At 43.6% G+C, this 285,736-nt stretch overlaps 12 protein-coding genes, 1 long non-coding RNA gene, 1 other non-coding gene and 7 pseudogenes across 36 annotated transcripts; 15 read left to right on the top strand and 6 right to left on the bottom strand.

The window, feature by feature from the left end:
- Positions 1–3,730: 3,730 nt before the first annotated feature.
- Positions 3,731–3,846, top strand: LOC118611725 (annotated as a pseudogene).
- Positions 3,847–3,858: 12 nt separating this feature from the next.
- LOC107500411 (zinc finger protein 418-like) lies at positions 3,859–13,613 on the top strand. 3 transcript variants are annotated; one of them, XM_016125590.2, is made up of 4 exons: positions 3,859–4,960; positions 5,578–5,616; positions 8,587–8,713; positions 9,949–13,613. In XM_016125590.2, exons 1-4 carry the CDS (start codon positions 4,790–4,792, stop codon positions 11,439–11,441), a joined length of 1,830 nt encoding a protein of 609 aa, XP_015981076.2. In that variant the 5' UTR covers positions 3,859–4,789; the 3' UTR covers positions 11,442–13,613. The 3 variants fall into 3 exon arrangements, with proteins under 3 accessions (XP_015981076.2, XP_015981078.1, XP_015981077.1); XM_016125592.2 differs by having other exon boundaries at positions 4,850–5,054; XM_016125591.2 differs by having other exon boundaries at positions 4,850–5,054; positions 5,578–8,713.
- Positions 13,614–15,743: 2,130 nt separating this feature from the next.
- On the bottom strand, positions 15,744–15,868 carry LOC118611542. The gene has a single exon (XR_004954502.1). It is a non-coding gene; the product is annotated as a small nucleolar RNA SNORA16B/SNORA16A family (small nucleolar RNA).
- Positions 15,869–16,708: 840 nt separating this feature from the next.
- On the top strand, positions 16,709–16,827 carry LOC118611762 (annotated as a pseudogene).
- Positions 16,828–19,147: 2,320 nt separating this feature from the next.
- LOC107500444 (zinc finger protein 211) lies at positions 19,148–27,693 on the top strand. Of its 8 annotated transcripts, none has more exons than XM_016125697.2 (4): positions 19,148–20,480; positions 23,700–23,826; positions 23,913–23,946; positions 25,277–25,382. In XM_016125697.2, exons 1-4 carry the CDS (start codon positions 20,412–20,414, stop codon positions 25,299–25,301), a joined length of 255 nt encoding a protein of 84 aa, XP_015981183.2. In that variant the 5' UTR covers positions 19,148–20,411; the 3' UTR covers positions 25,302–25,382. The 8 variants fall into 8 exon arrangements, 7 of the variants coding, with proteins under 7 accessions (XP_015981183.2, XP_015981182.2, XP_036088510.1 ...); XM_036232617.1 differs by having other exon boundaries at positions 20,208–20,480; positions 25,277–27,693; XM_036232616.1 differs by having other exon boundaries at positions 20,208–20,480; positions 23,913–24,843; positions 25,277–27,693.
- A 7,361-nt stretch (positions 27,694–35,054) lies between these two features.
- Positions 35,055–48,513, top strand: LOC107500398 (zinc finger protein 256-like). Its single transcript, XM_016125542.2, is given in 4 exon segments — positions 35,055–35,090; positions 35,093–35,392; positions 41,710–41,836; positions 43,940–48,513. Coding segments are annotated over 4 exon segments (2,616 nt in total). The 3' UTR covers positions 46,093–48,513.
- A 5,377-nt stretch (positions 48,514–53,890) lies between these two features.
- LOC107500483 (zinc finger protein 345) lies at positions 53,891–73,819 on the top strand. Of its 2 annotated transcripts, none has more exons than XM_016125764.2 (3): positions 53,891–54,244; positions 56,381–56,507; positions 72,358–73,819. In XM_016125764.2, the coding sequence occupies exons 1-3, from the start codon at positions 53,906–53,908 to the stop codon at positions 72,483–72,485; spliced, it is 594 nt and encodes a 197-aa protein (XP_015981250.1). In that variant the 5' UTR covers positions 53,891–53,905; the 3' UTR covers positions 72,486–73,819. The 2 variants fall into 2 exon arrangements, with proteins under 2 accessions (XP_015981250.1, XP_036088460.1); XM_036232567.1 differs by lacking the exon at positions 72,358–73,819 and adding an exon at positions 60,783–65,397 and having other exon boundaries at positions 53,962–54,244.
- A 5,117-nt stretch (positions 73,820–78,936) lies between these two features.
- On the top strand, positions 78,937–102,379 carry LOC107500395 (zinc finger protein 814-like). Its single transcript, XM_016125535.2, has 3 exons — positions 78,937–79,220; positions 81,160–81,286; positions 91,258–102,379. Exons 1-3 carry the CDS (start codon positions 79,188–79,190, stop codon positions 93,579–93,581), a joined length of 2,484 nt encoding a protein of 827 aa, XP_015981021.2. The 5' UTR covers positions 78,937–79,187; the 3' UTR covers positions 93,582–102,379.
- Positions 102,380–104,522: 2,143 nt separating this feature from the next.
- On the top strand, positions 104,523–117,581 carry LOC107500391 (zinc finger protein 814). Of its 3 annotated transcripts, none has more exons than XM_016125527.2 (3): positions 104,523–104,788; positions 105,892–106,018; positions 113,543–117,581. In XM_016125527.2, exons 1-3 carry the CDS (start codon positions 104,756–104,758, stop codon positions 116,365–116,367), a joined length of 2,985 nt encoding a protein of 994 aa, XP_015981013.2. In that variant the 5' UTR covers positions 104,523–104,755; the 3' UTR covers positions 116,368–117,581. The 3 variants fall into 3 exon arrangements, with proteins under 3 accessions (XP_015981013.2, XP_036088437.1, XP_036088438.1); XM_036232544.1 differs by lacking the exon at positions 104,523–104,788 and adding an exon at positions 104,821–105,042; XM_036232545.1 differs by lacking the exon at positions 104,523–104,788 and adding an exon at positions 104,821–105,537.
- Positions 117,582–125,848: 8,267 nt separating this feature from the next.
- LOC107500377 (zinc finger protein 256-like) lies at positions 125,849–137,871 on the top strand. The gene is made up of 4 exons (XM_016125504.2): positions 125,849–126,091; positions 127,562–127,650; positions 128,024–128,150; positions 132,860–137,871. Exons 2-4 carry the CDS (start codon positions 127,612–127,614, stop codon positions 135,424–135,426), a joined length of 2,733 nt encoding a protein of 910 aa, XP_015980990.2. The 5' UTR covers positions 125,849–126,091; positions 127,562–127,611; the 3' UTR covers positions 135,427–137,871.
- On the bottom strand, positions 129,350–129,468 carry LOC118611693 (annotated as a pseudogene).
- LOC118611607 lies at positions 131,039–131,157 on the bottom strand (annotated as a pseudogene).
- Positions 137,872–140,199: 2,328 nt separating the features above from the next.
- On the top strand, positions 140,200–151,584 carry LOC107500437 (zinc finger protein 211). 3 transcript variants are annotated; one of them, XR_001594523.2, is made up of 6 exons: positions 140,201–140,471; positions 146,911–146,999; positions 147,229–147,540; positions 148,051–148,177; positions 148,827–150,235; positions 151,175–151,584. XR_001594523.2 is itself a non-coding variant. In XM_016125676.2 (5 exons), the coding sequence occupies exons 4-5, from the start codon at positions 148,144–148,146 to the stop codon at positions 150,032–150,034; spliced, it is 1,242 nt and encodes a 413-aa protein (XP_015981162.2). In that variant the 5' UTR covers positions 140,200–140,471; positions 146,911–146,999; positions 147,229–147,405; positions 148,051–148,143; the 3' UTR covers positions 150,035–151,584. The 3 variants fall into 3 exon arrangements, 2 of the variants coding, with proteins under 2 accessions (XP_015981162.2, XP_015981158.2); XM_016125676.2 differs by having other exon boundaries at positions 140,200–140,471; positions 147,229–147,405; positions 148,827–151,584; XM_016125672.2 differs by having other exon boundaries at positions 148,827–151,584.
- A 14,401-nt stretch (positions 151,585–165,985) lies between these two features.
- Positions 165,986–166,104, top strand: LOC118611877 (annotated as a pseudogene).
- Positions 166,105–167,133: 1,029 nt separating this feature from the next.
- LOC107500481 (zinc finger protein 154-like) lies at positions 167,134–217,675 on the bottom strand. The gene is given in 4 exon segments (XM_036232668.1): positions 167,134–172,335; positions 189,648–189,732; positions 216,500–216,618; positions 217,457–217,675. A coding segment is annotated over 1 exon segment (645 nt). The 5' UTR covers positions 170,418–172,335; positions 189,648–189,732; positions 216,500–216,618; positions 217,457–217,675; the 3' UTR covers positions 167,134–169,772.
- On the top strand, positions 182,471–190,273 carry LOC107500374 (annotated as a pseudogene).
- On the bottom strand, positions 188,385–188,503 carry LOC118611848 (annotated as a pseudogene).
- Positions 217,676–217,774: 99 nt separating the features above from the next.
- On the top strand, positions 217,775–229,548 carry ZNF260 (zinc finger protein 260). The gene is made up of 3 exons (XM_016125691.2): positions 217,775–218,080; positions 220,514–220,724; positions 223,584–229,548. The coding sequence occupies exon 3, from the start codon at positions 224,039–224,041 to the stop codon at positions 225,275–225,277; it is 1,239 nt and encodes a 412-aa protein (XP_015981177.2). The 5' UTR covers positions 217,775–218,080; positions 220,514–220,724; positions 223,584–224,038; the 3' UTR covers positions 225,278–229,548.
- A 1,584-nt stretch (positions 229,549–231,132) lies between these two features.
- LOC118611465 lies at positions 231,133–237,744 on the bottom strand. Its single transcript, XR_004954472.1, has 2 exons — positions 237,164–237,744; positions 231,133–231,435 (listed from the first exon to the last, which is right to left on the bottom strand). It is a non-coding gene; the product is annotated as an uncharacterized LOC118611465 (long non-coding RNA).
- Positions 237,745–238,127: 383 nt separating this feature from the next.
- Positions 238,128–257,673, top strand: LOC118600325 (zinc finger protein 566). 2 transcript variants are annotated; one of them, XM_036232628.1, is made up of 5 exons: positions 238,128–239,528; positions 239,935–240,007; positions 242,580–242,706; positions 243,012–243,107; positions 253,094–257,673. In XM_036232628.1, exons 1-5 carry the CDS (start codon positions 239,452–239,454, stop codon positions 254,119–254,121), a joined length of 1,401 nt encoding a protein of 466 aa, XP_036088521.1. In that variant the 5' UTR covers positions 238,128–239,451; the 3' UTR covers positions 254,122–257,673. The 2 variants fall into 2 exon arrangements, with proteins under 2 accessions (XP_036088521.1, XP_036088520.1); XM_036232627.1 differs by having other exon boundaries at positions 243,009–243,107.
- Positions 257,674–267,515: 9,842 nt separating this feature from the next.
- Positions 267,516–279,163, top strand: LOC107500424 (zinc finger protein 82 homolog). Of its 8 annotated transcripts, none has more exons than XM_016125624.2 (6): positions 267,516–267,599; positions 269,259–269,534; positions 269,676–269,761; positions 271,080–271,206; positions 273,033–273,125; positions 275,055–279,163. In XM_016125624.2, exons 3-6 carry the CDS (start codon positions 269,753–269,755, stop codon positions 276,410–276,412), a joined length of 1,587 nt encoding a protein of 528 aa, XP_015981110.2. In that variant the 5' UTR covers positions 267,516–267,599; positions 269,259–269,534; positions 269,676–269,752; the 3' UTR covers positions 276,413–279,163. The 8 variants fall into 8 exon arrangements, with proteins under 8 accessions (XP_015981110.2, XP_015981113.2, XP_015981114.2 ...); XM_016125628.2 differs by having other exon boundaries at positions 267,530–267,599; positions 269,467–269,534; XM_016125623.2 differs by lacking the exon at positions 267,516–267,599 and having other exon boundaries at positions 267,606–269,371; positions 269,467–269,534.
- Positions 279,164–285,736: the final 6,573 nt, after the last annotated feature.

Below are 285,736 nucleotides of genomic sequence, written 5' to 3'. Positions count from 1 at the left end.
TAAAATTTCAATATTTGATTTATCATGGACGTCGCCCATTCACTTTATGTTTTGAAAATATTGAATTAAAATGTTTATCATCATTACTGAGTTTTTTGGCACCCCCTTAAATTTTGCATCTGAAGGAAACACCTCACTCTCCTTACCTAACTCCTGGTCCCGACTTCTTGGTGATCTTTTACTGTTAATGATCAGGCCTTTTCTTCCTGCTGCACAGCGTGCTTCTGGAATATTCCCCCTACACCCTTTCCCTCTTCACAGCCCCTTAGGACACAAAAGCTGATCCTAAAATTCTTTTTTATTACGTGAATCAACCAGAATTGGGAGGGTAGGTATGTTAGGAAGAAGTAAACACTCTATCACTCATTTCCACATTAAACAGAAATAGCTGTTCGATGAGCCACATCCAGGTTGGACTTAGAGTGAGGGAAGCAAGGTGCCACCTCAAGTGCAAAATTGCAAGGGGTGTCAAAAAAAAAAACCCAGTAATCAAGATAAATCATATTTCAGTGCAATATTTTTTGAAAATCTAAATTAATGCTTTGCAGAATCCACAATGAACAAAACATCAACATTTTAAATACAAGATTAGTAATGGTAGTGGTCCAAGCTCCATTGGAGGCTGGGTGGAAGGAAAAATCTGTAATACCTAAACTGTCTTTATTTAAAATGTTGACATTATATTCATCATTGATTTCGCAGTACTAATTTTTCTTTTGTAAGATGTTGCATTAAGATATTTATCTTATGGAGTTTTTTATCTAACGTGAGTGCCTCCTTCATTTTACCAAAGCCCTTCTCTGATCCACACTTAGCATTATCTGTTACTCCTTTTATGCCTGTCAGCACAAATTTAAGATTTATGATTACTTTGGTTTAACAGTCTATTTCTGCTTCCATCCCTCACCTACCACCATGTACTAGAGACTTTTTCAGTCAAAAAATCACAATTAAAATTACATGATATCACTTATACACAGGATATAAACCTAAAAGCAACAAATGAACAGAACAAACAAACAGAGACTCATGGACATGGACTATAGACTAGTGGTTACCAGAGGGTAAGAGAGAGGGAGGAGGGGGGAGGTAGACAGGGAGAAAAAATTAAATCATTTCTTCAATTAAAAAAATTAAAATTTTTAAAAAGTCAAAATTAAGACATGATGACATGTCATGAAAATTGTGCTCCCGAATTCATCTATGTTATTCTCCAGTCGGTTGGTACGGGCTGAAGAAAGACAGCAACTTGCATTGCTTTATAAAAATGTCAAGATACCATTATTAGAAGATGAAGGGGAGAGCTCCGAGGACGAGGGCCAAGACGAGTCTAGTTACCTACTTCCAGAGAGTGAGAAGGAGCTGGAAAAGTTCATTCATTCAGGTAGAGAATCAACCTGTTTATTGTGTCAGATCCACAGTCACATGAAAGCTGAGCTGGCAATGATGGTTTTGTTTCCAAAGGCAGAGCTAAGTGGAAGTTAATAGAGTTCGAGGTCAGAGAGAGGAATATTTACAGCCACAGCTACAGAAATGAACTGTTCTCATCAAATTACAGAGTGGTGAAGGAGTGTGTGGGTTGCTTGGTTCCTTTTGCAGCAAAATTCCAAGAATTGAAAATATCGTTCAGGAAACGAATCTTTTCCCGAACAAGATGTTTCCCTTAAGCAGTTGTTAATGTGGCATTATTCTTGAGTTTAGAACACAGACAAGCAGATATCCCGCATGCAACATGTGCTTCATTGTTATGTATGGATCCAGGCCCACAAAACAGAGGTCACTACCCCCAAGTCAGAGACCCCTGTCAGAGCGATGCCTGCTGTGCCCACACTCTTGCGAGGAAAGGGCAGCATACATGCTCATGGAAACCTGATTTTGTAGAAGTTCTGACATTCTTGAGTACTTCCAAAAATATGTGGAGAGTGCAATGTCTGATTCGATGCTACTAACCATCCCTGCGTGGACCTCCCCTCCAACAATCCCAGACTTAGATAATTGATACTCCCTGACAGATAGCCTTTGTTTATTCTTAGAAAAAAGTTTTTTTAATGTCTTTTTTCCTACATTCTTCCCCCCACAACCCGCTACATTGGACATTTATGAAGCTTGAATAGAGAAAGTGGGAAAATAATTTTAAAATTCAACCTTCACCATCCTTGTCAGGCAAATAACATTCATTATGTCCTGAATATTCCACTATTTGCACCTTTATTTTTCCATACATTTTTCCTCACCTCTTTTGTCTCCATTTCTTTTCCTCCTTTATTTGTCTCTCAATAACATTATGTCTACATTTTAGTTATTAGATCGAAAAGAAGGAAACATAGTAAAAAGATGAGATTGAAGAACGAGCAAAAGTTAGTAAAGGACATGAAAATACAGAATGCTCTGCGCATAGAAGACAATGGCCAGGATGGCAGACTGAGGACAGAAGCATGACTCATTCTCTGAGAACTCTGTACAAGAGCACTCGAAGAAGACTAGGTGTTTTTAACATAAAATAAATTCATATGATATAGCTATTCTTGCTTCTTAGCTCTCATAGTTCATGAATAATTGTAACTTAATTGGAAAGAGAAAAATCCAACTTTGTAAGTATGAAAGAGAAATTGCCAGGATTTTCTTTTCTTGCTTCCAATCAGAAATACAAGTCATTTCCTTGGGCAGTCTCCCAGACCCCACTAGGGAGCCTCTTGAATTAAATGGAACTTTCCCAGTGATATTATCTATCAATTGTAGTAGCCTGTCTCCATTTACACACAAGGAGACTGAAAATGTCAACTTGGTACTAAAAGGAGGGGAAAAATCCATTCCATGGTTTATAATTCTTAGCGTGATTACATCCCAGAGGTCTGAATCAGGTAAAGGCCCATGGAGGCGCAAGCACACCTGCGTGCCTCTAGACTCCATCGAGGTCTGTGGTTAGGCCATTCGGTCATTGCTAGACAGCATGGTACATATTCCGAAGTTGGTTTTGCTGGACTACATATCATATATTGGATGCCAGCATGGAGAGGCCACACTGCTTTTCAGTCAAGTATCAGATAAACAAGGGCAAGAGCATGGATTTTTATGGGCAGATGTGTCTTAGCAAATCACCTTGGTAAGCCGAACTCTAAGGTGTCACCCAAGATTCCTGCCCCTTTGTGTACACAGCTATATATTTCCCTTTCCTTGAGTGTAGGCCTGCAAATATGACAGATGTTACTCCCTTGATTAGGCAAAGGTGAGAGGATAGTTGCTCTTTGTTGCATTATATAAGACTGTCTTAGTAAACTAGAGAGCTATGTCTCCTAATATTTAGGGACTGGTTCCATGCAGCGAAAGATGTTCATTAACCAACCCAGCATGAGGGCTTCAGGCCTTCTCAGATATTTTCTGGCATGAATCAACCCCGACTTTGTGTGTGCATGTATCTGTACGTATGTGTCTGTATTTGTGTGTGTTTTCCCCAATTCTGCAGTTTACACAAAGTGACTAATTGTGCTAAATAGCTAGATTTTACTGAGGGGGTACAAAATAATAGTCATAAGTATAAAAAATGGCAAAACAAAATGAAAAGCTTTAAAAACTTGCCAATTGAGGAATCTCCAAATTATCCTTGGTGCATCATGGATTTTTCTTTTTCAAAAACGTACATATTAGATTTGGTTACATAGTGTGGGAGTTGCCACATCTTTTTACATGCAGGAGGTCCTGGGTTCACACTCCAGTGGAGCCATAGTCTGTTGTCTACAGCCATGCCACCCTCAATAAGCCTGATGTCTGATCTCAGAAGCTAAGCAGGGTTGGACCTGGTTAGTACTTGGATGGGAGACCACCCCGGAAGACCAGGTGCTGTAGGCATTGATAGTAATAATAATAATAATGCATATTGTGTAATTGTGTGTTTTTTCTAAAGGTGAGATCTTCATTTTTCTCATCATCCAATGATATTTCCCCAGAGACACTTCTGGCACCATCTTTGAATTACTACATAGTCATTAAGAGCTTTCTAAAAGTTTTGAGATATAATTGACATATAACATTATATTAGTTTCAGGTGTACAACATAACAATTCAATATTTGTATACATTGTGAATTGATCACCACAGTAAGTCTAGTTAACTCTGTCACTTTACATAGCTGTAAAACTTAATAGCTTTCTATGATTTGCATTTTACAAGTGTTTTTCTGAGACAATATCAATTCCTCATGCTCCTGCCTCAGTCATCACTTCCAAGCAATGAGCTGAGATCAGGCAGTTTAGATCCCCACGTTCCTCTAACAGTGGACTCATTTTCTGACCAAATAACTATGGAATAAGTGTATTTGGATCTGTAAGCTTTTGGGAGCATCTGAAAGAATATGTTTAGCCTCTGAGAACTTCATGGATTCTGACATGAAATGCCTCCAAACACTTGGGTAATCAGTTGCAGACGATACATTCCAGAAAGTTGAGTATGACCCGGCTTAAGGAGCTACGCCCCTCCTCCGTTTTGGGACCCAGACTTGCCATTTCCCAGCGCACCGCGCAGCGGAGGGTAACCTGTCCACTGAACGTCTGGTGGCAGCGTCCTGGCCCCGGCTGGATCTGGAAACTACATTAACCAGAATGTTCCGAGACGGCGGCGGCGTCGCGACCAATAAGGGCTCAAAAAAGTTTCCGCGTGAGGAACCTAACTTCGCGCGGGACTTCCGGCGTCGTCCTCGTGGTGGGCGATTTGGCTCCACCCCCGGTTCGACTCACCTGGTCAGAGGCTCCCGATCCCTGTGTCTGTGTCGAGGTACTGGCGCCGTAAGCGCGACATGAGTAATGGTCCCCGCCGCTCAGACACGAATCTGAGACTCGGCGAAGCCGCCCGGGTGACCCGCTCCAGGACAGGGACAGGGACCGCGGTGCCCAGCGCCCCCTCCGCTCCCATCCCGTTCCGCCCGCAGATTCCGTTGGCGGCGGCCGCGCCGAGGGTCCCCACTCAGGTGAGCTGCGCGTTTCCCGGGCCTCACCGTCCTCCGCAACCGAAACCCTGAAGCCCTGCGTGCAGGCGCCGCTCCTGTCCTGCTGCCCGGGACGGTGAGGCGCTGGCGGGCGACGTGCGGGGTGACGGGGTGTGGGAGAAGGTCACAGGCCGAGAGACCGACCGTGCCAAGACGCGGGGGGTTGGGAGGAGCGAGCCAAGAGGCCCCGGGAACCTGGGGTCCGCCTTACTCTGCGGGGACAGTGAGTGTGAGGCGGAGTGACACCTGGAGTAGCCGTTTGGGGTTGTCCCTTATTGTGAGAACTGCAGAAGCCCTGGAAAGTTTTGAACAAACAAACAAACAAAACCCCCACTATCTCCGTTAGGGCTTTAAAACGTTCCGAAAGGCTGTTCAAAGGAAGAACAGATGGGAGGGGAGCGATGAGTTCATTGAGTTGCTGTAGGTTGAGTGTTTATTCATGGTCACAGTGCTGGTAAGAGTCGCCACTGAACGTTGAAGCCCAGAAGTTAGCCAGCCAGCCTGACCAAAGTCACCTGGCTCCAGAGCCAGGGAAAGGTACAGGGAGGCGTGAGCGCCAGGGACCCACTCAATCCTCTAAGGCCTGCCTCTCCCCGCAGGTTCCCATGTCTGTGGAAGTACTTATGGAACTCAGACAGGTAAGTGGAGCTGTCCCTGTTCCTTCCTAATCCCAGCGCCACTCCCATGTTCTCTGGCTTGTGCTTTCCCGGGACTCAATGCTATTCCTCTTGCCCTTAAATTTGGGGGCCCTGGAGAAACCCCAAACCCGGGGTCCTGAGTCCATGTTAGGCTGTATATAGAGATTCTTCCATTACTGACAACCAATGTAAATTATTGTAATTATTCTAATTATTTGTAACAATTTACAAATAAAAAAAGAAGACAGGACAACTAGATTTTCTAAAGTGGACGGTGAAGAGTGAAAGAGGAATCAGTGGGACCCCCGGAGTTATGGGTTAGCAGCTGTAGTGATGAAAGCTGCGTTAACTGAGATGAGCAAGTTGGGAAGAGGTATAATGTGTACTGGGAGATCAGGAGCTTTGTTTTGACCATGTTAAGATTCTGAGATGTTTCAGAGACCACTGAGTAGAAAAACCTCAAATGGACAGCTGGACATACAAATTGAGACACCTGAGGAAGGATTCAGATTGCGTATATCTAAAATGTAGCTACTGTGAAGACCAAGGCGAGTGAGCAGTGGGTCACTTTTAGGAGAGGTAAACTTCAAGTTATGGTCATGAAGCTATTAGCAGGTGTTGATCTTTAGCAAATAGCCATATAGTCTCCTGTGAATTGGGTTTATTTGGGAAAATAAAATTGCAATTCAGGACATTCAAGCTATGGTAGACCCATAGGCAAGTTCAGATTAAAAAGGAGAGGAATGTTGTTTTACAGAGGCAGGGGCAGTTCAGGGGGGCTTTTGTAAACATGCATTAAGGAAACTGGGAATTCGATTTATAGTGGTTTTTCATTGGTTAAGTGGTCCCCCAGTGAGGAAAAGGCACTCCTCCTTCCTGCTGGGGTAGTGGAGTAGGCAGCAGCTAGTTGGAGATGGAAAATACATCTTCTTGGTTGACCCTCTCCATGAGTGGTAAGACATAAGAGCTCCCCCATTGCCACATTACATGAGGTTTCTGTTGATTGATTTTCATGGCTGTGAGGAAGGGGAGCGTGGGGACCCAAGGACTAGGTGTTCTGCTTGGATACCTGGGCAATGGTATTGAGCTTCATAACCACGGATAAGGGAGGTAAGTGACCATGCAGGTAATTGGTAGGTGATCAAGGCTTATAAGGGAAGAGTTGACATTAGATGGATGCAGAGCTCTAATAAGGGCGTGAAATTCATGCTTGTTCACCACTTTAAGGACTCATCATGATTTTGTGAGGACTCTGGTGAAGTCTGGGGTATTTTCATTCAGCTAGGTGGGAAAGGTTGGAGGTATATTCAGTCACCTGTGAGACTCATTAGACGTGGGGAGGACGATCAGTATGGCTGGGCTTTGAATGAGGGTTGGATGGATGGAGGACGGCTGCAGTTGCTGGGAGCACAGCACATGCTGCCAAAAATAGTGTGGAACCTTGGGTATCTGAGGGGAATGGGAGCGTTCCTCTTCCCTCTTCTGTTTCTTTTGGTTGGCCAGATAGTCAAATCAGCAAGAGACATATTGACAGAGAAGGTCAGACTTACTGTCTTGCACATGGGAAGTCCACATACATGACAGTTTCAGAGACAGAAAAGGAAAATGGTATATGAGACGTTCTGAGCTAGTGATGGGGTGAGGCGCCTCGGGACTCAGAATGTCACTGCAGGGAGAACACCTGCTCAGTAATTAGTAGTTCGACCTGCCAAACAAGTAGGTCAAGAAAGTGGTCTCTAAACATCTCTTATGGGCAGGGCTCCTCATTCAAATGCCTCTAAGATGGTTAAGGGAGTGGGGACAGAAGTTTCTTTTAAGCCCACAGGGTCTCAGTTGCCTTTAGCTCAACATAGTTTGCTCATTCTGAAGCCGCATACACGTGTGGCGCTCTGTGGCTAAGTCTGACTCAAACATAGCGAGACCACCATAGAATGATTTGGGGCTGCTCTTGCTAATGGGAATCATAGAAATCTGTGGTGACATTGGATCTTGTTTGAATATGGCAGGTATACACTGGATGTTCTCTTCCAAGTTGTGTGGTTTAGTCTTAAAATTAAGGTCAGACTTACTTTCTTGCACTGCCTCAGTCCTTGTGCTGCCTCAGTATGTGGTGAAACCAGGATGCCCTCAGTTGGCCCAGGTGCCTGTTCCCTTCACACTCTGTGCTCTCAGATAACATCTCTGGCCTCACGACTCTCTATCGTGGGAGCAGGCGCAGTGTGTGCTCATCACTTTATAGTGGGTTTTAGTTCCCTAGCAGCCTGTACAGTTAAACAAGTCGACCACATCTTGCAGGCATTGGGACATCCCACCTTCTCAGTCCTATAAAGACTTCCCCTGGTGGTTCGCTCTTTCTTGAGTGCAACCTTTATGTCATCTTGTGTGTAGTGTAGTGTTCTCCTCTCCCAGACAGTGAGTATATGAGATTAGTAAACATCTGTCGATTGCATCTGTCCAGTGTCAGGTGTTAAGAGTTTGGCCACCCAACTAGGGTGGGGATAGCCCTTGCCAGTGGGGTCATGAGGAGGTAATTGACATACAGGTGTGTCGGGCATGGATTATCATGGCCATGGGCATGTGGCTGTGAGATCTGGAGATAGATGAGTTGTGCATTACCAAGAATGATGTGTAGTGGGATGGGGAGCATGTCTCATGGTCTGGTGCACTGCGTTGAGAATTCCGTGACAGTGGCTCTACCAGGGGAATTGCCTGTGGAAGAGTAGGTCCTCCTACGCTAGTCCCACAACTTAGGTAGCTAGTCGTCCATCTGCCTTTGGGCTGCTGATGGCTTTATTATTATCAGCGGGCCCATTACGAGACAGTAGCACCAGTAATTCCGTGGCCTGGTTTTTCCTCTTGAGTTGGGGAGTATAGAAGGATGGGCGCACAGTAGATGTTGGAGGGGAAAGGATGTACTGTGGCCCCTCAGAGAGAGACTGTTTGTGGTTTCATCTGTCCCCATCATGCCAGGGCAATGTGACCTTTGAGGACGTGGCTGTGTACTTCTCCTGGGAGGAGTGGGATCTCCTTGATGAGGCTCAGAGGCGCCTGCACCAGGATGTGATGCTGGAGAACTTGGCGCTTATAACCTCCTTGGGTAAGGTCTTCAGACTCACCCCTGTGCCATGAGCTAGGCTCCACCCTTCCCTTTTTCCCAGGAGCAGGTCTGTCCTCTCAGGGGTCCCCGGGCACCGCTGCCTCCCCCATTCCCCAGATGGGCGCCGTGGCTGGCCGGGCTGAGGCATGCACACTGCCCTCTCCCTCCTCGAGCAGCCCCAGCACCTTCCCAGGGAAGGTCTCGGGGGCAGAGATGTTGCAGTCACCCTAACGGACCGCCCTTTACCTGCCCTCACCCAGGCCAGGTAGCTTTGTCCAGATCTGAGGCACCTGAGGACCCCAGGTCTACTTTTTTTTCTCTAGCTGATATTTCCTCACACCTGCCTGGGCTGAGAATGGCCATCACTGAATTGGTCACCACTCACGTAGACCATGGTCTGTTCTTAGAAAAGTCTCCTCTGAAATTCTCTTTATAACATTTAGGGTTTTTTTTTTTTCCCCGTTGGCTGTCATGGGCTGAGTTGTTCTTGGCCAGTGCCATCTGTCTTTCCATGATTACTTACATCATCCAGGTCCCATATATTTGACCATCTTGACGGGAGTAGGGAAGGGGCCCTCAGTGGTCTACTCGCTGGATATGAATCCAGCCTAAGAAAGATGTACTTAGAGGTCCTGAGTGGCACCCTGGGGGAGAGCATGATGTCAGAGCTATTTAAATCATACCAGAAACCTGTTCTGTTTGACTAGTATTTTGGTACCAAAGCTTGGGACCACACACTATTTCTACATTTTCTTTCTCATTCTCGATACTTGTCATTTCTATACTTTGTCACTTTTACACCTACATGTAGCCCCTTACCTCTCTGGACTCTGTGTCTCACCCATTTTTATCAATGCTCCATCTGCAGCCATCTTCAATATTGGCTTATATGACTTGTATTATGAAGCGTATACTCATTCTGGACCATTAGCTGCTCTGTTGCAGTTCTATTTTGGGTGGCCTGGATACAGCCTTTTACATAGCACTCTTATCACCAGCAAACAAAGTCTTGCTGAAAGTTGTTTGGCGAGGAGCAAGTTGTGTCCTTATCCCATGAGGCCTCCTTAGTCTTGCGATGTGTATAGCCCGGTACCGCTAAACAGCCCCATTGTCAACCTGAAGCCAGTTCCTGTTCCTGCAGATAACCCATGGACTAGCTCCTGGGTGTGTCAGACACATGGCTGCCCCCTCCCACCGGAGTCAGCATGCACGTCACCAGCGTTTCTTGCTTTCAGGTGGTCGCCATGAAGCAGAGTATCAGGAGGCTCTTTCTAAGCAGAGATTTTCTGTAGGAGTGTCACACGTCAGGACTGCCAGTGCCAGTCTGACTCCCAAGAAGGCCTGGCCCTGTGAAATGTGTGGTTCGATCTTCAGTGACATCTTGCATGTGGCTGGGCACCAGGGAACATGTGACAAGCAGAAACTGTACGGGTGTGAGATGTGTGGGAAGCAGTTATATGACAGCACAGAGCTTCACGAGAAGCAGCGCACTGGATGGAAACTCTTCAGAAACAGTGAAGACAGAGCCCGGTTCGTGAAGAACTCGTGCTACGTGTCAGGGAAGACACTTTTCTTTGGGGAGGTTGGGAAGGACTTCTTGACCAGCTCTGGATTTTTCCAGCAACAGAACATGTACAGCAGGGAGCAGTCAAACAGTGGAGCCAAGTACATGGCAGCCTTGCAGAAGAGAGCAGCTCACCTTTTCTCAGCAACTCTCAACAGCTGGGGAGGATGGACGAACTCCTCCGGCCACAAACATATGCTTATTCAGCACCAGGCAGTCCTCCCTACAGAAGGATGTTTTGAGTCCATGGTATATGAAAAATCATTTAGCAAAAGCTGCAGCCTCAGACATCAGAGTGCTCACAATGGAGAAAAAATTTTTGGATCTGGGGAATGTGGGATGTTATTTAACGAGTCCCATGACATTGAACGCTGGAGAGGAAACTCCAGGGAAAGGCCTTATGAATGTACAGAGTGTGGGAAATCGTTTACCCGAAACTCCCACCTCATTACACATAAGCGAGTGCACACTGGAGAAAGACCTTACGAGTGTGGTGAATGTGGGAAATCTTTTAGGTACAAGTCCAACCTCACTGTACACCAGAGAAGTCACAATAAACAAAGCCCTTTTGAATGTGGTGAGTGTGGTGTATCTTTTAGCCAAAGCTTCAGCCTCATTTTCCACCAGAGAGTTCACACTGGAGAAAGACCTCATCAGTATAGCAAATGTGGAAAATTCTTCAAGCAAAGCTCTAACATCAGTTTACATAGAAAAGTTCACACTAGACAAAGGCCTATTGAGTGCAGCGAATGTGGAAAAACCTTTAGCTGCAAATCTAACCTCACTAAACACCTGCGAGTTCACACTGGAGAAAAGCCTTATGAATGTGGGCAGTGTGGAAAGTCCTTTAGCCAGAGCTCGAGTCTCACTCAACACCAGAGAGTTCACACTGGAAAAAGGCCTTATAAATGCAGTGAATGTGGAAAATCCTTTGCTGCAAACTCCAATTTTATTAAACACAGGAGAGTTCACACTGGACGAAGACCTTATGTATGTAGTGAATGTGGAAAGCCATTTCGCCAGATCTCTGCCTTCCATTATCATCAGAGAGTTCACACTGGAGAAAGACCCTATGAGTGCATTGAATGTGGGAAATCCTTTGTTGCGAACCTCAGCCTCATTAACCATCGGAGAGTTCACACTAGAGAAAGGCTTTATAAGTGAAGCAAATACGAGAAGTTCTTTAGCTAAAGCTCTGTGTTCCTTCACCATCAATAGTTCACACTGTGCCAAGAACTAATCAGTGCAGTGAATGAAAGATCCTTTGTTCTAAATCCAGACTTATTGACCAGATGAATGTAGTGAATATTGGACATCTTTTAGCTACAACTCCAGTATACTAAAACAGTGTGATGTTCACACTGGATAGCGGCCTTATTTTTATGGGGAATGTGTGAAATTCTGTAGCCCAAACTCTGATCTCAAGACACATCAGAGTTCACACTGAAGAAAGGCCTTTAGCTTTATCATTGGAAACCACAAAGGTCATGTGGGAACAACTTAGATGTGTAAGAAATGTGTTATTTCTATGGTATAACACGAGGGTGATCCCTTGTGAGTGTGCCGTCTGCTTGAATTGAACCGCATACATCTGGAAACCCACATAAATTCCAGGTATGTGGGAACGGCCTTGCACTTTTTAAGTGCCCAGGGCCATTGCCAGATTTCTGTCACTACCAGTTCTGTAGCAGAAGCCTTTTCACCTCTACCACTTGGCTGTTGCCCACAATGTGCATAACTTACCCACCTTACTGTGCCCAGGGAAGGAAACCTCACGATCTCCGTTCACAGGAAGGATTTTTGGGAAGCCTGAGCACTAGTTTCTTCCTTTCTGATAGGTTAGGCCATGGAACTCGCCCATTTTTGCCTCAGGACTCTGCCGATGACTTGAAAAGATGGATGACCTTATTCAGGAATCCCATTGGTCTCGTGGCTAACGTGGAGTGTTTCATCTTTTAGGCATGAGTCTGAAAACAGCCTACCTCATTGTACTGGTTTGCGAGACAGTGAAGGAAGGCCTTACTGTTCATGCTTGTTTAATCTTGGAATTCTGTTGATGTGGTGGTTCGAAAACAAGTGGTTTCTGCTAACGAGCAATTTTTGTTGGCATCCCGAACTTTGTGTCAGAGGGAACGGTGTGATAGCTCAGAGAATATAGCTGTCTCTGCAGTTTTGGCTTAGTTTCCATTGCTGCCCAAGGCCTAATTTGTAACCGGAATGCCGTATTTTGTGAGTTCAGAGGTCAGCCTGTGGAGGGGACAGTTATGACAACTGTTACTTCACCAGCAACATGAAATTGTTCTCTCGTTCATAGTGGGTGCTGCATTGTGCTCAGTACTAATGAGGAAGTCTGTTCCCAGGGTCCTCAGAGTGGCCATGGTCCCTGATGTCCCAAATTACCTAGGGCAGTGTGACTGGTTATAAGATTATAGGGGGAATCATACTTGTTACAGAAACACTGGATTTCTAGGAAATGGAGGAAGGAGACCGCAGCGAATTGGTTGGCCTGCTCCTCTTTTAAAAGGGTGTCCATAGTGTTCAGTCACTGCAGCTGTGAGGATGAGCAAGCTCAGGAATTCTCGCATCCTCCAGAGCTGTCCGTGTGTGCAGCTGAGGGCCCTGTCAGAAAATAAAGGTGTTGTGGATTCCTGTGGCCACTGGGCTTTTTATCTCAACACCATTACTTCACAGACAGATCTTTTAGGAGGAGGAAGACTGCTTAGTCCGGTTCTGGCTTTGTGACCAGCCTGCATTCCTGTTGAATTGGGTGGAACAGTCTTTACTGCTTGCCAGTGTTTGCTGCCACCGAGGCAAGACGCCTGTGCCAGGTGTGAGGAAGAAGATGGTGGTGTCAGTACTGTGTCACCAAACTTGATTTTCCAAAAGCAGAATTCTAGGTTTGAACTACGTTTTAAAGCATCAAGAAGGTATAAACCATGTGCAATAAATGGAATATATTTAAGTTGTTCAACTTAGGAAATTTGGACATTCGTATAAACTCGTGAACGCTTTATCACAGTCATGATCATGAGCTTATGTGTCATCCAGATGTACCTCCTGCCCTCCAGTCAGCCACTGATTCACTTTCCTTCACAGGAGCGTTTACATTTTCTAGAACTTAATATGATCGAAGTCATAAAGTGTTTATTTTTCTCCCTGGGTACCCTCATGTGGCATATTTGTTTGACATTCATTAATGATGATTTTGTAAGTAGTTTGTGCTTTTCATATTGTTGAAAATATGATGAACTACTGTTTGTTTACTTGTTCATCTGCCTGTGGATATTCGTTTGCAGTTTTTCGCTATTGCAAATAAACTACATAGATTTTAAAGCAGTTCTTCCTATGTCTTTATTTCATTGGTCTTGTGTTAGTATCTTGGGTTTCAGTGCCTGAACCCCAGGTAGATGAATGTACAACTTTTCAGTGAGTGTCATGGTCTGAGAGGGTCGTTCCTTTCATGTTGCTGCCAACAGTGTTTGAGGGTTGCAGTTCTTCCCAATCCTTGCCAATCCTGGGGATGGCTGGGCTTTTGACCTTTTTAAATGAATGTGTAGCAATATCTCACTGCGGTTTTAGTTGCATTTCTCTGACATTTCGTGATGTTGAGCATATTTTTTTCATTTATCTGTCTTCCGTATGTCTTCTTTGATAAAATATCCACATCCTTTCCTTATTTTTTTAAAATGAATTTTGGCTCTTTCCCTTTTCATTAACAGAGTGAAACAACAAACACATGTTACAACTTCGTTCATTTTTCAGTGATGTGACTTTTTTGCTGTAAGGAATTACTTTTGAAAACAGAAGAATATTCCCCCCCCCCTTTTTTTTGCGCTGTACACAATGCAGTGGCCACACACAGCACATATTTTTAGTTTAATAAGCATTATTAATGTAGTCATCACATTCTTAAGTCTAGATATTCAATAGTGCAATATCTTAAGCTGTGATTTGTAGTGTTTGTGCCTTTCCCCACTGTACACACTCCCACTGTGGCTAATTTGAAATTGTCGGTGTGGTTTCATGGAAAATGGAGGTGGAAAGAGTTGCCAGCAGCAACTCTTCTATTTCCGCCATGCTGATAGAATAGCTACAATTCACCTCAAGACCATAGGAAATAAAATGTAGTATAATAATTAGAAAGTCAGAGGTTTTTATATTTGATTTTTAAATAGTTTAATGGAAATTTAATTGACTTAAACTGCATATACTTAAAATGTACATTTTGATGTTCAGATGTATGTTTACACCCTGAAACCAAAAGTTGCCTTCTGACTTTTGAAATTTATCCTTTTCAGCATACAAGACTTCTGATACAATGACAAATTCTATCTTTTCGTTATGGCTATTTTCAAATATGTTCAAAAAAGAAAAGACTGTCACGAAGCCAGATAAACCTTATCTTCCATCATTATCATTTCAGGCCATTCTTATTTCATCTATCCCTGTGGGTTAGTTTACTAGTGGGTTAGTTTACTTGTAGTTTGATACATCATATCATTTAATGCATAATCTCTTAATGCATTTTTATATTTTATTTAAGTTTATTGGGGTAACATTTGTTAACATAAATTTCAGGTGTACAACTTTAATACAACATCAGATTGCATTTTTTAAATTAAGTTCTTCATAACCTAATAGTAATAAAAAATGTAAATATTTTATCAGTGCCCAATTGTCTCAAAAATGTGTTTGTTTCTTAGGTCAGATTAATTGCACTCCAAATCCAAAATATATCCTCACTGCTTTCATTAGTTGTGTCTCTTAACATACAGATTTTAGTTTTTAATCTTTTTACTTCTAGAGTCTTTCTTTTTTTTCTTTCGGTAACTTATATGGCAGGTACCAGAATTAGCACCCAATACAAAAAACCCCACGAAGGTGTCCATTTGAAGTAACCTGTTGTCTTTTAGCTGGCCTCATCCCATAGACTTCTCTCCCATCTCCGTACATTCATCATCGCAGACGAGCACAGATTTCTGGTAACCAGTCTTATTCCAAACTACGGTGACAGTAACAGCTGGTGTTTTTAGATTCTTCAGTATCGGACGCCACCAAGAAACTTGGTGGGAAACAAAAAGCAACTTTAGTCATCTTGCAGTCCTCATCCAGCACAGCTACGTGAGACCCCGTTGTCCTGCGTGAGCTTAGTCCCTTCTTTTCGTCTTCAGGATTGTAAAGGCTTGACCAACCTTTGGTCTGCGACTGATGCCTTCAGCTTTTGAGGTCAGTGACCTAAAGCATTGCCAAGATGTGTGCCACTTCCCGCTAGGTTTTCCTTTACAGATGTCGGCCCACTCCCATCTGCCCCTCCAGGCTGTCTTGGCCTTGGCATGCTGCTTCTCAAACGCTGTGTTTTAACTACATGCAAGACCCCATCAAAGGAACGTTTCTGCTGGCCTCCGGAAACGTGTCGATTTTAATAAAGGTTTCTGTCTGTACTTGAGAAATGGTAGGTACAATGTGAACTGCCTTTTTCCAAAATGTTGCAGCTCAAAGCAAACAAAATGGCACTGTCCAGGAAAACTCACTCTAGGCCCCTTTTTGGCCACAGCAGCTATATGGAAGTGGTGGCTTGGAGAAGGGCTGCTCCACTTACCTTTTTAAATACTTATCATTGAAGTAGTTAGGCCCTTGACCATGGAAATTGGCCGTGTTGTAGATGTGGCTTCTTGAGGCTCTGGTACCGTTTAATTGCTCACCCTTTCCTCTTGTTTCCTGTATAGCGAGGAGATGGGTGCTTGAGGTTTGGTCCCTGCAGACAAGTGTGTGATGATGACTGTTGAGGCAATAAAAACAAAATTTTCTCCCAACGTATAAATCTTCTCCAGAAAGGTAGCAGAAATAAAATCGGTTTTATTACTGAATATGCATCGAACTAAAATAGACGAACATCGCAGGCAATCTACTGGGAAATTGCAAAGACAAAAATCTTACTACCCTTTATAGAAAACCTGATCCAACTCACTACATACATGTATTCAAGATAAACTGGTCCTGAAGAGGACTTGACATGTGCCATTTGTCGCATACAGTTCATACTAACTCTACTTGGTAATTGTGGTGACTATCATGAACTTACTGGCTTTATCCAGAGGGAAAACAACCTCGCCTTTATCAAAGGAGGTCCTTTTGTAAGTGGAGGCTCCTCCCCTCCCACAGGACCTGGCAGCGGAGTTATCACCCTTGATGTTTGCATTCTGAAGAGATGGCTTCCAGGTTCTTGAGAAAGACATTTCTGGGTCCTAAAGCTGGAGAAAAAAAGGCAGATGACAAAAAGCCTGTCTGGTCTTCAAAGGCATACACTTTAAAGGAGTGAGCGAGTTCTTACAAGTTTTCTAAGGTAAATGCTCTGAGAATCAGGAGGGGAAGGAAATCCCTTTTCTCAGTTTTCAACAGGTAGAATTAAATTATTTTTTAAAAAATTCATAGTCCGTGGCCATGTTACCTTGAACAAACCAGATCCCATCTGATCTCGGAAGCTCAGCAGGGTCAGGCCTGGTTAATACTTGGATGGGAGACCCACTAGGAAGACCAGGTGCTGTGGGTGTAAAAAATAAATTTTAAAAAATAATAAGGGATTGTAAGGGTCCTTGCAATCTCTTAGGTCAACCAAGGGTTGCCTCGCCTAAAAAAAAAATAGAAAAATAAAAAATTCATATTTGTTGAATAAAATAATTTGTATGTGACACTTGGAAACAAATAACGTGAACTATGTTTTGCTACCACACTGACAACCTAAAAATAAAATGTTTCAGGTACTATATGTGACATCCACAGGTCTGCGGACCTTGTATGACATGTGTGATATCAACATAGCACAGTACAGGGCACCTCACATACACCCTGGGGACATAGTATGACAAATGCAAGATGCTGTCATACCATCAAGTGTGACAGACTAGGCTTCACTGGAGAGGCCAGACCTGGTCTTGCCAGGTAAGGGAGTGGCTGGCCTAGTTCCTCAGGGGGAAAGGGAACGTTTTTAGGGATTGGCAGTCCCTGTCAATCTTTGATTGGCATTTGATCTAGAGGGTTGGGGATGAGTAGTCAGGGCTAAGGTCAGCTCTATAGGGGTGAGATGAAAGAGTCTTGGGGACAGGGACTTGAGAGGGTCACCCTAGACATTCTCGGGCTTTAGCATCTCCTTTGTCCACAACAGTAACTGATTACTGATTGATAGCTGAGTACAGTGGGCATTGGTCAGGGGAGACTTGCTGAGAGGCAATACCAGGAGAAAGACCAACAATATCCAGAGTGGCATCGAGAGCCAATTGTGTGTTTGGAGGGACACTCATGACCCTGTCAGGGTTGCCCTGTCGCTGGTGTGGCCGTCCATGGGAATAGTATTCACAGGAGAAAAGTGGGTTTCAGGGGAAGGCGCTGCATGTCTGTGGTTGTGGGGAGCAGGAGGCCTTAGGTAGGGGTGTCAAGGTGTGGATACTTGATGGTTCAGTGCTCAGCACATGTCTCTGGGGGGTCTGGGCTGGAATCCTGGACTATTTCTCTTGGAAAGGATGCAGAACTAGATGAGGAGACCCAGAGCGGTGTAGACTAAATCTTCCCCAACTCAGTCAAATTTGGTGAAGTTAGGCCATTTTAGAAAGATGCAAGAAATCAGATTGTAATGAGAGAACATAGAAGAAATAATACTTTTTCCTGGTATCTTACGTAAACAAGAGTTTTTAACCTTTAGCATTTCTTTTTCATTCTTTTTGTGTAATTTCCATCTCTCTGCTTATATTCTCCATCTGTTGTTGCATGTTATCTACTTTTTCCATTTTATCGCTTAGCCAGCTGCCTCACAGTCCCTGTGGGAAGGTAGGAGCCTCAGCCTGGTGGACACCTTGCTCAGATTTACAAAATTACCTCCCTTCGTAAAGATGAGAAATTTGTTTTTCCTCTGGATAAAGGCAATCAGCTACCACAGATAGCCCAATTACCAGATAAATTTAGGAAGAACCACGCGTGACAAATGATGCTGTCAAGTTCTGTTACTTGACTAGTTAGTTGTTTTTTTCAGGGCCAATTTCCTTACTTTTAGACCAGAGTAACTTTTGATGCTCTTAAGATAAGGAATGAGATGGAAGTTTGAGAAACTAAGAGGTAAACCTGTCAAAAGATTATTCTGCTGCCCCTTTCCTCTGCCCAAACCATACTATTCAATTATTACCCATATAGTTTCAGTCCTGGGCAGCCATGGAAGTGTGCAGCTGGGTTCTGCCTTATGATGGATCTTGCTGTGATAAGTGAACCTGGCCAACAGCCCCCAGCAGTGTTGTTTTGGGGATCCACTGCAACCTTCCAGAAACTACACTCTCAGTAGACTGCCCTCAGCCAGTGGTCGAGCATGGTGCAGGTACTAGAGCCGGGCGACTAGTTATCGTCTATTTCCAAAACATGTATATAATGGGTTATATCTGTTTAGCTATATAAGGGTGTAACTCAGGAGACCCAGGCGTGGAACTTACACCTGGGTTTGGATGTTCCGGAAAAACCACCAGGAGAACCAGAGAGTTGAGAAATGCTGTTTATTACTCATGAGACAGGGTGTAAAAATGAAAAATTCTCCAGTAAGTTAGTTCCAAGGACAAGACAGAGAGTGATATCTTCAGGCACCAGCTCCCAAGAAAAAACAACATTTCCGCTGGAGTGCAGATAACAAAACTCTATCAGGCCCCGTTTGCTATAAGATTAGTAGTCCCCCAGAAACAATATATCTTTGTACTAGATGCTAACAGCCAATTTATGCTTTTGTAATCTGCTTGCTTGCTTGATCAAGGTCACCAGGACATAATTTCAGGCTTTATAAGCTGCCTCCTCTGGAAGCTTGGGGCCGATTCTTTGACCCTGCGTGGTGGAGAGAGTCAGTCACCAGCCAGCTAATAAAGGCTCATAATTCATCTCAATTGGCTCCATGGGTCTTGGATTTGAATTCGACACAACACAGGGAAGCTTCAGCAGCGGCTGGTCTGAGCTACAAGAAAAAAGCTGCTACTGACCAAAAGCAAACAGAATTTTTTCTGCCCACAAGCAGAGGGAGGGGTTATCTCAGGGGAAGCAGCCACCATCTCATACAGATGGGAGCAAGAGGTCCTGCTTAGTTACAAGCATCAGAAGACATCCTTGTGTGCTGCCTTCTGTAGCTGCCGACCTCTTTGTGTGCTGCCTTCTGTAGCTGCTGGCTTCTGAGTATGTGGAGGGGCTATGTTCTGAGTTAACCCTACAACGAGGAGTTTCTTCCTGCCTTTGCAATTTCTCAACACATTGCCTGCGATATGCATCAAATTCTGGTTTCATGCTCATTCAATAAAAGTGTTTCTGTCGCTACTACTTTGGAGGACAGTGTGTCTTGGTTCTGAGATTTTATTTACCAAATGGTCACCTTCACACACCGCCTGCTGGGACGAATTCTCAATCATCCATCTCATCAATATCTAGTGTATAGGATTATCAAAAAGGGTGATCAGTTAAACAGTATTGGGGACTCGATAAACCACATCTAGAAATGTGTCAAATTCTGGTGAAAAATGACGCAGCAAATTAAAAGAATAATAAACATGATAAAAACAAAACTTCATGTTCTGTTTAACATGTTTAACGTGTATCTCCTATATATGGAAGAGACTCAGAGCCAAGTCAAGTGGCTTTGAATTCAGTTTTATAGAACATCGTCAATAAAAAATACACTTTAGAAAAGTAAGAAGACAATGGAAAAGTACCTTGAGTTTTTAGGGGCGGTAAATTGTGGAAAGACAAGTATATGGGAAATTGCTAGAAAACGATTAGTACTAAGTTTAGTCAGGATGGAGAACCTCCACCCAGCGGCCTGCAGAGGGCTGGGAACTACATTACCCGGAAGAGCTTGCGCAGAGAGGCGTGGTGGGCAGCCAATGACGGGGCAGAGGGAGGGTTTTCCGTCGTGCTCATCGCGCAAGGGCGGGACTTCTTGCGCCCTCATGGCGGCCGTTTTTGCTGGTTTGAACCTCTTCTGGCTCCCGAGTGTCGGCTCGGGATCAAGGTGACGGGGCTGAGAAGGCGCAAAGAAGTCATGGACCCCGCCGCACAGACGCGGATCTGAGACTCGGCGACGCCGCCCTGGTGCCCACGAGGAAACAGGGACCGTGGTGTCCGATGCCCCCTCCGCTCCCGCCCCGTCCCCAGAGTCCGATGGCGGCGGCCGCGCCAAGGGGCCCAGCTGAGGTGAGTGCGCGGGCCCGGCCTCACTGCCCTCCTCTCCTTGAACTCCGAAGCCCCGCGTGCGGGCGCCGCTCCCGTCCTGCTGCCTGGATCCCGGAGTCCGGGCTGGTGAGGCTCTGGCGACATCCAGGGTGACGGGCCGTGGAAAGTGTCACTGGCAGAGGGGACCGCCGTGTCAAGACGTGGGAGTGTCCGAGCCCGGAGGCTCCGGGAGCCTGGGGTCCGTCTTACCTATGCAGGGGACAGAGAGCATAAGGCGGAGTGGCACGTGGAACAGCAGGCTGGGGTTGTCCCTTGCTGTGATAACTCTACAAGCCCTGGAGAGTTTTAAACAAAGGGACACGATGTGCGTTTGTGTCCTAAAAACTTCTTAAAGGCTGTTCAAAGGAAAAACAAACTAAAAGGGGGTGATGGGTTCATTGAGTCTCTAGGTTGTTGGTCGAATCATTGTTTAAGATCACACAGCTGGTAATTGGACGCTGAACACTGAGGCACACAGATTAGACAGCCGGCGTGAGGTCACCAGGCTCCAGGGCGAGGAAGGGTCGGTCACAAGGAGGCATGAGCCCGTCAGACACTACCATGGACTGATTTCTTTAAGGCCTCTCTCTTCATACAGGCTCCCTTGGCTGCAGAAGTGCTTATGGAATCCCATAGGGAAGTGAAGGGTGGCCCAGAACCTCAGTGGCCTTGATCTTCACACACGTTTTCTGTGGATTGTTTGTTCCTGGGAGTCTTTTTTTTTTTTTAGATTACAGTTGACATAAATATATTAGTTTCAAATGTGTGCAACATAGTGATTTAACATTTATATATCCACTTGGAGTCTGTAGGGCCATTCCTCCTGACCTTTGAGAAAGCCCAAGCCTAGAGTTGTGAGTCCACATCAGGCTTTATTTAGAGGTGTTCCCGTCTGCAACCAGTGCAAAAAGCATGGAGGGTCATACCAGGAACTGATATCAAGGTGTGCAGATGCTCAAAGGTAACTGAGCTGGATGTGTTCAAAAAACCTCAGGTCTCCTTTTTTTCGTGTGGGAACCAACAGCAGAAGTGCCCGAGAAGTTGGGTCCCTATTCTGGAGGTAACTGGAGTTTTAGCTCAGAGGAGGGCGGCAATCTTAAAAGGTCTTACCAGCCTCCATATGGCTGTAGAGGGGCTGCAGACTGTGTGGTGTGGCAGGAGAACGTAAGATCAGGCTGCGGGCTACTAGTAACTTCCTGGTGAGACATAATGAACCAGAGTGGTGGCTTCGGAAAAATGGTTGGATCCTGGATGCTCGTTTTAAAAAGGAGCAACTAGATTTTCTAATGTGGATGGGGAAAGAATGAAATACGGGGTTCAGGGATGATCCCTGTGTTCAGCATCTGTGGGGATAGGTGCCATCATCCAAGTTGAGGAAGATTACAGTAGGAGACGTGTTCACTAAGGCTTCCGAGAGCCTTATTTTGGCCATGTTAAGAGCCTGAGGTGTTTCTCAGACCACTGAGTGGAGGCATGAATTGGGAAGCTGGACTCAGGTCTGCAAATCTGGGAAGGGTTCCCAATGGATACATCCAAAATGTTCTGGTGTGGACCCAGGTGAGCAAGCTGTGGTCACACTTAGGAATGGTAATCTTCAGATTATGGTGGTAAAACTGTTAGAGGGCAGGTAGGGGAGGGTGGAGTCTGTGAACTGGGTGTCTTGCTTAAGTACTTGGGCAATGATTTGAGGCTTCACAAACACAGGTGAGGCAATTAAGTGACCATGAAGGGAGGACACGTGGAGGACAGGATAGTCTAGCCAGTGACCAGGGCTTCCAAGTGGAGAATGGGTATGAGGTGGATTCAGAGGCCTAGGAATAACTGAAGCAGGATTACACTTAGGCCAGAGCAGGTGCTTATTCTCCGTGCTATGCACCCAACCAGAATTTTGCGGCAGGTTTGAGGGGAACTGGGGTGTTTCATCCATCCCTGAGGATTAGGTCAAGGGCATGTACTGTTATCTGTGAGAGTCACTGGGCATGAGTTGGGTGAGCGGTAGGGCTGAGCTTTGAATGAATTTAGGTAAACAGGAAGTTTGGACTACTGAGGGATGGCATGTGCAGCACAGAAGTGGAGGAGGGCATGGGTGTCTGAGAGCACCATGATTCTGGCTGGCCAGGTCTGAGGCAAGGGACTGTGTCAGACAGGGAGACTTTTGTGGAAATATTTGGAGCCGCACCACAAGTGGGTACAGTGGGAAGTCTGTGGTGATACGGGATCCCAGTTAAATCTGCCAGGCATACTCCGGATGTTTTCTGCCAGGTTGTAATGTGAGGCTCACATCAGTCCCACTGTTACGTGCCGCCCTTACATCTGCTGACGTCCAGAGGGCCCGAAATGGCCTGAATGCAAGTTTCCTCCGCCTTCCGCCTTCCGCCTTCCGATAAGTTTTACTATCAAGCAATCTTTTTTGCCACGGATACCAGACCCATTTCCTCTTTTTGCCTTTTTTTTTTTTTAAATTAGGTTTCAGCCCTCTACCAGCCCGTGGACTTACTCAGATCAACCAGTTCCATCCTCCTGCTGGGACCCGGGGCGCCTCGCCCTCTTGATACTGCAAAATGCACTTGCACAGCTCCTGGCTGTTCACTGTTTTTCCATAGTACAGCCTCCACATGTTACCCACCCCACAGCTCTGAATATATGTGATTGATTAAACTGCTGTTAGTGTCATCGGTCCAGTGTCCGGTGTCGTATGTTTGGCTATCTACATAACCCTGGGACAGGATCTCACCCTCAGCAGTTGGCTGTGGGGAGGAAGTCATTATATTACATATAAAGTGGGGGGCAGGGAGAGGGCTGTGGAATGGGGCAGTGAGGTGGTGGTGGCCTTGGGCATGTCGCTGCACTGTACAGAGATGCGATGGACGTGTTGTCTTAAGTATTGTGTGCACTTGGAACGGGAGTGTGCCTGACACCTCCAGGATCCTCCTGTTGGCACTTATGTAACCTTGACTGTACTGGAGGAATTGTCTGCTGGGAGCTGGAAGAATCTGCTATGCCAGGTCCAGAGCCTAGAAATCTATTCTTCATGGTGGGTCCTTCGTGAGGAGACAGGAGTGTCTGTCTTTGGCACCAGGGCCTGGGTTTTCCTCTGAGTTGGGGAGCTGAGGAAAATGGCATGGGGCGTTAGATGGGGGAAGGAATTGTAGGTCCTTAGGAAGGGGCCGTTTGTGGTTTCATCTGTCCCCATCATGCCAGGGCAGTGTGACCTTTGAGGATGTGGCCGTGTACTTCTCCTGGGAGGAATGGGATCTCCTTGATGAGGCTCAGAGGCGCCTGCACCAGGAAGTGATGTTGGAGAACTTGGCACTTATGACCTCCCTGGGTAAGATCCTCACACCCACCTCTGTGCCCTGAGCTGGTCTCCGCCCTTCCCTTTACCCCAGAGACAAGTTTGTCCTCCTCACATAGGACCCCGGCACCACATCCTCCCCCAGGGCCCCGGGTAAGTGCTGTGGTTGACTGGGCTGAAGTGTGTGCACGGCTCTCTCTTGAACTTGCCTGACACCTGCTACCCCAAGCCTCCCACGAAAAATCCCAGTGTCAGTTGTCTTGCGGTCACCGCTGTGGATACCACCTTGCCTGCTGTCCCCTTAGCCAGGCAGGTTTGTGCAGATCCAAAGCAACTCCCCGCCCAAGGTTGACTTCTTTCCTCATGCCTGCCTGTGCCAAGAGTGTCATCCATTCCTGTTACGTTGGCACTGCACAGGTGGACGATGGGATGTTCTCGTAGACCCTCCGCAGCAGCTCTGTTCTGTATAGGTTTTCTTGCTCGGTCTGTCGTGTGCTGAGTTGTTCTTGGCTGTGCTGGCTGTACATCTCCTGCCTGTCCCTTAGCACATGCATCACATGGGGGCCATGTCATTGCTTGTCTTGGGGGTGGGGCGGGGAGTCCTCAGTGGTCCACAGAATGCCTGTGAGTTCACCCACAGCAAGATGGGCTCAGAGGGAGCCTGGTCCTGAGGAGTGGCACCCTGGAAGGGTGGGGCATGATGTCAGGGTGGTGTTACAACCGTACCGGAAGCCTATTCTGACTCTGATTTTGGTTCCAAAGCCAAAGGCTGCATTCCATTTCTGCCTTTCCATCTCCATTCTTGACATTTTGCCCACTGACAGTTCTGCATGTCACCTCTCCTCTTAACATCCAGCCTGCGGGCTGATTCTCACATGTCTGGATTCTGCATCGCACTGTTTATTTGTAGTGTTCAATCCACAGTGCTTTCCAGCATGGTCTTTGCGTGCTGTGACGATGCGTGCACGTAAAAAGCCATCGAATGCCAGTTCCTCGGGTGCCGCCGGCTACTCTGGAGCCTGGACTCACCCTTCTGCACAGCACTGGCAGGTTAGCTGCAGACAAGATCCTGCCAAACATTCTCACAGGAACGAGAAGTAGGCCCTGGCCTCCCCTTCTGAATTCTTCCCGCATTTTGTGCTCTTTATAGTCTAGTACTTTTTTGCCCAGTGTTGCGGCATCAGCCCCCAGCAGACAAGTCCTGCTAAAATTTGTTCACAGGGAAGTGAGTTGCGAACCTGTCTCTCCTCCCTGGGTCGCACTGCATGGTTGTGTCCTTCACTTCATGAGGCTTCCCACACTCTGTCACCTTATAGCCCAGTACTGCTAAGTGCTCCTAAGGAGTGCTCAGCCTGAACCCAGCTTCTCGCCTCTGTAAACGATCCTCAGACTGGCTCCTGGTCATGTCAAACACAGACTGGCATACAGGCTGCCCCCTCCTACCTCAGGCAGCGTGCACTTCACCATATTTCTTTTCTTTTAGGTTGGTGGTGTGGGGCAGAGCATGAGGCACCCGAGCAGAGCGTTTCTGTAGAAAAAGTGTCACAGGTCAGGATTTCCAAGACAAGTCTGTCTTCCCAGAGGGCCCACCCATGTGGGAGGTGTACTGCCATGTTGAAAGACATTCTGTACTTGGCTGAGCACCAGGGAACACATCCTGGATGGAAGCTGCTCCAGCTTGGCTTGCGTGGGAAACAGTTTTATTTTGGGGCAAATCTCCCTCAGCACCAGATACAGAACATTGGCGAGAAGCCCCCTGGGATCAGTGACTGTAGAGCTCCCATTTCTGGGAAGCCCTTTACCTGCTGGGAGGTTGGGAAGCACTCCCCAGCCACTGCAGGACCTCTCCAGGTACAAGCCACTAACACTGAAAAAAATCCGAACGCTGGAAACAAGTGTCTGGCGGCCTTTCCCAGGCAGAAAACTCATCGCAGCCCTCAAGAATGCACAGAAGTTCTCAGGTACAAACACACACTTGTTCATCACGAGAGAGTCCTCAATAGAGAAAAATGTTACGTATGCGGCAAATGTGGGAAATCTTTTAGCCAAAGTTACAGCCTCAACAGACATTGGAGAGTTCACTTGGAAGAAAGGCCTCATGAGTGCAGTGAATGTGGGAAGTCCTTTAGCAAAAGCTGTACCCTCAGTAACCATCAGAGAGTTCACACTGGAGAAAGGCCTTATGAATGTAGGGAATGTGGGAAAACTTTTACTCATAGCTCTAACCTCATGAAACACCAGCGAGTCCACACTGCAGAAAGGCCTTATAAGTGCAAGGAATGTGGGAAATTCTTTAACTACAGGTCTATTCTCTTAGAACACCAAAGAGTTCACACTGGAGAAAGGCCTTATGAGTGCAGTCAGTGTGGGAAATCTTTTAGCCAAAAATCCCACCTCAATAACCATGGAAGGATTCACACTGGAGAAAGGCCATATGAGTGCTATGAATGTGGCAGGTCCTTTAGCCATAGCTCTAGCCTCATTAAACACCAGGTAGTTCACAGTGGAGAAAGGCCTTTTGCATGTAGGGAATGTGGGAAATGCTTTTACCGAAATTCTAGCCTCATTCAACATCAGAGAGTTCACACTGGAGTAAGGCCTTATGAGTGTAGCGAATGTGGGAAATTATTTAGTAACAAGTCCAACCTCAATAAACATTGGCGAGTTCACACTGGAGAAAGACCTTATGAGTGCTGTGAATGTGGGAAATCTTTTAGCCAAAGCTCTAGTCTCATTCAACACCAGAAGGTACACACTAGGTGATGGCTTTATGAGTGATATTATGAACTGAATTGTTTATGTTCCCCAAAATTCATACGTTGGAACCCTGTCCCCCAACGTGATTACAAATTGAGGTCTTTGGGAGGTGATTGGAACATAAATGGGTCATGAGGGTAGAACCCTCATGAATGAAATTAGTTTCCTTGCAAGAGTCAGGCGAGAGCTTGCTCCTCTCTGCTTTTTAAGGCCCTTCGAAAAGATGGTCACTATGAATCAGGAAGCAGGTTCTCACTAGACACGATCTGACCATATGGGGACCATGATGTCAGATGTCCAGCCTTGGGAATTGGGAGAAATACATTTCTGTTGTTTATAAGCCCCCAAGTTTATATTATTTTATAACAACCCAAGCTAAGACAAATATGCAGAATGTGGATAATCCTTTAACCAAAGATACAGTCTCATGAAAATCAGTTCACACTGGAATAAGGCCTTTTATGAGTGTAGTGACTGTCATAGTTCCTTCAGTCAGTCATCTGTCATTCCACACTTTCGGTTCACACTGCAGAAAGGCTTTCAAATAGGGGACTATGATTTTTTTTTCTTTTTTTCTTTTTTTTTGCTTAGTGTAGTTACACTGGAGGAGAACCTTTGCAAGGCAGCCATAACCTGACTTGTCTGCATGTCCACAGTTAGGTGATATCCATGTGTTCCAGCTACTTGGAAAACATTCAGGCACTGCACTGTTTTCTAATCTTCCCAGAGTCCCGATAGATTTAAGTCATTGCCAGTTTCTGTGGCAGAAGTAATTTTGCTCTGCTCTGCTGCCTGGCAGGTCCCCACAGTGTACATTAGTCACCACTCCACATGCTTAGGGGAATCTGACCTCTGTGATCTGTTATTGCTGATGGAAGTTACTGGTGATTGGGACGCACAAGGGAACCTCATTCCATGCTCTCTTACTGGGCATCGATATGACCCAGTGTGACCCAGAGGACCCAATCTGAGTTCTGGGTGGTGTCTCGTGAAGAAAGACTGTGTTTCTTGGGAACATTGTTAGTCTTACATGAGGCTTGTGATAAATCTTTGCAGCTTCAAAGTCACCAACCTACGAATTGTGTGCTACACGTTTTTCTGGTATTTGCACTAATAAAGACCTTTTTATTTAACTACCTTTAATATTGGGTGTTTTTTTCACTTTGAGGGGTGGTTTGAAAGGAGAATTGATCTCTGCCTGCATGAAAGGGAGAACAGATTTCATTAGTTACCAAACTTCGTGTTTTAGAGAGGACAATGTAATTGCAAATGAATAAATGAATAAAAACTTTCCACTTTTCTATCTTAATTTGCATTATGACCCAAAGCCTTTGTTATGGGCTGAGTGTGTACCCCCGAATTTATAAGTCAAAGTTCTAAGCCCCGGTACCTCAAAATGGACATAACAGCTTTAAAGAGATATTAAGTTAAAATGAAGTCATTAGGGTAGATTTTTATGCAACATGGATGGTGTCCTTAGAAGAAGTGAGAACACAGATATGCACAGAAGGGAAACCACCACTGCAAGCCACGGAGAGGCCTCCGAGGAAACCCACCCTGCCAACAACTTATTCTCAGATTTCCAGACTCCACATTTGTGGGAAAATGAACTAAATGTCTAAGCCACCCTGTTGGCGGTACTTTGTTACAACAGTTCTAGCCAACTAACAGCCCCCTGGACTCTGTGGTCTGGATGCCAGGAGTTTTTGTGGGCTCCGAGGGAGCAGCTGTGACAACCTCCAGTGCTTGTCCATGGTTTAGATAATGCCAAGTTTAGCTGAGTGGAATATCTCTCCCAGGTCCTGTGAAGGAGCCATGTGCCCTGATGTACAGAAATCACTTGTAATAATGTGGGGTTGGGGGAACCATAACTGGTAATCCGTAAGACTGGATAAATAGGGAGTAGAGGAGACCCAGCCACCACCATGGGATATGCTGCCTCTAAAAGGGCGTGCAAAAATATTCCAGTGGCTGTGCAGTATCAGGGTCCACAGAAATACCTCAACATTCAGATCCATGTATCTTGGGGAGCAGATCATCATCAGGTAAGAATCTACAGGTTTTGGCTTCCCATCACCTCCCTGGGCTGTTCTTGTTGTCAAGGCCACTGCCGTGCAGGCAGGAAAATGAAAAGACAAGGTAGATCTCAAAGTCCAAGGATGTGGCATTTGTGACCCAGCCCAGCCAGTATTCCTGTTGACACAAGTGGAAATACCCCCCTTCATTGCTTGCCAGCTGCCACTGAGACAAGACTGACTTCGTTAGGACAAGAGGAAAGCGTGTAGAGTCAATGTACGGTTACCAAAGCTTATTGTCTGAAAAGAGTGGGAGATTAAGGATTTTATTTTGAAATGTAGTTAAAGGGTTATTACGGAGTGATGCCAGAAACATGGCAGAGTAAGAGACGTCCCCAGATCTCTCCCCTTGAAACAACAAGCTGAACACCTAAAACAACAAAACTCCAAACTGCACACCAGCATGTCTGAGCGTGGTATCCGCGTATACAGGTCAGAACCTCCCAGGTGTTGGGCGGTGGACTGGAAGAATAAAAGAAGCTGTCTCACATCCAGAGCTACCTGCAGGAGGAAGGGGAGAGAAGAAGGTGCAGCAGGTTCCCTGAACAACCCTGCCTGGGAGAGCTGTGAACTCCACTTAGCAGCAGTGCCCAGGGATCAGGGCAGAGAGCAGAGAAGTGGGGACAGGAGAGAAATAACAGTTGATTATTACTACCTGTGATGCAAAACAGGAGGCTGAGCTGCAGCTCCCATCCCCAACCTAGGGGTAACCCTAGAGGAATCTAAGCAAACACTACCAAAATTGTTGTTAACACTGACAGGGATGGAGACTGAGGGTAGCGAGTGTGACTAAACAGCCATAAGGAAAAAAAAGGCATTATTAAGACTTTATATAAAGCAGGGATACAAGAGGTTTAGATGCCACCTACTGGAAACCAAAAGAAAAGCACCTTCTTTGCAATGAGCTAAAGACCTTTATGTTATAAATCTTTCTGGGGAAAAAAAAAATCAGAGTACACTTTTTTAATGGCTAGGTGGAGAAATAGTCCATTAAACACCTTGAGCAACCAAGGTGACAAAGCAGCTCAGAAACAAAATCTCCAGAAAATAAACAAAGATATAGAAATATGTGACTTAAATGACAAAATTCAGGATGGTACTTATCAAAAAACTCAATGAGATCCAAAACGACTTACATCAACAATTTTAGGAATTGAAAAAACAACTAGATCAGCAGAATGAGTTCTTTAGCAAGGAGATCGAAATCCTCAAAAAGAACCAAACAGAACTTCTGTAGATGAGCACAGTGCAAGAGATAATAGCAAATGTGGGAAATAGAGTTGAACAATTGGAGGAAAAGATCAGTGATATTGAAGACAAATCTAGAAATACATTCAGAAAGAAGAGAGAAACCAAAGAATGAAAAATAATGAAAGAGAAATTCAAGAAATAGCTGATTCCATCAGGAGAGGAAAGATAAAAATAATGGGCATAATCAAAGGGGAGGAAAAGGGTTAGGGACTAGAAAGCATTTTCAGAGAAATAGTTGACAAGAATTTCGCAAATCTAAGGAATGAGCTGGAGCTTCGAATTCAAGAAGTCAACAGAACACTCAATTACCTGAACCCAAGAAGGCCTTCACAAAGACACATCGTATTATAATTATTGAATATCAATGACAAAGAATTCTCAGGGCAGCCAGGGAAAAGAAAGAAACCTAATAGATTATCATCAGACTTACCTTACAAGCTAGAAAGGAGTGGAATCAAATATTCAAACTATTAAATGAAAGGAACTACCAGCCAAGAATAATGTACCCAGCAAAGCTCTCCTTTAGATATGAAGGAGAGATAAATACCTTTCCAGACATAGAGAAACTGAGGGAATTCTCCACTATGAGGCCTGCATTACAGGAAAGGGTTCAGCTCACTTAAAATGACTAGAAACAAACAAACAAACAAACAACTAGGAGTAAGGCAACTAGGAGGCAGATAGAAGCAGAGGAGTACAGCGCTTACTAAGAACAGGGCATTATAAACTTAAACGATTAGATATTTGCTACAGCAAGATAATAATGAAAGTTCAGCATAGGGACAAATTGAGACAACAATGACTGAAAATGGGAGGATTCAACAATCAAAATTCACAAAGGGGAATGGAGATAAGGCACACACAGAAGAAAATACATAAATGATCCTCTACATATTTTTAATGGTAACCACACGCTGAAGATTCAGAACTGAAGTATATAACAAAACAAGGACTAGAGAGAAAACCCACAAAACCCAACAACAACAATACACAAAGACAAGGAAGCAATGGAAACACTGAGCTACCGGAAAGCAAAAGATAAAATAACTATAGGAAAACCTTATATTTGAATAATCACCCTAAATGTAAATGGACCGAACTCACCAATAAAATGGCACAGAGTTGGAGAATGGATCAAAAAATAAAACCCAACCATATGCTGCCTCCAGCAGACATATCTCAGTTCCAAAGACAAATAGAGACTCAAAGTGACAGGGTGGAAAATGATTTTTCAAGCAAATGACTTTCAGAGAAAAGCAGGAATAGTGGTACTAATATCAGATGAAATAGACTTTAAAATAAAAAAAAAGGAAAGAAAGATGGAAGACACTTAATAATGATTGTGCACGAAGAAGACATAACACTTATTAATATCTACGCTCCCAATCAGGGAGCCCCGAAATATATAAAACAATAACAACTAAAGGGAGAAACAGACGGAAACACTATCATATTAGGGGACGTAAACACCCCACTGTCTGATATGGACAGACCATCCAAACAGAAAATCAATAAGGAAATAACATCCTTAAATAACACATTAGACCAACTGGACGTAATTGATATTTACAGAGTCTTTTATCCCAAAACAGCTGCTTATATGTTCTTCTGTAGTGCACATGGAACATTCTCAAGGATTGACTACATACTGGGACATAGAGATAGCCTCAACAAATATAAGAGGGTTGAAATCATACCAACCATACTCTCTGATCATAATGCTTTGAAGCTTGAAGTCAACTGTAAAAAGAAAGCAGGAAGAACCACAAGTACATGGAGATTAAACAACATGCTATTGAAGAAGGACTGGGTCAGAGATGAAATAAAAAAATCAAGAGATACATAGACACGAATGATAATGATAGTACAACATATCAAAACTTTTGGGACAAAGCAAAAGCGGTAATTAGAGGAAAGTTCATATCATTACAAGCCTATCTCCAAAAAACAAGAATGGGCCTAAATAAACAACCTAACACTTCTTTAAAAATTTGAAAAAGAACAATGAATCCTAAAGTCAGCAGAAGGAAAGAAATAATAAAAATTAGACCAGGATTAAATGAAATTGAACACACACAAAAAAATAGGAAAATGCAACAAAGTTGTTTCTTGAGAAAGTTAGTAAAATTGACAAACCCCTGGCTAGACTCACTAAAGAAAAAAGAGAAAGGAAATAAATAAACAAAATCAGGGATGAAAGAGGAGAAATGATGACAGATACTGCAGAAATATAAAGGATCATACAAGAATACTATTAAAAACTATATAACACCAAATTTAATAACCTAGAAGAAATGGACAAATACTTAGAAAGATACAACCATCTGAGAACTGGAAAATCTAAATAGACTGATCAGCAGTATGGAAATTGAAACAATCATCAAAAACCTACCAAAAAGTAAAAGTCCAGGACTAGATAGCTTCACCAGTGAATTCTACCTAACATTCAAAGAAGATTTAATACCTAATCTCCTTAAACTCTTTCAAAAAATTGAAGAGGCAATACTTCCCAGCTCATTTTATGAGGCCAATATTATCCTGATACCTTCAAAACCTGGTAAGGATAACACTAAACAAGAAAACTACATACTAATATCTTATGAACATAGATGCAGAAATCCTAAATAAGATACTAGCAATCTGAATTCAGCAACATATTTAAAGGAGGACTTCACCCCAGGAGCACAGGGATAGTTCAACATAAGCAGATCGATTAATGTGATACACCACTTAAATTAAAAAATAAGAGTCATATGATTATATCAATGGATGCAGACAAAGCCTTCGACAAGGTACAGCATCCATTTGTGATCAAAACACTTAACAAAATCAGTATAGAAGGAAAGTACCTTAACATAATAAAGGCCATATATGACAAATATTTAGCCAACATTTTACTTAATGGTGAAAAAGTAAAAACATTCCAAGATCAGGAATAAAGCTAGGCTATCCACTATCACCAGTGTTATTGAGTATAACATTGGAAGTCTAGCGAGTGCAATCAGGCTAGAGAAACCTATAAAAGGCATCCAAATAGGAAATGAAGAAGTCAAACTGTCACTATTCGCAGATGACATAATGCTCTATATAGTAAACCCTAAAGACTCCACCAGGACACTACTAGAAACAAGTAAATACAATGATGTGTCTGGATAGAAAATCGGTGTTCAAAAATCCATAGCATTCCTATACTCTAACAACAAAGTGTAAGAAAAACAAGTGGAAAAAATAATTCCTTTTGTAATTGCAACAAAAATAATAAAATACCTAGGAATAAATTTAACGAAACATGTGAAGGAAACTATAAGACTCTATTAAGAGAATCAAAGAATATACAAAGAAATGGAAAAATACTCCATGTTATAGCATTGGAAGACGCAACATAGTTAAAATGACCTTATTACCTAAAACATATAGATTTAATGCAATCCCTATCAAAATCCCATCAGCATTTTTTTTAAAAATAGAAGGGATCACTTCATGGATGTTATAAATGTCTTACTTTTAAAAAATGTTAAAATAAGTTTCAAGTATACAGTACATCGATTAGACATCGATATTCATAAAACGATTCCCCCAATTATTCCCTCCCTCCCCTGGCTAAATGTCTAAGTTAAAAAAAAAAGTATAATAAATACAAAAACCAGCAACAGTCATTTACTCTCAGTGTCAGGTGTCATGTACTACATATAATTGTGCTGTACTTTTAGGTGACTGGCAGCACAGTAGATTTGTTTACACTAGCATCACAACTAACACGAGTAACGCATTGCAGTATAACAGTGATAGTTGCAATGTCCCTCACCAATAAGACGTTTTTAGTTCATTTATAATCTTTAGGAACCACCTCAAATATGTGGTCTGTCATTAACCCAAATGTGCTATGCCCACTTAGCCCTCTCCTACCCAAACTGGCAAACACTGATCCTTTCATAGTCTCGAAAGTTTGGGTGTTTCCACAATGTCATAAACTTGAATTCATATATTTTATGTACACTTCTCAGATTGGCTTGTTTCACTAAGTAATATGCACTCAGGTTTCCTACATATGTTTTTATGTGTTGAGAACTCATTCCTTTTTAATGCTAATTTTATCCCATTGTCTGGGTGTACCACAGTTTACCCATCCATCTATGGACAGTTGTTTCTTGCTATAAACATCTTTCTGCAGGTTTGTTTGTTTATTTATTTATTTTAATTACTTTTATAGTGACGTTGGTTAACGAAATGCAATTAGTTTCAGCTATATATCTGCAGGTTTTTGTGTGGACATATATTTTCACTTACTTTGGGTAAATACCAAGGAGCTCAATACTGGTTGTATGATAAGAATATAATTAGTTTTGGACAAAAGTGCCAAACCATCCTCCAAAATGGCTTTACCATTATGTATTCCTTCCAGCAGGGAATGAGAGTTTCTGTTGCTCCATGTTTTTGCCAGTATTTGATGATGTCAGTGTTCTGGACATTTGACCATTTCTAATAGATACGTAGTGATATCTAATTTTAATTTGAAATTCCTAATAACTAATGATGTGCATTTTTACATATGCTTGTTTGCTCTATATTTATCTTCTTTGGTGAGGTATCTGTTCATGGCTATGTAAAACACACATCTAGCACACGGGTTATTTTAGCCACATTTATGTTAACAGCAATTAAAAAAAAACACGAAAATTTACATGGTCCTAGAGAATTCAGATTAGGATTCATGACAGCATCAGTTATGTCAAATACCTAGTAATATTTTACTTGTTTCCATTAATCGTAAATAAGTAATTAAATAACAATAAATGATCGGTTATGCTTACAGTTTATGTAACATCAGCCTTAATAAAGTACAGGCAGTGGCACAAATGTTTGCTAACAAAGATTTCTGAAAGGGCACACATTTGACGACAGAACTTAACACCTGTATTATACGGGTTGGGTAGATGACTAAAGAAAGAGGAAATGTCGTTTATTGTAAGAATATGCATATAAATCTACCCCAAACTTTCTGAATAAAGAGAATCGGTTTTATAATTCATATAGACAAGACAAAGAAGTATATCCACGTTTTCCGTGCCCGGCTCCGTCTCCCCTCCGCGTATGTCGGCATCCTCTATCCGAAGTGAGTGCCGTGCGTCTCAGCTCTGAGAACTACAGGCCCCAGGTGACGTTGCGCGAGATAGCGCGATGCCCCCAGAAGACAGGTCGGGACAAGGCGTCGGCGTGCGTGCGCGCCCGCGGGGTGGGACTTCCGGACTCTTCCGGGTGGAGGTCCTTGTGGTTCTCGGCGTCCTTTCATACCATCGGAGACCGCGGGAGCGTTGTCTCGAGATCCAGCTGCGGGAACCGAGAAGGTGCTACAAGAGTCGTGGTCCCCGCCGCTCAGACGCGGATCCGAAGCTCGGCAACGCCGCCCAGGTGACCTGCTCCACGGCCGGGACAGGGACAGGCTGCCCGGCGCCCATTTAGCTCCCGCCCCGTTCCGCCCACAGAGTCTGATGGCGGAGCCGAGGGTCCCCGCTCGGGTGAGTGCGTGTTCCCCAGGTCACCGCCCTCCGCCCTGAACCTTGAAGCCCGGCGCGCGGGCTGCTCGCGTCCTGCAGCGCGTGCTGGGCGCCGCGCAGGGCTGTGTTAGGTCCCCGAAGCTCTCTGAGTTCTCCGAGAGGAGGCGGCCAGTCGGGGTGACGAGGACCATGAGGCGCTGGGAGTCGCGTCCTTGTCCCAGTTCTCAGAGTTGGTCAGAGGCAGCGCGGAGGACGGAGGCGCAAAGAGAGTCGGGTCCCCGCTTCCGTGACTGGGCGTACATTCAGAGGGACTCATGCCTGGTACCCCGCGCGGTGGCCTTCCTCTCCCCAGTTTCTAACGATTGAAACCCCACTTAGGCGACACAAGGAAAGGCGGGGTGTCCCAGAGCCTCTTTGGTGCGGACACCACCCCACGGTGTCTGGACACCCTCTGGGTATTTTTCCCTCCATTGGATGCAGGGACCCTGGTGATATCCCCGCACCCTGCGTTCTGAGTGCGTGCACGAATCGCTCCTCTTTGGGGCAACTGGCGTAAAGCGATGCGGAAGGTTAACGCAGGGACAGATAGTGTTGCAGACATATTGTGAAACAAGTCGGGGGAGAAACCAGGCAGCACCCGGAGAGTTGGGGAACCCAGGTTTATTACACCGGCAATTCCCGAAGAGCGGGCGCTCTTAAGATCTGGGTCCTGAGTTTAGGGCCTACAGCGTTGCTGTGGGTTACTGGTACGCAAGAGTTGCTATGGACTTCGGCAGGTTAAATAGGAACTTAGGCAATACATGTTTCATCTCGACAAAAGATTCCTAAGGGGAGGGCGAGTGCATGTTTACAGAAGCAGGACAAAGGCTGATTACTAGGTTAGCCATTTGAGTGGAAATTTCCTCTTCATTCTTCCCCTTCTGATGCCCTTTACATTTCTTATAGGGCATCAACCTCTTGATCTTCCTGGCCTAGGGGCTGGTATAAGGGTGGCCCAGAAGTCAGAACTATCTGTAACTTTATGGATTCCAGGGGCGAGGAGACAAACTTTACAAGGGAGAGGACCTGCAAGTGGGAGAAAGCAGGATCCCCAATTCTATATTCTGGACTAGTACCCCCATGAATCATTCAATTACTGACGGAGTAGGGCGGACCCCTTCCAGGATAGGATGACCTCAGTGTCTTTGCAGGCTGACCCAGAAACCCCCTAACTAATTTTCCTGCCTAACTCCTTTCTGAGAGCCATGAATCATCTTGTTATTAGTATGGGTGTTGAGGGATGGGAAATCTCTTCTTCCATATCTACTTCCTGCTGAGACGGGTCATAGTCCCTGCCTACTGGGGTTTCATGGAGCTCTTTCCCTTTCTGCCTTAATCATGGCCGGGTCTTGGGTTTCCTGCTGGAGTGCCTCTTCAGTCCTTTACAGCAGTAGTGGAGCTGCAATTCAAGGTCATATTATCTTAGATGTTAAAACATTAGTTAGTACACTTAGTAAATGTTACACATTTTTCCTTTGGTGTTATAGTAGAAACTTTTAAAGAAAACATAGCCTTATTTTTCCTGAGTTTTGGGTAGGACTCTTTCTGTTTGCCTTGAGGGCTGACTTTCAACAAATTGCGGGGAGGTAGTTGCTCTGCTAGTAGGAAACCCTGACATAGAGGTAGGTTGTCTATGAATGGGTTAGCCTTAGGTTCCACACAAATGTGCTTTGTGTGGTACGCAAGGGGGCTGCCACCCTTTTTGGCTATGTCCCAGTTTTCTCGGTGAGGCGCTTTCCACACTGGACCCTGGTCCTGATGTGTGGCAGAGAATTTCATTGCTAGTCCTGGTCTCACAATGGGAAGAGTAAATTACATTAGGCTGACTATTCCTGTCACTGTACAGTTAACGTTGGAGAGAGGCCTATGGGATGGGTCAGGACAAAGTAGGTAGATCTAGTATCTAGTAAAAATTCAATTTTTATTTCCTGCCATGTCGAGGGTGACCTGAGGCTCCACTCTTGTGATCGTAGTGGATTTCTCTAGGACTGGAACTTGCAAGTGCTTGATCCTTCATTGTTGGAGGAGACAGCAGCCCCTTAATGAAAGACTTGCTATGTGCGACGAGGGCTTATGATGTTCCTCCCTCCCTAGCCTCCCAGGGCTGGATGGACACTTGCCTTTCCAGTGCCCTTCCTTTTGCAGTTCGCACATTGATTATGCCCCAGTCCTGATGATGCCAATCATAGCCGACCGAGATCAAGACCTTCCAGGCCTGCAAGGTTTTTATTGCCTAGGCTCACCTCGAGATGGTCCCTGTATTATGGCAGCTAAAATTTGCACCTTTTTGTACTCTGCTTCCTTTTCTGCCCTGTAGCAGTTTTTGAATACTTAAAGACCTCTGGTACCAAGGCAGCCTGTGGGATTTGGGTCTAGACCCCAACTTTTGGAGCTTCCTTTGAATATTATGGACAGACCAAGTTATGAAATGTATAGCCAGGAGTGTCTGGCCCTCAGACTTTGGGCCAATGTTAGTATATTTTCTAAAAGTCTCAGAAAACTTAAGGCAAGATAAAACTCAGAAATTATTTTGCTTAAGCACAGAATCCTTGTTTTCTACTCGGAAAACTTTCCCGTAACATTAGTAGCAGACTAATAATCTAAGAAACATTAAAACACAACTCTAGTTTTGCATTAGCTTACTTTTGGCATTTAAATTTCCAGTCTTCTTTAGCTTAATCACATAACATTTCTCTCAGGATTTTTCTTTACAAACCTTCTACTACTAGGGTGTCAACTGGCTGCCCTCCTCTCTGGGAGTGTAGACAGTCAACTCTCCAATGCCAGGGTTTAGTTCCAGTTTCTTTGCATGTGTGGCAGGGGCTTGGGGGCTTTTCGGTACTGTCCTTTGCCCAATGTCCTACTTTCTTGCATTTGAAGCAAGAACTCAATGTCTCCTTATTCCTCAATCTCTTATCAGGGACGCTTATCAGGTACCAAGGGCCTAACCAATTACGACAGCCATAATTCTGACTTGTTTTTTCTTTATTTTGTTTTGTTTTCCCTCTTGACGATCTCTATTGTTATAGACCATGAAGGCCATATCTAGTAATGGATTCTGGTTAGTCTATGGCCCTATTTTCAGCTTTCGAAACTTGCATCTGATATCATGGGGTGACTGGCTAATAAAATGCTGGCCTAACAAAGCTAATCCCACAGGGGAAGTGGGGTCTATTTTAATATTCCTCTTAAAGGATTCTTCCCGCTAGCTGAAAAGCTGGCTGGGTTATCATCTTTTTCTTGAGTAATGGTTCTAAGCTTCTCAGAGTTTACGGCTTTTGTATTCCCTTTTTTTTTTTTTTTTTCCCTCTTTCTCCCCATGAGGGCCTCTAGAAATTTGGCACATCTGGCACATCTAACCATTCCCTCTTGGGTATTATAATTCCAAACAGGATCAGCTAAAGGTACTCCTCTGTTTCAGGGGTATGGCCCTGGGGGTTCCCAGCAAAGGCCTCTTCTGCCTCTTGACGGGTCACCATTAGAATGCGGTCCTTTTCAATGATCGTACAGCAGGTGGCTAAAATAAATTGGATGTCTTTTGCTAACTCTTCCTTGTTCTTTCCTGAGTTGATCAGTCCGCTCAGGTTCACAGAGTACAAAGTTTTCCTGGGGTCCACTTGACCCTGTAATCCCCTGAGAAGCCTTTAAAAATAATTTTTTTTTTCAACATACAATTTAAGACAGTCAACTTCGAGGAACCTCCACCCATATTTGCCTTAGGGAGCTTCCTAATGATGGGGAACATAGACCTTAAAATTTCAAGAAAATAATTCGACAGAGGGCCCCTATGTCAAAAGGGCCATTTGGAGATAGACAATTCTAAAGCCAAATCAGTAATTAATAGTCCCCTCCAACTCCCCATATATCCCACACCTTGTCGGTGACGCAAAGACAACCAAGGGTGGGTGCCTCCTCTAGAGAGGAGACCACTCAGATGCTCAGCTGGCTGCGTCCCAAAGGAGCTTAGGTGATACTTAGCTGTAGCGTACACAACTTTGTAACTTACTATCTGACGCTAGTCCAGTGGCGCCGTAGTATGCCGTACACATACTTGGGAGCCACGGATAAGCCCACTTGGACTTTCTAGCCTTTAGGGGACCTTAAGGGGTGCCCAGCTGTGGAGCCACAAATTTATACCTTACCAAGTCAAGCCGACTAGGCTGCCCATTCATTCATTTATTCACATACCAGGTTAAAACATTGCCTCCCCACCTTTTGGAAGGCCCCCTGGGGAGACCCTGATGTCTTCCTCTGCTGGGAAGACCCTGACTAATGTCTTCTAACTGAAGATTAGGAGATGATCAAGCTCCTCTTCCATCCAGAGATGGGCCCTGACTGGGGCCTGATCCCGGGACCTTACCTCATCCTGTGGCTGCTCCTGGTGAGTTGGTCCATCCCTCCTATGAGTCCGGTTGCAGCTCAGTTGTCCCAGGAGTGTGGGTGCCGATCGGAAAGAGAATCTGGAATACTCATCAGGTGCGCGCCACCCCCCTCTCCCCCCTAAACTGGCCGAGCCACCGGTCCAGCGGCTCAAAGGGCTGGCGTGATTGGAATCTTGCTGGGGCCTCCAGAAATGTTGCAGAAATGTTGTGAAACAAGATTGGCGAGAAACCAAGCAGCACTCATAGAGTTAGGGAACCCAGATTTATTACCCCTGTGGTCCCAGAAGAGCGAGTGCTCTGAAGATCTGGGCCCTGAGCTTAGGGACAATTTTTCTTTTATTCTGTGCCATTACAGTTAGCTGATTAATTCATTTGTTTTCAGCCAGTTACAGACCCAGGGAGCTGCTTTGGCTCTGGGCAGTTTAAACAGGAACTTATGCAATACATATTATCTAGAAAAAAGCAATCCTAAGGTGAGGGTCAGTCTGCATGTCCTCAGGCTGAACAAAGAGCTGATTACAAGTTAGCCATTTGAGTAGAAAATTCCTTTTCAGTGGCAACAGCGAAATCCTTCCCAGCAGTGGTGGAGCTGGGGACCAGGACCAAGGTCTCCCTAGTGTAGGGAACAAAGAGCACGAGGTCAGTCATCAGGCCCTGAAATGGTCGGCTGATAATTTGGGCATCTAATTGGTGACAATGGAAGTCTGGGATCAGCGGGAGGGTTGGTCTCCCCCAGGTCATAATATGTCTGTCTGTCCCCTAGGGGAAGACAGACCCCAAGGAGCAGGTAAGGAAGCCAGAAGGAGGCGGCTCCTCTAACCCAGATGAGAGTTGATGGACAGAAGTGGTGGGGAGTGGGTTCCATTTTCAAAGAAGGCCATGTAGATTGTTGGATGTTGTAGGGGAGGGGGATGAAGTAGGAGTTGGGGACAACACAAGGATTTTGGTCTGAGCCGCGGAAGCGATGGGAAGTGAGGTTAATTTTCCTTTGGAATATCCGAAGTTTGTTTGGCCCTGGTCAGAGTCTGAGTGGTTTCTGATTTGAGTGAGTGGAGGGTCATGGGGGCAGCTGGACACACAGGTCTGGTAATCTGGGGAAGGGTCCAGGGTGAAGACGTTTCAACGGGCGGCTCCTGCGTGGACAGGGGGCGGGGCGGGGCAGCCGCGGATGTCGTCAAGGGGAGATGCAGGTTTTGGTGGCAGTGGTGACATGGTCTAGGGTGTTTTTTTTCTGCAGCATTGGACAGGGGTCGTGGGGCCCTGCAGACCAGGTGAGAGAGGAGCGATGGTGGGTGCAGGTGATGCTGAGCGCAGGACAGGAAGGGCAAGCTGATGGTCCCTGGGCTCTTGATGGGAACTTCTGGGTGCAGCAGGAGTTCATGTTTGGGAGTGTCTTGGAGACAGGATGTGGGAGACCCCAGGGGATTTGCTTGGCAGGAAGGATGTGTTGTGGCGCCTTCATAATTATGAGCCTTTATTAGCCGGCCGGCTGGGACCTGGAGATATCACTCTCTGCTCTGCCCTTAGGACTGACTCACTGAGGAATTGATACCAACATATTTTGATAACAACATATTTTCTAAAGTGGTCACAGCCAGAATGAAGAGGGGAGATGTGAAACAAGCAAGATGTTATTGAAATGCGCTTTTACACTTTTACAGATGATGTTGTGCAGGCCTGGCCCAGAGCTTAGATGGCACATTTCTGCCACCCCTCCCCACTCCCTGTTGTTGCTGAGAGCTGACCCCATGGGGAACGGGGTGGTAGGAAGCAGCAGGCAGCCCAGGCACCGGGGCCCGGTGTCCCCTGCAAGCGGGGAGCTGTGAGTGGGCAGACATGGGGAAGCCGTGGGAGGAGTCGGGTCGTCAGTTCCCAGGTTTGGGCTGCTCCTGGCTTCATCGGTGTGAATCCTGACAGGTGGCTGTGACCTTTGCGGACGTGGCCGTGTGCTTCTCACGGGAGGAATGGCGCCTGCTGGATGCGGCGCAGAGACGCCTGTACCTCGCTGTGATGCTGGAGAACTTTGCGCTCGTGTCCTCGCAGGGTAAGGCCCTCTCGCTCCCCTGTCACCTGGACCTGGAATACAAATCGTTCACTTCCTAGGTTGAATTCATTCCTGGGTAGACTTTTCGATGATGTTACAAATGGGATTATTTTCTTATTTTTGTTTTAGATACTTTAATATCACTGTATATATACACAACTGAGTTTTGTATATTGATTTTTGTAAATCCTGCAACTATTGAATTCATTGATTAGTTCTAACAGTGTTTTGGTGGAGTCTTTAGTGTTTTCTATATTAAGATGATGTCATCTGCAAACAGTTTTACTTCTTCCATTCTGATTTGGTTGCTCATTATTTCTTGTTTTCCTTAACTACTCTGGCTATGACTTCTAGTACTATGATGAATCGACGTGGAGAGCATGGGCATGCTTGCTTGTTCCTGATGTTAGAGAAAAAGCTTTTATGTTTTGCTCATTGAGTATGATATTAGCTTTGGGTTTGTCAGATATGCTGTTTCATTCCTTCTATACCTAATATGTAGAGGGTTTTTATCGTGCAAGAATAACAATTTTTTTTTAACGGTCTTCCTGCATCTATCAATATGCTTATATGATTTTGATCCTTCATTCTCTTAACGTGCTGTATCATATTCATTGATTTATACACGTTTTACCATCATTCCTGGGATAAATCCTATTTTGTTGTGGTGTCTGACCCTTTGAATGTGCTATTGGATTTGGTGTACAGGTATTTTGTTGAGGATTTTTACATCTGTGTTCATCAGGAATATTGGCCTGTAGTTTCTTCTCTTGTATTTTTCTGATGTGGCTTTGATATCAGAGTAATGCTGTCCTCATAAAATGAGGTTTTTTGAGTCAAAAGGAAAGTTTATTAGAAAAGGGGTAACACTCGACAGAGTGTGGTTTTCTCTCAGAAACAGAGAATGAGAGGGACCTGTTGGGAGATTTTAGATTACTGATTCGATATCTTTACCAGTTTTGGTCTCTTCAAATTTTATGTTTCTTCCTGATCAGTTTTGATACTTTGTATGTTTCTAGGATTTATCCATTTCTTTTAATTATGTAATATGCTGGAATTTAATTGTTTATAGGAGTCTCTTCTGCTCGATTGTATTACTCCGATAACAGTTGTGATTCCTTCTCTTTCACTGCTGATTTCGAGTCTTTTCTCTTGTGAGTCTAGCTAAAGATTTGTCCATTTTTTTATCTTTTCAAAAAATAAACAGTTTCATTGATCTTTTCTATGTATCTAGTTTCTCCTTCATGTATTTATGCTCTAATCTTCATTTTGCTTCCTTTTGCTATCTCTGACCTTAATTTTTCTTATACTCTAAAGTATAAAGGGAGTTTGTTTGAGATCTTTCTTAATATATGCATTTATCGCTGTAGACCTTCCTCTTACACTTTTTCCCTCATTCGATGGTATGTTATTTTTTCATTTTCGTTTGTTTGAATATAGTTTTTGACTTCTTTGACCCATTGATTGTTCAGAAGGATGCTCTTTCAATTTCACATGTTTCTGATTTCTCCTCCAAATGACTGCTAGTTTCATTCCATTATGGTTGCAAAAGGTGCTTGATATGACTTCAGTCTCCTTAAGTTTATTAAGACTTGTTTCGTGACCTAACACATGATCTGTTTTATTATATGTTCCATGTGCACTTGAGAAGAATGTGTATTGTGCTGCAGTTGGATGACAACTTCTGCATATGTGCATCAGGTCCATTTATTCTTAAGTGCAGTTCAAGTCCAATATTCTCTGATTGATATTTTTGGACAATCCATTGTTGAAAGTGGAGTGCTGAAGTCTTCCATTATTATCGATTGCATTGCTGTCTCTTTCCGCCTTCAGATCTGAAAGTACTTCCTTATATATTTAGTAGCTCCATATTGGGTTCATATGTAGCTATAACTGTTAAGTCCACTCAATGAAATGGCTGCTCTGTCATTACCTAATAATGTTTTTTGTCACTAGTGACAGTTTTAGACCCAAAGTCTTATTTTGTCTGACATAAGCATAGTTACCTCTGCTCTGTTTTGGTTTTCAGTTGCACATTTGTTGTTGAGTTGTCCCTTTCCAATAAAGTCAGCGTGTACTTCACCAGCATTTCTTTGCGTTCAGGTTGCTGCTGTGGAGCAGAAGATGTGGAGGCAGCCATTGACTCGAGCATTTCTGTAGGAGTGTCACAGTTCGGGACTCCAAAGGAATCTTCATCTTCCCAGAAGACCCACCCCTGTGAAATGTGTGGTCCAGTCTTAAGAGACATTTTGCACTTGCCCGAGCACCAGGGAACACAAAACAGCCAGAAACTGTTGAGGTGTGGGGCGTGTGAGAAACAATTTTATTTCAGTGCAAATTGTCAGCAGCACCAGGAGCAGCATGTGGGGGGAAAACCCTTCGTAAACAATGTGGACAGAACCTCATTTGCAATGAGCTGCAATTTCTATGTGTCAGAGAAGGCCTCAGTCTGCAGTGAAGTTGAGAAGGACTTCCTGACCACTGCCAGAAGTCTCCAACAGGCTAGTCACACCACAGAGCAGCTAAGCAAAATCACTGAGTGTGAGGTGACTTTCCAAAGTATAAAAAGTCACAACACTTGGGAAGAATGCAAGAGAGTTTTCAGCCCGAAACACATACTTGTTCAAGACTCAGGTATCCACAGTGAAAGCCAGCGTTTTGTGTGCCAAGAATGTGGAAAGACATTCAGGAAGAAATCCTCATTTGTCGTTCACCAGAGAATCCACACTGATGACAGTCTTCACGTGTGTGATGATTGTGGAAAATCATTTAGAGGAAGCTCAAACTTCAGTCAGCACCGAAGAATTCATACCGGGGCAAGGCAGTACAAGTGCGGAAAATGTGGGAAATTCTTTAGACGAAAATCCGACTTCACTGAACACGAACGGATTCACACAGGAGAACGGCCTTATGAGTGTAGTGAATGTGGAAAATCTTTTACTTCTAGCTCTGCCCTCCGTTATCATCAGAGAGTTCACAATGGAGAAAAGCCTTATAAATGTGGTGAATGTGGGAAGTCTTTTACCTCTAGCTCTGGCCTCCGTTATCATCAGAGAGTTCACACAGGAGAAAGGCCTTATGAGTGTAGTGATTGCGGGAAATCTTTTACCCAAAGAAATCATCTCATTATACACCGAAGAGTTCACACAGGAGAAAGGCCTTACAAGTGCAGTGAATGTGGGAAGTCCTTTAGGCACAAATCTTACTTCTCTCAACACCAGAGAGGACACACTGGAGAAAGGCCTTTTGAATGTAGTGAATGTGGGAAATCTTTTACTTCAGGTTCTGCCCTCTGTTATCATCAGAGAGTTCACTTGGGGGAAAAACCTTATGAGTGCGGTGAATGTGGAAAATCCTTTACCAAAAGACCAATACTCATTCGACACCGTAGAGTTCACACAGGAGCAAGGCCTTATGAGTGCAGTGAATGTGGGAAGTCCTTTACCCAGAGAAGTCACCTTAATATACACCAGAGAGTTCACACAGGAGAAAAGCCTTATAAGTGTGCTGAATGTGGAAAATCTTTTACCTCTGGCTCTGCCCTTCGTTATCATCAAAATGTTCATGTCGGAGAAAGGCCTTATGAGTGCAGTGAATGTAAGAAGTCTTATACCTCAAGCTCTGCTCTCCGTTGTCATCAGAGAGTTCACACAGGAGAACGGCCTTTTGACTGCAGCGAATGTGGGAAATCTTTTAGGTATAGTTCCCAGTTGAAAGAACATCAGAGAGTTCACACTGGAGAAAAACCTTATGAGTGTAGTGAGTGTGCAAAATCTTTTACTTCTGTCTCTGCCCTTGGTTATCATCAGAGAGTTCACTCAGGAGAAAGGCCTTATAAATGCAGTGAGTGTGATAAATCCTTTACCAATAGCTCGATACTCCTTAGACATTGGAGAGTTCACACTGGAGAAAGACCTCATGAGTGCAATGAATGTGGGAAATCCTATACACAAAGAATTCACCTCATTATTCACCAGCGGGTTCACACAGGAGAAAGGCCTTACGAATGTAGTGAATGTGGGAAATCTTTTACTTCTCGTTCCACCCTCCATAATCATCAGAGAGTACACAGTGGAGAAAAGCATTATGAGTGCAGTGAATGTGGAAAATCTTTTACTTCTGTCTCTGCCCTTGTTTATCATCAGAGAGTTCACACAGGAGAAAGGCCTTATGAGTGCACTGAGTGTGGGAAGTCTTTTAGCCGAAAATCTAACCTTCTTCAGCACATGAGAGTTCACACTGGAGGCAGGCCTTAGATGTGTAGGAAATGTACAATTTCTTTGTTCAGTGTTAACAGTACTGGAGAAAAATGAAGTGCCATCTGTCTGAATTGAATCTCATACATCCAAACCCTAACAGTCAAGAGAGTCACCGTAAGTTTTAGTGATGTGGGATACTTGACTATGTTGCAGTTTCTAATCTGCCCGGGTCTTTTGGTCAAGTTTATGTCACTGTCTGGTTCTGTGGCCGTAGCTATTTCCCCTCTACTACCTAACTGATCCTCACAGTTTGCATCAATCACCATCCTAACGTCCTCAGGGAATCTAACTGTCCTATCATTTGTTGGAGGACATTAGGTGTAGCATTTGTTTTTAAGGGGCCTGCACTGCCTTCACTCTCACTAGTTGGGTCACAGATCTGACCCAGTGTTGGCCACAGAGAACATCATATGAGTTCAACTGGCAGGTGCAGAGGACTGCATTTCTCAGGGACATGGTTTTCCTAGGTACTTGTGACATTTTTGAGTTTCCAAGTCATGAATACAAGAATTAACCAGGCCCATGTCGTTTTGGTTGTCAACAATGAAGACTTTATTGTTTAAGTTCTCTTTAATCTTGGGCATTCTATTTACTGTGTGGAGTAGTTTATAAACAGATTTGGGCTCTACAAGGTGAACAACTTTTACTGGGCTCTCAAACTTTCTGTGCCTTAGTGGGAGAGTATGACAGCAGAAATTAGTTCATCAGTTTTTGCCAAACTCATTTAGCTGCCCTCACCTTCTAGAAAAGACTGCAGGGTTGTCTGGTCCTCATAGTTTTATCTAGTCCTCATAGAAGCTTGGATGCTATAGTTTTAGGTGACTCAGAGATTACCCTAAGGAGGGGGATAGATGTGACAGCTTCTGGGAGCCACATTCCTGTTAATTTGGATGAAAGTTTCTCATCGTTTGCCGTGTTTGCTGTCACTGAGGAAAGACTGATCTGCAGAGAACATGGAAAGGTAGATTGAATATAGTGTTGCAAAACCTATTTTCCGAAAAGAGTTGGACATATAGATTCAAGAAAAGAAAATCTTGAATTATTTAAAAATGTTAGTAACACAGTATAATGTACATATAATAGCATATTTAAAGTATAGTATTTGGTGAGTTTTCACACATATATGAGACTGAAACAATCACCATAGTCAAAATACTGACCTTATCTGTCACTGTATATTTACTTCCTATAGTCTCTCCAAGTATTTGATTTACTTTCCATTTTAATGTAGATAAGTTTATATTATCTAGAATTTTTATGATGGGAATCAGTATTTTTTTCTGCTTTTATGCTTCAAATACTTTAAGTCATCAATAATATATGAGTACCTCATTTTCTTCTGAGAAATGTTCTTATCTTTGAGTATACCACCATTTGTTTACCCATTGATTTGTTAATGGACATTGGCATATTTCTAATTGTGACTTGAAAACAAATTTGGTAGAAACATTTCTGTATAATTCTGTATTTGGATATGTTTTTACTAATCTTTTGTTAATAACTCGCATACTGCAAACTTTGAATTGTAGGGTAGGTGAATAAGTTTGTCATGCTATCTCACTGATTTAATTGCATTTCCCTAAGGATTTATAGTTAGCATTTTTTTGTATGTGTATTTGCTATCTCTCTATGTTTGCTAAAATGTCGGACCATATGTTCTGCCTAATCATCTGTAAATTTTGGCTATTTCCTTTTTCTTTAACAATAATACAGTGAAACAACAATGATGTGTGTTGGAGTTTTACTCGTGCTTTTTTCTTTTTCCTTTATAGAATAATATTTTTTAATATTAGAATATTAAGTTCTGATTTTTTTTCAAATTATTAATTATATGCACAATGTAATGAACCCATAGAACATATAGTTGTCATAGAAACATTGGAATTATAGGGAGGACAGAAGACTGACACCAACTGGTTGGCCTGCATCTTTTTAAAGGGGCGCCCGCAGTCTTCCAGTCACTTCATCTGTGAAGAGGGAGCAGATTTGGGAATTCTAGACCTTCCAGAGCTATGTGTCTGTGTAGTGAGATCCCTGTGAAAGGAAGAATCCTAAAGGTTGTGCATATCTGGGCTGTTCACCTCAAGGCTATTGCCGTGTGGGAAAAGGCAGATAAAGAGGCCAACTGCATGGTTTATGACCAGGCTGCATTCCCACTGAACCAGGCAGAAACTTACTCATTGCCTGCCAATATTTGCCACCACCAAGGTAAGATGATGAGGTCACCTTCCAAGGGCAAGAGGAAAGACATGGAGTCAATATAGATTTGCCAACTTGATTTTCCAGAATTATTTTGAAGTATATTTTTAGAGCTTGAATAAAGTGTAAACAACATGCGGTATGTTGCATATATAAAATGTACAATTTGATAAGTTGTGACATTCATTTGAACCCATAAAACCATCATCACAGTCGTGATAATGAACCTCTCTGTCATCCCTTTTTACCCTGTTTCCTCTAATGTCTGTGTCTCCGCTCTGTAGGCAAGCCCTGCTTTTCAGTTCATTATCTAGACTTTTAGATGATTTTTTTTCTTTTTGGTAAAATGTTTATACACTTTTTCCCCATGTGGCTTATTCATTTTGAGATTCATCAGTGGTACGTATGTATTTCCTTCTTTGTATAATGCTGAGGAGTATGATGTTCTATGGATGTGCCACTGTTTATTCTTTTGTCTGTTTATGTATATTTGAGTTTTTCCAGTTTTTGACAGTTGCAAGGAAAACTACAGATATTTGAAACCAGTCAGTTCTTCATATACGTATATTTCATTTATTGTCACCAGCCCTAAGCAGGTCCAGTTACTTTGTAGTTGCCAGCCAAAAGACAACTCTAGGTGATCTTTAGAGAAGGAACTTTATTGCCCGCAGGCAAGCAAGTACACACTGACGGTCACTTCCCAAAGTGATATCTCCTAGAACAAAGGATGGGATTCGTCTTTACTCAGGCAAAAATTGCAGAAACATCAGGGACAACCTCACCATCGCATGTATAAGTGGAGACATTCCTGCCCATGTGCACTTTGAAAACATGCCTATATGTCCATTAAACCTAGAAAAATGGCATGAAATTACCCCTGGGAGGAGATTTTAGTGTTATAATGATGGTATAATGAGAAAAGTTCATAGGGTTTATAGTGGGTCCCCGAGATGCCCTGGCCGCCTCAGATGGTTTTCACTGGATCACACCTCCCTTCCACCCCCATTCCCCTTCCCTATTCTGATAAACAGCTCCAGCAATTATCAATGTCAGAAGTGGCAGAGGTATGAAAGGCAGTGTAATTAAGTCTCAGCCATTCTCTGGAACTCTTGTCAAATTACAGCATATGATTACACAAACGTTATAAATTCTAGAGTGATGTAAGAGGGTTTACAGGTTAGTCTAGCACGGTTATAAATTGCAAATCTATGCTGGGCTGTATGTATAGGTTTGATTACATTATCTTGTGTTAATATCTCTGGGGGGAGAAAGCCTGACTTAAAATAGGTGTATATATACCTTTTTCGAAATTGCAAACTTTCATCTAAAATGATTTTTTTTTCCATTTTATATTTCCAGGAATGTGGAGACATTTATTTCTTCCATATCCTTGCCAATATTGGCTATGGTTGGAATTTTAAAGTTTTTGAGCCTTTTTTTATAAATGTGTAACCATATCACTCTGCCTTGAGCTGCGTTTCCCTGATGTTTCATCATGTTGAACATTTTGTCATTTATTTACTACTTGAATGCCTTCTTTAGTAAAATGTGTGTTCATATATATGTTTGGTTTTTTAAAAATCAATTTTGGTTGGCCCATGTTGGGCAATTGGGAGTTCTTGGATTAAAACACTGTACTTGTTTAATTTTTTTTTGGTCGTAACGATCACTATGCTGGTCTATTACATTTCATTTGCTGCCTTAAGTACTTCTACTCAGTGGCTCTCTCATGAGATGATAGCCATGATGACACAACAATAAGAAGGTCAAGATCATCTTGCAATACTGTTGACACTTACTAGACAGTCTCTGACCAGTTGAGCACTGAGCCTCGTTTTTCCTGATTGATAGAACCTCTGACTTGGGAGACAATGAGTTAAGGGTGAGGACACTGAAAAAGAACATACAAATTGGCAATGTCCAGACCACATATCAAAATAGAATTTCAGAGGATTTACCTTGCTTAAAATGGTGATATAGGAGGCTGCTGAACTCACATTCCCCTATGGACAATTACCCTTGAAAAATCCAGATAGTAGCTGAGAGATTCCTACACATTGCCTGAACCAGAAAAACCCACATCAAAATGGGTAGGATAGGCTGAGACACAATCTCGCCATAAACTCCACCCCCATCAGCAGCACAGAATTAGGATGGAATTCGCAGCTCCCAGCTTCTCCCAGAGGGTTTGGATCCTACCTCTGGCACACCAAATTCTAAGATGTGCACCTGAGAGAAAGGCCTTCCAAAACATCGAGCTTTTAAAGCAAGCAGAGCTTACGTCCATGAGACCCACAAGGCTATCTTAGCCAGCTCGCTAATCTACAAACCTGTACAGCATGTTACTGTACAAAACGTCAGAAGATAAAATCAAGCACTAAAGAAATGATGCAATCAAAAGACAGTATACACGGGATGTAAGAGGCTGCTGCTGGCATAACAGCAATGTTTTACAGAAAGATTTTTTTTAATAAGTAGAGAGAGTACACTCCAAAATAAAATAAACAGTATAGTACAATATAATGATGTTGGAAGTATCACACTTCTTGATATCAAGCTATACTACAAAACTATAGTTATCAAAACAGCATTGTAATAAATTAATTTTAAAAAATCATAAAAACACACAGATCAAAATACAGAGAACATAAACTAATCCACAGCTACATGGTCATTTAATCTTTGACAAAGGAGGCAATTATACACAATGAGGTAAAGGCGGTCTCTTCAATAAATGGTGTTGTTGGGAAAACTGGACAGATACTTTCCAAATAATGAAACTAAACTACCTTCTTACACCGTATGAAAAAAAAAAAACTCATAATGAATTAAAGACTTAAATATAAGACCTGAAATCATAAGACTTCTAGAAGAAAACATAGGCAGTAAACTCTTTGATATTACTATTAGTAATTTTTTCCCGATGTATCTCCTTGAATAAAGGAAACAAAAGAAAAAAAAAATGGGACTAAAAAGTTTTGCGCAGCAAAGGAACTGTCAACAAAATGAAAAGATAGCATACTGAATGGGAGAAAATATTTGTCTATGAAACATTTGACAAGGAGTTAGTATCCAAAATTTACGAAGGACTCATACAGCTAAATACATATACACAAAAAAGTTTCAAATAAAAACTGGGCCAAAGACCTGCATAGGCATTTTCCAAAGAGGACATGCAGATGGTCAATAGACATGTGAAAAGATAGTCAATGTTACTAATTATCAGAAAAATGCAAATGAAAACCACGATCAAATATCACCCGACACCTATCAGAATGGCTATCATCAATAAATCAAAAATAACAAATATGGGCGAGGATGTGGAGAAGGGAACTCTCCCTCGTACACCGTTGGTGGGATTGCAAATTGGTATAGCCACTCTGGAAAACAGTTTGGAGGTTCCCTGAAAAATGAAAAATAGAAGTTCAGCAATTGCACTTCTGGGTGTTAATCCAAAACACACACACACACACACACACACCAGTTCCTAAAGATCTGTGCATCCCTATGTTCATAGCGGCACTATTCACAATGGCCAAGATATGGAAGCTATGTAAGTACCCATCAATAGACAGTTGGAGAAAGAAGTAATGGTACATATATACAATGGAATATTACTCAGCTATTTAAAAAAATGAAATCTTCCCACTTGCAATGACATAGATGGACCTGGAGGGTATTTTGCTGAGTGGAATAATTCAGAAAGAGAAATAGAAATACCATATGACTTCACTTATATGTGGAAAGTAAGGAACAAAAGAAATGAACAATCTAAAACTAAACAAAACAGACTCAGAGGTAAAACGAACTGGTGATTACCAGAGGGGAGAGAAGTTGGGGGGTTGGGTGAATAGGTGAAAGGATGAAGAAATACAAATTAGTAAGTATAAAACAATCTCGGGGATTTGGAGTATAGCTTGGGGTATACAGTCAATATCGTAATGGTTGTGTCATCAGGGATCACTTCATGGATGGCATAAATTTCTCACTTTAAATATTTTTTATAAAAAGCATAGTATAGTTAACACAAAAACCAGCAACAGTCATTTAGTATCAGTGTCAGGTGTCATGTACTACATATATTTGTTCTGTACTTTTAGGTAACTGGCAGCACAGTAAGTTTGTTTACACCAGCGTCACAACGAGCATGTGAGTAATGCATTGCAGCATAACAGTGCAATGTCCCTCACCAATAGGACGTTTTTAACTCCATTATAATCTTTGGGGACCACCACCAAATATGTAGTCTGTCATTAACACAAGTGTGCTCTGCCAATTTAGCCTTCTCCTACCTAAACAATGGCAAATACTGATCCTTTTACTCTCTTGATAGTATGGCTGTTTCTACAATGTCATATACTTGAAATTATAATCATATATTATGTACACTGCTCAGATTGACTTGTGTCACTAAGTGATATGCATTCAGGTTTCCTACATGTATTTTCATGACTTAAAAACTCATTCCTTTTTAATGCTAATTATATTCCGTTGTCTGCATATACCATAGTTTATCCATTCACCTATGTATGGATGGTTGCTTCTTGGTTGCTTACTAGTTTTGACAGTTAAAAATAAAGCTGCTATAAACATCCGTCTGCAGGTTTTTATTATTTATTTTTTAAAAAATTACTTAATTTTATGGTAACATTGGTTAACAAAAGACAATAGGCTTCAGCTATACATCTGCAGGTTTTTGTGTAGACATAAATTTTCACTTACTTTGGGTAAATACCAAGGAGTTCAATACGGGTTGTTTAAGACTATAATTAGTATTGGACAAAAATACCAAACCATCCTCCAAAATGGCTTTACCATTATGTATTCCCTCCAGCAGTGAATGAGAGTTTCTGTTGTTCCATGTTTTTGCCAGCATTTGATGATGTCAGTGTTCTGGACATTTGACCATTTCTAATAGATACGTAGTGATACCTAATTTTAATTTGAAATTCGTAATAACTAATGATGTGCATTTTTACATATGCTTGTTTGCTCTATATTTTCTTTGGTGAGGTATCTGTTCATGGTTATGCAAAACACAAACCTAGCACACGGGTTATTTTAGCCACATTTATGTTAACAGCAATAAAAAAAAAAAAAAAACACGAAAATTTACATGGTCCCAGAGAATTCAGATTAGGATTAATGATAGCATCAGTTACTTCTAATACCTAATAACATTTTACTTGTTTCAATTAATAGTCGATAAGTAATTAAATAATAATAAATGATCAGTTATGCTTACAGTTTATGTAACATCAAACTTAATAAAGTACAGGCAGTGGCACAAATGTTTGCTAACAAAGATTTCTGGAAGGGTACACATTTGATGACAAAACTGAACACCTGTATTATGGGGGTTGGGGAGTTGACTAACAGAAAGAGGAAATGTTTACTGTTTGGATATGCATACAAATCTACCCCAAACTTTCCAAACAAAAAGAATCGGTTTTATCATGCATGTAGACAAGACAAAGAGGCACATCCACGTTTTCCGTGGCCCTCTCCGCCTCCCCTCCGCTTATGTCAGCGACCTCTGGTCTGACACGAGCGCCGTGCGTCTCAGCTCTGAGAACTACAGGACCCAGGAGACCTTGCACGAGATCGCGCGATGCCCCCAGATGACAGGTCGGGACGAGGCGTCCGGTGCGCGCCCGCGGGGCGGGACTTCCGGAATCCTGCGGGTGGCTGTCCTTGCGGCTCTCGGCGTCTTTTCATCCCATCGGAGACCGCAGTAGCGTTGTCTCGAGATCCAGCTGCGGGGACCGAGAAGGTACTACAAGAGTCGTGGTCCCTGCCGCTCAGACGCGGGTCTGAGGCTCGGCGACGCCGCCCTGGTGACCCGTTCCACGGCCGGGACAGGGACAGGCTACCCGGCGCCCATTTAACTCCCGCCCCGTTACGCCCCAAGAGTCCGATGGCAGCGGCAGCGCCGAGAGTCCCCGTTCGGGTGAGTGCGCGTCCTCCAGGTCACTGCGCTACGCCCCCAACCAACCCTGAAGTCGGCGTGCGGCGCCGCTCGCGTCCTGCAGCCCGGCTCCCGCCGCCCAGGCCGGAGAGGCGCTTGCGGGAACGTCCGTGGGAAGGGGTGTGGGACGGGGTCGCAGGTGGAGGGGCTGGCCATAAGAAGAGGTGAGGGCGACGGAGCCGAGAAGCCCGGGGAACCTGGGGTCCGTCTTAGGTCTGCGGGGACAGTGCCGAGTACACTGGCGACCGCTCAGGGCTGTGAGCTTTAGGTCCCTAAAGCTCTCGGAGTGCTCCGAGAGACGGTGGCCAGTCAGGGTGCCGAGGACCGTCAGGCGCTGGGAGTCGCGTCCTTGTCCCCGTTCTCAGAGTTGGTAAAAGGCAGCGCGGAGGACAGAGGCGCAGAAATACTCGAGTCTACGCTTCGGTGGCTGGGCGGGCATTCAGCAGGGACTCACGCCTGGAACCCTGCTCGGTGGCCTTCCTCTCCCCATATGTACCGAGGCTTGAAACCCTACTTCGGGAGGCGACACAAGGAAAGGCAGGGTGTCCCAGAGCCTCTTTGGTGCGGACACCATCCCACGGTGTCTGGAGACCCTCTGGGTATTTTTCCCTCCATTGGATGCGGGCACCCTGGTGATACTGAAGAGAAATTTTCCACTCAAATGGCTAACCTTGTAATCAGCCTTTGTCCTGCTTCTGGAAACACGCACTCGCCCTCCCCTCAGGAATGCTTTGTGCAGATAACATGTGTTGCTTAAGTTCCTGTTTAAACTGCCCGGAGCCCATAGCAACTCCCAAGGTCTCTAATGGGCTGAGAACAAATCAATCAGCCCTCCTAGTGCTGCTTGGTTTCTCTGCAGTCTGATTTCTGCAATTTTTCTGCAACATTTCCCCGTGCCCTGCGTCCTGAGTGCGTGCATGGGTGGCAGGACTCTGCTCTCGTTTCTGGCAAATGGTGTAAAGCGGTGAAGAAGGGTCACGGAGGGCCAAAGGACAGCATACGAAATGCTTCATGACATGGCGGAGTTGGGACATGGCACAGCAGGTGGCCATTCTCTTGGGAACAAAGAGCATGTGTTCAGTTATCAGCCAGTGAAGTGGTTGACTGATAATTTGAGCATCAAATTAGGGACAATAGAAGTCTGGGATCAGCAGGCTGTTGGTCTCCCCCAGGTCGGGACAGGTCTCTGTCTGCCCCTCTCCCCACCAGGACAGTCCTAAGGAGCAGATAAGAGAGCATGGAGGAGATGGCTCCTCTAACCTAGACCCGTAGATGGACAGAGTGGTGGGGATGTGGGGTCCATTTTTAAAGAAGGCCATGTAGATTGTTGGATGTCGTAGGGGAGGGGGAGGAAGGAGGGGTTGGAGGCAACACAGGGATGGGGAAGTGGGTGATAGGTTAATTTCCCTTTGGAATTTCCGAAATTTGTTTGGCCCTGGTCAGAGTCTGAGTCATTTCTGAGTTGAGTGAGTGGAGGGCCATGGGGACAGCTGCACACACAGGTCTGGTAATCTGGGGAAGGGTCCAGGGTGAAGACGTTTCAACAGGCGGCTCCTGCGTGGACCGGGGGGCAGCTGCGGATGACGTGAAGGGGGGATGCAGGTTTTGGTGGCAGTGGTGACATGGTCTAGGGTGTTTTTTATCTGCTGTATTGAACAGGGGTCGCCGGCCCTGCAGACCAGGTGAGGGAGAAGAGCGATGGTGGGTGCGGGTGATGCTGAATGCAGGACAGGAAAGGCGAGCTGATGGTCCCCGGGCCCTGGCGTGGGGACTTCTGGGTGCAGCAGGAGCCCACGTTTGACAGTGTCTTGGAGACAGGATGTGGGAGACCCCAGGGGATTTGCTTGGCAGGAAGGATGCGGTTGTGCAGGCCTGGCCCAGGGCTTAGATGGCACTTTTGTGCTACCCCTCCCTGCCGCCTGTTGTTGCTGAGAGCTGACCCCGTGGGGAGTGGGGAACGGGGCGGCAGGAAGCAGCGGGCAGCCCGGGCGCCGGGGCTCGGTGTCCCCTGCGGGTGGGGAGCTTTGAGTGGGCGGACATGGGGAGCCTTGCGAGGAGTTGGGTTGTGGGTTCCCAGGGCTGGGCTGCTCCTGGCTTCATCGGTGTGAATCCTGACAGGTGGCTGTGACCTTTGCGGACGTGGCCGTGTGCTTCTCACGGGAGGAATGGCGCCTGCTGGATGAGGCACAGAGACGCCTGTACCTCGCTGTGATGCTGGAAAATTTTGCGCTTGTGTCCTCGCAGGGTAAGGCCTTCTCGCTCCCCTGTCACCTTATGCAGCTTTGCGTTTCCTCTTTCCCCCTTTCCCCATGTTTTACATTAGATACTCGTTACTTAATCAGAGGCGCGTTGTCCTCTGTCCTGGGGGGCCCCGATTTGTCTTCAGTGCCCTGTTCTCTCCTGCAGCCCCAGGACCTGCTACACTGAGCGCTCACCCGGGAGGACGTGAGGTTGTAGTCTGGCGGGGAGTGAACGGATTGCACCTTGTGTGCAGTCTTCCTGGCTGGGTTCCGTGTCCAGATAGATGACACTTCTTGGACCCAGGTTTTGTGTCTTTGTCTGACATTTCCTGGTTTCTGCCTACACCAGAAGCGCAGGCACTCACAGTCATCGCTTGTCAGGACCACTGGCTGTTTTCTAGGACTGTCCTGTAGGGTTCTATTTGTGTTTAGATTTCTTTTTCTTTTATAGCCTACTTGAGATATAATTGGTATAAATGTGTACATATTTAAAATGCATAACGTTATGATTTGATATACATGTACATTTTAAAATGATTAGTACAGTCGAGTTAATTAGCACACCCAGCACCTCACATGGAGGCTTGGATAATCCCAATTTCCCGCAACCGCTGGGGGTGTTAGAACATGTCCTTGGGTAAGTGGGGATGACTGTATTTATTTTTTCATGTGTGAGAGGACGCTTAATAGCCAATGTCTTAACAAATATTGAGTAAACAATGCAGCATTTTTAAGTGTAAGCACCATGTTTTACATTAGATACTCAGAAGTTAATCTTATAACTGGCTGGTGTCTCCACTTCCCTGAACCGCTACCCCTGGCATTCTACTTGTTTGCCTGGTTCAATTTTCTTTTTTCTTAAGATTCCCCATATAAGTGATACCATACAGTATTTGTCTTTCTCTGTCTGCCTTATTTCACTTTGCCCTATGCCCTCCAGGTTCATCAGTGTTGTCAAAAATGCATGATTTTATTTCTCCTTGCAGAGTGATACTCATATTGTGTCTCTATGCTAAGCTTTACTTACCATTTGTCAGTAGACAGATACTTAAGTTGTTTCCGTACCTTGCTTCTTGTGACTAATGCTGCAAGAAACGTGGGAACACAAATATCTCTTTGAGATACTGATGTTATTTCTTTTGGATATAGTATACACAGAAGCAGGATTGTCAGACCATGTGGTAGTTCTATTTTCAAGTTTTGATGAACTTCAGTTACTGTTGTCCCTAATGGCTGTTCTGAATTAGATTTCACTAAATGGGGTACGAGAGTCTCTTTTTCTTTCTATCCTGATTTTAATCTGTTGTCTCTTTGATAATAGCCATCCTAACTGGTGTGAGGCGATATCTCACTGTAATTTGAATCTGTAGTTCCTTGATCTTAGTGATGTTGAACACCTTTTCATAAATCTCTTGGCCATTTGTATGTCTTTTAATTAGATTGTTTTTTTTGGTGTTGAGTAGTGCGAGTTCTTCATATAATCTCGATGTTAGTCCCTCTTAAGATCTATCTTTTGCAAATATTTTCTCCTATTCCTTAGATTGACTTTTTATTTTGTTGATTGCTCCCCTTTGCTGTGCAGAAGCTTTTTGGTTTGGTGTAGTTCCACGTGTTTATTTTTCGCTTTTTTTGTCTATGCTGTTGCTATGACATATCCAAAAATTCATTCCTCACTCCAATGTTAAAGGGCTTTTTCCCTGTTTTCTTCTAAAAGTTTTATGATTTCGTGTCTTACTTACATTTATTTTTACATTCAAGTTTTTTTTTCATTTTAGTGAGTTGTGTAAGACAGGAGTCCCGTTTCACTTTTTTTGGCACATACATATCCAGTTTTCCCATCACTATTCAATGAAGAAAGTATCATTTCCCTGTTATGTGTTCTCGGGGCCCTAATCTATCTGTGCTCTCTCTTCTGTTCCATGAGTCTTATTTTTATGTCGATAGCACAGTGTTTCACTTGTTACAGCTTTGTAATATTTTGAAATCAAGAAGTAGAATGCCTCCAGCTTTGTTCTTTTTTCGCAAGATTGCTTTGGCCACTGATTTTGTGTGCGTGTGGTTCTATGCAAATTTTAGGATTGTGAAAAGTGTCATAGGGATTTTGATATGAGTTGCATAGAATCTGTAGGTCATTCTGGATAAAATGGACATTGTAACAATATTAATACTTGGAATCCAAGAACACTTGGTATCTTTCCATTTATTTGTGTTTTCTTCAATTTCATCACAATTTCTCATTTTCATAATACGAATCTTTTACCTCTTAGGTTAAATTTATTCCTGAGTAGACCTTTTGGTGATGTTACAAATGGCATTATTTTCTTATTTTTATTTTAGGTACTTTATTATTACTGTATATAGACACAACTGAGTTTTGTATATGGATTTTTGTAAATTCTGCAACTGTATTGAATTGATTAATTACTTCTAACAGTGTTTTGGGGGCGTCTTTAGTGTTTTCTTCATTAAGATGATATCATCTGCAAACAAACAGTACTAATTCTTCCATTCTGATTTGGTTGCTCTTTATTTCTTGTTTTTCTTAACTACTCTGGCTAGGACTTCTAGTATTATGATGAATCAAACTGGAGAGCATGGGCATACTTGCTTGTCCCTGAAGTTATAGGAAAAGGTTTTATGTTTTGCTCATAGAGTATGATGTAAGCTTTGGGTTTGTCAGATATACTGAGTTTCATTCTTTCTATACCTAATATATTGAAGGTTTTTATCATCCAAGAATATTGATTTTTTAAAAATGGTTTTTCTACATCTGTTGATATGGTTATATGATTTTGATCCTTCGTTCTCTTAACGCGCTACATCACATTCATTGATTGGTACACGTTTTACCATCATTCCTGGGATGAATCCCATTTGTTTGTGGTGTATGACCCTTTGAATGTGCTGTTGGATTAGGTGTACAGGTATTATGTTGAGGATTTTCACATCTGTTTTCATCAGGGATATTGGCCTGTAGTTTCTTCTCTTATATTTTTCTGATATGGCTTTAATATCAGAGTAATGCTGTCTTCATAAAATGAATTCAAAAGTGTCGCCTCTTCATCTTTTGGGAAAATTTTGAGGTTTAATTTTTCTCTGTTGGGGGATTTTTGGTTACTGATTTGATATCCTTACTAGTTATAAGTCTCTTCAAATTTTCTATTTATTCATGATTCGGTTTTGATAGTTTGTATGTTTCCAGGAATTTAGCCATTTCTTATAATTATCCAATTTGCTGAAATTTAATTGTTCATAGAGGCCTCTTCTGATTGATTGTATTACTCTGATATCAGTTGTGATGTCTCCTTTTTCATATCTGATTTTGAGTGTTTTCTCTTGTAAGTCTAGATAAAGGTTTGTCAATTTTTTTTTCTTTTCAAAAAATAAACACAGTTTCATTGATCTTTTCTATTTTTCAAGTTTCTCTTTCACTATTTATGCTTTGATTTTTTTTTTTTTTGGCGACCTTTTGTTATCTTTGACCTTAATTTTTCTTATATCTTGAAATATAAAGGGAGATGTTTGAGATCTTTCTTAATGTAGGCATTTATCACTGTAGACCTTCCTCTTACCGTTTTTCCCTCATTCAAAGGTGTGTTATTTTTTCATTTTCATTTGTTTGAATATAGTTTTTGACTTCTTTGACCCATTAATTTTTCAGGAGTATGCATTTTCAATTTCACATCTTTGTGATTTTTCCAGCTTTCCTCCTCTGAATGAATTCTAGTTTCATACCATTGTGGTTGCAAAAGGTGCTTAATATGACTTCAGTCTTCTTAAGTTTGTTGAGACTTGTTTTGCGACCTTACAGATGATCTATTTTGCACTTGAGAAGAAAGTGTATTGTGCTGCAGTTGGATAACGTCTTCTTCACATGTATGTCAGGTCCATTTATTCTTAAGTGCAGATCGAGTCCAATATTCTCTGATATTTTTGGAAAATCCATTGTTGAAAGTGGAGTACTGAAGTCTCCCATTATTATTGCATTGCTGTCTATTTCTGTCTTCAGATCTAAAAGCACTTCCTTAATATATTTAGTAGCTCGATATTGAGTTCATGTGTAGCTATAACTGTTATATCCACTTGATGAAAGGGCTGCTCTATCATTAAATAATAACATTCTTTGTCTCTAGTGACAGTTTTTGACCCAAAGTCTTATTTTGTCTGACATAAGCATAGTTACCTCTGCTCTGTTTTGGTTTTCAGTTGCACATTTGTTGTTGAGTTGTCCCTTTCCAATAAAGTCAGCATGTACTTCACTAGCATTTCTTTGCATTCAGGTTGCTGCTGTGTAGCAGAGGATGTGGAGGCAGCCATTGACTCGAGCATTTCTGTAGGAGTGTCACAGGCCGGGACTCCAAAGGAACCTTCATCTTCCCGGAAGTCTCACCCCTGTGAAATGTGTGGTCCAGTCTTAAGAGACATTTTTCACTTGCCCGAGCACCAGGGAACACAAAATAGCCAGAAACTGTTGAGGTGTGGGGCGTGTGAGAAACAATTTTATTTCAGCGCAAATTGTCAGCAGCACCAGGAGCAGCATGTGGGGGGAAAACCCTTCGTAAACAATGTGGACAGAGTCTCATTTGCGATGAGCTGCAATTTCCGTGAGTCAGAGAAATCTTCATTCGGCACGGATGTTGGGATGGACTTCCTGACCACTGCAGGAACTCTCCAACAACAGGCCAATCACACCACAGAGCGGCCAAACAAAATCTCTGATTGTGGGGTGACTTTCCAAAGTATAAAAAGTCACAACACTTGGGAAGAATGCAAGGGAGTTTTCAGCCCCAAACACATACTTGTTCAAGACCCAGGTATCCACACTGAAAGCCAGTGTTTTGTGTGCCTAGAATGTGGGATAACATTCAGGAACAAATCCTCATTTGTCGTTCACCAGAGAGTCCACATTGATGACAAGCTTCATGTGTGTGATGACTGTGGAAAATCGTTTAGGGGAACCTTGATCTTCAGTCAACACCGAAGAATTCATACCGGGGCAAGGCAGTACAAGTGCAGCAAATGTGGAAAATCCTTTAACCAAAAATTTGTCCTCATTTATCCTCAGAGAAGTCACACGGGAGAAAATTGTTACGTATGCCATGAATGTGCGCAATCTTTTAGCAGTAGCTCTGTGCTTATTCAACAACAGACAGTCTATACTGAAAAAATGAGGTATGAGTGCACTGAATGTGGGAAATTCTTTAGACGAAAATCCGACTTCACTGAACACGAACGGATTCACACAGGAGAACGGCCTTATGAGTGTAGTGAATGTGGAAAATCTTTTACTTCTAGCTCTGCCCTCCGTTATCATCAGAGAGTTCACAATGGAGAAAAGCCTTATAAATGTGGTGAATGTGGGAAGTCTTTTACCTCTAGCTCTGGCCTCCGTTATCATCAGAGAGTTCACACAGGAGAAAGGCCTTATGAGTGTAGTGATTGCGGGAAATCTTTTACCCAAAGAAATCATCTCATTATACACCGAAGAGTTCACACAGGAGAAAGGCCTTACAAGTGCAGTGAATGTGGGAAGTCCTTTAGGCACAAATCATACCTCTCTCAACACCAGAGAGGACACACTGGAGAAAGGCCTTTTGAATGTAGTGAATGTGGGAAATCTTTTACCTCGGGTTCAGCCCTTGGTTATCATCGGAGAGTTCACTCAGGAGAAAAACCTTTTGAGTGTGGTGAATGTGGAAAATCCTTTACCCGTGGACCAATACTCATTCGACACCGTAGAGTTCACACTGGAGAAAGGCCTTATGAGTGCAGTGATTGTGGGAAGTCCTTTACCCAAAGATATCATCTCAATATACACCAGAGAGTTCACACAGGAGAAAGGCCTTATAAATGCACTGAATGTGGAAAGTCTTTTACCTATGGCTCTGCCCTTCGTTATCATCAAAATGTTCATGTTGGAGAAAGGCCTTATGAGTGCAGTGAATGTAAGAAGTCTTTTACCTCAAGCTCTGCTCTCCGTTGTCATCAGAGAGTTCACAAAGGAGAACGGCCTTTTGACTGCAGTGAATGTGGGAAATCTTTTAGAAATAGTTCCCAGTTGAATCAACATCAGAGAGTTCACACTGGAGAAAAACCTTATGAGTGTAGTGAGTGTGCAAAATCTTTTACTTCTGTCTCTGCCCTTGGTTATCATCAGAGAGTTCACTCAGGAGAAAGGCCTTATAAATGCAGTGAGTGTGAGAAATCGTTTACCAATAGCTCAATACTCATTAAACACTGGAGAGTTCACACTGGAGAAAGGCCTCATCAGTGCAGTGAATGTGAGAAATCCTTTACGCAAAGAATTCACCTTACCATTCACCGGAGGGTTCACACAGGAGAAAGGCCTTATGAATGTAGTGAATGTGGGAAATCTTTTACTTCTCGTTCCACCCTCCATTATCATCGGAGAGTACACACTGGAGAAAAACCTTATGAGTGCAGTGAATGTGGAAAATCTTTTACTTCTGTCTCTGCCCTTGTTTATCATCAGAGAGTTCACACAGGAGAAAGGCCTTATGAGTGCACTGAGTGTGGGAAGTCTTTTAGCCGAAAATCTAACCTTTTTCAGCACATGAGAGTTCACACTGGAGGCAGGCCTTAGATGTGTAGGAAATGTACAATTTCTTTGTTCAGTGTTAACAGTACTGGAGGAAAATGAGGTGCTATTTGTCTGAATTGAATCTCATACATCCAAACCCCAACAGTCAGGAGAGTCCCCGTAAGTTTTAGTGATGTGGGTTACCTGACTATGTTGCAGTTTCTAATCTGCCCGGGTCTTTCGGTCAAGTTTATGTCACTGTCTGGTTCTGTGGCCGTAGCTATTTCCCCTCTACCACCTAACAGATCCTCACAGTTTGCATCAATCACCATCCTAACGTGCTCAGGGAAGCTAACCTCTCATTTGGTAGAGGATGTGAGAAATAGCCACAATTTTTAGGGAGGCTGTACCGCCTTCACTCTGACTAGTTGGGGCATGGATCTGACCCAGTGTTGGCCACAGAGAACATCATATGAGTTCAGCTGGCAGGTGCAGAGGACTGCATTCCTCAGGGACATCATTTCCTGGGTGCTTGTGGTGACATTTTCGAGTTTTCAAGTCACAAACACAAGAATTACCAAGCCCATGTCACTTTGATTGGTGAACAATGAAGACTTTATTGTTTAAGTTCTCTTTAATCTTGGGCATCTATTTACTGTGTGGGGTAGTTTATAAACAGTTTGTGTTCTACAATCATGAAGAGCTGATCAACTTTTACTGGGCTCTCAAACTGTGCCTCAGGGGAGAATATGACAGCAGAAATTAGCTCATCAGTTTTTGCCAAACTTGCTTAGCTGCCCTCAACTCCTAGAAAAGACTGCAGGGTTTTCTGGTCCTCATAGTTTTATCTAGTCCTCATAGAAGCTTGGATGCTATAGTTTTAGGTGACTCGGAGATTACCCAGAAGAGGAGGATAGGTGTGACAACTTCAAGGGCTTCTGGGAGCCACATGAATTTTTTCCTTGTTCACAGGGATGTCAGTGCTCTGGGAATCTCTTCCCCAGGTCTTTCAAAGAGCCGTGTTCCCCAATGTGCACAATTCAGTGGTTGATGGGCCCTAGTTGTAAGACCATAGGGGTCAGAGGAATCCATGACTGCTACAGGAACACTGGCTTAATAGGAATTGGAGGAGACCGCAGCCTATTATGTGGAATGTGCCTTGTCTAAAAGCACATTCACAAATATTTCTGTGGCAAAGACTGCAAGATCATTGTGTACTGAATTCTGAGGACCTCGGGGCATGTTTATCTTCAGCAGTAGCTGAAGTTACTGTCATTGAAAGTAATCCAAAGGTTTTGTGGATTTTTGTAGCCTCTCAGAGGTTCGCCACAGGGCCATTGCTACTTAAGCAGGACAACAAAGACCTGAGAACAGGAGTATGTATAGTTCAGGGATGTGGCTTTTGTGACCCAGCCAGCATTCCTTTATTTGGATGAAAGTCCCTCATCATTTGCCATATTTGTTGTTGCTGAGGAAAGACTGACCTGCAGAGAACATGAAAGGGTAGATTGAATAAAGTGTTGCCAAACTTATTTTTTGAAAAGTTGGACATATGGATTAAAAAATATATATATATATTTAATCATTATTTGAAAGCTTTTGTAAAGTATAATATATGTATAATAGACAACATACTTAAAGTATAGTATTTGGTGAGTTTTCACACATGTATGAAACCCAAACCATCACCATAGTCATAATACTGACCATATCTGTCGCTGTACATTTACTTCATGTCTTTTTATAATCTCTCCAAGTAATTGATTTACTTTCCATTTTAATATAGATAACTTTGTATTTTCTAGAATTTTTATGATGGGAATCAGTATTTTTTATGCTTTTATGTTTCATAAATACTTAGAGAGTCATCAATAATATATGAGTACCTCATTTTTTTTCTTCTGAGAAATGTTCTTATCTTTGAGTATACCTTTGTTTACCCATTCAATTGTTTATGGACATTGGCATATTTCTAATTGTGACTTGAAAATAAATTCGGTAGAAATATTTCTGTATAATTCTTTTATTTAGATATGTTTTTCACTTCTGTTAATAATTCTCATGGTGCAAAGTTTGAATTGTAGGGTAGGTAAATAAGCTTGTCATGAAATCTCTTTTAATTGCATTTCCCTGAAGATGTATAGTGAGCTTTTTTTTGTATGTGTATTTGCTATCTCTCTATTTTGGCTAAGATGTTGGACCATATGTTCTGCCTAATCATCTATGAATTTTGGCTATTTTCTTTAACAATAGGAAAGTGAAAAGTAAAACAAAGCTGCATGTTGAGTTTCATTCATTGTGTGTCTTGGTTTTTGTTTTGTTTTGCTTTATAAAATAGTTGTTTTTAATATTAAGACATTAAGTTCTGATTTTTGGCAGTTTTTAATGATATGTACAATATAAGGGACCCATAGAACACACGCTTTTATTTTAATTTGCACTATTAACATTCTCCACCACTTTCAGAAGTTTAGACATTTAGTAATATAGTAAGCCCTTGATTTGTAATGTTCTCCAGTTTTCCTGGTCCCTGTCATGGGGGTCCTTGGCTTGAAGTAGACTCTCAGGGGGACCAGATGGCATCAAAATAGGTACAGATGTTTTTGAGTCCCAAAGTTAGGTGGAAAGGGAAATGGAAGGCAATGATTGGACTACCCATACCCTGGGTCAGATGGCCTGTGCTTGAATCCCAGACCCCCGAATATTGCTGGGACTCACAGGCATTACCCCCACCCACAGTGTGGGCCTAAGTTTTTTTGTGTGTGTGAAATGTATATAACGTATGCCTTTCTCCCTGAGCTGTTGGAGGAGATGAAGAGCAAAGGTGCCCATTCACTGATAGGCAGCTGTACCTGTGGCCTGCCTGGGTCTGGGCAACTCAAGCCTCTGCTTGCTGTGACAGCCTCAGGGTACCCACACCCCTCACTTCCCCCAATACCCACAAACCTGTCTGTTTTTGAGTCCCTTTGAGAAAGTCATTGGGCTTCTTAGAACCCACTGGCCCACCTGCCAGTGGGCACTGAGGTTTCAGGGTGACTCCCTACAGCTCCCAGAATCTTAGTTGGCTAAATGTGACACTCTATGAAGATTAATAAAAGGAACAAAACTGAGTACTTGCTGTTGCCAGGATTCCAGTGTTTTCTTTCTCAGTATTTTCTCTAATTTTCACAGTGCCCTGGGAATTGGTACTATATTACGAGGAAATCGAAGATAAGAACGATGGAGTGGATTGCCCATAGTCACACACAGGCTAGTGCCAGATCCAAGAGGCTGGATTGAAACCTAGGAATCTGGCCCCATAGCTGGGGACAATCCGTTTACCATGGCATTTGGAGCTTTCAATCCAGGAGAGGTGGCCAGCCCAGTCCAGAGAGGCTCAGCTGCTGCTGCTGCTGCTGCTGTTTCCATTGTTGGAATTGTTATCATGGTCATTCCCCACCCCCTATTCCTCTGAAGTCCCAAACCCAGAAAAGAATTGTTACTGAACTTTCTGTAGTATGGTCTTTTTCTTCCAAAACAATGCATCTCTGGAAGGTGTGAAAAGCGGGCATCTGAACCTGACATAAAGGTTTTAGATTCTGTGATCTCCCCTCCTCTCTGGGAAATGATGATCATGTCACCTGTAATTGTAGTGACAGTTTCTGCATGGGGACTGGAAACTATTTCTGGAAAACAGTTATGGCGTGTGTACACCACAGAAAGATATTAATGAAGACAAAATGATGAGGTGAGAAAGAGTAAGGTGAGAGCAGGAAGATATAGTGGAGTGGAAGGAAAGTGACAGCAGCACGTGTCATGGCTTCGAACATTTACTATGCAAGTCATCTGCTTTAGAGGCTCATCTAGGTCTGTGTTCTATATCAGGGAATAAAGAAATGTGTCCAAAAGAACAACAAAAGATGATCCAATCAAAAAGTGGGCAGAAGACCTAAACAGACACTTCTCCCTAGAGCACATATAAATGGCCAACAAATACATGAAAAGATACTCAACATCACTAGCTATTGGGGAAATGCAAATCATAACCACAATGAGATACCATCTGGCATCTGTTAGAATGGCTTGATCCACAGGCCAAGTAATAACAAATGTTGGAGAGGGCACGGAGAAATAGGAACCCACATACACTGCTGGTGGGACTGCAAATTGGTATAACGCCTATGGAAAACAGTATGGAGGTTCCTTAAAAAACTAAGACTTGATCTACCATATGATCCAACGATCCCTCTACTGAGTATTTATCCCAAAGCTTTGAAAACCCATGTCCAAAAAGATATTTACACACTGATGTTTATAGCAGCATTATTCACAGTGGCCAGCAATTGGAAGCAACGGAAGTGTCCTATGATAGATGATTGGCTAAAGGAGCTATAGTACATATATACAATGGAATAATACTCAGCCATAAGAAGAGGTGAAATACTGCTATTTGTGACAACAAGGATGGACCTTGATTTAATTATGCTAAGCGAAATAAGCCAGGCATAAAAAGTTGAAAATCACATGATATCACTTATATGAGGGATATAAACCTAAAAGCAATAAATGAACAGGAGAAACAGACCCATGGACGTGAATAATAGACTAGTGGTTACCAGAAGGGAGGGGAGAGGTAGGGAAAAAATTGAAATCATTTCTTTAATTAAAACAATTTTTAAAAAAGAAAGAAATGTGTCCTCAGGCAGCCTTGCTCCAAGCCTTTATTGAAGGAGTAGCTGATTAGTCACAAAGGAAATAGTCTCCATTATAGTAAAATATAAAGTGAGAGATGCTGTAGAAATATAAAAAGAGCAGCACTGATGAATGACAAGCATGTGGAGCCTGAGGATTTCAGGAGCGCACATTGACAGGAGGGGAGAAATCAATTTGGACACACTGGGAACATGTTCCATGGGGAAGAAAATGCCGCTGCCCTGTCCTCATGCCAGGAGATTGCCCGGAGTGCCAGAGCACTCATATGACCATTGTGCCAGTTGCAAGGTGCTGGAGATGTTTTCAACTTTTACTTAAAAGTGACTGGTCATTTCGGGTAAGGGCTTAGATTTTTCCAACTCTCCCGTGACATTTCTTAGTTCTAAAATTTTTCAAGTTTGTTTGTATTTCAATGACAAATTTGCTTTAAAATGTTAAGTTGGAGATAGCTTCTCACAGGATGACCACTGACCTTTAATATTTATTACATGTACACATACCCATCATTTCTTGTTACTTATGCTCTTTCATGTGATTTAAAAAGGATTCTCTACTATGCGAAGGTCAAAGGTCAGTGCGAACCCTAAATATAATTCATAAATATGTTCCTAATCTTGTAGCACTGGCATTACCAGACATCATGTTACCTATAAATCTTCAAATATGACTGTAAAGCACAAGTTCTCTTTCATCATGCTCATACCAATGGCATTTCCACACACTCAAAACACCAATGGCGGTCAGAATTCAATTTTTCTGGTTTTTCAAAAATTGGCTTTTTTGTACAACTGAAATGAATATATTATAGTATGCCGACTATAATTTTAAAAACCCTTATTGAATTTTACAATGTAAGTATGAGCAACTAATTGTCTATTATACTTCAATAATGCTGGGGGATAGAACAAAAAAAACCCTACAACTCTTAAAAAATCTATTTTTCAAATTGATGTGTAAGTTAAAAATTATACTTTCATTTTATTTTTATACTATGCATCATAGTTTTTATCTTTCAAAGATTAGTCCTACCATCTTGTTTGTCATATGTATGATGGTGTAACTAGGTCATTTTTCTGGTTTAATGTCCCAGATTCTCTAATAAAACATACCTGGCTTTATTGAGATTCCCTTAATTGAGCTTCACAGGTATTGCACTTTCCTCAACACGGAGGCAAAACCCACCACCAGCAAAAACAGAAGGCAACTCACAAAGCTGAGATGATGGTTAACCTTTTTTAGCAATGTTTTTGAATGACGGTTACACATGGTTATTTTAGGCATAATGTATTGAACAGTCAATAGACTCCAGATGAATATAGTGTAAACTTAATTGTTACATGCGGTGGGCAACCAACAAATGTGCGTTGACTGGCTTTTTTGCGATATTCGCTACATTGCGGTTGGTCAGGAACTGAACCTGCAATGCCTCCGAGAATCACCTATAATCGCATGTCTTTAACGTCCTAAACATGTTTTCCATTGCTTGCGATAAACATATTTAGAGCCGGAGGCACCTGCGCATATCGAGGGTGACTCTAGCCACACTGCTGCTCGAGTAGGGCTGACATTTCTGATTCCGTTATGAACACATGTTTGTATCAGTGTCTCTCTGTTTGGTGACGTCGAGGTTGCATAGTGGGTCCAACTGGTTATTAGTTTTTTTCAGTGACTATCACCTTCCCCCAAAGGACCTTTATTTATTCTGCCAGCCGTCGTCGATGTCACTAGGTTGAAGTAACTGGTTGATTATCGGTGAAAGCCATTATTTTACGAGCTGTTAAGAAAAGTCTGTGTCTGACTTAACTTTGTCAGGACCGTCTGCATTTATTAAAAACAAATCATATCTAAAAAAGGAAATTTCCATTTGTTTGACCTAAAGTGCACTGTGTACATTAGATGAGGAAAGGGCTAGCCATGCCCCATTCCCACCCAGCTTTCTGTGGTCACCATCACAATGTCTCTTGAACAGAAGTGCGTCATATCCCAGCGACCCTCGCGGTAGGTCTAGTCCTTTTGCCCGCGTAGGGTGGACACCCCTTCGGCCTCTTGGGACGAAAGCTCTACCTGACCCAGGAAGCCCTTCCGGGGACACGGACGCGCTGAGACGCCGGAAGCGCGAGGGAAGGCGTTTCCGGTGGCTCAACGGTGAGGGGCGGGACTTCCGGTCAGCCTCCCGGCGGGCGTTTAATCTCTGGCTAGGCTCACCTGGTCTGAGGCTCCACCGCGCTGATGTCGGGATCGGCATGCCGGGGCCGATAAGGCGCCACTGGAGTCGTGGTCCCCACCACTCAGAAGCGGGTCTGAAGCTCGCCGCGGCCGTCCAAAGGACCCACTCCAGAACCGAGACAGGGACCACGAGGCCCTGCGCCCCGACCGGTTCCGATCCAGAGTCCGTTGGCGGCGGCCGCGCCGAGGGTCACCAGTCGGGTGAGTGCACATCCCCCGGGCTCTCCGCCTTGCGCCCCGAACCCCGAAGCCCGGCGTGCGGCGCCGCTCGCGTCCTGCTGCCCCGGCCTCGGAGCTGGGGTGGGTGAGGAGCCGGCGGACCACATCTGGGGTGACGGGGTGAGGAAGAACGTCGCAGGCAGTGGGGCCGGAGGTGTGAAAAGGTGGGGTGGCCGGACTGGGAGGTCCCGGGAACCTGGGGTCCGTCTTAGGTCTGCGGGAACAGTGAGGCGGGGTCGCGCCCGAGTGTGGAGGACACTGGCGACCTCTCAGGGCTGTGACCAGCAGCGGCGCACGTGCTGCGTTAGATCCCTGAAGCTCTCCGAGTGCTCCGAGAGGCGGCGGCCAGTCACCGTGACGAAAACCGTCAGGCGCTGGGAGTCGCGTCCTTGTCCCCGTTCTCAGAGTTGGTAAGAGGCGGCGCGGAGGACGGAGGCGCAGAGAGAGTCGGGTCTCCGCTTCCGTGGCTGGGCGGACATTTAGCCGGGACACACGCCTGGAACCCCGCACGGTGGCCTTCCTCTCCCCATGTGTTCCGAGGCTTGAAACCCCACTTCGGGAGGCGACACAAGGAAAGGCAGGGTGTCCCAGAGCCTCTTTGGTGCGGACACCACCCAACGGCGTCGGAGATTGCAGTGTCTAGAGACCCTCTGGGTATTTATCCTTCTCGATGCGGGGGCCCTGGTGATACCCCCGCACCCTGTGTCCTGAGTGCGTGCACGAGTCGCAGGAACGCGCTCCCCTTTCTGTCAACTGGTATAAATAGTTTTGGAAGGTTAACACAGTGACAGATGGCCGCGCGAAATGCTTGGAGACTTGAGGGAGCTGAGAACCCGCACCGCGGGTCTTGGTTCTGTTGGGAACAAAGAGCACGTGTTTAGTCATCATGCCGTGAAGTGGTCAACTGATAATTTGGGCATCTAACTGGCGACAGTGGAAGTCTGGGATCAGCGAGGGGTTGGTCTTCCCGAAGTCGGAATAGGTCTGTCAGTCCCCTCCCGGAGGACAGACGGCAAGGAGCAGGTAAGGGACCCTGGAGGAGGCGGCTCCTCTAACCCAGACGAGTGTTGATGGACAGTAGTGGTGGCATGTGGGGTTAGTTTTTAAAGAAGGCCATGTAGATTTTTGGATGTTGTACGGGAGGAGGATAAAGGAGGAGTTGGGGCCAACCCAAGTTTTTGGTCAGAACTGCTGATGCATTGGGAATTGGGTGGTAAGTTAATTTTCCTGTGGAATATCCGAAGTTTGTTTGCCCCGGGTCAGAGTCAGTCCTCTCTGAGAAAAGTGAGGAGGCTCAAGGGGGCAGCTGGACATAGAGGTCTGGAAATCTGGGGAGAGGTCTAGGATGGAGACATGTCAACAGGTGGTTCCTGCGTGTGCTGGGGTGCAGCCATGACCACGGATAACGTGAAGGGGGGATGCAGGTTTTGGTGGCAGTGGTGACATGGTCTAGGGTGGTTTCCTTCCACAGTCTAGACAAGGGTCACTGGGTCCTGAAGACTAGGTGAGGAAGAGCAGTGATGGTGGGTACAGGTGATGCTGAGCATAGGAAAGGAAGGGTGAGCTGATGATCCCTGGGACCTTACATGGGGACTTAGTGCAGCAGGAGCCTACATTAGACCGTGTCTTGGAGACACAATGTGGGACACCCCAGGGGATTCGCTTGGCAGGAAGGATGGGGTTCTGCAGGTCTGGTCGGAGCTTAGATTGCACTTTCGTGCCACCCCTCCCCAACACCTGTTGTTACTGAGACTGACCCCATGAGTAACGGGGCTGCAGAAGGCAGCGGGAATCCCAGAAGCCAGAGCCTGGTCTCCTGTCTGACATGGGAGCTGTGGAGTCGGCAGGGTGTGCCAGGAACTGTAGTCGTGCTCATGGTCATGACTTACTTAGGCCACGGGCTACTGTTCAAGACTATCCTGTAAAGCACTCATGGTGTTTAGATCTCTTCTCCCTGCTCTCCCTTACCCATTTTATTGAAATACAATTGACAAATTATGTGTATTTAAAGTGGAAAGGAATGAGCACTCGGGACCCCGCACTCGCACATGTGAGGGAAAGAAATGTCGACGTTCTCACATCTGTGGGAAGATTTGTAAGGAACTGAGTACTCATTCCTTTCCACTTTCTTTATCGGATGAGTTACCTCACTGACCTGACCCATTTTTGGCCCACAGGACTCTGCTGGATGCTGTTGGTCTCACAGGATTTCTATGATGGAATGTCCCGCCCTTCAGCTCTCAAGTCCAAGAGCGACCTGCGTCCCATTGCTCCAGCTTGTGTGGAAAGCCACCTTTCATCTTGAAAGCCCTATTGACTATATATGGTAGTTTGAAAGCAACTGCATTCTGCTAACATGAAGGGGCAAACTGCTTCCCTTTGGAATCTCAGACTCTGTTTGCCTCAGAGGGCGGGGACAGTGTGATGGCAGAACGTAGCTCTCTCTGCAGTTTTCCCTTAGTCTGCAGTGCTGCCCAAGGCCTCCAAGAGAAGACTGCAGGGATTGGTGGTTCTGGTTTGTAGCCTGATGGTATTTTGTGGGTTCAGAGGTCCATCTGTGGCAGAGCGGTGTGACAACCTCAGGTGCTTCCCAGAACAACGGGAGCTTGTCCTCCTGTTCCCTAGGGATGGTGCATCGTGCTCCACACCAGTGAGGGAGCATCTGTGCCCCAAGCCTGCAGCACACCTGTGGGTCCTGCTTTCCTCAGTTCCATAGAGTCATTACACGTTACGTGATCTTATAGGCAGAGAACCCATACTTCTCACAGAAACATTGGAATTATAGGGAGGACAGAAGACTGACACCAACTGGTTGGCCTGCACCTTTTTAAAGGGGCGCCCGCAGTCTTCCAGTCACTTCCTCTGTGAAGAGGGAGCAGAGTTGGGAATTCTAGACCTTCCAGAGCTGTGCGTCTGTGTAGTGAGATCCCTGTGAGAGGAAGAATCCTAAAGGGTTTGTGCATATCTGAGCTGTTCACCTCAAGGCTATTGCTGTGTGGGAAAACGCAGATAAAGAGGCCAACTCCGTGGCTTTGTAACCAGCCTGCATTGAACCAGGTAGAAACTTACTCATTGCCTGCCAATATTTGCCACCACCAAAGCAAAATGATGCGGTCACCTTCCAAGGGCAAGAGGAAAGACATGGAGTCAATATAGATTTGCCAACTTGATTTTCCAGAATTATTTTGAAGTATATTTTTAGAGCTTGAATAAAGAGTAAACAACATGCGGTATGTTGCATATATAAAATGTACAATTTGATAAGTTGTGACATTCGTTTGAACCCATAAAACCATCATCACAGTCGTGATAATGAACCTCTCTGTCATCCCTTTTTACCCTGTTTCCTCTAATGTCTGTGTCTCTACTCTCTGCCCTGTAGGCAAGCCCCGCTTTTCAGTTCATTATCTAGACTTTTAGATGATTTTTTTTGTGTAAAGTGTTTACACTTTTTCCCCATGTGGCTTATTCATTTCGATATTCATCAGTGGTACGTATGTATTTCCTTCTTTGTATAATGCTGAGGAGTATGATGTTCTATGGATGTGCCACTGTTTATTCTTTTGTCTGTTTATGCATATTTGAGTTTTTCCAGATTTTGACAGTTGCAAGTAAAACTGCTACAGATATTTGAAACCAGGTCTTCATATACGTATATTTCACTTATTGTCACCAGCCCTAAGCAAGTCCAGTTACTTTGTAGTTGCCAGCCAAAAGACAACTCTAGGTGATCTTTTGAGAAAGAACTTTATTGCCAGCAGGCAAGCAAGGACACACTGGCAGTCACTTCCCAAGGCGACATCTCCTAGAACAAAGGATGGGATTCGTCTTTACTCAGGTAAAAATTATTGCAGAAACATCAGAGACAACCTCACCATCACATGTATAAGTGGAGACATTCCTGCCCATGTGCACTTTGAAAACACGCCTATATGTCCATTAAACCTAGAAAAATGGCATGAAATTACCCCTGGGAGGAGATTTTAGTGTTATAATGATGGTATAATGAGAAAAGTTCATGAGGTCTCTAGCGGGTCCTTTAAGCTGCCCTGGCCGCCTCAGGCAGTTTCCACTGGATCACTCCCCACCCTCCACCCCATTCTGAAAAGCAGTTCCAGCAATTATCAACGTTGGATATCACAGGTATGGAAGGTAGTTTAATTAAGTCTCAGCCTTTCTCTGGAACTCTTGACAAATTACAGCATATGGTTACACAAACGTTATAAAATCTAGAGTGATTTGAGTGGGTTTACAGATTAATCTAGCACAGTTATAAATTGTAAATAAAAGTCTATGCTAGGCTCTATGTATAGTTTTGGTTACATCATCTTTTGTTAATATATCTGGGGGGAAAGCCTGACTCAGAATAGGTGGGTATATAACTTTTTTAGAAATTGCAAACTTTCATCTAAAATGATTTTTTTTCCTTTTATATTCCTTCCACATATCACAATGGAATTCCAGAAGATTTATCTTGCTTAAAATGGTGATATAGAAGGCCGCTGAACTCACATTCCCCTATGGACAATTACCCTTGAAAAATCCAGATAGTAGCTGAGAGATTCCTACACATTGCCTGAACTAGAAAAACCCACATCAGAATGGGTAGGATAGGCTGAGACACAATCTCGCCATAAACTCTACCCCCAGCAGCAGCACAGAATTAGGATGGAATTCACAGCTCCCAGCTTCTCCCAGAGGAGCTAAGGGTTTGGATCCTACCTCTGGCACACCAAATTCTAAGATGTGCTCCTGAGAGAAAGGCCTTCCAAAACATCGAGCTTTTAAAGCAAGCAGGGCTTGCGTCCATGAGACCCACAAGGCTATCGTAGCCAGCTCGCTAATCTACAAACCTGTACAGCATATTGCTGTACAAAATGTCAGAAGATAAAATCGAGCACAAAGAGAAATGATGCAATCAAAAGACAGTATACACGGGATGTAAGAGGCTGCTGCTGGCATAACAGCAATGTTTTACAGAAACATTTTTTTAATAAGTAGAGAGAGTACACTCTAAAATAACAATAAATAGTATAGTACAGTAGAAAAACAAAGTTGGAGGTATTACACTACCTGATACCAAGCTATACTACAAAGCAATAATAATCAAAATAGCATGGTAAGAAATTAATTTAAAAAAACAGCATAAAAGCACACATAGATCAATGGAACAAAATGGAGAGCCCATATACTATTCCACAGGTACATGGTCATTTAATCTATGACAAAGAATACACAATGGGATAAAGACAGTGTCTTCAACAAATGTTGGGAAAACTGGACAGATACTTGCATAAAAATGAAACTAGACTACCTTCTTACACCACATGCAAAAATAAACTCACAATAAATTAAAGACTTAAATGTAAGACCTGATACTATAAAACTTCTAGAAGAAAACATAGCCCGTAAACTCTTTGATATTGCTGTTGGTATTTTTTTTCTGATGTATCTCCTTCAATAAGGGAAACAAAAGAAAAAAATAAACAAAGGAGACTATATCAAACGAAAAAGTTTTACACAGCAAAGGAACTATCAACAAAAAGAAAAAGCTTTCTAAATACAATAAAATATTTGCCTGTGATAGATTTGACAAGGGGTTAGTATCCAAAATTTATGAAGAACTCATACAGCTCAACACCAAAAATAAAAAAAAAAAAACAGTTAAAAAATGGGCATAAGACTCAATTGGTATTTCTCCAAAGAGGACATACAGACGGTCAATAGACATGTGAAAAGTTACTCAAAGTCACTAGTCATCAGAGATATGCAAATGGAAACCATGATGAGATATCACCTCACACCCATTTGAATGGCTATTATCAATAAAACAAAAATGACAAATATAGGCGAGGATGTGGAGAAGGGAACCCTTCCTCGTACACTGTTGGTGGAATTGCAAATTGGTACAGCCACTCTGGAAAAGTTTGGAGGCTCTCTCAAATATTAAAAATAGAACTAACTTTTTATGCAGTAATTGAACTGGGTGTTAATCCAAAAAATAAAACAAACAAACAAAAACACTAGTTCATTAAGATCCTTGCATCCCTATGTTCATAGCAGCACTATTCACAATGGCCAAGATATGGAGTAACCTAAGTGCTCATCAAAAGATGTGAAAAAGTAGCTATCGTTCATATATATAATGGAATATTACTCAGCTATTTAAAAAAATGAAATTTTACCATTTGCAATGACATGGATGGACCTAGAGGGTATTATACTGAGTGGAATAATTCAGAAGGAGAAAGATAAATACTATATGATTTCACTTACATGTGGAATCTTTGGAACATAAGAAACTAACAAACTATAAATGAAAACAGACTCACAGATACAGAAAACAAACTGGTGATTACAAGAGGAGAGAGAAGCTGGAGGCTGGGTGAATAGGTGAAGGGATGAAGAAATACAAATTAGTAGTTACAAAACAATCATGGAGATTTAGAGTATAGCATGGGGTATACAGTCATTATTGTAATGGTTTTGTCACATTGGTGCTAGAGCCATCAAGGATCACTTCACGGCTGATAGAAAAGCCTATCTTTTTTAAAAAATAAATTTATTTCAATTAGTTTCAAGTATACAATACATTGGTTCGAATCTATATTGTTCATAAAACAATTGCCCCAATTGCTCCTTCCCTCCTCTGGCTAAATGTCTAACTTGTGCTAATTAAAAAAAAAATAGTATAGTAAATACAAAAACCAGCATCAGTCACTTAGTATCAGTATCAAGTGTCATGTACTACATAAAATTATGCTGTACTTTTAGGTGATGAGCAGTACAGTAGGTTTGCTTACACCAGCATCACAAAAAACAAGTGAGTGATACATTGCACTATAACAGTGATACCTGCAATGTCCCTCAGCAATAGCACATTTTTAGCTTCATTGTAATCTTCGGAGACCAACATCAAATATGTGGTCTGTCCTTGACCCAAGTATGCTCTGCCCATTTAGCCCTCTCCTACCTAAACATCCTTTTACTGTCTCGATAGTGTGGGGACGGTTTGGAAGAAGAGTCGGAGTCTGCAAATGTTTAACTAACATGGATAAGGGAGAGGAGGAATAGCAAGGCCGGCATCCCCCACCTCTGTCTCCATGGCTTTTTATTCTGTCTTATAATGCTGGCCTTGAAATTTATTAATAGTTACTATCATGTAAGTAAACACAAGCTACAGCCAATTCCCAGATTCAGCCTCAAGGCCACCACCATGTTTTCAGCTATTTCTTCTCGAGTATCTTTTTCTTATCTTCTAAAGTATCCTTTTCTCATCCCTAGAGCAAGAAGTCTCAGAATTGGTCAGGCCTGTGCCCCCTCCCTGAAATGTGTTCTTGCTGCAAGTTCACACCTGCTTCTGATGACCTTGTTGCTCCAAGCACCAAGCATCCTGCCAGGACTGCAGGCGTCTCTCACAATAGATAGTTTGGTTGTTTCCACATGTCATATATTTGAATCATCATATATTATGTACCATTCTAAGATCGGCTTGTTTCACTAATATGCATTCAGGATTCCTACATGTATTTTCATGATTTTGAGAACTCACTTCTTTTTAATGCTAATTTTATTCCATTGTCTGGATGTGCCACAGTTGCTTCTTGGTTACTTCCTAGAATTGGCAGTTAAGAATAAAGTTGCTATAAATGTCTATCTGCAGGTTTTTATTTTTATTTCTTAATTTTAATTAATTAATTATAGTTACATTGGTTAACACAATCCAATAGGTTTCAGCTGTACAATTTTAGTATATGTGCTGCCAAAGCGAGCACGGTTTCAGCTATACATCTGCAGGTTTTTGTGTGGACATAAATTTTCACTAACTTTGGGTAAATATCAAGAAGCGAAATACTGATTGTATGATAACAGTATAATTAGTTTTGGACGAAAATGTCAAACCATCCTCCAAAGCAGCTTTACCATTGTGCATCCCTCCAGCAGTGAATGAGAGTTTCTGTTGCTCCATGTTTTTGGCAGCATTTGATGATGTCAGTGTTCTGGATATTTGACCATTTCTAATAGGTAGTGATAATAAATTTCAATTTGAAATTCCTAATAAAAGTGGTGAGCATTTTTACATATGCTTGTTTGCTCTATGTCATCTTTGGTGAGGTATCTGTTCATAGCTATGTAAAATACACACCTAGCACACGGGTTATTTTAGCCACATTTATGTTAACGGCAATTTAAAAAAAACAACAACACGAAAATTTACATGGTCCCAGAGAATTCAGATCAGGATTCATGATAGCATCAGTTACTTCAAATACCTAGTAATATTTTACTTGTTTCCATTAATAGTCAATAAGTATTAATTAACAATAAATGATCGGTTATGCTTACAGTTTATGTAACATCAGCCTTAATAAAGTACAGGCAGTGGCACAAATGTTTGCTAACAAAGATTTCTGGAAGGGCACGCATTTGATGACAGAACTTAACACCTGTATTGCAAAGGTTGGGTAGATGACTAAGAGAAAGAGGAAATGTCAGTGTTCATTTATTGTATGCATATGCATACAAATCTACCCCAAACTTTCTAAACAAAAAGAATCGGTTTTATCATGCATATAGAAAAGACAAAAATGTATCCACGTTTCTGTGCACCGCTCCGCCTCCCCTCCGCGTATCTCAGCATTCTCTATCTGAAGCGCCGTGCGTCTCAGCTCAGAACTACAGGCCCCAAGTAACCTTGCGCGAGATAGCGCGATGCCAGCGGATAGCAGGCCAGGACGAGGCGTCGGCGTGCGCGCCCGCGGGGCAGGACTTCCGGCTCCTCCGGGTGGCGGTTTTTGTGTCTCTCGGCGTCCTTTCATCCCGTCAGAGGCTGAGCGAGCGCTGTCTCGAGATCTAGCAGCGGGGACCGAGAAGTTGCTACAAAGTCGTGGTCCCCGCCATTTGGACGTGGGACCGAGGCTCGGCGACGCCTCTCGGGTGACCCGCTGCAGGGCCGGGACAGGGACTGCGTTGTCTCGTGCCCTTTCCGCCTCGCCCCCAGTGATCGATGGCTGCGGCCGCGCCGACAATTCCCGCTCGGGTGAGTGCGCATCCTCCGGCTTCCCCGCCCTGCGCCCCGAACCCTAAAGCCCAGCATGCGGCGCCGCTCGCGTCCTGCTGGCCGGGCTCTGGAACCGGGGCCGGTGAGGAGCCGGCGAGGAGCCGGCGGGCTACATCCGGGGTGGCGGAGTGAGGGCGAACGTCGCAGGCAGGAGGGCCGGAGGTGTGAAGAGGTGGGGCGGCCGGACGTGGAGGCCTCGGGAACCCGGGGTCCGTCTTAGGTCTGCGGGGACAGTGAGGCGGGGTCGCGCCCCGGCGTCCAGGCCTCTGGGGGCCGCGCAGGGCTGTGAGCAGCAGCGGCGCACGAGCCGTGTTAGGTCCCCGAAGCTCTCCGAGTGCTCCGAGAGGAGGCGGCTATACGGGGTGTGATGAGGCATGTGAGTCGCTGGGAGTCGCGTCCTTGTCCCAGTTCTTAGAGTTGGTAAGAGGCAGCGCGGAGGACAGAGGCGCAGAGAGAGTCGGGTCCCCTATTCCGTGGCTGGGCGGACATTCATCAGGGACTCACGCGTGGAACCCCGGGCGGTGGCCTTCCTCTCCCTATAGTTTTTGAGGCTCGAGACCTCACTTCGGGAGTCGACACAAGGAAAGGCAGGGTGTCCCAGAGCCTTTTTGGTGCGGACACCACCCCATGGTGTCTGGAGACCCTCTGGGTATTTTTCTCTCCATTGGATGCGGGGACTCTGGTGATACCCCGGCGCCCTCTGTCCTGAGTATGTGCACGGGTCGCAGGATCGTGCTCCCGTTCCTGGCAACCAGTGTAAAGAGGTGAGGAAGGTAAGTGGAGGGCCAGAGGACAGTATTCGAAATGGTTCTCGACATGTCTGGGACCTGGCACCCTGGGTCTCTCTATTCTGTTGGGAACGAAGAGCACGTGTCCAGTCATCAGGCCGTGAAGTGGTCAACTGATAATTTGGGCATCTAAATGGGCATCTAACGGGGGCTGGTCTCCTCCACCTCGATAGGTCTGTCTGTCCCCTCTGGGAGGACAGACCACAAGGAGCAGGTAAGGAAGCCGGGAGGAGGTGGCTTCTCTAACCCAGATGAGGGTGGATGGACAGTATTGCTGGGGTGCAGGGCTCATTTTTAAAGAAGGCCATATAGATAGTTGGATGTTGTAGGGGAGGGGGATAAAGGAGGAGTTGAGGACAACCTAGAGCTTTTAGTCTGAGCCACTGAAGTGATAGGAAGTGAGGTTAATTTTCCTTTGGAATATACGAAGTTTGTTTGGCCCTAGTCAGAGTCTGAGCCGTTTCTGAGTTGAATGAGTGGAGGGTCATGGGGCCAGCTGGACACACAGGTCTGGTAATCTGGGGAAGGGTCCAAGGTGAAGATGTTTCAACGGGCGGCTCCTGTGTGGACTGGGGCGGGGGGGCGGGGCAGCCGCGGATGTTGTCAAGGGGAGATAAAGGTTTTGGTGGCAGTGGTGACATGGTCTAGGGTGTTTTTTTTCTGCAGCATTGGACAGGGGTCACAGGGCCCTGCAGACCAGGTGAGAGAGAGGAGCGATGGTGGGTGCGGGTGATGCTGAGCGCAGGACAGGAAAGGCGAGCTGATGGTCCCCCGGCCCTGGCGTGGGGACTTCTGGGTGCAGCAGGAGCCCACGTATGGCGGTGTCTTGGAGACAGGATGTGGGAGACCCCAGGGGATTTGCTTGGCAGGAAGGATGGGGTTCTGCAGGCCTGGTCCAGAGCTTAGATGGCACTTTTCTGCCACCCCTCCCCACTGCCTCTTTTTGCTGAGAGCTGACCCCGTGGGGAACGGGGCGGCAGGAGACAGCGGGCGGGCCGGGCGCCGGGGCTGGGTGTTCCCTGCAAGCGGGGAGCTGTGAGTGGGTGGACATGGGGAAGCCATGGGAAGAGTTGTGTCATGGGTTCCCAGGGCTGGGCTACTCCTGGCTTCATCGGTGTGAATCCTGACAGGTGGCTGTGACCTTTGCGGATGTGGCCGTGTGCTTCTCACGGGAGGAATGGCGCCTGCTGGATGAGGCACAGAGACGCCTGTACCTCGCTGTGATGCTGGAGAACTTTGCGCTCGTGTCCTCTCAAGGTAAGGCCCTCTCCCTCCCCTGTGACCTGGATCCGGCTTTGCATTTTCGTTTTCTCCTTTCTTCTAATTTTCCAGGGGCGTGCTGTCCGCTCCCTGGGCCGTGGGCACTGCTTGCTTCCCCAGGTGTGTGAGTACTTGCTGTCCTCTGTCCTGGAGGGGGCCTGGTTTGTCTTCAGTGCCCTGTCTTCTCCTGCAGCCCCAAGAACTGCTACACTGAGCGCTCACCCAGGAGGTCGCGAGGTCGAGTCTCCCTGGCTTTGTTTCTGTGTCCAGATAGATGACACTTCTAGGACCCAGGTTTTGTGTCTTTGTCTGACATTTCCTGGTTTCTGCCTGCACCAGAAGCGCAGGCACTCAAAGTCATTACTTATCAGACCACTGTCTGTTTTCCAGGACTGTCCCGTAGGGTTCTATTTGTGTTTAGATTTCCTTTTTTTTTTTTTCTAGCCTACTTGAGATATAATTGGCATAAATGTGTACATATTTAAAATGCATAATGTTATGATTTGATATACATGTACATTGTAAAATGATTAGTACAGTCAAGTTAATTAGCACACCCTGCACCTCACATGGAGGCTTGGATAGTCCCGAGTTTTCCGCATCCGCTGGGGGTTTTGGAACATGTCCTTGGGTAAGTGGGGATGACTGTATTTATTTTTTCATGTATGAGAGGATGCTTAATAGCCATTGTCTTAACAAATTTGAGTAAACAATGCAGCATTTTTAAGTGTAAGCACCATGTTTTACATTAGATACTCAGAACTTAATCTTATAACTGGCTGGTGTCTCCACTTCCTTGAACCGCTACCCCTGGCATTCTGCTTGTTTGCCTGGTTCAATTTTCTTTTTTCTTAAGATTCCCCATATAAGTGATACTATACAGTATTTGTCTTTCTCTGTCTGCCTTATTTCACTTTGCCCTATGCCCTCCAGGTTCATCGGTGTTGTCAAAATTGCATGATTTTCTTTCTCCTTGCTGAGTGATACTCTATTGTGTCTCTGTGCCAAACTTTACTTACCTATTCGTCTATAGACAGATTCTTAGGTTGTTTCTGTACCTTGGCTCTTGTGAATAATGCTGCATGAAACATGGGGACACAAATATCTCTTTAAGGTAAGGATGTTATTTCTTTTGGATATGGTATACACAGAAGCAGGATTGTCAGATTATATGGTGTTTCTATTTTTAAAGTTTTGACGAACTTCAGTTAAGGTCCCTAATTAGTGTACTGAATTACATTCCTACAAACGGGGCGCAAATTGCTACAAATGAGGTACGACGGTCTCTTTTTCTTTATATCCTGGCTTACACTTGTTTCTTTTGTTGTTTTGATAATAGCTATCCTAAATGTTGTGAGGTGATATCTCATTTTATTTTGAATCTGTAGTTTTCCGATGTTAGTGATGTTGACCACATTTTCATAAATCTCTTGGCCATTTATGTGTCTTGGATAAATGTGTATTTAGGTCCTTTGCCCATTTTGAATTAGATTTTTTTCTTGTTGAGTTGTGCAAGTTCTTTATATATTCTGAATATTAGTCCCTTTTCAGATATATCTATTCCTTAGATTGACTTTTTATTTTGCTGATTGCTTCTTTTTGCTGTGCTGAAGTTTTTTGGTTCGGTGTAGTCCCAGTTGTTTATTTTTTGCTTTTTTTTGTCTGTGCTGTTGGCATCATATCCAAAAACTCATTCCCCACTCCGATGATAAAGGACTTTTTCCCTATTTTCTTCTAAAAGTCTTACAATTTCAGGTCGTACATTTATTTTTACATTCAAGTTCCATTTCATTTCTGTGAGTTGTGTAAGACAGGGGTCCAGTTACACTTTATTTGGCCCATAAATATCCAGTTTTCCCATCACTGGTCAATGAAGAGACTTCCATTTCCCCATTACATGTTCCTGGGGCCCCAATCTATCTGCGCGCCCTCTTCTGTTCCATGAGTCTTATTTTTATGCCGATACCACAGTGTTTGGCTACTTATAGCTTTTTAATATTTTGAAATCAGGAGGTAGAATGCCTCTAGCTTTTTTCTTTTTTTGCAAGATTGCTTTGGCCACTGATTTTGTGTGTGTGTGGTTCTATGCAAATTTTAGGATTGATTTTTCTGTATTTGTGAAAAGTGTCATAGGAATTTTGATATGAGTTGCATAGAATCCGTATGTTATTCTAGGTAAAATGGACTTTATAACAATATTCATACTTCCAATCCAAGAACACTTGATATATTTCCATTTATTTGTGCCTTCTTCAATTTCATCACAGTTTCTCATTTTCAGAATACAGATCTTTCACCTCCTATGTTAAATTTATTCCTAGTAGACTTTTTGATGATGTTACAAGTGGCATTATTTTCTTATTTTCATTTTGGATACTTTATTATTACTGTATATAGACACAACTGAGTTTTGTATATGGATTTTTGTAAATCCTGCAACTGTATTGAATTTATTGATTAGTTCTAACAATGTTTTGGTGGAGTCTAGTGTTTTATATAAGTAAGATGATGTCATCTGCAAACAGACAGTTTTACTTCTTCCATTCTGATTTGGATGCTCTTTATTTCTTGTTTTCCTTAACTGCTCTAGTCTAGGACTTCTAGTACTATGATGAATCAAAGTGTAGCAAGTGGGCATGCTTGCTTGTTCCTGATGTTATAGGAAAAATGTTTATGTTTTGCTCATTGAGTATGATGTTAGCTTTGGATTTGTCAGATATGTTGTTTCATTCCTTCTATACCTAATATATTGAGGGTTTTTATCATCCAAGAATATCGATTTTTTAAAAATGGTTTTTCTACATCTGTTGACATGGTTATATGATTTTGATCCTTCATTCTGTTAATGTGCTGTATCATGTTCGTTGATTTGTACGCATTTTACCATCATTCCTGGGATAAATCCTATTTTGTTGTGGTGTCTGACCCTTTGAATGTGCTGTTGGATTTGGTGTACAGGTATTTTGTTGAGGATTTTTACATCTGTGTTCGTCAGGGATATTGGCCTGTAAGTTTCTTCTCTGGTATTTTTTTGATATGACTTTAATATCAGAGTAATGCCGTCCTCATAAAATGAATTGGAAAGTGTTGCCTCTTCATCTTTTGGGAAGATTTTGAAAAGGCTCGATGTTAGCTCTTTAAATGTTTTGTTGAATTCGCAGGAATTCTATGCGGTCTTGGGTTTTTCTCTGTTGGGAAATTTTTGATTACTGATTTGGTATCCTACCAGTTATGGTCTCTTCAGATTTTCTATTTCTTTCTGATCAGTTTTTGATACTTTGTATGTTTCTACGAATTTATTCATTTCTTCTAATTATCCTATCTGGTGGAATTTAATTGTTCATACTAGCCTCTTCTGATTAATTGTTATTACTCTGATAACAGTTGTGATATCTCCTTTTTCACTTCTGATTTTGAGTCATTTCTTGTGAGTCTAGCTAACTGTCAATTTTTTTTCTTTTCAAAAAATAAACTCTTAGTTTCATTGATCTCTTGTCTTTCTTGTTTCTTTTTTAATTATTTATGCTCTGAACTTTGTTTTGCTACCTTCTTCATACTTTGATCTTAATTTTTCTCATACCCTGAAGTATAAAGGGCGAATGCTTGAAATCTTTCTTTTTTTGTTTTAAGTGGTGTATAATTTTTTTTTTAATTGAGTTTATCGGGTTAACATTGTTTAATATAATTATATAATTTTCAGGTATACATTAAAATTTGATATCTATATATTCCATTGTGTGTTTAACACTCAAAGTCAAGTATCCTTCAGTTACCATATATTTGATCCACTTTACACACTTCGGCCTCTCCCTACCCCCCTATATTTGACTGACTTTACTCCATCTACTGCCCCTCTCCTACCACACCCCCTACCCTCTGGTAACCACTAGTCTGTAGTCCATGCCCATGAGTCTCTGTTTGTGTGTCCTTTTCCTCCGTTGCTTTTAGGTTTATATCCCACATGTAAGTGTTATATGTGCTTTTCAACTTTTTCTGTCTCAGTTATTTTGCTTAGCATGATTATCTCCAGGTCCATCCATGTTATCGCAAATAGCAGTATTTAATCTCTTATGGCTAAGTAGTAGTCCGTTGTATATATGTACCACAGCTTCTTTAGTCAGTCATCTATCGTAGGACACTTCCATTTCCTGGCCACTGTGAATAATGCTGCTATGAACGTTGGTGGGCAAATATCTTTATGGATATGAATTTTCAAGTTTTTAGGGTAAATATCTAGTAGAGGGATTGCTGGATCATATGGTAGATCAATTCTTAGTTTTTGAGCAACCTCCATACTGTTTTCCATAGTGACTGTACCAACTTCAGTCCCACCAGCAGTGTATGAGGGTTTTTATTTCTCCACATCCTCTCCATCATTTGTTATTACTTGTCCTGGTGATTATGGCTATTCTAACAGGTGTGAGATGGTATCTCATTGTGGTTTCGGTTTGCATTTCCCTAATAGCTAGCGGTGTTGAGCATCTTTTCATATATTTGTTGGCTATTATTATGTCTCTTCAGATCCTCTATCCATTTTTGATTGGATCATTTGTTTTTTGTTATTGAGTTGTATGAGTTCTGTGTATGTTTTGGATATTAGGCCCTTATTGGAGGCATTGCTTGCAAATATATTTTTCCATTCAGAGGGCTGTCTCTTCACCTTGTTGACGGTTTCTTTGCTGAGCAGAAGCTTTTTCCTGTGATGTAGTCCCATTCATTTATTTTTGCTTTTACTTCCCTTGCCCTTGAAGTCAAATTCATAAAATCCTGTTTAAGTCCAAGGTCCTTGAGTTCATTCCTATGTTTTCTTCTATGCATTTTATTGTTTCAGATTTTATATTCAAATCCTTAATCTATTTTGAGTTAATTTTGGTGTGTAGTGATAGACAGCAGTCTAGTTTCATTCTTTTGCAGGTGGCTTTCCAGTTTTCTTAGCACTATTTATTGAAGAGGCTTTCCTTTCTCCACTATATGTTTTTGGCTTTTTTGTCGAAAATTATTTGTCTATATAAATATGGGTTTACTTCTGGACTCTCGAGTCTGTTCCACTGGTCCGTTTGTGTTTTTCTGCCAATCCCATACCGTTTTGATTACTAGCTCTTTGTAGTATAATTTGAAGTTGGGCAGAGTGATGCCTCTAGCTTCATTCTTTTTTCTTAGGATTGCTTTGGCAATTTGGGGTCTTTTGTCGTTCCATACAAATCTGATGATTTTTTGTTCTATTTCTTTAAAAAGTGCTGATGGAATTTTGATGGGGAAGGCATTAAATCTGTATGCTTTAGGTAATATGGTCATTTTAACTATGTTGATTCTTCCAACCCAAGAACACGGAATATCTTTCCATTTCTTTGTATATTCTGTTTCCTTTAATAGGGTCTGGTAGGTTTTTTTATATATATATATAGGTCCTTCACATGTTTTTAAAACTTATTCCTAGGTATTTTATTCTCTTTGTGGCAATTGCAAAAGAAATTATTTTTTCCACTTCTTTTTCTGACACTTTGTTGTTAGAATATAGGAAAGCTATGGATTTTTGAATGTCGATTTTGTATCCAGAAACTTTGCTGTATTTGCTTATTGTTTCTAGTATTGTTCTTGTGGAGTTTTTAGGGTTTTCTATATAGAGAATCATGTTATCTGCAAATAGTGACAGTTCGACTACTTCATTTCCTATTTGGATGCCTCTTATATCTTTCTCTTGCCTGATTGCACTCGCTAGGACGGACCTCCAATGTTATATTGAATAACAGGGGCAATAGTTCCTGATCTTAGATTGAAGGTTTTTAGTTTTTCACAATTCAGTATAATGTTGGCTGAGGTTTGTTATAGTTGGCCTTTATTATATTAAGAGTTTTGATCATAAATGGATGCTGTGTCTTGTTGAAGGCTTTTTCTACATCTAATGACATGATCATATGATTCTTATTTTTTAATTTGTTTATGTGTTGTATCACACTAATCGATTTGCGTATGTTGAACCATTCTTGGGCCCCTGGGATGAAGCCAGCTTGATCGTGGTGTATAATTTTTTTAATATGTTGCTGTATTTGGTTCACTAATATATAATTTAGGACTTTTGCATCTGTGTTCATGAGAGATATTGGCCTATAGTTTTCTTTTTTGTGTGTGTTATCCTTACCAGGTTTTGGTATCAGAGTAATATTATGAACGTTCATCTTATGACCACCTTTGGCATGTCCCAAAAGTTTTGATATGTTGTGCTATCATTTTAATTTGTTTCTATATATCTCTTGATCTCTCTTTTTATTTCTTCTCTGACCCAGTTATTCTTCAGTAGCATGTTGTTTAATCTCCATGTATTTGTTGTTCTTCCTGCTTTCTTTTTGGAGTTGATCTCTAGTTTCAAAGAATCATGATCGGAGAATATAGTTGGTATGGTTTCAATCCTCTTATATATTTGTTGAGGCTATCTCTGTTTCCCAGTATGTAGTCGATTCTTGGGAATGTTCCATGTGCACTATAGAAGAATGTATAAACAGCTGTTTTGGATTGGAAGGCTCTGTAAATGTCAATTATGTCTAGTTGGTCTAATGTGTTATTTAAGGATGCTATTTCTTATTGATTTTCTGTTTGGATGATCTGTCCATATCCGACAGTGAGGTGTTTAGGTCCCCTGCTATGATAGTGTTTTGGTCTATTTCTCCCTTTATTTCTGTTAGTAATTGCTTTACATATTTTGGTGTTCCCAGAGTGGGAGCGTAGATATTAATAAGTGTTATTTCTTCTTGGTCATGATTTTCTTTATCATTATGAAGTGTTCCTCAGTATCTTTCTTTACCTTTTTTTTTTTTTGAAGTCTAGTTCGTCTGATATTTGTATTGCTACTCCCACTTTTCTCTGAATGCCATTTGCTTGAAACATCATTTTCCACCCTTTCACTTTGAGTCTCTATTTGTCTTTGGAGCTGAGATATGTCTCCTGGCGGCACATGTTTGGGTTTTCTTTTTGGATCCATTCAACAACTCTGTGCCTTTTTATTGGTGAGTTCAGTTCATTTACATTTAGGATGATTATTGAAATATGAGGTCTTCTTATAGCCATTTTATCTTTTGCTTTCTGGTAGCTCAGTGTTTTCATTGTTTTCTTGTCCATGTGTTCGTTTTATTTATTTTGGTTGGCATTTGTGGATTTTGCTTCTGGTTCTTTCTGCTTTATGTTATATACTTCAGTTCTGAGTCTTGGTGTGTGGTTACCATTATAAATATGTAAAGGATAGTTATGTATATACAATCATCCATTTTCTTCAGTGCGTGCTTTATCTCCATTCCCCTTTGTGAATTTGGATCTTAGAATCCTCCCCTTTTTAGTCATTATCTTAGTTTGTCCCTATGTATGCTGAACATTTATTAATATCTTGTTATAACAATTCCCTTCTTATTATTTAAGCTATAATGCCCTGTTCTTAGTAAGGGTTGCACTCTTCTGCTTCTATTTGCCGGATAGTCACTTCACTCCTAATTATGTATTTTTGTTGTTGTTGTTATTTTGTTTTAGGTGAGCTGACTCCTTTCAGTATTTCCTGTAGTGCAGGCCTTGTAGTGGAGAATTCCCTCAATTTTTGTGTATCTGGAAGGTCTTAATTTCTCCTTCATATCTAAAGGAGAGTTTAGCTGGATACATTATTCTAGGCTGATAGTTTCTTTCACTTAATAGTTTAAATATTTGATTCCGTTCCTTTCTGACTTATAAGGTCTGTGCTGAGAAGTCCAATGATAATCTAATGGGTTTTCCTTTATAAGTTACTGTTTTCTTCTCCTTGGCTGCCTTGAGAATTCTACCTTTGTCGTTGATTTTTGATAACTTTAATACAATGTGTTTTGGTAAAGACCTTTTTGGGTTGAGATAATTGGATGTTCTGTTGACTTCCTGAATTCCAAGCTCCAGTTTATTCCATAGATTTGGGAAATTCTTGTCCACTATTTGTCTGAAAATGCTTTCTAGTCCCTTCTCCTTTTCCTTGCCTTCGATAATGCCCATTATTCTTACGTTTCCTCTCCTGATTGTATCCGCTAGTTCTTATATTTCTCTTTCATTGTTTTTCATTCTTTGGTTTCTCTCTTCTTCCTTCTGATTTATTTCTAGATTTTTGTCTTCAATATCACTGGTCCTTTCCTCCATTTGGTATACTCTATTTCCCAAGCTTGCTATTTCATTTTTCAACTCTTGCAGTGCGTTCTTCATCTCCAGAATATCTATTCTGTTCTTCTCGAGGGTTTCAGTCTCCTTCCTCTGCTCATATAGTTGTTTTTTCAATTCCTAAATATTGTTATGATTTGTTTTGGATCTTATTGAGTTTCTTCAGAAGTACCACCATGAGTTCTCTGTCATTTAAGTCCCATATTTCTATGTCTCTAAGCTTATTTTCTGGAGATTTTTCTCTTTATTTCCGAGATGCCTGCTCACCTTGGTTGTTCATGGTGTTTAATGGATTGTTTCTCCACCTGGGCATTAATGGAAGTGTATGCTGTTATTTTTCCAGAAAGATTTATTATATAAAGATCTCTCTTTAGCCTGCTTCAAAGAAGGTATTTTTCTTTTGGTTTCCATTAGGTGGCATCTGAGCCTCTTGGATCCCTGCTTTATATAAACCCTAAAAATGTATTTTTAATTTTTTTGTAGATATTTAATCCCAGTCGCTACTCACAGTTTCAGTCCGTGTCAGTGTTAGCAACAGTTTCGATAGTGTTTGCTCAGATTCCCCTGGGGCTCTGAGGTAATAGGTCTTGGAGGGCATGGGGGTGGGGCCCTGTTGGCGTGGAGTTGAGGGCAGCACCTTAGCCTCGTTTTGCAACCAGGGCTGGTAAAAATCAACTGTTGTTTTTCTGCTGTCCTGTCCCGTGTCTCTGTTTTCTGCCTTGATGACTGGGCCCTGCTGCTTGCTGTGGGGTGCTCACTGCAGTTCCAGGTAGGGCTGTTCAGGGAAGTCTCCGCACCTTCACCCCTCCCCTTCCTTCCCAGGAAGCTCCGGCAGCAGCGAAAGACAGTTTCTTTATTACTCCCAGTCCGCCCCCCAACACCCAGGCTTCTGACCTGTGATACTTCTTATGTGCAGATCCCACGCTCGGACATGCTGATGTGCAGTTTAGGTGTTTTTTATTAAAGTTTAAATGTTCAACTTATTGTTGTTTCAAGGGGAAAGATCTGGGAGTCTTTCACTCTGCCATGTTTCCGCCCACTTCGAGATCTTTCTTAATGTAGGCATTTATCACTGTAGACCTTCCTCTCATGGTTTCTCCCTCATTCTGTGAGGTGTGTTATGTTTTCATTTTCATTTGTTTGAATATAGTTTTTGACTTCTTTGACCCATTGATGGAGTGGGTTATTTAAATTTCACGTTTGTAATTTTTCCAGCTTTTTTCCTCTGAATGACTTCTAGTTTCATAACGTTGCAGTTGTAAAAGCTGCTTGATATGACTTCAGTCTTCTTCACTTCGTTAAGACTTGTTTCATGACCTAACACATGATCTATTTTATCATATATTCCATGTGCACTTGAGAAGAAATTGTAGTCTGCTACAGTTGGATTACATCTTCTGCATATATGTGTCAGGTTGATTTGCTCTTAAGTGCAGTTCAAGTCCAATATTCTCTGATTGATATTTTTGGAAAATCCATTGTTCAAAGAGGAGTACTGAAGTCTCCCATTATTATTGCATTGCTGCCTATTTCTGCCTTCAGATCTGAAAGTACTTCCTTAATATATTTAGTAGCTCGATATTGGGTTCATATGTAGCTATAATTATTATATCCTCTCGATGAATTGGCGGCTCTATCATTACCTAATAACATTCTTTGTCTCTAGTGACAGTTTTTGACCCAAAGTCTTATTTTATCTGACATAAGCATAGTTACCTCTGCTCTGTTTTGGTTCAGTTGCACATTTGTTGTTGAGTTGTCCCTTTCCAATAAAGTCAGCATGTACTTCACCAGCATTTCTTTGTGTTCAGGTTGCTGCTGTGGAGCAGAGGATGTGGAGGCAGCCATTGATTCGAGCATTTCTGTAGGAGTGTCACAGGCCGGGACTCCAAAGGAACCTTCATCTTCCCAGAAGACCCACCCCTGTGAAATGTGTGGTCCAGTCTTAAGAGACATTTTGCACTTGCCTGAGCACCAGGGAACACAAAACAGCCAGAAACTGTTGAGGTGTGGAGCGTGTGAGAAACAATTTTATTTCAGTGCAAATTGTCAGCAGCACCAGGAGCAGCAAGTGGGGAAAAAACTGTTTGTAAGTAATGTGGTCAGAGCTTCGTTTGTGATGAGCGGCAATTTACATGTGTCTGGGAAGCCCTCAGTCTGCACCAAGGTTGGGAAGGACTTCCCAACCACTGCAGGACCTCTCCAACAACAGGCCAGTCATACCACAGAGCAGCTAAACAAAATCTCCAAGTCTGAGGTGACTTTACAAAGTATAAAAAGTCACAACACTTGGGAAGAATGCAAGAGAGTTTTCAGCCCCAAACACATACTTGTTCAAGACCCAGGTATCCACAATGAAAGCCAGTGTTTTGTGTGCCACGAATGTGGGAAGACATTCATGTACAAATCCTCATTTCTTGTTTACCAGAGAGTCCACACTGATGACAGGCTTCATGTGTGTGACGACTGTGGAAAGTCCCTTAGAGGAAGCTCAAACCTTAGTCATCTCCAAAGAAGTCATACCAGGGCAAGGCAGTACAAGTGTGAGAAATGTGGGAAATCTTTTAACCGAAAATTTGTCCTCGTTTATTCTCAGAGAAGTCACACTGGAGAAAAGTGTTACGTATGCCGTGAATGTGCGCAATCTTTTAGCAGTAGCTCTGTGCTTATTCAACAACAGACAGTCTATACTAAAGAAATGAGTTATGAGTGCACTGAATGTGGGAAATTCTTTAGACGAAGATCTCACTTAACTGAACACAAGCGGGTTCACACGGGAGAAAGGCCTTATAAATGTAGTGAATGTGGAAAATCTTTTACCTCTAGCTCTGGCCTTCGTTATCATCAGAGAGTTCACACAGGAGAAAGGCCTTATGAGTGTAGTGATTGCGGGAAATCTTTTACCCAATTAAATCATCTCATTATACATCGAGGGGTTCACACAGGAGAAAGGCCTTACAAGTGCAGTGAATGTGGGAAGTCCTTTAGCCACATGTCTTACCTCTCTAAACACCAGAGAATTCACACTGGAGAAAGGCCTTTCGAATGTAGTGAATGTGGGAAATCTTTTACGTCTGGTTCTGCCCTCTGTTATCATCAGAGAGTTCATTCGGGAGAAAAACCTTATGAGTGTGGTGAATGTGGAAAATCTTTTACCAATGGACCAATACTCATTCGACACCGTAGAGTTCACACTGGGGAAAGGCCTTATGAATGCAGTGAGTGTGGGAAATCTTTTAGGGAAAGAAATCACCTCAATATGCACCGGAGAGTTCACACAGGAGAAAGGCCTTATAAGTGTGCTGAATGTGGGAAATCTTTTATTTGTAGCACTCTCCTTCATTATCATCAGAGAGTTCACACTGGAGAAAGGCCTTATGAGTGCAGTGAGTGTGGGAAATCTTATATTAATAGTCGTTCCCTCCGTTCTCATCAGAGAGTTCACACTGGAGAAAGGCCTTATGAGTGCAGTGAATGTGGGAAATCTTTTATCGATAGTCGTTCCCTCCGTTCTCATCAGAGAGTTCACACTGGAGAAAGGCCTTATGAGTGCAGTGAATGTGGGAAATCTTTTATTGATAGTCGTTCCCTCCATTCTCATCAGAGAGTTCACATACATGAAAGGCCTTATGAATGTAGTGAATGTGGGAAATCCTTTAGACAAAGAAATCACCTCAATATACACCAGAGAATTCACACAGGAGAAAGGCCTTTTAAGTGTACTGAATGTGGGAAATCTTTTATTCGTCGCACTGTCCTTCATTATCATCAGAGAGTTCACACTGGCGAAAGGCCTTATGAATGCAGTGTATGTGGGAAATCTTTTACCGATGGTCGTTCCCTCCGTTCTCATCAGAGAGTTCACACTGGAGAAAAGCCTTATGGGTGCAGTGATTGTGGGAAGTCTTTTACCAGTGGAAGATCCTTGCGTAGTCATCAGAGACTTCACACCGGAGAAAGTCCTTATGGGTGTAGTGATTGTGGGAAGTCTTTTACCAGTGGAACATCTTTGCGTCGTCATCAGAGAGTTCACACTGGAGAAAGGCCTTATGGGTGCAGTGATTGTGGGAAGTCTTTTACCAGTAGTACATCCCTGCGTAGTCATCAGAGAGTTCACACTGGAGAAAGGACTTAATGTACAGTGAATGTGGCAAATCTTATACCTGTAGATGTGCCTTTCATTGTCTTTAGAGCGTTGACACTGGATAATGCCTCATTAGTGCAGTATGTGGGGGAAATTTTTTCCCAGTAGCTATAGATTTCCTCATCATCAGAGAGTTCACAGTGGTTAAAGGCTTTAAGCACGTAGTGAATGTGAAATATTGTTTAGCCCTATATCTATGTCCTCTTGAATTTGGAAATTCCACACAGTGTAAGTGCTTAGACTTAGGAACTGTGCGGCTGTCTTGTCCAGTGTAATGACACTGAAGCAAACTCTGTGGTTTTATATGTATCAGTTGAGTTTTACAGAAACGTTCACAGTGGAGAGAACTCTTATGAGTTTGTTATTTTAAAGCATGTATGCTGTTGCTGTTTCTCACCTGCCCAGGTCTCTTGCCAGATTTATGTCACTGCCAGGTCACACAGCCACAGGCATTTTACCTCTTCCGTTTGGTAGCCCGCACTGTGGGCATTGGGCATGGTCCCAGTGTGCTCAGAGAGCTTACCTCTGTTCTCCCACTGACCTGTTTGTGAAGTCCTGTAGTTGCTCGATGGTGTTCTACTCGAGGCCATTACTGCAGAGGTGAGAGCACAAATGTAGTAAAAGGATGGACCTGTACTCCCAGGTGGTGGCTTTTGCAACCCATTGGGTATTTTTGTTGACCAGGCTGGAAACATCCTTCATTGCTCAGCAATATCGGTTTCTAAGGCTAGACCGATCCCCAGAAGTCATGAGGAGAGAGCTGGTGGGGTCAATATAGTGTTCAGAAACATTTCTTCTTAAGAGTGGGATGTACATATTTTGTTAAACATAGAGCATTTTTTACAGCTTTATTAATGTATAATTTATAGGGAAGTAAACTGCTCATACTGAAAGCATACCATTCTGTGAGTTTTGATGTAGATGTGAACCTGCGAAACAATGATCTGAGTCAGACTAATGACCATATCTGCTCCTGAACGTATACCTAATTATAGAATTTTTGTTTCCTTCTCGTCCCTTTCTCCAAATTACCGCTGATTCACTTTACTTAAAATCCATACTTCTGCCACATTTAGCATTTATAGGATTGGAATCATGCAATGTTTACTTTTTTTTCCCCCCTGGTGTATTTTTTGTTTCATTACTACTTTGAGATTCATCAGTGATATTATATGAACACCTCATCTTTTTTAAATACTTTTTTGCTGAGTAATATTACCTTTGGAAATACTGCTATTAGTTTTCCATTTGACTATTTGTGGACATGTCTTTTTTTCTAATTTTTAAAAAATCTTTTGTCAGTTTCTTAGAATGCACTGTCTTAGTGACGGGTGTGTGGATATTTAATTTTTTTAAGGATTCCTGATGAACATTTTTGCAGATGTGTATTTCTCATAGATAATTTTTTAGAAAAACGCATTAGTAAAAGTGTGCTTATATGATTTAGCTATTCTTCTATGAGGTTTGACTATTTCTCTTTATCGTGTAGGACAGTGAAACAACAAAGATGTGTGTTGCAGTTTTGACCACTCTTACTCCTTGACTCTTGCTTTATGGAATAACTGTTTTCAATACTTGAAAATTATTTCCTAATTTTTCTTATTTTTATGGTGTACGCAGTGGAATGAGGCTTTGGTCTTTCAGTTTAAAGATTAATCTGCCTGATGAATACTTCATGCCCTTTGTAAGTTCAATATAATAAAGCCTACTTTGTAGTGTCCTCTGTTTTCTGGCCTGTTATCTGAAGGTCAAGCTGGAGCAGGATGCCAGGGTCCACCAGGTGCTCCGAGGATGGACATGTATTGGTTGGGAGCCAGAGCCATGCCGGAACCAAAGGGACGTCAGTGATTGGCCTCCCCAAATCCTGAGCCATGTACTCCAGGGGTCAATTCTAGATCTCTAACCATTGACATGATGACAGGTGACAGGTCCACCCTCTTTGGGCCTCAGTTTCATTCTGTGTAAAATGAGAATAGAGAGCAGCCCCACACTGGGCCTTTGGAGGAGCTGACACGCCCTTTCCCTGTGCAGTGGCCGTATCACCAATTGTCACTGGTGAAAGCACCTGTGGATGCTATCCCCAGTCCCAACGCTCTTGGGACCTTCTGCCCCGAGTATCTATAAAAAAAAATGGGGCTTCTCACAACCCCCTGATACGCTGCAGTCCACACAGACTCACCACATTGAGGAGGTAGCTTCAGGACACTGAGGTCTCAGTGTGGAGTGCCCACCAGGAGATCTCTGGACAACTCCAGCACTCCCCAACACTCACTTTCCTGACCGACATGCGAGTGATGAAGGCACTTAACCTTGGCCCCGACAGGTTCAACGAAGGGAATGATACGGTGCAACCACTTACCAATGCCAGGGTTCTGGGCTTTGCTTCTGAGTATTTTCTCTAATTCTCACAACACCCTGGGGACTAGTTACCATTACTGGATTGCTGGGGAAATGGAGGATCAGAAAGCTGGAGTGGGTTGCCCAAGGTCACACAACAGACAAGTGTCAGATTTAGATTCAAGAGGCTGGATTCAAACCCAGAAGTCTGGCCCCAGAGCTGGGGACAATTCTGTTACCATGGTGCGTGGAGCCCTCATCCTGGGGCTGGTGGCCAGCGAGGACTAATTAGGTAGGCTCAGCTGCTGATGCTGCCGTTTCCGTTGTTGGAGTTGTTATCATGGTCATCTCTTTTTATTCCAGTGATGTCCCAGGGCATGTACTGTCTTCTGCGCGTCTCCAGTGTTTTCCTCCGGGAACTTTATTTGAGCCGCAGCTGCATTTGGATATCCTCCCCTTTGTGCCTAGCTCTGGGCCCTCAGGATCTCCAGTTGATTTGGGCCTGGGTCTGTCCACCTTTACCAGCGATTTAGGTGAAACGCTCTTAACTATCTTCCGTGGTGAATGCGACGCCTCATTTTGAATCATTAAGTTTTATAGGTACATGGGTCTGACATTCACTCTGCAGAAGAGGGGACAGCTAGACGTGAACCCTGGAACCTTATATTTGAATGGGATACTTGAGATTCGCAGGATCTCTGTCTCATTGCCTGAAGGCCCGCCTCCCCTCCATGCAGGGGACCCACAGCCTCCTCCTCCATTCTGTCCTCTTAATTCAAGCCTGTCAAGTGATGAAAATGCCACCTGTAGCCCTGAACTCATTCTAGAGCCATGTCTTTTCCAGTGTCACTGTGTCTGTACCAAGAGGAGTGTTTGGAAGGTAGTTCAAAAAGGGGATGGGATTAAGATGTATAGCTTGCCAGTTACAAAACAGTCACAGGGAAGTAAAGCACAGCATAGCGAATATAGTAAATAATATCATAATAACCATGTATGGTGTCAGATGGATCACTTCATAAGTTATATAATTTCTAACCCCTGTGGTGTATACTTGAAACATATAATATTGTATGTAATTAAAATTATTTTTAAAAATCATCTCTAAAAATCATTTAGGTGCAAAACTCTGGGCTATTTTTACCACTAGGAACTGTATCTGCATTTACCGTTAGCCTCACTTTTGCGAGAAGGGGTTAGGGTATATCTGACCCCTTAAGCCCCATAGTATTGTTTTTTTTTAATGGAGGTGTCAATAAATATGTATGATCAATTATTAACTCCATTTCTAGCCCTCTCTACTCTCTGAAGAATGGAGGGAGGTGCTGAAAATTTTGAGCTTGTGATCCTGGCTTTGTCTTTCTGGTGACCAGCACTTTTCCAGGAGCCACCCAGAGTTAATCTCATTAGAACAAAAACACTCTTATCTCCCAGGAACTTTCAGGGCATTTAGGAACTCTGCATCCGGAACTTCGGGGGTGGGGATCAAATATAAAGCATTAGGAAAACGGTGTTCTGAGTGCTTTTAGCGTTTAGGAATTCCCAAGGGTTTTAGGAACTCTGTCAGGAACTTGGGGCAGACACCAATATATGTATTTTCTATTATCTCAGGTGTGAATGAGAAATGGTTCATGCACAAAATTTACTGGCTGGAACTTTGAAGCATAATATTTTTAGGTGTTATCATTTATAAAAAAGATTGAGAGACTAGTGATAAAGGGTAAATTCTCTGTCAAAAGATTTGGTACAACAACTTGTTTTTGCCAAGTCTTTCTGTCTTCTCTAAGATAACAGCTTTGGAAAGAAATATGTTCTAAGTGAATTGAGTAAAAACATGTCCTTTATTTTCATAGAGCAGGCAGAACGAGTGACTTTATGGCCATTAAGCTTTGCGTCAGTATTTAGAGGTGGATGGAACTCAGAATGGTATGCCCAAAATGCAGTTAATTTTTCTCTTTTCTCTGCTGGATGCTGCAGGTCTTGCTAAATAACTTTATTGCTGTGAATGAACTGGACCAAGAAAGGAAAAACAGTACAGAAAAGAATTCACGGATACTGTTTTTCAGACATTCCAGAAAGATCTACAGTCCTGTCATCCTTTATTGACATGTGATCTGGCTTCATGATTGGCCCAGTAGCTCCCCCCTACCCCGGTCCTTGTCCTACTTAGGCACAAGCTGAGAATCCAATACATTCACCGCAGGCTTTCCCCTAGACTTTCCCAAGAGACCACAGTCCTGAGCACAGTTTTTATCCTGGGGAATATGTCTATCTCCTTTTACTCTCTCTCCCTTCTGCTTAATATTTTTGCATAATCCTGACCGTGAACCCGTGCCATGGTCTGACAGACCCCTCAGCGCAGATGGGCCCAGGCTCCCCAACGTTCATCTCTCCATGCTCATTGGCAGTGACAGCCAGTTCTCTCAGTTCCGTTTTGCTTTTTGAGTAAGAAAAACGAATGTTCCAGGTGTCATTTCTGGGCTATAAGTTTCCTCTGGAACATCCTACCATTTATTTAAAACTTTATATATGCGTAGACTCACATTTTACATGCTTTTTTCTGGGACATTTCGATCCAAAATTGAATAACAATGTTAATGACTCTACTTATTGTTCGAAACAAGAACATGACTCAAAATTCCTAAAAAATAATTTTCATAAGTTGAATAATGTTAATCACTAGAGATATTCCGGGAATTTCATAATAATATTGGGAATTGTCAACCTAAAGAAAGAGGCAAACTCAGGAAACTCAAATTGCCAGAAATTGTGTTTATTTAGGAATAGCAGATGAATTGCAATTCATGCCAACAGGCAAGTCCATTGAAGGTTTGAGGCAGGCTGTATTTATGGGGAATGAGTGCAAAAAGGGGAGAGTCCAGCTGGAGGCCACGCAGAAAGTTTGTTGGCTTGAGGATGGGAGGTTTTGGGCGGGTGTTCATTGGTCAGGAGGTAAGTTTCAGTCTTCTGTAAATTTGGCATTTATGGGAAATGAGCCCCTCGGTTTTTAAGTTCCCTTCTGAGGGGCCATGTCTGAGATTTTCCATTTTCATATCTGCCGGTTCCATTTCAGATTGAAATCCTTTCACACAATGTTCAGTGTTTAGGAGGTTAGGGTCGAAAACCAGTTTGGATTTGGAATTTATGCTGACCCTATAAGATTTATTTCAATTTGAAAGCAAAGTGGAAAAACAACATTTCAGTGGGGGAGGGGGAGGAGACCTGGGACTTCTCTGAATTGGAGAGGCAAATATGGAATTTGAAGAACTGAAGGAAGATGAAACCTTTCGTAGTGTAGTGTGTGATGGGGTGAGTGGTGAGCAAAGCAGAGAAAGTAGGTGAAGGCTTTCTTTGTCATTTGTCAGAGGGGAGATGATGGGTGTGTGAAGGTTTAATCAGGTGGGAAAAATAATCAGCTGAAAAAAAGTGTAAGTATTCAATTCATTGAACTCTACATTTCAGCACTTTTAAATGTTTTAATTGAAAGCTTTTTGTTTTAAATAGCTCTTAGAAATAATGCATTTACAGTATGCAGTTGGCAGCTTCTAAACTTTTTTTTATAAAATTCACTTTTAGAAATTCTTGTGGCCAAGGGGAGGATACTTTTTCAAGTAGTTAAATGTTCTTTGCCTGTTAGCCTTCTAACTTAACTCCTTTGCCTATACTTACCACTAGTATTAACATGCTACTTTTCATATGTTGAAGCCTTAACCCTCAAGTGAGTGTATTTGGAGATAGAGCCTTTAAAGGAGTAATTAAGTTTAAACGAGGTAGTAAGGATGGGGCCCTATTCTATTAGGACTGGTTCTCTTATAAAAAGAGGATTAGATACCAGGGATAAGCCTACAGGGAGAAAAGGCCATATGAGGGCACAGCAAGAAGAGGGCCAGGGACGAGCCAAGGAAACGAAAGGAAGTCCTGCAGTGGAGTCCTCTCGGGGGACTCTTGGAGGCTGAGTGGGGAGCATCTGAAGCTGTAGGCTGTTAAATTACAAAATTTATTTGAGCAAGTTTAAAGCCAATGAAGATTGGCTTTATTCAGTGACTCATGAATCAGGCAGCATCCCATCTAGCAAACAGAAAAGTTCCAAAAGGCCATGCAAAATGGAAGGTTTTTAAAGTTAGGAAGGGGGCAGGAAAAGACAGTTATTAGCAAAGAATGTATTGTTTCAGGCAAGGTCTCCTAAGGGGACGAGGAGGGGTCTCTCGGGTGGGTCCCCTAACTAGTGCTGACAAGGTAACTCCAGGTTGACTGGTTAAAGGTCACATTCTTGGGAGAGGCCGAAACTGCAGTTAGCTTAGGTATACAGTGTTACTCTGCTGGTGTAGGCTTAGCACAAGTGACTCCACTGTAAGCTCTCTTGATCCTTCTCCCCACAGAGGTGGAGACCTTCCCTCTCACATCAGAGGTCAGGTACACACGTGCCACCAGCCACTGAATCCCAGCTTGCTTCTCTAGAGGCGATATCCACACAGCTGAACCCAGAGGTCGAGTTCACACTTCTCCCTTCAAAGGCTGACACTCCAGATGTGGCACCTGAGAAATGCCAATCCACTTTGTCGGGACTGTCTCAGGGATGGGTCTGCAGGGTAGGACATGGCTGGGATGCTGCTGCTCCCCTGGACACTGTGGTGAGCACCAAAGCCAGACCTGACTCCAGGCAGCAGGATAGGACTGTTCTGGTCCTCAGGGACAGGTACAGCATCACCAGCCTCTTGATCTTCAGGAGACATGGCTTGATCTTGATCTTCATTCCTATGAACCGTCCAGAGCAGCCTGACCAGCAAGGAAAGGTTCCAGAGGAATCCAGGGCGCTTCCGGTGGCATGGGAGAAGGTGCCATGAGGGGACCAAGAAGCACTGGGACGGCAGGGCTGTCTCCTGGAGGGCAACAGGCCAGACCGCAATGTGCACGCAACAAAAACTAAACGGTCTTAACAAAGAGACAACCGTAAGTACACAAAATGTGGAGGAGATAAGGAGGTATTAGGTGCAAAATAAAGAAGTAACTGTATGTTGCCAAAGATATATTAAGTGAGGAAATTTATCTTTGATTTGTACTAAGGAAAACAACTTATTATTCTGTGTGCACATATTTGAACACACATATGTGCACACAGAATAATACACATATGTGCAAGCAATTCAAAAAGGGTAATCCTGTACTACAAATTTTGTTTTTCTCCAGGAGCTAGAGTGATTAGAGACCATTTATATCTATTTTATAAATCTATGTAGTATAGTATCCCTTTAACAAAAAATAAAAACTTTGACATTTTGTGTAATTTTTAAATGTTGGGGTACAAATATACACTGATACCTTTATGTGACCTCAGTACAAAAATCATATAAATATATCCATGTAAATATATACATGATTTCCACTTAATCATCGGAAATGAAGTACCTCATACACAGGAATCAGAACAGAAAGATGGAATGTTCTTGAATGTGTATTAAATCACCTGGAAACTTTTCGGACAGAGATTGTAGGGCCCGATCCCGAGTGCCTGATTAAGTAGATCTGCATTCAGAATTGAGAAGGTGCATTTCCAATGAGTCTCCAGGTGACGCCGGTAGTGAAGGTTCAGGGACCACACTAGGACAACTAGAGTTGTATGAAGTTCTCCTTGGTTCCAAGCCTAAGCCCACCAAGGTAGAGATTTGCAGGCTCCAAGAACAGATCTAAGTTTTCTTACCCACATCCCCTGAGTGTGTCTGCAGCAATCAAAGCAGATAAATGGCCAACTGGACTTGAGTCCCAGGCCCCTCACTGCTGTTGAATCATGTGAGGGCTATGTGTACCCAAACCAGCTGTTTCTCCTGCCCAGTGTTTATTCCAAATATACCTACATGGCTCAATTCCTTGCTTATCAGGCAGGACTGCCTTACTGTAATACACAACACTACATGTCACCTTCCCATTCCTGGGCATAGTCACCTTCTCTCTTTTATATCATTTTTATCTGTGATATTGTATAGAGCTTAAGGAAATGAGGACTTTTCGGACTTTACAAAACGGATTTCATGGGCACCATGCCAGTGATGTCAACTTGCATATAAGGGGAACATTCGTAGGGTGTGACTGGAACACCCAAAACCATGGAAACAGCCCCCACTTGCAGAGGCCGATAAGCATGAGGATCCCACCTTGTAAGGTCTATAGAAGCTGAACACCTTACACGATGCTCAAGCCTGACCAGGAGCATCACTGACGGCATGCTGAGAGCCAAAGACAACTTCTGACCCACGTAGGTGCTGGCTTGGGACCAATGGACAGCCATCTGTGTCTCCAGTGAACAGAGCTTGCCTTGGAGATGCTAAGGACTTTCACCCATAAGACTCCACTTCCTCTCTCTATGTGTTGCGTGTTAACCTGTGTGGGTACTCAGTTGGTTATTCTGAGAATGTTCCACTCAATAAACCTAGCGTCGTGAAATGACGCAAATGCATGCATCCAAGGGTGTTACCTCAGTAGCCACTTTTCTTGCTTTTAACAGATATTGTGATTTACAACAAGAAATATGTTTATTTGGTCTTCGTCTTCATTTCTGGCATAGAGCTCCTAAAGCCTTTGAAACTTCCTAAGTGATAAGAGTAACAAAGTTGTCTTGACATTCATAACAAACTCCTTTCAAGCACACCTGAGTTTATGTTCATGAGATATAAATTTTGGAAAGCACCTAAGTGATGCAGGACAGGGAAAATTTCCCCAAGTGGGAGGAGACCAAATCCTACACCAAGAGAAGAGTGTCCTTTTGCAGAGAGTGTAGAAAGAATTCAACATACACACCAAAGTTAGAGGCAAAAGGAAAGTTTATTAGAAAAAGGGTTACACTCCACAGAGCCTGATCTCCTCTTAGAGGCAGAGAGGGGCCCAAGTGTTCAGGGAATTCAGCATATGTATCATTCTTTAGTTCCCGTGTGTTACACTTTAAAGACTTTGTTTACCCATTTATTTCCCTTGATATGGACATACAGTGAAGAAGGGGAATGGGAAGAGTATGTAGGCTGAAAGGCCTGCTGGCATTTCCCAGCCTTCAGCCACAGGGAAAGAATGTTTTTATTTTGTGTAGGGCACCACTTAAAGACACTGTGGTTCCAATTTCCCCTTCCACAGGTGTAGGGAATGGGTTGTTAGCAATCTCAGCAGAAATCTTCCTTCGTTCTGCAGATGTTCTCCTGGCCCAGCTGCGGGGCTGATCAGCATATTAGGTCTCTGAATGTAGCTTGTTTAACGTTTGAATTTCTTGCCTCTTCCCTACTTACTAAGGATGAGGGCTAGTTGCCAGGGGGGACTAACCAAGTAATTGGAGGGTTGGAACTTTCCGTTCTACTCCCCTGACTTCTAGGAAAGGCTAGGTGGCTGGAGGTTAGATCAATGACCATTGACCAAAATTTATCAATCGTGGATATATAAGGAAGCCTCCATAAAAATTCAAAAGGGTGGGGTTCAGAGAGCTTCCAAATTGGTGAACGTGTGATGTGGCGAAGATGGTGCACTCAGAGGGCATGGAGCACTGCACCCCTTCCCACGTACCTTGCCATATGCATCTCTTCCATCTGGATGATGCTAAGATATATCCTTTTATAATAAACTGGTAATCAAGAACATAAAATGTTTTTATGAATTCATTGAGCTGCTCCAGCAAATTAATTTAACTCAAGGAGGGGGTTATAGGAACCTCTGATTTATAGTGTTTAAAATTCAACCAAGTAAACTTAAAGCTTAAGTGAATGGGGCAGCAGCCCAAGTAACAATTTAAAGGGTGCTCCAAATGGTACAAAATGGAAGATGTTTATAAGCAGAAAGAGGGTGGGAATAAGAAGTTAAAAGAATGGATTATTTCAGGCAAAGTCACCTACCCTTAGAGGAAGTCAGGGATCTTTTTAGAAAGGTTTTATGGGAAGCAAGGTAGAGCAAGGGGGAGGTATTAATTAAAGACAGGGTATTTTGGGGCCAGGACATCCTTTCTTTAGAAGAAAAGACTTGGAAGGGTTTTTGTTTGTGTGTGTGTGTTTGCTTATTTGTTGGTATCATGTAGATTGCCTCTTTCTATAGGGGCGCGGGGGATGGAGAGTGTGCCTGATAGATTACCTTAATAGTGCTCGGCTAGAAAATTCCAAATTGGTTGATAAAAATTATGTTTCTGGGAGAGGTTCAAACCGCAATTAGATCAAATATTAAACTAGGTTTGGTATAATGGGCTTTCAGCATGAGTGGTCATTTTGGGCCTGCCACTTAATATTTAACAATAGCTAGTTGGTGGGAAGCACAAATAACCACCTGGACTTGTGACTGGCATCTGAAATAGGGAGGTGCAGTCTTGTGGGACTGAGCCCCTAACCTACCTTCAGGTAGGTAGCATCAGAATTGAGTTTATAGCGTAGTTAGCAACGCGCAAAGCCCCTCCTTGGTGGTAAGAACACAAGTTTACAGCATCCCTCCGGTGGCAAAGATTTTGATGGTTTAGGATAGAGACCTCCTTTGGGCGTTGGGAACTACCTTACCCAGAAGCCCCTGCGCGGAGTTGAGCCATAAACCATCGGAGTGAAAGCACTTCCGTGCGATTTCATCCTGTTAGGGCGGGACTTCCGTTATCCTCCTGCTGGCGGCCATTCTTCCTGCTCTAAGTCTGTTCTGGCTCCGATGGCCGGGTGGGAATCCAAGTGCCGCACCCAGAAGGCGTGACGGCGTCGTGGTCCCCGTCCAGCCGAACGGACGCGGGTCTGAGGCTCTCGACGCCACCCGGGGAACCGGGGCCGGGACAGGGACCGCGGTGCCCGCGCCCCCTCCGCTCTCGCCCGGCCCCGCCCCGCCCCCAGAGTCCGATGGCGGCGGCCGCGCCGCGGGGCTCCGCGCAGGTGAGCGCGCGTCCCCTGGCTTCTCCGCCGTCCGACTCCGTACCCTGAAGCCCCGCGTGCGGGCGCCGCTCCCGCCCCGCAGCCTGGCCCGCTGGGTCGCATTTAGGTCGGGGAATGTAGACTGTAAAGGCAATGCTACGAGTTGATCAGAAAGAGAAGGGCGCGTGACGGGGAGCGGTTTTCTTGCTCTGCACCTGATCACGGTGCCGGGCACAGAAACAAGTGAAAGCAAGAAGTGATCATGGTCATGGATGGTATGAACAGTACTCGGGCAGGTGACTGAGGCTTTGGTAGGATGAGTGGACATTATGGCTCTGGAGGCAGAGGCGTCGCGGTGAGGACACCGAGGCCAAGGCTCCCGTTTCTTCACTAATGGACAGCTTCAGCAGAACTTTGTGCCGAACTTTGATGGGTCGTGGGGAATTTCCATCTTGCTGGTGGCTAATGTCTGAGACAGATGTCATTTGTGAAAGTCACTGTGCCTGTAATGGAGACCGTCAGGGCTGGGGTTTTAAGGAAGGCGGAGTGGAGAGAAGAGAGAAAGTGCATCTCACAAGTAGAAGAGGGTCGTGGGCACCTGACGTGCACTTGTGGTTGGGTACAGCTAAATTGAAGCAAGGACCAGGCAGAGTGGAGGCCTTCAGAGATTTGGGCTTTCCCCAAATTCATAGCTGTGGGAGTGCAACTGGGAACCGGAGGTGTGAGGGAGGCACAGCCTCCGGAATGGTGTGCACGTATTGACAGGAAGTGTGAGTTGATGGCCCTAGGGTGCTCAGATTGAGAACTGAGGGGTGAAGCAGGACCCCATGTTCAGCTGTGGCTTGTCACAATCTAGAGACCCCAGGGGAATTGAGCGACAGGATAGGTGAGACCCTACAAGCCAGGACCAGAGCTTGGATTACATCTGTGCCCTACTGCCTGAGTTTCTAAGTGCTGAACACAGTGACTAAAGGGACCCTGGGGATGGGTTAGCGTCAGTGGCACCTGGATGTGGAAATTCTCTGTGGTTGGGGGGAGGAGGAGTGTGGGATTGATGTGCAGGGAGGTGGATTGCGGGTTGTTGGAAACAATGTTCATGGTTCCATCTGTCTCCATTATAACAGGACAGTGTGACGTTTGAGGACATTGCTGTGTTCTTCTCTTGGGAGGAATGGAGGCTCCTTGATGAGGCTCAGAGATGCCTGTATCTGGATGTGATGCTGCAGAACTTTGCACTTATATCCTCGCTGGGTAAGACAGCCTCACCAGTAACCTGGACTGGGCTCCACTCGCTCTGTCCCAGCCCCACCCTGTCTCTCAGCCCTTCTCACTGGACCAGAGGCACCGCTTTCCCCAGGTTTCTGGTTAGCTGCTGTGTTGCTAGGGCTGGTTTGTATGCAGTGCCCTCTTCTGTCCTGCAGCCCTAGTACCTGGTAAACTAAATAAACCCTTTTAGGAAGGGAGTCAAGGTCAGTAGTCTTGCAGTGAGACTAATGGATTTCCCCATGCTTGCCTTCTTTCTGTGTGTTAATGAGTCAGATCCATATCACTTCTGTATCCCAGGGTTTGGTCCCTTCTTTGACCCGTCATTTCCCCCTCCCTGCCTATTCCAGGAATTGTAGGTGGTATCATGGTCATTACTTTTCTAAACCATGGGCTTCTTTTCAACACCCTCTATCACACTTTGTAGAGTTTAGATCGGGTCCCCCCGCCCCCAGCTTTCTTGAGATATAAAATTACATACATCAAAATGTACAGTGTGGTGATTTAATATATGGTGAAATAATTGCCACATTAAAAATAAACATCCATCACCACGTATGTTTACCTTATTATTGGGTTTTTATGATAAGAATGCTTAAGATCTCTCAGTAAGTTTTAAGTATATAAAATCCTTATTAACTATAGTCACTTTGGTCTTAATTACATCCTCAGAACTTACTCATGTTGTAACTGAACATTTATACCTTTTGACCAACATCTTCCCATTTCCTCCCATGTCCCAGATCCTGGCATTCTATCTACTCTTTCTATGATTTTTGACTTTTTTTCTTTTACAATTTTTTTATTAAAATATAGCTAACATACAACATTATGTTAGTTACAGAAGTATACCATAGTTAGTCAACATTTATATACTTAAAGAAGTGGTCACCTTAAGTGTAATAACCACCTGACACCTTACAGTGTTAGACTTTTTTTTTTTACATTCCGACCATAGTATACAAGGATTCCCTTATATCTAAACCTTCGCCAGTGCTTGTGTTTGTTCTCGTAATGGTAGCCATGTATCAAGTGAGTGGTGATATTGTCATTTTGATTTGCATTTTTTCTGATGATTAGTGAAGAGGAACATCTTTTATATATCTATTGGCCAGTTTTAGATATTTGATAAAATGTTTATTCAGCTCTTTTGCCCATTTTTAATGGTATTCTTCTTTTGCTATTGAGTCGTATGAGTACCTTACATATTTTATATATTAACTCCTTTGAGACAACTTTTACAAATATTTTCTCATTTTTCATTTTGCTGATTGTTTACTTTGCTCTACAGAAGCTTTTTAGTTTGATGTAGTCCAGACTTACTTATTTTTGCCTTTGTTATTTGTGCTTTGGGCTCCATATCCAAAAAAATCATTGCCAAAACCAATGTCAAGCAGCTTTTTCTCCCTCTCCCCAGGAGCTTTACATTTTCATGTTTCATATTTAAGTCTTTAATCCATTTTGGGTTAATTTGAGTGGTGTAAGGTAGGGTCCCAGTTTTTTCGCTCTACATATGCATATCCACTTTTCTTAACACCATTTATTGAACAGAATATTCTGTGTTCTTGGTATCCTTGTCAAAGAGTAGTTACCATGTAAAGTGTGGGGTTTTGGGGGGCTCTGTATATTCTTTTTCATTGGTCTTTGTGTCTTTTATTGCAGTACCATACCGTTTTGATCACTATTTTTTTGTGATGTATTTTAAATCACAAACTGCGATACCTCTAATGTTGATCATCCTGATCAAAATTATTTTGGATATCGGGGTCATCAGCGGTTTGAATTTTTGGATTCTTTTTCTATTTCTGCTAAAAATGCCACGGGAATTTTGGTAGCAATTGCATTGAATCTGTAGGTTGCTTTGGGTAGTAGAGATATTTTAACAATAATAATTCTTCCAATCCAAAAACATGGGATAGCTTTCCATTTGTTTGTGTCTTTGATTTCTTTCATCTTTGTCTTACTAAGTTTTCAGAATCCAAATTTTCACCTTCTTGGTTAAATTTATTCCTAATATCAAAAATATTGTTCGCCTTTTTAATGCTATTGTAAGTGGGATTAATTTCTTAATTAATATCTTAATTTCTTAATTTCTTATTGAGGTATTTCAGTATTAGAGTTTATATACAGCTGACTTTTGTATTTTGACTTTGTATTCTGCAAATTTACTGGGTTCGTTTATTCTGACAGCTTTTTGGTGGAGTTTTTGGCATTATGTTTATATAAGTTCATGTTATCTGGAAACACAGTTTTACCTCTTTTTTGATTTGGATACTTTTCATTTCTCTTTCTTACCTTTTTACTCTGGCTAGGAATTCCAGTACTTAAAAAAAATTCCAGTACTATTTTGAATAGCTGTGACGAGGTTGGGCATCCTTCACTTGTTTCTGATCTTAAAGAAAACGCTTTTACTTTTTCACTGTTGAATGTGCTGGTAGCTGTGGGCTTATCATGTGTGGCTTTTCTGTTATTGAGGTACATACCTTCTACACCTAATTTTTGTGAGTTTTTATCATTAAAGAATTCTGAATTTTGTCAATTGCTTTTTTTGCATCTATTGAGATGATCATACCTCAGTCTGTTAAAATGGTAGAGTACATTTATTGATTTGCTTATGATGAACCATCTTTGCATTTGAGAGATAAATCCCACATGATCATCACAGTTTATGATTCTTCTTAAGTGCTATCAAATTTGTTCGCTGGTAATTTGTTGCTTTTTTAAAAAACCATCTAATTCATCAGGGATGTTGGCTTGCAATGTTCTTTTCTTGCAGTGTTATTGTCTGGCTTTGGTGTTAGGTTGATGCTGGCCTCCTAAAATGAGTGTGGAAATGTTTCTTCCTCTTCAAATTTTTGGAAGAGTTAAAGGATTGACATTAGTCATTGTTAAAATGTTAATAGAATTCACCAGTGAATCCACCTGGTTGTGGCCCGTTCTTTGTTAGATTTTTTTTTTTTAGTCTCTTCACATTTTCTATTTCTTCATAGTTCAGTGTTGGTAGGTTGTATGTTTCAAACAACTTATCTGTGTCTTCTAGAGGATCTGATGTCTTGGTGTGTAACAGTTCATGGTAGTCTTTTGCAATCCTTTGTGTTTCTGTGCTATCAGTTGCAATTTCTCCACTTTTATTGCTGAGTTAATTTATTTGAGTCTTCCCTCTATTCTAAGGAAGTCTAGCTAAAGTTTTCTCAATTTTATTTATATTTTTTATTTTTACTTATTTTATTTATTTATATTTTTAAAAAACTAGTTCTTAGTATTGTTGATTTTATTGTTTTTCTAGTTTCTATTTTATTTATTTTTCCCTCTGATCTTTGTTTTTTCTTCGCTCTGCTAATTTTGCTCTCTTTCATGTTCCTCACAGTGTTTTCATAACACTGGCATTTATAGCTTTAAATGTTCTTCTTAGAACTACTTTGCACGTTCCATATGTTTTGTTTCCATTTTTGCTTGTTACAAGATTCTTTTTGTTTTCCTTTTGATTTTTTTATTGGACCGGTCAGTAGTGTGTTGTTTAATTTCCACCTATTTGTGAAATTTTCAGCTTTCCTCTTGTTACTGATTACTAAATTTATGCATTGTGTAAGAAAAGGTACTCGATGTGATTTTAGTTTTCTGAAATTTGTTAAGTCTTGTTTAATGTAATGTATGATGTATCCTAGAGACTATTCTCTTCACACTTGAGAAGAACGTGTATTGTGCTAAAATATGATGGAATGTTCTATATATGTCTGGTACATCCATTTGGACTAAAGTGTCATTCAATTCAAATATGTCTTTATTAATGTTTTGTCTGGTTATCTACCCATTGTTGAAAAGGGGATATTGAGATTATTAATATTCTATTGCTGTCTTTTCTGCCTTCAGATACTGTTTCTTTTTGCTTAATACTTAATTTAGATGCTCTTCATATATGGTACCCGTATACATAAAATTGTTACAACTCTTGATGAATTGATTCCATTATCATTATGGCCTTCTTTGTGTCTTGTGACAGTTTTTGACTTAAAGTCTGTTTTGTCTGATATAAGCAGAGCTACCTCTGCTCTGTCTTGGTTTCCATTTGAGTGGAATATCTCTTTCAATCTCTTTACTTTCAGCCTGTTTTAAAGCTGAAGTTACTTTCGTAGGCAGCATATAGTTGGGCCTTTTTTAAAAATTTTTTTTTTTGGTTCAGCCACTGAAAGTCATTTTATTGGAGAATGTTATTAGGACCTACCATTACCATCTCGTTTAATATTGCCTGGCTCTTGTTCTTCTCTTGTCTTTGTGATTTATGGTATGCTTTTATTCCTCTGTCTTTATTTCTTGTGTATCTTCTCTAGGTTTTTGGTTTGTAGTTACCATGGAGCTTATGTAAAACGTAATTATAACATCCTATTTTAAGCTGATAACTTCAATTGCATACAAAAACTCTACTCTTTTACTCCCCACCCCCAAAATTTTGTTTTTGATTTCACAATATACATCTTTTGTATTTTGTAACCATGGTCAATTTGTTGTAGGTATAGTTATTTTTAATACCCTTGTCTTTTGTCCTTTGTGCTAGAATTGAGTGATTACCACACTACTGCAGTATCAGAGTATTCTGAATATGACTGTATACTTAAGTTTACCAGTTTGTTTTATGTTTTCATGTTACTAATGAGTGTACTTTCCACTTGAACAGCTCTGTCATTTCTTGTAGGGTAGGGGAAGTGGTGATGAACTAACTCCTTCAGATTCTCTTTGTCTGAGAAAGTGTCTCTCCTTCGTTTTTGAAGGACAGCTTTGCTAATAAATGATCTTGGCTTGCAAAACTTCCTTTCGGCATTTAGAATATACCATCCACTCCCCTGGCATGCAGTGTTTCAACTAAGAAAGCTGCTCATACCCTTATGGCGATTTCCTCGTATGAATGAGTTTTTTTTTTCCTGAAGCTTTTAAAATTCTGTTTGTCATTACTTTTGAAATTTCATTACTTTTATAATGTGTCTTGGTGCGGTCCTCTCCGGATTGAATCTGTTTGGGGATGTTGAGCATCATGTACCTACATGTCTACTTCTCCCCACATTTGGGATGTTTTCATCCTTTATTTTTTAAAAAAAGCTTTCTACCCCTTCCTCTCTTTCTTCTTCTTCTAGGGATCTCATTCTGTGAATATTCTTTTGTTTCATGATAACCCATAATCTGTGTAGCCTTTCTTTACTTTCTAGTGCTTTTGTATTTATTCTCCTTTGACTGTATGCTGTCCAAAGACCTACTTTCACTTTTAGATTCATCTTTCTGATTGGTCAAGTTAACTGTTGATGCTCTCTATTGCATTTTTCATTTCATTCGTTGTATTCTTTAGCACCATAATTTGTTCCTTTTTATGTTTTCTGTTTCTCTTCTGAAAATCTCATTTTGTTTGTATATTTTATTTTTTTGAACTGCCCGTTTTCCTGTAGCTTGCTGAGCTTACTTAACTCATTTATCTTGAATTTTTTTTTGACCATTCACAGATCTGCATTTCTTTGAGATGATTGATAAATGATTGTGTTCCTTTGTGGGAGTGTGGTGTTTCCTTGATTTTTCGCGTGTTTTGGTGGCCTGTGTCTGTACATTTCGTGGAACGGAATTTCTTCCAGGCTTTATGGAAAGGTTTTAGTGGGGAAGATCTTTGCCTGTGTGTGGGTGCGAGTGTGCCAGCGTGGTGGGGTGTGGCAGTTCTGACTATAAGAGGGCCTGACAGCTCAGTGTCTGCAGCTCTGTCACCAGCATTCAGTAAAGGTTATAAGGGTTCGCAATAGCAAAGGCTTTGGGTGTCCACGCCAGTTGAGAAGGTTCCTGGGGACCTCCTGAGTGCTTCCTCCCATGAGCAGTGTTTTGGCTGAACTGGTTCCTCTTGATGCCAGGAACAACCTTGGGCGCCTTCGTGGTCGTGGCAGCATTGGTTATCTGATTTTCGGGCACGTGTAGAGCAGGTGTGGATCTGGATTCTAAAGTGTGACTAGACAATGTCTCTGTGGTCTGAGGAGCACATGACCCCACAGTGGCCATGGCTTTGGTGCCTGAGACACAGGCACCTATGTGACAGCTGAGGAGTCTGGTTATAGAACTAGACCTCCAGGGAGCACTTGCAGCTTCAGGGCTGGGGTGTGTTCAGGGTGGAGGGGCATGGCTGTCCTGGTCCTGGAATAGAACAATAGCTCTTTCTTCTATGGGGGGCAACTCAGTGTACTATTCGCTGGCAGGTCCCCCGCAGTGATGACTGTTGGTTACCTAAGTGTGAGAGCTGGCAGTGCCCTCTGTGGGGCAGGCAGCTGGGTTCCACACCTGCAGACATGTGGCCTTCTGTGCTGTGCACACTCGGCTTCCACGGTGGTCGTGGGGTCTATGGAGGATCTCTGCAGAGCAGGATGTCGGGGGATGCGATGGCATGCGCCCTTTGGTTGGGATACGTGGTCCCCACCTTATTTTTTTCCATCTCTAGGTGTCTTTACTAAACTGATATCTTCAGTGATTCTCTTTGTGTAGTTATTCTCTTTTTATGCTCCACTGCACCACTATAGTAATTTAGACTCTTAAGCCTTTGCAGGGCTGATCTCATTTGTAGATAGCTTTTCTAATTTTTTGTCGTGGGTGGCAAAGGCTGGTTTCCTCCATTATTATGCTGATGTTATTCACCTAGATCTCTTTTCTGAGTCTGTTGTGTGTTCAGTTGCTCCGGGACAGTGCTAGACATTCATTTCTGTTTTTCCCTTTGGACTTGGATCATCCATGTTCTGTAGACTTGCTCTGCTAAGACTCACGGAGAAGAGACTGTGCATCACATGATGGATATGACTACAACCATGTCCAAGTGAGCTCACAGGGTGTTTGGTCCTTCCGAATGGCACCTGTGGATATTGTGCCATCAGGACTGTTCAGATCATACCAAGAACATGTCTTCGTTCAGCCAGAGTTTTTGTGCCATTACCAGTAGCCACACCCAATTTCTACCCTTCCTTTTCAACCTTTGACACTTTGCTGACTCGTCAGTTCCACTCTTGTCATTTCTATTATGGTTTCCAACCCAAGGATATGTAGCTCTCTCGACTCCATACCTCACCCCTCTGTAGCGCTCAACATGGGCCCTCACGTGTTGTGCCGTGAGATGTTCACGTATTGCTGATTTGACCTCAGACAGCAGCTGATGTGTTTTTTAGTTAGATTTTCATGGGCTTGGATGCATGTTTCTGTTGAGCACCATATCAGCAGCAGAAAAGGATGTGCAGGAAGCCGTCAGCAGTGGAAATGAATCATACGCCCTGCCACTCTTCCTTGTGTCATACTCTGTCCTGAACCCTTCCCCTGGTGAGGTCCCACCATTTTGTGACCTTAGAGACCCAGTAACACAACAGTCAGCCGACCCATCAATGAATTCCAACTTTCTTGTTCTGAAAAGCGTCTGATGTTCAGGCCTATGTGCAACAGGTGTACATTTGCGGTGGGGTTGTCCCTTTCCCATAGTCACCATGTACTTCACCAGCATTTCTTTGCATTCAGGTTGCTGCTGTGGATCAGAGGACGTGGAGGCTCCGTCTGAACAGAGCGTGTCTGCGAGGGGGTCACAGACTAGGAATCCCAAGGAGGCTTTGTCTTCCCAGAAGACACATCCCTGTGAGGGTTGTGGGCCAGTCTTGAGAAACGTTTTCCACTTGGTTGAGCAGCAGGGAACACAACACAGCCAGAAACTGTTGAGGTGTGGGGCGTGTGCAAAACGATTTTATTTCACTGCAAACGGTCACCAGCACCAGGAGCAGCACAGGGGAGAGAAAGCTTCCATAAGCGGTGAGGACAGGGTCTCACTCGTAAAGAGCTGCAGAGTCCGTGTGGCACCGAAGCCCTTTACCTGTGGGAGGGTGGAGGAGGACTTCCTGACCAATTTAGGACTTCCCCAGCAACAGGCCACTCATAAAGTGGAGAAGCCAAACAGAGTAACGCAGTGGGAAGCAACAAATTTACGAAGCAGAAAAAGTCACTACACTTCGAAAGAATGCAAGAAAGCCTTCAACCCCAAACACACACTTGTTCAGGACATCCATACTGGTAGACAGTGTTTTGTGTGCACCGAATGTGGGAAAACATTTAGGTACAAATCCGCATTTGTCATTCACCAGAGACTCCACACTGGAAAAAGTTTTTCTGTGGGTGGCGACTATGGAAAATCCATTAAGGGAAGCTCAGCCTTCAGTCAATACCGAAGACTTCCTGCCGGGGCAAGGCAGCACAAGTGTGGCAAATGTGGGAAATCCTTAAGCTACAAATCTGTCCTTGTTCATCCCCGGGAATGGCACAATGGGAAAAACAGTTATACGTGTAGCGAGTGTACAAAGTCTTTTAGTCATAGCTCAGTGTTCATTCGACATCAGAGAGTTCAGAGTGGAGAAAAGCCTTATAAGTGTAATGACTGTACGAAATCTTTTACCTCTCTCGCCGCCCTCAGTTACCATCAGAGCTCTCACACAGGAGAGAGGCCTTATGGGTGCAATGATTGTGGGAAATCCTTTATCTCTCGATCTGACCTGCGTTATCATCAGAGGGTTCATTCTGGGGAAAGGCCTTATGAGTGCAGTGAATGCGGAAAGTCCTTTATCACTCGTACGGCTCTTCGTTACCATCACAGAGTTCACACTGGAGAAAGGCCTTTTGAGTGTAGTGAATGTGGGAAGTCTTTTACCCGAAGAAATAATCTCATTATACACATAAGAGTTCACTCAGGATACAAGCCATATGAGTGCAGCGAATGTGGGAAATGTTTTACCTTTAGCTCTAGCCTTCGTTATCATCACAGAGTTCACACAGGAGAAAGGCCTTATGACTGCAGTGACTGTGGGAAATCTTTTAACAATCGGTGGACACTTATTCGACACCAGAGAATTCATACAGGAGAAAAGCCTTACGTGTGCAGTAAATGTGGTAGATCTTTTACCTGTAGCTCCACCCTTCAGTATCATGAGCGAGGTCACCTTGGAGAAAGGCCCTATGAGTGCAGTGAATGTGGAAGATCTTTCACCACCAGCTCTGCCCTTCGTTATCATCAGAGTGTTCACACAGGAGAAAGGCCTTATGAGTGCACCGAGTGTGGGAAATCCTTTATCTCTAGATCTGACCTCCAGTATCATCAGAAAACTCATTCCGGAGAAAGGCCCTATGAGTGTAGCGAATGTGGAAAATCCTTTATTCGAAGAAATAACCTCATTTTACACCAGAGAGTACATACAGGAGAAAGGCCTTACAAGTGTAACGAATGTGGGAAATCTTTTAACAATAAGTGGACACTCATTCAACATCAGAGAGTTCACACAGGAGAAAAACCTTACGTGTGCAGCGAGTGTGGGAAGTCATTTACTTCCAGCTCCACCCTCTGTTATCATCAGAGAACTCATGCAGGGAAAAGGCCTTACAAATGCACTGACTGTGGGAAGTCTTTTACATCTAGTTCTACTCTCCATTACCATCAGAGAGTTCACACAGGAGAAAAACCTTACGTGTGCGGTGAATGTGGGAAGTCTTTCACCTTCAGCTCCAGCCTCCGTTATCATCACAGAGTCCACACTGGAGAAAGGCCTTATGAGTGCAGTGAATGTGGGAAGACCTTTAAGGATAGATCACAGTTCAATAAACACCGGAGAGGTCACACTGGAGAAAGGCCTTATGAATGCAGGGAATGTGGGAAGTCCTTTAGCCACAAATCTTCTCTCTCAATACACCAGAAAATTCATAATAGAGAAAGGTCTTATAAGTGTAGTGAATGTGAGAAATCTTTTACCTCTACCTCTGGCCTTGGTTATCACCAGAGGCTTCACAGGGGGGAAAGGCCTTATCAGTGCCGCGAATGTGGGAAATCTTTCACCAGTAGCTCGATACTGGTTCGCCACCAGAGAGTTCACACTGGAGAAAGGCCCTATGAGTGCAGTGAGTGTGGGAAATCTTTCGCCAGTAGTGACACCCTTTCTTATCATCAGAGAGTTCACACGGGAAAAAAGCCTTATGAATGCAGTCAGTGTGGAAAGTCTTTTGCCTCTGGTTCCACCCTTCGTTATCATCAGAGAGTTCACACTGGAGAAAGGCCTTTTGAGTGCAGTGAATGTGGGAAGTGTTTTATCTGTAGCTCGAAACTCCGTTACCATCAGAGAGTTCACACTGGCGAAAGGCCTTATGAATGCAGTGAGTGTGGAAAGTCATTTAGGGATAGTTCCCAGTACAGTCAACACCGGAAAGGTCACACTGGAGAAAGGCCTTATGAGTGCAGTGAATGTGGGAAGCTTTTTATGCGAAAGTCTACCCTCTCTCAACATCAGAGAATTCACACTAGAGAAGGGCCTTAGCTGTGCAGGGAGTGTGCAGTCCTCAGTGTTACAACGCCAGAGGAAACTCTTCAAGAACCCTTTGAATTGACTCTCATACATCTGAATATGCACACTGGGGAGACTTCCGGTAAGTTTCGTTTGTATGGGAAGCATTTGTGAATATGTTGCACTTTTGGATTTGCTAAGGGTTCTTTCCAGGTTTCTGTTGCTTCCAGTTTCTGTGGCTAAAGCCAGTTCACCTTTACCCACTGGAAGGTCCACCGAGTTTGTATCGTTCACCGCCCCAGTGTGCTCAGTCTCCCATGTTTTGGAGCAAATTAGGAGCAACCTGAGCACTTAGAGATTAGTTTTCCCTTCTCTACTACCTTGGACATAGACCTGGGTCATTGGTGGCCCAGAGAATATCACGAGTTTGGCTGGCATCCTGCCAAGAGATAACTGCGTCTTCCAGGGTCATGTTGGTCTGACGTGATACCTGTGATGAGTTTTTCCAACTTTCAGTTCATGAACTTGAGAAGTGCCTGCTGCACGTTGCTTTGGTTTGTACAATAATCACGGCCTTACTCCTGTTTGATCTCGGGTGCTATGTTTACTGTGGGGTAGTTTGCAAACTGGTTTGGGTTCTACAGGCTTGAAGATGTGAAACACTTTTTAGAGGTCTCAAATCGTAAACTGTTTAAGAACTGTATGATAGAAAATAACTTGCCACTTGTGACAAAATTTGCCTTGCTTTTCATGGCTTCATAGGCAGGACTGAAAAACTTTCTGATTCTCATTTGCGGCCTGGATGCTCTGTGTTGAAGGATTCTTAGAGGTAACCCTGAAAAGAGGGCACTTATGAGAACCTCAGGTTCTTCTAGGAGTGTTTTGGGAGTATCCTTTATTCAAAGCTTAGATCACAGATTATGCCAGCACCATTGGGGGGGGAACCTTCCTCAGATCTGTGAAGAGTCATATGCCATGATGTCTACAATTTGCTGGGCTGCAGTCACTGTTTGTAAGGCCACTAGTTCCAAGGGATACCGTACTTGGTACAGAAACACCGGCCTAATGGGGATTGGAGGAGATTACAGCCAACTCAATGGAACGTGCCTCTTCTAAAAGTGCATCTAGAAATGTTTACTGTGCCTGCATGATCGGTGTGTGCATACACCTCAGCACCTCCAGGCCCGTCTATCTGTGTAGCTGATGTTGATGTTATTGTCAGAAGAAATAAAAATCATTGACAGATGTTTTGATTTCCCATGGCCTCAGTGATGTCCGCCTCAAAGCTGTTACTGCGCAATGGGAGAGCAGAAAGGGGAATCTGTGGTCTGGGAATATGGCTCTTTTGACCCAGGCAGCATTCCTGTCTACTCAGGTAGAAAGGGTTTTCATTACTCACTGTATTTGCTGCCACTGAGGCACTATTGACCCCTAGAAATGATGGAGTCAATACAGGATCATCAAACTTATTTTCCAAAGAGATCGAGACATAAACTTTGGTATCTTGAGTCATTTTTTAAAGCTTCCCAAGGTATAACTTAAATATACTACCTGCATATATTTAAAGCATACAGTTTGATAAGTTTTGACATACATATGACCCTAAGAAACCAGCATAATGTGGATAATAACCACATCTGCCCTTTAATGTGACTGAGACCAGACTCACCTTGCTAGGACGGGAAAATTTGGAGACTCAGCAGAGTTAACAAGGCTCACTTTCTGAAAACAGTGGGAGAGCTAGGTTTTTACTTTGAGCAATTTGTAAAGCTTTAGTAAAATAAAATTCACATGCATTAAAACATTTAAAGTTCACAGTTTGATAAGTTTTCCCATGGTAAGAACCTGTGAAACTATCATCACAGCCAGTATAATGAATATCTGTCACTCGTATTTGCCTCGTGTCCTTTTATAGTCTCCATGCCCTTCCTGGACCTCACAGCAACCATTGATTTACTCTCTACAGATTAGTTTGCATTTTTCTAGACTTTTATGTGATGAAATTTAAGTTTATTCTAATTTTCCTTCCACTCATGCTGCATAATTGTTTTGAGATTCATCAGTGGTGCTTATGTGACTAATTCATTCTTTAATTACTCAATAGTGTGTGTGTGTGTGTGTGTGCATGCGCACGTGCGTGTATATATATGCATATATATGTACCTCTAGCCATTCATCTGTGTTTGGGCAGTCAGGCTATTTTGGACTATCACAAATAAAGCCACTGTGAACATTTTCATTACAATTTTTTATATAGAGAGGTGTTTCATTTTTCTTTCGTTAAAACTCAAAGTGCCATGCCTAGCACACAGAGCAGATGAGAGTTTAACTTTGAGAAACTGCCAAACTCTGCTCAAAATGACTGCATTTCCACCAGCAGCGTACATGAGTTCCATTTCCTCCACATCCCTGTAGTACTTGATGTGGTCAGTCTTTGATGTCAGCCCTTTTAGTGATGTCTGACGCTACCTCACTGTAATTTTCATCGCATTTCCCTAAGGGATTCGGGATTTTGAGCATTTTCTCATGTCTTTAGTGACCACCTGTGTATATTTTGTGCAATTTCTGTTCATATCATTTGCCTATTTTTCTTAGTAAGATATGGCTGTTTCTCATTTTGTTTTACAAATAAGATACTGAAACAACGAAGACGTTGGAGTTTTACTCATTCTCAAATCCCGTAAGGGATATTGTGCTGTATGCAGGCATCGTTTCTAAATACTGGAAGAATACTTTCTCATTTCTTTTCCTTCAAAACTTTGTGTCATGCATAATGTCACAGTCACAAACACCATACATGTCTAAGTTTTAAATCTATATATAATCTCCATCGCTTAAATGGAGCCTTCTAGTAATCCAATACATTTAGCCTCGGGTGGCAGTGTGTGCCGGTGTCCGGTGGCAGTTCTCCCGCTGTGAGGGTGACGTGCTCCGAGGAGGAGCCGAAGAACTCCCAGCAGCGACCTGTGGAGTTTGTGAGAACTCAGCTCGGTGTGCAGAAGGCGGCTGCAAAGCGAGCAGAGGACAGACGGGGCTGCGGGCTGGTCGGGGGGCTGCAGACGTCTCATGGGCAGACATTAGAATCCAGACCCAGCAGAGGGGTGGTACCCCCTCCGCCCCAGCACCATTGTGTCTGTGGGGACCCCAAGTGGCATCCTCAGTGGTGATGAGGTATGAGAACATAGTCCTGCACTGCCTTGGATCTCGCCAGTCCCTGGTAAGGAGTCCCCCTCTGCTGTCTGCAGGTGACTCGCCTTTCCCTTTCTGTGATCATTGGTCCCAGTAGATATTTACCTTGATCAAAGTTCACACTTGGGGCTGCTAAACCAGACATCTCAACCCCAGGAAGACACAGTGGGAGCTGGGGTCGCCGCTGGCCACCCCTGGCTCTGGCGGGGACTCTCAGAAGGGCAGGCCCAGGAGCGACTGGTCGGATGGTCCCCTGGGCACCCCATGTGGCGGGGGGGGGGTCTACACCAGGCTCTACCTGCTCATGTGTCCCCAAGGGCACCAGGTGAGTGCTTTTCCTTCGGGGATGCAGGTACTTCAAGTCCCAGTGGCAGTGTGACCTGAGTTTGCATCTTGGAGGGGATGGCAAGGATGGGGCGAGCCAGGCAGAATGTGGGGTGCAGACCGCTGGGGGCCACACATAGGGGCCGCACACCCACAGTGCACAGGGGTGGAGGGCACAGTCGACACAGGTGTGGAAGGGGACAGTGGGGGGGGGCGCACCCCTGCGGAGGTGGTATAGGAAGGACCCTCCTGGCCACGTCCCCACTCCCTCTAGAGGCTAGTCTCCCACCACTGGTTCCTACAGCAATGCCCAGCCGCGGCCTCTACCAGGGTGCTGTAAGTCAGATTCCAACTCCTCAACAATTAGGTTTTGAAAGAGATATATTATTAAGAGAGAAAACGTCGCTGCAGATTGGTAAAGTGTGACTGCATTGTACTAAGGAAAACCATATGTAAAGGGATATATTTGAACACCCAGACATGCAGCAATCCGTGCATATGCAAAAAACAGTCTAAACGAATACTATCTCAAATATCGTTTTTTCCCAGGAAGTGAGATGCTTAGGGGCTTTTCACTTTCTGTTTATAAATGGCATTCCTTTCGTTATGAATCTACATCACCTGAAGGCACCTTCAAACACTGATTCTTGTCTCTCGTTCCCAAAGTGTCTTAATCCATAGGTTTGTGCTTGGGGCAGTGGCAAAGTGGCATTTCTAATCAGGCTATCGGTGGTGCTGATGGACAGCGCCAATGCAACGATGAAACCCTGAGAACAAGTTTTGTAGCCGCCGCAAAGCTGCCGCCATTCAGTTCATGGGGCTGTAGGATGCAGACCCAGACAGAGCTGAGGCTTCTAGCAGACGCCCTCTGAGCATCTGCAGTGAGCCAAGCAGGCTAATGGCGTATAGGACTCAAGTTTCTGGAGCTCCGCTGCTGAGGAGCCCTGGGATGGCGTCAAGATACTAGAGCCACCCAGCCACCTGCTGCTTTGGCTTAGAACTGAAACAAGGAGGCCATAAGTCGAGTGGCTCCAATGTCATGCAACCTACATAAGCAAGTGGAAAAATGGAAGCTGGAGTAGTCTTGTAAATGCCTCAATGGACAACCAATCAGAAACAGGCAACTTAGGCCTTCCCAAATGAGGCAACTCCTTGAGCTATAGCCAATCAAGCGATTTCCTTGCTTTGCTTTCCTGTCTCCTTGTTTGGTTTGGTGCGGCTGATTGGAATTGCTGTTTGCTCCAACAAACTCTTCAAATTTTCATGTACTTCAATTTCTCTTTAAATAGAACAAATACTGCCCCCCCCCACCCAAAAAAAATACCCACAGGGCTCCTTCTTGCCTGTGGCGCTCTTGGTATGGAGGCCTTGCTCCCCGCTGTATGCAGTGCTGTGCTGTCTCATCCCCTACTGAGATGGGTGCTCGAGGTTTGGTCTTTGCAGTCAGTCATGTGATGGCTCCTGTTGGGGAAATAAAAAATTTTTTTCCCAGCTCGGAAATTCTCTCCACAAAGGTAAGAGACAGAAACAGTTGCATTATTAAATAATTATTAAACCAGAGTTTGATGCTCATCAGGCAATCAACCACTATCAAGTTGCAAAGACAGAAAAACTCACTTCTCTATATAGCTAAGCGGGTAAAATCCATTACATACATGTATTCAAGATAAACAGAGCTAGTCCTCAAGTAAGAGGACTTGACAGTGCCATTTGTCATGTGGAGTTCATCCTAACTCTGCCTGGTAATTGGGGTGACTCTGTTAGCTTTGGGGCTTTGTCCAAAGGGAATATAAACAGCTTTACAACAGCAGGTGGTTTTCGAAACTGGGACCAGGAGAGTACTGAGGTCAAGATCCCACCCTCCCACAGGAGTGGGGGAGGGGAGCTACCTGTCTCTCATAAAGTTTGCATCTAAGAGAATGGCCCTTGGTATGTTTCCATTTTAAAGAGATGGTTCCGAGGGTCTTTCAAAAGAAATTAAAGGGGGAGGGAAAGCCCAGCTGGCAAAAGTTTGTGATTCAAAGCAGCTCAGCATACAAGGAAAATATTACAACAACCTCAAAAGAGGTGCTTACAAGAACAGCCATGGCTCACATCAGTAATAATTACAACAATGCCTGCAACACAGCACAGACAGCCACCAGAAACTGTCTTCTGTAGGAAGCGGGCAGAACCTATAACACACAGAGCTGTCATGCCGGGCCCATGCCTAGGGGAAGGCAAGCCGGTTGAGAGCCATATGGCTGACTGCAAGATTCCTGATTCCCTGACACTCGCCTTCCTTCTTTGAAGCAGAAGGTGACAGGGCTGCCCTGGGAGAGATTTTCTCAGAGCAGTGCACACAGCTCAGTGCTAATGCCCACAGCACGAGTGCCTGAAGGTGCAGACGTCAGCAGAGCCATGGTCCTGCTGTGGCATGACAGAAATGACTGAGAGAGAAGGAAGACAGAGACAAGCTCAGAACACTAGGAGGGGTGTGAGGGTCTTACCCATGGAAACAGGAAGTGCAAAGTTCTCCAGCATTTTGTGCACAGTACAAGAGCCTCTGAGCCTCACCAAGGGGACCCCACTCCTGGGGGAAGTTAATGGCCATGCCCTCAAAGGTTATACCCTGTCATAGTGGGGATGGTTCTGTGTACAATTAGCTTTTCTCCTAAAACTGTAAATTGATATCTCCCCACTCGTCCCTCACACATGTCCCATCTACTGGTTCCCCTCCTCCCAATCTCCCCAACTCAGAGAAGATAACAGGCCCCGTTGCCCACTCTCAACTCATAGCCACATTGATTACGGTCTCAGCACACAGCAAGAACAAGAAGCAGGCAGATGATGTCTCTCAGCCTCGCCTGTGGGGCCCCACCCCCTCCTACCATGTAGAGGAGTAATAAACAGCAGGCCTCCATGTCATTTTGCCTCAGGCCTATGCCTCCATGTCCCTCTCATGTCCATTCATTCCTCAGAAGCCTTGGCTACCTGCCAGATTATCCTCTCTTCTCAATGCCACCCATGTACCCAAGTTAGACACTCACTTGTAGCACCCGCCCTCCCCTTCCTCTTTTCCTATTAACATGTCCATCATGTCCAGGATTCCTCCTATGAATGTTACCAAAAGCTCCCCCGGTCCACACACTGCCCATAGCCGTTTGTAGATATGTCCATTTGGAAGCCCTTCCCATAGTTCCAGACTTGTGTGTCCAGATGGCCACTAAGTAACTCCACTCCTGTTTTCTGAAATACTTCACACATTGAACATGGCCAAGAAGACAGCTGCTGATCTCCCCAGTGAAGATTTCTCCCACCATAGACTACTTGTCTCAGTGACAGAGCTTCTATCCTTCCATTCGCTAACCCCAGAAATCTTGGAGTCATCCCTGACTCCTACCTTACTCTCTCATCGTCACAGTCAGAAAATCCGGGCTGTCCTTATTCAAAAACTGATATCAGATCCATTCATTTTTCCCACTTCCATGACCACCACAATGGTTCACACCAAGAACACTTATCTCAGTGTCTCGGGAATGGAACCAACTAGATGTCCGTACTAAGCCCTGGGTGTGAAATTCCCACTAGCCTGGTCCCTGGGGGCTGGACTCACATCCAGCCCAACTGTGGGGAAAGGACCACTGTTCCAGTTGGTCCGGAAGGCAGAGCCTTGAGCCAAAAGAGATTACCCATGAGCCATATGATCTCATGAGGTTTAGTTTGCTTGGTTTTGGGTTTCCTTGGAGCCCCTTACTTCTTCATTTCTCATTTCCTCCTTTTGGAATGGAAATGTCCAGCCTGTTCCTGTTTCATCATTTTGGTTTCACAAGTTCATAGCTGGAAAGGATTTTGTCTCAGACTAATTGGACCTTGAGTCTCACTTTATCTGACTTAAGATTATATTAGATGAGTCTTTGGACTTCTTTATATTACTTACTATCTAGTTACATTTTTTTCTTTTACGTTTCCTATCTGCACACTGAAGAATTTGAGCTGCATGAGCGCAAGGGGCTTTGTCTGTCATGTCTCTCATGCACCTACGACAGTGCCTGATACTGAGAATTTTCTCAATGAACATTTATTAGAGCTGTGAATAAACACAACATCTCAAGTTCTTCATTTGTACTAATTTGGCTACTCTAAATGTCCACTTCAGTTCTTTCTCTAAGCTGATATTACTTAATGTTTTCAAGAATAAAAGCCCTCGGAAAAATTTCTGAGACATTAACTTTCTTCAACATCCTCTGATATTTCGGAGTGCTATTTCTGCCACTGTCTTTGAATAACTACATAAACATATTAGTAACTTTTTACAACATACATCTTAAAATAATGTTTGTGATATAACCTCAATTCCCTATGAACTCTATCTGCAATCAATGGAAAATGATCACTTACCAGCAAAGACATGAGATCATGGGCTTAACATGCCCGCTTGGTCTCAGTAATCTCAGTGTTCCTTTGCACACATGCTGTGACTTTGAAGGTTGCACCCCTGATCCATGACAAAATAGCATTAGACAAGTTGCTCTCCATTTGAGATAGATGTCTGTTCATCAAAAAGGAATGAGTGTAATCGGCCTCCATGTCCGTGGGTTTTGCATTCTTGGATTCAACGAACCTCAGATGAAAAATATTAAAAAGTAAATGTTACATTGTTGCTGACGTGTACTATATAGTTAGACCTATGATAGGTGCACGGTTGCACCTGTATTGAATATACACAGAGTTCTTGTCATTCCTTAAACAATAAAGTATAACAAAAATTTACATAGCATTTACATTGCATTATATATGATAAGTAGAGATGATTTAAAGTACACAGAAGGATGCGTGTAGGTTATATCCAAACACTATGCCATTTTATATAAAGGACTTGAGCACCCACAGATTTTGGTACCTGTGGGATTCCTAGAACCAATCCCAGTGGATACTGAGGGACAACTATATGTCTTAGAATATGGAGTAAGAAATATTGTGTGGATAAAGTTGTTCCTCAATGGTTAGGACATAATCATTGACTCAACAGGTGAGAGAGAGATTTTCTATGGGAACCAGAGTAGAACTTGTGGATGTAAGAAATATCTCAAGCTGTAGAGAAGATTTTTGAGTTTATTGAGCCAAGCTGACACATATGCCGGAGAACAAGATCTCAAATACTCCAGAGAATAACAGTTTTACATCTTTTTTTATGCGCTTGAAATTAAGGAGGGGACATAAAAGAGAGATTGGTGAAAGTGAGGCAGGAATTGGATTACAGGATAGCTAACAAGATTATGTGCTCTCTTAAGGGTTAATACCCTTTGAAAGGGTATTACTTTTGGTATGTCAAATGTATGTCACCCTAGAATCAGAAGAACAATGGACAGGGTTGGCTTAAAACCTTTTGCTAAAGAAGTTATAGGCCTGGAGTGTGACTACCTACCATGACCTGTCCACTTATGAATTTATGATCAGATCACCCTGTGTGGTTACTTCCCACAGAACCCCTTTTTTAATCCACAAACTGCTGCTCATCTAATTCAGAACATCCGTTTTCTTTCGTCCTAGTCACAGCCATGTATGGAGTCATTCCTCTTTCTAGTCAATCATAATAAAACAAAAAAAACAATATTCATCTCAGACAACATGGATTTGAAGAGCAATACTAATGTGTCCAGCTAAGCGTGGACTATTTTATGTCCTAGTGACTCTAAAGAATAATATGCCTTTTTAGATCAGGAGATTTGAGAGTACTTGAAATATTTTTCATCTTCTGAGAGTAGGCCGAGCTTCAAGGAGTGTGAAATCATGTGGGGTTTTTTTGCTGCAGTTAACAACATGGAAAGCCCCTCCCTGGCCCTGGGAGCACCACTTTGCAAGACTCTCACTTTCCAGACGTCAGGATGCGGAACTCCTTCCCTGAGGCCGCTAGAGCAATAAAAACTACATGGCCCAGAAGGCCCTGCGCAGAGCTGAGCCAATGACAGATCGGGATGAAAGCATTTCCGTGAGATTTCATCGCGTTGGGGCGGGACTTCCGGCGAACTCCTCGTGGCGGGCATTTGTTCTGTTCCGGAGTATCCGGTGCGGTCAGAGTTGACAGAACTCGAGAAAGCGCAAGGGAGTCGTGTTCCCCGCGGGACAGATGCAGATCTGAGGCTCGCGGCGCCACCCAGGTGACCAGGGCCAGGACAGGGACCGCGGCGTCCGACGCCCGTTCCTGCGCCCGCTCCGCCCACAGAGTCCGATGGCGGCGGCCGCGCCGAGTGGCCCGGCTCAGGTAAGTGCGCCTCCCCGGCCTCGCCGCCGTCAGTCCCGAACCCTGAAGCCCCGCGTGCGGGCGCCGCTCGCGTCCTGCAGCCCGGGCTCCGGCGTCCGCGCAGGCGAGGCCGCAGCGGGCGACATCCGGGGTAACGGGGAGTGGAAGAGGGTAGCAGGCGGAGAGACCGACCGTACAAAGAGGTGGGGACGGCTGAACCGGGAGGCATCGGGACCCTGGGGTCCGTCTTAGGTCTGCGGGGACAGTGAGGCGGGGTCGCGCCCGGCCTGGCAGGGTTGGGTTGCGCCCCGGCCCTGAGCACCCTGGAGGCCGCAGAGGGCTGTGAGCAGCAGCGGCGCACGGGCCGCGTTAGGGTTTTAACAGTTTTCTACGGTTCTCAGGGAACAGACTAGAATGGGGTGATGCATCAGGAAGTAGCGTCCTCATCCTCGTCCAGGGTCACAAAGCTGGTCGGAGGCAGCTCAGAGCACTGAAACCCAGGGCTTAGTTAGTTAACCCCAAGTCACCAGGTTCCGGGATTGGATGGCGTCACAGCGGAGACCTGCACAAATGGACACCAGCCCTGAAGGTTGAGAAAGCACTTAGGGAACCTACTCAAGGAAGGAGAGGATGTCGCAGTCCCTCACTGGTCCTGCCTCACCCATATGGTGTTTGGAATTTTGGTCATGAGACTCTTCGCCTGCTGTATTCTTAGCTCTTGGATGTTACCCCAAGACCTGCATCCTGAGTCCAGGACAAGGGGAAGGTAGAGGAGCTGGTTCTGGTAACCCATGTAAATAGGTGTGGAGGGTTAAGGGAGGAACCGTGCCAGCATGTGCAAATACTTGGAGGTGTGGCTGAGCTGGAAGTAGGCTCTGCAGGTCTCTGTTCCTTCTGTTCAGAATGAAGAGCAGGAGTTCAGTAATAAAGCCTGTAATGTGGCTGCCTGAGGAGGCATCCGTTATGGTGGTAACGGGGTATTCAGATAAGAGGAAAGACTTTACCTGGTTTAACAGGCTCCATCTGGCTGCACAGTGGACAGATTAAGGGGTTATGGGAGGAGGCAAGGACTACAGCCCAGGGGACCAGAGTTGTGGCCACGGAAGTAGGAGAAAAGGTCGGATTCTAGGTCCATTTTTTAGGAAGGGCCATGTAGATTTTCGGATGTTGTAGGGGAGGGGGATAAAGGAGGAGTTGGGGACAATCGAGAGTTTTTGGTCAGAGCCACGGAAAACATGGGGAAGTGAGTAGTAGGTTAATTTTCCTTTGGAATATCCGAAGTTTGTTAGGCCCTGGTCAGAGTCTGAGTCGTTCTGAGTTGAGTGAGTAGAGGGTCGTGAGGGCAGCTGGACACACCGATATGGTAATCTGGGGAAGGGTCCAGGGTGAAGACATTTCAATGGGCGGCTTTTGCAGCCGCAGATGTTGTCAAGGGGAGATGCAGGTTTTGGTGGCAGTGGTGGCATGGTCTAGGGTGTTTTTATTCTGCAGCATTGGACAGGGGTCACGGGGCCCTGCAGACCTGGTGAGGGAGAAGAGCGATGGTCGGTGCAAGTGATGCTGAGCGCAGGACAGGAAGGGTGAGCTGATGGTCCCTGGGCCCTGGTGTGGGGACTTCTGGGTGCAGCAGGAGCCCACGTATAGTGGTGTCTTGGAGACATGATTTGGGAGACCCCAGGGGATTTGCTTGGCAGGAAGGATGGGGTTCTGCAGGCCTGGCCCAGAGCTTAGATTGCACTTTTGTGCCACCCCTCCCCGCCGCCTCTTGTTGCTGAGAGCTGACCCCGTGGGGAACGGGTGGCAGGAGGCAGCAGCTGGCCCGGGCGCCAGGGCCTGGTGTCCCCTGTGAGCGGGGAGCTGTGAGTGGGTGGACGTGGGGAGCCGTGCGAGGAGTCGAGTCGTGGGTTCCCAGGGCGGGGCTGCTCCTGGCTTCATCGGTGCGATTCCTGACAGGTGGCTGTGACCTTTGCGGACGTGGCCGTGTGCTTCTCGCGGGAGGAATGGCACCTGCTGGATGAGGCGCAGAGACGCCTATACCTCGCTGTGATGCTGGAGAACTTTGTGCTTGTGTCTTCGCAAGGTAAGGCCCTCTCGCTCCCCTGTCACCTAGACCGGGCTTTGCATTTCCATTTTCCCTTTCTAATTTTCCAGGGGGCGCCCTGTCCACTACCTGGGCTGCGGGCACTGCTTGCTTCCCCAGGTGTCTGAGTACTTGCTGTCCTCTGTCCTGGGGGGAGGGGGGGCGGTTTGTCTTCAGTGTCCTGTCCTCTCCTACAGCCCCAGGACCTGCTGCACTGAGCCCTTGCCGGGTCAGTGTGCCCTGATCCGTGGCACTTCTGTTTCCGAGGGTTTGATCCTGTCCTTTAGCTGATGTCTCTTAGGGCATGTCTGTGCCAGGAATTGCAGGCATTGTCACGGTCACTACTTACCTAGACCATGAGCTGTTTTTCCCAGACCCTTCTGTACCATTTGTAGTATTTTGTTTAGAATCTCTTTTGTTTTCTGTTTTTGTTTCAGCATTGTTGATCTGTAAAATTACGTATATTAAAAGTATATAATGTGATGATTTGAGATATACGCGTAGGGTGAAATAATTACCATTATCAAGTTAATGAACACTTCCATCACCTGATATAGGTTTTTTTTTTTTTGTAATAGTGCTTAGGATACATTCAGTAAATTTAAATGTGAAATATAGTATTGTTAACTGTAGTCACCATGTCATACATTAGGTCCTCGTAAGTTTTTTATCTTATAACTGATACTTTGCATTTTTTGACTAATAACTCCCCATTTCTCCCATCCTCCTGGCCCCTGTCGTTTAACTCTTTCTATGAGTCAACTTCTTTGTGTTTATTTATTTAGGTTCCACGTATAAGTGATATCATACAGTATTTTTCTCTGACTGGCTTATTTCACCTAGTATAATGCCCTCCGGGTTCATCAGTGTTGTCGCATATGGCAGGATCTCTTCATTCAAGGCTGAATAATGTTCCAAGGGTGTCTGTCTTTCAGTGTGTTTGCGTGTATACATATGTGTGTGCCACGCTTTTCTTATGCATTTATCCATGGATGGACACTCAGGTCATTTCCATATCTTGCGTATTGTGAATAATTGTGCAGTGAACATGAGAGAGCAGATTCTCTCTTCCACATTCTGATTTAATTTCCTTCGGATATTTTCCAGGAAGTGGGACTACTGGATCATGGGGTAGTTTTATTTTAAATTTTTGAGGACTTCCATAATGTTTTTCCTTTTTTTTTTTTTTTTTCCTTAAATGCCTACATCACCTGGTATTCCTAAGTAGTCTCCCATCTAAGTACTAACTAGGCCCTACCCTGCTTATCTTCCAAGATCAGATGAGATTGGACACGTTCAGGGTGGCGTGGCCATAGACTCGTGTTTTTCATAATGCCTTTATGAATTTACATTCTCAGCAACAGTGTACAAGGGTTTCCTTCTCTACATGTTTGCTAACTAACACCTCTTGTCTTTTTATAAGCATTCTAACAGGTACGAGGTAATATCTCATTATGATTTAGATTTACTTGCCCTGATGATTACTGAGGAAGAACAATTTTTCTTTAGAATTTACCTGATCAGATTTTTTGTCTATATTTTAATCAGATTGTTCTTTTGCTGTTGAGTTGTATGAATACCATGTATTTTTAAAACACTGTGCTCTATCTGATAGATGGTTTGTAAATATTTTCTTCTATTATGTGTGTTGCCTTTTCATTTTGTTGATTGTGTCCTCTGCTGTGTAGAAACATTTTAATTTCATGTAGTTCCACTTGTTTATTTTAGATTTTTCCCCCTCTACCTTTGGTGTCATGTTAAAAAAAAAAAATCATTGCCAAGGCACTGTCAACTAGCTTTATTCCGCTTTTTTTTAAAAAGGGGCTTTACGTTTTCATGTTTTATATTTAACTCCTTAATGCATTTAGAATTAAATGTTAGTGGTGAAAGATAGGGATCCAGTTTCATATTTTTGCATGTAGGTATCTAGTTTGCCCAAATTATCGAAGAAACTGTCCTTTCCTCATTCTGAGTTCTTGGTGCCCTTGTCAAATATTAGTTGACTATATAGGCATGGAATTCTTTCTTGAGCTTTTTATTCTGTTCCATTTCTCTGTATGTCTGTTTTTATGTCAGTACCATATTGTTTTGATTACTGTAGCTTCAAAATATAGTTTGAAATCAGAAAGTGGTACCTTCAGCTTTGATCTTCTTGCTCAAGATTACTTTGGCTGTTGAGATGATTTGTGGCTCCAGGTAAATTTTTAGGATTCCTTTTCTATTTCTATGAAAAATTCCATTGGAATTTTAATAAGAATTGCATTGAATCTGTACATCACATCGAGTAGTATGGACATGTTAACAGTGTTTATTCTTGCAATCCAAGAACATGGAATATTACAGTTCCTGTGTTTCTTTTTAACCTCCTTGCTATCTTCCTTTGCTATTTGATTTTTTCCTTAGTGGTATGCTTTGGTTCTTTTACCTTTATTTTTTTACTTATGTGCTGTAGGCTTTTGTTTTGTGGTTACCATGAAGTTTACTTCAAACATCTTAGAGTTATAACAGTCTGCTTTAAGCTGATAACAACTTAATATCAGTTGCATACAAAAAGTACCCTTTTTGTATCTCACCACCTTGTGTTTTATGGTTTTGGTGTCAAAACCATAACGGTTATAGTATATTTTGTCAGTGGTTCTTTTTAATACTCTTATTTTTTTGTCTTTAATAATAGAATTAAATGATTAATACACCACCATATTCTATTAATTAGCATATTCTGAAATTGCGTATATACTTGCCTTTACAAGTATGCTGTATATTTTCATATATATATATATATATATTTTTTTTTTTTTAGGCAAGGCAACCCTTGATTGACTTCACAGATTGCAAGGACTTTGTCATCTTACAATCCCTTATTTTTCATTTTTATTTTTTATTTTTTATGCCTACAGCACCTGGTCTTTCTAGGTGGTCTCCCATCCAAGTACTAACCAGGCCCGACCCTGCTTAGCTTCTGAGATCAGATGGGATTGCGCTTGTTCAGGGTGGCATGGCCATAGACCTCTCCTTCATTTTCGAAGGACAGCTTTGCCGGATAAAGTATTCTTTGCTGGTATTTTTTTTCCCTTCAGTATTTTGACCTTTTTATCTACTCTGTCTTGCTCTGCATGGTTTCCACTGAGAAATTCACTTATAGCCTTATGGAAGTTCCTGTGTATGCAATGTGTTCCTTTTCTCTTGGTGGTTTCAAAATTCTCTTTGTCCCTGATGTTTGAAAGTTTTATTATAATGTGTGTCAGTGAGTATGTATGGGGGACCTATGAGCATCATGGACCTGGATGTCTGTATCTCTTCTGATTGGGAAAGTTTTCAGCTATTTCTATAAATAATCTTTCTATCCCTTCCTCATTCCTTGTGACACTTCCATATTGCAAACATTTTCCTTGATGACATCCTATAAATTATGTGCTTTGTTCAGTCTTTTTTCTCCTCTGGATGATTTGAAGTGACCTGATGCTTGGTCACAAATTTTTCTTCTGCTTCATCAATTGGCCCTCAATGCTCTCTGTTGCAATTTTATTTCATTCTTTGTATTCTATAAGTCCAGAATTTCTTTTTAACTCATTAAAAAAATTTTTTCTATCTCTGAACTTGATGTGTTCATTAAGTATTATTTTCCTGATTTCCCTGAGTAGTCTCTCTGTGTTCTCTTAGTGCTGACTGAGCTTCTGTAAAACAATTATTTTGAATTCTTTGTCCAGTATTTTAGTGGATTCACTTGCTGGAAACTTGTGTTCCTTTGGTGATGTCATGTTTCCTTGATTTTTTGTTTCTTATAAAGCCTTTTGTTGATGTCTTCACATTTGATGGATAAGTCACCTCTTTCCTGCCTTTATGGGCTCATTTTGGTGTGGAAAGACCTTCACCTTGGGTTGGTTTCAAGGTCACTGGGCTACGAGGGTGTGGCAGTCTTGGCTCTGGGGAGGGACTGGGCATGTAATTACCATGCACTTCTGTCAGCTGAGCTCAGGAATGGCAAATATTTAGGGATTATCAATAGCCAAGGCTGCAAGGTGAATTCACAGGTACCTGGTCATGTCGAAGGTGGGTAGGGTGTGACGTCAGGACTCTGTTCAATCATACCAGGAACATTTCCCATTTAACCAGTGTTTTGTTGTCATTGCAGGAGCCACACTCCCTTTTTACTGTTCCTTCATTGTTGCAACTTTGCTGATGAGTCAGTTCTACTCCTTTGTTATTTCTACTTTGATCTGTAGCCCATGGAGAAGCTCCACCTCTCTGGACTTCATATCTCACCTGTTTTCCTCAGCTCTCCCTCTGTTGCTCTGCAGCATTGGTCCATATTTGCCACAAGATCAACATGCATTCTTAAATCGGCCTCAGACAGCATGTGTTCTGTTGCAGTTGGTTTTTCCTGAGTTTGGAGACATGCTTCTGCAGAGTCTCATGTCTCCAGGAGAAAAGATCCTGTAGGGATCCTTTGCTAGAGGAACAAGTTTAAGAATATGCCTTTCTTCTTTGTTTCACCTTATCCTGTGCCCTTCCCCTGGTGAGGTCGCCACCATTCATTTGCGTTAGAGGCACAGAAATGCCCAGTAACCACTTCTCCGACTGGATTTCAACTCCCTTCATTGAAAAGCATCCCATAGACTCATTACCAAATGTGACAGATGCACATTTGTGATGGAGTTTCTCCATCTCTATAGTCATCATGTACTTGACCAGTGTTTATTTGTGTTCAGGTTGCTGCTGTGGAGGAGAGGATGTGGAGGCACCCTTTGAACAGAGCGTCTCTGAAAGAGTGTCACAGACCAGCACCTCCAAGGCAGCTCAGTCTTCCCGGAAGACCCACATCTGCGAGAGTTGTGGTCCTGTCTTGAGATACATCCTTCAGTTGGCTGGGCACCAAGGGACACCACACAGCCAGAAAGCATTTGAGTGTGGGGTACTTATGAAACAGTTTTATTTTAGTGCACATCTCCAAAGACACCAGAAGCAGCACCTGGGAGAGAAACCTTTCAAAAGCAGTATAGATAGGACCTTGTTTGTGAAAAACTGTAAATCCCATGTTTCAGAGAAGCCCTTGACCTGTGATGAAGTTGGGAAGAACTTCCCGGCCACCTCAGAACATCTGCAGCAACAGACTGCTCACACCGGAGAGGAGCCAGACAAAATCACCCAGTGCTGGGCAACTATACAAAACAGGAAAAGTCCTTTCACCTGGGGAGAATGTAAGAAAGCCTTCAGCCCTCTACATACACATATTCAGGACCAGGGTGTCCATGCTGGAAGACAGTGTTTTGTGTGCAGTGAATGTGGGAAAACATTCAAGTACAAATCTTCATTAGTTGTTCACCAGAGAGTGCACACTGGTGAAAGGCTTCATGTGTGTGGCGACTGTGGCAAATCTTTTAGGCGAACCTCAGTCCTCAATCAGCATCGAAGAATTCATACCAGGGCGAAGCAGTACAAGTGCGGCAAATGTGGTAAGTCCTTTAACCAAAAATTTGTTCTCATTTATCCCTGGAGAAGTCACTCTGGAAAAAACTGTGACTTGTGCCGTGAATGTGTGCAATCTTTTAGCCGTAGATCCATCCTTATCCGACAACGGACAGTTCACACTGGAGAAAGGCGTTATGAGTGCATTCGATGTGGGAAATCCTTTGGGCGAAAATTTTACCTCATTGTACACTGGAGAGTTCACACTGGAGAAAGGCCTCACGAATGCAGTGACTGTGGGAAATCTTTTACCAGTAATTTAATACTTATTCTACACCGGAGAGTGCACACAGGAGAAAGGCCTTTTGAGTGCAATAAATGCAGGAAGTTTTTTACCAATAGTTCGATACTCATTTTACACCAGAGAGTACATACAGGAAAAAGGCCTTTTGAATGCAGTGAATGCTGGAAATCCTTTAGCCATCAATCTCACCTCACTCAACACCGGAGAGTTCATGGTGGAAAAAGGTCTTATGAGTGTACTGAGTGTGGGAAATCTTTTACCTCTCGCCCTGGCCTTCGTTATCATGAGAGTGTTCACAATGGAACAAGGTCTTATCAGTGTAGTGACTGTGGGAAATCTTTTACCTCTCGCCCTGGCCTTCGTTATCATCTGAGAGTTCACACTGGAAAAAGGCCATATAAATGCAGTGAATGTGGAAAATCTTACAGCCAAAGATCCAACCTCATTCAACATCAAAGAGTTCACACAGGAGAAAGGCCTTATGAGTGCGGTGAGTGTGGGAAATGTTTTACCTCTAGCTCTGCCTTTCATTACCATAAGAGAGTTCACACCGGAGAAAGGCCTTATCAGTGCACTGAATGTGGGAAATCTTTTTTATCTTGTTCCAATCTCAGTAATCATCAGAGAGTTCACACAGGAGAAAGACCTTATGAGTGCAATGAATGTGGGAAATCGTTCATCCAAAAATATCACCTTCTTCTACACCAGAGAGTTCACACGGGAGAAATGCCTTATCAGTGCAGCGAATGTGGAAAATCTTTTTCAGCTGGTTCCAACCTCAGTAATCATCAGAGAGTTCACACAGGAGAAAGACCTTATGAGTGCAGTGAATGTGGGAAATCGTTTATCCAAAGACATCACCTTCTTACACACCAGAGAGTTCACACAGGAGAAAGGCCTTATCAGTGCAGCGAGTGTGGGAAATCTTTTGCATCTGGTTTCAACCTCAGAAATCATCAGAGAGTTCACACAGGAGAACGGCCTTACGAGTGTAGTGAATGTGGAAAATCCTTTATCCAAAAATGTTACTTTCTTATCCACCTGAGAGTTCACACAGGAGAAAGGCCTTATGAGTGCACTGAATGTGGGATATCTTTTACCACTAGGAGGAAACTTCGTTATCACCAGGGAATTCACACTGGAGAAGGGCCTTATGAATGCAGCGAATGTGGGAAATCTTTTGCCTCTTGTTACGCCCTCCGTGACCATCAGAGGGTTCATACAAGCAAAAGGCCTTATGAATGCACTGAATGCGGGAAGTCCTTTAGAGCAAATTCTTACCTCATTGAACACTGGAGAGTTCACACTGGAGAAAAACCTTATCAATGTGGTGAATGTGGGAAATCTTTTTCTTCTGGCTCCGGCCTTCGTTACCATCAGAGTGTTCACACTGGGGTAAGGCCTTATGAGTGTAATGATTGTGGGAAATCTTTTCCCAAGAGCTCGGCACTCATTCGACATCGGAGAACTCATACAGGAGAAAGGCCTTATGTGTGCAGTGAATGTGGGAAATCTTTTATCCAAAGACATCACCTTATTGTACACCAGCGAGTTCATGCAAGATAGAGGCCTTATGACTGCAGTGACTGTGGGAAATTCTTTAGCCATAAATTATAGCTTTCTCAACACTAAAGATTTCATACTGGAAAAAGATCTTATACATGAGGTGAAGGTAGGAAATCTACCTATATCTCTGGACTTTATTATTCTCTGAGAGTTCACACAGGATAGAAGCCTAAGATGTAGCAAATGTGCAAAATCTTACCCAAAGCTCGAAGCTCTTTCATCACTGGAGAGTTCAGACGGGAGAAAGACCTTAGGAGTGGAGGGAATGTGGGAAATGCTTTTGCCAAAGAATTCACCTTATTATACACTGTAGAATTCACACTGGAGAACGACCTTAGATGTGCAAGGGAATGTGCAATTTTCTTGTTTAGTGTAATGACACCAGAAGAAACCATAAGAAGCCATTGTCCAAACTGAATCTCATGTGTCCAGTCATCCATATTTGGGAGCTTTCTCATAAGTCTTAGTGATGCGTAGAAGCACGTGTGGCTGCATTGTCCTTTCTAACTTGCCCAGGGCTCCTTCCAGATTTACGTCATGGACATTTTCTGTCATTAAAGCCATTTTGCTTCTACTGCCTGCCAAGTTCCACAGTTTGCATCCGTCACCACTCCCATGTGCTCAGGGAAGCTGACCTCTTATCTCATGTGTCAGAGAAAATTAGGAGTAGCCTGGGCCCTTTGGAGTTCACATTCCCTTTTCTCTGACTTGCTTGGGCAGGAACCTGACCTACTCTTGGCAGAAGAATACCGTGAGTTTGCCCGGCAACTTGGAGAAGGGTGTTTTTCAGGGATATGTTCTCACTTGAATTTTTTTGTTTTTCAAGTTACCAACTCAAACTGTTGCCACACATTGCTTTAGTTTGTACAATACGAATGCTTACTGTTTTAAGTCCTCTTTCTACTTATTGTGTGGAGTGTTTTACATACACATTTTGGCTCCACAATTTTGACGGGTGAAATTTTTATAGGGGTCTCCAACTTTGTGTTTTTCAAGGGGACAGTATGATAGCTCACCAGTGTTTGCCCAATTTGCATTCCTACCGACGATCTCCTAGGAAAGACTGCAGGGTTTGCCATTCCTCATTGGAAACTCAGATCAATCACCCCGAGGTGGGGGCAGAATGTGACATTCTCAGGTGCTTCTTGGAGCAGCATGAATTTTTTCCCCTTGTTTATAGGGGATATCTCAGGGGATACAGAAGGGAATCCCTTCCCCAGGTCTTATGAAGATCTGTGTGCCCTCATGTCCATGAATCTGTGGGTGACAATCCCTTATTGTAAGACCATAGGGGTCAGGAAACCATGACTACTATGGAAACAACACAAGATTAGTAGGGATTGGAGGACACTGTAGCCAACTCGATGAAACATGTCTCTTCAAAAGTGAATCCATAAATGTTTTTGTCACAGTGACCATGGGGATCAGTGTGTACACAAATCTCAGGACCTCCAGGTGTGTTTATCTTATGTAGCCAAAGTCTTTGTCAGAGAAAGCCTCTCAGTGATGATCGCCTCCAGGCTGTCACACAGATAGGCAAACAAAGTTAAGGGTTCAAGAGGTGTGGCTTTTGTGACCAGCCAGCATTTGTGTTGACCGAAGTAGAAATGTCTTGTATTACTATTCAATATTTGTTGCCACTGAGGCAAGACCGACCCTCAGAGGCAATAGGAGAAAGTTGGTGGCGTCAGCATAGGAAATAGTCAAACCTGTTTCCCAAAAAGAGGACACAGGTTTTCTTTATTTTTCATCTTGAGCCATTTTAAAGCTTTTTAAAGGTATGATTTACATGTAATAAGTTACACATATTTAAATTGTAATATTTGAAAAGCTTTGCCATACTTACGAAACTGTGAAAACACAGCCATGGTAGTGACTAAATCTGTCACTATATTTTTGCCAAAAGTCTTTTTATAATCTCTCTCTGCCCTTCACAGTCCTCCAAATAATCATCAATTTACTTTCCTTTAGTATAGATACCTTTGCATTTTCTAGAATTTATAAATGGGAATCATTAAATGTTCACCTTTTTTTTTTTCCCCCTGGTTTCCTTTATGTTGCATTATTTGAGATTCATCAATGATGTAACTAACTCAATTTTTAATTTCTATCTTTGGATGTATTACAATTGATTTATCCATTTATCTCTATATGGACATTTGGGTTATTTCTGTTGTTAGTTTGTTTGTTTACCATTGTAAATTAAGCTTGTACAAACCCATGTGTACAATTTTTTATATGACATGTTCCACTTATTTTGTCAATAGAGTGAAACGTTTTAGTCACAGGATAGATGAATGTTAACTTTTGAAGAAACTAACATGATCTAAAATGACTGTACCTTCATTCTTATTAGCAGTTTGTGAATTTCATCTCTCCACATCATCATGAATACTTGGTTTAGTTTATCATATTTAGCCCTATTAAATAGTTTATAGTGCTGTCTCACTGTTCATTTAATTGCATTTCCCTAGGGATTACCAATGAGTAGTCTTTCATATGTTTAGTTGCTATCTGTAGTCCGGTAAAATGTCTGCTTATATCTTTTGCCTATTTTATGAATTTTGGCCATTTTCCTTTTCTTTAACAAATAGGACAGTGAAGCAACAAAGGTGTATGTTGGTATTTCACTCATTTTTTAATACCACCGTGACTTCTTTGCCTAACGGATTGTTTTCAATACTGGAAGAATATATATATATATATATATATATATATATATATATATATATATAGTTGTTGTTTGTTTGTTTTTCCAAAATCTTTGTGCTATGCACAATTTAATGGAAACATACACCATACACTTTGGATATTAATCTGCACTGTTAACATATTCTTCTACTGTTCTTATCTCATAATCCCATTTGCTGACCACTGAGTCCATTTGCCCCCCACCAATCAGAAAATGAATGGTGTAAGTTCGTGAACTTTTTCCTTAGCAACCCATCTCTGAGAGTCACCCCCTTGCAACTTGTGATTTTAAGAGCTGTGCTCCATTCTCCCCAATTCAGAGCGTGTCTTTGTTTTATACTGAAAGCTATGTCCCCTCATTTGCAAATCATATCAGAATAAACTCCCTTTTAATTTCACAGAACTGTCTTCTGGAAATTTGTTTACATATTCGTCCAAATACATAGGATGTACAACACCGAGTAAACCTAATATAAACTAGATTTTGGGTGGTGATGATGTGTCAATGTAGGTCTATACATTGTAATAAAACTCAGTAGCATGGATATGGATAAGGAGAGAGGCTGTGCAGGTGTTGGGGGCAAGAGGTACAGGGAAAATCTGTGTACCTGCTTCTTAATTTGTGATCATAAACTCCTCTGAAAAACAACCTATTAGAAAAAGAATGCCATTAGCTAAGTTGCTTTCTGGTTGAGATACATGTAAGATTGCCAAAAGGAGTATTCATCTTAGGATATGTATTAAGAATTACTGTATGCGTAAGACAGTGTTCGTCAATGTGTAGGACACAAATACTGTCACAGTGACACCGACAAGGGAGTTTTCTGGTGGAACCAGAGGTAGAGCTCTAGCTTGTCCACCTGCCTCTGGGCAGCCTGACATCCTTTTCCTTCTCATGGTTCTCTGTGGAATCTTCTTCTTGCCCAAACATAATGGCAACACGGAATAATGCTTCAAGCTACGTGAATTTCAAGAACAATGACAATGTTTCTAGCCCTGCAAGGATTCATTTTCTCTGTGTATGAAATGATATGGCTACTTTCATAAGTTTATCTGGGAACATTTCAAGTAATATATTAATCATCTGGGAGTAGGCTCAGCTTTACAGAGCCTAAAATAATGTCTCGTCTCAGCCTTAAACAATGCGCAAAGCCACTCCCTTTGTTGCGGTCCTAGCACCCATTTTTCCTCTTTCCTCTCGGTGGCTCACCACTAATGCCCTGGTTTGTAAGGTGTAGAACACCTTTCGGTCCCCTCTGAAGTTCCAGAAACTACGTTACCCAGAAGGCCCTGCGGAATACCACCGTGAGGAGCCAATAACGGATCAGGATGAGGCGTGCGCGTAATGTTGGGGCGGGGCTTCCGGCCGCCTTTGGGCTTCCGTTTTCGTTGCTCTCGCGGTCCAGGGCACAAAATTGGGGTCAAGTTGCGGAAAGAAGTCAGCGTGACTAGGACCGTCCCCGCCACATAGACGCCCGAGACTTTGTGACGTCGCCGGGGTGACGCGCCCCAGGGGCCGGGCAGGCGCCGCTGTGCCCGGGCCCCTTCCTCTGACGCTCCAGCCCCGGTCAGTCCCCACAGGGACAAGAAAAGTAATAATTACTTCCTAGTGAAGAGTTGCAATTATCCGTTAAAGGTACTCCCAGCATGAAAAGTGCAAAATTGCAGAAAGCGATGAATATGTAGTGATTAAAAAATGGTAGCGGAAATAGTTCTGGTGAAACATCAGTGGATGGTGACAACTACTGAATGTTGTGTGCATTGGAATCTGTAGCTTTGGGGGCCATTCGAAATAATACGTGTAAGCCTCTGGGAGCGAGCCGAACTTCGTCTCCAGAAACCTGACTTCTGCCCCTTTAAGAAGGGACTGAGATCCTTCTAAGCCCTCGGACCCGGAGACCCCATTTCCCAGCGTCTCTCGGGGGGCTAAAATTTTCTGGAGGACGGAGCGGGAGAGCGCGCCTCGGTCGTTAGGAACTACGTTACCCAGCATGCTCTGCGTTGAAAGGCAGCCTTCGTGAGCCAATGAGGGCTCAGGATGGAGGCGTTTCCGTATGTGGCACCGAGCGCGGGGCGGGGCATCCGGCGTCCTCCTCCCGGCGGTCATTTTGGCTGCCTCGGGTGTGTTCCTCCGGTCGCAGGTCCTAGAGTGCGGGGTCGTGACTGGCGGACGGGACCGAGAAGGAGTCAGAAGGATCGTTGTCTCCACCTCACAGAGGCGAGTGTGAGGCTCGGCCGCGGAACCGCCGGAGATGATCCGCACCGGGGCCGGGATACGAACTTGCAGCCGGCTCCCGGTCCCGCTCCGCCCACAGGCTGGGATGGCGGCGGCCACGCCGATGGACGCGGCTCAGGTGAGTCCACTTTCTCCCGGCCTCACCGCCTCATCCCAACTGAATCCCAAAACCGCAGCTGCCGGCGCCGCTCCCGTCGTGCAGCCCAGGCCCCGGCGTCCGGGACAGTGAGGCGCTAGGAAGTGGGGTCCCGTTTCTGGTAGTGACTGTAACTTTAGTTGCTGCTAGGGGTGTAGTTAGGTGTGGGAGAGCCTTACAGGCAGAGGAACCGGTATGTGCAGAGGCTCGGAGGTGCGACTGAGCCGGGAGGTTTCGGGAAAGCTGTGCCTGCGAGGAACGGTGTTTGCGGCTGAGTCACACCTGGAATTGCAGCAGACTGAGGGTTCTGCCTACATTCTGAGGACTCTAGAAGCCATGGAGAATTTTAAACAAAGGAGAGACACGCGTTACATTAGGGTTTAACAAGTTTCCCAAGTGTTGTTCAGCGGAGGGCGGGTCATGAAGACATTGAGGCACTAGGCAGTTGAATCTTTGTTCAAGGGCACAGAGCTGCTAAGATGAGACGCTTAGGCGCAGAGGTTAGACTTCCAGCCCTCGACTGCCTGGCTGGAGGGCCAGGCATGGGTACACAGGAGCACGAACCCACCGAAACCTGACATGGTCGTATTCATTAATAACCTGCTTCTTAAGGCCTGATGACCTTACCTAATCTAATCACTTACCCAAATGACACCACCTGACACCGTTGCATTGAGGTTAAGGTTTAACACCTGAACTGGGGGGTGGGGGGGGGCAGACACATCAGTTTATAACAGGAATGAAATAAGGATATATACAAAAACATGGATGAACCGGTAAATACTCAGCTGAGTGGAAGAATTCAGACAAAAAGAACAGACCACTTAAATCCACTTAGAAGGTCCTAGAAAATGCATAACATAAGCAGATCAGTGGTTGTTTGAGAATGGTGGTTGGGATGAGGAAATTTGTCACGGAAAAGGTTAGGAGAAAACTTTGGAGTGGTGACGAATGTGTTCAGTATCTTGACCTTGGTCTTGGTTTCACAGGTGTGTTTGTTAAAACTCGTCACATTGTACACTTTAGATAGTTCCCCTTTTCTTCAGGTTTCTAGTCTGGTAGCTACAATTTCTTCTTTAGTCCTTTTATTTCAATCATTCACCTCAGATTCTTTATCTTGCTGAAGTAAAAGTATTTTTTTAATATTTTTGTGACTTTTGACCTATAACTGAACTTAAGTTGTGTTTTCTTCTTCTTCTACCTAGTGGTATCTATATGCAGTTAATTCTCCATGGCTTCTAGAAACTCCCCAAAATGAATATGGAGTTGGTGTCACTCCCCTGCTCTCAAGGCTGGAGGAGGATCCAGCATGAGATAGTCCTAAAATCACATAACCCAGTGTCATTCCTAGTAAGAGGATGGCCTGTGGGAGGACAGTTGGGAGAGGGAGGTTCGTTGGGATTGTTGGAGTTAGAGTAGTTTCTAGGCCAGAGTGGTAGGCAGCACTGCCTCACTTAAAAAAAAAAAAGTCCTTGTCCTAATGGTTAGGTTATGTATTAAAGGGGAATTAAGGCAGTTTGGAATTAAGAATGCTAATTAATGAATCAAGATGGGGAGATTATTTTGGTTTATCTGGGCCTGCCAAGTATAATCCTAAAGGGTCTTCTATGTGGAAATGGTAGAAAAGAAAAGGGAAAGTGTGTGAGTAATGTAGGGTGAGAACGACTCACTGGCCATTGCTGTCTTTGAGCTAGAAAGCAGCCATTAGCCAAGTATGTAGATTGCCTCTAGAACTGGAAAAGGCGATAAAATGGATTCTTTCCTAGAACCTCCAGAAGGGATTTCTCACTTCCAGAACTGTAATATGATAAATTTGTGGTGGTGAAGCCACTAAATTCATGGTAATTTAGCCACTTTCACAGATTATACCCAATTAAAATAGTGCATTACCGGTATATTTAGGATTGCCACATTTAGGAGATGAAAATACAGGACACTCACTTAAATGTAAATTTCAGATAAACGAAGAATTTTCTTGGTACATGTCCCATGCGATATGTAAAATTATTTATTACTCTGAAATTCAAAGTAAAGTAGGTGTCTTATGTTCTGTTAGGCAAGTCTGGTGCATGGGCACAAAATCTGGTGGGCATCTACACTCTAGCACTGTGAGCATGTTTTGCTCATTTTAGAACCGTGGTGATTTCCTTATAAAGAAGGTTCAAAACAAGCATTTATCACGCAGTTTACTGCTGGTAAAATAAAATGAAACAATAGATATGAAAGCACACAAAACTGGCATACAGATGTGTACAGTTAGCTTGAGGCTATGAAGAAGACCTTGTAGATGACTTTAAAAGGTCTATGCTGAGGGTTCTCTCTAATTTTTTGAGGAAACTCCATATCATTTTCCATAGTGGCTGCACCAGTTTGCTGTCTGGCCCACCGAGAATGCATGAGGGTTCCCTTTTCACATCCTCACTAACGTGTGTTATCTGTCAATTTGTTGTTGATGGCTGTTTTGACAGGTGTGAAGGTGATATCTCATTGTAGTTTTAATTTGCATTTCCCTGATGATGGGTGACGTCTGGCATCCTTTCACATCTTCTCATACACATGGCTATCTTGCTGCTCAGAGCGTTGTCCAAGTTAGCGAGTCCGGAGCTGTCCCCGGTGCTGAAGCGTGCAGAGAGCGTGTCCCAGCCCCACCTGCCCGGAAGCCACCGTGCTGTGGGTACTGGAGTTGTTGCTGCCAAAGACAGTCTTTTTCTCCGGGCGAGCTGAGTCACCTGTCCATCCGCGAGCTGCCACTATTGCATTTGCCCCTGTCGGATGGAGGACTTGGGAAGGATGCTTCATGCCTGTGTAGCACTTTACAGTTTAGAAAGGCCCTGGAAAGAGTCTTTACCATTCGATCTTTAGGACAGTTTTTCGAGGTCAATGGGACAGAAGGCCCTATTGTTCCCTTCTAATCCAAAAAACTCCAAAAACTATGTATGTTCTGTGGAGAAAGTCTGGTCCTCTGGTCCTCTGCCCATTCGTTATTTTCTTTTTTCGGGGGCAGGGTGCATTAAGATGTATGAGTTTCTTATATAATTTGTATCTTAACTGCTTACCAGATGTATCATTGGTGAATATCTTCTCCCATTCACTAGGTTGTCTTTTAATTTCGTTGATGGTTTTCCTTGCTGTGCAAAAACTCTTTAGTATTCCCATTTATTTTTTCCTTTGTTTCCTTTGTCTGAAGAGATATATCCAAAAAGAAATTACTGTTAGCAATATCACAGAATTCACCGCCTCTGTTTTCTTCCAGAAGATGTGTAGTTTCAGGTCTTAAAATTAAGTTTTTAATCCATTTTGAGTTTATTCTTGTATATGATGTAAAAAGGTTGTACTTCTTTTTAGTGTTTTCTGCCCAGTTTTTAAAACACCTTTTTTATTAAGAGACCGTCTTGCCTCTTTTGTCATAGATTTATCTCTGGGCTCTCTCTTCTGTTCCATCGATCTGTGTGTCTTTTTTTAATGCCAGCATCAGCATCATGTGTTTTGATTTCTATAACTTGATAACAAACAGGTAGCATGATACCTACAACTTTGTTCTTCTTTCTCAAGATTGCTTTGGCTCTTTGGGGTCTTTTTTGGTTCCGTATAAATTAGGGTTTTGATTTTGTGAAGCATGCCACCGGTATTTCGATAGGCTTGCATTGAACCTGTAGACTGCATTAGATGGGTTGTATGGCTATGGTAAGGATTTGTCTTATCCACGAGCACAGTATGTGCTTCCATTTATTTGTCTCTCCTTCAATGGTTTATAATTTCCGAGTACAGGGTCTTCTTACTTCCTTGATTAAATTTATTCCTAGGTATTTTTGATGTAGTTGTAAATGGGATTTTCATAATTTTTGTTACTGGGGCATTTTCTTATAATCTTTGTGTTTGTGTTGTCAGTCATTACTTCTCTTTCACTTCTGATTTTATTGGGGTCCTTTTTTCTTGATAATTTTTGCTGACGATTTATCAATTTAATTTTGTCAAGGAACTTCTTGGTTTTGTTGCTTTTTTATATGTTTTTAGACTGTTTATGTCGATATCCGCTGTGATCTTTATTATTTTTTTCCTTCTCATTTTGGGCTTTGTTCTAGTTCTTAGGTGTAAGGTAGGGTTTTGTTTTGTTTTTCGACGTAGGCCTGTACTGCTGTGATTTTGCCATGTCTTGTAGATTTGGAGTTTTATTTTCGTTCGTCTCAAGCCATCATCTTATGATTTCTTCCCTCCTGTGTTCGTGTGTTTTTCCCCATGTTTGTGTGCTCTCTAGTTCTCTTGTAATTGATTTCAAGTTTCATACCATTGTGAATGCAGAAGATGCTTGATGTGATTTTAGTCTTAAATTTAGTGAGACTTGTTTTGTGGCCTCACGTAGTCCTGGAAAATGTCTATTCTGTTGCTTTGGGGTAAAGTGGTCTGAAAATACAAATTAAATCTTATCTCCAACTGGTCTAATGTGTCATTTAAGGCTGCTGTTTCTTTATTGATTTTCTGTCCGGAAGATCTGAAGTCCCCTAGAGTATGACTGTAGATTTCTCTTCCTTTGTCTGTCAATATTCGCTTTATATACGTAGGTGTTTCTCTGTTAGGCACATAAATGTTTGCCAGGGTTATACATTCTTCGGATTGCGTCCTTTACCATTTATTTATGTAATGTGCTTTCTTAGTCTCTTATAGCCTTTGTTTTAAAATCTGGCTTGTCTGATGTAAGCATTGTCTCAGCTTATTTTTCATTTCTTTTGCATGAACTGAATTAATATTACAATCCTTTTGTTTCAGTCCGTGGGCTTTCGATCTGAAGTAGGTCCTCTGAGGGGTCTTGTTTTCTTATCCATTCTCTCTCCCCAGTCTTCTACGTTAAGTGTTGATAGGTATGTACTATTGCCGCTCTTTCGTTCATGTTTTTGCCTTCTAATCTCCTTACATTTCTTGTAATACTGTGTTCTCAGCTGAGGGTTTGCCATGTGTGGCTAGCCTTTGTTATTAGGGTACTTTCCTCCCATACCCATTCTGTTAGCAATGGATCGTGATGTATCGATTTATTGGTATTCTGTTAGACACTAGTATTTGCGTCTAAATTCCTCAGAGATACTGCTGGCCTGTAATTTGTGTGTATTGTCCTTGGTACCAGGATAATTTTAATGATTCTTCCTCTTTGACTTGGAGGGAATTGGTATGAAATCATCTCCGAATGTTTAGTAGGATTCACCCATGAAACCATCTGGCCCCGGAGTTTGTTTTTGGGGGGGACGTTTTGGTTGACTTTCCATTTTCTTTTCCTAGTGATCAGTCTAGAAAGGTTGTAAACTTCTAAGGATTTGTTCTATTCACAACTGCCATCTAAATTCTCTATGCCACCTAAATTGCATTCTTTCCTGACTTTGGTTTAAGTTTTTGTCTTCCCTTACCGGCACTGTCTGTACCTTGTGGATCCGGGTGGAGTAAAACGTCAGGTATCACTGCAGTCACTGCGGGTGGTTGCGCGTCACCTCTGACTGGCTCACCTCAGTTGTGGGGCACCCTCACTCTGGTGCTGGAGAATCAATTTTGTGAGCTCCACAGCCTTGTCCACCCCCATGCCAGTGCGGGGCACTGCACTGCGTCTGCGGCCACTGTCCCTGTCCGTCTCCAGTACTCCCACTTTCAGATGCACACGCTGGCCTTTCACACTGTTCGCATTCCCACCGACCCCCAACCCTCTCTCTTTAGTTACGCTGCAGAAGTGCGAGGGCACGCGTGTTGCTTTGGGCATTTTCGTGCCTGAGGTTCATGCAGATCGTTACGCATACCGGTCCTTCTATGTTCGTTTTTACTATTTCTTTCATCCCGTTTTCCCCTCCCTCCGTCCTACCTACCCTCCCATTATTTTCATAAGCTTTCAACATATGACACACAGCCAAATTGACTTTCCTGCCATGATGGGTGGGTGGTGAGTTAAGGGAACGTGTATGAGTAAAGACTTTCTGGTGTCATGGCAACGATCTCAAATTCTTTCTAGGTCCCTGCATTCCTCTGATGTTCCCTAGGAAACACAGTTAGAACTTCAACTTGGATAGTCTCTTCCACACCTTGGAAATTCCTGTCTTCCTTCATAACTTTCTAACTCAAAAGAGGGCAGTGTCAACATCCAAAAACATGTGAGCAGTTATCTGCCACTAACAGGTTTGCTGGATGTGACCTTGTTTTCTCTTGACACAGAAAGGCAGTGCGTCATTCATTTCCGGGTCGTTAGGTTCCTTCTAGTACACCTCAGCTTCTGGCTGTTTCCTCTACTGGATCCTGAAACTCTTGGCACATTGATCCTCCTGTGCAGAGAGAGAGACACACACATATGTCAGGAGGTTGAGGGAATACAATCAACATCTGTGATGCTGTAACGTGTTTTTGCACCATCCCGGTCTGGTTTAATGGCTCCACGGTCTCTTGTGCTTTACAGATCCAGGCGGTGGGTCCAGTCCATTCTCAGCATTAGGCTCTGTTGGCACCTTCCTCTGAAGCTGGACCCACGGGCCCTTCCTGATCCCGGTGAGTGCATTGGGGCTCCTTTCACATCCAGTTTCCTGTGGGGGAGGGAAGAACCATCCTCTCCCCTCAAGCTTTTGTAGCCCGGTCTCACCAACTAGACGAGACGGCTTGGCTTTTAAAGCCTTGGCGAGCCACGTCAGTGACTACGTGATTATAAACTAGAGGAAAGTGATTTTGGAGCCCCATTCTTAATCCTTCAGGGACAAGCTTTAAATGTATACACGATCAGTTGCAGGCAGGTCCCCAACAGTCTGGCCATGGCCTCTGTGAGAAGGAGCTGGGACGTCCCTCGCACTGCTGCAGCCCCTGCAGCCCCTCTGTGAGAGCATCAGCACCCAGAGGACCCTCTGCGTGGAGCCAATGAAGGTCCAGAGGGGGACGCTTCCGCGTATGCCGTCGCCTTGGGGTGAGAGTCTGGGCCGCCTCCTCGTGGTGGCTTCTTCCTCAGGGGCTCCAGCTAGACAGAGAAGGCGCAACAAGAGCCATTGTTCCCACCGCACAGAGTCTGATGGCGGCGTCCTCGTTGAGGGGCCCAGCTGAGGTGAGTGTCCCCCAGACCCACTGCCTCTCAACGTTAAATCCCCAACATCCTGCAGCGCAGGCCCTGGCTTCCGGGACAGTGACATGCACGTGGGTGACAGCCGGAGTGGTGAGGTATGGGAGGGTTGACAATTTCACTGAAGGAGAAGCACAAAACAACCTGAGTCACTGTCACAGAAGGAACAGAGTGGAGCAAAGGCGTGGGAGAGGGAGGTCGAGTAAGAGTCCCCTGAGGACTGATCCCAAGGCGTAGACACCAGCACAAGGTCTCCTGGCTCCAGGAGGGATTCGCAGAGGGACGGTGGGGACCAGAACCCATTGAGCCCCTACTATGTGGGGAGGGCATCCTGGTCCTGACCCACCCTGTGGCTCTGGAGAAGAACGGGTGCAGAACTGGGCCGGAGTTCCCCAGAGAAGAGCGCGTGACGCCAGTTGCACCAGAGCCCGAGTCGCATGAACGGGGCAAACGTGCGGGGGCTCTTTATGTTTTCATCTCTCCTCTTTCCTGCAGGGCACAGTGGCCTTTGAAGATGTGGTCGTGTACTTCTCCTGGGAGGAGTGGGGGCTCCTGGATGAGGCTCAGAGATGCCTGTACCACGATGTCATGCTGGAGAACTTTGCACTTGTGACCTCACTGGGTAAGAGCCTCACACCCGCCGCCCCACACACACCCACCCCTGAAAGCTGTCCTACTTCCTGGGCTAGGCCCTGGGGTCAGAACCTGCCCCCCTCCCAGCTAGCTAACTGTCCAGGACACCTGGCCCAGCTACCACAGTCTTTCTCCCTAATCCACTAGCACTTACTATCACTGGTCTACCCCCTTACTTTGGAGACCACGGGCCAAGGTGCCACCCAGGAGGCCTGGCCTTGGTCAATGGCAGCACTGGGTGTGCGGACACGTCCAGTAACCACACCTCATGTGTGTCTTTCCTTCCCTATTCTTGACACCTCCTAACTCCATTCTCGTTTCTATTCCGACTTCTGGTCCTGGCCAGCTCTGGTGTTAGCACTGCAGCACGTCCGTGTCTCTGAACACTTGCCCTTATGTCTGGAAGGTCGCAGCCAGATCTTCCTGGGCCGGCACATCATCTTCCACACAGCCAAGGCCCTGCCGCAGGTCCCAGGCCAAGGAGTCAGTTGGGGACCCCCACATGGTTCTTGTGGCTTTAGGGCAAAGCAGCCCTTTTTGAGGCACCTGATCCCAACACTGTGCCCGTGATACAGTGGTGATGGGGACCACCCACTCCCCCAGAGCCAGCGTGCACAGCGGCCCTCCTCTGCTTCCAGGTTGCTGGTACAGCATGGAGGCAGTGGCACTTTCTGGGCCCAGCGTTCCTGCGGAACGAACGGCAGCTGGTCAGGGTCCTGACTCGGACCCGGCCACTCAGAACACGCCCTGTGCAGCCTGTGGAAAAGCAGCCTGGCTCAGTCCCGACCTGCCATGGCGCCAGCAGCCCCTGGAAGAGAAGCCACTGCAGGGGGACACGGACACAGCCTCACTTGCGATGAACTGCAGCCTCCACGTGTCAGGGAAGCCCTTCGCCCTCACCTGCGCCGCCGTCGGGAAGGACCTTCTGGCCATGTTGAGTCTTCTGCAGCACCAGGCTACTCTCCGAGGAGTAGAGGCACCCAGGGGCTTCGAGTGTGGGGACGAGGAGGCCTTTCCTAGTGGGACAAGTCACTGCAGGTTCGGGGACTATGGGGCCCCCCTCCTCGGCTGCGAATATGAGCTCTTTCAGCCAGCGCTCCCTCGAGACAGCCAGGACTGCCTGAAGCCTGTGCACCCCAGCACCACCCCACGCCCGGCGCCCGACCCGGCGGCCAGGCCGTACGTGTGCGCCGACTGCGGCCGGACCTTCAGCCAAAGCTACAGCCTCATCCAGCACCACCGCGTGCACACCGGGGCGCGGCCCTACAAGTGCAGCGAGTGCGGCAAGGCCTTCACCTATAAGCTCCGGCTCGTGCAGCACCTGCAGATTCACACACGCGTGAAGCCCTTTGAGTGCGGCGACTGCAGGAAGGCCTTCAGCTACAGCTCCACGCTCATCAAGCACCAGCGCGTGCACACGGGCGCCAAGCCCTACAAGTGTGGCGAGTGCGGCAGCGCCTTTAGCCAGAGCTCCAACCTCGTGCAGCACCAGAAGATCCACAACGGCGCGCGGCCCTACAAGTGCAGCGAGTGCGGCAAGTCGTTTAGCTACAAGTGCAAGCTGGTGCAGCACCTGCGCATCCACACGGGCGAGCGGCCCTACGAGTGCGGCGACTGTGGCCGAGCATTCAGCCACAGCTCCACGCTCAATCAGCACCGCCGCGTGCACACTGGGGCGCGGCCATACGCGTGTGCCGAGTGTGAGAAGGCATTCAGCCAGAAGTCCAACCTCATCCAGCACCAGCGCGTGCACACGGGCGAGCGGCCCTACGAGTGCGGTGAGTGTGGCAAGTCCTTCAGCCAGAGCTCGCACATCATCCAGCACAGGAAGCTGCACACCAGATGACGGTGCACGCGCGGCGCCCAGGCAACAGCCGTGCCGGCTGGCCCCCTCACGGCCCTTAGACCATCTCAGTGCGACGGACTCGGGACAGGCCTGATGCATGGAGCCAGTGCTTTTCCGTGCAGTATAACGGGACTGGGAGTCCGGTTCTCGAGGGCACCCTCTGCCGGAAAGTCGAGCGTCATACAGCCGGAGCGCGCGAGTGTATGTATGACCCTCCCCCGCTCTGCAGGAGCCTTGGGTGCCTACTCCACCCCAGTGGTCTGGCCCTTGCTGATGCCCGCTCCCTCCTGGCAGGGTCTAGCTTCTCAGCAGCCAGAGCCAGCACGGGGCAGGGCTCATCCCTCCTTTCTTACAGAGGAGGGCTGACACGACCCCTTCTTGACCGAGGTCACTGCAGGGCACACTCATGGCTTCCAAAGCTTGCTGCTCCCGGTCTCACTCATTGCTGCCACTTGTCTCCTAGGAGAGATCACAGGGCGTCCTTTCGTGGGCCTCATTTGTGCCCTTTACATCAGCCTATGTCAGCCCAGAGGACTGCATAGACTTGTCATGACAACCTGCTGTGCTTCTACAGGAAGTACATACAGGGGTCCCCAGGGAGGTCCCCTTCTGCCCAGCCCTGTTGAGGGAAGCTGTCAGCTGCTATCAATGTGCCTTCGTGTCTGGTGTGAGTGATTGTAGGCCCCGGGGCCCCAGTCACAGCCACGGCCGCCCTTCCCCAGCTGCACGCGCAGTGGTTCCGCTGACTGGTCATGTGGGGTGAGTGTGCACATGGCCTTGTGTTGCCAGAGAGCAAGACTTCGATACTGAAGTCTCTGGCACTCTCTGCCCCAGAGGCGAGAGGCGAGAAGATGAAAATTGAAGGGAAAGCCAAGGATGTAACTCTCTTTTTGAGCCAGCCACCTAAGTGGCAGGAAGTGTAACTGGCAAATAAATAGAGCATTTCTGTCAGGGCTGTACTTCCCCCCACACTTCCTAAACCTCTGGTTAGGAAAAAATGGGAGGAATCTACTTCTGAAGTCAATTAGTTTGGGTATAAAGCGTGCACCCAGTTAAAATGAAACAATCCTGCACACCAAGGACTTATTTGATATCACCTTGTGCCCTCCTTTTAAATCTCATTACTTTTTTCTTTCACAGGAGATTTAAATTTTCTTATGGACTTTTTTATATGCAAAACCCTGAACTTTGAAACCATGTTTTCTCAGTAGTGTCCTTCATGCTACATAAATTACTTTGAGATTCAGAGGTGTCCACTCCTGAACAACTTCACAGTCTCTTTATTGCCGAGGACTGTTCTGCTCCATGGTTGCACACACCACGATCGTTTACATGGAAACCTGGGACTGGAGGGGGTTTCACCTCTTGGCTAGATTTTGGCATCTCCAAGTTCTTGACTGTTCCAGCCACTGACCCATAAGAAACAGGTGCCAGCCTGAATTCTCACGTCCTCTGAAGCAACCCCACATCTATTTCCTTGGTTGTAACTTCACGGCTTCAGGTTGCAACTCTGCTGTTTCTGAATAAAACACTTTGTGGGTAAAAAGTGACTTGTTTTAATGAGAGCAAATCCACTTTTACTTAACTTTCAATTAAGTTTACGTCCTTGAGGATAGGCGATGACACAGCTTCTGTGTCCAGTGGCCTAAGCAGGAAGGTTGCTTTGGAATTTGGAACAAATTCTACCACTTTTTCCATGAGCATGAGTTCCTTGCCCCCAGGTTAAGTGTGGTTTACTCTGCCACCAAGCAGCACGTATTGCTGCCCTTTTGCTTCGTACACAACCGCGTCTCTTGCCCAGAGTTCACTCTCATCTCAAGCAAGATAAACCCCTTTAACTGTGAAGAGCTGTGTATTCCCTCTGGTTTGGCAGGCCCCACTAATAAGCAGCAAAAATGGCCTCAGACCACACACAGCCTTCCAGATGTGTCATTTTAGCAGCGCCTTTCCCCACAGGCCTCCAACATGCTCTGAGATGGTAGACTAGAACTCTCACGTCAGCATTAGACAGAAGCCCTTGGGGTAGCAGAGGGATTGCTGGAACTGAGTTGCCCAGTTAATACTTCTCACTAGTCCCTTGGGTATAAGTGACAAATGGGTGCTTCCCAGAGTGCAGAACTAACACTGCACACGGCTTGCATGCTCATTTGCCCACATTCCAAGTCACTTCCTGCAAATGACACGAAGGCAGAAATTCGCAGTTGCTGGCAACCAGATTTGCCCTCTGGCAAATCTGTCTTAAGGGACTTAAAAAAGTGGGCTCATTTGACAGGACAACATGAGTCCTGTGTTATTTCCAGCGCTCCCTCTGGCCCAGAAGGGCAAGTTACATGCCTGCGGCCTGCCTTGGATTTGGTGGCCATTCCTCAAAAGGCAGTCTCAGTCCCTGTGGAATTGAGCTTTAATGCCTTGTCACCTGTGGTCACCATGGTTGGTACCATCACTACCATTGAAAGGGGGTAGAACAGACATTCCAACAACTCGTGGCCCCCAGGAGGGGCTACAACCAGCAAGGTGATGGGCATGGTCTTCTGCTCTGAGTAATGCAAGGATCTCCCACAAGGGGTCAGCACGAGGTGTGCATTGACACTAGGATGATGGAATCCAAGTTAGAGCCCAGCGCCCGAAGGGCCCATTACCAACTCAATGAGCCACTTACAATCTCACTAGCCCAGCTGTGTATGTGTACACACAGGGCTTCACCTGTGAGGTGCCAGCCACTGGGCGTGCAGTACCAATTCACCAACACATCTCCCCAACTTTGAGTTGCAGGGAAGGGAGTTGGATTCAGTACTTTGCAGCTCTGTTGAGACGCAGCACAGTGTTACATTAGGAGAGCACAGTTGTGAGGCAGCTGCGGGCTGCTCAGCCCCTTCCCCTGCTCAGGTCCATCGACGCCTCTCTACCCTGTGAGGGCTGGCCCCTGGCGAGAGCACCGTGTCTCAGCACCGGTGGGGACACAGTCTTCAGTGGAAGAAGGTGCACATTCCGAGCCAGAGGTCTTGGGCATAGAGTTGAGACAGCTGTGATTGGATAGTTGGTCCTATTGGTTGAGGTAGAATTCCAGGAATTCCACATTAGTTCGGAGACCAGGACCATGGTGCAGGAGGCAGGCAGGCGCCAAGCCTTGGTTCGGGTTTCTCCCAGAAGCACACCTTGCATAAGAGGCCCTTGTCCATAGCTGCTACGTGCTGCTTTTTAAGTTTGAGCCATTAGCACAAGGAGGCCCTTGTTGGCTCTGTCTTCAGGGCCCACAGAGAAGCAGGTGCTACTCAGCAAGGTAAGAGTGGGAGGAACCAGAGGACATGTTAGCTTGGCAATGTCCTGGTGGCCCAGACATACTGGGGGGGACACATGGCAATGTCCCTCCACAGGAGGTGGAAAACACCCCACCTCCTCCCATGGCAAGGCTGAGATGCCACCTGCTAAAGATACAGGTACTTAGCACTGAGGCTAGCATGCTCAAGAAGGAGGGCCTGGCCAAGGCCCAGGTGCTGCCAGTCACGTGGTTGATCAGGCCACGATGTGGCTCAAAGCAGGCTCAGTCCCAGACCTACGGCTGGACAGAGCACACCACAGAGGCACAACACAAAGGTCTCACCCGAGAAGCCTAAGCGCGAGGCAGTCCCATGGAACCATCTCAGAGGCTCAGGCCACATGCTGACATCCTGCACCACTGTCCAGTCACATGGGGTACCATCTAGTCAGGGACACTGACCAACAAAGTGGGATTGGGGCAGGTTCTCCCAGGCACCTCATAGGTAACCACACATGCCCCGCCCTGGGCACTGACCAGTGGAGGGGAGGTGTGCCTGCAGCAGACGGAGGTGGGCTCTGGCCCCACCCCTGGCGGGCCTTGCCCACTGTGAGGGCTTCGTACATGCCCAGTGTGAGCTGCACCAAGGTCTACCGCCCAAGGCAAGAGCACCTGGTTGTGCCTCCCAAGGCCATCTCTGGTGAAAGCCGTCACTTGGGTATCACTCTCAACACTACGTTGGTCACAGCAATGTCTCACAGGGAACACAAGGAGGCTGCGAGCCCGCGCTGCCTCTAGCTCATCACATCCACGGCGTCTCTGTCGCTCTGATTGTTGTTTCTAACACAGGCAAACAACACACATGTGGGAAATGCCAAAACTATGGTTTCCAAAGATGCTGGCGCCCTCTGCTAGCAGGCTAAGCCATCGCAGGGGCTCCCTCTTGCAGGAAGCAAACAGAGAGCGCTCCCTTCAGGCCACGTGGGGCCCACCGCTCAGGCACTGCTGCGGCGGCCTGCGGGTTGGGTCAGAACGGACTTAGTACCCCGGTCTGCCTCAAACACCAGAGGAGCGACTGGAGCCACAATGAGCATTGCAGAGGGCCCGGCAGCCAGTCTCCCCACCGCAGGGAGACACCACCGAAGGGCAAGCAAGAGTCAGCTACGTCACAGGACTCTAGCTGCCGATGCTATGGGGCTGATTTTGGGAGACAGAGGTGGGCCGTTCCGCACCCCTGCTTTCCATGCGCTGGGAGAATGGCCCAGGGCCACAGAGAGCACACAGCTTCCCCACAAACATTCACCAACTTGCCCTGGGCGGGGGCGAGCACCACATCAATCAGTGCGGAAAGCACCCGGAGGGATCCAGGGAGAGGTCACACAAAGATGCTGCCTCAGGACGGGGCAGCTGACAACTCCCGGTGAAGGACGCCTGACCCACAGCTCACACCTCCGGATAAGGCTCCTGCAGCCGCGGCACGCTGGAGGCACGGAGCGCCCAGAACCGCAGGCTTCAGCACTGGCGGGCTGAGGTCCAGGATAGCTAGCTGGGCAAAAGTCTCAGCCGCACAGGCAGAGATGGGCGTCAGGTCATAGTCCAAGCCACGGTGGAACCCTCTCCAGCCACGATCGCAAGAGCAAAGTGACCACTAATCTGGCAACAGAAAATACCAACTTTGGCCGAAAAAATTACTGTGCTCATTTACGGGACCAAAGCACAGGTCATACGGGGCTACTGGTTCCCTGGCCCAGTTATCATTCTTTAAAACCATTGCATCGCCACGAGCTCTCGGAGCCATCTGGTCGACCCTCTGTACCTGGTAGCAGGATGAGAGCCAGGTGGGGGCAGGCCAGGGTGGTCCCTCCGTCTGCGTCTTTGGAGAGACCAAAAATATTCTGCAGCAGAGGCTTCTGTCAAGTGGCAGCACGGACGTTGTCCTGCTGGGGGATCCTCATATGTCCTGGGCTGGCCACCACGTCCAGGACGGACCGGAGGAGACCCACAGTGGCGAGTTCTGTGCGGTACAGTCTCCAGCAAACAAATGCAGCGATGGTGTCTGATAGTGACAGGGGCTAACCCCGCCAGTGCGGCGGGCCTCCTCCTGGAGCTCGCCTAGGTCACAGCCGTCAGCCTCACCCATTCCGGGACCGAGTAGCTCAGCGGGACAACTCTATAAATGCCGCCACCAGGGGGCGATCAGCAGCCGGAGCAAACGTCAGCCACACAGACCTGTTCAGGGACGTGAAGACTCACTGTGGGCCGCGCCAAGACACCCAATCTGATTCAGTCCATGTCTGAGGGCGTCTCTCGCCGGGCCTGGAGAGGGGAGGAGAGGCCGCGGGCCGGGCAAGCACAGTCCTCCTTCGCGGTAAGGGTTAGCTGCGGCCGGGAGTTACCCGTCACACCCCAAACTCCTGCAGAAACAAATTCCGGTGACTGGACAAAGCAGCAACATCCGCACCTGACCGGGATGAAACTGATAACACCATTGGCCTCCTGGAACTCTGCCTCGGGCACCGAGGCTGAATCCCACTCCTTCCTATTTCCACGGAGCTCTGGGGAAAGAAAACGAACAGTGGCCACCAGGTGGCCATCGTCAGCCGGATGGATCGTCATCACAAGTGGCCACGGCTCGCCGCGGGCCATCACGTCATCCAATCTTAATCGGTCCACCTCGGAGCGCGACTCTTGTCAGGGCTCGAGCTGGGAGGAGAGGCTGGCGGCTCAGCAGACAGAGCATCCTCTCCGGTGCGCGTGTGGGCTCCGGCCAGGGGAGCCTGAGCGATCACGTGCATGGCCCGCGAAGCCCGAGGGGGACCGGGAGACAGCAACCGGAGGGGATGCGTTAGCCTCACAGGACTTCTCAGGCAACGGTGGCCACAGACCAGGGGGGAGGTCGCCTGCACATGGGGCACGAAGCCTGCATGGGACAGTCGCCCTCTCAGCATCAGGGTCCAGAGGGGCGTGTACGCGGCATGAGAACCCCCGCGGCCCTTCAGGGCTGGAGCCTGGAGAGAAGACCGCGAGTCCCAAGCCCCAGACAGCGGCTCCCACATCCTGGCGGGCGGCATCACGCAGAACCAACCCCAGCGGTCACGTCTGGAGCTTGGTGCGCCCAGGAGGCCGACCTCATCGCCCACTAACACCGCAGAGCGGCGCTTGGCTCACATGGTGGAAGAAAATAAGGATTTTGGGTACCGCTGCTGGTGACGGGGGGTTCCACGGGGCACGGAGGGTTCCTTGACCACGACGCATCCATCGACGCCCCCATCACTACCACGTCAGAGCTCCGGGGTTCGCGCCCACACGCAGGCCAGGTCTGTCCGCGTTTCACTGGGGAGGTCTGCGACGGCCAGGACTCACGAGGATCTGGACAGCCCGCGGCCTCCTGCCCTAAGCTGCGTGTCCGTTTTACTCATTCTACATGGTGTAAGTGAGACCCGAACATTTGAGAGATATGCATTTAGGATGTTCGGACCCAGGCTGGCCTTCACCTCTGGCATGTATGGGCATCGAGGCGCAGGACACCGTCTCTTGTCTCCCGAGGAAACCCTGATGGCCTTCTGTGGGGAACGGCCACTGGCCGGTGCTGGTCGACCCCCTCCAGGGTGCCCAGCACCTTCACTGAGACTTGCCAGTCACTCCCTCAAACCCCCGCGGATACTCTCGTGTGAATGTACAAAACACCAACATCCGCGTGTGACCGAGGTAAAGCAGATCACGCTGCCGGCCTCCTGGAACTTGCCTCGGGCAACATGGCCAAATCCCAGCTCCTTCTGATTTCTGCGGAGCTCCGTAAGGCGATTGCCATGAAAGCGGCCACCAGGTGGCAACCGTCAGCCGAATGGACCCTCATCTCGGGCGGCCATGGCCCACCGCGGGCCATCACGTTATTCAACGTCATCCTGGTCCACCTCGGAGTGGGAATCTTGCCCAGCCCGAGCTGGGAGGAGAGGCTGGCGGCACAACGAACAGCCTTGAATCTCGTGAACACGGGTGAGCTCCGGCCAGGAGAGCGCGAGCCATCCTGCGCATGGCTCAGCAAGGCCAAGGGGAGCCCTGGAGACAGCCACCGGAGCGGATGCGTCAGCCTGGGCTACCTTCTCATTCGACTGGGCGGTTCCACAGGTCACGGAGGACTCCTTGAGCACGGCAAATCCATTCACACCCACGTCCATACCTCGCCAGCGCTCCGCTGTGCACACCCACGTGAAGGTCCCGTTCTGTGTGCTTTTCCAGAAAGAATCCTCTGGGGCCAAGGACTCACGAGGACCCCGCCGTCTGTCGGCCTCAAACACTGTGCTCCATGTCCGGTTCCCGGTTCTCCACCGCAGAAGCCAGACCCGAAAATGTGAGAAACGCATTCAGGATGCTCGGACCCAGGCTGACCTTCTCCTCCGGGGTATGCGGTGTCCACAGGCGGGACACCGTCTCCTGTTCTCCCGCGGTAACCCTGCTCACTTTTTGCGGGTTAGAGCCAGTGGCTGGAGCTGGTTGACCCCCTCCAGGGTACTCAACACCTTCACTGAGACTTGCCCGGTTACTCCCTCAAACTCCTGCAGATACAATCTCTGATGACTGGACAAAGCAGCAACATCTGCGCGTGACCGGGATGAAATTGATAACACCGCCGGCCTCCTGGAACTCTGCCTCGGGCACCGAGGCCGAATCCCACCCCTTTACTTTTCCGAAGCTCCAAGTGGAGTGAGAACAAGTGTGCCCGGGAGAGGCTCTGCCTGGACGCAGGCTGGTCATTTAAAGAGTATGGACGAGCTGGGTGGGCGAAATGCTCATGCCCTGAGCTCTCTGCACCAGAAAGCCAACCTCATTGGCCACTAACACCGCAGAGACGGTCTTGACTAACGTGGGGAAGAAAATACGGATTTTGGGTACGGCAACTGGTGACGGCCCTTGGGCACTGACCAAATCCCACTCATTCCGATTTCCACAGTGCTCTGGGGAAAGAAAACTAAGAGCAGCCACCAGGTGGCCATCGTCAGCCAGATGGATCGTCATCACGAGTGGCCACGGCCCGCCGTGGGCCACCACGTCATTCGAAGTTACCCTGGTCCACCTCGGGGTGGGAATCTTGCCCAGCCCGTGCTGGGAGCAGAGCCTGGCTGCTCAGCGAACAGCCTTGAATCTCGTGCACGTGGGTGGCCTCCGTCCAGGAGAGCACGAGCCATTCCGTGCATGGCTCTGCAAGGCCGAGGGAGTCCCGGAGACAGCCACCGGAGCGGATGCGTCAGCCTGGACTACCTTCTCATTCAAGGGTGCCCCACAGATTCAGGAGGACGCCTGATCATGGCTGCCCTGCGCAGTGCAGTCACCCTGTCTGAAGCAGAGTCCAGTGGGGGCCTGCGACCGTTGTGAGGACACCGGCTACTGTTCCTCGCTGGAGCCCAGAGACAGCACCGCGTCCCAAGCCCCCGGTGCACGGGAACATCTTGCAACATCGAAGTGGGCAGCATCAGCCAGACGGACATGGCCAAGTATAGCCACGGCCAGGCACTGACTTCTGGTGCCAGGGAGGCGACCACAATGGCCACAAACACCGAAATGCAATTCTGAGCTCACACGGTGGATTTCGTGTTCCGCAGCTGGTGACTGGGCAGTTCCACAGGTTACGGAGGACTCCTTGACCACGGCAAATGCATTCACAGCCTCATCCATAGCTCGCCAGAGCTCTGCTCTGCACGCCCACACGAAGGTCCCGGTCTGTGCGCTTTTCCAGAAAGGATCCTCTGGGTGCCAAGGACTCACAAGGACCCTGCCAATCTGTCGGCCTCAAACACTGTGCTCTGTGTTTGTTTCCCCATTCTCCGCCGCAGAAGCCAGACCCAAAAATGTGAGAAACGCATTCAGGTTGCTCGGACCCAAGCCGAACTTTACCTCTGGGGTGTGCGAGTGTGGGACACCGTCTCCTGTTCTCCCGCGGTAACCCCACTCTCTTTTTGCGGTTAGGGCCAGTAGCTGGAGCTGGTTGACCCCCTCCAGGGTGCCCAACACCTTCACAGAGACTTGCCCAGTTAACTTCTCAAACTCCTGCAGATACAATCTCTGATGACTGGACAAAGCAGCACCATCTGCGCGTGCCCGGGATGAAATTGATAACACCGCCGGCCTCCTGGAACTCTGCGTCGGGCACCGAGGCCGAATCCCATCCCTTTACTTCTCCGGAGCTCCAAGTGGAGTGAGAACAAGCATGCCCGGGAGAGGCTCTGCCTGGACCCAGGCTGACCTTTACCTCCGGGGTGTGCGGTTGTCCGCGGGGAGGACACCGTCTCCCCTACTCCCGCGGCAACCCTGCTCACTTTTTGCGGATTAGGGCCAGTGGCCGGAGCTGGTTGACCCCCTCCAGGGTGCCCAACACCTTCACAGAGACTTGCCCGGTTACTCCCTCAAACTCCTGCAGATACAATCTCTGATGACTGGACAAAGCAGCACCATCTGCGCGTGGCCGGGATGAAATTGATAACACCGCCGGCCTCCTGGAACCCTGCGTCGGGCACCGAGGCCGAATCCCATCCCTTTACTTCTCCGGAGCTCCAAGTGGAGTGAGAACAAGCATGCCCGGGAGAGGCTCTGCCTGCACCCAGGCTGACCTTTACCTCCGGGGTGTGCGGTTGTCCGCGGGGAGGACACCGTCTCCCCTTCTCCCGCGGCAACCCTGCTCACTTTTTGCGGATTAGGGCCAGTGGCCGGAGCTGGTTGACCCCCTCCAGGGTGCCCAACACCTTCACAGAGACTTGCCCGGTTACTCCCTCAAACTCCTGCAGATACAATCTCTGATGACTGGACAAAGCAGCAACATCTGCGTGTGACCGGGATGAAATTGATAACACCGCCGGCCTCCTGGAACTCTGCCTCGGGCACCGAGGCCGAATCCCATCCCTTTACTTCTCCGGAGCTCCAAGTGGAGTGAGAACGAGCGTGCCCGGGAGAGGCTCTGCCTGGACCCAGGCTGGCCACTCCAACAATCGGGACAGAGCCGGGTCGGCATCATGGTCAAACCTGAGCCCTGCACCCCGGAGAGCGAATCATTGCCTAATGCCGCACAAAATATCATTTTTAGGCACCGCAGCGGGTGACAGGGCTGGTCCGCAGGTCAATTCGCCCTCTCAGAACCCCGGCCCATGCATAGACTTTACCCGTCGCAGCTGACCCAGAACTCTCGTGTTCGTGGCCACGGGCAGGTTGCACACTGTGTGTGTTTCTGATGCGAACTGACATTTCCCGCAGGAGCCCCGAAGATCAGGCCTGCGAAAGCCAGCGGGCGGCCGATGGCCTCCTACCCAGGCCTCCAGGTACCGCCCGGCCCAGTTCCCAGCCTGAAGCGAGACACGAAAGTGTTGAGACCAATCGAGTTCTGCCGTGGGAATCGGCGCGAGCCCGTCGCATTGTCCTCAAGCTCCTTGCACGCCGGGGCTGCTTCTGTCTCTGACGTGTGCTGGCGACCAAGGCCACACACCCTCTCCTGTCGTCCCTCAGAGACAGCGACCAGCTTCCGAGGGCGGGGACCCCTGGGGGTGCTGTCTGACCCCTCCTGGCTGCCCAGTAACCCAGCCCGCAGGTCCCGCAAGTCGTTCGCCCGGACACCCGCAACTCTGATCTGCAGCAAAGAATTAAAGGGCTGAAGCCTCCGTGTGACCAGGTCAAAGCCCACGGCGCCGCCCGAGTAGAAGGGCTCTGTCTCGGGCATGACAGCCAAGTCCCATCTCTTCCCCATGTCCCCGCAGCTCTGGAGAGTGCACAGGGGATCCAGGCTGTCACCACACGGCGCCTGACAACCAGCTTAAGCACAGCAGGACAGGTTTGCGTGGCGGGGCCGGCGGGTCGCCCGGCCTTGTCCTCGCCACCTCGGAGTGCGTCCCTCCCCTGGTGCCGAGCCAGCAGGGGGCGCCCCGCTTTCCCACTCCGGTGCTCCCGGGCGGCTGTCTCTGCCCGACGCAGGCACAGAAGGGAGCCTTGGACATTTTGCTTCACCTGTGGCTGCCGGGAAGGGGACAAACTCCCAAGGCGACTCCCGGCGGCCACGTGGATGCGGATCACTCCCCGGAATCGCTGGGTGGCTGGGCGCCGGCCAGGCTCCCCGGACACGCCGGGGCAGTCACCGGGACGGTCACTGGGCTCCTGCGCGACTTGTCGGCAGCCCCGCCAGACTGGAACTCACAAACTGCGCAAGTCTTCAGGGGCCTGCCACTGACAAACCGTCTTTGTTCTGTGATTGAGACCGGGAGCTAACACAGAGGTCACACCCTCATTGTCCTAAATTTATTTCTTTATTTTTTATGTTTTTCCCTTTCCGGAGATAACCGCCCACGTCCTCACAGCCCCAGAATGAGAGAAGCGTCTGGTGTCTGGAGCCATAGAGGCGAGTGTCCAGAGGAACACAGGTGAGTGGCCACTGGCCAGAATGCGCTGAAGGAGACCAGAGCGTCTCAGCCCCAGAAGGTGCCCATTCAGCACATCGTTAGCATCCAAGGCGCTTAAGACACAGAGAGTGCAAGGAGGATGCGCCAGCCCTCTCATCTCCCTGAGAACAGGACATAAAACTCCCATGGGAAAGAGATGGTGCCTGGACCGGGAGGGAGGGGGACATTCTTCGTCACCAGAGACGGGACAGAGGGGCACGACTGGCGGCTGAGCGAACCGTAACCCGGAAACCTGTCAAACGCGCCCCCGTCCTCCTACTTCTTCACCGCAAATGACCCACAGCGCGACCCCCTAACCCTCCATCTTGTCGATTCTTCACAAATTGAGGAACCTTATCCATTCTTTGTCTCAGAGGTAAAGCTTTGAGCTCTGGTCACTTCTTCACGTCTTCGTTCTCTCGTGAAGGTTCCCGTGTGCGTGTAAACGTGCCGTAAGATTGGATGCTCTTTTCCTGTGAACCTGCCTTAGGTCACTTTTGGTCTTAGGCCCCACCAGAGACCTAAGAATAGAGAAGGATGTTCCTCTCCTACAGCTGCTCGAGTGTCTGATAAGATGGAAAATGGAAAGTGGGCATTAGATGTTCACCACGTAAGTCATCAGTGTCTCGTGGGGGAAAGAGAGTCGTTTTTGGAGCGGTCTGGTGTGCGACGAGACTGTAGTGAAATATGGAGTGGGTGGCGGGTGCAGACGTTGAAAGGATATGTGTGGAAAGTACAGGTATTTACAGGAGTTTGCCGCTAAAGTGGCCCAGACAAATTGGGATCTTGGAGAAGAGCCATTTGATAGTACTGGAATTTTGAAACGTATTGGTTTTTTGAGAGCAGTTTTAGGTTCACAGCAAAATGGAGCAGAGAGATTTCCCATATCCCCCTGCTTTGCTTCTTCTGCTCTCTCACTCCCAAACACACACACACACACACATGCACACACACGCAGTCACTCAGAGCCTCCTCTCTCCTACTATCCAGTCAATGTCCTACACCCGAACAGTGTGTTACTGGTTGATCAGTGATGATGTTTGATTTCTGCAGACAAGTGTCTGATGGTTGCTGTTGGGGAAATAAAGTCTCTTCCCTGCTGAGACACCCCCTCATAGTAGATATAGAAAAGTATTATTGAATAAGTACTAAGCCAGAATGAGATACGCATTGCTGTGCTCTGCTAAGAAACTGCCAAGAGAGAAAAATGACCTCATTCCTCTCTATAGCTAAAAAGATACAATACGTCATATGTTTTTTTAAGCTTAAAAAAAAAAAAAGCTTGTCCTAAAATAAGGGGACTTGATAGCACCGTTTGTCACACAGAGCTCATCCTAACTTTGTCTGGGTGACTGCCTGTGTTAGCTTATTGGCTTTATCAAGAGGGGGAAAACCTTTGTGACAGGAGGTAGTTTTGCAAACAGACAAGGTGCCTGCTGAGGACTGGCTCCTTCCCTCGCAGGAACTGGGGGACCGAGGTGACAAAAAGGCCTACCTAGTCTTCAAAAGCACACAATTTAAAGAGACGGGCAAGAACTTACATGTTTTCTAAGGTAAATGCTCTAAGAAAAGAGAAAGAAATCTCTTTCCCCATTTTTAACAGCCTCTCATTTTTATGTTGTATTTGTCCTTACAAATTATTGGCCAAATATAAGTAATTTCTATTTGACAGGCCCAGAAACACAAGACTGTGACTCTTCCTAGCACACAGCAACACAGCCTGGAAACAACCTTTTCAGATATCAGTTTTGATGGAGACCCTGTGAAACATAGAACTCTGACACTTAGGACAATCTGGGAAACCTCATTCAAGTCCCAGGGACACAGTGTGATAAGTGTAACATGCTGTCATGTCATATGTGATAGGTGCACAATGAATGGAAGGGAGCCACACCTAGTCTAGCTTAGTTAGGGGGTGGCTGTCTTAGTTCCTCAGGGGGAAAGGGAACATTCTTAGGGATTGGCAGTCCCCGGCTATCTTTGATTTGCATTTTCCCTGGAGGGGTGGGGAGGACCGGTCAGGGCTAAAGTCCCCAGCTGGAGGGGTGGGGAGGAAGAGACCTTGGAACAGGGATTGGTTAGGGTCACCTTGGACATTCTCAATCTGTCAACATCTCATCAATGTCCGGAACTCACCACGACTGTGGTGACAGCTGAATACTAAAGCACTGATTGTAGGGAGCATCCCACAGTGATCTTAGGTAGAAGAGCAACAGTATTTAGGGACAGGATCTGCAGGGCCTCCTAGGCATGGGTGGGGGAGAAAAGCTGAGAAGACCTCTCAGAGGACTTAGAGGGACCTAGGAGGGGCGTTCTTGGAGTGGAAAGTGGGAGGAAAGTGGGTTGCCTTGGGGCAGACTTTCTGAGACACTGGGCTGTGGGCTTGGAATTCACTCCTGGATCCCCATCTTCGCTGGGGGTCACAAGAGATGTCTCCTCCAATCCCAGACCAGGTTGTTTCTAACAGCGAAAGGTGGGGGAGAGGGAACAGTTCAGCCTCAGGGGTTGTAGAAAGAAGTTAAGCACTCAAGAGCCTAGGAAGGGGCTCAGAGGGAGGAGCTAGTCTTAGAGTTCTGATCTTCCGGGGGCAGTGGGTGCTGCGGTGCAGTGCATGTGGGGAGAGGCCGCTGTGGGAGGAGGTTGGGATATTTCAATGTGGGGGGCCTTGCCGGGAGGTGTTAGGTGCGTGGGGAGGAAGGGCATGCTTCTCACCTGCCTCTTATGAAACTCTGATCCCCCAGCCTGGGGCGAGGTGGTGGTGAATAGGGTCTACATGGCCTGTGCCCCCTAAACGCCTCCATGGAGACCTGAGTAGGAAACAGCCATACCTCAAGGGCCCTTTGAATACCTTCAGATGGATTTTATTCAGCTTCTACCCTTCATGAGATTTATGTTTCCGACTGGGTTAAAGCATTTCTTTATGGAGAAGCTACAGCTCTCAATACTGAAAAACTGATTAATTTTGTTTCCAACCTGGGATCATCCTCATGTTTTATAGCAAGTGGTCATGTCACCCACTTCATGCGGACCATTATAAAATAACTCTCTAAGGTGTTCCCTCGACTCAAAACCTACACTATTTCACCCACAATCTTCTGGTAAAGTTGAAAGGACTGATGGCATTCTTAAAATCAGCAAAACTTCCAGAAAACTTTGAGCTCCCTTGGCCAAAGGTATTCTCACTAACCCATTTAGCCACATAGTCCACTCACTCAGGAACAAGTTGGTTATCCCCTTGTCTTATGTATCACTGACTGGAAGATCCATGTGTCTAGGAATTTCACCCTCAATATTAGTCTCTGTCTTATTATATCTGACATGGCAAAATATCACGAGGGATACACGTACTGTTATCACCAACTTGCTAAGGCCAACGTTTGGTCTTGAAAAGAATTACTACTACTACTACTACTACTACTACTACTACTACTGGCTATTTTTCACGAAGAAGCCAAATAGGTTGAATTACAGTTAGTAGAGCTGGAACTATAGAAAACAATGTGCCAGGGAGATGGTCATTTATTAATATGTGACCATTGATAAGGCACTTACTGATCATTCTCCAAAAGCAACTCCCAACAATAAATCTTTTACATCGACAAACTGTATTCTTTTTTGGACGAGTAAAGTAGTAACTATATTCTGTATTTTTGGTTCATGGAATAAGATTCTCTTCCATTGCTCTATTTCTAAATGGTTCAGATTATGGCTGTGTGTGTGTGTAATTTCGATCTTTTAAAAAAAAATGCTTTATTGAGGTATAGTTGACAAACCTGTAAGATATTTATAGTATGTTGTGATGATTTGATACACGTAAACTATGTGAAAGGTAAATTAAGGCTTTGATCTGGGTTTTCTGACTTCCTCTTTTAAGGTGTACAAAACTTTTAAGGTTTAAAAAACTCAGAGAAATTGGAATTTGTGAACTACTAAAAGTGTAACTTTAAAATGTTAATGTTTTATTTAACTGATAAATACAAGTTAGAGAAGTCTATGTTAAGTATCAGGAGGTATAATTTATCATATCTGGATTACTCGGGCAACTCAGGATTTTAAGTTACACAAGAAATACTGAGCAGACTATGTAAAACATTAACACCTTAATAACTTCTCAGTAAACACCAAAAAGAGGAAAGGAGTACATACAGGTGAATAGACTTGAGAGATGCACCTGAGAGAAGCCATACAAATGTATTTTGTATCCTGATTGCGATCTGCCTTAAATAATTACCTAACAGCTTCTGCATGGACAAATGTACTGTATTTTAAAAATACTTTTGTGTCTATGGCCATCCCAACCTTACCAAGCTTGATCGTGTCTGATCTCGGAAGCTAAGCAGGCTTGGGGCTGGTTAGTACTTGGATGGGAGACCACCTAGGAAGACCAGGTGCTGTAGAAGTAAACGATAAATAAAAAATAAGGGATTGTAAGGTGACAAGGTCCTTGCAATCTGTGAGGTCAACCAAGAGTTGCCTCATCTAAAAAAATCATAATAAAGATAAAATAAATAAAAACTTTTGTGTATTCAGGTTATCTAAATTGAGTCCTTACATTTTAGAAATGCATTATGAAAACAGTATGCATCAACAGATCTGGAAGCATAAGTAAAATAACTCACTGATGTGCATGTGGATAGATACAGGAACCACCATGAAGATAAATGATGGTAAACTGGGATAGATAGGATTTATGGGGCTTCAAAAGTCTTTTCTGTTTATGGCTACATTTGAAAATAGCCATTATAAAAGGTAGACTATGTCTTTGTATCAGTGATTTTATATGCTGAGAAAGATGCATTAAAAAGGACAGGATACTTAGTTTTGGGGACACAAATAAGTACGAAAACATCAAAATGTACACTTTAAATCAATTATATTTAAACCAAAAATTTTTTAAATGTATAAAACTTGACACTTCCCAATCATTTTACTGTATTATCACTGTTCTTGAGGTTATTTGTTGCTACTGCATCGGAATATTATAAATAAAATATTCCCACAATGGGAATATTTACACTAGAGATATTGACAGAGATTACAAATCTAGGCTTGACTTAATGTGTTAGTGAATGTTTAGATGTAAAGAAAGTGGTTGAGAATATGTAAACAATATAGATTAAACGTCTAAGTTTATGGTGTAAGTGGGCCTTAAATTGTACATAGGACAGAAAATTAAGGAAAAAAATTTCTTTTCAGCATTCGAAAACAATTATTCCATATGGCAAAGGAGTCATGTACATCACTGAGGAATGACACTCCAACATATGTTACTGTTGCACTCTCTTCCAACTGATTAAAATAATTCATTTAAAAAAATTGTCAAAAGATTCTGAGCAGACATTTTATCAAAGAAGATAGGGTAAATAAATGCATGGGGGGAAAAAAACCACCCATCAGAAGTTCTTAGGGAAATGAAATTAAAATCAAAGTGAGTTACCACTACACATTTATTGATGAACCGAATAATACCCGGCAATAAAATCAAAAATTAATGAATGTGAACATTTTTGTTGAATCTTAAAATAATTGTGCAGCATTAAGGAAACCGGTTTTTTAAAATATAAGAGTATACACTTTATGGTGCCTATTTAAAATTATAGAAAACACAAACCAATCTCTTGTAAAGGAAGGTAAATTACTGACGGCTGAAGGGCTGGAGACAGAAGGGAGAGAGATTAAAGACAAGATAAGTTCACCTTCATGTGTGATGGATTCGTATCTTTATCCATGTATCAGAGCTTATCAAATTGTACATGTTCGATAAGAGCAATTTGTTGCACATCAATTATACATATATCTGAATAAAGCTTTACAAAGTGGTTCCTAGATGTCCCTCTTTTCTTAGAAAATTAGGCTGGCAACCCTATATGGCCTCTATCATCTCTCTCCTCAGGCCCCAGGAGGGGCAGCCTTGCCTCAGTAGCAGCAAATACTGGCAAGCCAATGGAGAATGTTGCCATCTGAATGGGAATGCTGACCGGGTCACAAAAGACGCATCATTAGACTACAGGATCATTCTTCTAGTCCTTTTCTTGCCTCTAGAACAATGGCCTTGAACACCCCAAAGGGTAAGGGAACCCACAAAACCTTTAATTATTTTCCCTGCCAATGATCTCAGCTACAGGAAGTAGTTATGGAGGTCATGAGAATTTCTGTACATACTGATCAGGTCGTAAGAATTTCTGTACATACTGATCACACCAGCCAGTCAGAGGAACATCTGTGGATGAACTTTCAAGAGGCACACACCATCTAATTTATTGCAGTCTCTTGCACTCCCTATTAACCCGGTGTTTCTGTCCTAATGGTTCCACCTGACCTTTACTATTACAACGAATGACAGTGACCTACAAAGTTTTGTACCTCATGGCACATGGCTCCTTTACAGGCCCTGGGGAGGTCTCAACCTTTCACTTCCCCAAATAATCATGGTACCTGTCGTGGTACCATGATTATTAGGACCACAGAGCCATGCAGCCTTTCTTTCAAGGCCTTGGGTAGCAATGCAAAATAAACCAATTTTGGACAATGTGTGACCGTCTTGCATCATAGTGTCCCTTCTGAAGCAGAAAGGTTGGGATCCCCAAAAAAAACTCTGTTCACCTCTATGTGCTGAGAGATAACAATTCTACTTTCAAATAACCCTGTTCAGTGAGCAGTACTGCCAAATTTAAAAGTACAAAAACAAAAAGATCTTATACAAAAAGATCATAAACAAGAGCAGTTTCCAGGTTGGTGAATTAGAGCCTGGAAAAATTCATCACTAGTGTAACATGAGAACAATGTCCCTGAAAAAGGTAGTCCTTTTTAGTTGAGGATAGATCCTCTGGACCAAAACTGGGTCAGGTCCATCCCCTGAAGTGAGTGAAAAAGGAATGAGGATTCTGACAAGGGGTCAGGGTAGTCATAATTTCCTCAAGCAAAAGGGAGATCAGAATGTTAGCGCTGTGACTGAGGCACTGTGCAGTTAAGCCAGGTGGGAGAGGTGAAATGGCTTTGACCACAGAAACTGGCAGTGACATAAATCTAGTAATAGCCAGAGGCAGGTTAGAAAGTAGAATGCAGTTCCTTAAAACCTCACATGTACCTGAAACTCATCAGAATCTAGCACAGTGAATATTTGGACAAAAGAGATTTAAATTCAGGTAAATGGCTTCTACATTGTCTCCTCCAATAATGTTATACTGAATGACAAGATATTCCCAGAACATTTAAGGCGTTTCTCCAGTGTGAACTGCCTAGTGTTTAAGGTCAGATTTATGGCAAACTAATTCCCACGTTCACTACACATAAGGTCTGTCTTTAGCGTGAACTCTCTGGTGCTGAATGAGATCAGATTTGTAGGTGAAGAGTTTCCTACATTCACCACACTTATAAGGCTTTTCTCCAGAATGGATTCGACGGTGATGAGTTAGGCCGGAGCATTGGCTAAAGGATTTCTTACATTCACTGCACTCATAAGGTCTTGTGCCAGTATGAATTCTCAGTTGTTGAATGAGATCAGACTTGTGGGTAAAGGATTTTCCACATTCGCTGCACTCATACGGTCTTTCTCCAGTGTGAACTCTCTGATGCTGAGTGAGAATAAGTTTGCGGCTAAAGCTTTTCCCACAGACACTGCACTCATATGGCCGTTTCCAGTATGGACACTCGTGTCCAATGAAGTAGGAGAACTGTCTAAAGGACTTCCCACATTCACTATACACATAAGGCTTTCCTCTGGTGTGAACTCTCTGATGCTGAGTAAGATCAGATTTGTAGGTAAAGGACTTCCCACATTCATTGCATGTATACGGCTATTCTCCAGTGTGACATCTCTGGTGTTGAATGAGGCTAGAGCTTTGGCTAAAGGATTTCCCACGTTCTCTACACTCGTAGGGCTTTTCTCCAGTGTGAACTCTCTGATGCTTAATGAGGCAAGAGCTTCGGCGAAAGGATTCCCTACATTCACTACACTCATAAGGCTTTTCTCCAGAATGGATTCAACGGTGATGAGTAAGGCCAGACCGCTGGCTAAAAGACTTCCCACATTCACTGCACCCATAAGGTCTTGTGCCAGTATGAATTCTCAGTTGTTGAATGAGATCAGATTTGTGGGTAAAGGATTTTCCACATTCGCTGCACTCCTAGGTCTTCCTCCAGTGTGAACTCTCTGACATTCTATGAGGATAACTTTACGGCTAAAGCATTTCCCACAAACACTGCACTCATACGGCCTTTCTCCGGTGTGAACACTCTGGTGTCCAATGAGGGTAAAGAACTGCCTAAAGGACTTCCCGCAATCACTACACACATAAGGTCTCTCTCCAGTGTGAATTCTCTGGTGTCAAATGAGATCATATTGGTGGGTAAAGGGCTTCCCACATTCATTGCACTCATAAGGCCTTTCACCAGTGTGACCTCTCTGGTGTTGAATGAGACTCGAGACGTGGCTAAAGGACTTCCCACATTCGTTACACTCATAGGGCTTTTCTCTGGTATGAACTCTGTGGTGTTTAACGAGACTAGAGCTTTGGCTAAAGGACTTCCCACAGTCACCACACTCATAGGGTTTTTCTCCAGAATGGACTCGACGGTGATGAGTAAGGCCAGAGCTTTGCCTAAAGGACTTCCCACATTCTTCACACTCATAGGGCTTTTCCCCAGTGTGAACTCTCCAATGGTCATTAAGGCTGTAGCTTGTGCTGTAAGATTTCCCACATTCACTGCACATGTAGCATCTTTCTCTACTATGGACTCTCTGGAGCTGAACAAGTGTGCGTTTGCAAATGAAGTCATTTGTGCCTTCTTCAGAGTCATAATGAGTTTCCCCCCTGTAAAGGCTGCCCCACAGTCAGTGCTCCTGTTTGACTTCTCCCTGGTGCATGCTGGAGAACTCTTGAGCTGGCCGAGAAGTCCCTCACACCCTCTCCACAGAATAAGGGCTTCCCAGACACACATAATTTGCAATCCTTCATGAACGAGACTTTGCCCATGTTGCTTCCAAAGCGTTTCTCTCCAGTGTGCTCCTTCTAATGCTGAACCTCTGCACTGAAGTACAATTGTCTTTCATATGCTCTAGTCCTATACAGTTTCTGCCCATGAGGTGTTCCCTGGTGCTCAGTTAAGTGCAAAATGTCTCTCAAGTCCGCACTATACATCTCACAGGAACAGAGATTCTTGGGAGTCCTGATTCGTGACCCTCCTTGTACAAAAATTCTCTGCTCAGAAGGTGCCTCCTCATCTTGGGCTCCATGCCAACTACCTGAAAGCAAGAAATGCTGGTAAAGTTCATGTCACCTTTGGTGGGAGGAAACAGCTACTATGCAAGTGTGTGTCTAATGAACCCAGGAACCAATCCAAGTGATTGCGTGAGAGATCAGGGAGTTGGTTCCGGTGGAGAATGGGGCTGCTTAGTAGTACTAGGCTATCAAAAGGACAGAATGGGGGAGTCCTCATGAGGTGAAGGACACCACCATTCAGTGTGACAGAGAAGACAGGGTCTTCTGCACTAACAATCTTCCAAAAGAACTTGTCTGCTGTTGACATGCGAGTGCAGTACAGAAGGGTGTTATCGAGACCAAAGAAGACACAACTGTGATGGGGCAGCTGGTGTCCAAGGACTGTTGCACACCTCAGACATGACACACATGGGCCGATGTGGAAAGCACTGCAGATGGAGTGGTGAGCAAAACAGGTGAGACATGAAGTTCAGATGTGATGTTAACCCCAGGCTGGAAGTCAGAGTAGGAGAGACACATGGTAGAGCTGACAATTTCTCAAGCTGTCAAGTAAGGGAAAGACAGAAATGAAGTGTGGCCATTGGCACGGGTATCGAAATATTAGTCAAACATAAGAGGTTTCTGGTATGATTTGAACACAGCACTGCCATCATGCCCTTGTCCAGGTGTCGCTCCTCAGGGCCAGGCTCCCTCTGAGCCCAACTTGCCATGGCTGGATTCATGTATACCTGTGAACCGGTACCTCCCAACCCGACCCAAATCCCTCAATAAGTGGGCACCTTGATGACACAAGTACTAAGAGAAAGACAGGATGGATGAGCAGCCAGCACAAGCCCAGAACAACTCAGCATATGAGAGCCCACAGGAAAGAAAACAAAATACTATAGAGAATTTTGGGAGAGGGTCTTGTAAGAATAGTTCATGGTCCATGTAAGGACTAACTATGGCAGTGACAGCAATTCCTGATATGCATAGGTATGAGCAAATGTCTGTCAGCTAGAAGAAAGAAGCTGTCCTAGGATCATAGGTACCTGGGACCTGGACAAAATCACCCGGTCAAGGAGAAGGCAAGTAAGGTGGTGTTGTTCATCATGTTCACTGCAAGACTGCTCAAGGAAAGAAAGGACAGGGCACACACCTCAGCCCAGCCAACCATGGAGCCTACCAGGGAACTGGGGAAGGAAGCAGAGCCCAGGGTCCTGCTTTGAGGATAGACCTGCTTCTGGGAAAGAGGGAAGGGTGAAGCCTAGCTCACAGCACAGGGGTGAGTCTGAAGACCTTACCCAAGGAAGATATAAGTGCCAAGTTCTCCAGCATCACATCCTCATACAGACATCTCTGAGCCTCATCAAGGAGATCCCATTCCTCTGAGGAGAAGTACACAGTCACGTCTTCAAAAGTCACCCTGCCCTGGCATGATGGGGACAGATAAAATCACTAAAAGCTCCTCTCCTGAGAACCCAATCTCTCCCTGCCACATCTACGCTATGCCTATCCTCCCAATCTTCACAACTCAAAGGACAAACCACTGGCACCACTGTCTCCTCATGGGCTCACCGATCACAGGGTACAGTCATAAGCAAGAGGCAAGTGGACTAGCAAATATCCAAGTTGTGGACCTGGTATGGAGTGCTCCACTTACTCACGCCAGACTTACCAAGGTCATGCAAGTCTTAACACCAGGGCCCTGGAGTCATCAGGCATACTCCCTAAGTACACACATTCATGAGATCCCATAGCTACATGTCTAGATTCACCATCAAAGGAATCTCCCCGGCTTCCCTGCACGTTACTTGTATTTTAATTACCTCCTCTTTAGCTCGCCGGTGAGGGTGGGATTCCCATCTTAGGGTTACGGGAATGACCAAACACATGACACCTGACCCTGTCCAGAGATGGACTGCAGTTTATTAATCACATAGATTCACAACCTGGGAGGAGGACACCACAAACTACACAAGGCCATGTGGGGTTGCACTCTGAAAAAAAGTGTATAACCAGTAGCTGTAGAATGCATGCTTTATAAGATCGAGGGGGTGGGGTACCTCCTGGTTCCTGTGAAACAGTACGACTGGCTTGTCTGAATAACTCTGGGCTGGTGGGAACAGAAACCCATAGAGATGGTTAAGCAGAAACTGCACCTGGTCCCTTTGATGAGAAGGTTGTTTGACCGGGAGACCTTATCAGTGGCAGAAAAATGGGGAGAACTTGCACTCAGGCCATCTGAGTCCTTCTAGCTATCACATGTAAAGGCAGTACATAATCCTGGACCTTAGTGTTTGGCCTTAACAAAACTGGGCAACAGCATCCAATTTTACCCTAGACCTACTAGGGTTGTGAACAGCAGTCGCAGCCCCAAATCCTTCTACGAAGGCCTCCCTGCTTGGACTCAGACTTAGCAACACAGAACTGTATGTGCATCTCAGATACCCATGGTCCTCTTCAGCTTGTGCCACACTTGATGTCCCCTCAGCAGTCACAACCTTCCTCTGTCCATGTAACCCTCCTTCAAAGATGAACCTCACTGGTGCCCACTCCAGGCTGACTCACACAGGCGACCACACCTGCAAGTCATAGATGACCTGATTCTCTAGGCTGAATGACATACCCCAGTCCCCACTAGTCCTCACAAATTCCTGGTGGAGTTCTAAGAGGTAAATCAGCACGATCTCAGGCCTGAGTATCATGTTGACTTAATCACTCCTAAGCTTTAGGACCCATCTCATGTCTACGCTTCCACTGGAAACCTGGGCCACCTGCCACAGTATCCTGCTCCTGAGACACTCGCTCTCTATGGCCACTTACCTCCTTCACCTCTCTTTGAAGTCCAAAATCATTACCCAGAAATCCAAGCAAGAGGGATAGTCCTGAGTGCCTACCCTGGCCCACATGGTAGCCATGACATTTTCGTTATCTCCATCCTTAACCTGTCCCCAGATTTCAAGACTTGTGTGGTTAACTGCTCACTTAATACCTCCACCTAGTGCTTCTCAAGTCCCAGATGGTCTGGACACTTCCCATGAATATCACTCCTACCACTAGCTGCCTCATCTCAGATGATGGAGCTTCCATTCCCACAGCTAAGACGAAAAGCTCAGGAATATCCCCGAGTCCTCTGCTTCACTCCCTCACCAGCCACCCTGGAAAATAAGAGCTGGCATTTAAACAACACACATCCAGAATTCAATCATATCTCTTATGCCACCACTCTGGTTAACTACCCTTCCGCTGAATTATGGCGGTAGCCTCCACCATCTTCCTCCCTCGTCCCTCTCAACCCCACCATCTATAGTCATACTAAAGCCAGATGAAGCCAGTTAGGACCTCGATAATATCACGTCCCTCCTCCGACTCAACTCTTTCATTAGCGCCAGAAGAGACACTCTGCTTCCCAGGCCGTCATTCCAATCCCGACTCCTGTCACCCTGGCCTTTGTTACCACAGGGAGAGACCAGATCTGTAGCTTCCTGAACATTCAATAAGTTTTACTTCACGCATGTGCACACCCTGTTACCCACCCCTAGACTAACGTTCCACACCTGGTTACGTTGGTTGACAAAAATGGGAAAAACTTCATCTAACCCTTGCCATGCACGTCAGAGCCTGGGCTTGGAGTTTCTCCACGGTCTCCAAAACCAAATCCGGGGAAATGGCGCTTAAGAGCCCCAAAAGGCATTCTAGAGAACGTGCAAGTAGGTTTAGGAGCCGGGACACCCTCCGCTTCCCGGTGGCTCCAGCAGCACTTCTGCCGCCACGGGAATGTGGAACAAGGCAAGCCCTGGAGGACCGAGCGCACGGCGGAGTTCAGGAGGTCGGGCCTCCCTGCACCCCTGTTCGGCCAGGAAAATGGCGCTGGAACTGTTTAACATGGAGGCCTCCGTGCTGGGGATCAACGCTGACCAGATGACCTTTTCCGTCACCTCGATGTCGCCCACCGACGCCTCATGGTACTGGAAGCAGGGGCCTGGGCTGCTGGACGGGGGCAGCGCCCGCACGCGGGCTTTACAGTCAAGGGGCTGAGGGCGCTGAGGCCCCGGTGACATGCATTCACTTCAGTCGGGCCCCTCGGCCCGGCCGTCCCCATCGGACTTTGGGGGCGTCTGGCACGGTGGTCCCTGATCCAGTCCTGGCGGAGGTCACCTGGGCTGTGTCGCCGTGACTCACACCCGCGCCTGTGAAGCGAGGACCACGACTCCTCTCGCGTCTTCTCAGGTTTCGTTATCTCATTCTCGACTCAGAAACTTGGAGCTGGCCTCGGGAGAACAAAACCCATAGCAACCAATATGGCCGCCACGAGGAGGGAACCGGAAGTTCTGGCCCGTGGGGAGGGCTACACGAAGAACCTCTTTTCTAAGTTCTCATTGGCTACTGGTGCTGCCGCTCAACTCTGAGCATTCTGGGTAATGTAGTCCGCTCAGAGTCAAAGACTGCCTTAGGGAAAGGCTTCTTGCATAAAAGACCAGGCTCAGCCCGGAAGTGCGCTGGGAAATGACAGAGTCTCCCTCTTTAAAGGGACGGTACTCGTATTTCCGCGAAGCGCTCTCTGCAGCTGATCACCCAAGTTCGGGAGACTTCATTTCAGACTAGGGTGTAGCTCACCGTGCTACCAGAAGCTACAAATCCAAATCCACACATTCTATGGAGTCATTCAGCCACAAAATATGTTCCCCTGTTAGTAGAAGCTAGTAAACATCATCTTATTTTAATGCAAACGCATGCGCTCCACATCATAACAGCAATGTTATCAGTTTATGTATCTTTGGTCAGGGACAAGAGATAAAACACTCCAGATTGTGCAATGCCAAGACATATAGAGGGATGCCATAGGGGTACAAAGATGGATGTGACAGAGTTTAAACTCCACTAAATTTCAGACTCTTTCAAGCTTATTGACTAATCCTACTTTTTAAACCTTACCCTCAATAGCAATAGTCTGCTAAATTGTTCTGGCAAGAATTTCCCGTCCTCAGTATCTGATCACCAATGATTTTTTTTTTTATCAAATTTCCTCATCCCTGTACACGGTGCTGCTTGTAAGGTCCATGAGTCTAGGGATTTCACTTCCAATACTAGACTCCGTTCTACTATATCAAACATGGCAAAACATTACAAGGGACACAAATACTATATTCAGTCCCTATCACCAACTTGGTAAGACCACCATTTGGTCCTGAAAGAATTATTAAAAAACAATGACTATCTTTCAAATTGAAGCCAAAAAGGTTGAATTACAGTTAACAGAGCTGGAACTATGAAGAGCAATGTGTCAGGGCGATGGTCCCTTATCAATATCTAACCATTGGTAAGACACTTACTAACTATTCCCCTAAAGTAACTCCTGACAACTAACCTTTTCTACCTCTAAATACAAAGTGTTGACTTACTTCACCTAGCATAATGCCCTCAAGATTCATGTTTGTTGTCATAAGTGGTAGAATTTCCTTCTTTCTCATGGCTGAATAAATTTTATTGTATATCTATATACTGCACCTTCTTTATCCATGTTTCCATTGAACGCTCACTAAATAATTTAGAGAGCTGCTGATTTCGACATCTGGTTGGACCTCATAATGGGCCTGTAACTATTCCTAGGACAAAAGTTTGAACTCTAAACTGGTCCTATATATATTTTAGAACAAGTCATTACATAGATTTATTGCTTCCTCTCTGGCCACATGTCTTCACATTCTCTACGTTCCAAACAGAATGGATTTCTTCAGATCACTGAAAACTGAATGTGACTTCACATACAGGTATCTTTCCAGGTGATTTTTTTTCCTACATAAAACTGCGAGGCTGTAATATCCTTTAAAAATTTATAATGTTTTTCGGGTAGTCGTGTGAAAGACAAGTACACAGTGACGCAACGCTTTCTCCCAAATTTGATGTTTCTTTCCATATATTTACTCAAAACTTTCACAGAACTCCCCATGAGGTAATGAAGCATAATTAGTTTAAATAAATTCTCTATAACTGTGTAAAAACTTTTATTTTCCAATTATACTTTTAGCTCTAGAAAAGCAGTTGTTGTTATTCAACATTTAATCACAGATTCTAGAATACTTTGTACCTGAATAATCGCCTAATTTAAAAAATTCAAAACAATTTAATAATTAATCCAAATGCAGAAACCAGAGAGTTATACCTGTTGAACCAGATTAGAAAAAAAAATTTCCTGGTGCATGAATCAGAGAAGAACAGAGACACATGAGTGTCTGATGAGCATGAAGAAGTTGCCTTCCTGGAAACATGAAGCTATTAGCACAGAGATGTCCACCAGCTACTGGTTTGTATTCACAATTAGAGCAACACATAGAGTCAAAATGGAAGGGAAACAGTAAATGTAGACAAATAAGCCCACAGATCAGGATGGTATGCGTGGGAGAGTCTAGGGGCAGGTCCGTTGCTGTGAATGTTTTTGACTTGCTGCCTGGGCCTGTGTAGGACAACAATCACGTACCAATTAGTCCGTATCATGAAGGCCAAACACATAACATCAATAAAAGAAAATACGACTGCATTTAATAAGCTGATCAATCTGTCTGGCATGACCAAAGAATGATATCCATAATCAGTTTCCACACTTATACTTTTGGAGTTTCTTGGGCCAGTCACTTTCATAGGAATACAGACATTTACCAAGAGTTGAAGGATCCAGCAAAGGAAATTGCAGAAGGCAATGGATTTTGGGGATCTATTTCTGAACTGCATACACCAAGAGGTTCTGGAGTAAAACACAATGGCATGGAAGGCACTCAGAATGTAGGTTGAGAGTCAGGTCTGTAGATCTCAACTTGGTGTCCAGTGACCAAAGTGAAATTGTAGACAGAGGGGGAAAAGTTTTCCAGGAGCCTGCTATAGTCTGAGTGAGGAAGATAATTCCCACTGTCAAGTTGGCATGCCAATTATTTTCATCTCTAGAAAGTACTGATTTTAAGTTGAGACAGAAAGAAATGGGAGAAAAATAAACAAAGTGAAATGTGTTACCTTCTTCTCAGCTGTATGTACTCCTCAGTTAATACATATTTTCCCTCATTTGGTAACATATATTCTTTCTTCAAATGGAACTGAAGAGAATGTGCTTATGGGTGCAGTGGTTATTAATTAAATTTTTATGGTGGAGTCAATCTATATGTTCTTTATAAAGGGGGCTGTTTGAATAAACAATCCATTGATGCTGTAAGTACTATTTAATAGATAATGACAAAAAAAAATACATCTAATGAATCGGAGCGAGCAAACATCATGAACTGCTCCTCACATGCCTAAATCGTTGGGGCACAGTGCTTCAGTGGGTCCTGCCAGAACCGGAGAGCATAGACTCCACACCAGTTCGACCTGGTGCCGGGAGCCCAGGAGGCCACCGCGAGGGCTCTGGAGTCCCGGATATCTCCTACTCTGCAGGCTTGTCCCCATCCAGGGCCGCCGCTCTGAGTTCCGTCCCACATGAGGTCTCCGCGGCTTCCCAGGAAGGCCCCCCACAGAGCAGACATTCTCACGTGGAGTCTGGATGCTGGAAAGCTCGGCCTCAAATGTTTTGCGTCTCCGGCCAGGAGCCCATTCCACAAGGAACAAGACTCAAAGGAATTGGCAGAAGCAGATTGAGGCTGGTCCTTGGGCTCTGGTGGGGTGGTCTTGACTAGGCCTGTACTGGGACTTGGCCTGTACTGGACTTGGCCTCTGAGGCCACTGCAGTAATAACCACAGTGGTGGGGAGAAATGGATGACTTGCATGACACTACAGAGTGGCCACTTGAAGTTTGTTAGCATGAACTTTTTGTGGTGAATTTTATGCCACATATAACTTTCAAAAAGGGCTCCCTGGTCAAGAAAAGAACAATGCCAAAATACCATCATCTCTGCCCGTTATGTGAGTCACTTTGGAGTGACCGTCCATGTGGGTCCGAATCTCTGGGAGCAGCTGAAATAACATCGTTATCCTCTGGGAGGTTCTGAGCATCCCTGGTCCAACTCCCGGGATTAGCTGCAGCAGGACGAGGCCCTTCCTCCTAACGCAGGAGAGAAACACGGGGTCCGGAACCCGAGTCTGTTTGGAGACCTCCAGGTACTGGCCATCCCAGTCCCGGCTCCTGGACAGCGGGGACATTACCCATACATCACTGTGCGTGGGGGCCTGGCAGGGAGAGAATAGCAAAATCCCAAGGGACCTGGCCTTGTCGCATTTCCATCCCTACGCATCTCAATGCAGCAGTACTTCCGGCACCATTTTAGTACAATTGTTTTGATTGTTTTCTGGTCTTGTGATTTTGTCTGGCCTCTTGAGCTCTGGGAGGAACAGGAGGTGCTTTTCCACTGAACAGTCCATTCTGGGACTCAGCGACCCGCGCTAGGGTCGAGACAGTGACTGAGCTTCCCGCTCCGCCCACAGAGTGGGATGTCCGCGACTGCGACTGCGCCGAAGGGCCCAGCTCAGGTGAGTGTGCGGACGCCAGGGACCAGTAAGGGATACTGAGGAGAAGGGGAGAGGAACCAATGCCATCAGTGGAAGGTATTTCTATTGGTGCAGGTGACATACGATAGGGATGTTAATTCTGAACAGTTTTCAATTTTCAATCCAGTAGTCATAATAATTGACTTATCTTTACAAATGGCTCTTTGGGGCACAGGGTTGTGTGAGGCCAGTCCAAAGGCTCTTTTGCCGTTTTAACATTCCAAAAGTTTCAGGAATAAGTTGCACAAGGTAGTTCCTCTGGCATGGCAAGGCCAGCTCCATTTTAAAGTCGCTTTGTTTAGTCTACGGCCATGCCACCCTGAATGTGCCCAATCTCATCTGATCTTGGAAGCAGGGTTGGGACTGGTTAGTACTTGGATGGGAGACTACTAGGAATACCAGGTGCTGCAGGCGTTCAAAAAAATAAAAATAAATAAAAATTTTTAAAAATAAAGTGGCTTTGTTTATATTTGACTGAATGTTAGGAGTGATGCCTGGACAGGCAGGCTGATAAGTTTATCATAATTTTCAGGATGCTGAAAATCATGGAGGGTCACAAAGGACACAGTCCGAGTTAGAGTTTAAAATTTTTCCAAAAACCGCTCAGTGGACGAACAGACTGGATGGTGGGTAATAACTGTGTGACAGGAAGGTTTCCTTGCTCAAGGTCACACGGATAAACGGTAAGAGTATTGAGGACTGAGGCCGAGATAATGCAGTCATCCCAGGTCACCTGGCTCCAGAGCTGAGCAGGGGTACAGGGAGTCCTGAGCTCATGAAGCCCCACCAAAGACATGCCTCTAATCGTTGATTTTTTCCCACAGAGGGCCCCTACTAAACTTCTTAGGGACACTACACAGATGAGTTCAAGATATCCCTAAATCTCCCTGGTCTTGACCCACCCATGTGCCTTCTAGAACTGTGATTTTCTTGAGTTTTCACATGCCAGTTTTTCAGCCTTTTAAAATTTTTAGTAAGACTTGTTTTCTAGCCTAACATATGGTCTACCTGTCTGGGAGCATGTTCCATATGCATTTGAAAAAAGGTAAATACTGCTGTTGTGTGGAGTGTTTTATATTTGCCCATTAGGTCAAATTAGTCTGTAGTGTGGTTCAAGTCCTCTGTTTTCTTATTCATCTACTGTTCCATCCATTATTCCAAGAAGGTGTTGAAGTCTCCTGCTATTTTTGTAGAGCTGTTGATTCCCCACCTTAATTCTGTCAATGTTTGCTTCTTATATTTTTGTAACTTTGGTGTTGGGTGAATGCACCTTCATAATTGTTATAGCTTTTTGGTAAATTGACCCTTGTATCAACATGTAATGTCCATCTTTGTCTCTTGAGACAGTTTTTGACTTAAAGTCTATTTTTTCTATTACTCGTATAGCTATTCCTGCTCTCTTTTGGTTGCTATTCACGAGAGACACACTTTCTCACTCTTTCACTTTCAATTTATGCTTTTTTTTTTAGATCTAAAGTTTCAGCTCCTATAACTCCTCCATGATCACCTGAATCTCACAGCTTCCCTCTTCCTACAGGTTCCCAAGAGAGAAGTGTTTATGGCCCTGCACAGAAAAGCAGAGCATGTCCCAGGACCTCATTGGCTCTAATCCCTACCCCTACAGCCTCAGCACACAGATATAGGATATTAGGAGATGATAGTATCCTGAAATTCTTTGTCCTTGAATCTGGGACTCTGGGATTACCTCATGTCCGGGGTCCTGAATCAAGTTAGAAGTGATAAGGAGGTGTTCCTATTTCTGCAAGCAATAGGATAAGGTGGTTTCCTGGGCGTCGGAAGCATCGTGTCCAAATGACTGGTGACAACAGTGAGTGTTTGGGGAACTGCAGGTCTCCATTATGTCTATTGGAAAGGGAAACGGAGCAGGAGTCAATATTGCAATAGCTGACTAAGAAGCTGGGCCTGTAATTGAGGGTGGTAGAAGCCACGGAATATTTGGAGCAGAGGATGGAAGTGATCTGACTGAGGTCTACACAGGTTTGCTTTGCCTAGAGAGTGGAGAACAGATGGGAGGATGAGCGTGGAGGCAGGGAGGCCAGGGTAGAGGGAACTACAACAGTCCAGATGTGTGTTTATGATATGTTGATCACAGCACTGGCTCTCAACCTAGAATAGGTTAGTTTCCAACTCTGCTTTGTATATAGGGTCCACCAGATCTGTTTCAGAAGGTTAGGGAAAGAAAAGAAAGAATCAGGCATGGCCTTGAGGATTTTGGCCTTAGCATTTAAACATGTGAATAATGCCATCAACTGAGATGGAAAAGCAGTGGTAGGAGTAATTTTTTGACATAATACTAGGAGTTAGTTGTTGGCCATGTCGAGTCAGCATGTTTTAGGTACTCTAGGAGGAAGGGGCAAATGGGCAGCTGGAAACATGGATCTTGAAGTCAGGAGAGGGGCTCAGGTTGGAGACCCCCACAAGCTTGTGGGCTGCTTGTGGACCAGTTCGCATTTAGGAGGAAGACTTCAGGTCATGATGGTAGTGACATGAGAGGTCAAGAAAGGAGAGCGGGGACCAAGGCCTGCATTCCTTGCTTGGGTACTTGGTTGGGAGTGGTGGGTTTCACAGTGACAGATGAGGAAGAGAAGTGGCCAAGGGGAGTGATGGTGGGGGTGAGGTTCTGGCTGGTGTCCAGGGTTTCTAAGGGAGCGGACAGCTGATGGATGTGGAGGCACGATGGCTGTGGCCAGGGGTGGGGCTTTTGCACGCTTCTTCAAGCTCACTAGGTTTTTATGGTGGCCCTTGGTTGAGCCTGAGGAGTTTCAGTCAGCCAGATGGATTAACTCAGGGGAAAATGAGGCTAGCCAGATTGTCTAGGCCTGGTGTGGGAGTACAAGGCTGAGCTTTGAATGATTATGTTGAAAAAGGGAGGTTGTGACTTGGTGAGATGAAAATATGTGTGACACAGAAGTAGAAGAAGGTTGACAATTCCTGAGATCTGCATTCCAGTTTGAATAGCTCTGGTTGAAGCAAGGGACAGGGCCAGTTGGGGAGGACTGCAAAGAAGTGCTGAGACTGCCCTGGCAGTGGAGGCCAGTCCTGGATCTTGCCTGTTGGGCAGGCACTGCCTGGATGCCCGGTGTAGAGCAGCATGGGGGAGGCCCTGGAGATGCCTGTGGCATGAACCAGGCAAGTGTAATGAGGAGACGGTACATTGGTCATGTTGTAGAGATGTGCGGGATGTGCGGTTCCAGGAGGAGTGTGCAGATGGGGAGGGAGACTGAACAGGTGTCCTCTGGATCCTTGTACTCAGGGTTTAAGGCAGAAGGGAAAACCTATATTTGAGAGGGATGATCTGGAGGACCCAAGTCAGTTGGCTGGCAGGAGAGGGATGAAGCCTCACTGGCCAGACCCACAACTTAGATGGTTCCTATGTTTCTATGTGAACCGCCTTCTTGTTGTTGTTGAGGGCTGAGCATAGTGATAAAAGGGACACAAGAATCTATCACAAAAGCACCCGGGCCTGGTATCCTCTGATTGAGGAGCTAGGGAGGAGTGGACAGATGTAGAAAGGGAAAGGTGATAAGTCTACAGAGAGAAGATGCTCACGAACTCATCTGTCCCCATCATGGCAGGACCATGTGACCTTTGAAGAGGTGGCCGTGTGCTTCTCCCTAGAGGAGTGGGGACTCCTTGATGAAGCTCAGAGGTGCCTGTACCATGATGTGATGCTGGAGACATTTTTTCTTATGGCCTTACTGGGTAAAGTTACTCACTCCCACACAGCAGTGTAGGCTCTGCTGTGCTCTTCCTTTTCCCAGGGGTCCCTCTGTTCTACCCAAAGCCAGACCATGGGCAGTGCTTCCTTCCCTGGTTTGCTGGCAGAGGCCTGTGCTTGGTGTTTCCCCAAAACCTGCTTCCCTGAAATCTCCACTGAAGGTTTGTGGGTCAGGGGTCTTGTAACCTGCCCAAGAGATGCCACTCGGCTTAATCATTCCCTGTGAGGGTGACCAACCACATCCATGGCAGTCCGTGCCCCAGGTTTTGTCCCCTTCCTCTAGCTGATGTGTCTTGGGGCTGCCTGTTTCAGGAATTGCGGACACTGACATGATCACATCCTCTGGGGACCCCTGCACTTTCTTGACAGACCCTCTTCCTGGCTTCTTTTTATAAGAGTTTTTTTTTCCTGTGCTCTGTCATGTGTTGGGTCACTCTGACCTACTACTGCCCATTCAGCTGCCCTGTCCATCCCTTAGAGCTTCATCTTCCAGGCCACGCACAGTCAGTCACAGGCATGCTTTGGAGATGTTGCAAGTTCGGTTCAAGACCAGTACAATTAAGTGACTGTCTCAATCAAGTGAGTCACTAATTTCTTTGTTTCCCAATACACATAAATGTTATGTTTACACTCTACCGAAGTCTATTAAGTACAATAGCGTTACATCTAAAAACACTCACTGTACATACCTTAATTTAAAGTTTATTGCTAAAAAAATGTTAACTATCTTCTGAGCCTTCAGTGAGTCATAATCTTTTTGCTGGTGGAGGGTCTTAACCTTCCATTTGTAAAACACACAGTATCTGTGAAGTGCAATAAAGCAAAAACAGGGTACACACCTTGACCAGGGGACAGAGACTTGATCTGACATATCTCCAGCCACATCTCACAGTTACCTGGTTATAGTGATTAGAAACAGTGAGAAGGCATGGTATTAGAGGCAGGTTCAAGTCATGCCAGGCAACTGTCCTTGTCGACTGCTGTTCTGTTTCCAAGGCCACGGATCATACCTCATTTCTGCCTTTTCTCCATGTAATTGGCACTTCCTGTTTGTTACTTCTCCTCTGGCTTCTAAACTCTAGCTGTCCTCCTATGTCTCTGGCCTCCCTGTTTCACCTATTTCTCTTCATCTGCAGTATTCTCCAAATTAGCTTACACTTAATGTGTAATAAGATGTACACTATCCATAGTCTTCGGACACCGGTTACTCAGTTACCATTGGATGTTTCTGGGCCTTGATACACATTTCCACGTAGAATCAAATATCCTCAGCAGCTAGGACCCTGCTGAAAGCCATTTGCAAGGAATGAGTTGGAGAATCTTATCTGTCTTCCATGCAAGACACCATATCCTTGTGTTCTCCTTGTGAGACCTCCCCTATTCTTTAGAGGCTCATTACTACACATCAGCCACTTTCTCAACCTAATGCTCGCTACCGTATCCTAGAACCAACCCTAAGTATTCATTATAGGCTCTGTAGGCACAGATTTCCAATAATGCTGGCTCCCCTATCACAATCTTCATCCATTTCACCAGCATTTGTCTGCTTATAGATTGTTGCCATGGAGCGGAGGCCAACGAGGCACCGTCTCAGCAGAGGATTCTGTGAGAAGAGCATCATGGGTCAGGACTCCAAAGACACGTCTGTCTACCCAGGATGCTCCCTTCTCTGAGGTCTGTGCTCTGGTCTTGAAAGACATTTTGCACCTGGAAGATTACCAAGGAATGTGTCCTCTGCAAAGCCTGCACACTTATCAGGCATGTGCGAAACAATCCCAGTTTAGTACAAACCAGCACCTGAACCTGCATGGTGGGGAGAAATCTTTCAGGAAGTTTGAAGGCAGGGCCTCACTCATGAAGGGCCACACAGTCCGTGTGTCAGAGAAGCTTTCTATGAGAATGACTTCTCGATCCGCTTGGATCTTTTCTATCACCAGTCCCGCAGGGAATCATGCAGGAGAACGGAATGCGGGGATGACTTCCACAACAGGCAGAACCATAAGGGAAGCAAATATGGGACATCTTTCAACTCAAAATACAAACTTGTTCAGCACCAATAGGTCCACACTGGAAAACAGCTTTATGAGTGCAGTGGGAAAACCGTTAGACAAAGGGCTCACCTCAAACACCAGAGTTCACACTGGAGAAAAGCCTTATGAGTGCCATCAGTGTGGGAACGCATTCAGCAATCACACCATCCTTACAAACCATGAAAGAATTCACACTGGAGAAAGGCCTTATGAACACACTGAATGTGGGAATGCCTTCAGCCAAAAGGCTCACCTTATTAAGCACCAGAGAGTTCACACTGGCGAAAAGCCGTACGAGTGCAGCAAATGTGGGAAAGTCTTTAGTCAGATGTTCAATTTAAGGCAGCATCAGAGGGTTCACACTGGAGAAAGGCCTTATAAGTGTAGTGAATATGGGAAATCTTTTAGCCAAAACTCCGTCCTCATCCAACACCAGAGAATTCACACTGGAGAAAAGCCGTATGGGTGCACTGAATGTGGACGATTCTTCAGTCAAATGTCCACCTTGAATCAATACCAGAAAGTTCACATAAGAAAAGTCATATGAGTGTAGCGAATGTGGGCAATTTTTTAGTCAGATGTCCTCCTTGAATCAACACGAGAGGGTTCACTCTGGATAAAGGCTTTATGAGTGCAGTGAATGTGGGAAATTCAGTAGTCAATATATCTACCTTATTCACCAAAAACCTCATACCAGAGGAAGCCCTCCTGAGTGCAGCAAATATGGGTATCCTTTGGAATGCAGGGTAGTACGCTATCTACTTTTTTGACATAATGATACATCTGGAGTTAGCCTTCATGCCAGAGGCATTGGACAGAAATTGAACATCTTACCTGCGAGGGTATATTATGAGGAGATTCTCTCTGAGTGTAAAATTCTTGTAAGCCATATGGTAAGTGTGTTTAGCTTTGTAGGAAACTGCCAAACCTCAATTTTCCATTCCCACAAGCAGTGAATAAGTGTTCCTGATGCTTTAAATCTTCACCAGCATTTGGAGGCATCTCTTGTTCTCTATCCTCCACCATCCTACTCTTTGCTGTATCCATACTGCACCACTACAGTTCCTCAGGCTGAACTCTGGACCTGTCACTAAGAACTCTTACAGATCCTACCATGGACAGTGGTCTGGATTTTTCCAGGGTCGTCATATATCTTGCCCACTATGCCTGTGTGGAGCTCCATCACTTAACATGGACATTTTGAACTAGGCTGACCCAAGCTACAAGACTCTTGGTACCATGCATTTACATCCCTACCTCTTACATATTTTGGCTCATAGTCGCTGTCTTAAACCCTCAAGTAAAAGCTCACTTACACCCACATACTTTCTGGATCCAAAGGATTGCCCCAGAGGTGTCTGTGGAAAAATATTCCTGTTGCAGAGAAACCAACTTTCTGACATATGATTCAGCCATTGCTGCAAGATCAGTGAAGTGTGCCTTGCCACATAAGGGATTTTAATGACTTGCTGTCTTTGTGACTTTGAAGAATGTAATCTGAACCCTCAAAGGTGATGGTATCAGAAGGGTATGGAGGTGCTTCAGTCATGAGAATAGAGCCCTCATGTCTTACCAAGGAGGCTTGAGTGAGAGCCCTAACCCCTTCCACATGAGGACGCAACAAGAAGTCTACAACCCTAAGGATGACCCTCACCTGACCCAGTAAAACATGTCAGCACAGTATCGTAGTCCATGCAAGACAGATTTCATTTATAACGATTAAAATTTGTAAATTACATGCATTGGGTTTCTGGGTCAGCTAAGTTATTATTTCCATGAATTATTCTGTCTCCAGTGTTTGGACATGAAGCATGCTTCATTTTGTCTCAGTCCTTTCTTTTCTGAATGTTCACATAGCCTCACAGCTCCAGTCTTTCACAGCAGCTTTTCTCTCTCTTTTTGGAATACTCCATCATGCATGTCTGAAAATGTGTTCCATGCACCTCAAACAAATTACACCTAATTCATGGTGTAAGTATTGTGAAAAGTGGATGGTATACTCTTAAATGCTAAAATTCTCCCCACCTTTCCTTTATAATTACAGCACCTACACCTACAGTCATCTATGACTTTTATCCACCTTGGGAGAAAGATAATACTCCAAATCGTTAAACCCTGTTTTCTGACACTGACAGTGACCGTCTTTGACACCTAATACCTCCCTTACTCCAACTCAGGAAGAGGGTGTTTCGTTGTTTTTTAAAAATTGTAAAAATATACACAATTTGTTTTAGCTGTTTATAAACTTTCAGTTCAGTTCACATCATCCCCCTGTTATCTCTTTTACTTTGTTTCTTAAAAAAACTCTGGGATCACTGGTTAGAGTCATAATTTGTCCAGTGAGAGCCTCCCCCGCTTCAGATGTGCTTTCTTGGAGTTCAGTCATGTTTGTCCATCATTCTTTTTGGTGGTAACAATCATATGAAATTCCAAAGTGGCTAGATGGTAGCACTGTAAATTCAAAATGACCTACACACCAAATTGCCCAAGGTGATTGAGAAAGTAAAATTTAAGTTCACATGCCTCTGATGAAATTGTGGATCCAAGAACCCTGGTACCTATCACCAATCTTCTCCATGTTCTTCTGCCCTTTACTCTCCCTCTTTTCGCCTGATATCTTGCCTAACCATTCATGGAGAAATGTGATCCCATCCAGCAAAAGCTGAATCTTCACACCTCCCGGAAAAAGAAATTGCAGCAGCCCCATGCCCATCTTATCTTTCAGTCCCTCATCATGTCTGAAAATGTGTACCCCAGAAAAATATCCCTCCTCTCAAAAGCCAAACTGGAGCTAAAAGACAGATGTAGAAAGGAAACTAGAATATTGTTTTGAGCTATCGACTTTAAAACAAAATCTTCCAGGAAATAGCAAGTGCAAGAAAGTCATACAAACCCAAATCCCTTTTCCTATTGAAAGAGGAGATAACCGCTCCAATGGAAGGTGCCCTCCCTATGACAAAGGGAGAATGACATTCTTATCATCTAGAAGAGGAAGTTAAGAATGAGAGAACTTTCCACAAACAGACTTTGTTAAAAATAATTTGGTTCTTCCTTTAGCATCCCTACATAGTTTAGTTATTTATCTCTTTGTTCAACCCAGTGTCAAATTATTTAAGATTAGGCACCCTTTTGTGTCTGTGTTTTCTTAGCGATCCCGTGTCTAGGGAGGGTAAAAACCACTGTGGGTTGCAGGGGCAAGGCGTGGTAATAGATCACAGATTTTATTTTATTTTTTTTTCGCCTACAGCACCTGGTCTTCCTAGGTGGTCTCCCATCCAAGTACTCACCAGGCCCAACTCTGCTTAGCTTCTGCAATCATATAGGATCAGGCTTGTTTAGGGTGGCATGGACATAGACAGAGCAAAGATTTTTTAAAGCAGAAATTATTTTGTGTGATACTGTGCGGTGTAAGGCCAAGGGTGAACCCTAGTATAAACTCTGGAATCTGACTGATGATCATGTGTCAATGCAGTTTCATTGATTATAACCAACATGCCAATCTGATGTAAGAGCAGACAGAATGGTGAGGAAGAGGAGGCTCTGAGTGCCTATGTGTGTGAGTGGGAGTGGTGGAGCAGGAAAGCCAATGAAGGGGCGTATGGGAAAACTCTATGCTCCATTTTGCTGTGAACCTAAAACTGCTCTCAAAAAACCAATACATGTTTCAAAATTCCAGTACTATTAAATGGCTCTTCTCCAAGATCCCAATTTGTCTGGGCTACTTTAGCAGCAAACTCCTGTAAATACCTGTACTTTCCACACATATCCTTTCAACGTCTGCACCCGCCACCCACTCCATATTTCACTACAGTCTCGTCACACACCAGACCGCTCCAAAAACGACTCTCTTTCCCCCACGAGACACTGGTGACTTACGTGGTGAACATCTAATGCCCACTTTCCATTTTCCATCTTATCGGACACTCGAGCAGCTGTAGGAGAGGAACATTCTCCTCTATTCTTAGGTCTCTGGTGGGGCCTAAGACCAAAAGTGACCTAAGGCAGGTTCACAGGAAAAGAGCATCCAATCTTACGGCACGTTTACACGCACACGGGAACCTTCACGAGAGAACGAAGACGTGAAGAAGTGACCAGAGCTCGAAGCTTTACCTCTGAGACAAAGAATCGATAAGGTTCCTCAATTTGTGAAGAATCGACAAGATGGAGGGTTAGGGGGTCGCGCTGTGGGTCATTTGCGGTGAAGAAGTAGGAGGACGGGGGCGCGTTTGACAGGTTTCCGGGTACGGATCGCTCAGCCGCCAGTCGTGTCCCTCTGTCCCGTCTCTGGTGACGAAGAATGTCCCCCTCCCTCCCGGTCCAGGCACCATCTCTTTCCCATGGGAGTTTTATGTCCTGTTCTCAGGGAGATGAGAGGGCTGGCGCATCCTCCTTGCACTCTGTGTCTTAAGCGCCTTGGATGCTAACGATGTGCTGAATGGGCACCTTCTGGGGCTGAGACGCTCTGGTCTCCTTCAGCGCATTCTGGCCAGTGGCCACTCACCTGTGTTCCTCTGGACACTCGCCTCTATGGCTCCAGACACCAGACGCTTCTCTCATTCTGGGGCTGTGAGGATGCGGGTGGTTATCTCCGGAAAGGGAAAAACATAAAATATAAAGAAATAAATTTAGGACAATGAGGGTGTGACCTCCGTGTTAGCTCCCGGTCTCAATCACAGAACAAAGATGATTTGTCAGTGGCTGGCCCCTGAAGACTTGCGCAGTGTGTGAGTTCCAGTCTGGCGGGGCTGCCGACAAGTCGCGCAGGAGCCCAGTGACCGTCCCGGTGACTGCCCGGGCGTGTCCGGGGAGCCCGGCCGGCGCCCAGCCACCCAGCGATTCCGGGGAGTGATCCGCATCCGCGTGGCCGCCGGGAGTCGCCTTGGGAGTTTGTCCCCTTCCCGGCAGCCACAGGTGAAGCAAAATGTCCAAGGCTCCCTTCTGTGCCTGCGTCGGGCAGAGACAGCCGCCCGGGAGCACCGGAGTGGGAAAGCGGGGCGCCCCCTGCTGGCTCGGCACCAGGGGAGGGACGCACTCCGAGGTGGCGAGGACAAGGCCGGGCGACCCGCCGGCCCGCCACGCAAACCTGTCCTGCTGTGCTTAAGCTGGTTGTCAGGCGCCGTGTGGTGACAGCCTGGATCCCCTGTGCACTCTCCAGAGCTGCGGGGACATGGGGAAGAGATGGGACTTGGCCGTCATGCCCGAGACAGAGCCCTTCTACTCGGGCGGCGCCGTGGGCTTTGACCTGGTCACACGGAGGCTTCAGCCCTTTAATTGTTTGCTGCAGATCAGAGTTGCGGGTGTCCGGGCGAACGACTTGCGGGACCTGCGGGCTGGGTTACTGGGCAGCCAGGAGGGGTCAGACAGCACCCCCAGGGGTCCCCGCCCTCGGAAGCTGGTCGCTGTCTCTGAGGGACGACAGGAGAGGGTGTGTGGCCTTGGTCGCCAGCACACGTCAGAGACAGAAGCAGCCCCGGCGTGCAAGGAGCTCGAGGACAATGCGACGGGCTCGCGCCGATTCCCACGGCAGAACTCGATTGGTCTCAACACTTTCGTGTCTCGCTTCAGGCTGGGAACTGGGCCGGGCGGTACCTGGAGGCCTGGGTAGGAGGCCATCGGCCGCCCGCTGGCTTTCGCAGGCCTGATCTTCGGGGCTCCTGCGGGAAATGTCAGTTCGCATCAGAAACACACACAGTGTGCAACCTGCCCGTGGCCACGAACACGAGAGTTCTGGGTCAGCTGCGACGGGTAAAGTCTATGCGTGGGCCGGGGTTCTGAGAGGACGAATTGACCTGCGGACCAGCCCTGTCACCCGCTGCGGTGCCTAAAAATGATATTTTGTGCGGCATTAGGCAATGATTCGCTCTCCGGGGTGCAGGGCTCAGGTTTGACCATGATGCCGACCCGGCTCTGTCCCGATTGTTGGAGTGGCCAGCCTGGGTCCGGGCAGAGCCTCTCCCGGGCACGCTCGTTCTCACTCCACTTGGAGCTCCGGAGAAGTAAAGGGATGGGATTCGGCCTCGGTGCCCGACGCAGAGTTCCAGGAGGCCGGCGGTGTTATCAATTTCATCCCGGTCACACGCAGATGTTGCTGCTTTGTCCAGTCATCAGAGATTGTATCTGTAGGAGTTTGAGGGAGTAACCGGGCAAGTCTCTGTGAAGGTGTTGGGCACCCTGGAGGGGGTCAACCAGCTCCGGCCACTGGCCCTAATCCGCAAAAAGTGAGCAGGGTTGCCGCGGGAGAAGGGGAGACGGTGTCCTCCCCGCGGACAACCGCACACCCCGGAGGTAAAGGTCAGCCTGGGTCCAGGCAGAGCCTCTCCCGGGCATGCTTGTTCTCACTCCACTTGGAGCTCCGGAGAAGTAAAGGGATGGGATTCGGCCTCGGTGCCCGACGCAGGGTTCCAGGAGGCCGGCGGTGTTATCAATTTCATCCCGGCCACGTGCAGATGATGCTGCTTTGTCCAGTTATCAGAGATTGTATCTGCAGGAGTTTGAGGGAGTTAACTGGGCAAGTCTCAGTGAAGGTGTTGGGCACCCTGGAGGGGGTCAACCAGCTCCAACTACTGGCCCTAACCGCAAAAAGAGAGTGGGGTTACCGCGGGAGAACAGGAGACGGTGTCCCACACTCGCACACCCCAGAGGTAAAGTTCGGCTTGGGTCCGAGCAACCTGAATGCGTTTCTCACATTTTTGGGTCTGGCTTCTGCGACGGAGAATGGGGAAACAAACACAGAGCACAGTGTTTGAGGCCGACAGATGACGGGGTCCTCGTGAGTCCTTGGCCCCAGAGGATTCTTTCCGGAGAAGTGCACAGACCGGAAACTTCATGTGGGCATGCACAGCGGAACTCCGGCGAGGTATGGATGAGGCTGTGAATGGATTTGCCGTGGTCAAGGAGTCCTCCGTGACCTGTGGAACCGCCCAGTCACCAGCTGCAGAACACGAAATCGGCCGAGTGAGCTCAGAATTGCATTTCGGTGTTTGTGGCCATTGTGGTCGCCTCCCTGGCACCAAAACTCACTGCCTGACTGTGGCTATACTCGACCATGTTCTTCTGGCTGATGCTGCCCACCTTGATGTTGCAAGACGATCCCGTGCACCGGGGGCTTGGGCCGCGGTGCTGTCTCTGGGCTCCAGCGCGGAACGGTAGCTGGTGTCCTCACAACGTTTGCAGGCCCCCACTGGACTCTGCTTCAGACAGGGTGACTGCACTGCGCAGGGCAGCCATGATCAGGCGTCCTCCTGAATCTGTGGGGCACCCTTGAATGAGAAGATAGTCCAGGCTGACGCATCCGCTCCGGTGGCTGTCTCCGGGACTCCCTCGGCCTTGCAGAGCCATGCACGGAATGGCTCGTGCTCTCCTGGCCGGAGGCCACCCACGTGCACGATATTCAAGGCTGTTCGCTGAGCAGCAAGGCTCTGCTCCCAGCACAGGCTGGGCAAGATTCCCACCCCGAGGTGGACCAGGGTAACTTCGAATGACGTGGTGGCCCACGGCGGGCCGTGGCCACTCGTGATGACGATCCATCCGGCTGACGATGGCCACCTTGTGGCCGCTCTTAGTTTTCTTTCCCCAGAGCTCTGTGGAAATCGGAAGGAGTGGGATTTGGTCACAGTGCCCAAGGGCCGTCACCATTTGCGGTACCCAAAATCCGTATTTTCTTCCCCAAGTTAGTCAAGACCACCTCTGCGGTGTTAGGGGCCAATGAGGTTGGCTTTCTCGTGCAGAGAGCTCGGGGCATGAGCATTTCGCCCACCCAGCTCTGTCCATACTCTTGGAATGGCCAGCCTGGGTCCAGGCAGAGCCTCACACGGGCTCACCTGTTCTCACTCCACTTGGTGCTCTGGAGGAGAAGTAAAGGGATGGGATTCGGCCTTGATGCCCAAGTCAGAGTTCCATGAGGTCGGCGGTGTTACCAGGTTTGTCCCGGTCACGTGGGGATGTTGATGTTCTGTCCAGTCATCAGAGATTGTATCTGCAGGAGTTTGAAGGAGTAACCGGGCACGTCTCAGTGAAGGTGTTGGGCACCCTGGAGGGGGTCAACCAGCACCGGCCATGGCCCTAACCCGCAAAAAGCGAGCAGGGATACCGAGGGAGAATAGGAGACGGTGTCCTGCCCGTGGACATCCACATATCCCGGAGGTAAAGGTCAGCCTGGGTCCAGGCAGAGCCTCTCACGGGCACGCTTGTTCTCACTCCACTTGGAGCTCCGGAGAAGTAAAGGGATGGGATTCAGCCTCGGTGCCCGACGCAGAGTTCCAGGAGGCCGGCGGCGTTATCAGTTTCATCCCGGCCACGCGCAGATGGTGCTGCTTTGTCCAGTCATCAGAGATTGTATCTGCAGGAGTTTGAGGGAGTAACTGGGCAAGTCTCAGTGAAGGTGTTGGGCACCCTGGAGGGGGTCAACCAGCACCGGCCACTGGCTCTAACACGCAAAAAGTGAGCAGGTTACCGCGGTAGAACAGGAGACGGTGTCCCGCCCGCGGACACCCGCACGCCCCGGAGGAAAAGGTCAGCCTGGGTCCGAGGATCCTGAATGCGTTTCTCACATTTTCGGGTCTGGCTTCCGCGGTGGAGAACCGGGAACCGGACACGGAGTACAGTGTTTGAGGCCGACAGAGGGCGGGGTCGTCGTGAGTCCTTGGCCCGAGGATTTTCTGGAAAAGCACACAGAACGGGACCTTCACGTGGGTGTGCACAGCGGAGCGCTGGCGAGGTATGGACGAGGGTGTGAATGGATTTGCCGTGCTCAAGGAGTCCTCCGTGACCTGTGGAACCGCCCAGTCGAATGAGCAGGTAGCCCAGGCTGACGCATCCGCTCCGGTGGCTGTCTGCAGGGCTCCCCTTGGCCTTGCTGAGCCATGCGCAGGATGGCTCGCGCTCTCCTGGCTGGAGCTCACCCGTGCTCACGAGATTCAAGGCTGTTCGTTGTGCCGCCAGCCTCTCCTCCCAGCTCGGGCTGGGCAAGATTCCCACTCCGAGGTGGACCAGGATGACGTTGAATAACGTGATGGCCCGCGGCGGGCCATGGCCAGCCGAGATGAGGGTCCATTCGGCTGACGGTTGCCACCTGGTGGCCGCTTTCATGGCAATCGCCATATGGAGCTCCGCAGAAATCGGAAGGAGCTGGGATTTGGCCATGTTGTCCGAGGCAAGTTCCAGGAGGCCGGCAGCGTGATCTGCTTTACCTCGGTCACACGCGGATGTTGGTGTTTTGTACATTCACACGAGAGTATCCGCGGGGGTTTGAGGGAGTGACTGGGCAAGTCTCAGTGAAGGTGCTGGGCACCCTGGAGGGGGTCGACCAGCACCGGCCAGTGGCCGTTACCCGCAGAAGGCCATCAGGGTTGCCTCGGGAGAACAAGAGACGGTGTCCTGCGCCTCGATGCCCATACATGCCAGAGGTGAAGGCCAGCCTGGGTCCCAACATCCTAAATGCTTTTCTCTCAAATTTTCAGGTCTCGCTTACGCGATGGAGAACGAGTAAAACGGACACGCAGCTTGGGGCAAGAGGCCGCGGGCTGGCCGGATCCTCGTGAGTCCTGGGCATCGCAGACCTCCCCACTGACATGCGGACAGACCTGGCCCTGCGCGTGGGCGCGAACCCCGGAGCTCTGACGTGGTAGTGATGGGGGCGTCGATGGATGCGTCGTGGTCAAGGAGCCCTCTGTGCCCCGTGGAACCCCCCGTCACCAGCAGCGGTACCCAAAATCCTTATTTTCTTCCACCATGTGAGCCAAGCGCCGCTCTGCGGTGTTAGTGGCCGATGAGGTCGGCCTCCTGGGCGCACCAAGCTCCAGACGTGACCGCTGGGCTTTGTTCTGCATGATGCCGCCCGCCGGGATGTGGGAGCCACCGCCCAGGGCTTGGGACTCGCGGTCTTCTCTCCAGGCTCCTAGCCCTGAAGGGCCGTGGCGGTCCTCATACCCCGCACACGCCCCTCTGGACCCTGATGCTGAGAGGGCGACTGCCCCATGTGCAGGCGACCTCCTCCCGAGTCTGTGGCCGCCGTCGCCTGAGAAGCCCTGCGAGGCCAACGCATCCCCTCCAGTTGCTGTCTCCCGGTCCCCCTCGGGCTTCGCAGGCCATGCACGTGATCGCTCAGGCTCCCCTGGCCGGAGCCCACACGCGCACCGGAGAGGACGCTCTGTCTGCTGAGCCGCCATCCTTCCTCCCAGCTCGAGCCCTGACAAGAGTCGCGCTCCGAGAAGGGCCGATTAAGATTGGATGACATGATGGCCTGCGGCGGGCTGTGGCCACTCGTGATGACGATCCATCCGGCTGACGATGGCCACCTGGTGGCCGCTGTTAGTTTTCTTTCCCCAGAGCTCTGTGGAAATCGGAAGGAGTGGGATTTGGTCACAGTGTCCAAGGGCCGTCACCAGTTGCGGTACCCAAAATCCATATTTTCTTCCCCACATTAGTCAAGACCATCTCTGCGGTGTTAGGGGCCAATGAGGTTGGCTTTCTGGTGCAGAGAGCTCGGGGCATGAGCATTTCGCCCACCCAGCTCTGTCCATACTCTTGGAATGGCCAGCCTGGGTCCAGGCAGAGCCTCACATGGGCGCGGCTGTTCTCATTCCACTTGGTGCTCCGGAGAAGTAAAGGGATGGGATTCGGCTTTGATGCCCAAGGCAAAGTACCATGAGGTCAGCGCCGTTATCAGGTTTGTCTCGGTCACGTGGGGATGTTGATGTTCTGTCCAGTCATCAGAGATTGTATCTGCAGGAGCTTGAAGGAGTAACTGGGCACGTCTCAGTGAAGGTGTCTGGCACCCTGAAGGGGGTCAACCAGCACTGGCCACTGGCCCTAATCCGCAAAAAGCGAATACGGTTACCGCGGGAGAACAGGAGACGGTGTCCCACCTGCGGACACCCGCACACCCCGGAGATAAAGGTCAGCCTGGGTCCAGGGAGAGCCTCTCCCGGGCACGCTTGTTCTCACTCCACTTGGAGCTTCGGAGAAGTAAGGGGATGGGATTCTGCCTCGGTCCCCGACGCAGAGTTCCAGGAGGCCGGCGGTGTTATCAATTTCATCCCGGTTGCGCGCAGATGTTGCTGCTTTGTCCAGTCACCAGAGATTGTATCTGCAGGAGTTTGAGGGAGTAACCAGCAAGTCTCAGTGAAGGTGTTGAGCACCCTGGAGAGGGTCCACCAGCTCCGGCCACTGGCTCTAACCCGCATAAAATGAGCAGGTTACCGCGGGAGAACAGGAGACGGTGTCCCGCCTGTGGACACCGCACACCCCGGAGGAAAAGTCAGCCTGGGTCCTAGCATCCTGAATGCGTTTCTCACATTTTCGGGTCTGGCTTCCGCGGTGGAAATCCGGGAATCGGACATGGAGTACAGTGAGGCCGACAGACGGCGGGGTCCTCGTGAGTCCTTGGCCCGAGAATTCTTTCTGGAAAAGCACACAGAACGGGACGTTCACGTGGGCGTGCACAGCCGATCTCTGGCGAGGTATGGACGAGGGCGTGAATGGATTTGCCGTGGACAAGGAGTCCTCTGTGACCTGTGGAACCGCCCAGTCGAATGAGAAGGTAGCTCAGGCTGACGCATCCACTCCGGTGGCTGTCTCCAGGGCTCCCCCTGGCCTTGCAGGGCCATGCGCGGGATGGCTCGCGCTCTCCTAGCCGGAGCTCACCCGTGCTCACAAGATTCAAGGCTGTTTGCTGAGCCGCCAGCCTCTCCTCCCAGCTCGGGCTGGGCAAGATTCCCACTCCAAGGTGGACCAGGATAACTTCGAATAACGTGATGGCCCGCGGTGGGCCGTGGCCGCCCGAGATGAGGATCCATTCGGCTGATGGTCGCCAGCTGGAGGCCGCTTTCATGGCAATCGCCCTACGGAGCTCCGCGGAAATCAGAAGGAGCTGGGATTTGGCCACGTTGCCCGAGGCACGTTCCAGGAGGCCGGCGGCGCGATCTGCTTTTTCTCGGTCATGCGCGGATGTTGGTGTTTTGTACATTCGCCCGAGAGTATCTGCGGGAGTTTGAGGGGGTGACTGGGCAAGTCCCCGTGAAGGTGGTGGGCACCCTGGAGGGGGTCGACCAGCACCGGCCAGTGGCCGTTACCCGCAGAAGGCCATCAGGGTTGCCTCGGGAGAACAAGAGACGGTGTCCGGCGCCTCGATGCATGCACATGCCAGAGCTGAAAGCCAGCCTGGGTCCCAACATCCTAAATGCGTTTCTCTCAAATTTTCGGGTCTCGCTTACATGATGGAGAGCGAGTAAAATAGACGCGCAGCTTAGGTCAGGAGGCCGTGGACTGGCCGGATCCTCGTGAGTCCTGGGCGTCGCGGACCTCCCCACTGAAACGCGGACAGACCGGGCCTGCGTGTGGGCACAAACCCCGGAGCTCTGACGTGGTAGTGATGGGGGTGTCGATGGACACGTCGTGGTCAAGGAGTCTTCCGTGACCCGTGGCACTGCCCTGTCACCAGCTGCGGCACCCGAAATCCGTATTTTCTTCCACCACATGAGCCAAGCACCGCTCTGCGGTGTTAGTGGCCGATGAGGTCGGCCTCCTGGATGCACCAAGCTCCAGATGTGACCGCTGGGCTTTGTTCTGCATGATACCGTCCGCCGCCTGGATGTGGGAGCCGCCGCCGGGGCTTGGGACTCGCGGTCTTCTCTCCGGGCTCCAGCCCTGAAGGGCCGCGGGGGTCCTCACCCCACGCCCACGCTCTTCTGGACCCTGATGCTGAGACAGCGACTGCTGCACGCAGGCTTCGTGCCCCATGTGCAGGCGACCTCCTCTCGAGTGTCTGGCCGCCGTCCCCTGAAAAGCCCTGCAAGGCCAATGCATACCCTGTGGTTGCTGTCTCCCGGTCCCACTCAGGCTTCACAGGCCATGCATGTGATCCCTCAGGCTCCCCTGGCCGGAGCCCACACGCGCACCGGAGAGGACGCTCTGTCTGCTGAGCTGCCAGCCTCTCCTCCCAGCTCAAGCCCTGACAAGAGTCGCGCTCCGACGTGGACCGATTAAGATCAGATGACGTGATGGCCCGCGGCAGGCCGTGGCCACTCGTGATGTTGATCCATCCGGCTCACGATGGCCACCTGGTGACCGCTGTTTTCTTTCCCCAGAGCTCTGTGGAAATCGGAAGGAGTGGGATTCAGCCTCGGTGCCCGAGGCAGAGTTCCAGGAGGCCGGCGGTGTCATCAGTTTCATCCTGGTCACGCGCGGGATGTTGCTGCTTTGTCCAGTCACCGGAGTTGTTTCTGCAGGAGTTTGGGGAGTGATGGGTAACTCCCGGCCGCAGCTAACCCGTGCCACAAGTGAGGACTGTGCTTGACGGCCCACGGCCTCTCCTTCCCTCTCCAAGCCCGGCGAGAGACGCCCTCAGACATGGACTGAATCAGATTGGGCATCCTGGCAGCCCGCAGTGAGTCCTCACATCCCTGAAAGGGCCTGTGTGGCCGACGTTTGCGCTGGCTGCTGAGCGCCCTCCGGTGCCGGTGTTTATAGTGTCGTCCCGCTGAGCTCCTGGGTCACGGAATGAGTGAGGCTGACGGCTGTGACCTAGGCGAGCTCCAGGTGAACTGAAATTAGATTGGATGAAGTGATGGTCTGCAGTGGGCCGTGATGAATCTATCCAGCTGGCGGTCACCACCTTGTGGCCACTGTCATAGTTTTTCTCGCCCTGGAGCTGTGCAGAAATTGGAAGGAGCGGGTTTTGACCGCTGTGTCCCAGGCAGAGTTCCAGGTGGTACGATCTGCTTTTTCCTGGTCATGTGCAGATATTGGTGTTTTATCCAGTCATCGGAGATTGCATGTGCCAGAGATTAAGGGAGTGATTAGGCAACTCTCAGCGAAGGTGTTAGGCACCCTGGACGGGGTTCACCAGCCCGGCCGCTTGCCCTAACACGCGGAAGACGAGGTTTGCCACAGGAGACGGTGTTCTATGCGCGGATGTCCGCGCACCCCAAAGGTGAAGGCCAGCTTGAATCTCAACAACCCAAATGCATTTGCTTGAAATTTTCAGGTCCTACCACCAGTGTGGAGAAAGGGAAAACAGACACGGGTCCAGGGTAGGAGGCCGTGGGTGCCTGAGACGTCTCAGCGTAAACGCGACAGACCCACCCCTGATCGTGGGCATGAACACTGGAGCTCTAGAGTGGTAGGGATGAGGGCGTCCTTGTATGCGGATGGTCAAGGAGCCCTATGTGACCTATGGAACTGCCCCGTCATCAGTTGCCACACGCCGGGTGTGCAAGGAGGCTCCAGGACGTTGCGACGGGCTCACATTGATGCAAGTGGCAGCACTTGATTGGTCTCATTTCCGTCTTGTTTCAGGCTGGAAAGAGGCCCTGGGCGGTACTCAGAGGCCTGGTTAGGTGGCCACCAGCCGCCCACTGTCTTTCGCAGGCCTGATCCTCAGGGCTCCGGCAGGAAATGTCAGTTCGCATCCCCGAACACACACAGGCAGATTGGCTCCTGCCCGTGGACATGAACACGAAGTGATGGGTCAGGACTATGGACGGACTGCGGTACGGAAGGGCATACTGACCTATAGACCATCCCTGTTACCCACTGTGGTGCCTGAAAATGGTATTTTTTGCTGCATTAGGGAAGGATGCGCTCCCTGGGGTGCAGGGCTTGCGTTTGACCATGACACCCACTCAGCTCTGTCCCAGCTGTTGGGGTGGCCAGCCTGGGTCCAGGCAGGGCCTCTCATGGGTGCGGCTGTTCTCACACCACTTGGAGCTCCAGAGAAGTGAAGGGAGGGGATTCGGCCTCAATGCCTGAGGCAGAGTTCCAGGAGGCCAGTGGTATTATCAGGTTTGTCCCGGTCATGCGAGGATGTTAATACTTTGTCCAATCACGGGAGATTGTGTCTGCAGGAATTTGAGGGAGTGACTGGGCGGTCCCAGTGAAGTCGGTGGGTATCCTGGAGGGAGTCAACCAGCACCGGCGCCCGGGCCATATAACCCAAGGAAGGCAACATTGCTGGGGGAGAACGGGACGGTGTCCCACCCATGGATGCTTGCACAACCCAGAGGTGAAGGCTATCCCACGTTCTGAATGCGTTCCTCACATTTTTGGGTCTGGCTTCTGTGGTGGAGAACGGAGAAATGGACACGGAGCTCAGGGTAGGAGGCTGCGGGCTGGCCGGGTCCTTGTGAGTCCTGGGCATCCGAGGCCTCTCCATGGAAATACAGAAAGACTGGGCCCAGTGCGTAGGCGCGAACCCCGGAGCTCTGGAGCGGTAGGGATGAGGGCATCCTTAGATGCACCATGGTCAAGGAGCCCTCTGTGACATTTGGAAGCACCCCGTCACCTGTTGTGGTTATCGAAATCCGTTGTCTTCTGACATGTGAGCCAAGACCCGCTCTGTGGCGTTAGAGGCTGATGAGGTGGGCTCCCTGGTGCACAGAGCTCCGGCCATGACATTGACTGCACTCGGATCTGTTCCTCTGGCTGATCCCGCCCGCCTGGATGTGGGAGCTGCTGCCCAGGATTTGTGCCATGGTCTTCTCTCTGGGCTCCAGTGCAGAAGAGTCGCAGGTGTCCTCACACCAGGCACACGCCACCTCTGGACCCTGGTGCTGAGAGGGCGAGTGCCCCACGCAGGCTTTTGCGCCATGTTCAGGCAACCTCCTAAGTCTGTGGCCTGCCATCGTATGAGAAGGCTGGCGAGGCCAACGCAACCTGTCCGGTAACTCTCCAGGGCTCCCCTCGGGCTTTGCAGGCCATGCATGTGATGGCTCGTGCTCCCCTGGCTGGAGCCCACCCACTTGCACGGGAGAGGACGCACTGTCTGCTGAGCCACCAGCCTCCTCTCCCTGCTCAGGCTCTGACAAGAGATGTGCTCCAAGGTGAACCGAGATGACATTGGATGACGTGATGATGATCCATCCAGCTGGTGGTCGCCACCTGGTGGCCACTGTTAGTTTTCTGGCCCTGGAGCTCCGTGGAAATCGGAAGGAGTGGGATTTGGCTACAGTGTCCCTGGCAGAGTTCCAGGAGGCCGGTGGCGCAATCTGCTTTTACCCAGTCATGTGTGAATGTTGCTGGTTTGTCTGGTCACCAGATATTGTGTCTTCAGGAGTTTGAGGGAGTGGCTGTATGGGCAAGTCCCAGTGGAGGTGTTGGGTACCTGGAGGGGGTCGACCAGCATTGGCTGGTGGGCCTAACACGTGAAAGATGACTAGGGTTCCACAAGAGAACAGGAGATGGTGTCCCATGGGCAGACATCCACACACTCCAAAGGTGAAGGCCAACCTGGGTCCAAACATTCCGATTGCGTTTTTTTCGAATTTTCAAGCCAGCTGTGTCCTCGTTAGTCCTGGTCTCCGAGATCTCTCACAGACGCGGATAGACCAGACCCTGCACATGGGCGTGAACACTGAAGCTCTTACGTGGTAGGAATAGGGGATCAATGGATGCACCGTGGTCAAGGAGCCCTCCGTGACCTGTGGAACCTCCCTGTCACCAGTTGCGGCAGGCCGGGTGTATAAGGAAGCTCCAGGACATTGCGACAGGGTTGTGTTGAAGCAAGTGGCAGGACTCAATTGGTCTCAACATTTTTGCGTCTCGCTTCAGGCTGGAAAGTGGCCTGGGCAGTACCCGAAGCCACCAGCCGCCCGCTATCTTTCGCAGGCCTAATCCTCTGAGCCCCTGCCAGAAATGTAAGTTCGCATCCGGGAACACAGAGGTGGAGTGGCTCCTGCCCGATGGCGCGAACTCTGGGTCAGCTGCGATGGGTCAAGTCCACGCATGGGCCATAATTCTGTGAGGGCGAATTGACCTCTGGACCCGCCCCGTCACCCTCTGCAGTGCCCGAAAATGGTATTTTGTGCTGCATTAGGCAATGATGCGCTCCTCGGTGTAAAGGGCTCAGGTTTAACCATGATGCTTACCCGGCTCTGTCCCGACTGTTGGAGTGGCCAGCCTGGGTCCAGGCAGAGCCTTCACGGGCGCGGCTGTCCTCACGCCACTTGGAGCTCTGGAGAAGTGAAGGATGTGATTTGGCCTCTGCCCGAGGCAGAGTTCCAGGAGGCCATTGGCTTTATCAGGTTTGTCCCAGTCATGCGCAGATGTTAATATTTTGTCCAGTCACCGGAGATTGTATCTGCAGGAGTTTGAGGGAGTGACTGGGCAAGTCCCAGTGAAGGCGGTGGGCACCCTGGAGGGGGTCAACCAGCACCGTCTGGTGGCTGTTACCAGGGTTGCCACGGGAGAACAAGAGACGGTGTCGTGCATCTGGATGACGGCACACCCCAGAGGTGAAGGCCAGCCTGGGTCCCAACATCCTGAGGGCATTTTCTCCAATTTCTGGGTCGCAGGAGGCCCCGTCAGGTCTCTGGTTTGTCCTGGTCACTCCTGGGCATCGGTGCTGCTTCAGTTCAGCGGAGTGCACTTGTAGGAGGGAGGCTGCCGGTGAGCGGCTGGGCATCCACGAGGGGTCAGCCAGCACCCACCGCGCTGCTCTGTTTGTGAAAGCCCGCTGTAGTCGCCGTGAGGACCGGGCAGAGGTGTCCCGCACCTGTCGCCAGCACGTACCAGGGATGGAGCTGGAGGCGGTGCTATACCCAGAGCTCATGGAGGCTGCAAGAGGCACGTGGACTGGAGGAGGTCCCAGTTCGGACTGGGTTTTTCTCAAATTTTCCATGTCTCGCTGCTGGGGGGAAGTGGTCCGGGCGGTACACGGAGCCCGGGGGGAAAGGCCACCGGTCGGCTGCTGTATTCTGTGAGTCCCTGTTGTCAGACGCCCCTCTGCGGAACTTTTGCTAAGAGCGGCCAGATGGTCTCTGAGAGCCCCGGGATGGCTGTGGTACTGGGGTCATTGCACGGGCCGTTTTCAAGGACATCACCATGACCTGATGACCAATCCTGCCACTGGCTGCAGTGCCCAAAATGAGTATTTTCTGGCACAGCGTAGGTAGACTGTTGGGTCCAGGAGCTTGCAACGCCCAGGTTGGCAACGCTACATGCTCGCCTCGCATGTCACTGACTCTCCTCCATTCCCCGCCATGCCCCCATCCGAAATATTCCCACGGAAAAAGCCCCATGTAAGTTTCGGGTCCCCTCGAATTCCTGGCCGATGCCATCTTCGGCTCAGCGCTGCTCTCCCCCTGCTTCAATGAACCTTGCTTAAGTCCCTCGGCGAACCTAACAAAGACCCGCTCTGCGGTGATGGTGGAGGAGGAGGTCGGCTCACTGGGTGCCCAGTGCTCCGTGGTGACTATGACCCCACTCAGCTCGGTCTTGACTGCTGGTGCCGCCCGCCTGGATGCGGGGCTCAGGCCGCGGGGCTCTCCATGCCGTACACACACCACAGCGCGAGACTGGTGCGGACACCGCGACCCCTGCAGCCTTCATGCAGCATGTCAGGCCTCCTCCCCTGAGGGTCATGGCCCGCTGTCGCCTGAGAAGGGCGGTGAGGCTGCTGGAGCCCCTCCAGCTGCAGTCCGCGGGCTGCCCTCAGGCATCCCGTGGTGATGCATATGGCGCTGGCGCTCTCTCGGCGAGATCTCACAGAAGATGGAGGACGCTCTGCCTGCTGTGCCCACAGCCTCACGTCCGCGCTCCCGGCTGGGCAAGGCCCACGGGGCGCTCCCGCCCCCTTGCAAGCCAGATCCCCGCAGCTGACGGTCGCGCTGGCTGTGATGCGCCACGTGGCAGCCGCTTGGATCGTTCCCTCCCCACGGCACTCTGGGGTCATCGGAAATAACCGGGTTGGGCCACGGTGACCTGAGCAGCACTCCAGGAGGCCGGCGGCACTGGTGAGACTGTCCCGGTCATGCCAGGCCGTCCGAGCTGCATCTACTCCTGGAGACAGTACACGCACAAAAGTGTGGAGACCGAACAGCAGCTCCTGGCCTGGCTACGGCACCGGCAGGACAGTTTGTCCTGAAGACCCTGGGGCTCCTTCGCTTGCGGAAGTCGAGCAGGGTCACCATGAGTGAAGGTAAGATAGGGTTTTGTTTTCCGGACTCCAGCTCTCCTCCAATGTGAAAACCAGACCAGGCACTGCGGGAGCCCCAGGTAGGGTGACATGGGCAGTCTGCAGTCCCTCGTGAGAACTCCTGGTCGGAGGTGCCTCTGCGGTATATCATCTGGGTCTCAGAGACTCGGACGCCCTGCCACAGTTCCTGTCCGCTCAGCTACTAAGCCCAGAGGGTCAACCAGATGGCCCCAGGGGAGGGGTGTGTGGATGCGGGCTGTGGCCACATGGTGGTGAGAAAATGGTGGCTCGGCCATGGTTCCAGCACACCTTTTGTCTGTGACCTGTGCTTCTGCCTCATCAATAATCACAGTAAGTTTTACACCTAAAACAAGCCAGCAACGCCCATACCAGACTCTGCCCCTGATGCTCGAACCCTTGCCAGACTGGGTCTGTGTACCGGCTCTCGTGCACCTTGGCCAACCATGGTGTCACCTCTGCGCCCTAGGCCCTGGGTGTGGTCATGGCGACCTCGGCCTGCAGGTTCTGAGCCACATGTCAGGCGTCCCTCATGGGGGTTGACAGCCGCCCTCGTCTGAGGCAGCGTCCCTGTGTGCTGTCTCCAAGGGCTCCCCTGGGTGCTTTCTGTACTTATGTGGTGCCTGGCCCTCTCCTGTCAGTGGACGTTAGTGGGGAGCTGGGCAATTCTGTCTGCGGTCTCTTGCCCCTCCACCCTGTCCCTGGAAAGTAGGGGGACGGATCAGCCTACCTTTATGTCCAAAGCTCGATCGACCTCATGGCATCATCAGCTAGAGCCCTGTGACATTGCGGACATGCATTCACCCTTCGGGGTGTCTCCTGCCATGGGGAGACTGCCCACCCGGCACTGTGTGGCACACATCGAGGTCTGGGTTGTTCTGAGGCCGAGCAGGACGTTGAGCCCATTTTAAAAGCCTCTCAGGCCACCGCAGCAGGGTTTGAGGAGCAGGACCCAGTGGGAGTGGGAGTCAAACTCTGAGTGTCCTTTGCTGCCCACAAGTGGGAACAAGTGTGGCAAGGAGTTTATAAGGCAACGGTCATCAGAGCAGCGCAGAAGCCCCTGTGGACACAAGGGGCCCATTACAGCACAGGCTCTGCTCAGGCTGCCCTGTGACCTTGCCTTCTGGACACTATAGTGCCCAACAGGCGGGTGTCTGGGGCAACATCCCAGTGAGGCCTCTGATTGGTGATAGTGGCCTTGGGTGGCACCACAGATGCCACTGTTTAGGAAAATAAAACACTATCTTTCACTGGTGCAACTCCCTTTGCACATGTGCAGAGCCCTTTTGGAGGGTGGGATCCAGGCCTTGGCTGGGGCCTGGGGCCCTTTGTCTCCCGCAGCCATGCCTCCTCCTCCTCTAAGTGGGGTGATCTGTCTAAGCCGGGGCGGCCTGCATGGTTACCTGTCACTGGGACCCCGCCCTGTTCCCGGAGTCCCTGGGCAGTGTCTCTGACTGGATAGTACCCCATGCGACTGGCCAGTGATGCAGGATGTCAGTGTGTATGTGGCAGTCTGGAGCTGAATAAGCCAGCGGCCTGAACCTGAGATGTGCCCACCCAGAGACCAGCTGGTGTTCTGGCACCATGGGGTTGCCCTGTGCTGAGGCCTCCGGGGTGAGGCTCCCCAGTCTCTCTCTGATACGCTGTCCAGACTGGGCCTCTGCCTGCTTTGACCAGGGTCAGGGCCTGATCAACCAGTTTCTGTGTACTGGGTAGATCTCCTGTCTCCCAGGCTTGGCATGGAAGCGTTACGTAGTAGGTGTCCTGTGGGTCCCAGTGGCAAGAGACTGGGAGACCAGAGAGACGTATGCTGGGAGTTCCAGGAGCGTCCCTTGTGTGGGTCGTGTGCCCTTCTGTTATAGCTAAGCCGTGATCACTGTTGGCATGTGAATGGGTGAGATTGACCCTCAGGCTGACTGGTTATGTAGATTGGACACCACCACAGTATATGAGCTGCTATGTGGGGACTGTCCCCATGTATTTATCTGAAGAAACCCAAAACATTTCTTTGAAGAGAAATGTGAATCCATATGTTCATCGCAGCCAAGCTATGTAGGCATCCTGGGTGTCTCTCAGTGGATGAATAGATAAAGATGTGGTATGTATACACAATGCAATAGTACTCAGTCATAAAAAAGAATGAAATCTTGCTATTTGCAACAACGTGGAATACCTAGATGGTATTGTGCTCAGTGGAGTAAGTCGGACAGAGAAAGACAAATGTCATATGTGGAATCTAGAGAATAGGATAAAAAAACAACAGAAACAAGCTCATAGATACAGAGAGCATTTTGATGGTTGTCAATCTGGAGGGATGGGGGATGTGTGAATGTGGAGAGGATTAAAAGGTACAAATTGGTAGTTACAAAATAGTCATGAAGATGCAGAGTATAGCATGGTGAATATAGTCAGTAGTATTGTGATAATTATGTATGGCGTCAGATGGGTGCTGGGTTTATTGGGGTGATGACTTCATAACATATAAATATCTAATCATTGTGCTGTACACCTTAAACTAATACAATGTTGTATGCCAACTATAATTTAAATAATAATATAAAAACCATTTTAGAAGACAATAGAAAAACTAATGCAACAGAAAGCTGATTCTTTGAAAAGATTAGTCAAATGACAAACCCATGGCTAGTCTCACTAAGGGAAAAAGAGAAAAGACACAAATAAACAAAATCAGAACTGAAAGAAGAGAAGTCATGACATACCGCAAAACTACAAAGGATGATATGAGAATACTATGAAAGATTATATGCCACCAAAATCAATAACTGAGAAGAAATGCATGAGTTCTTAGAAATATACAATCTTCCTAGACTGAATCATGAAGAACTGGAAAATCTACATAGACCAAGCAACAGTAAGAAAATTGAAAGAATCCTCAAACTCCCTAAAAGTAAAAGTTTAGAACCAGATACCTCCGCTAGTTAATCTTAGCAAACATTCAAAGATGATTTAATACTTGTCCTTCTGAAACTCTTCTAAAGAATTGAAGAAGCAATACTTCCTAACTTATTTTATCAGGCCAACGTCACCCTGATTCCAAAACCTGGTAAAGATAACACACAAAAAAGAAAACTACAGACCAATATCACTGATAAATACAGATGCAAAAATCCTAAACAAAATACTAGCAAATGAATACAATAACACATTAAAAAGATTATACATCATGATCAAGTGGGGTTCATTCCAGGGGCACAAGTATAGTTCAACATATGCGAATCATTCAATGTGATACACCATATAAACTAAAGGATAAAAATCATATGATCATATCAACAGATAGCCGAAAAAGCATTTGACAAGATACAGCATCCATTTATAATTAAAACACTTACTAAAATGGGCATAGAAAGGAAGTACCTCAACATAAATAGAGGCCATATATGACAAACCCTCAGCTTAAATCATGAACAAGATGTAGCTACCCACTCTCATCATTTTTATTCAATATAGTATTGGAGGTCCTTGCGATTGCAATCAGGCAAGAGAAAGAAATAAAAGGCATCCAAATAGGAAATGAAGAAATCAAGTGTCACATTTTATAGATGACATAATTATTTATATAGAAATCCCTGAGACTTCACCAAAAAAACTATTAGAAACAATAAACAAACACAGTAAAGTAGCAGGATACAAAATCAACATACAAAAATCTATTGTGTTCCTATATAAAAACAACGAAATTTCAAAAAAAGAAATGGAAAACAAAACAAAACACTTCCTTTTGCAATTGCAACAAAAAGAATAAAATACCTAGAAAAAATTTAACAAAGCATGTGAAGGACTTATACACTGAAAACTACAAGATATTATTAAACGATATTGAGGAAGGCTCAAAGAAATGGAAAGATACTCCGTTCATGGATTAGAAGAATCAATACAGTTAAAACAGCCATATTACCCAAAGCAATATACAAATTTAATGCAATCTCCATCAAAATCCCAATGATATTTTAGAAAGAACTAGAACAAAATAATCACTGGCTGTTTTGAAACCATAAAAGACCTCGAATAGCCAAAGCAACCCTGAGAAAAAAGAACAAGGCCAGAGGTATCATTCTGCCTGACTTCGAATTATACTACAAGGCAACAATAATCAAAACAGCATGGTCTTAGCAGAAGAACAGATACACAGACCAATGGAACAGAATTGAGAGTTCACAAATAAACCCAGATATATGTGGGTAACTAATTTTCGACAAAGGAGCCAAAAACATACAATGGAGAAAGAAAAGCCTCTTCAATAGATGGCACTGGAAAACTGGAAAGCTATATGCAAAAGAATTAAACTATACTGCTATCTGTCACCATATACCAAAATTAACTCAAAATGGATCAAAGACCTAAATATAAGACCTGAAACAATAAATTTCATAGAAAAAAAAATAGATACTAAACTCGTGGACCTTAGATTTAGAGAGGATTTAATGAATTTGACCTCAAGGGCAAGGGAAGTAAAAGCAAAAATAAGTGAATGAGATTACATCAAATGAAAAAGATTCTGCATAGTAAAAGAAACCATCAACAAAACAAAGAGGTAACCAACTGAATAAGAAAAGATATTTGCAAACAATGCCTCTTATAAGGGTCTAATATCTAAAATACACAAAGAACTCATACAACCCAACAATAAAAGACGAATAATCCAAATAAAAATGGGCAGAGGACGTGAACAGACACGTCTTCCAAGAAGACATACAAATGGACAAGAGACATATAAAAAGATGCTCAGCTTCACTAGCTATTAGGGAAATGCAAATCAAACCCACAATGATAGCTCCTCATACCTGTTAGAATGGCTGTTATCAACTGGACAAATAATAACAAGTGTTGAAGAGATTGTGGGCAAAAAGGAACCCTCATACACTACTGGTGGGAATGTACATTGGTACAGTCACTATGAAAAACAGTATAGAGGTTCCTCAAAAATGAAGAATAGAATTACCATATGACCCAGCCATCCCATTTTTGGGATCTACCTAAAAAATTTGAAAATGTTTATCTGTAAAGATCTGTACATCCTGATGTTCATTGCAGTGTTATTCAAGGTGGCCAAGACATGGAAACAACTGAAGCGGCCTTCAGTGGGTGATGAGACAAATGAAATATGGTACCTATATACAATGGAATATCACCCAGCCACCAGAAGAGATCAAATACTGCCATTTGTGACAACATGAATGGAGCTTGAGATCATCATGCCAGAAAGAAAAAGATGAGAACCATATGATTTCACTCATATGTGGAGTAAAAAACTGAAAGCAACAACAAAAACTCTTAGACACAGACAACAATTTGGTGGTTACCAGAGGGAAGGAGAGAGGGTGGTAGATAAGGGTATAGGGGGTCAAGTATATTGTGACAAAAAGAAAGCCAACTTTTGGTCGTAAACACACAGTGCAATATACATATAATGTATTACTGAATTGTACATTTGAAACCTATATAATTTCATTAAACAATGTCACCACAATAAATTTAATTTGAAAAAAAAGAAACTTTCTATGGAAAGGCAAATAACCCAGAAGAGTCAACATAATACTGAAAAAGAATATGTTGGAAAAATAACCACTATCCAACTTCATATTTACTATAAAGCTACAATAATCAAGGCAGTATGTGTTAGCAAAAAATATAGTTCAATGGAATGAAACAGAGTGCTCAAAAATAGATTCACACAAATAGACCCAACTGATTTCTGACAACAAAGCAAAGAATTTAATGGAGAAAGATGCCATCCAGTAAATGCTGATGGAACAACTGAACATCCACATTAAAAAAAATGAATCTAGAACAGGCTTTATATGGTTCAAAAATTCAAAATTCATCACAGATCCAAATGTACAATGCAAAACTCAAGAACTTCTAGAAGATAATAGGATAAAATGTAGATGACTTTGGGTTTAGCAGTAATTTTTTTAGAAACACCAAAAAACGTGATTCATGAAAGATACAACTTGATAAGTTAGACTTCATTAAAATTTTAAAATTTTGCTGTTCAAAGACACTTTTAAGAGAATAAAAAGACTAGGTACAGACCGAGAAAAAAATATTTTCAAAACACACGTGTTATAAATACATTCAAAATGTGCGAAGAACTCTTAAAAACTTAACGGTAAAAACAAACAATCCAATTCATTAAAAGATGAACAGACACCTCGCAAAAGAAGATATATAAATAGCAAATAAGCATATGTAAAGATGTTTAACATCATATGACCTTAGGGAATTGTAAATTAAAATAATGAGATACCACTATATACCTATTTCAATGATTCAAAGCCAAAATGCTGACAATACCAAATGCTGGTAAGGATGTAGAGGAACAGGAACTCTTATTCACTACTAGTGGAAATGCAAAATGGAACAAGCACCTTGAAAGACAGCAGTTTTTTTACAAAGTTAAACAGTCTTAACATGTGATCTAGCAATTTTTCTTCTACGTATTCAACCAAAGAAGTAGAAAACTTACATCCACAAAAATTCACTCTTGAATGTTTGCAGCATATTTAATCTTAATGACCCAAATTGGAAGCAACCAAGAAGTCCTTAAAAAGTGAATGGATACACAAACTTCTGTCCGTCTATACAATGGATTATTATTCAGTGACTTAAATAAATGAATTATTAAGCCATGAAACACATAGAGGAACTTTAAATGCATATTTCTTACTGAAATAAGTGCCTTTTTATTTTATGTATTTCTGATTATTTGATGCCTGGGGCCTTCCTGACCCTGGAGAAAATGTGCCTCTCAGGACAGCCAATCCTAGAGATAGCTCAGGCAGACCTCATAATATTATATTTTCAGGTCTAGACCTCCACAATAATGCGAATATCACAATAAAGCAAGTCACATACATTTTTGGTTTCCAAGTTTGTATAAAGTTATGTTTACACTATACTATAAACATAGGCTAAGTATGCAATAACTATATCTAAGAAAATGACGCATAGATCTGAATTTAAAATACATTATTACTAAAAATTAAATGTTAGCCCTCATCTGAGCCTTCAGTGAGCCATAATCTTTTTTTCTGTGGAGGGTCTTACCTCCTTGATGGCTTCTGACTGATCGTGGTGGTGGTTGCTAAAGGTCAGGTGGCTGTGGCAATTTCTCAAAATAAGAAAACAATTACCTTTGCTGCATTGATTCTTTCCTTCGGGAATGATTTCTCTGAAGCATCGGATGCTGCCTGATAGCATTTTACCCATAATTAAACTTCTCAAAATTGGAGTCAACCCTTTCAAACCCTTCTGCTGCATTATTGACTAAGTTTATGTAATATTCTAAATCCCTTGTTGTTTCGAAAATCTTCAGAGCATCTTCAAGAGTAGCTTTCACCTCAAGAAACTATTTTCTTAGTTCATTCATAAAAAAGCAACTCTTCCTTCGTTAGTTTTATTATGAGATCACAGCAGTTGAGTCACATCTTCAGGCTCCACTTCTAATTTTTCTGCTATTCTACCACATCTGCAGATATTTCCTCCACTGGAGTCTTGAACCCCTCGAAGTTATCCAAGTTGGAATCAAATCGACTTCTTCCACTCTCCTGTTAATATTGATATTGTGACTACTTCCCACAAATCATAAATGTTCTTAAAGTCATCAAACAACGAGTCCTTTCCAGAAGGCTTTCCATTTACTTTCGCAGATCCATCTATAGGAATCACTCTCTTTGTCAGTTATAAGCTCATGAAATGTTCGTTTTTAAAGACTTGAAAGACAAAATTACCCTTTGATCTATGGGCTGCATAATAGATATATGTTAGCAGACATGAAAACATTACTTTATATATCCCCATCAGAGCTTTTATATATCCCCATCAGAGCTGTTGGGTGACTGGGTGAATAATCACTGAGCAGTAATATTTTGAAAGAAACCTTTTTCTTTTCTGAGCTGTAGGTCTCAAGAGTAGGCTTCAAATATTCAGTAAACAGTGTTGTAAACAGATATACTGTCATCCAGGCTTTGTTGTTTCACAGATTTTAGTAGAATTTTTAAGGGCTCTAGGACTTTCAGAATAGTAAATGAGAACTGACTTCAACTTAAAGTCACCAGCTACATTTAGCAGGAGAGTCAGTCTGTCTTTGAAGCTTTGAAGCCAGGCAACGACTTCTTGTTTTTAGCTATGAAATTTCTAGATGGCATCTCTTTCAACAGAGGGCTGTTTCAGCTACACTGAAAATCTCTCATTTAGTGTAGCTACCTTCATCCATGATCTTTGCTAGATCTTCTGGATAACCTGTGAAGCTTCTACATCAGCACTTGTTGCTTCACCTTGAACTTTTGTATTGTGGACATGGTTTCTTTCCTTAAACCTCATGAACCAAACTCTGCTAACAGAGACTTTTCTTATGCAGCTTCTTCACCTTTCAGCCTTCATAGATTTGAAGACAGTTAGGGTTTCTCTTTGGATGAGGCTTTGGCTTAAGGGAATGTTATGGTTGGTTTGATCTTCTATCCAATCACTAAAAGTTTTTCCACATGAGCAATAAGGATGTTTTGCTTTCTTAAAATTTGTGTGTTTAATGGAGTAGCACTTTAAATTTTCTTTGCAGTCACAACTTGGCTGTTCAGTGCAAAAGGCTTAGCTTTCAGCCTATCTTGGCTTTTGACATGCCATCCTCACTAAGCTTCATCATTTCATAATCTAAGCTTTTGATTTAAAATGGGAGATATGTAACTCTTCCTTTCCCTGGAGCATTTAGAGCCCATTGTAGGGTTGTTAATTGGCCTAATTTTAAAATTCTTGTGTCTCAGGTAATAGGGAGGCCCAAGGAGAGGGAGAGGAAAACAGGCAGTTGGTGGAGCACTCAGAACACACACATTTACTGTTCGGTTCACCAACTTATATAATGCTGGTTTGTAGCACCCAAAAACAATTACAATAGTACCATCAAAATCACTGACCACAAATCATTATAACAAATATAAAAATAACTAAAAGTTTAAAATATTGTAGGAATTACCAAAGTGTGAAACACGAAGTGAGCAAATGCTGTTAGGAAAATTATGCCAACAGACTTGCTCCACACAGGGTTACCACTGACCTTCGATTTGTAATAAACACAATATCTGCGAAGCACAATAAAATGAAACAATTAAACAAAGTATGCTTGTAAACAACTCACCTGTGAGCAGGCTATTCACATGGAAACTAGCCAACAGGAACTTGTACTTCAACAACTTCCATTACCAGGCTCTTACATTCAGGGCCACTATTCCCCTGCTCAAGTCACTTCAAGGCCATCTATAACAACTAGGGACAGCTCTACGCCCCACAGCGCTGTGAAATTGTTCAAACTAACCAATCCTAAGCCTGTTTAACTTACCCTACCCACTCCTTCTTGCCAAAAACACACTGAAGTTGTTGTGGGATTCTTGACAGAAAGACGGGACATGGAGGCTGTGAGCAGGAAGCGGCGTTTACTGATACCGGCACCGGCTCAGTGGATTCACATCCAAAGACTGAGCCCCAATTGTAACAGGGCAGGCAGTTTTATACAGTCTCGTATTTCCACATATATACACAGCTACAGATATTCCACATAAGGAAGGAGAACACTGAATGGCTGCCAAGCTCTAAGGAAACTGGCTTAACCTTTTAAGCAGGTGTCCCAACTGCCATGTCAGCAGCAGATTCCTGGGGAGGGGGTCACTCAGGAACTAACTTGTTTGAGCAAGAAATGGTTAGGCAGGGTCGGGCTGCCACAAAGTCATTTATCAAAAATGATAAGAGTAATATAACCAAAGCTATAAATGTATACAGGTTTTCCTTTGTTCTCGTCGCTTTTTAGAAGACGTACATTTATATAAAGTAAAAATTACAATAATAAATTTTGTTGAAACACTTATAGATGTGATGTAAATAACACATTAGCATGAATGGTAGGGAATAGGATTATATAGGAATAACATTTCTATATCTCACAGGAATTTAGTATAAACCAGAGGCTGTTTCTGAGAAGTTAAGATGCATATGTTAAGACCAGGATCAACCAGTAAAATATTTGCAATTCATATATCTGGTAAGGGATTAATATCCAAGATATGTAAAGAAGTTGTATAACTCAATAGCAAAAAAAGAAAAATCTGATTTAAAAATTGGACAGAAGATCTGAATTTGCATGTCTTTCCAAAGACATATAAATGGCCAACAGAAACATGAAAATATGCTTAACATAAAAAGTCATTAGACACATGCGAATTAAAACCACGAAGAGATATCACCTCACATCTGTTAGAATAGCAACATTAAAATGATAAGAAATGACAAGTGTTGGTGAGGATGTAAATGGGTGCAGCCACTTTGTCCATGATGCAGCCATGGAAAAGAGTGTAGAACTTCCTCAAAAAAATTAAAAAGAGAACTACCATATGATCCAGCATTTGCACTTCTGGATATCTACTGAAGAAAACAAAATCTATCTCAAAAAGATATCTGCAGTCCATGTTCATTCCAGCATTATTAACAAATCCAAGACATGTTTAGCCTAGGTTATTTCCATGTATTGGCTTAATAAATAAATTGATATATATATATATGAATATTTTTCAGCCATAAGAAGGAAATTTTGCCATTTGTGACTACATGGATGGACCTTGAAGGCTTATGCTAAGTGAGATAAGTCAGAGGAAAAAAATATATTGTAAATCTCATTGATACCTGGAATCGTAAACAAATAATCTGAACCAATAGATACAAAGAACGTGTTGCTCATTGCCGGAGGTGGAGGCCAGAGGGATGGGCAAAATGGGTGCAAATAGTCAAAAGGTACAAATTTCCAGTCATAAGAAAAATAAGATCTAGGAATATAATGTACAGCATGGCTACCACACTGTATATTTGAAAGCAGCTAAGAGAGTAGACTTAAAAGTACCTCAATAAAAGCAAAAAAAAAAAAAAACTGTAACTGTGCGGGGGTGGATGGTAACTAAACTTAGAAGGGAATATAGTACTATCAATATTATAAAGGTGGCATTTCTAATCAGTGACACAAATAAGGATTATTCAGTACTCCTTTGTTCTACAGATTTGCCTATGTTTTGCCATAGCTTATATGTCCCAAGTTGCAACTCTCGGCTATTCCTGAATAAACTCATTTTTGCTGGTAAAATAACTGTTTTAAGGTCAACAGAACATATGGAAATTAAAATCCTCAATTTTGAATTAACATAATAGTGTGCATTCTTATAGCCTTTCTTTCCGAGAAAACACACATTTATAAGAAGGCTGTTCCACATGCAGCACCATATCCACAGTCCAGGCAGGAAGGGGAAGGGAAGAGGGCCTGAAGAACTCAGGCCCATTGAGCATCCCCAGCCTCCACCCCATACCTGTCTGGAATTGTCTAAAAAGCCCAATCTAACAACTTTTGTTTACAGCTATAAGGGAAGCTAGAACATGTAGGGTTTTTGTTTGTCTGTCTTTATTTAAGCTGAGCACAATTCTTCAAACAAAATGAGAATTTTTATAGCAACAAAGAATGGATATTGGGTTAGTCACACTGTTGTGGTGTATTCAAATCTAAGACCCATGGAGCCAATTGAGATTAATTATGAGCCTCTATTAGCCGGCCAGCAACTGACTCTCTACCACGCAGGGTTAGAGGAGATCAGTCCTGGGTCTTTGAGGCAGTTTTATAAAGCCTCGGACTACATCTTAGAACAAAGAGAGAGTAAGGAAATTACGGACAGCAGAAGTTAACCATTAATGTCCTTTACAAAGATAAACGTATCTGGGGAATTGCTAGATCAAACATAGCCTGGTAGACAGTCTTGTTATCTGTATCTTGGAATGTTGTGCTTCTTCCTGGGACTTTGGTGCCTCGAGGAATCACCTCCTCGTTACTGATTTACTGGGAAGTCTTCACTCTTACAATTTCAAAAGAGGCAGCTCACAAAGCCCAAAACTACATTAAACAAGTAAGCAGTTTACAGAAACCAGAAGTCGACCATTAACACAATACAAATACATCACTTCATAGTACACTCTGGTTAATAAGTGAGCAGATTACAGAAGCAGACACTGGCCATTTTCATATCCTATACAATACATTTCCTAAACCCACACCCAAGCAAGTAGGACAACTTCTGGTATCTAAAGATATTTCTTCCCTGTAGCTGACTTAGCTAGTTGGCTCACTTTGAAGATTTTCCGCCCTTAATAACACATGACAAAAACAACTAATAGTATCTAATATTAAAAATGTCCTCAAAGATTCCATTATGTAGGAAGTTGTAGTATCACTTAAATGAAAATATAAAATATATATGTATATGTGTACATACATGTGCATATGTACCTACATATATATCTACATGTTTACATTTGTGTATATAGGTAAAACCAAAATACTCTGCACACAAGGAAACCTGAATCATTTGCCATATTTTACTTACTTTTTAAATCGGTCTTGAGATGGCCTCTTCTGTGTGTCCCCAGCTATAGGACTTCTGTTCTGCCAGACCTCAGGCAACTCCCAATGATGGCTCTTCCGTAGTTCACTTGTAATTTTGATCTGGTTGTGAGAGGAGGCAAGTACAGTCAGTGTTTACCTACTCTGCCATCTTGACCAGAAGCGTAATTTGCCATACTCATAAGAAAAATTAGGAAGATATTTCCAAAGAGAAATAATAGGTTCCAGGTTACTTGATAGGTCTTTGTTAGGTATTGCCAAGAAAGAAAGAAAAAGAATCACATCCTAAGAAAATAAAGTAGTTCCAAAACAAGGAGAAAATACCAACGCGCTTTAAACATGATTTTTAGATGAATGTCACAACCACTATTTCCTCCTCCTCTGGAGGGCTCATTCCGAGAAGGATAGAGATAGGGAGGGAGACGAGGAACCTTTCTGGGGCCCAGATGACAAGGTCATCCTGCTCGGGTTTCCCCTCCCTCACAGAAAGGCTACACAGGAGATGGGGCTTCTACCTCAACCTCAGTGTCACATAGAGGAGTCCGGGTCTTTACTGTCTAGGGGCAGAGCCCTCTTTTGCTCCCACATATGACGATGTGACACACTGGCACTGACACAAATTGGACACAGTCTCCCTCAAACACACACACACGCGCGCGCGCTGCTGCAGGCACACGCCCCCCCCAACCCCCCCGCCGCTAGACACAAACACCGTCAGTCACAAACACGCTCCCTCCCCACACAGTGCTGCTGTCACAATCCCCACAGGGTCTCGGTCACAGAACAGCCACAAAGCTCCCTACACGTGCCCAGATACAGGAGTACACGGTCACAATCACACATCTGCCACAGGGACACAGTCACAGGTAACCCGCGGGCGCGAACACCTTCACACACGGTCAAACGGTAACGGTCATACCACGGGGATTTACAGCCACACCTGCAAGAGCTCCTCACGCCCGCACACACGGGACCACGCGCTGTCACCATGACCAAAGGCTCTGGACTTTTCACTTTCGGTCTCCCCAGGTCAAGTCGGCGCCCGGAGAGAGAACCACTCTTGAGACCCCGCCCATAGCGGACGCGGCCCGCGTCTAATCGCCAGGGCGCGGCAGGCGCAGCGCCCTCTGGGAAGTGTAGTTCCGCGCGGCGCTCGCGCCCAACTAGAGGCGCGGGATCGGCGCGGCGCTGCGGAGGCTCGTCGCTGTGCACTCAGTTGGCGTCGGTCCGGCGTACTTCAACCGAGGTTCTCGGACTGAGCACGCCACTCACGGCCCTCGCCCAGCCGCAGCCTCACCCCGACGTCAGCCGAGAGCTGGCCGCGGCCTCCTCACGCCGCCTTCTCCGGGAGACAGCGCCGCGAAGCCCGGCGGAGGCGGGAACGCGCGAAACGCCGACCTGCTGGGCCTTGCGGTCCACAGTGGGAACTGCCGGCTGACTCCCTCCGGGCCCGATCCCCGGAGTAGGGGCCCCGGAAGTGCGCGCCAGCCCGGGGAGGGTGCCCCAGCGCGGGCGGTGCGCATGCGCACACGGTGCTGCTCGCCATCGCGGTCTTTGTTTGCTGGTGAGTGTGCGGTGGGCTCCGGCGGGCGCCGGTCCGTCTGTGGGGCCCGGGTTTCTGGACTCAGTACCGGGTTGGGGAAGCGGCAGGGGAGGAATCACCTGGGACGTGCGGGGTTCGAAGCTGCTTGGGGGTGGGGGCAGGGGTACACGAGGAAACCGGGGCGGGTCGCGGCTGGGGGACTGAGTATAAAGAGGGGGGACTGAGTATAAAGAGGGGTGACAGTGTGGTAGACTTAACAGCCTGCGCGAAAAACTGCGTGGTTCTAAGGTTGTGAGGACGGATGGCGTTGTGAACACTGTGGGGCAGCAACTTCTAAACCTCACCTTTCTCGTTTCTGAAATAATGATGATAACTATTCACCTCCTGGAACATTCGTGTCTCTGAAAGCCAAAGGAAAACGGCTAAGCAGTTGAGCGATAAATAATTTTTAAAGCGATTTTTACATAAAAGCGGAGTCGTATAGAAAATAAAATCAGTAATTATTTTTTTAGAGGAAAGATTTCCGAAACACTTTATTGGGGGCCCCGTAGGGATTGACTTTAATTAAGTCTTTGAAGGAACTTTGGTGAGGCTGTTTTGAGACGCCCCGGACCGAAGAGTAGCTTTAAGAGGTCATTTCCACTACTACAAGACAGCACAGAATTGGGAAGCAAGTTGTCTTTTCTTTGGTGTATTGAGATCAGATGAGCAATCGAAAGCTGCCTAGTTTGTAAATGAGCGTGATTCCCGATTTGACCAGGTTTCCCCCAGACCAAATGGCCTTTTTAAATATAGTGTAACAAATTTTCTTCTAGCTACAGAGACACTTCCAGTATTTTATCACACAACATATTTTCAATAAAATGAAAAAAGTTCCACGGTACAAAAATTTATATACAAAAATAATAGCTTCGATATATAAAAAATAATCAGTAATAGTTACAGAGAAGATGGTTCTTGGAGCAACAAATCAGATAAAACACCTAGGGATAAAGAAGAAATGTGTAAAAGCCATATTAAGATTGTTAATGAAGGACCCAGAGGAAGACTTTAGCATATGGAAATATATATCATGTTTTAGATAGATTTTAAAAGTCTGCAAGGTATTTTGTTACCTGAAGAAAGCAAGGTACACAGTGTTGGTGTAATATACAGGTATTTTGAGTAAATGGAGATAAGAATGTATATTTGTAGTTCCAAGGAGAAACTTGAGATTTACACAGAAATAGTTGTTAGTGGAGGGAGATGCAGCAGCTAGGGCAGGGGTGAAAATCACATTTTTTGCTTACCTGTTTTGTGCATTTTCATTTTTTAACTGGGGTGGAAGAATTAGATTTCTGTGTCAGCTTCATTGCTTTTCACATGTTTATCACTGCCTCTTTCTTGAATGTTTCCTCGACTTCCCTGATACTACTCATTTTTATAATTCCAGTCAAAACCAAGGAACTACCCCTTCTCCCCCCTCCAATGTACACACAACTCCATTAGTGACTTACATTTCTCTTTGTCCTTCAGCTCTTAGTATTACTAAGTTTCTGACTTTGATTATCTTTTTTTCACCTCTAAGAACTATAAGAGTAACAGCATTCTACTGTGGGTTCAGTTAACACAAAAGAATAACCAATGTCCATTCCTATTTGAGGCTTGTCCTGAGCTCATCCACCTATCTGACTGTCTGTCTAATGGACAGCTACACCTGGAGGTTGCACAGGAAGTTCAAATTCTTTTTGTTCAAAATGTCATTCTGATACTGTCTTCCTACAGTTTGCCTCCATCCATTACCCCTTCTGTATTACCTGTTTCATCAATTCATAATACTGTCCAGCCAGATTCTAAGCCTTTTACATCTGAGTAATGGAAGAGCTTCTCAGTAAGTCTGACCCTTTGTCACACCCCATTAAAAATTGGAGACCATGGTCTCTTCATTACATTTAATAAATGATAAATATATGTGCTTGCTAAGTCAATGAATGACCATATAATTATAGAACACTTAAAATATTTCATTTCTCCTAGAGTTCCATAACCTAGGTAAAATATTAGGCTTCTAAAAATTTAAGGAACTCTGAGCCTTGAGTAATACTGGAATAACTTCCTTTACATTTTATCCATATCACTCAGGGTTGGTGACTTTAAATTTATGGAGAAAGTGTTGTTGTGGGAAAAGATTATATTCAAAAGTGTGACCATTCAATCAAGAGCAAGGCCACAAGTAATACAAGCGTAAAAGTACTTGTATGAGTTCTGATTCTAGAGAACTCTGGCAACTTAGTCACGTTGTTTCTGAATTCTGAAATGAAATGTTTCCCATTTCTGAAATGTGTGTAACCTGTAAATTGTATAATGGATTTGGCCTGAGATGCAAAGTGTAAATACTCTTCCGTGCACTCACATGTATGCATATACTTCAGCTTCTAAATCAAAGGGTCATCATTACTTTATTCTATTTCACAGGCCAACTTCCTTGCGCATCCCTAGGAGCTGCGCTTTCCTTATCCTTTAAAACTTCTGCCAGTCCTAAGGGCTCAGCCTGAATTCTGGAATGTTGCTTTGATCCTCAACAGTAACTTCCAAGTCCCTTGCCACTATTTAGAAGTTTAAAGCTGCCAGTTCAAAGAAGAGCAGTGGATGATTGAGGAAGAAATGTAAAGAAGGTGCTCTTCAGGTGAGTAATTAAGAAACTAGCATGTATGTATGTCCTAAAGACATAACAGTTATTCAGTGAGTTTGCAAGCTCTGAAGTTTTATTAAGGAGATTTTCTTAGCCCTTGTGTTTTGGAGTGACAAGTGCTGGGAATTCTTTAGATACCTATGTTATCTTCTTTTCTCCGATTCTGGAGGACTGGTTGTCCCTTTATCCTCTATTCTAGATGCCAGCCTCTCCACCTCATTTGTAGTATCTCATTTATGATCTTTACAGCCTAAATTTCACATTTGTTCTCCCTTTCATTAATAATCTCCATTTTTCACTTCTCCCTATATACCTAGACTCCTTTCCTTAATCATTCAATCCCCTTGCCAAGGATTATAGATCTGTCATCTTATAAAAATTAGCATGTAGATCCTTTTCTTTAAAATTTAACTATCATTTCTCTATTATTTATCTCAGTCAGATTTTACCTGCTTATTCTTATTTCCTATTGCTTCTTATCTCTAACTATCATAGTTCAATATTCCTTCACCTCCTTTTTAAAAATATTGCAGGCTATGAAATTAGTGCTGACTTATTACTAGTTTATTTTCATGTTACTTTTAAAAATAATTTATTTAAAAAATTTAATGCATATACTTGGTAGAAAACTAAAACAATGAGAATGTCTCATTCCTGGCCCTCGGTCCTCCATTTCTGTTTTCCAGATGTAGCCACTATTAACAGTGCTTCCAGATGTGTTTATGACTATACAAGGAGACTTTTTAGGCAGAGCAATGACACAATTTGTGACAAGATTACTGTGGCTGCTAGGTGGTGAAGAGTTGTACAGAGGCAAGGGCAAAAGTAGGAAGAACAGTGAAAAGCCTATTAAATATTTCAGGCAAGACATGATGTGGCTTAGACTTTGCTGGTCCCAATGAGGATTGTAAGAAATGGTCAGATTCTGGACATATTTCAAGATAAAGCCAATAGGATATGAAGATATAATGGGTGTGTGATCTGAGAGAAAGTGCCAAAGCTTGAGCAACTGGGAGAACAAGGCTGCTATTTAAAAAGATGAGGAAGAATTTGGGAGGAGCTGGTTTGGGATAGCAAGAGTTTGGTTTGGAGCCTGGTAAATTAGATACACATTAGACATCCATGTAGAGATTTTGAGTGGCTAATTAGAAATATGAATCAGTTGTTGAGGAGAGAGGTACAGACTGATTAAATATTCTCATAATATAAATCAAAATTCTCAAATGTCAAGCAAACTCTTAACTGTATTTTGTAGGAATGGTGACCTGTTTGGCAGACTACACCCTTTTGTAAAGAGTTTTTCTTGTTGTCTGTGACTACTTTCATGCTAGAACACTAGCTGAGTAGGCATCTGCAGATACATATGTCAAGCAGTAAGACAGGACTAAAATGTGTATCAATCATACTAAAGCTAAAGCTAAATGACTATAATAAACCCAAAAATATACTGGTTTAAGGAATATAGGAATTGATTTCCTGGTCGCTTAAGTTATGTGGTGAGTGGTCAAGATTTCCATGGTATCTTTGATCTTTGTGGTCCCGTAAGGATCCAGATTTTTTCCAGGTTGTCTCTACATCATTTAGTTGTACTTGCAGCTGAAGCAACAATACATCCTGGTTCCAACCAGGTGGAGGAAGGAGGAATCACCACTCTAGTACAGGGGCCAGTAAAGAGCCAGATAGTAAACATTTTGACGTCGTAGGCCATAGGATCTCTGTTGCAACTACTCAACTCTGATTATAGAACAAAAGTCATTTTCTTTTTTTTTTCCTATCACCAAAAGGATTTATTCAGGGGGGAGAAAAGGGTTACAGCACAGAGCTTTATCTCATTATAGCTTTGTCTTTTCTAGAATTTCATATAAATGTAGCCATGTAGCACATAATTTTTGGCATTGAATTTCACTGACTTAGTTTTACATTTTGAGATTAATTCATGTTGAATATATTAATATTTTATTCCCTTTTATTGCTGATTAGTATACAACATGGACATAATTTGTCTATTCACCAGTTGATAGACATTTTTTTGGCTATTACGAATGATGTTATGAACATTCAAATACTGGTTTATGTGTGAACATATATATTCATTTTTCTTGAATAAATGCCTAGGAGTGGGATTGCTGAGTAGAATAGCAAATGTATATTTAATTTTTTCAAGTTGTTTTCCAAAGTGACTACCATTTTTCATTCCTAGCAATAATGTATGAGAATTACAGTTGCCAGTTGCTTCAAGCTATCACACTTGGATTAGCAGTCCTTTTAACTAGCCATTTTAATAGGTATATAGTATATCTTAATGAGATTTTAATGTGCACTTTCCTGATTACTAATTAAAATGAACTTCATTTAATATGCTTGCTGGCCATTCATGTATCTTACTTTGTGAAATGTCCTAGTTTTTTGCCAATTTTAAAAATTAGATTATTTATCTTTTTATAATTGAGTTTGAAGATGACTCCAAATGTCAGTGTATATAGGTGTTCACAAAGTCTTCTCATATTTTCAAAAAAGATCCTTTCCGTTATTTGACACCTGGCAACCATCAGCATTTCTGGAGTCCAATGGTAGAAAGGGTTTGGGACCTTATTCTATATATAAACTTTTACTCATTCCCTTCTCAGTATGGTACTCTCATCTATTTTGCCTGTCATTACTAGCAGAGTAGGTCTGAAATACAGAGTTTATTTTATAATAGAGCATTTATGAATTTTTATTAATAGTGGAAAAGTTCACAAGTATTAGGGTTGATGATAATGTAAGCTACTTTATTGGATGTTTACTGCATGCTAGGTACTAAATATTTTAGTTATTAACTCTTCAATGATGATTTATTTATATTCCTTTTAGAGAGGCCTGGGAAATTTATAAAGATACAACATGAAAGACTTGTGAGTTAAGTCTCATCCTTCTCCATGAAAAGACAGCTAAAGAAAAACTCAGAAAACCTAGGAAACAGAAAAGTATTTCCTCTGATCATAGACATTGATTTTTAAGACTACACCTATACGTATGAGATTTAATTCAAAAGTTTGGAAAATAGTTTATACTTAAATATGAGAGAAGCTAAGAAAGACCCATTAAGAATATAACAAGAATGCTGTATTTCATCATGTTTTGTAATCATCTCTTCTAAGGATAATCAATGTGAAAAATTTTCATCAAATTTAACTTCATTAGATACCTGAGAATTGATAGCAGAGAGAAACTATGTAAATTTAGTGAATGTGGAAAGGCTTTTATTTATGTCACATGTTAAGAGATAGTAAAGAAGTCTTATTGGGGAAAATACCTGCTTGATAAGAATGTTGGAAAGCCTTCAAACTGAATCAGATCTCCTTCAACATGATCAAATTGGTACAAGAGAGAAACGTAATGAATGTAATGAATGTAATGAATGTGGAAAAACCTTTAGCCTGAAGCAAAACCTCATAGAGCATAAGCAAATGCATCCTGGAGAGAAATCACATGAATGTACTGAATGTGGTAAAGTATTCTCTCGAGTCTCATCCCTTACTCTACATTTGAGAAGTCATATAGGAAATAAACCATATAAATGTAGTAAGTGTGGAAAAGCCTTCAGTCAGAAGGGGAACTTCCTTTCTCATCAAAAACATCATACTGAAGAGAAACCATATGAATGTGGGAGAGCTTCTATTCAGATGCCATGCCTCATTAAACACCAGAGAAGTCACACTGGAAACAAACCGTACATATGTAAAGAATGTGGGAAAGGCTTCAGTGGCAAATCGTATCTCACTGAGCATAAGAAGATTCATACAGGAGAGAAACCATTTGAATGTAATCAATGTGGAAGAGCCTTCAGCCAGAAGCAATACCTCATTAAACATCAGAATATTCATAGCGGAAAGAAACCCTTTAAATGTAATGAGTGTGGAAAAGCCTTTAGCCAGAAGGAAAACCTTATTATCCATCAAAGAATACATACTGGCGAGAAACCTTATGAGTGTAAAGGGTGTGGGAAAGCTTTTATTCAGAAATCAAGCCTCATTAGACATCAGAGAAGTCATACAGGAGAGAAACCCTATATATGTAAGGAATGTGGAAAAGCCTTTAGTGGTAAGTCAAATCTCACTGAGCATGAGAAAATTCATATTGGAGAGAAACCCTATAAATGTAATGAATGTGGAACAATCTTTAGGCAGAAACAATACCTCATTAAACATCACAATATTCATACAGGAGAGAAACCTTATGAATGTAATAAATGCGGAAAAGCCTTTTCTCGAATCACATCACTTATCGTACATGTGAGAATTCATACAGGTGATAAACCTTATGAATGTAAAATATGCGGGAAAGCCTTCTGTCAAAGCTCTTCTCTTACTGTGCATATGAGAAGCCATACAGGTGAGAAGCCGTATGGTTGTAATGAATGTGGGAAAGCCTTCTCTCAGTTCTCAACTCTTGCTCTACATATGAGAATTCATACTGGAGAAAAGCCTTATCAGTGTAGTGAATGTGGGAAAGCTTTCAGCCAGAAGTCACATCACATTAGACACCAGAGAATTCACACTCATTAAAGCTCTCCAAATGCTCTCAATTTAGGGAAACCTTCAACAGCATTCACGCTTAATACTATTTCATAAAATTCATTTTATATGAAGTGACAATGTGGAAAATCCTTCAGCAACAACTCAAAACAGTGAGATTTTAAATTGTACGGTATCTTGAAAACTTAGACCCTTGGGATCCCCATAACAAACATTGTTAATGCTGATTTGGAAGGATTTTCATTGAAGTAGGGATCCAGTCATGGACACTAATCAGCATGGTTCTGGAAGGCCTGTGTGATGTGTTAAGACAAAGATATGAGAAGTATAAAGATCCATAACTAAGATAAAATTGTAATTTTTTTTGTTACATGTTTTGCTATATGCATAATTATCAATTATTTGCTCTTGATGCAATCATTAAAAAGAGATTGTAACAATATTGTATCCAGAAACATATGCATGCCTTAGGGAAGAATTGATAATTGAAGTGACATCACAAGTTTGTAGGGAAATCATGGTCAAGTCAAAAATGGTCTCAGGGTAATTGAGTCTTCATATAGAAAAATAAGAGATACTTGCTGTCATCATACATTAAAATATTTATCACGAAACCCAATAACATTAAAACTAGAATGCAAAAAGCAAAATTTAGTAATATAAGAATTTTATAGAATGTTTTTTAAACCCTGGAGGAGGGTAAATCTAAACTAGATTCCAGAATACTCACTCTTAAATATATATACACATATACCTAAGAAACACATGTATTCAAGAAGTCATGTAATTTTATGTTCAATGGAGCATGAATTATATTAACAAAATATTATAAACAAATGTGTCTTGTAAAATGGTTAAGTAAAATATGACATACTCACGTGGTAGAATATTCTCTAGTAGTTAAGTACAACAAATTTGTATTAACGCGGAACGATCTAAAAAAAGTAGAGTGAAGAAAAATGAAAATGGTGAATATGTTATATCTGCGAGGGTTTTAATTAAATCGCTACTAACCAACACCAGTATTAAACACTGGTTATGGATGAACATTTTTATGTAAAACTGAAGAATGAATTGAGAGGATACGTACTCGGCTCTCAAAAGTGGTTGCAGCTAGAAGAGAAAAGAAGTGGAAGGGAAATGGAATCAAGCATGGTAGTTAAAAGATACTTCACTTTTGCGTCTAAATGTCTCATTAAAAAAATAAATAAACATAACCAAATGTTAGTTAATTCTAGGTTGCGATAATATACGTGCTCATTTTATTTCTTGTGCTATTTCTTTTAAACTTCTGAAAATTAAAAAAAGATGAGTAGGGAAGTTGTACATAAAATCTATGTTAAAATGGACACATATGCCCAGTCAGATGCTAATATTTTATAAGAAATGTTTCTAAAATAATATCTTTAAAACATGAAATAACATTTTGAAATTGGGATGGTAGCTTAACAGGTCAAGTTATTTAAATTACTCTTACATATCAAATCACTAATCTGTTGACAATTAGAGTTATAGCATGATTTTGCAACAGATTGGTCGAATCACATATATTTAAAGATCATGCACAGAGCTGATAGAATTTTTACTGAGACATCAGTGAACTTAATACCCCATTTAACCAGTACTGTTATTAGAAATCAGACATTTTTTTTTTAAATAAGGAAACCACACTACTCTTAATTTTTTTAAGATGACAGTAAAACATTCACTCTTGCATTTCGGCTTCAATTTTAATGTCAGACCAATATTTTGTCTATTCTGCCAGAGACAATCAATCCCTTCCCTCTGGTCTATCTGGGGAGAAAGGATGCTGAAAAGAGAGATCTGAGTCCTAAGCTGTATTTTATTTGAAGCAAATTTAGGATAAGGGGAGATTTTTGAAAGAGATACTTGATCCTTCTTCACAATAATATATAAAAAGCTGTTAGTGCTCTTTTTGAATTGATAAAAACGAGTATACAACATTTAAACCTCAGCTTGGTTTCAAATGTATGAATTTCTTATAAATTCAAAATAACAAAATGCTAATATAACTATATCCCTGCACTTCTCGTTATTAGCATTTTCAAAAGTTAGTGCTGAGCTAAGATTATAAATGCCAGGAGTTGGTTTTCTAAGGTAATGTACCTAAATAACATACATGTATATCAACATGAATCTAAGTTCTATTTTCTTCCAGTTCTCATTAAACATTTTCATTTAAGTGTTTTACCCTTGTTCTGCTTGCACACCTTTGAAGTCCCCAGAACTAGGAACTCTTAATTCAGACCCAACTAGGAAGTGTTAGGGCCCAGCAACGAGATTAATTATAATGGTCAGATAAAATAGGATGAGCAATTGCTGCACAGTATTCTGTGATACTGTGTACTGTAAATTTATTCAGCCATTCCTCTACTGATTCAGCTTGTTGCTAGTTATTGCTACCATGGACATTACACTAAACTCGCTTGTAATTGGCTCTTATATTTTAAGTGTTCTATTGCTGGGGGTTAGATTACAGGCAAGACATGGCTAGACATATCAAAGGATATATGCTATTTTAAAATTTTAATAGATGCTGTTAGTTATGTTTAAAAAGGCAAGTTTCCGCTAGCCTGGCAGTAGTATTATACTACTCAAATTCATGTTTGTCTGATGAGTATAAAATTCACCTGCTCCTAAGTTTGCTTCTTTGGAAATTTTGCTATTGTTAGCTCATTTTGCTATAGGATTATATTTTTGTCAGTTTCAAAGACCTGTTTGTATATTAGATATTAGGAATTTGTCTAACATTTCTTATAAGTGACATTTTAATTCTATATAATCAAATATGTCTTGTTTCTAAGTTTATAGATTGAGATATTTTTAATCTCTAGATTGTCTATATCTCGGTTTTTTGCAAGTTTTTTCAATATGTAAATAATCCATGTAGAATTTAATTTTTAATGTAATATAAAATCAGGTTCATTGTTATTTCCTTCCAGGTAGATTTGCATTGTACAAGCACAGTTCATTAAAATAATTCATCTGTTCAACAGCCAGTCACATAGCTCTGACACCAGCATCAATCACAGATTTAACTGGCAATCAAATAAACAGAATAGGCTTTAATGCTGCATTAGGTTCATTAGCACTTTTGTTGTGATTACAAGGTTATCAGACTGCCCTGCGACTGCCCAAGTAAGCACAGCTTCCAGGGCCTCAGCACTGGAAAGAGGTCAGAATGGGTACACTTGCTTCACCTGAGCACTGGGAAACATTAATGTTCTCATCCAGGACATCTTAAAATAATCCTGTGCATCTGCATGGTATGCCATCCTTACCTTGGGCATACTCAGTTGTAAGACTAATATCCACTTAGGCACAGGGGAGCCACTTCTTTGCTTTCCCAGGATTTATGATGCTTTATCACATAGGCTGTCCAATGTCTACATGCCAATTCATAGCTCTCCCCATTCAGGTAAAGACTACAAATGAGGGATTTACAATGTCATTCAAGAAGACTGGTGGAAAGGTATATTTAAGGTAAACATAAGACAGGTCAGTGGGAAAGGCCTGTTCTTCATGCTTTACTGATAATTATACCACACTATTGAACTGAAACTGCTATGTCATCATTTACCCATATGGTTTTTTTTCTTCAACTGAAACCACTTTGCATTTTCATTTATATCAAAACCTATTTCTGTATTGTTTCGCTTATCTATTTTTGTTCTCATACTAATGTCATATTAATTGATAACATTAGTTTAACAATGGCCTTATATTTTGATACTGCATAATGAGAATAAGCCCTTCTTGCTATTTTCCAGTTTTATTACCTAATCTAAATTGAATTTATTTCTATGTAAATGAATGTTTTCTCATTATGAAAATCCTTTGGTATTCTAATTGGAATTGCTTTAGATTTATACATTTATTTCAGAAGCAGTAACATAATATTGATATTCTGCCCCCAAATATAGAATGTCTTTGGATGTATTCAAATTGTAATGTTTTTATCCCCTCAGAGTTCATCTGTTGAATCCCTAATTCCCAGTGTGATAGTATTTGGAGATGGGGCCTTGGGAAGGTAATTAGGTTTGGATTTAGTCATGAGGGCAAGACACTCATGAAGGGAATAGTACCCTTATAGGAAAAGAGATCTCTCTTCACGTGTATGTAGCAAGGAAAGGCCATGTGAGCACACAAGGAAAGGCAGCTATGTACAAGCTGGGAAGTAGACCTTCACCAGGAACGAAGTCTGCGAGCATTTTGATCTTGGGACTTTGCAGCCTCCAGAACTGAGAAACGAACTGAGAAATAAATGTTTCAGCCACCTAGTCTGTGGTGTTTTGTTATAGTAGCCCAAGCTAAGACAATTCATTTCCTGTTTAATTTGACTGCAGTCAATTACATATGGGGGTAAGTATCTCAGATGCTTCCTGTGTGCTCCTAATAGATGGTAAGAGAAAGACGCTTCATTGGGAGGGTGTAATCCAACTCCATCGATAAACTAATTTTAGAGAATTTATAAAACTTCTCTAAGCCCTAATTTCATTTTAAAATAAAAATTGTTGAAACAAGAAATATGTGACATAGAATTCCTGGGAATGACATCACCAAAATGTTGAACTAAAAAGCTCCAAGCTATTGTTAACCCACAGAAACTGAATTAAACAAGCTTTCTGAACTAACTCTGTAGTACCTCTGGAAAACAGTCAAAGATATATAGGAACAAGCAAATGCTCAGCCAAAAAAAAATATCTTCAAATATAGGTTTTGTGGCAATTTTTCCTTTTGCCCCACTCCTTCCCAGCATGGCAGCGATCTTGGTCTTGAGCAGGCAGCAACCCATTCTACCCACCCCCCAACCCCCGCCCCAAGAAGCAGGTACACTGTGGCTAATCCCAGTGACAGGGATGGAGATACAGAGGTATTGCAGCTGAAGTCTGGCAGCAGCCATTACTAGGGAAAGAACAAAGCCATAAATACAGTAGCTGGCCTCTCCCAACCCAGCCCACCCATCACAGCTGTGACACCTGGAATACCTTTAGTAATGCAGCACTCCCCACAGAGTCTGACTGCAGGGGGCAGTGCTGGTGTTTCACAGTCTTGAAATACTATCCCTCACCACATTCCCCCACAGGGGTGGTGCCCTGAGAACACAGCGACCTGTTCACAGAGGAGATGCTCTCCTCCCCATGGAATAAATGGCATTTCCCACCACCCCAGAGATCTGAGGAGCCTGACCATTGTAAGAGAAAATGAAATCTTGCATTTCAGTGTCACCTACTGGGAAACAAAAGACCTCTATATATCCTGCTGAACATAGAAGTGCTAAACAACTTTTTACAAGAAAAGCAGGGAGTTCCAATCAATATGGCAGAAAAAGAAGATAATAACCTATAAGGGAAATTCCATCAGGTTATCACTGGATTATTTAGCAGAAACCCTACAAGATAGGAGACAGTGGAATCAAATATTCCAACTACTGAAAGAGAGAAATCACCAGCCAAAAATAATATATCCAGTAAAGTTCTTTAGATATGAAGGAGAAATAAACACTTTTCCAGACATACAGAAGCTGAGGGAATTTTCCACCACAAGGCCTGCCTTACAGAGCTTTTCATCCCAAAACACCAGAATATTCTTTCGTGCACATAAAACATTCTTAAGCATGGACCATACCTTGGGGGCAAACAACTAGCCTCAACAAACTTAAGAAAACAAATCACACCAAGCACATTCTCTGACCACAATACTCTGAAATTGGAAGTCAACCTCAAAAACAACAACAACAAAAAAACCCACAAATATATGGAGATTGAACAACATGCTACTAAAAGAATGACAAAGTCAAAGAAGAAATAAAGCAAGAGATCAAAAAATATGAGACAAATGAAAATGACAATAAGATATCAAAATTTGGGGGATAAAAGCAGTTTTATGTGGTTAGGAAAAACAGGTATGCAAAAGTGCTAGTAGGACAAGTTTTAATTGGAGGACCTTAGAATCTGGCCATTTATAGTAAAAGGATGTCAGCACCGGATTTTCCTGGACAATGGACCCTTGGCTCCTGAAGGGGTTCCAGTATTCTAGTTCTGGTTATATCTTGGTCGTTTGGTTCCATGGTGGAGGTGGCAAGGCTTTGGTTCCGGGTACAGCTGGAGGTCAAAGTTCTCTGTGCATGCTTCAATTAGATTACTTGTGTTTTTGGTCTGTTGTCTCTAAAAGGCAAATCAGTATTTCATTACACTAGATAAGACCATTTTAAGCTGGTTCTGCTGCTACAAACATCTGTCTATTTTATTTATTGATGATTCTTAAGTTATATAAAATTCAACATATATTTGCTGAATAAATAGTCCTCAGAAGAATAGATAAAAGGCAGTTTCATTCATTTTCTTTTAAGAGTGTAAATTGTTTTAATGTTTGTTGACATAAGAACATCCAAATCTGTAGAGAATTTTACATATCTTCCTGGAAGATCTCAATAAACTGAAAAATAATGTTTTTCAGAATAGTAGTTTGCATTTAGGAGAATTAAGAAGGGAATGAAAGCAGGAGAAAACAAGGCTGGGATTGGATTACAAGATAGTTAATAAGATTATGTGCTCTCATGAGGATGGTTTCCACTTCAGGGGTCAAAAGGGGCATTTCGAAAGTTTGTTAAGCTAGCCCAATGGACAGGGCTCACTTCAGGCAAAAATAGACCTTTTACTAAAGAAGTTATATACCTGGTATATGACTACTCACCATGACCTGCCCAGTGAAGAATTTCTGATCGTATCACCCTACAAGGTTACTTTCTGTAGAACCCTCTTTTTTTTGTCCACATATTTTGAACAGCAATTCCCCTTTAACTATCAAAATTACATATGTGTTTAACACCTCCGACTCAGCACTTCCAATTTGGGGTTTTATCATAAATATAAAAGTATATAGTAAAGAGTTAACTCAGCATGCTTGGGTGCTCAAGCCCTGTACATTCCAAAGAAAGGACTGGCCCCTGACCACCTCCTGGGAGAGAGCCTCTGAGCCTTGGAATATGCTGCCTGATAAGTGTGTCTTTGAGTTTCTGAGAACCAGAGTAATAGCAGATAGTTCAAAGCCCAAGTATGCTATCCTAGTTGACAACACTTGGCATGTGCTGTCACACATCATTCCTGAGAGAATTAAGTGATGTCTGTGCAACTCCAGTGGGAGTAGCCAACTGGAAGCTTGTGCCTGCTGGTTCTCTCCTAGACTCTACTGTATGCTTGTTTTTTCTTTGCTGGTTTTAATCTCTATCCTTTCACTATAATAAACCATAACCATGAGTATAAGAGACTTCTAAGTCTTATGAGTACTTCAACTAAACTTAGTCTTGGAAACTCTCAACACAAAAAGGATTGTTTACTACAAATAAATTCATGTTAGCATAAGCGTGGTAATCTAGCAGTGCTGGAAAAACTGATATCCACATACAAAAGAATAAAGTTGGGCCCTTATCTTACGCCATGTAAAAGAATTAACTAAACATGGATCAAGGACCTAAACAAAAGAGCGAAAACTACAGAACTCTTAGGAAAAAATATAAGGGAAAATGTTCATGACATTGAGCAATGATTTCTTGGAAATGACACCAAAAGCACATGCAACAAAATAAAAAATTTGATAAACCAGACTGCCTCAAAACTAAAAAACTTTTGTACATCAAAGGATACTCTTAAGAGTGACAAGGCAACCCAAAGAATGGGAGAAAATATTAGCAAATCATGTATATGATCAGGGATTAATATCCAAAATAAAGAATTCCTACAACAAAATAACAAAACGAACAACTAATTGAAAAAGGTAAGAAGGACATGAATACATATTTCCCCAAGGAAAATAAATAGGTGTCCAATAAGCACACAAAAAGATGCTCAACATCATTAATCGGTGAGGAAATGCAAGTCAAAACTGTGATGAGATACCATCTCCACCCATTAGGATGGCTACTATTTAAAATATATATATATTCATATATATATATATATGAAGAAACTGGAACCCTTGTGCATTGCTAGTGAGAATGTAAAATGGTGCATTCATTTTGGAAAACAGTATGGAGATTTCTCAAAAAATTAAACATTTAATTACCACATGACCCAGTAATTCTACTTCTATGTATACACACAGAATAACTGAAAGCAGGGTTTCAAAAAGGTATTTGTACATCCATGTCCACAGTAGCTTTATTCGCTCTGGCCAAAAGATGGAAACAACTCAAATGTCCTTCAACAGATAAATGGAGTAACAAAATAAAACAATAAAATATTATTCAGCCTTCAAAAAGGCTGAAATTCCGATATAGGCTACAATGTGAATAAACCATGAAAACATTATATTCTAAATTAAATAAGCCAGACACAGAAGAATATTGCATAGTTTTCCTATGAGAGATACCTAGAATAAATTCCTAGAGTCGTAAAGTAGCATAGTGGTTACCAGGGAAAAGGTAGGATGATGAAAAGTTCTAGAGATGAATAATAGGCATGACTACACAAAAATGTGAATGTACTAATGCCACTGAACCATACATTTAAAAATGATTAAAATGGTACTTTACCGTATATATATAATTTACCATACACACACTAGAGGCTTCGAATGGAAACAAAATTTTGGTCATGAGTCAGTAAATGTTGGGAGCCACAGTAGTGAGATATGGTTGCTCAAAAAAAAAAAAAATATATATATATATAATATATATATATACTCACGCATATAAATGTGTATACACACATGCACACACATACAAAGAGAAGATGGTTAATGACAGAATCCTAATTTTAGTGAAAAAAAATTCACTAGTTTTTATTGCTGTTGTTTATCTTTTGTTTTAGCGATCAGAGGGTTAGAATTAGAAAAATGAGAGTGGGATCAAGGAAACCAAGAAAATTGTCAAAAATGCTGTCGTGCTACCTTTCTAGAAAGAAATGTGATGAACACAAAAAATCAACTCTCCAATCTAATGTAAAAATGATAATGAGCTCTTTGCCGCATCTATTATGAAGATGACAACCATTCTCAGCAATCAGACTGTTGATGTTCCGGTGGATATCACTCTGAAAGGATGCACAGTTATTGCAAAGGGCCCCCTGTGGAGGCACCCTGTGGAGGTACTTCAATCACATCAAGGTACAACTCAGTCTCCTTGGAAAGAAAAAGAGGAGGCTCTGGTTTGACAAATGGTGGAGAAATAGAAACGAACGGGCAGTACCATTCACACCATCTGTAGTCGTGTACAAAACATGATCAAGGGTGTTACACTGGGCTTCCATTACAAGACGAGGTCTGTTATCTGCTCACTTCCTCATCAATGTCGTTCGTTATTCAGGAGAACGGTTCTCTTGCTGAAACCTGAAACTTCTTGGGTGAACTATACATCCATACGGTTTGGATGAGGTCAGTTGTTGGTTGTTCAGTATCTCAAGCCCAGAAAGATGAGTTAATTCTTGAAGGAAATGACATTGAACTTGTATTAAATTCAGCTGCTTTGATTTGACAAGCCACAATTAAAAACAAGGATATCAGAAAATATGTGGATGGTACCCATGTTTCTAAAAAAGGAACAGTTCGGCAGGCTAATGTCTAGGGCGTCCAGCTATAAAAACATATCAGATTCCTCAGACTTATTTGTGATATTTTAAAGATGCAATAAAGTTTTGTATTTAAAAAAAGATAATGAATAAAAATGCATGGAGAAAGAATGTCTCAAAGAAGTATATTGAAAAATTACTCCCTTCTTTATCCCTATTATCCCCAAGGTCTTCCACAGAAATCACTTTTATTAGTGTCTTATGCAAATTTCAGTTCTTTGTGCAAACATATTTATTCTTATACAAAAAGTAGCATATAACATAAGGTTCTGCATCTTGTTTGTTTTTAATTTATCTTGTGAGCTTTACGTATCAGGCCATAGACATGCTCTCATTTTTTTTCTTCAGTTGCATAGTGTTGCACTATGTTCACTAGCTTATCTATGGCTATTTTCAATCCTTTTGTATTGTGAAGAATGCTACATGAATAACTTTAGACATGCATCGTAACTAGATCTGTAGGATAAAATCTCAGAGGTGGGATTGCTAAGGAAAGGGTAATTGCAATTGGAATTTTGAGAGAAGCTGCCAAAATTGCTTTTCCAACAGGTTATACTAACCTTGAGTGAGACCTTCTAGCAATGCGTTTTCAAATTTCGGGAATTTTATGCCACTCTAGTCCATAAGAAACTGTATCTCTGTATAGGTTTTTGTTTGTTTGTTTGTTTAGGTGAGACGACTCTTGGTTGACCTCGCAGATACCAAGGACCTTGTCAGTTTTCAATCCCTTACTATTTTTAAAAAAATTTTTTATGCCTACAGCATCTGGTCTTCCTAGGTGGTCTCCCATCCAAGTACTTACTAACCAGGCCCGATCCTGCCTAGCTTCTGAGATCAGATCAAATCGGGCTTGTTCAGGATAGCATGGCCATAGACATCTCTGCATAGTTTTAATGGCATTTATCTTACTATGAATGAGGTTGAGTATATGTGGACTCTGAATTACTTGTTAATCTTATTCTCCTTTTATTTAAAATGGCGTTAAACACAATAGAATATACAGATGTCAAACGATAATGTACACCTTAAAATTATATTTGTATGAATTACTGTTACCCCCAATAAACTTAATAAAAAGAAAAATTCAAAAAAAAAAAAAAAAGAAAAAGCCTTCAACTACAAAAAAATAAAAATAAAATAGCATTAAAAGTAACTGGAATAAAACACTTGAAGAAAGCATCTTTGCAGTTAAAAGCAATTTATTTTTATATGCAACACATCCACCTGGCCTGGAGATAACGGGAGGGAATTAGTAAATCAGCTGAACTAAACAGGCTCCTTGAGAAACTTCAAACTTCCCTTGATCTAAGGCATGGTCTTTTCTTCAGAAAATGGGAATAACACTGCCTAATTCACTTCTCCGCTATTTGCAATGGCCTACGCTACTTACCCTTCAAATTTTCAGTTATTCCTTAGTCCAAGATCTCACAAATCGGCTGTTAAACCTCAGACCTACTGCAACCCTTAGACCTACGCAGCTACCCCAGTATTCGGAAAGAATCCATAAGATTGAAAGGCTATGTCTACAGAGTGTGGACTCTAAGCAAGAGCAAGCGCCCCATAAAAAAAAAAAAAAAAGGAAAAAACACCTCCTTTGACTTTTCCATAAGAAAACAACTGTTTGGCTGCTCCTGGGCGCCATTATGCCAGCGGGAACGTGGATCAATACCTAAGCTGGCCCACGACTCACAACCAAAGTTACACCAGAGACTTCCCCGGCGGCAAGATCAGCCAAACAGAAAAGTCTCCGCCCTGTAACCCCACCAACATCCTGAGATCAGCCAAACGGTAAAGTCCCTACCCTCTAACCCCACCGACATCCTGGACCAAAATCTTTAAAAACCGCGCCTATAGCCTAGGCACCCGCGACTTCTCTGGCCCCTTTCCTCAGGACCACTGAACCTCTCCCGCAGACCCTAATAAAACCTGTTTTATACTTCGCTTTGGCTCAATCCCACCCTCGTTTTCGTCTCCCCCGGCCGAACAACAACTTTGTTTTTATTTCTATTCCCTAATAAATGCTTCCAGTTTTACGTAAAAGTCAAGCTTTAAATCATTTACAGTTCAATTACGAAACCTTTCGTCAAATCTTCAAAAAAACAAACAAAAAAAACACCTCAGGAAGAGCTTTCCTTGTCATTGTTTACCGATGAAGTCAGCGATTACTCTCCAAAAGCTAATCCTGGTCACACGTACGGGCCCTCCCACACGAAATCCTGAATCCAGTTTCTCCCGCTCTCTACGATCTCCGACACCTAAGTCACACACGACTCTGCAGAGCCCGCCACACCACCCCCTTTCAGCCTCCTTGTCCAGTTCTGGGACTCACAAGCTCAGGTTCCACATCTCCTCTGCCTGAGGAACCCCATGTCACGTCATGTCTGAACCGGTTGACTTTTTCAGCACTGTAACACGCCCCGAAGTCTCCGAGGTGTGAAGAACGACGGGGAATTTCAAACGGTGCCTCCATCGCATGCCCGGCTCGGAACTACATTTCCCAGAAGGCCCAGCGGCGCGTTACCGTCTTCCCTTGCAACCTGGCCCTACTCTTCTTGAGCCTGTCCAACTCCTAGGGAAAGTGTTGCAGGTCCGGAGAGGAACCCAACTCAAATGCATCGGAGTGGCCTTCTTTGGGAGTCGGGCTTTGTGAGGCCTCCAGTGCTCGCGGTTCGATGACGGGGCGCAATCTTTCCGGCCAGGTGATCCGATGACCGGGAGCCATCTTGCCCACCTCAGACGCGTCTCTGACTACATTTCCCAGAGAGCTCTTCGGCAGAGTGTGATTCTCGCGCGAATTCTCGCCAATCTCGAAGTCACGCGCTGGCGGGACTCTCAGGTCGGCAGCGGCAAGTGTTGCAGTTCGGGGCTGGAGGCGGCTGCGGCTCGGCCGGCGCGGAAGGCCCGGGATGAGGAGCCTGGGGAGAGGGCGGGGCCGGGGCCGGGGCTGGAGACCCGACTTTGTACCGCGGAGGAGGTGAGATCCAGATTCTGCAGTTCTGTCTGCGGTGCTGTGCGGCGACCCGCCGGGCGGTTTTGATTTGCCGGTCCAGTGAGGACCGTGTAGTGCACAGTCGGGGAGCCTGTGACCGTGCGGGCGTGACCGGACGCCTCCCGGTGGTGCGTGTGTGCGCGCGCGTCGGTGTAGGATGGGGACCACGTGCGGCTTTGTGTGTGCGGGGGTACGCAGCTTCGGACTTGGGGGATGTGGCTGCGTTCGTCCCCGTAGGGGTGTGTGATCGTGTGACTGTGTGCGGCAGAGTAGAGATGGGGGCACTTGTGAGTCCTGTGTGGTTTGATCTGTGTGGTTCGTGTGATTGTGACTCTGCGACCGCTTACAGGTGTGCGGTGCCTGTGCCCGTATGAGGCCTTGGGTTTGCGGCCCTGTCGCCTCAGTTGGAGGTTCTCTCTAGCTTTATGTCCCCGTGGTGCTTGTGACTTGTGTGACTGGATAAATGTATGAAGTTTTTTTTCTTATGGATACCTCTCTGAGCAGTATACTGTAGTTTCCCCTTGTCTTAAAACTTTATGTGAACGCTGCTGTAATGGTTATTTTATTTTTATTTGTACAATTTAACTCTTTAGATTTTCTGGATTTTGTTTGTTTTGTCAGTTTTAGTATATTTTGTAAGGAATTTGTCGATTTCATCTAAGCTTTCACACTTAAGATCAAAGTTATCAGTATTTGCTTATCTTTTTAATGTCCATGGCATCTGTAATGATGTTACCCTTTTCATTCCTGATATTGTTCATTTTGGTAATGTTTCTTCTTCCTCTGAGTACTTTCAAGATTTTTTTCCTTTCTCTTTACTTTTTAACAATTCAATGTAATAATAATAATAATATTGAAAGAATGCTTTCAAGTTTTAAGGGAGAGACATGTATGGATTACTTTGGTTTTCATTTCCTGGACTGTGTATACACTTGGGGGAATGCAATGAGTGTCTAGGGGTAGAAGTAGCCATTAAATAATTGATAGCATGGTGCTGCTTCCTGAGTCGTTAGTTTTACATGAAATTATTGACAAATTGTTTAATGATCAAATAACTTTGTGCATAGAGAGGAATGCTCACTGCTGTTTATACTTTTACAATGCTCAGTTTATTATTCCTATATCTAATAATCAAAAATATTTTTTCTTAAAAATTTAAACATCACAAATTTAATTACTTTCTTTAAACAATTTTAGCTTTAAACTTCTATTGGTATTTTAGTGTAATTTATTTAGAAATATTTTAAACATCTTAAGTACATAGAACATACACGATTAAAATTATTGCTTCGCTTACAGTCAGAAGCTGTTCTAAAGCATAAGTGATGTGGGTTTAGTTTATTTCTACATTATTTGTATACTCTTAATTTCTTCCTATTGTTATGCTAATGTTAATATTTTCCTAAAGCTTCAGTAATATTACTTTGCTTTTTTTTATTTCAGTTATTTTAAGGCAGGACTCTTACGGTTAGTTTATCAATCAGTTGTTTCTTGCTCAGAACATGGGACCTGATTGTACAATCCAAGATCATTGAAAGCTGTTTCGACCAATGTATATCCAACTAGAATGATTATGATCAACTTTTAGGAAGTAATCGCTCAAAATTCACATACTGGTAAACTGATATATGTACAGAGATCTCTATTGCAACATTGTTTGTTATAGTGAAAGACTGGAAACAACCCAAATGATCATTGGCAGCAGGTTGGTTAAATAAAGCATATCCATTTAATGAAATGCAGTGTAGCTAAGATAATTATGTAACTCTAGGTACTAGTTGGGATCCGGTCCAACAACCAAGTAAAAATAACAATATATAACAATATGTATAATATGCTATGATTTGTGTAAAAAATTATATCTTTGTGTGTATGTATACATATATACAAACTATTCTCCAAGCCATATTAGGTTGTATAAATCTGTCCTGCTCTCGGCTAAACCTGAGGTTTCTGGAGTTGGGAATAACAAAACATTTGCCTGTTTTCTCTAATAACCCCTCAAGTGTTTGTGTGGATTGAACAGAGGGGAAATGAAATGATCATTTGGGGAGCTGTAAGGCAAGTAGAATCTTATGTAGCTTTTTTTTTTTTTTTTTTACCTCCCCCAGTTCTGCCTTTTTCCAAAAGAGGAGTCCAGAGGAGGACTGGTCCTTTTCTGCAAATACCAAAGCCATGGCTCAGGTGAGGTGCTGTTTTCTTTTGCTCAAATGGAGTCATTTTGCCCCTAGTACATGTAAACGTTTGCTTTCCTCATCATGAGACTTTTCATTTTTTTTTCTCTTTTTAACTTTCAGACAGTTTAGTTATAAGTAATGCCAAAGTTCTCCTACCCTTGCTCTAAAGACAAAGGTCCCCAATAGGCCAAGCCAAACATTTCTCTCTTGGTGGAGATAGTTATAGAAAAAAGAAGTGGTTAGATAATCGTTGTAGGAAAGACATGAACGTCTGGTTAAAGATCTTTACACTCTTAGAAATAACTGTTAGGACAGCTGTGTGCTTGGATAACAAATTTCCCTGAAGCAGTCTTAGATTAAAATGTATCAGGAAATTCCTCATGAATGTCATTAAGAATCCTTACTTGTTCCCACAGAGAGATTGGGAATTAAGTAATGTAAAAGTGGTCCGCTTGAGACCAGGTTAGGGAAAAAAACTTTTTACATTGGTTAACATGGTCCCCTTCAGGACCCTGACCCCTATTTCCTCCTAAACAACCCAGTGCACTCCCCAAATCCCCGTTCTTCCTTCCCCCCTTCTTCCTTTAAACAGCTTACACATTCATTTTGTAAACTCTTCAGCATCTTCCATCTCAGACTTCTGCCAGAAATATTGAGAGAAATGTGTTCCCCATTTGTTGATGACTCTAATTTGCTCGGACCGTGGTTTAATAGGATGAAAATGAGAAATTAAGGACTCTTCATGGGGGAAAGCCCTGATCACTTCCACAGACTCAGGTTTTCCAGTGAAAAAATATGTAGAATGGTGTTGTTTGGTTTCAGCCTTAATATATGGAATGACAGGATGTGTGAGCCTTTTAGGTTTTGGTCTGTGGCTGGTGGTCAGTACAGAGCTCCTACACCCCACAAGATCTTCTGTGATAAATGGCCCTCAGTGATGCAGTTGTGTGAATGTGGGTCATCCTTCATCAGTTTCCTGTAGCTCTGGAAAAAAGAGAATTTACAGTTGAACAATGGGTGGTTATCAGTAAGTTTGGGGCCATATTGGGTAGATATTTAAATATCACTTATATCTCCATGTCTTAAAGCCAAAAAGAAGTTATCATTTATATCCATATAATAGAATATTATTCATTGAAAAAATAAGCTTACAAAAAGAATTTGTTGTAACAAGGAATAACTCAATATAATAGTATGATATCAGAATGAATTACTCTTGAATTACGTACAAATTTAATTTTCTAAGATAAAATATTTTTTAAACTCATTTTACACATGTTTACAAGTGAAGTAGTACCGTTCCGGTCTTACTGCATCAGCAGTCCTACTCCAGAAAGGTGGCTGTCCTCAACTCTTGAATAGTTTGCTATCTTTTGATAAATCAATTCACTTATTATCTCATCGATTTACTGCAGAGTGAAGGCACATTGTACTCCCGTATTGCACCCTTCATTCCCTTTGGTTCTGTTATTAATCACATTGCAACTGTTGGTTAAATCAATAGTGTGTACAATATTAGGACTGCAAATATTGCTCACTGCTGAATGAGCTCAGCTTTATTCTATTACAACTTTTCATTTCTCCTGGGGTTAATTATTTTCTCCCCCCACATTGCTTAGCTGTCCATGTATTTATATCCAGAATTTCCAGAATTACTGCCACATGCCAATCAATGTTTTCTATCTGGTCAAATGCATCATTCCTTTAGACATGGAGACTTCCATCCCTGTTCCCTTTTTAGCCCTGTCCTGTCTGGTCTAGTTACTCTCTAGGCCCACTGCAGGTTTCTGAGACTGGCCTGTTTTTGTTTCCTGGGATTTTCCTTCACTGTTCTCCTTTATTAATTTACCTATTTTTTTTAATCCCACGTCTTCCTCTTGCCTGGTTTCCTTCCCCATTTTGGTGAAGGACATCATTTGGTAGTTTCCTAAGAACTTGTGCTTGTGTCATTTGATGTCTAGGAGTGTCTTTTTTCAGTTCTCACAACAGAATAATAGTTTGGTTATAGAATTTTAGGTTAGAATTTCTTTTTTCCATCAGAATATTGAAGAATTGTCCTTATGTCTTGTTTTTAGTACTGTCGTTAAGAACCTCATTGCCTCTCCGATTCTTGATGTCTTTTATACGACCTACTCTTCTGTGGATGCTTTTAATGGGTTCTCTTTATCCCTTATTCTGAAATTTTTACTTTTAGTATTTGGGAAAAGAGGAGAGAGAACAAAGCTCAAATGTATTGATGATGCATTGTATAACCAGTATTTTGCTGGGCATTTGTATCTACTATTTCTTTTCATTAGGAAACTCCTCTTAACTAGACTTTGTACCTGCCCCAAATTATTTAAATAGTGAAAGCATCCCACTATACACAGGCAATTTTGTCGGGAGGAAACGAAGACATCGGATCACAGTGATTGAGTCACGCTGACTTGTTTACGGCCCTCTGCTTGCATCTCAGCATTCAGGCCCACTCTATCTGCTTGCCTTTTTTCACTTCCTCTACCTTTATTTGTTTCTTCTCTCTCTCCTTCATAAAACGTTTCTTTGTATTAATCGAGTCATATACATGGTTGTTGTTCCAGGAGTCAGTGATGTTCAGTGATGTGTCCGTAGACTTCTCTCAGGAGGAGTGGGAATGCCTGAATGATGAGCAGAGACATTTATACAGAGATGTGATGTTGGAGAATTACAACAACCTGGTTTCAATGGGTAAGGACGTCTGTCCATGTTCATTCAGATTCTGTCCTCAGAAGGTTTCCTTCCTCCAGGGCGAAATACTCACTTGCCTTTCAAGTAACCAGTTAGAGTTCCACATCCTGTTCCCAGAGGAATGTTTTTAATATTACGGAGCGAGAAAGAAGAAGCTATGTTGAGTTGTGGGGGAAGTTTCAGATCCTCATTATGTTTCATAAATCTGCTATACCTTTCTTTGACTCTTTCTTAATGAAAGGACTGGATTTGAATTCTAGGACGTTCTCATCATAAACATGTCTCGTTACTTCTTTTGTAAGCAGGACATTCTATTTCTAAACCAGATGTGATCTCCTTCTTGGAGCAGGGGAAGGAGCCCTGGTTGGTTGACAGAGGAGTAACAGGAGGCCAGTGTCCAGGTAAGTGAGGCATAGCAGCAACGGCCTGGTTGGTCAGTGGAGACCCCTCACCTTTGAGATGCTGTCTGGGAATCTCCCCTTAAAAGCTTTGGGCCTGTCATGCAAAAGTAAGCATTTACAGCACGAGCTCTCAGATGACCTCAGCCTTTCCCCTGACTTCACACACTGTGCCTGCTTTTTTCCTCTTACACTTCTCTCCTGATTCTAAGCTGGTGCCCTCTTCCATGCTCTCTAACGATGCTTCTCTCTATCTGTATTTTGGATCTAGCTCCTTACCAGCTTCTCATCCTCTTTCGTATTAGTCATGAAAAAGCATCACTTTCTCTTGAAATAAATTATTTTCTACATTGCTGAAGACTTATTTTTTTTAGAGTTTTTTTAGATACAGTCGTTTATACACTCATGGATTCATTCATATTTTTAATGAATATTTACCGATTTTATAATGTACATGAGGTATTCTGTGAGGTGCTGCAGAGATGAATAAAGGAATAAGCAGTTACGGAATTTATGGCTTAGTAGAGGCTCTAGAACATGTCTACCTGTAACTTCTATCAAGTAGAACCACCGTAAGAGGTTACAGCAGGGAGCTTGGCAGAAAGTGAGGGCTAATGATGCAGAGGAAGAGTTGATGCACACGGAAGTCGTAGGACCCTGGAGCACACACACCCCTGACTCTAGACAGAATGTCAGAAACAAAGGGTCTGTGCCTCCATCGAGAACTTAGAGCTGGCAAAGATAGAGGGATTTGGCATGAAGGAGGGAAAACAGCACAGCGCATCATTCAGTATTTGTCAATGGAGTCCCTGTTACACACCCAGCGCTGTTCTCAACGCCGAGGGTACAGTAGTGAATAGAACATGAAGAAAATCTCTGTTCTCAGGGCTTAGCCCACAGTGCAGGAAGAGACACTCAAATAAAGGAGTGTATCAGGTAATAAGTGCTAAAAAGAAAAGCAAAGTAGAGGGGAAGGAGGGTGTGATTTTATGTGACATGTTATGAGAAACTTTATATTAAGGTGACATTTGTGCAGAGACCTGAAGTACAGCAGTAAATTGCTATATGTGGTTACTGGGAGGAAGAACGTTTCAGATTGAGGAATGCGAACATTCAAGGGCCCTGGGACACATGTGCTTTGTCTGTGTTTCAAGAGAAGCGTGGAGGCCAATGCTTCACCCATGTAGGTTGTCATGTTCAAGTATTTTCAGATTCAAGACCTCGTGTCATTTCACGTTGCATAACCTCATATGTGATTCTGAAAAATTGGGCATTTTCTCCTTTAATTAACTTTAATGCCATTATCGTTCCTAATAAATTTTACGGTGGTTTTCTTGGTACACTGGATTATTTGTATCATGATATCAAGTGAGAGTGAACACTTTCATCTTAGTGGTGCTGTTGTCTTTAACTTGTTCACTACTCTATATTTTTTATCTATTACTATTTTTTTTTCAGTCAATTTCTATGGATTTTATGAAATAAAAACATTTACCCATTTCCAGAAGGTGCTTTTACTTTTTAATTTTAATTTGGATTGGCATCTTTAATATGTATGTTTTAATGTGTTTGTAGTCAGCTCCTTTGTATTTATCATGATTTCTGATTTTATAAAATTAACGGACATCTACAAATTTCATAGATATTTTATTGTTTTTTTTAAAACATTCTGCAATTTGTTTTATAGCATTTAACTTCACTTGAAATTTTCTTTTGCAATAAGTTATCAACTGAGAGTCCAAATCAATTACTTCCCCCCACACACACCTTATTTTAGCACCATTTACTTAAAGATGCTCGTTTTGTCATTGTTTTATCTGTCCATTCAGTAATAAGTTCTCATTTATGTTAGTTTGTATTTCAGGGCCTCTTTTTCTATTTCTTTGATTCATCCATCCACTTATGCCATAAAGAGATATATGCCTAGCACACATTTAATTATTTTAATTCTTTTTGTTGCAAATTATCACAAATGCAGGAAAGTCCCAAACTGTAGGTGGACAGGCAAACAATTATGCTGTGACCTCTTATGGAATCATCACCCACATTGAGAACTACAACATTACCAGCAAAGATCTCTATTTTTTTTTTTCAGTTCTAAATGATAGCCTTGCTGAGTAAAATAAACTTGATTGTAGGTCCTTGCTTTTCATGACTTTGAATATTTTATGCCAAGCTTTCCTGGCCTTCAAAGTTTCTGTTAAATCATCTGACAGTCTTATGGGTGCTTCTTCCTAGATAACTTTTTCTCTTGCTGCTTTTAAGATTCTCTCTTCATCTTTAACCTTTGGCATTTTAATTATGATGTGTCTTAGTGTGGGCCTCTTTAGGTTCATCTTGTTTGAGATTCTCTGCGCTTTCTGGGCTTGTATGTTCATTTCCATCACCAGGTTAGGGAAGTTTTCCATTATTATTTCTTCAAATAAGTTTTTTCCATCTCTTGCTTTCTCTCTTCTTCTTGTACCCGTATGATGTAAATGTTGGTACACTTAATATTGATTCAGAGTTCCTTTAAACTATTCTTATTTTTTTATTTTTTTTATTTTTTGCTGTTCTAATTGGGTTTTCCACAACTTGTTTTTTAATGCCTATACTAGTTTATAATTCCAACAGCAGTATGTGAGAACTTCCATTCTTTCACATGCTTCCTAATGTATGGAATTCTCAAACTTTGGTTTTTACCAATTGGTGGTTGTATGATTATACTTCAATGTTGTTTTAATTTGCATTTTTTTACTGATGAGTTTGAACATATTTCATATTGTTATCAATCTATTGAAATTCTTCAGTGAATTATTTCTTGAAGATTTTTTTCCTATATTTCTGTCAGATTATTTTTCTTAATGATGTGTAAGGGTTATTTATATATTTTTCTTATGAGTGCATTGTATGTTGTAAAAATTGCAAATATCTTCTGCCTGAATTGTCTTTTAGCTGTCTTTATGATTTCATTTTGCGAATAGAAGTACTTAAAATTAGTCAAATTTATCACTTTTTTTTCTGCTTCACACTCATGGGTCTTACATAAGAAATCCTTGGCCTGTTTTTGAATCTTACATAAACAGAGTTATGCTATTTATGCATTTTGTCCTGTTTTAGAAGTCTGCTTACCATGACACCATGAAGATATTCTCCTAGATTTATGATTGTTGTTCTTTTATATTCCCTTCTAATGGGCTAAATTTTTACTGTGATGTATTTAAGTTTGGTTACCTTTATTGCTGCCATATTTTGCTGCTGTTACATTTTTCAATCTGAGGACTCACTTTTTTTTATTTTTTGTGATAGGAAGTCCTTGGCAGTCATCTCTTCAACTATTTATTACCTTGCTACCATTTCTTTCTTTCTCTTTTAAGCTTCTGTTAATCAGACATTAGAACATTTGGATCATCTCCAGTGTCTTTTACTCTTGATCTGTTTTTCCACTTATACTGCCTTTACATAGAATTCTAGGCTCGATTTGTGTTGATTCACTAATACATACTTCAGCTTTGACCTTTTAACTCTTCAACCTATTCATTGTTTGTTATTTTTAAAAAATTGTATAGTTTCATATATAGTTATATACACAATAAGATGTATATAACATAATTAACATAAAATTTTAAGATATCATATAAGTCTCTAGATTTGCATATGTGAGATATTTGCTAGGAAATACACCTAGGAATATAATTGCCAGATCTTGGCATACACATGTACTCAGCTTTACTAGGTAATCCCAAACTATTTTCCAAGTGTTTGCATTACCATCTCTTCCTGTAATTGATATTGTAAGATTTTTTCCCACTTTTAAAAATATTTTGATTGATATGTATAAAATCTTATTTTACTGTTTTAAATTAAATATTTCAGGTTACCATTAAAAATGATTTCTTTTCCATGTGTTATTTGCCATTAGTGTCTCTTCTGTATAATAACACTTAGGTCATTTTTGTATTAGGCTACTTATCTTTTTCCTAAGATTTTTAGGAACTTCTTATGTATTTTCCGGATACTAATTTTTGGTTAGGAACATGTTTTATAGACATCTTTTCCAGTCAAAGCTTCTTTATTCACTTTCTTTATATCTTTTTGATGAACAGTAATTTTCATTGTGTGGTTAAATTATATATTGAATAGTTAAATTATATATAGTTTATTCAAAAATTCTACTTTTTTCCTGTGTGCTTCACACCTTTGTGGTCTTAAGACACTTTTCCCTAGCCCTGTTTTCTACTATCTTTTGTTTGACTTTCTTTTTAAAGACCTATTAAAGTAACTTGAATGATTTTTATAAAAGTTGTAAAATAGAGATCAATTGTAATCGTTTTCCACATAGAAAACAAATTAACTTTGCCCACTAAATAAAAAGTCCATCTGTTTTCCACTGATCCACAGTGTTCTATCTGTCATATATTAAAATTCCATGTATACGTAAATCTCTCTTGTTCCATCTATCCCTGTCCTAATTACTCTTGCTTTTATAGAACAGTCTGATCTCTGTTGGGTCAGATCCTCCACCTTTCTCTTAAGAAGTGTTTGGTTATAAGATTTGTATAGACCCACAAAAGACCCAAAGTTGCTAAAGCAAATTTGAGGAAGAAAATCAGAGCTGGAGACATCAGACTTCCTGATTTCAAGCTACAGTGGACATTTGAACAATACAAGTTTGGATTGTGGACACACACAGTTCAGACCCTCGTGGTAACAAAGGAAAATTAATGAACTTGAAGGTAGAGTGAAATAAATTAGCCAATATGAAAATAATAAAAAATAAAAAACAAATATAACCTTGGGGACATGTGGGACAACAACAAAGTGTTAACATTTTTGTCATTAAAGTTCCAGGGAGAGAGGAGAAATTCAGGACTGAAAAAAATATTTGAAGAAATAGTGGCTTACCAAATTTGGTGAAAGATACAGCAGTTCAAGAAGCTCAGCCACCCCAAAAAGGATAAACCCATGGATAAACTTAAAGAAATCCATGCTGTAATCAAATTGCTGAAAATAGATGTCAAAGGATATGTTGAAAGAACCATAGGAAAATCATGCATTAGTTAGTTATAGTGAAAATAATTTTGAATAAATGGATTTCATAAATCATGTAAGCTAGAAGAAAGTGGAACAATATTGTGCTGAGAAACTTTCAACTCAGAATTCTATATCCAGCAAAAACCCTTCAGGAATGAAGGTTAAAAGAGGGAAAGCAATACTGCTAATATACGTGGCAACTGAGACACTGGCTGGAGGGTTCAAATGGGACTAAGCAGCAGTGGGACAGGGGCTAATGAGAGAGAGGCTATACCCTGTTTCAAAGGGGTAAGCATTTGTGAAGTCCAGGAGACAGCTGTCATGTGAGAATGCAGGCCCAGTAGTACCAGATAATCCAATCTTTCAAGGAAAGCCAGAATCCAGACTTCCGTATTAAATCTGATATCTCAAGTCTGGTAACTATGTAAAATTTAGAGAATTGTTGGGGCAGCACCACATACAGACATGAGTAGGATATGACCTGATTCATCTAGGCTTTTAGTTCTATGGAGTTTTCTCTTTTGCTTGGAACCTCAAATTCTACCAAGATACAGCTAGGTAAAACTCTTTCCTCATAAATTGCTCAGTACAGAAGGGAACCATTTGCTTACTACGAGATTTTTTCAGGTCTGGAAATGTTTTATTGGTTCTGCATCATTGCCATATTTTTCTAGGACTCATTTTACATTTTACTTCCTTTTCCGTGACCATTTTGCAGAGGGTGTCACTTTCTGTACTTTCTCTGAGAATTTTTTCTTCAAGAATTTTAATTTTAGTGATTGACTTTACACTGTGATATTAGAAGAGAGAGCTTACTTTACACCCTCTGTCCTCACCTTCTAAATATAATTATATCACAGATTTTGAAAATTAAGTCATTATTCAGTTCACTTAACAACTAGTTAATAGTTTTTATTGCCGAGCTGGGTAGTCATATTTTCTTCTTGTGTGACCTTTTTTTTTTTTCCCCCATGCTGTTAATCCTTGTCTTCATTGTGAGGTCCTTAGTTTTCTGTTTATCTGTCACTAATCTATCTCTTCAGACACTGAAGGTAACTGTGGTTTGGTTTTTAACTGAGACATCCCTCCTCTAACCCCCTGTTCTTTTGTCCTAGTTGAGACTGTTATATAGCTGTGATTTTAGAATTTTCCTTCATTATAATTATGTGGATTCCCTTAGTATCATCCCATTGATTCACTTTACCGCCTTTTTTCAAATTCCTTTTGACTCTTCTGTATTTGGATGCCTTAGACACCTTGTATACCTTGAATGTTGAATATCTTGGCTTCCTTTTTCTTGATTTATTCCCTCATTATTCTGAAGCACATCTTCAAAAGCAACCAAGGAAAGCATGCAAGAGAAGTAAATAGAAAATATATTTTGTGAATTCTTATATGTCTGAATATGTTTTTATTTCATTGTCAAGTTTGATTGGAGATGTAATTTTAGGTTGAAAAACTCAACTTAAAATTTTAAAGGCATTGCTCCATGGACTTCTAAAAAGAAACAGCATCTAGTGTTTTTGAGAAGTCTAAAACCCATTCAGTTTCTTACTTCTTTTTTTGTGACCTGTTTAATCACTTTGGAAGCCTTTAGAATTTATTTTTTATGATGTTCTAATAGTTCATGTTTAGGGATCATGATGTTCATTTTATTTTTTCATTTGGTTAGGCATGCACTGAGACTTTTTTTTTCCTGAAAACTAAAAACCTCTGAAATTTTCTTGATTATTTGTTCCCTATCATTTTCTCTGTTCCCTACGTTTCAAACGTTATTTACTTTTTATATCCAGTGACTGGCACCGTATCTGACACATAGCAAGGGCTCATTAAATTTTGAATGATTTAGATCTTAAATTTCTTGCCTTAGCCCCAGAACTTTTTTAAAATTTTATTTACCTCTACTTTCTGTGAGATTTAAGTTCTAATTCATGAGGGATTGTTATATGTTGTTTTCAGAATAATTCTTTTAATTAAAAAAAAATTGCTTCATGTCTTTTGAGTTCTTTTTTTCTTTATTTTAATCTCTTATGTTTAAGATTTTTCTGAAATAGCTAGTGACTCAAGGCTATCTGCACATATAAAACTGTGGCAATTAAAAAGCCAATTAGAGCTTGTTTGTGTCTAAGGATGTATAGATTTATTGGCGGTAGTCACTGTAGAGCTATCTGCCTAGAACAGTTTATTGGCTGTTGCCACCTATCAGGTCTTTTTTTTTCTTCTGGGCTAGTTTTCTCCAGAATGAAATCCTTCCCTTTCTGGGAATTAATAAAATAAGCTTGGCTTCCAGATTCAGAGAATTTTCTGGGATAACAGGCTGGGGGATCAGCCTACTTGTAAGGAGCAGGATGGAGATCCTGAGGTTTGTCTGGTAAGGATTTTCAATTAATCTTCCTATCTGCAGCCCCTCGTGCACCCTACTTTCACAGGTACCTGATGTTTACATTCCTGAAAATCCCTGGGATTCTACACAGTAGGACCAATCTGCGACTTTGGTTTCATTTTTTTATGCTTGAGATATCCTTTATTACTATTCCGTCTACTCTGTAGCTTCCAAAATTTTGTTGCTACACTTTCCTCTCCCATTCTCTTTATCATAATGGAATTTCTTCTTTCATTTAATCTTAATACTATCACTTAGTGGGACGTCATGAAGGAGTGGTAACAAATGTGTATATTCAGTGTGCCATGTTTGAAAAGAGTATGTCCTTTTTTTCTAGAACTTTTTAGACATTTTTTATTAAGATGTGTACACACTAATTGAGTCAGTCAATAAATATTTGTTGATCTTCCAACGTATACGATATACTGTGCTGAGTCGAATGCACATTGATGAAGACAATATATGTTTTTCTTGCCTTCACAGAACTTAACCTTTTGAGGGAAATGATATTAAATGAACCTAAATAAATACATAATTACAAATTGTGAAAATGTTAAGGAAGAGGAGAGAGTGCTTGAGGGATAATTACAAAGAGGGTGTAATTTGGTAATGGGATCAAGGAAGACTTCAATAAGTATGATTTTTAAATAGATATTTGGAAAATGAACAATAGTTATCAAGGACAAGAGTGAAGAAAACACCTAGACACAAAGAAAAATATGTGCAAAGGCCTCTGGGAGGACCAACGGCTGGGAGCATGTTAAGAACTGCAAAATAAGGCCAGTGTGGATAGAGCCTAGAGACCAAAAGGGTGCATAGTGTGTGATTCAGTTGAAGAGGCGGACGGGAACCAGATTGTTCACAGCTTTGGAGACCCCATTCAGGAGGTTGGCTGTTATTTTAAGAGCAATATTGTAGGAAACTAGTGAATGTCAAGCAGAGCAGTGGCAGGCAATGCCATTCTAGTGATGTGGATTCAAGATTGCAAACCTCAAGTGGGAAGACTTGGTAGAAGGCTATTCCAGTAGTCCAAGGGAGAGAGAATTCATGTTAGATAGTAAAGATAGAAGAGTTTCAAGATATATATAAGAGCAAGGTTAGGTAGTATTTGCCCCATCGTATGAAGGGAAGGAAAGGTGGTACTAGAACGATTTTCAATTCTTTGGCCTGAGGTTTTTCTCTGGGTCCATAGTGTGTTTTTTTAAGCATTTCACTTACCTCACATCCCTATGTTTGTAGAGAAATTCTTTCATAATATCTTTCAAATACTAAACTGTTATTTTGTACCAAATAATTTTCATATATTCTTAAGCTTTACACTGATCATGAAAATTAATTATCATTCCTATTGTGCAGACAGAATCGGAGGCTTGGAAAGATAAACTAATCCATCCAAGAAAAGAAAGCTTGTAATAAACTGAATCTGGGCTCAAAACTCCTAACAGATTGTTGTTTCCATGATCTTTCAGTATGTCACCTCCCATTATATACTCTTTTCTTCTCTCTGAACCTACAAATACCCTTTGTGTCAGTTGGTTGGCACCACTGTCGTGCCTGTGCATGTGTTAAGTCCTTTTCTCCTGAGGTCAGCGTCGCAGAATTCCAAAGCAAGTAGTATTTTCATCAAACCCTAAAGATATATCTAGCCACTAAAGAGCCCTACCTATATACCAGTCATGCTAAATTCATTCAGCATTTGACTTTTCTTAAGCTATTCTCCCATGTGAATTGCTGCCCTCTATTTCTTTATCATTCGTTAAAGAGACTTCCAGTTACTAAATCTAGACAGTTGCTATCGAATAGAACTTTCAACAGTGATGGAAATCTCCTGTGTTTTTCCTATGTTTCCAGTATAGTAGCCACTAGCCATATTTGGCTCTTGAACACCGGAAAAGTGGATAATGCCACCTGGATTTGAATTTTTATTTATTTTTAATTGTAAACTTCAGTAGATACATATGCTAGTGGCTGCTGTAATGGATGACACAGATCTAACCAGGGGTTGGCAAACTTTTTCTTGAAGGGTCAGATTGTAAATATTTTGGGCTTGCAGTCTGTGTGATCTCCAGTGCAACTACTTACTTCTGCCATTGCAGCTTAAAAACAGCCATAGACAATACATAAATGGATAAGGGTGGAGGTGTACCCATAAAACTTAACTTATAAAAATTGTCACAGCGCTGCAGGTCATAGTTTGCTAACCCCTTAGAATTTTCCCTTTGACATATTCACTTAATCCTGATTACTCTGTTAAGTGGATATGATCATTTCTTTTAATTTACAGTTCATGCTGTGGCATGCTCTTATACGTGATGTTCGTGTGTGCGTGTGTGTGTGTGTTTAAAATCATCCTATAACAAAGGAAGTAAGACTAAGACATCTTTATAATTAGCGAGCTCCTGTAGGTAATTCTGATCTTATTGCAATGTTTGGAAGCCATTGGCATACTTACTGCCCTCATCTTCCTGTGTGATCTCTCTTCACTCTTCTAGTGCATTTCTTAAAAACTCAGTTTAATTCTTCCATTTTAATTGAAGTTTTATTTTTCCCAAACAAGAAAAATGTGAGTGATTACTTTCATATTTTCTTTCAGTCCTGGGATCAAGATGTCAGACCAAGAAATTACTTCTGAAGAAGGAAATTTTTGAAATAGAGTCAGCCCAGTGGGAGCTAATGGGAAGACTTACAAGACATGACCTTCAGTGCTCTAGTTTCAGAGATGATTGGAAATGTAATGGCCAGTTTGAAAGACAACATGGCTCTCAGGAGGGACGACATTTTAGTCAACCAATATACACCCATGAAGGCATGCCCACTTTTAGTCAGCATCCACCCTTGACGTTACAGCAAATCATTCATAATAAAGAGAAATACTGTCCAAATAAGGAATATAGGAAAACCTTTAGACGTGACTCACAGCATACAGCACATGAGATAATTCACACCATTGAGAAACCCTATGAATGTAAGGAATGTGGAAAGGCCTTTAGACATCCCTCAAGACTCAGTCATCATCAGAAAATTCACACTGGCAAGAAACCCTTTGAATGTAAAGAATGTGGAAAAACCTTTATTTGTGGCTCAGACCTTACTCGACATCAGAGGATTCACACTGGTGAGAAACCCTATGAATGTAAGGAATGCGGGAAGGCCTTCAGTAGTGGCTCCAACTTCACTCGACATCAGAGAATTCACACTGGTGAGAAGCCCTATGAATGTAAAGAATGCGGGAAGGCCTTCAGTAGTGGCTCCAACTTCACTCAACATCAGAGAATTCACACAGGGGAGAAACCCTATGAATGTAAGGAGTGCGGTAATGCCTTTAGTCAAAGCTCACAACTTATTAAACATCAGAGAATCCATACAGGTGAGAAACCCTATGAATGTAAGGAATGTGAAAAGGCTTTTCGTTCTGGTTCAGACCTTACTCGACACCAGAGAATTCATACTGGTGAGAAGCCCTATGAATGTAAAATATGTGGGAAAGCCTATTCTCAGAGTTCACAACTTATTAGTCATCATAGAATTCATACCGCTGAGAAACCCTACGAATACAGGGAATGCGAGAAGACCTTTAATTATGGTTCACAACTTATTCAACATCAAAATTTGTACTGGTGATAAACCATAGAAATATGAAATATGTAGGAAGGCTTTTAACTACAGCTCAAAACTTTTTATCTTGATGATAATCCTTCTAAATAGAATAATGTAGAAACATCTTATTTGTTGACTACAGTTTATTTAGCCTGCAGAAATGTAGGAAAAACACATCTCATGGGTAGAATACATTTTGGAAGCCCTTTATTAATAAAATTTATATTTCTCTTGACCTAATTCAACTTAGCAAATATTAAAATGGCAACTTTTGACACCCTTCTAACTACACATCAGAGAATTCTTGCTTAAATGTAATACTGTGATTTTCATTTTTTCCCTTTGTCTATAGTAATATTTTTAATTTTTCAATCCATCCTAAATTTATAAGACTGTGAAGTTCATCTGTTTACATCATGGTTTATAAAATACTTTTATTTTTAAAATACCTTTAATAACAGAGAAGTGGCCTCTTTATTTTTGAAGATGACTTACTCTTTTTGCTCTTTAGAAAATTTAGACTTTCTTATTGTTAAAACGTTCACAAACAACTTTGCACTCAGTAAATAGAGATCCTTTCATGGCTGGCTTTATGGTGCTTCCTTGTGTTGCTGTAATATTATTTTATCAAATCCATTTTGATAAACTATAGTTTCTTCTACAGTTTGCCATTATACACAGTGCCCTGATGAATATTCTCCTTTGGCATATCTTTGTATCATATCTTTTAATTACAGAGATAATGCATGAATATAGATTTCCTTATAAAAGATTTAAACATTCCAAATAAAGCAAACATACCCTTTGACCACTATTCTTGTACCCATCTCTCTTTCCAAAGGATAGTCATCTGTTTAGTATTTACCCTTCCTGAACATTTTTCTGTTTTTATACATGTATGTCTCTGTAGAAATTATAAAATGGGGATAATTATAATACCTCATAATTTTGTGTGAGGATCAAATAAAACAGAATGTTTAGAATTGTGCCTGTCATAATAAATAATCACTGGCTGTTGGTCACTGTTAATATTCGTCATTTTTTGAAATACAATTGTTTCTGCAGACTTTACTCAACATCAGGCAAGATATACAATTGAAGAAAGACCCATTGAGAGTAATGAATTAAGAAAATTTTCTATCTCTTATTTCTTATAGAACATGAAATAATCTTGGGTGTTGGGAAAGTAATGTGTATAATGTGTGGGATGGACTTCATTCAGACTGGCATCTTTTTTTATATAATAACAAAACATTTGTAACTTATGAAGAAAAAGTATGAAAAGATAAATAGCATTAGGTTTGAAAAATGGATAAATATATATGCACATATATGTAAAGATAGCGAAACCTTATAGTTACTGATTTAAAATGCTATACTGAGTACTGTCTTTTGGTTTTGGTTTGGTTTGGTTTTTTTAAACATTTGAAAACCTAAACAATTATTTCTTAGGAAGATAAACAGTACCAGTGTTGACTCAAAATCAGAACTCTTGTAAGACTCTTACAAACAAAGGAAAAGGGAAATTTAGCATGAGATATAGTAACTATTAACTGTCAAAGCACCAAACCCAGTTTCTTTTTAGGCAAAACGTTACCTAAGGTGTTCAAGGAACTATTATTTAGAAGTAGACATGTCATAACAAACTGACGTGATCTTGTTAGAAATGCATTAGGAGGAAACAAAAACGGAAGCTGTTTTTCAGTATCATCCATGAGATGTATGAGCAAACTAAAAAAAAAAAAAAGGAAACTGTAGGTGGCAAAAGAATAATAGAAGTGAACCTGGTTGGGACAGTAGCTAGAAAGGATGCCCAGTGCATGGTTCCAGCTAACTGATGCTGTGAAGAAAGTCAGCCCCATTTGTCAGCTCTTCTGACTTGCAGAAAATCCATAAGTCTATCTTTTTTATTCAGTGATGACTCTTGATTTTTATATGGCAGCTCAGATTTAAGATAAAACATGAGTACAAAAGAAGGTATATCGAGTCTGCAAGTAGCATGTGACCCACGGATTACTTTTATTCTGGACATTAGAGCAGTGAGTGTGCAAAAGGCTTGCAGGAGGAGTTAATAGTGCAAATCCCAGGGCCTCAAAGAAATTTAAGGGGGGGGGGGGGGAGAAGTACACACAAGATAATTTACCCAGAATTTCTTAGATGTGAACAGTTTTAGATCTAAAATATTTCCAGAGATAAAGTAGCTAAACTCCAAGTATATAAAGATTTTTTTTTTTCAAAAAAGGACTTGATTCAGCCCCAATATTTTCTACATGAAATTTTTTATTTTAAGCATTATGTGAGTTAAATAGGATAGTCACCACTTAACAGCAGGAATATGTCCTGGGAAATGCGTAGTTAGACAATTTCTTTGTTGGGCAGACGTGATAAGAGTATGCTTACACAATTTGTATTGCCTACCACACATCTAGGCTATATAGTATACCACTGTTGTATGTTTAGTCTATCGATGACTGAAGCTTGCAGTGCATGACTATTGTATATATTTTATATCCCATTCATGAGCCATATACACACACAACTGAACATTTAAAAATAAATCAAACTCTCAGGAGGAAAAATAACCAGGCTATGACAATTCGGCATAGCAGCAAATGTGTCACCGGAATTACGTATTGTGTATTGTGTTCTAGACCAAGGGTCAGCAAGTTTTCCATAAATTTTCCATAAAGGGTTGGGTATACTATTTGTGGGCCATACTATTTCTGTAGCACCTGCTCAACTCTGCCATTATAGTATAGAAGCCTTATAAAAGTCCTGGATTAAGAAATCCTGAAATTTAAAAAATAAATGTCCCATAGTTTAGCTTTTTTTAGGTTTGGGCTAGTGTTTAGAGATTGACCTTTCCTGTGCCTCACTTTTCATGCTCAAGGCAGCTTTCTACCCTGGATAGATACCATTCTGTAGGAGGAAAACCTATATATCCAAAGTTACTACAGGTCTGCCCTTTAATTCCTTTTACATAGTACCATGTTAGAGGATTTGTTTTTTTTTTAACAGTGAATTTAATTTTTTACAGGCACATATCATAATTTGAGAAAAGTAGAGTAAGCAAAATATCTGCAAATGGGATGATTAGTAAAGACAGGCTATTTTGTTCTAATGTTTTGCATTTACTGTCAAAATGAGAATTTCTTATTCTTTGTTAGTATACTTTAAGTCATTAAATTCCTCATCAAAAATTACAGAGATAATGCATTTGCACCCAAACCAATGAGACAATGCCAATAAATTTTTAAAAATCACTCCCTTCCCCTCTGTACATTTCCTGAGTAATGTTTCAACCTTGTGTTCTTTGTCTTTAAACATTAACAAATAAATTATAGTATATTTTTACAAAAAAAGAATGATACTTTATACAGTTCTCTGTCATTTGCTTTTTTACATTTATCTGTACATTTTGGATTTCCCTTCAAGTCCATAAATGATGATTTAATGGTTAAAGTATATTTTACAATATGCTTGTACCTGTTCCTATTCAGCTATTCCCCAATTGTGCTATTTCAGATTAACTCTGCGATTTAAAACTAGTGCTTCAATAAACATTGTTTATTGAAACGTTTTATTTCTATATAATTATTTGCAGTGTTTTGGTTTCTTAGGTCTTGCTTATAGAGAATTTCAGAGGGCAAGAGGATAAAGGAAAAGACAGCAGTTTTTCATATATGTGGTTATGGAAGTATATATACATTCACATTTAACATTTTAATCCATCTAGAATTAATTGTATATGTATTGTATTTGGTGTGATACAGGATGTCAGCTTTTTTCCATCCAGAAATAAAGCCAATACGCCAGAACCAATTATTAAAACTATTTGTTTTTCTCTACTGAATTAAAATATTATTTATCATATATTAAATGCTTATCCTCATCTATTTCTGTGCTCTATTTTCCAGCAATCTTTTACTTAAAAATTTCAGCAATTTATTACTTGGAAATAAAGATATGTATATTATTAATAAACAGTTTTTATTTGGAAATAGAGAAATGTTTCTTAGAATTTTTAAATGACTTTATTCAGTTTCAATTAAAGAACTCATTGGGATTATATTTTGAATGTTAATTTGTTCTAAATACAGAGATCTCAAGATGAATTCACAATTGACATTGAGTAGATATTCATTAATTCAGATATGTTTTGAAATTTCTTTGATAACTTTTATCCTTCTTACTCTCTTAATACCTTTACAAGGGAATGCTTCACAATGTTTACTTAAAATATGCTAGTAACATCTGAAAGTTTAATATCTTTTATTAGGGTGTTGATTATAAAGTGATGGGTTCTTCAGACCTTTTGTAATCTGCAGGTAAAATCATATGTCCATCTCACAGTATTTAAACCTATTTCACTTTCTCATTTCATATTGCAGACCTGATGACGGGTGTTGGGCAAGACTTTTTACCATTTCCCCCCATTTTTACAGACTGAAGAGCTGATTTTTGCAGATAATTTCTGCTTCATATTTTCATCCCTACTCTTGTTTGTATGTCATAAGAGAAATGATGTATGTATTGCCCTGATGAAATGTGTTAGAACATATAAATTACCTTCTTTTATTTGACCCTGAATTTCACATGTTCTGCGGCACGCTGTGATTCTCTATGCTTACTCTGCAGGCCCAGTCGTCTGCTTGTATGTATTTCAATTTCTAGAGTTTAAATGAAGTATTAAGTTGTACATTTTAAATCCTGATTCAGGCTGTCTATTTCAGAAAAGCATCACCATTATTTCTCCATTAGTCCAGAAATAGGAAGGAAAGAGTTAGGATTATCACCCACAGAAATCTCTACTATAGTCATCTTTGTTATATTTTTACTTTTAATGGAGACACATACTGGTTACAGTCGATATAGTCTACCTTTGCTAATTTGAGTAGCTTAGGAATTTATTCAAAGAATATCGAGTTCCCTAAAGCAAATCTTAAGAGTGCTGAGGAACAAAGATCCAGAACTAGGAGCAAGACTCTAAGTGATGACATAGAACTTGTGTGGTGAGGTCACCACTGCAGCTGCCGAATATAGAATCCCCAGCTTAACCTCCTGACACCATAGGTGCTGGACTCTGGAAGTTCCTGCTACTGCCATCTGTGTACCCAGTAATCCCCAGACAGAATTCCCAGTCTGTTCCTTTGTAGCATCCCCTTGCTATTCTGAGATGGGTGTGTTTGAGTGCCAAAGCCTCCATCCTGTCCTTTTACATTAGCTTTTGGGGAGGCTGGGATACGTTTTCAGTTTGGTAAGAATCTCTTCTTAGAGATAAGTGTTTCTAAAACTAGTGTTTTAGCGAAGATTCTCTATAGTCATGGTCAAAATTTACAGTCTCGTTATCGCTATTCCACTTTGGCTTCCAACTACCTGAAATCAATACTAAGGGAGGGAAATTAACATTAAAAGTCAAATTGCACACTATTTTTACAAACTTTATAACTTTTAACATCGTGCTCAGGGAAGTGGGAACTGAAAAGAATCCATAATGAAGAATATGAGGAACTTACTGTTCCATATTGTCATGCAGTTAAAATTTCCTTTGAAAAAAAGATGTCCACGTAGTTCATGTTGTTATAGTATAATTGGTTGTATATGGAATCTACAGTAATAAATTCCCTTTAATCCATAAAGTTTAAATTCTTAAAATTTTTTGTTTTAAACGAATTTGTGACTTGGGACTCAATCTGTGGGATAAGATTAATTTTTATTTTAGTTAGGTTTAACTTTATGACATAGGTTTCATGCTACATAAAATCTTAAGGAACTTACTTTTTCCTCTTCACGCTAAATTGCCAAGATTAACCCATGTTGCTTTTCAATATAATCCATTAATACTGACTATAACATTCCATGGTGCGAGTATATAAATTCATTCACTCAATTTTTTTGAGACTTCAAACACAATAATTACTTGGGATTGTTTTCCTCATACGTTTCAACACTAGGCAACCAGTATTCTACCTTCCGTCTTTATAGATTTGCCTATTCATTTAATGTAAATGCAATCATATATGTTGTCTTTTGTATCTGACTTTTTTCATATAGCATGCTTTCAGGGTTCACCTATGCTATAGGCTGTGCCAATACTTCATTCTTTTAATGGCAGAATAGTGTCCTGCTGTATATTTTTACCACCGTTAATTACTCCTTTCCTAGTTGCTGGATATCTAGGTTGTTTCCACTTTGGGGCTGCTATGAATATTCATGACATTTTTTCTGTGGACATATTATTTCTCTTGGTTATATATGAGTAGAATTGTTGGGCATGTGGTTATATATATTTAACAATTTGAGGATCTTCCAAACTTTTCCAAAGTAGTTGTCCATTTTATTTTTCCACCAGCAGTGTATAAGGATTCAGATTTCTTCACAACCTTGCCAACACTTGTTATTATCTTGCCTTTTTAAAAAAAAAAAAAAATCACAACCATTCTATTGGCTATGAAGTGGTATCTCATAATGGTTTTGACTTGCATTTCTCTGGTGACTAGTGATGTTCAGCATCTTTTCATGTGCTTATTAGCCATTTATATATCTTCTTTGCAGAAATTTCTATTTAGGTGATTTGCCCATTTTTAAACTGGATTATTTGTCTTTTGACCATTGAATCATAAGTATTCTCTATATAATTCTAGATGAATGTCTCTTATCAGATATATAATTTGCAAAAGTTTTCTCCCATTCTGTGGGATGTCTTTTCATTTTCTTGATAGTGTCTTGAAGCACAAAGTTTTTTATTTTCACTTTTGGTGAAATTCAATTCATCTATTTTTTTCTTTTATTATTCATTCTTTCAATGTCATATCTAAGAAACCATTGCCTAATTTGAAGTCTCAAAGATTTACAGCCATGTTTTCTTTGAGGTGTTTTACACTTTTTAGCTCTTATATTTAGGTGTTTGATAAATGTTGAGTTACTTTATGGTGGTGTGAGGTAAGGCTCTAACTTTATTCATCTGCATGTGAATATGTTGTCTCAACATGATTTGTTGAAAGACTATTACTTCCCCCATTGAATTGCTTTGATACCCTTTTGAAAACTCAGTTGATTGTAAATCTGAGAGTTTATTTTCGGATTTTCAATTCTATCCCACTAATTTATATATCTATCCATATATCACTACCGTATATGACTACTGTTGTGAGAAACACCTGCAGTCCTGGTGCAACAAGGTCATCAGAAGCAGATGTGGACTTGCACACAAGAACACATTGCAGGGAGAGCGCACACACCTGACCTATCTGGAACTTCTTGCTCTAGGGACGAGGATGGGAAAAAGATACCTGAGAAGAAATAGCTGAAAACACGGTCATGGCCTCGAGGCTGAGTCTGGGAATTGGCTATAGTTTGTAATTGCTAACCTGATAGTAACTAATGATGATTTGCAAGGCCAGCTTTGTGAGAGAGAATAAAAAGCCATAGAAACGGTGGTGGGGGATTTTATTTGGGGGACTTGTCACCACCATGGTTTACAAGTAGTCCCTTCACCCCAGCTGCAGAGCCATAGCTGCGGGGACTTCACACACCTAAGCTAGAGCTAAAGGTGTCTACCACCACATCACACTTTAGGATTTCTTTATTAACTATTTAATAATACCATACATTTTAATAAGATTGGATTGTTTGTTTGAAAGCACCTGTTTACATTTCATATTCCAACAAAATCACATTTATATTCGTTGCAGGAAAAAAATCGTTATTGCTAAAAATATGCTAAATATCATCTGGGTCTTCAATAAGTCGTAATCATTTTGCTGGTGGAGGGTCTTGCCAAAATGTTGATAAAAATGCAATATCTGCAAAGTGTAATAAAATGAGGTATGCCTCTTTTGGTTGGAGCACTTAATTCCTTTTCATTTGAGGTACTTGCAGTCATTGCCATTCTTTATTCATGTCTTTAAGACATATATTTTCTTCTTCTTAAAAAAGTCCTTCCAACATTTCCTGTAATAGTGTCTTGGTGGTGATGAACTCCATTAATTTTTTCTTGTCTGGGACGCTCTTAATTTGTCCTTCAAGTCTAAATAATAACTTTGCTGTATAAAGTAATCTTGGTTGTAGATCTTGGGTTTTCATCACTTTGAATATTTTGTGCCATGCCCTTCTGTCCTGCAAAATTTCTTTTGAGGAATTAGCTGCCAGTCTTTTGGGTGCTCCCTTGTAGGTAACTAACTGTTTTATTGATGCTTTTAAGATTCTCCCTTTGAATTTAACCTTGGGCATTTTAATCATGATGTGTCTTGGAGTGGGCCTCTTTGAGTTCATGTTTTTTGGGACTCTCTGCTTCCTAGGGTTGTATGTCTATTTCCTTCACCAGATTAGGGAAGTTTTCCATCATTATTTCTTCAAATAGGTTTTCAACTTCTTGCTCTCCTTCTCCTTCTGGTATCCCTATAATGCAAATGTTGGTACACTAGATGTTATTTCATAGGCTCCTTATATAATCTTCATTATTTTGGATTATTTTATCTTGTTGCCATTCTGATTGGGTGTTCTCCACTACCCTATTCTCTACAGCAGAGGACTTGATCCTCTGCTTCATCTACTATGTTGATTCCCTCTAATACACTCTTCATCTCAGATATCGTATTCTTCATTACTGACTGATTCCCTTTTATAATTTCCATCTCCATTTTTATATTTTTATCTCTTGTTAAAGTTCTCACAGAGTTCATCTGCTCTTCCCCTAAGTTCTTTGAGCATCCTTATAACCATTGTTCAGAATCTGCTTCACTCCATTTTTCCTGGAGCTCTGTTCTGTTCTTTCACTTGGGACATGTTTCTTTGTCTTCCCCTTTTGGCTGCCTCCCTGTTTCTGTTTCTATGTACTAAACAAAGCTCCTAAGTCTCCCGGTCTTATTAGCATGGGTTTGTGTAGTAGGTGTCCAGTGGCACAGTTCTGAGAGGGGTCCAGCTGCAAGCCAAGTTTAACCCCAGGCTGTGCCCCTCTGGGGCCACCTGGTAAAATTTAGCAAGCAATCCACAGATGCTTTGCTATTGCATGAAAAAACAAATTAGCAAATATCCATAGATAAGACACCATTATGAAAATGCAAGAACCCAGGAGAGAGAGTGAAGCTCTCCCCTAGCCTATAGAGACTGAGAATCACATTAAATGGGTAAGGGTAAGAGCTTCATTTTGACTGCATTGCCCTACCCTCCCAGGCTAATATAGCTCTACACCTAGAAGGCCTCCGCTGGGCCTGTGGTTTCTCTAGTGGAAAAAAAGAGAATTTAAGGTGGACAGGTAGCTTCCCCAGTGCTGAGGGATACTCCCCAAGAGGACCACTCAGGTCTCACCTCATGGGGATCACTGGGGAGATATGTGGAACTCTACCACTGGGCATCCAATAGAGACTTAGATGGAGGTGGGGATTATAGCACCTAGCACTTAGATCATGGCAGACTGTATTCCTGCTTTGAGCAGCACCTGAGCATTCCCCAGCCAGTGGCTTTGCCCATCTATAAAGCTGAGCCTGTGCACCCATCTGGCCAGTGGGCTCAGTTGGCACTTCTGCCTGATTTGGATCCCTAGACCAATGGCCTTACTGGCCATGGGGCCTATTCTATGGGTCTGCTCAAGGAAGGGAGCAAATTCACAGCCATTCTCAACTGCTAAACATAGCCACCAGTCCTACCATACCGGAAGGCCTGGGTACAGAGGCTCAGCACCCACAGAGCACATCTAACTGTCCACCCATGAGTGGAGCAAATTAACAATACCACCCAATTGCTAAGCATAGCCTGGAGTCCCGACCCTTTAGAAACCATGACCACAGATGCCTGGCACCCACGGAGCACATCTTACAGGCTACCTGGGCAGGGGAGAAATTAACAGGCCAATGCAATGGCTGAACATAGCCTCTAGTCTTGTCACTCCGGGAAGTGTGGCCGCAGATGCCCAGAAGCTGTGGAGCATATCCTGTGGCCCACCCAGGCAGGGAGCCAACCCAGAAGTCCTGCACAACTGTTAAGCATAGTCTCTGACCAGGCAAAACCAGGTAGCCTGAACAGTGACCCCAGACAGCCTTGGAATCCAGCCTATGGTACTGCTCAGCTGCAGAGCACAACCTACAACTCCACCCAGCAGTGGATCCTGACCTGTGGTCCTGCCTGGTTACTTAACACAGCCTGCGGCCATTCCCAGGCAGGGACCTCGGCCAGTGACCCACCCAATAACAGACCATAGACTATAGCCCTACACAGCCAGGGAACCGACACAATGACCCAGGCCAATTGTGGAACAATTTCCAGCCCCACCTAGCTGTGAGGTACAGCAGGAGTCCCTGCCTAGTCACAGGGACTGGCCAATGGCTTCTCCCAATAGTGAAGCACAGCCAATGGCATACCTGATCACAAAACCTGGCCTGCCGCCATACCCATCTTTGGGGCACGATCTGTAGTCCCACCTAATCACACAACACAACCTGAGGCCCTGGCCAACTGCAAAGCTTCGTCTATGGCCCCACCTGTACATGAACTCCAGCCAGTGGCAGCAGCCAGTCAGGAAGCATAATGCGAGGCCTCACCAAACCAAGGTCAATTGCAGAGCACAGCCTGCCATCCTGCCCAATCGTGGAAGCCAACCAGTGGCACTGTCCTATCAAGGAGAACAGCCTGCAACCAGAGGTGTTTGCAGAGGCCAGCTAGTGGCCCCACCTGACCATAGAATATAGCTCACAAACCCACACAGTCAAGGAGCCCACCAGTAGCCCTGCTTGTGTACAGAGCCAAACCAGTGGTCCCACCTAACAGCAGAGCCCAGCAAGCAGCAATCCCATGACCTTAGAGTGCAGGCAGTAGTTTCACCTATCTAGAGACCCTAGTAGGAAGCTCTGTTTGTCCATATATGCTACAAACTGTCTAAATCAGCTGGAAAGGAAGACCATTTACTCAAGTGTACAGTTACTAACACAGGATGAAAAGATCAAGAAATAACAAGTTAGAGTTCTAGTTAAGATGATGGAGTAGGTGAACATTGTGCTTGCCTCTTCCCATGACTGCATTAAAATTGCAACTAAGATATATAGAACAATCAACTTGGAGAACTATTCAAAGACTAGATGAACAGAAGTACTATAAGAATATAAAGAAGCCATCTTGAGACTGGTAGAACGGGTGAAGACAGGAAATGGGCTAGCCCTGCACCCATGTGTGGCAGTCAAGAATTGAGAGGGATATCTCAGCTGTAGAGGTCCACCCTCAACAGGGAGTGGCCCCAGCCCCACACAGGGCTCCCCAGCTTGAAGCCTCAGTGCCAGGAAGAGGAGCAAGCCCCCAAAACTTCTGGCTGTGAAAATCACTTGGGATTCTATCTGTCCTGGTGACATGGAAGGCAGCTGGAATTTCAGGCATTCTCTTAAAGGGGCTGCACACAGACTCACAGTCCAAGACATTCACCAGTGAGGGACAGCAACTGGGGAGGTGACATAGATATACAGGAAAAGACTGAGATGTATGACCTCAGGGTGAGGGCTGGAGGGAAAGCCACCATTGCCCCTGTGTTGAGCCTTCCTCCTGCATAGCCAGGGGCTGAAACAATCTTTCCCGTGTTGAGCCCTACCCCACATATTAAAATGTGAATTTTCGTTGGCCTGGTGAGCCCCGCTCACTGCACCCTGATGACTCCCTGGGACTTTGTCCCACCAAACCTGCACACCACCAGGGGCTTTTTCTCTGCTGGCAGGAAGCCACTGTTGGCCTGCACTGCAGTTTTTCTTAGACAACTCTCAGGGGTCCATGGGCCCCAGGCAGGTGGTGGCTGGCCTTGGTGGGCTCTGAGACTTGTGGAGTGGCCCCAGGCTTAGCACTGGCACCAAATATGAGTCTGCATTAATCCACTGAATACAAGACACCTAATGCTGGTGACTCCCTGAGATCCCGCCCCACTCAACTCTCATGCCACTTGTACTACCTGAGGCTCTCTCAGTGCCTGAGCTGTATGGATGGGTAGCAGGTGGTGGCAGGCCTACGGAGTCCCTCGGCCGTTCGCTGAGCTGCCCCAAGCTGGTGTTGGTAATGACCAGCCTTGATTTACAGCATGGCTTCTCTCACATACCTCCAAGTCCAGCACAGGCAGTGGTGACCAACCACAGATTGCTTTGGAGCTCCTACCAGAGATTCCTAGACCAGTCACAGGTGGTGGCTGACCTTTGACCGCACAAGAGCCACTCCCAAGAGACCCCAGAACCAGCATACGCAGTAACCAGCTTTGAACCATGACAGAACACCACCCAATTAGCCCCACAAGTGGCACATCCAAAGGGTGTTCTCGGCAGGCACCAGAGCCTGCTGGGATGAATTCCACTTCATGAGATCAGCTCATGCGTGGCAGTTTGTGTGCTGTGGTTGTGGCCAATCCTCACAGCCAGTAAGCCGAAGGGCCAATCCCACCTACTGATGGGCCAACAGCAATCAAGGATAAACTATAGCAGGAGGGTACAAAGAACCCACACAAAGGACGCTCCTGGAATATATGGCTTAGGTAATCAGGGAGACTGTGCTACTGGGCCCCACAGGATACCTACTGCATAAGACCACCCTGTCAAGAAATGGGAGACATACCAGAACTACCTAATGCATAGAAACAAAGAAAAATGCAGCATAAGGAGACAAAGAAACACGTCCCAAATGAAAGAATGGGAGAAAACTTTAGAAAAAGAACTAAAGAAAATGGAGGCAAGCAATTTACCAGCTAGAGTTCAAAACACGGCTTATAAACAAGGATGCTTAAGGAACTTAGTGAGAACTTCAATAAAGAGATAGCAAACATTAGAAAGGACAGAGAAACCATAAAAAAGAACCATGAGAAATAAAAGACTAAAACCCTGTAATGTCAAGATGAACTCATGCCTTAAGTCCTAAACAAGTTTCTTGCTTGATCTAGAACCCAAGATATTTGACTCCATCAATTCTGGGCTGTCTGATCCAGCCATGTCTTTTCTCTTTTATGTAAAGATGTTTTTTTCTTAGTCTAGGGCGTCTTAAATCTTCCCAACAAAATCCCCTTAATACTAAGAGGGAAAGCCCACTCTTGGAATCTGGAGCAGAAGCAAATCCATTTCAAAGGAATTCCCTTTGAAAATTTATTTTCAAGTGTACTTATTTCCATTCTTCTCCACAATAAACTCCAGACATAAAACCTCCTTCACAACCCGCATTCTAGTCTCTGCAGTCACAACATCTCAAACACCCACCAGCCACATCCAGGGGAAAAAAATCGCACTCAGAATCACGGCAAACCCAGACAGACACACTGCGCCCTGCGTGGTCACAGAATTCCCAGCTAGCCCCGCGGTAAGTCCCAGCTACTCACACGTCCCTTTAAATGCAAAGCTCCACCCCGCCCCCCCGCCGGGGCCCGGCCGCGCCTGCGCAGTGAGTGCGCGCACGTAGCGCTCCCAGCAGCCCCTGCGCACGGCCCTTCAGGCCCCTGGCGTTACCACGCTGTTGCTGCCATTGGGCGTCGCGGGGAGAGCGGTTTGGCTCCCCAGGTGCGCAGTCGTGGCGTGGAGCGTCGGCTCCGGTCACCTGTAGGGACGGTGTTGCGGCCGGGAGGGAAGGAGAGACGCCGCGCCACCGGGGGGCGGACCGGGGTGTGCGTGAGATCGGCGGCGGTGGAACGCGTGTCTGTGGGCGTGACGGGGCCGGGCTGTGGCGCCCGCACTGTGTGCGGTCGTGAGGCCCGGACTAGTGGGTGATGCTGCTTTCGTGACTGAGTTAGGCGCAGAGCCGCTTGTGTGACCGTAGGTGTCAGCTGAATCTCTTCCCCTCCACCCGCGCGGGCCCAGCCGCAAAGAAATTGCTCCCTGTTCCGTATCTGAGCACCTGTGGGAAGACCCCCGGCAAGAGGCTCAACTCGATCTAGGGATAAGAATTTTAGCACCGAACGTGCCCCTCAGTCTGGCTCCTGGGCGTTCGTACTCCAGTCGCTTTCATCCTCGGGTGCGAGCAAGCGCGCGACACACACGTACCCAGAGCTCTGAGGGGTCCAACGACAGGTTTGAGAAAGGGGGAGTCCCTCCGGGAAACTGCTGTGAAGTCGGGTGCCAGTCCCCGTGACCTGAGCTACCTCCAAGGGTCATCAGTGCCCTCCCTCTCACGTCACTGTGTATATGAGTGGATTGTGGCTGGTGGGGACAAGTGTGGTTGCGACGTGCCCTGATTTAGCCAGGTTGGGGTGGGCTCCAAGGAAAGCCCGTTCAGATTTCCTCCTGTCCTGACACAGCCAAAGAAAAGGACGCTGAGGAGGAGAACGGGGAGAAGGAATTAACTGTTCTTGCCCATTTAAAAGGCCAGGTCAAGGCGAGTGGGTATTTCCTCTTGTTCTGTGAAATGCGTTTTTATTTTTTAGGACATGAGTAAAGTTGCTTCCTTCTCTTTAAATGATCTGTCCATTTGACTGATACCTAGGCCCCCTCCCTAGTGCTGATGTGCACATATTTATTTGGCAGAAACTTCCCATTACTTCCTAGAACTTTGTTTTTATAAATATGTGTAAACCTTTTAAAACAGTACCTGATGATTCACAAGTACTTAATAAATATTAGGTAGTAGTTGTTATGCGGTAATTTTGGGCAATTTTCCATCCACCCAAATAGATCAGAAAAACGAAAATATCAAGCTAATTGTGTTGGTCATTTCCTAGTTTTAAAAAAATGAGATGCCCAAATGATCTGGAGTTGGAATTCTTAACCAGAGGTAATTTAAATTCATTTGGGGCTTTAAGGGTACCAGAAAACCCTAGAGATGATATGTAAAATTGTTTTATATATTTTAATGTGCCATTTTTCTGGAGAGGAAGTCCATAATTTAATGAGGTTATCAAACATGACCCAGAAAGATTCAGATCCACTGGCTTAGATTCAAAGACTGTAGTATCTGAGACTGTTCTTTGAAACTACCTTAAATAAATTAATGTCTAACACTCGGAAATTATTAAATAAATATCACTTTCTGCAAGTGATTTCACTTTTTCCCAATATCTATGCAGTGAAATTTCAACCCGCTGCATTAATAGGATAATTATTATACTACATAGCAATCCTGAGGATAGTTAATGTATATAAAACAATCACATGAAAGCTCTTGATAAATAGATATGTGTTATTATCTACCTGCTGAAAGTAGTAATTCACACCTCTTTAACCTAGGTTGTAGGAAAGAGAATGGCAGATGAAGTCATACAGGAAAGCAATGTGGATGATTCTGATTAAAATAGTGAGGAGCCCAGAAGATTCTGGAAGTTTTAATACCCTGGCTATAGGTAGGCAGGACTGCCACTACAAGTTTGACAGTGGTACTGGCTGCCAAAGTTGGTCCTTATGAATTTCTCTGTTTGTCTTGGATGAATCCAAGCAGGCCTGCAAGGCTTTGAAAGAGATTCTGCCTTAGAAGATGTGGCCCCTTATGAGCCCTGGAATTTACACGTAAGGATTAGATTTGTCCTTATTCCCTCAAATCTCTGTGTGTGTTTTTTTTTGGGGGGGAGGGTAAAGGACGTATTCACTGGAATTATTCAGGGAATTCTGAGGCTTGTCTAATCTCATGGTTTCCTTTTCTCCCCCCAGCTCTGGCCTCTGTGAATTCTGGTTCTCTAGGCAAGTAAACCCCAAGGAGTACTGACCAGTTTTTGAATTTCTAAGCCATGGCCCATGTAAGTCACTCTTTCTCCTTCTGGAATTACGGTCATGTTAAGATCCTTTGAATATTTCTTTACCCAGAAACTTCCTACTTATCAGACCCCATCTAAGAACCTTCTCCCACTTCCTCTAAATCCAGTGATGGGTGAGTCTAAGGAAAGTAATGCCTATCCTATGAGCCCTCTTTTTTCTAATAGTTGTTCATGTCTTCGTTGAACAAGTCATTCAGCATCAGCCTCAGTCTCCTTCAGTGGAACAGAAATGAAATCCCTTGAGAGATGTTTGACCATCTCTTGTGAGTTGATTAGAGAGGATGGGCCCAATTTGACTACTCACTGGAAAACTGAACTTTTCTAACTTGAGTTTTCCAAGTATATGAGATAAGATTTGCTATTGATTTGCCTCATCTTTAGCATATGGGAAGGTCTCATGTTTTGTGAGGCTTTTAAGACTGGGTAGAGATGTGTAGAGAGCAGGAATCTTCTCTGGGAATCCCTAAGAGCTGGCCACTAAGAACAGGGTTCCATTTGTATTTGAACAGGATGTGCTTGTCTAGAATGATGTGTTTGTGATTCTGGGTCACCAGTATCCAGAATCTACATAAGTATCCTCTAACTCTGAAACAGGAATGCATATAGTGAAGGATGGACAATGATAGTAGGTAAGAAGATCATGTAGATACATAAATAGTTGTAGAACCTCAGAACTGAGGAGGACCTTAAATATTTTGTGTAGACCAAAAATATTTAAGTAGAGGACAATGATTAAATCTCATATATCCATTGCATAGATTATTGTATAGCCAGCTATTAAAAAGTTCATTAAAGAATCTGTTGTAAATGGAAAAATGCTTATGATATGATCTGATTCAACAATGAACTTGTAGGGAATTCTTTAAATGTGCTTCAGATCCTTTTCTAACAGAGATATCACAGGGAAACTTTTTTTTTTTGGTCCATTTGTTAAGGGTAAAGGGGGGACGAACTCAGTTTCTTGAGAATTCATGAGGGTGACATATAGCAGGCAGAAGGCTTATATACAGTAGTTCATTTAGTTGGAAAACTGATCGTTTTTTTTTTTCTTTCCCAGACATATTTGGATAATTAAGATATGCCAGAGTATATGAGGCTATATCTGTAGTAACAGAATGCTTCGAGAACACAGGCTTGCTGCTTCAGGCGCAGTCATTTCCTGATTCACTGTGTTACAGGCTTCCAACCCAAGTCTGTATGCTTGCTTGTTCCGTTTCCTGCAGTATCTATTCCATCTTAAAACAAATTTTCTTTAATTTTAATTGTATCGTAATTTTAATTGTATGGTTTGTCATTTCAGGGATCTGTGATATTCAGTGACGTGTCCATAGCCTTCTCTCAGGAGGAGTGGGAATACTTGGACTTAGAACAGAGAGACTTGTACAGAGATGTGATGTTGGAGAACTACAGCAACTTGGTCTCATTAGGTAAGGTGATCTACCTCTAGTAACATAGACTCTGTAATGTCAACTTCTTCTCTGGAAATTTCAGCAATATATTTCAAGAAATTACCTAAATTTTTGCTCCCTGTTATCAAGGGAATGGTTTGAACTTTATTTAAAAGTGAGCACCTCCATTAAGCATATTCATCTCTCTCATCCTTCAGTGGTCTTTAGACCTTCCTTAGTAATGAAAGGGCTGGATTGAAATCTGAGTGACCTGTCAGTGTCAAAGAAATCAGATTTCACTTTGTTTTTTAACTTAAAATTGCTATATATATTTTGTTATTTGTTGGTATACCTGTAAGGAAAATAGCTACACCTTAATTTTTTTTTCCCCTCGGGCTATCAAAAGAACATGTAATTTTTGTGATAAGTTGGATCAACAGGACTTATTAATATTTCAAAAGAACTCATTCACTTTTACTTTCTTTTATGATTGAAAGGTAAATATCCTGTCTGTGGCCATGCCAACCTGAACAAGCCCAATCCCCTCTGATCTCAGAAGCTAAGCAGGGTTGGGCCTGTTAGTACTTGGATGGGAGACCAGGAAGACCAGGTGCTGTAGGTGTTAAAAAAAAAAAAAAAAGGGGTTATAAGCCGACAAGGTCCTTGCAATCTGCGAGGTCAACTAAAAAGAATAATAAGAATTTAAATACCCAAGAATTTTGCATTTAACTTTATATGAATATCCTAAAAAATGCCTCAGAAAGCTTATTGTTTTCCTCTCAGAAAAATAATAATAACAAATAATAGCTGATAAAATATATATAGCTCCTAGTATATATTGTACACAGTGTTTAGATTTAAATAAAAATTAATATAACCTTTAACAGTTGTATAAGATAGATACTATTATTTTCCCAATTTGATAGGAAAATAAAGCATAGAAACAACCTATGTACTGAGCTCAGGGGGTTCTCTCTGTGCACATCAAGGCCAGAGGAGACATGGACAGGAGTTTGCAGCAAAGAAAGCAGAGGTTTATTTGAGGAAATAACACCAAGCCTGGAGACACAGGTGAGCTAGCGCTCAAAGACCTGGCTCCCTGATGGCCTCTAGGGCATAGGTTATATAGAAGAAAATTCTTTAGTCATGATGGCTAAGGGAGTTGGGGTCATGGGCTCTACTGATTGGTCTGGGCTAGGGTAGGAGTCAGTCGATCATTGCATCCAGCCCTAATATCAGTCATGGCATCATTCTGACTGGTTTCAAGAGGATGTGGCTGGTAGGGTTGTTCTGCCTTCATGGGTAGGTCAAGATGGTATTTTTAGTTTGACCAAAGAAACTCGTTTTATGGTCAATAGATATGAGTCTTTGTTTCTGAGACTGTTTGATGCCAACCAGAATCTAAAGTCTTAAGAGCTTAATGATTGAGGGAGTGGTTGGGCAGTATGTACAAAGGTGGAATATAAGAAGGAAACAAAGCAAGTGAGTCCAAGGCCAGTTTGAATCAAGGAGAAAGAAAAGAGAAAAAGTCATTTTAAAGAACTGAAGATTTTCACGGTTATGCTTGTCCAAAGTCACACAGCCAGGATTTGTACCCAGGCATTTTGTGCTTTCAAATACTGTTGCCTCTCAAGGTGTATTTATAGGAATACAAATTAAAATAAGACCTTTTCCCTCCCTCTCTAATCTGTTTATTATATAACCTTAATGTGAATTTTTTTGACCATCTTGCCCTTTGTTCTAAAGGCTTTATCAATTACCATTTGACTTATAGTTTATTAAAAATTTAACCAAGACTGAATCAAAGTAATTTTTAATTTATTTTTTATTTCCATATCACCATACATTTCTTTTCTTGTAACCAGGATGCTTCATTTCTAAACCAGATGTGATTTCCTTATTGGAGCAAGGTAAAGAGCCCTGGAAAATTGTGAGGAAAGAAAGAAGACGATATCCAGGTGAGTCAGGGCCAGTTGGGTTACTTTTTGTGAGATTTAGTATAATGCCCCTTTTTTGTTCACAAAAGCAAGATAACTAAAAATAAAATGCCCTCGAAGAGGTTTAGGAGTAAGAAAATAAACAGAATAACAATTAGAAAAATTAATAAATATGTAACTTCAACAAAAATATATATCGATATATAATATCTATTATATGTACATATATAACAATACAGATATGTAATAATAACATAGATCTAGATACTGTCATTGGAGTTAGCCTTCAAGCAAATGACTTTTCTTCATGTCTTTTTTTTTTTAAGACTTTTTTATTTTTCAATTACTGTGACATGCAATTATATATTACTTTCAGGTATATGCTAGTTATTAGATATTTATATAACTTACAGGGTGATCATAGCAATAAATCTAGTATCCATCTGACACCGTAGTTATTATAATCCTATTGACTATATTCCTTATGTTATACTTTATATCCCTATAACTATTTCATAACTACCAATGTACTTCTTAATCCCTTCCCCTTTTTCTCCCATTTCCCTAACCCCCTTGCCATTTGGCCACCCTGCCTGGGACCCTTTGCTCCTCCAGGGGGACCTCTGCAGCTGAGATATCCCTCCTGATTTTTAACCACCCCTTTCTGCGTCTCTGTTCCTCTCACCTGTCTGGAGATGGCTTGTTCAGTATTTCCTTAGTTGTAGGACTTTCATTTAGTTAGACTTTAGGCGATTATCAATGGTGGTGGTTCTGTAGTTTAGTTGTAATTTTGATGTCGCCATGAGGGGAGGCAAGCACAGCATTTACTCCACTTTCTTGACAGGAAATCTTAACGGAAGTGACTTTTAATCTAAGACCTCAGGATGAGAAGGAGACAGCCATGCAAAGAGCACGGTCAGGAGCTTTGTGAGAGATAGAGCAGAAATGTCCTAAGAGATTAAAGTATGTTGGGACATGTTCTGAGATCTGAAAGAAGCCCCCTCCTGGTACCAGTAAAGAGGACAGTGTTGAGATGATATGTTATAAGCAGAGGCATTTTAACCACAGAGTTGGATTTTATTCTAAGAATAAAGAGAAATTATCGAAAAAAGTTTAGTATGAATTTTTAACCTTTTATCTCCATCAGAAGAGCCTGGAGAATATTAAATATAGGCCTACCCAGGACTGTAGAATCTGATGTAAGAGGTTTAGGTGGTATCTGTACCTTAATATTTGTAATAAGTTCCTCAGTGATTCCGATCCACGTCTTAGTTTGAGAACCACTGACTTTAAGTGTTTATAGGCATAGCTCAGAGATACTACAGGTTTGGTTTCAGACCTCCTCAATAAAGCAAATATTTCAATAAAGAAAGCCACTCAATTTTTTTGGTTTTCTAGTGCATATAAAAGTTATATTTATATTTTACTAGTTTATTAAGTGTGAGATAGCATTATGTTTTTAAAAATACATATACCTTAATTAAAAATTATTTTATTGCTAAAAATATGCTAACCAACATGTGAGCCTTTAGCGTGTCGTAATCTTTTTGCTGGTGGAGTGTAACATCAAAGATCTCGAGGATCACAGATCACTATAACAAAACAATAATACTGAAAAGTTTGAAATAATGTGAGAATCACTAGAATCTGACGAAGATATGTGAAGTGTTGGAAAATGAATGCAGGGTTGCCACAAACCTTTAATTTGTAAAAAAATGTAATATCCGTGAGTCTCAATAAAGTGACACAATAAAGGGAGATATGCCTGTACTTATCACCAATCTCATGTTCTTAAATCAACTTTCATTTTTTTTGGTGTTCCCTTATGTATTTTTTTTTTCCTCAAATTATTTAACTGTTTTTAGAATTTCATTGGAAATTACTTTGGTTATCTTTTATTTCTACTGTTCGGAAAAGGCACTACACATTTGCTCTCTTATTTTCTTTCAGATATGGGGACCAGGTATGAGACCAAAAAGTTATCTTCAGAAAATGACATTTATAAAATTAACTTATCCCAGTGGAAGATAATGGAAGGAATTAACAACCATGGCCTTAAAGACCTCATTTTAAAAAATGATTGGGAATCTGATCGAAAATTTGAAGGACAAGAGAGATATTTTGGTCAAGTGAAAATTACATCTCAGAAAATGTCCTCGTACCAGAAACGCACATCTCATATTCCACATCCGAGAATTCATTTTGTCGAGAAACCCTATGAATGTAAGGAATGTGGGAAGGCCTTCAGAGTACGCCAACAACTTACTTTCCATCACAGGATTCATACTGGTGAAAAGCCCTATGAATGTAAGGAATGTGGCATGGCCTTTAGACAGACTGCCCACCTTACTCGACATCAGAGACTTCATTCTGTTGACAAACTGTATGAATGTAAGGAATGTAGAGAATCTTTCATATGTGGCCCAGACCTTAGAATACATCAGAAAATTCATATTGGTGAGAAGCCCTATGAGTGTAAGGAATGTGGAAAGGCCTTCAGAGTACGTGGACAGCTTACTCTCCATCAGAGGATTCATACTGGTGAGAAACCCTATGTATGTACAGAATGTGGAAAGGCCTTTAGACAGTATGCACACCTTACTCGACATCAGAAGCTTAACATTGCTGAGAAACTCTATGAGTGTAAAGAATGTGGAAAGGCCTTTTTGTGTGGCTATGGCCTTAGGGTACATCACAAACTTCATACTGGTGAGAAACCTTATCAGTGTAAAGAATGTGGGAAGGCCTTTAGAGTCCGACAACAACTAACACTCCACCAGAGAATTCATACTGGTGAGAAACCCTATGAATGTAAGGAATGTGGGAAGACCTTTAGTCGTGGTTATCATCTTATTCTTCATCACAGAATTCATACTGGTGAGAAACCTTACGAATGTAAAGAATGTTGGAAAGCGTTTAGTCGTTACTCACAACTTATTTCACATCAAAGCATTCATATCGGTGTTAAACCCTATGACTGTAAGGAATGCGGGAAGGCCTTTAGACTACTCTCACAACTTACACAACATCAGAGTATTCATGTTGGTGAGAAACCCTATAAATGTAAGGAATGTGGGAAGGCCTTTAGGTTGCGCCAAAAACTTACTTTACATCAGAGCATTCATACTGGCGAAAAACCCTTTGAATGTAAGGAATGTAGGAAGGCCTTTCGACTTAATTCATCTCTCATTCAGCATCTGAGAATTCATTCTGGTGAGAAACCCTATGAATGCAAGGAATGTAAGAAGGCCTTTAGACAACATTCACACCTTACCCATCATCTGAAAATTCATAATGTAAAAATATAAGGAAGGCTTTTCAGTCTTGTGTTGTAGAACACTCTGTGAATGTAGTAATCCCCTTCGCTTCATACATGGGGTAATTTAATGTATTTTACCATCATTCAAACCTAATGAACTTCACATTTATTCTAAAAACGAATCTTATCACTGTAACAAATGTGGGAAAGACACTTACCTTGATCTCATTACTTTCCTACTTGTGTTATATTGAACAAGATGCTTAACTGCTCTGTGCTATAATTTATTCATTCGTAAAATGGTAATATAATAATGTGGCAGAATAAAAATTGACACATTCATTGATCAAACCCCCCATGCTCCCCGCCATCAAGAGGTGGAATCTACATCCTTTCCCCTTGACTTTGATCAGTAGAATATAGTAAAAGTACTGTTGTGCCAGTTTCTGAACCCAGGCTTTAGGGGTTGATTTTCATCTCTTGGGATACTCTCTCTGTTTTTAGAATTTCATTGGAAATTACTTTAGTTACCCTCTTCAGACCCTGCACTGTTCTTCTATTAAGAAGTATAGCTACTCTGCTGAAGGGACACTTGGAGAGGCTCAAGGACAATATATAGAGGTAAAGGTACCCTGCTGAGCTCAGTCTTCCAGAAATGCCCACCAAGACACCAGACATTTGAGTGAAGTAGTTTTGGATGCTCTAGACCAGCCACCAGCAGAATGCAATTGAGTGACCTCAATTGACGCACTATAGAACAGAAGAATCGACCAACTGAGCACCTGCCTAAATTCCTGACCCACAAAATCATGAGATGTAATAAAATGGTTGTTTTAAGCCACTAAATTTTATTATTATTTATATTACTCTTGAAAATTCATATGAAAGACTATGGGCACAGTGAATATAGAAATGCCCTCCACCAACACTCATCCCGACTGATTCAGATAACAGTCTTGTTAAAATAGTGAAAGTAAGAAATGCTTTTTCAATTTGTTCATTAAAAAGCAGACATTCTACAATCTACATTCTGCGGTCCCAGTCTAAATTTAATTTAAAATTAATGAAGGGTAACATAAAAAAAAGCTATTTGGAAATTTAAAATCACCTGTATTATAATTCCTTGCAATATTTTTTAAAAATCTATTGTAGCCTTTTTTTTTTAAATGTTCAAACTGTCGTATCTTTGACCAGTGAGTATTCCCTCAAATGGACTTATGTGTCCTTTTGTCAGGACCACTATAGGTTTTGATAGCTTTGATTTTTCTGACCAATTGCATTGGTCCTTTGTTGAGCATATTAAGGACATTTATTAATAAAGGGGGAAAATGGAGCACTTGTCTTGCCTTTCTTTTATGAATATAAGACAACCAAACGTTGGCGAAGGAAGTTCTTTTTTATTAGAGAAGTCTAGCTAATAGTGAAAGGAATAATAGGATTTGAAAAATCACACTTTTATTTATGAAATAATGGATCTTGGTGGTGATATCAATGGATGCAAAGACCATTGGGTAAAAACTTGATAGAAAGCTTTTAGTGGATGGAACAGAATGATAACCCGCTAATCTATTTTCACATCTGTAAATTAGATCAACCAGGCTATGTGCTTGATGTGATACAGTGGATGTATTCAGCACCACCTGTGAAGTATTTCTGCCTAAAATCTTGATTCAGAAGTATAATTTAGTCTCTAAATGTAATTACCACTTTACAGGAAACTTGGAGACTAAAGGAAAAAATAAGTAATATAAAGAAGCAAACAACCAAATCCAGAATACCACTAAATTAGGGGCCTAGTTTCTTAACCAATATCTGTCAAGACTAAAAACAATCTAACAAAAGAGAGTTAAGAGACATACCAATTAAATAATGTGTGGAATGTGCTGGGACCCTTTTGTAAAAACATATCCAGGATTTGTTTTAATCAGGTATGGTAAGATAGGCAGACAAAAATGATTGTCATAGAGAAGTTTATACTCAGATCAGTAGAAATAGGCACCGCATGCCACTCAGGTCCACAAAGGGACGCATCCAGTTCTGTGGGAAGGCAAAAAATAGGTCACAGCAGAGCCTGCTCAGAGCCTTTACTGAAGTTTTCCTGTGAAATAATGGGCAACACTAAGTAGGTACACTGGACAAGTGTCGAGTTGGATAGGTTGAATAATTTTGGTGGACTCAGCTATAGGGGTGGTCCCTAGTTGCCTGGTACCTGGCCCTGGAGTGATTTGGGGCAGGGGATTATTGGTTTGGTGTGTTAAGAGCTTGATAAAGGAGATGATTTGGGGTGTGGGTTTTGGACTGGTTTGTATAACAAAGGCATGATTGCAGTGGAGTCCTTTGCTATCTCTAGGAATTTGCTAGCCCTGGGAGGGGTAGTCTTTCCAGGATAAAGTCCCTAAATGTCAGAGCATCAAGAATACAGAAAAGAAAATATAATCAATACAGTCCTGATTTGGACGAATAAATGAAAAAAAATTTAGATTATTGTAAAAGTGTAAACCTAGAGTGGATATTATACTAAACAATTATTCATTTTCTTAGGCATGATGATATGGGAGGGGTGTGTGTAGGTCCTTATGCGTTAGAGATTCATAGTGAAGTATTCAAGGGTAAGATTATGTGATGTCAGTGGTTTGCTTTCTACAAGTTCAGAAAAACAAAAGGTGGGAGGGATAGATGAAACAAGATTGGCACAACATTGCTAAGTGTTGAAGCTGAATACATAGAGTTCATTGTTCTATTCTGCCTTTGCATATATTTGAAAATTTCCATAATAAAATTTTTTAAGTAGAAAATCAAATCTGAAATTTTAGACTCTTACTGGTAAATGATAATGTGATGCCTACAAATAAAAAATTGTGGGAAATCACCAAAACTCTCATTGATAGAAAATTAATTACCTTAATGTGTTTAGATAACCTGGATTGAGCAACTAGTGTTTGTCTTATTTACCACACAGTTCCATTGCTACAGTGCCTGTCATGTAACACTTGGCTTAAGCCAGAAAATAATTTTCAAAAGCCAACTAAGATAGGTAGCAGAAAATAATCCATATGGTAAAAGTAGAAATTAATGGAATAGCTAATAAAATAGTAGATGTTCTCTGAAAGGACCATTAATATAGAATTGGCACTAATTATTGAGGAAAAAGATGACTCAGTTATAGCTTTATATGTGGGAAAGGTGAAATAAATACATTAAGGAGATTTAAAAGTTTTTAAGTTATATGTATTAATATATATTTGTATTTCAATATTTATAAAAATATAAAAAATGAATTATTTAGAGAAATCCAGATTATCAAAGTTGACTCAAGAAACTATAAAAAATCTGAGCAGATCTATAAACAAAGGAAAAAATATATAGTTACAATCTTGTTTTTTCAAAACTAGAATCAGTAGTCTTTGCAGGCAACAAGAAGTTTAGAAGAATTGATAACCTCAAAAAAAAATTTGCAGGTCATTCTATAAGGCAGTATCCCAGGATACCCCTAAACAGCAAAGTCTGGACCAGTATGGCTTAAGATACATACAAACATTTCAAATAAAGTTCAGTAAATTGAATTCAGTAGTATATTAAAATAATTATAAAACGAAATGATCTACCAGGAATATCCAGGGGACTGACCTGTTGTGATTTATTTAGGTATCCAGATTTTAGGTTTTCTAAGGAGCAATGTAACGATGTTTGAAAAAGTGACATGATCCAACCCCCAATATCTGTTAGATTGTTTCTCTTCTTATTCTTGCTTATTTTCATCAGCTTCACAAAAGGAATGAACAATAGATATGAAAAGCAAGAATTCAACACTTAGAAACCTTTCACAAAATAAAAATTGGTATTGCCTCATACTTCATTTTGAACCCAACTTTTGTAATGTTTGCAGCCATACATTAAGACTTGGTACCTACAAGTCCGTTTTGCTCAGAATGGGCAGATTGGGCAGTTGTCATTGCATAAACATTCACCATCTAGAATAGTCATTTCGCACTCATGATTTCAAATTGTTTTTTTAAATTCATAAACAGTACATACATGTTTGCACAAAAATATTACTGAAAAAGTATTATAATTGCTGTAATAATATTAATTTTTGCTAATAGGTCAATGTGTTTTGCCTCCATGGTTACATTTTTATGTTAATAGAGGTCTTCTGGAGACAGTACATTAACTTGAAATTTCTGAAAGTATGTTCCACAGAACAGTAGTACTTAAATGGTACTTGAATGATTTTGTGGTCAAACAAACATGGAAACCCTGTATACTATATTTCCTGGGGGGGAAAATTCACATTAAGTGCCTATCAAAATACTATCAAAGAATGTTTCATTTTCTCTAACCCAATGTATATCAGACTTTTCTATAGAACTCCTGTTCTCAATACTTACTGCAGATGTGATTCCACTTTGGTAGATGTTGCCATACCATAAATGGTGGCTTCAAGGATGGAAATGTCAGGGTTACAGCAGGTATATGGTTGTCTGTATGGCAAAGAAAGCAGCTTATCATGCTATCCAACTAGCTAATTTCTTTAAAAGAAATTTTAATGGTGCTTTTCAACAGACTAGAAAACCTCTGCCCCTCTTTCAATAAATCTATTGTATGTATATAGGCCTTTTATTGGTAATTTTTAGATTATATACAACTTCTCACTGAAAAATATGGAATATCTGCATGTTTTTTATAATATATAGGCAAGCATTTCTCTGAGTTATTTATCAAAAAGGGGGATTGCTTAGTCACAGGTAATATTCACTTTCAATATCACTAGATATTCTTGGAGAAGTGGAGAACATCACTGTGTTGCCAGTTTTCAACCCCTTCAGTCAGTGAAATATTTCATTATATCCCCACTTCTAGCATGTGCATTAATATATGCCTGGTTAATAGTTGAGCATCTTTTCACATCTGTTTATTGCTAAACATTGATTTGCCAATTCATGTCTTTTGCTTATATTCCTTTTTTAAAGAACATTCACATAAGAATTGTGGGATCCTTAAAAAGTAACATTCTAGATAGTAATTCTTTTTCTATGATGACCTTACCTTCTCCCAGATTCTGGCTTATATCTGTATTTACAGTGATATTGTCATATTAAAAATTTAAATATGGATACAATCATAGCTTTCATTATTAGCTAATAATCTTTTAAATTTAGTTTGTTTTTTACTAGACTTTTAGTTTTCTAGGCAGTTGTGTCAACTGAAATAGATATAATTTTCTGAATATTTACAGTGATTATTAATTATTATTATGGTAATAGAATCTCCAGAATAAGATTTAGGATTAGTGGTGATAGCAGGCATCTAATTGTTTTATAGAATTTAATAGAAATCACTGAGTGTAATGTTTGTTCTAGATTTGAGGTAAACAGACTTTGTGTGGCTCAGTTGTTTCTTTCAGTCTCTAATTAACTTTTTATTACTAGAATTGTCTGCTGAATGTTGTCAGATGCCATTTTAGCACATTGATAAATTTTTTTCTTGAATTTGTTAATGCAGTAAGTTTACATTGGTCATTAAGGCAGTATGGTATTGATGCAAGAATGAACCAAATAGAACAATGAAACAAAATTAAGAGTCTCGAAATAGACCTACATATATGTGGTGATTTAATTCATGACAAAGGTTCCCCTGCAATGTAGTTGGGAAATGGTCTTTTGGACAAGTAGCACTGGGTGAGTTGCATATCCATATTGATAAATTAATCTCAACTGTTACCTCTCTCTACACACAAGTCAATTCCAGATACATTAGTGGTTTATAAAAAATACAGACTTTAGAAGAAAACATAGATATCTTTCTAGCCTTGGGGTAGCAGAGATTTCTTAAACAGAACTCTAAAAGCACTAACCATATGGGGGAAATGGTAAATTTTACTGTATTAAGTTTAATAATATATTTTCATCAAAGTCATCATAAAAAAGTGAAGAGACAAGCTACAGAATGGGAGAATATATCTACTATATATATTTGACCAAAGACTCATCCAGAATATATAAAGAACCCCTACCAATCTATAAATGACAGAAATCCAAATAGGAAATGGGGGGGGAGGGGACTCAAATAACTACTTATTTAAAAAAAGGATATCAAATGGCCAAAAAATGTCAAAAGGTGTACAAGTTCATTAATTATCAAGAAAATGGAAAAATTAAAACCACAATGTGAAATGACTATATACCCACCAGAATAGCTAATGAAAAAAATACGTACAAAGTGCTTGTGCATTATGAACACCTACAGTGTGCCACAGAGTGCTCTAGCCTTCGTCAAATGTGCTAGTGAATCTTAAAGATCCCCAATCTTCAGGATAATCTGGGGAGCAGATAACCAGTGAGTACCTAAGAAAACTGATAAGGGACACAAAGAGAAAAGATGTCAGAAAGGAGAATTACTGGAGGGAAACAATTCAGTCAGTCATTTCATCTGAAGTATGTACAGTAGTCATAGTGGTAATGGTACAGGTGTTACACAAGAATAACCAGGCCAACACTAAAAAAAGCCACAAGGGATACTAGTCCTATCAGGGACATTTAAAAATACTAAAAAGTTCCTATAATCAAAGTGATGCACTCATGCATGAAGAAACCAGTAGGATAGAACAGAAGGTCCTTACATAGACCCAAATGTACAGGGGATTTTAGTACCAAGGAAAGAGGAAATGACAGTTTTCTTGAGTATATTTTTTACTTTAGGGATCATGTTAATGTTTTACATATTTTTAAAAAAGGGAGAGACTCTAAATCACAAAGAAGCAAAAATAAATATTTCCCTCACACTAATGGAGAAAAATGAATTAACCCAAGTAACTTTTGAACACAATATGACCATACTTTCTCAGGCTAAGACAAAAAAAAAAAAACCTAAATAATTAACTCCAATTAGTAGGATTGATTTACACAGTGATATAGACAAACAATTCTGAAATTACTCCTTCATGTATTCTAGACTCAAAAAATATTTCTGGGAGTAAGTAAATATAATGGGAGCCAATTTTATCATTGGAGAATTTGAGGAGGAGGCTAGAATGAACACTGTGGTCGTGCTGGATTGGATCTGGTGGTATCAATATAAAATCATGATTTTGAAAAGTATATAGATAAATATAGAAATACATATAGATGTGTGTACACATATACATATATTTGTGATATATACATATTTGTAAATATGCAGTATTTTATACACACACACACACACACACAGATAGGCATATAGATAGATAGATGATAGAGAGAGAGAGAGAGAGAGAGAGAGAGAGAGATTCTTAGCGGAGAGGACAGAAGCAATGACATCCCAGTAGCAATGAGAATATCCAGAACCCATATTGAAGGAAGTAGGGCTCCTTGGCAAAAGAGCATATACTACTAGCATTGATATATACCTTGATTTGTTGATGTTTTTACAAGAATTAAAAAACAAACAAACAAAAAACCCACCAGATAGAAAACTGGGGACTCTTCTGACCACGGGCATGTAAAACCCAGCCTGAAGGAGGATTGATGACCAGAACTCCTAAAATCTCTCTTGGTAACTCCAGCTCCAACCAATCAGAAGATAATCCATGAGCTAACTGTGAGTTGAAAACCCCTACCCCCAATTTTACCCTTGAAAACCAATTGCCAATAAGCAGCCCCAGGGAGTTCTGGTCTTTGAGCATTTTGGCTGCCTGTTTCATTGGTACCCATGAAATGAAGTTTGTTTGTTTTCTTTCACTGCACCCCACTGTCAGTGTAATTGGCTGTGTGCAGCTGCATGGTGGACAAACTCTTTGCCGGGTTACAGGTTTTCAGTAGTTTCTGACATTGTCATTGCCATAAAGATACTTTATAAAATTACAAGTCATAAATTACATGTTATAAACAATTAAAATACAGGGTATAGTACATCTTGGGCCACTTTTTCAATTTGTAAGCAATGCAAAGTGCATCCATGAGATATAGTTTTGTAACATTAAATCTCCAGAAATGTGTTGAGAAATGACATGGATTTAACTCCTGGTGGAGCAGTTAGTTTTTAATGATTTTAAAAGTTACTAAAATGAAATGTTAATAATGAAAAGGTTAGTATAACTTGTTTTAGAGAAGTGGGTTTTATTCTACTAAGGAAAACAGCAAGACATCAGAGACAAAAACAGTACAGACTTAGAAAGTAATGAAAATATCTGAAAGAAACTCTTGTTCAGCATGCCTGTAATGATTTGAAGATCCAAATTCTCTTTCAAAACTGAACAACATAGGAAAATAGGTAATCCGAGGAAACTCATATTTCAGAAAGACAGTGAGCGTGAAAGCGATATCCTTTCCAAAAATCCTTCTACTGTATCTCAGCTAAGTCAGAATTTAATTCTCTGGTGCTGCTAAACATGGAAAGTGAGCAAAATTTGCTATGAATGACATAGGGCCTAGGCAAGAGAACTACATAAATTGATGAAATGTAGTCAGAGCCTACAACCTGCTGCTGCCAGACCACAGGAAGCTTACACCACAAAGGAGGATTCCTGCTGCGATTACTAACAAACTATCCATACCAAAAGGGGAAAACAGAGTCTTTAAGTCTTTGAGTTTAAAATAAACTCAACCGTTTGATTCCTCGTGGCCAAACCTTGCGGAACCTACAGCGCAGGCTGAGATGGCTAGCATGCATTTAACGCTGCATAGGCAACCTTCCACGCTGCATACCAATACCGTCAAAGAAAAATAGGGAGAACAAAGTCTTTAAACTAATTAATAGAAACTAAGAAACACATATAAACCAAATTCCTCCAACACTCGGCTGTCTTTCTCAGCCTCTCATTCTTTTTCTCAGAGAGGAGACAACTCTCTGTTTATGGAGCGTTAGTCCTTGTAAGGCAGGAGCCCCAGGCCTGGAACTTGCACCTGGGTTTGACTATTCGAGAAGAACCACCAGGAGGACCAGAGGGATAAGAAGTGCTGTTTATTACAATGCAAGGAGGCCTCAGCATTTGGTGGGTTGGAGCTTCAGGAAAAGACATATGACCAAGAGCAGCCACTGTTTTATATGGCAGCAGAAGGGGAGGAGGATGGCCTCATCCTGGGGAACAAGGGCCTTTCCCCTGCAGATGAGGACTAGATGTGCTGCTCACTAGTGTTGGACAGGACCTTGAGCAGAGCAGGGAGATAATGTCCATGGAAACCGCCAAAGACGCAGATTGTGCCCATGGGAGCAACGGGAAAGTGTCCTTGGGGGCAAGCACAGCCCAGGAGCACTTTGTTCATTGTCCACCTTGGGGCTGCTGACCCAGCAGTCTTCTTTGCCTCCCATGTCCAGGAAGGGCTGTTTGAATTAACCCCACAGTCCTCTAATAAGTTTGACTTTGTCTCTAACTCTGGTGTGTACTTTCTTTCCT

This window comes from Rousettus aegyptiacus, unplaced genomic scaffold (assembly GCF_014176215.1).
Source record: "Rousettus aegyptiacus isolate mRouAeg1 unplaced genomic scaffold, mRouAeg1.p scaffold_m13_p_14, whole genome shotgun sequence".
Lineage (NCBI taxonomy): Eukaryota > Metazoa > Chordata > Mammalia > Chiroptera > Pteropodidae > Rousettus > Rousettus aegyptiacus.
This window is presented reverse-complemented; position numbering and strand designations above follow the sequence as displayed.

What these genes read in the sequence shown, in the direction of transcription:
- LOC107500411 (XM_016125590.2), top strand. Translation starts at nt 4,790, where the DNA reads ATGAGTAATGGTCCCCGCCGCTCAGACACGAATCTGAGACTCGGCGAA. An exon ending in TACTTATGGAACTCAGACAG is followed by an intron (nt 5,617 to 8,586) that starts GTAAGTGGAGCT and finishes CCATCATGCCAG; the next exon opens with GGCAATGTGACCTTTGAGGA. An exon ending in GGCGCTTATAACCTCCTTGG is followed by an intron (nt 8,714 to 9,948) that starts GTAAGGTCTTCA and finishes TCTTGCTTTCAG; the next exon opens with GTGGTCGCCATGAAGCAGAG.
- LOC107500444 (XM_016125696.2), top strand. Translation starts at nt 20,412, where the DNA reads ATGCCCCCTCCGCTCCCGCCCCGTCCCCAGAGTCCGATGGCGGCGGCC. An exon ending in CGCCAAGGGGCCCAGCTGAG is followed by an intron (nt 20,481 to 23,699) that starts GTGAGTGCGCGG and finishes CCATCATGCCAG; the next exon opens with GGCAGTGTGACCTTTGAGGA. An exon ending in GGCACTTATGACCTCCCTGG is followed by an intron (nt 23,827 to 25,276) that starts GTAAGATCCTCA and finishes CTTTTCTTTTAG; the next exon opens with GTTGGTGGTGTGGGGCAGAG.
- LOC107500483 (XM_036232567.1), top strand. Translation starts at nt 54,212, where the DNA reads ATGGCAGCGGCAGCGCCGAGAGTCCCCGTTCGG. An exon ending in CGCCGAGAGTCCCCGTTCGG is followed by an intron (nt 54,245 to 56,380) that starts GTGAGTGCGCGT and finishes GAATCCTGACAG; the next exon opens with GTGGCTGTGACCTTTGCGGA. An exon ending in TGCGCTTGTGTCCTCGCAGG is followed by an intron (nt 56,508 to 60,782) that starts GTAAGGCCTTCT and finishes CTTTGCATTCAG; the next exon opens with GTTGCTGCTGTGTAGCAGAG.
- LOC107500424 (XM_016125627.2), top strand. An exon ending in CAGCAACTTGGTCTCATTAG is followed by an intron (nt 271,207 to 273,032) that starts GTAAGGTGATCT and finishes TCTTGTAACCAG; the next exon opens with GATGCTTCATTTCTAAACCA. An exon ending in AGAAAGAAGACGATATCCAG is followed by an intron (nt 273,126 to 275,054) that starts GTGAGTCAGGGC and finishes ATTTTCTTTCAG; the next exon opens with ATATGGGGACCAGGTATGAG.
- LOC107500377 (XM_016125504.2), top strand. Translation starts at nt 127,612, where the DNA reads ATGGTCGGTGCAAGTGATGCTGAGCGCAGGACAGGAAGG. An exon ending in CTGAGCGCAGGACAGGAAGG is followed by an intron (nt 127,651 to 128,023) that starts GTGAGCTGATGG and finishes GATTCCTGACAG; the next exon opens with GTGGCTGTGACCTTTGCGGA. An exon ending in TGTGCTTGTGTCTTCGCAAG is followed by an intron (nt 128,151 to 132,859) that starts GTAAGGCCCTCT and finishes ATTTGTGTTCAG; the next exon opens with GTTGCTGCTGTGGAGGAGAG.
- LOC107500395 (XM_016125535.2), top strand. Translation starts at nt 79,188, where the DNA reads ATGGCTGCGGCCGCGCCGACAATTCCCGCTCGG. An exon ending in CGCCGACAATTCCCGCTCGG is followed by an intron (nt 79,221 to 81,159) that starts GTGAGTGCGCAT and finishes GAATCCTGACAG; the next exon opens with GTGGCTGTGACCTTTGCGGA. An exon ending in TGCGCTCGTGTCCTCTCAAG is followed by an intron (nt 81,287 to 91,257) that starts GTAAGGCCCTCT and finishes CTTTGTGTTCAG; the next exon opens with GTTGCTGCTGTGGAGCAGAG.
- LOC118600325 (XM_036232627.1), top strand. Translation starts at nt 239,452, where the DNA reads ATGTACAGAGATCTCTATTGCAACATTGTTTGTTATAGTGAAAGACTG. An exon ending in CAAATGATCATTGGCAGCAG is followed by an intron (nt 239,529 to 239,934) that starts GTTGGTTAAATA and finishes TACCTCCCCCAG; the next exon opens with TTCTGCCTTTTTCCAAAAGA. An exon ending in ATACCAAAGCCATGGCTCAG is followed by an intron (nt 240,008 to 242,579) that starts GTGAGGTGCTGT and finishes TTGTTGTTCCAG; the next exon opens with GAGTCAGTGATGTTCAGTGA.
- ZNF260 (XM_016125691.2), top strand. Translation starts at nt 224,039, where the DNA reads ATGTTGGAAAGCCTTCAAACTGAATCAGATCTCCTTCAACATGATCAA.
- LOC107500391 (XM_016125527.2), top strand. Translation starts at nt 104,756, where the DNA reads ATGGCGGCGGCCGCGCCGCGGGGCTCCGCGCAG. An exon ending in CGCCGCGGGGCTCCGCGCAG is followed by an intron (nt 104,789 to 105,891) that starts GTGAGCGCGCGT and finishes CCATTATAACAG; the next exon opens with GACAGTGTGACGTTTGAGGA. An exon ending in TGCACTTATATCCTCGCTGG is followed by an intron (nt 106,019 to 113,542) that starts GTAAGACAGCCT and finishes CTTTGCATTCAG; the next exon opens with GTTGCTGCTGTGGATCAGAG.
- LOC107500437 (XM_016125672.2), top strand. Translation starts at nt 147,508, where the DNA reads ATGGCGGCGTCCTCGTTGAGGGGCCCAGCTGAG. An exon ending in CGTTGAGGGGCCCAGCTGAG is followed by an intron (nt 147,541 to 148,050) that starts GTGAGTGTCCCC and finishes TCTTTCCTGCAG; the next exon opens with GGCACAGTGGCCTTTGAAGA. An exon ending in TGCACTTGTGACCTCACTGG is followed by an intron (nt 148,178 to 148,826) that starts GTAAGAGCCTCA and finishes CTCTGCTTCCAG; the next exon opens with GTTGCTGGTACAGCATGGAG.